Genomic DNA, 288,358 nt, shown 5'->3' on the forward strand with positions numbered 1-288,358 from the left:
CATTGCAGCTGAGGAACATGGCAGGTTCCTTCTGGTGGCTCTGGGGCGAAGTACCAAGGCCTTGAGTTGACATTGAATCTCTTGCAGATGGGTCACAATGCTGGTTTGTTACCAGGGAGATCTTAGAATGTGCTGGTAGCTGAGGTGCCATGCAGCATTCTCCTACCCTGAGGATTTAAAACAGGTTGAAGAGCTGTGTCCCCTTCTGGGGACAGGAGATGTTGTGTTGTGTGACTCAGGGGCCACATGTTGTATCATAAGTTCATATTCCAGAACAGGCCTCTGTGGAGAGATGCCTGAAAACCTAACCTAGGGTTCTGATGAAGTCCTAGGGGCATGTCAGTTTCAATCTTCTGATTCAGGACCATTGATTTGGTTTTCTGTCTGGATGTAGGTGATCAAGGAGTTTCAGACCACACCTCCATTCTGAGGACACACAATCCAGATATAAAAGCCTGAGCTACCACTTTGAGTCACCCTAATTACAGTTTCTGATGAGCTGCCCTCCAGGTCTATGCATTGGGCCTGTGATCACCTCTCCACTAACCTAACACGAGTTTGTGTTTGCAGACTTCTCGCCCAAAACCATGGTTCACATGCCCTCCAGGATGGGGTCTCTGTAGCCACACAAGAGGACTGTGCCTGCAATCCCCAAGAAAACTATGGCCATAATATTTGCCCAACCCCTCCATTTCAGGAGAAACCTGCAAGGCCCCTGAGCCCATCCCAGTATTGCAGGCCAGTCTGGTTGCAAATGTGCAGTCTGAAACACCCTGATCACCTCCATCAAGGCAGACACCCAAGTCAATGGGCCTGAGTCTGAAGCCTGAACTGACATGCCCCTAGGACCTCATTGGAACCCTAGATTAGGTTTTCAGGCATTTGTTGTCTGTTCTGGAATACCAACTTAGGGTACAACATGTGGTCCCTGAGCCACACAACAGAACATCTCCTGTCCCTAGAAGCAAACCGTGCCCTTGAACCTGTATAAAACCCTCAAGGTGGGAGAATCCTGCATGGCCCCTTAGCCACCAGCACATTCTAAGATCTCTCTGGTAACAAACCAGCATAGTGTAACATCTGAAAGCGATTCCATGTCAACTCCAGGTCTTGGTACTTCGCCCCAGAGGCAACAGAAGGAATATGCCATGATCCTCAGGTGCAATGATTAATGGACGTGTGCTTCGCAGGCATCCATGCAGGAAAGCTCTGATAACCAAACTTTCCACATGGAGTACTGTGGAGTAACCAAAGCAGACTCCACCTGTCCAGTAGAAGAAACCTTGCTGTTTAGAGCATCTCACAAGGCTCAGCATGGGAAATCCTCCATAGAATCTTGCCACTACCCCTCCATTTGTTGGACATGATAGACACAAACTCCTATGTGAGCAAATATCTGACATCCCCCCTTACTCAGGTGCTGGCTATCTCAAATAAGTTGCTGCCCTTTGGAACTGCCTACCGCTTGGCAGTGAATTGACCCATAGCTAGTGTTTACAATTTCATCCTCACCTGACTATTCCCCAAGACCTCTTGATAGGGAATTCTGGAGCCACAAAGCATCATTCTGCCTTCCCCATAGAAAGAAGTGCCTGGTGAGACTGTCCAGAAACCCCACTTGGGGATCATTAGCTCAGCCCTCGAGGATCCCAAATTTATCAGCTGCCCTGGCCAGTAGTGCTGTGTCTGACAGAGCCTGAGCCATGAATTCGTGTCAGCCCCCCAGACAGTGGTTCTGGTATCCAGCATGTGAGAATGGCCTTGGCTCAATCCGTCCTCTCTACCCATCCTTGGTATTCGGGCATCTGTCCCCAAACCTTTGCTGGAATCTTTGCCAATGGCGAAACCTGAAGCCCAATAGCGAACTGCTCCTTCCCCATGGCATGAAACCTAGCTGTTGGGATGGGTGTCCAATCCTCAGAGAGGGAGACAGCTGTATGGGCAATGAGACCATGCCCATTCCTGTGGGTCGCCCTGGGAAAAAAAAGGCATTGTGACCCTCAGCCTGAGCATGCTTTCAAATAAGCCCTCTCACACCACCAGGATTCCACATTGCAGGACTGGTATGGCCCTAGGCCCAAATACTAACCCTTGTTGGGAATTTCTTGGCACCAGACCCAGAGCCGGTCTCTGGAATTCCTGTTCTGTGGCACCCCTAAGATGGAAAACAGCACTCTAATCCTTCCCCGAGAAAGCCACCAAACTACTGGGAGCTGCCAGGATCCTTACGGAATAAAAATATCCCATGGACCCATGAGACCACACCTGCATTCTGAGGTCATCCTGGACGCACAATCCAGATACAAAAGCCTGTGCTACCATCTTGGAGTCACCCGATTTATGGTTTCTGACGAGCTGACCACCGGTCTATGCATTGGGCCAGCAATCACCTCGCCCCTAACCCTGAGCCGACTTTGTGTCTGAAGACTTCTCTCCCAAAACCATGACTTACATGCCCTACAGGATGGGGTCTCTGTAGCCACACCACAGGACTGTGCCTGCCATCCCCAAGGAAATGGTGTCATCAAAGTTGCCCAACTCCACCAGATGGAAGAAAGCTGCAAGGCCCCTGAGCCCACCCCAATTTGGGAGGCTGTTCTGGACTCAAATGCGCAGTCTGAATCACCCTGATCACCTACATCCAGGCAGACACCCAAGTCATTGGGCCTGAGTCAGATGTTTTAAACTGACATGCCCCTAGAACATCATTGGAACCCTGGATTAGGTTTTCAGGCACCTGTCCTTAGCCTCTGTTCTGGAATACCAACCTATGATTGAACATGTGGTCCCTGAACCACACAACATTTCCTGTACCCAGAAGGAAACTGTGCTCGTGGACTTGTGTCAAATCCTCAGGGTAGATGAATCCTGAATGGCCCCTTAGCTACCAGCACATTCTAAGATCTCCCTGGTAACAAACCAGCATTGTGACCCATCTTCATGAGACTCCATATCAACTCAAGGCCTTGATACTTACAGCGAACAGAATGAACCTGCCATGTTTCTCTACTGCAATGGTCAATGGAGGTGTGCTTTCCAGGCATCCATATGGGAGCGCTCTGCTACACAAACGTTCCTCATGGGGGAACCTGGAGCAAACAAACCAGAATCATTCAGTCCGGTTGAAGAAAACCTTGCTGTTTGAAGCATCTCACAAGCCCCAGCGTGGGAATTCCTCCATAACCTCTTGACGCTACCCTCCATTTGTTGGTCATCATAGACACAAACTCTGGTGTGAGGAAACAGCTGACATCTGTACTTACGCAGGCGTTGGATATATCCAATCAGTCGCTGCACACTGGAACTGCCTTCCGGTTGGTAATGACTTTAACAGTTGTGTGTGCTTAACATTCCATCTTCACCCTCCTGGTCCACAAGCCCTCTTGGTAGGGAATTCTGGAGCAACAATGCAGCATTCTGCCTGCCCCAAGAAAGAAGAATTTCCTGGTGAGTCTTCCCAGAAACCACACATGAGGATCCACCTGCAGGGCCCTCAATGACACCCTAATATCTTAGGCCACCATGGGCACTAAGTCTCTCTCTGACAGAGCCTGAGCCATGACCTCCAGTCAGCTACCCAGACAGTGGGCCCCATTTCCTGCAGGTGGAACTTGTTGTGGCCCAAAGCCGTCATGTCTACTCAACCTGGATATTCAAGCCTCTGTGCCCAGTCCGTAGCTCAAATCCCTGCCTGTGAGGTACCTGAAGCACAGGGGTACTACTCCTTCCTGATGGCAGGAAATCTGGCTGTGGGGATGGGTGTCCAACCTTCAGAGTGGAATACAGCTGCATGGACATGAGACCTGACCTGGGCACAAACAGGCATTGTGACTGTCAGCGTGAACCTGCTTCCAAACAAACCCCCACTCTAGCTGGACCAGAAGGCCGCAGAGTGGGACATGCAGACCCCGAGGGGCAAATCCTCACTCTCGTTGGTGTTTTTCAGTAGCCTAGACCCAGAAACTGTCCCTGGAATCCTTCTTGTGGGGGTCCATTGAGACGGAAAACAGCAGTCTTTCCTCCCCCAGAGACAGTAAATTCCTTGGAGATGGGCAGAATCTCCAGAGATGAAGAATTTTCCATAGCCTCATGAAGCCAACCCTAATTTTTCGACCATTATGGACACACAATTCAGACAGAAAAGTCTGCCCAGCTGCCTCAATGACATCTTAATTTCACTACACAATGAGCTGCCCTCAGAGTTTGAAGATTGGGGCTGTGATCACCTCAGGCCTCACCCTAACGCTAGTTTGCATTTGCAGATTTCTGTCTCCAAAACCCTGTTGCACATGCCCTCCTGAATGGGGCCTCTGGAGCCACACCAGACGATTGTGCCTACCCTCCCGAAGAAAACTCTTCCCTTCACTGTTGCCCAAACCCTGAAGCTTAGGAGCAAAGTACAAAGCCCCTGAGCCCACCTCAATTTACAGGAATGGTCTGGACCCGAGTGTACATTGTGACACACAGTGAGCAACTGCCTCCAGGCAAACATCCAAGTCAAAGGTCCTGAGTCAGAAGATGGAACCTGAGGACTTCAACCTGAGAAAATTGAACCTGCTCCTAGGACTTCATTGATGCCCTAGCTTAGGTTTTCAGGCTCCTGTCCCGAGAGGACTGTTCCCCCATACCGTCTTATATTCACACATGTTGTCCCTGAGCCACACAACAGACCCCTCCTGTCCCAGAAGGACACCTTGCTCTTGGTAGCTGTGTCCAAGACTCAGTGTATTAGAATCCCGCATTGCCCCTGACCATCCCAACATTCCAGTGTCTCCCTGGATACAAACCAGCGTTGTGATCGAACAGCATCAAACTCCATGTCAATTCAGCCCCCTTGGAGCTTTGCCCCAGAGCCACCAGATCGAACCTGTCATGTTCCTGAGCTGCAATGGTCAATGGAATAGTGCTCCCCAGGCTTCCATGAGTAAGAGCTCTGCTACCAACCTTTCCATATGGGGGAAACTGGAGCAAACAAAACAGATTCCCCCTGTCCAGTAGAAGGAGACCTTACTGTTTGGAGCATCTCACAAGCCGCAGAGTGGAAAATCCTCCATGGCCTTTTGACACAAACCCACCATTTGTAAGTCATCCTAGACACAAACACCAGAGTGAGCAAATATCTGACATCCGCCCTTACTCAGGTGCTGGATGTCTCGAATCAGCCGCTGCACGCTGGAAGTGCCTTCCGCTTGTCACTGAATTGAACTGTAGCTTGTGTTTTTAATTCCATCCACACCCTCCTGGTCCCCAAGCCCTCTTGATAGGGGATTTTGTAGCGACAATGCAGAATTCTGCCTTCGCCATAGAAAGAAGAAGTGCCATGGAACATTCTCCAGAATAGATCACATCCTCGGTCCTAAATCAGGACTCAACAGGTATCAAAAGATTGGGATCATTCCCTGCATATTTTCAGACCACAATGCTCTGAAGCTAGAACTGAACAACAAGAGGAAGTTTGGAAAGAACCCAAATACATGGAGACTAAACAGCATCCATCTAAGGAATGAATGGGTCAACAGGGAAATTAAAGAAGAATTGAAAAAAATCATGGAAACAAATGAAAATGAAAATACAACAGTTCAAAATCTGTGGGACACAACAAAGGCAGTCCTGAGAGGAAAATATATAGCAGTACAAGCTTTTCTCAAGAAACAAGAAAGGTCTCAGGTACACAACCTAACCCTACACCTAAAGGAGCTGGAGAAAGAACAAGAAAGAAACCCTAAGCCCAGCAGGAGAAGAGAAATCATAAAGATCAGAGCAGAAATCAATGAAATAGAAACCAAAAAAACAATAGAACAAATCAACGAAACTAGGAGCTGGTTCTTTGAAAGAATTAATAAAATTGATAAACCCCTGGCCAGACTTATCAAAAAGAAAAGAGAAAGGACCTAAATAAATAAAATCATGAATGAAAGAGGAGAGATCACAACTAACACCAAAGAAATACAAACTATTATAAGAACATACTATGAGCAACTCTACGCCAACAAATTTGACAATCTGGAAGAAATGGATGCATTCCTAGAAACATATAAACTACCAAAATTGAACCAGGAAGAAATAGAAAGCCTGAAGACCCATAACCAGTAAGGAGATTGAAACAGTCATTAAACATCTCCAAACAAACAAAAGCCCAGGGCCAGACAGCTTCTCCAGGGAATTCTACCAAACATTTAAAGAAGAACTAATTCCTATTCTCCTGAAACTGTTCCATAAAATAGAAATGGAAGGAAAACTCCCAAACTAATTTTATGAGGCCAACATCACCTTGATCCCAAAACCAGACAAGGATCCCATCAAAAAAGAGAGCTATAGACCAATATCCTTGATGAACACAGATGCGAAAATTCTCACCAAAATACTAGCCAATAGGATTCAACAGTACATTAAAAGGATTATTCACCACGACCAAGTGGGATTTATCCCAGGGCTGCAAGGTTGGTTCAACATCCACAAATCAATCAATGTGATACAACACATCAATAAAAGAAAGAATAAGAACCATATGATACTCTCAATAGATGCTGAAAAAGCATTTGACAAAGTACAGCATCCCTTCCTGATCAAAACTCTTCAAAGTGTAGGGATAGAGGGCACATACCTCAATATCATCAAAGCCATGTATGAAAACCCACCGCAAATATCATTCTCAATGGAGAAAAACTGAAAGCTTTTCCACTAAGGTCAGGAACACGGCAGGGATGTCCATTATCACCACTGCTATTCAACATAGTACTAGAAGTCCTAGCCTCAGCAATCAGACAACAAAAGGAAATTAAAGGCATCCAAATCGGCAAAGAAGAAGTCAAATTATCACTCTTCGCAGATGATAGGATACTCTATGTGGAAAACCCAAAAGACTCCACTCCAAAACTGCTAGAACTTGTACAGGAATTCAGTAAAGTGTCAGGATATAGGATCAATGCACAAAAATCAGTTGCATTTCTCTACACCAACAACAAGACAGAAGAAAGAGAAATTAAGGAGTCAGTCCCATTTACAATTGCACCCCAAACCATAAGATACCTAGGAATAAACCTAACCAAAGAGGCTAGGAATCTATACTCAGTAAACTATAAAGTACTCATGAAAGAAATTGAGAAAGACACAAAGAAATGGAAAAATGTTCCATGCTCCTGGATTGGAAGAATAAATATTGTGAAAATGTCTATGCTACCTAAAGCAATCTATACATTTAATGCAATTACTATCAAAGTACCATCCATCTTTTTCAAAAAATGGAACAAATAATTTTAAAATTTATATGGAACCAGAAAAGACCTCGAATAGCCAAAGGGATATTGACAAAGAAAGCCAAAATTGGTGGCATCACAATTCCGGACTTCAAGCTCTATTACAAAGCTGTCATCATCAAGACAGCATGGTACTGGCACAAAAACAGACACATAGACCAATGGAACAGAATAGAGAGCCCAGAAATAGACCCTCAACTCTATGGTCAACTAATCTTTGACAAAGCAGGAAAGAATGTCCAATGGAAAAAAGACAGCCTCTTTAATAAATGGTGTTGGGAAAATTGGACAGCCACGTGCAGAAAAATGAAATTGGACCATTTCCTTACACCACACACAAAAATAGATTCAAAATGGATAAAGGACCTCAATGTGAGAAAGGAATCCATCAAAATCCTTGATGAGAACACAGGCAGCAACCTCTTCGACCTCAGCCGCAGCAACATCTTCCTAGGAACATCGACAAAGGCAAGGGAAGCAAAGGCAAAAATGAACTGTTGGGATTTCATCAAGATCAAAAGCTTTTGCACAGCAAAGGAAACAGTTAACAAAATCAAAAGACAACTGACAGAATGGGAGAAGATATTTGCAAACGACATATCAGATAAAGGACTAGTGTCCAAAATCTATAAAGAACTTAACAAACTCAACACCCAAAGAACAAATAATCCAATCAAGAAATGGGCAGAGGACATGAACAGACGTTTCTGCAAAGAAGACATCCAGATGGCCAACAGACACATGAAAAAGTGCTCCATATCACTTGGCATCAGGGAAATACAAATCAAAACCACAATGAGATATCACCTCACACCAGTCAGAATGGCTAAAATCAACAAGTCAGGAAATGACAGATGCTGGCGAGGATGCGGAGAAAGGGGAACCCTCCTAAACTGTTGGTGGGAATGCAAGCTGGTGCAACCACTCTGGAAAACAGCATGGAGGTTCCTCAAAATGTTGAAAATAGAACTGCCCTATGACCCAGCAATTGCACTACTGGGTATTTACCCTAAAGATACAAACGTAGTGATCCAAAGGGGCACGTGCACCCGAATGTTTATAGCAGCAATGTCCACAGTAGCCAAACTATGGAAAGAATCTAGATGTCCATCAACAGATGAATGGATCAAGAAGATGTGGTATATATACACAATGGAATACTATGCAGCCATCAAAAGAAACGAAATCTTGCCATTTGCGACAACATGGATGGAACCTAGCGTATCATGCTTAGCAAAACAAGTCAAGTGGAGAAAGAGAACTATCATATGATCTCCCTGATATGAAGAAGTAATGATGCAACATGGGGGCTTAAGTGGGTAGAAGAAGAATCCATGAAACAAGATGGGATAGGGAGGGAGACAAACCATAAGTGACTCTTAATCTCACGAAACAAACTGTGGGTTGCTGGGGAGAGGGGGGTTGGGAGAAGGGGGGTAGGGTTATGGACATTGGGGAGGGCATGTGCTTTTGGGTAAATTGGAAGGGGTGGTGAACCATGAGAGACTATGGACTCTGAAAAACAATCTGAGGGGTTTGAAATGGTGGAGGGGTGGGAGGTTGGGGTACCAGGTGGTGGGTATTATAGAGGGCACGGCTTGCATGGAGCACTGGGTGTGGTGAAAAAATAATGAATACTGTTTTTCTGAAAATAAATAAATTGGAAAAAAAAAAGAAAGCAGAAGTGCCTTGTGAGTCTGCCCAGAATCCCCACATTAGGATCCACCTGCATGGCCCTCGATGGCATCCTATATCTTAGGGCACCTAGGGCTCTCAGACTCTGTCTGACACAGCCAGAGCCACGACCTCCAGGCAGCCACACAGACAGTGGGCCCTATATGCAGCAGGTGGGACCTGCTATGGCCAGAAGCCATCTTCTCTATTCAACCTGGATATTCAGGCATCTTTCCCAAACCGTAGCTCAAATCCCTGCCTATGAGGGAGCCTGAAGCACAGGAGTATACTTATTCCCGATGGCAGGAAACCTGGTTGTTGAGATGGGCACTAAGTCTCTGTCTGACACAGCCTGAGCCATGACCTAGCGTCAACCATGGAGATAGTGGGCCCCATATCCAGCAGATTGGACTTGCCATGGCCCAAAGCCATCATCTCTACTCAACCTGGATATTCAAGCATCTTTCCCAGATTGTAGCTCAAATCCCTGACTATGGAGGAACCTGAAGCACAAAAGTACTCCTTCTTCCCAAAAGCAGGAAGGCTGACTGTTGTGATAGGTGTCCAACCCTCAGAGCGAGAACCAGCTGCATGGCCCATGAGACCATGGCCTCTCATGGGCACCACTCTGGAAAAAAAAAAAAAACTTGCATTGTTACCCTCAGCGTGAGGCTGCTTTCAAACAAAAACCTTCTGTAGCTGTACCAGGAGCCCCCAGAATGTGCCTACCACCCTAGGGCCCAACACTCACCCTCGTAGGTGTTTTCCAGGCGCCCACACCCAGAAACTGTCTTTGGAATTCCTCTTTTGGGGGTTCCCTGTGACGGAAAACAGCAGTGTTCCCTTCTCCCAGAGACAACAAACTCTTGGGAGCTGAGTAGAATCCCCAAAGCCGAAGTATCTACCATGGCCCTATGAAGCCACCCCTACATTTTGCAAAAGTCCGGGACAAACAATGCAGACAGAAAAGCCTGTACTACCGCCTTCATGATACCTGAACTTCAGTACACTCTTATCTTCCCACAGGGCCTCCAGATCGGGCCTGTGATCACCTCAGCCCTCAACCTAAACTTAGTTCGCGTTTGCATATTTCTGTCCCAAAGCTCTGGCCCACATGTCCATTAGGATGGGGCCTCTGGAGACACACCAGAGGACTCTGCCTACACACCCAAAGGAAACTCTGCCCTTCACTGCTGACCAAACCCTGAAGATTAGGAGCAAAGTACAAAGCCCGTGAGCCCACCTCAATTCCGATGATAACTCTGGACCCAAGGGCACATTCTGACACACAGTGAGCCCCTGGCTCCAGGCAGACATCCAATTCAAAGGCCCTGAGCCAGAAGATTGAACCTGACATGCCTCTAGGACTTTATCAGTACCCTAGCTTAGATATTCAAGTGCCTGTCCCCAGAAGCCTTTTCTTCAATAACAACTTATATTCCAACATGTGGTCCCTGAGCCACACAACCGAACACCTCCTGTCCCTTAAGGGTATCTTGCTCTTGGTAGCTGTGTCCAACACTCAGTGTAAGAGAATCGTGCATGGCCTTTGACTGCCCCAACATTCTAACATCTCCCTGGACACAAACCAGCATTGTGATCCAACAGCATGAAACTCTATGTCAACACCGGTTACTTTGACATTCGACCCAGCATCACCAGTACGAAACTGCCATTTCCTCATCTGCAATGGACACTGGAGGTGGGCTTTCCAGGCATCCATGCAGGAGTGCTCTGCTCACCAAAGTTTCCACATGGGGGACCCTGGTGCATACAAACGAGGCTCCACCAGTCCATTAGAAGGAAACCTTGAAGTTTGGAACATCTCACAAGCCCCAGGGTGGGAAATCCTAAATGACTTCATGATGCCTCCCCTCCATTTGTCAGTCATCATAGACAAAAACTCCAGTGTGCGCAAACATCTGACATCCGCCCTTACTCAGGTGCTAGATATCTCAAATCACCCGCTGCACACTGGAAGTGCCTTCCGCTTGGCACTGAATTTAACCATAGCTTGTGTTAACAATTCCAGACTAACCCTCCTGGTCCCCAAGCCCTCTTGATAGGGAATTCTGGAGCCACAACACAACATTCTGCCTGCCCCATAGAAAGAAGTAGTGCCTGGTCAGTCTGCCCAGAAACTCCACATGAGGAACCACCTGCATGGTCCTCGACAGCACCATAATATCATAGGCCGCCATGGGCACTAAGACTCTGTCTCACACAGACAGAGCCACGACCTCCAGGCAGCCATTCAGAGAGTGGGCCCCATACCCGTCAGGTAGACCTGCCATGGCCCAAAGCCATCATCGCTACACAATCTGGATATTCAGACATCTGTCCCCAGACCATAGCTCAAATCCCTGCCTTTGGGGGAACCTGAAGAACAGGATTATTCCTCCTTTCCAATGACAGGAAACCTGGCTGTTGAGATGGGTGTCTTACTCTCAGAGTGGGAACCAGCTACATGGCCCATGAGACCAGGGCCACTCATGGGAGACGCCATGGGCACAAATGGGCACTGTAACCCTCAGCATGAACCTCCTTTCAAACAAACACCCTCGGTAGCTAGACCAGGAGTCCACAGAATGGGCCTGCCAGGACCCTAGGGCCAAATCCTCACCCTCGTTTATGCTTTCTAAGCACCCAGACCCAGAACCTGTCTCTCGAATCCTCCTTTTGGGGGTCCCTGAGATGGAAAACAGCAGTCTTCCCTTCTCCAGGAGACAGCAAACACTGGGATCTGGGAAGAATCCCCAGAGATGAAGAATATCCCATGGCCTCATGAAGCCACCCCTACCTTTTGCAACCGTCCTGGACACACAATCCCGACAGAAAAGCCTATGCTACGGCCTCCATGACACCTTAATTTCAGTACACTATGAGCTGCCCTCAGGGCCTGCTGATAGGTTTTGTGAACACCTCGGCCCTCACCCTAACCCTAGTTCTCATTTGCAATTTCTGTTCCCAAAGTCCTGGCCCACACGCCCTCGAGAATGGGGCCTCTGGTCCCACACCGGACGAGTGTGCCTACACTCCTGAAGGAAACTGCCCTTCACTGTTTCCCAAACCCTGAATATTAGGAGCAAAGTACAGGCCACTGAGCCCACCTCATTTTCGAAGAACACTCCTGACCCAAATATGCATTCTGACACACAATGAGCCCCTGCCTCCAGGCAGACATCCAAGTCAAAGGCCCTGAGGCAAAAGTTTGAACCTGGCATGACTATAGGATTACATCAATACCCTAGTTTAGATGTTTAGGCGCCTGTCCCCAGAGGCTTGGTTTATAATTCCATCCTCAACCTCCTGGTCCACAAACCCACTTGATAGGGAATTCTGGAGCCAGAATGCAGCATTCTGCCTACCACACAGAAAGAAGTCCTGCCTGGTGATTCTGCCCAGAAACCCCACATGAGAATCCACCTACATGGCTCTTGATGGCACACTAATATCATAGGCTGCAATGGGCACTCAGGCTCTATCTGACACATCCTGAGCCACAAACTCCAGTCAGCCATGAAGACAGTGGTTCTCGTATTCTGCAGGTGGGAAATGCCATGGCCCAAAGCCGTCATCTCTATTCAACCAGGGTATTCAGGCGTCTCTCCCCAGACTGTAGCTCAAATCCTTGCCTATAGGGGAAGCTTAAGCACAAGAGTACTCCTCATTCCCGATGGCAGGAAACCTGGCTGTTGAGATGGGTATCCAACCATCAGAGTGAGAACCAGTTACATGGCCCATGAGACCGTGGCCACTCATAAGAGCCACCTTGGGCACAAAGAGGCATTGTGACTCTCAGCGTGAGCCTACTTTTAAATCAACTCCCTCAGTAGCTGGACCAGGAGCCTGCAGAGGAGGCCTGCAAGGTTCCTAGATCCATATCCTCACCTTCATTCGTGTTTTCCAGGTGCCCAGAACAAGAATCTGCCTCTGGAATTCCTCTTGTGGGTGTCCCCTGAGATGGTAAAGAGCAGTCTTCCCTTCCCCCAGAGACACCAGACTCTTGGGAGCTGGGCAGAATCCCCAGAGACGAGGAATCTCCCATGGCACCATGAAACACTCCTACATTTTGCGACCGTACTGGACACACAACGCGCTACCGCCTCTATGACACCTTAATTTCAGTACAATATGAGCTGCACTCAGGGTCTGCAGATCAGGCCTGTGATCACCTCGGCCCTCACCCTAACCCTAGTTCGCATTTCTAGATTTCTGTCCCCAAAGCCCAGGCCCACATACCCTCATGATGGGGCCTCTGGAGCCACACAGAGAACTTTGCCTACCCCCCAAAGGAAACTCTATCCTCACTGTTGCCAAAACCCTGAAGATTAGGAGCAAAGTACAAAGCCCCTTAGCACACCTCCATTTTGAAGAACGCTCTGGACCCAAATGTGCATTCTGACACACAATGAGACCCTGCCTCCAGGCAGACATCCAAGTCAAAGGTCCTGAGTCAGCTGATTGAACCTTATATGCCTATAGGACTTCATTGATACCAGAGCTTAGATTTTCAGGTGCCTATCCCCAGGGGTCTGTTACTCAATACCAACTTATATTCCAACATGTGGTCCCTGAGCTACACTACAAAAACCCTCCTGTCCCCAGAAGTATACCTTGTTTTTGGTAGCTGTGTCCAAGTCACAGTGTAGGAGAATCCTGCATGGCCCTCTGACCACACCAACATTCTAATTTCTCCATGGATCCCAAGCAGCATTGTGATCCAACAGCATGAAACTCCATGTCAACTCAGGCTGCTTGGAACTTAGCCCCAAAGCCACCAGATGGAACCTGCCATATCCTCAGTTGCAATGGACCATGGAGGTGTGCTCTCTAGGCATCGACACGGGAGAGCTCTGCTACCGAAACTTTCCATATGGGGAAAGTTGCAGTACATGCTCCTAGCAAACCCTGGAGCAGTACATGCTCCTAGCAAACCCTGGAGCAAACAAACCAAAATCCCCCTGTCCAGTAAAAGGAAACCTTGCTGTTTGGAACATCTCACAAGTCACAGCATGGGAAATCCTCCATGGCCTCTTGTGCCACCCCTCCATTTGTCGGTTATCATAGACACAAACTACAGTTTGAGCAAACATCTGATATCCGCCATTACTCAGGTGCTGGATAGCTCGAATCAGCCTTCTGACTGGCAATGGATTGAAAGTAGTTTGTGTTTACCATTCCATCCTCACCCTCCTGGTCCCCAAGGCCTCTTGATAGGGAATTCTGGAGCCACGATGCAGCATTCTGCCTGTCCCACAGAAAAAAGTGCCTGGTGAGTCTTCCAAGAAAACCCACATGAGGATCCACCTGCATGACCTTTGATGGAACCCTAATAACATAGGCCGCCATGGGCACTCAGGCTCTGTCTGACACAGCCTGAGCCACGACCTACATTCAGCCATGCAGAGAGTGGGCCCCATATTCTGAAGGTGGGAACTGTTGGCCCGAAGCCTGATGGCCTGAAGCCGTCACAACTACTCAACCTGGATATTCAGGCATCTCTCCCCAGACCATAGCCCAAATCCCTGCCTATGGGGGAAACTGAAGCCCAGCAGTACTCCTCCTTCCCGATGGCAGGAAGCCTGGTGTCGTCTTCAACCCGCAAGGATGACAAGAAGCCCCGGTTTAGATGTATCTTCGCTCTCTTTATTTCCACAAGTCTACACACTTATATACTTTTACATGACCAATCAGCGAGCAGGGTGACCAATAGGGGGCCAAGCAATGGGGAGAGCCAATGAGAGTCCTGTTACTATGCTGATTAAATTTGAAACAGCCACAAGAAGACCAATTGTGCCAGCCCATTGTTTGGTAAACTGGAACATATTGCTGAATGTTTGAAATTGCTCTGGGAGGGAAGCTTGTTGCACACGCGTACTATTTACTCGATTTATCTCAGCCAGAAGGATTCGTGTGAAATTTTGAAAATCGTCAGACCAAGCACCCTGCAAATACTGGGAGAGCTGTCGGGAGACATTCTGTAAGTCACTCATATTAGTATAGGCTATGGGAGTTACACAAATTGCCAGGAAGGGTGCTATACATCCCAGTCCCAATAGGGCCCCCAATATGTCCACTTGTTCTTGAACAAAATACATTCTCTGCTTAACTATCAGGATTCCTGCTTCCAGATGTGCATTGATCTGAGTCTGTGTTTGAAGGGCTGCTGCCGTTCCTTCTGCAAGGGTGTTCACAGCTTCCGCAGTGGGTATAGTTGCAGCAAGCGAGACTGCTGCTGCCGTGGCAGCTACTGTAGATATAGCCAATGCTGTCACAATGGCGGCTGTGATACCAAAATCTCTCTTATTTCTGGATAGCACCACCGGTAACTTGTCCTCTGGAATGGAAACTGGGACAGGAACATGGGTAGGGATATGCATAATCACAGCCAGCTTGAAGGCCGTGACATTCCAGCACTGGGAAAGATAGCAATTCTTAGTGCAATTTAACGTATCATTCAACTCGCTAGCATTTGTTACAAGGAAAAGGAACGGTGGCGAGATGCTTATGGTAGTGGGCTGATAAGTAATATTATTGGGTCAAGACACATTAACTGTTGTCTTAAAGGTACTAGAGTCATTTTGTTTAGAAGAACAGTTGAGAAATTTGCCACCACTTAACATGGACACTGCTGAGATATCAGTACATGCACCTAGCAAGTTACAGACCTGCCATGCATCAAAGGGAGAAGAGGGATTGCCTTGCTTTGGATTTTGAAAGGAATAATTGTACCCTGTAAAGGTATTATTTTTATAAGTAGGAAAGCGTGGAGTGAATGTAAAGCTATGCATTTCATTGATGTAAACTGAGTGCAAGGTACTCTGACATCCAGACCACTCCGGTGGCCATACCCTGTTATTGGTGCACCTGGGCAACTTAAAAGGATGATATGGCCCCGAGGCATTAATAGGTTTCACAGGGGCCAAACCCTGGATCACAGGTGGTCCCATCCACCGGTAACTTGTCCTCTGGAATGGAAACTGGGATAGGAACATGGGTAGGGATATGCATAAACTGAGCGCAAGGTACTCTGACATCCAGACCACTCCGGTGGCCATACCCTGTTATTGGTGCACCTGGGCAACTTAAAAGGTTGATATGGCCCCGAGGAATTAATAGGTTTCACAGGGGCCAAACCGTGGATCGCAGGTGGTCCCATTAAGGCATGTTTAGCAAGCCTTCATCTAGGAACCATGGAGTCGCCTTTTCCACTGTATTCAAAAAGGCCTGAACAGTTTTGCTTTTAGTGAAGTTCCATTGGCTTTCAGCAGGTCTTTTAAAGACCCTTCCAACCGCACTTTAGATACTTCAGATCCCATTATGAACACACAGACAACAGACGCGGACATTAAAGACACTAACTAGCACATTAACTTTTTACACGCATATACTTCAGTCGACCCTTACTCCCCGCTCTACCACGGAATTCCCACTTTTGAACATGGCCTTTACTCCCTGCTTTCCCGCAGAATTCCCACTTTTGAACGTGGCTAATGTCCCCGCTAACCTGCGGACCTTTACTCCCCGCTTTACCACAGAATTCCCACTTTTGAACGTGGCTAATGTCCCCGCTTACCTGCAGACCTTTACTCCCCGCTTTACCATGGATTACCTTGCAAGATTCCTTTACTTAGTTCCCGGGTTTTGGCACCATTTGTCGCCCTCGACCTGCAAGGACGACAAGAAGCCCCAGTTCAGATGTATCTTCTTCTCTCATTATTTCCGCAAGTCTACACACTTATATATATTTACATGACCAATCAGTGAGCAGGGTGACCAATAAGGGGCCAAGCAATGGGGAGAGCCAATGAGAGTCCTGTTACTATGCTGATTAACTTTGAAACAGTCAATGACTATGTCCTCCTTTAGGTGGGCTTCACCAGAACGTTCATTGTTTACTTGCAGCGTATTTTGCTGGCAGTGAGCCAAGCGCCATCTTGTAATGGCGGGGACTTTCCCAGCCAGAGGCGGTCCCTGACAGCCTGGCTGTTGGGATGGGTGTTCAACTATCAGAGTGGGAAAGAGCTGCATGGTTCATGTGGCCTGCATGGTTCATGAGGCCACGGCCACTCATGGGAGCCTCCCTGGGCACAAACAGGCATTGTGACCCTCAGCCTGAGCATGCTTTCAAACAAGCACTCTCAGTTTCACCACCAGGATCCCGCATTGAAGGCCTGGTATGCCCCTAGTCCCAAATACTATCCCTTCTTGGGATATTCCAGGGGCCCAGACTCAGAGTCTGTTTCTGGAATCCCTGTTTTGGGTCACCCCTAAGATGGAAAACAGCTCTCTTCACTTCCCCAAAAATGCCACCAAACTATTGGGAGCCACTAGGATCCTAAGAGAGGAAAAATTTCCCATGTACCCATGAGAAAACATCTGCATTCTGAGGCCATTCAGGACAAGAGTCCTGATATAAAATCTGGTGCTACTGCCTCGCATCACCCTAATTAGAGATCCTGACGAACTGCCCTCCAGGTCTACGCACTGGGCCTGTGATCACTTCGCCACTAACCCTAACCCAAGTTTGTGTTTGCAGACTTCTCTCTCAAACCATGGATCACATTCCCCACAGGATGGTGTATCTGGAGCTACACCACAGGACTTTGCCTGCCATACCAAAGGAGACTTTGCCCAACCCACTTGGCAAGCCCTCCAGATTAGAAAAACCTGCAAGGCCCCTGAGCCCACCCCAATATTGGAGGCTGCACTAGATGCAAATGCGCAGTCTGAAACACCCTTAGTTCCTACATCTAGGCAGCCAATCAAGTCAATGGTCCGGAGTCTGAAGATTGAAACACACATGCCCCTAGGACCTCATTGGAACCCCAATAAGGTGTTCATGCATCTGTCATCAGAGGCCTGTTCTGGAATACCAACTTATGATACACCATGTGGTCCCTAAGCTACACAGCAGAAAAACTGCCCCCAGAAGTGAAATGGCCCATGAGGCCTCGGTCACTCATGGGAGCCTCCCTGGGCACAAACAGGCTCTTGGACCTGTGTCAAACCCTCAAGGTAGGAGACTCCTGAATGGCATTTTAGCCACCAGCACAGTCTAAGATCTCCCTGGTAACAAACCAGCATTGTAACCCCTGTGCAAGACATTCCATGTCAAATCAAGGCCTTGATACTTCACGCCAGAGCCACCAGAACAAAACTGCCATGTTCCCCAGCTGCGTGGTCCATTGAGATATGCTTTCTGGGCATCCATGCAGGAGAGCGTTGTTACCCAAAATTTCGATATGGGGGACCCTGGAGCTAACCCGCCAAACTCCAACTGTCCAGTAGAAAGAAACCTTGCTGTTTGGAGCATCTCACAAGCCTCAGCGTGGGAAATCCTCCATGGCCTCTGGATGCCAACCCTCCATTTGTCGGTCATCATAGACACAAACTCCAGTGTGAACAAACATCTGATATCCACCTTTACTCCCAATTATACAGTCAACGCTGGGCACTAATGCCCTGTCTGACACAATCTGAGTCCAGACCTCCCAACCGACACCCAGACAGCTGGCCACACTCTGAGCACATCTGACCCGCCATGGCCTTAGGTCATCATCTCTGCCCAAACTCGGCTTTCAGGCTTACAACCCAGGTCTTATCTCCAATCACTGCCCAGGAGTGAACGTGATGCAGAAACACGAACTCCTTCTTTTTCATGGCAAGAAACCATGTAGTTGGCATGTTGTAGCACGTTCAGACGAGGAGAAACCAGTGTGGCCCATGAGGCCCCACCCATGCTTGAGGGCCAGGTTGGGAACAAACTCACATTGTGACCCTCAGCGTGAGCCCTGTCCACAAGTAAGGCCTCTCAGTGGCTGGACCAGGAGCCAGCACGTGGGGCTTGCCAGGACCCTAGGCCCCTATTCTAACCCAGTGGTCGGGTTGTCCAGTCACCCCTCCCCAGGGATCTCCTCTGGAATCCGTCTTTTGGTAGGACACTTGAGGTAAAAAAACAGAAAGGACTTTTCCCATCCCAAAGAATGACCCCAAATTCTTGGGATCAGGCTAAATCCCCAGAGAGGGATACTCGTCCATGGCCGATGAAGCCACCTCGACATTCAACGGCTATCTTTGACACAAAATCCAGAGACAAATGTTTGAGGAAGTGCCTCAAATTCTCCCTTTGTTCATATCATGAAGAGCTCTCCTCACCGTCTGTAGTTCGGGCCTGCCATACCTACGTCCCCAAACCTAAGCCGAGTATGTGTTTTCAGACTTCTGTCCCCACAGCCCTAGCCCACACACCCTCCTGGATGGGGCCCCTGGAGCCACAGGTCAGGACTGTGCCTGCCCTCTCCACGGGAATTCTGCCCATTTCATTGGACCCAACACTACAGATTAGGAGAAACCTCCAAAGACTCCAAGGCCATCCCAATACTGTGGGACGCCCGTGACAAATAGGGGCAATCTTACAAGCTTAGCAACTACCTCCACTCAGACCCATGGACAGATGTCCCCAGAGAAGAAGATTGAACCGGACATGCCCCTAGGCCCTTACTGGATCCATTGCTTTTGTTTCTAGGCATCCCTCCTCAGAGGCCTGGTTTTCCATACCAGCATATGGGGATTTCCTGAGGTAACAATGAGAACAAATGTCATCTCCACTTGGGAAACTTGCTATTCAGAGCTGTGTGAAAACCTCCCCTTAGGAGTATCCTTCAAGGCCCCGTAGTCACTGCCCCATTCCAAGGTCTCCATGGACACAAACTCACATTATGACACATCCTCAGGAGAGTCCATTTCAACTCAGCCCACTCTGTTGCTCCTTCACAGCCAGCAGATTGAACATACATTGTTGCTAGGAGATAATTGGAAAGGGAGACTGGTTGCCTATACATCCATCCTTAGATCACTGCTCTGGAATCGTTCTGTTTGGGATGTCCTGGAGCCATCCAACAGGTCTGGACAGTCCTAAAGAAGGAATCCTTGTAGTTTGGAGCATCTCACAAATCCATCATGGGAAAACCTTCATGGCCTCGTGATATCCTCCCCTTCCTGAAGGGGACGTTATGGATAGAAACCCCATCCTGAGCCAACGTCTGATCCTCGCCCTGACTTCATATGCACGAATCTCAATTTAGCTCTGCAGAGTGTGCCTGCCGTGCCCTCGCACCAAACCTAAGCCTAGCTTGTATTCTCAGACTACCGTCCTCACACTCCTGACCCACAAAACGTCCTTTTTGGGATTCCAGATGCGTAATGCAGCACTCTGCCTGCCCTCCAGAAGAAAAATGTTCTCCTATGAGGCTACAAGAATCCCCAAATGAGAATGAACCTACATACCACTCAACTGTACCCTGATTATACAGTTTACCCTGGGCCCTGTCTTACACAGCCTGAGCCTGCATCTCCCGACCAATACCCAGACAGCTGGCCACACACTGAGCACATCAGTCCTGCCAGGGCCTTAGTTCGTCATCTGTTCTCAACCTTGGTTTTCAGGCTTCAGAACCTAGAACTTATCTCCCATCACTTCCCAGGGGAGAACGTGAGGCAGAAATCAGAAATCCTCCTTCCCCATGGCAAGAAACCTTGCGGTTGGCATGTTTCCAACGTTCAGTGTAGGAGAAACCAGCGTGGCCCTTGAGGCCTCGACCATGATTGATGACATCAGAACCAAGGCTGAAAATCCTACTGATGAGAGCACCAAAAGGAGGACTTCCTCTCTGCACAGACTTGATCCAGTCTCTACCCAGGAAGTCTCCACCCAGAAAACCATCAAAGAGGACTAAGGGGAATTTATGATCTCAAACAATGGGAAGTCCAATAGGTTCCTAGGTTACCTATGTTAATGGAAGAGGTTCAGATATTGGATGATGGGTCCTGTCAAATTTCAGAGGACGCCACCTGGATGGAGATTTCCATGCAATCCCAGTTCCCTATCTAGGAAGTGCCTGTGTCCCTGGATAGGCCAATACTTCGGATTCCGTGGAAATGAAAGGGACTGTCCTTCCCGGGCAAATCAGAAGAAAGAAGCGAGAGCAAGTGTGAGGGAGAAAGAGTGTGGGAGAATCTGATGGGAGAGGATTTCTTACAAAAGGACTCATGAAATGACCTGAGGAAACAGACCAACAGAAGAGGGCAGACTTTGACCAAGCGCGGCTAAAGGACGTGATTAGCCACATGGAACATAAAAGCCTAAAGCTCAATTCGAGACGGATGTTGCCTCAGTACCAATGAGGACATCGGAAGTTTTCTGGAAGATAACATAGGAAAAAATTTTTAGGATGTGGGGGAGGTGGCAGAGATGAGTGGAACCGAACACCAAAAATGGGAAGCACAGGAAAGGCTGGGAAGGTGGAGTCGACTCCTTCCAAGTTGAACAACAACAATCTTGTCCAGCAAATGACAAGTCTCACACTAGGAAAGGCTCTATGAGATACCAGCTAAGGGACTGAATACACATCTAGATAGGATCCCTAGGAATCCAGAAGGAAAGGTAGGTAACTCAAAGCAATGAAAAGCCTTGATCAGAAACATCCCAAGGAGAAAACCATGAGCCAAGAAACCCATGAACAGTTTCCCACCATCCTCAGGGATCACACAAGAGCAAAGGAAAACACAGAGGGTTAGTGTTAACCCAGAGAAGGCAGACCCTAAAGATGAGGGAGCAGGAGGCTGCCTGAGGACAGAGCAGGGGCCGGCGCCTTGCACCCCCTGTCCACCCGCTCCCCTCAGTAATACGTGTCCCCTTCCTCAGGCACCCCTGACCATCCTAGAAGGAAAACAAATAGTGAACTTGCAGAGATCACAGTCCTGCAAGGCAGAGGAGTCTCCCTTGGTTTGCAAATGTCCTTGAGATTTACAACAAAGAAGTGACCTTATCAAGAGCCCCATTTCAAAAGACACAGAACTCAGTTCCTCAAGCCCTAACGTCACCCTCCCCTCCATAATAAAAAAAGGAGGCAGAGGGAAAAGGAAAAGTAGTCAAGTTAAATTTCTTCTAAACCTACATCTCATTAACAAGGACGCTTGATAGCAGGAATGTCACATTCCACCAGGAGACTCCCAATTGTCTTTATGTTAATGCCTCATTAGAGGGAAAGTGGCCTTGGCTTGAGAGTAACCAGGCCTTCAATATCCTGATAGTCTTCTTTCCCCCAATAGCCCTTCTGAACCTCCCTTCCCCTCACCTTCCCCCAACCACAAGGTATATAACCTGCCAATCTTCACAGCCTGGGGCGGCAGCTCTGCCTGCCCACGGGTCCTGTCCCCGTGCTTTCATCAACCACCATTTTGCACCAAAGGTGTCTCAAGAATTCTTTCTTGATCATTGGCTCCGGACCTCAGCCCACCGATCTTCAATTAGGTTCTAGAACTTCATCACTAAAAAGTGTTGCTGCATCAAACGGATGGAATAGTGAACTACTGATTGAATCATGGAGTGGGGCACCTGGGTGGCTGCATTCTGCTGGGGCCCTGATGATCCTGGTCTTGGGATCAAGCCCTGCCTGGGGCTCTCTGCTCAGCAGGAAGCCTGCTTCTCCCTCTCCCACTGGCCCTGCTTCTACTCCATCTTCACTACTGGGGCTCCCTCTCTCCCTGTGTCTCTCTCTCTCTGTCAAATCCGGCAATCAATGCACCCATTCCTTCAATTCAGTAAGGAAAACGAACATGGTGATGCATGGGATCCTAATGAACGACAAGAAAAGTGAGGGTTGTTGGAGGATGATTTTAAGAGTTTCTTTGTTCCTTGGACAGACAGAGAGGAGGAGGAGGGGGTAGAGAGGCAGGCAGAGAGAGGCTTGGGTGAGGGAGCGAACTGGCTCCCAGGTAAACCAAGAGCCAGAGGCAGGGCTGGGTCCGCAGGCTGGTGCCTCGCCAGGTCCACCGTGACGCCCTGCAGCAGCTCCGGCAGTCCTGGGTGGAACTCCTTGTACCATCCTGCCTGCCCTTCCTACACGCGGGCGAGTGGGTGGAGCCCTCAGCTCCTCCATGGACCGATATGCCGCCCCGCCTCCCCAAACCAGCGCGCTGAGGTGGCGCTCCCATCGCTAATCCCTGCTAGCATCTGGGCTCCCAGGGTCATCTGCTCCTGGTGGCGGCTGTGGCGGCGCGGCGAAGCGGCGGGGGCGGCAGCGGCAGCGGCAGCTGAGAGAGAGCGGCCTGGGAGGGCAGGCAGCATCTCAGGCTCCTCCCGCTCGCCCAGGGCCTGGTCGCTTCTCTCCCCACCCCTCCCCCTCGAACTCATGGTTCATTTCTCTTGAGGGCTTTCCCTGTTTGTTTCCCTGAAAGAGTACACGTGAGTGGGGGAGGTGGGTAGAGCAGAACCAAGAGAGAGAGTCCTAGTGGACTGTGCCCTGAGCCCAGAGCTTGCCTCAGGGCTCCATCTCAGGAGTCTTGAGTCAACCCCCTGAGCCAGTACCAAGACTTGGGCCCTTCAGGGAGGGTGCCCCCCAGCTGCCCCCCAGCTGTTGTTGACCAATTTCTGGAGACGCGCACCTGCTGTGTTCTGTGGTTTGAGCGACTGCCTTGGGCTCAGGTCATGACCCCGGACTTGCGGGGTCTCTTCCCGCCTGGTGCTCCCAGGTCCTTGCCGAGTCTGCTTCTCTCTGACATTCTCCTCTCTCCTGCTCTCTCGCTCTCATTCATTCTCTCCCAAATCAAGAAAGAAAAGCTTTCCAAGGCCTTTCTTCAGCCTTGTTTTAGGGGCTTCAATGGCTTGAATCTCTAGGAGTTTTCTCATCAGATGCGGACACCTTGAGGATGGCCATGACTTTCTAAATGGATCCTTTGTTCCTTTGAAATGTCTTCTTTTTCTGTTCATTCTAGGGGGTGTCTTTCATTCTATGGGTCGTCGTTCTATAGCCTCTGGTCACGACCTAGGAAAATCAGCCTTGTAGGATTCGTATGGGTGCGGTCTAGCCCTTATCATCCTTTTTCTTTTCACAAAAACTAGACTATCCTCTGCATCCTTGTATGGAGAGTTTATTTTTCACGGACCTATTTAGGTCTTTTCTTTCAAGAGCATAGTCTTTTCTTTCCATAGATTGGAAAGAAAAGTCGTTCCTTCTGAAGCTCGTCCTTGAAATGTTGAAGAGGAAGTCTAGTACCTTGCTAGTCATGTTTTCTTTTTCCCGTCTATTCCTTGTTCCCTTTTGAACTGTCTCCCTTTCGATGACCTGCGTCATTGGGAGGCTGTTCTCTGCCTTCGATGATTGGCTGTCCCCCGGGCAGTGAGATATTCTAGGTGCTTCTGACTATTTCTCAAATTGTTCTGTCACCTGATTAGGGAATCTGTAGAGTCAGCTTTCTTGGAGGGATCATTTCATCCCGCTCCTAACTTAGGATCCTTCCTGGGTATCTACTGAGTATTCTGACTGATCCAAAAGAACGCTACCCTCGGTCTGGTTGGAATTCCAATGCCCTCAGGCCTTGTATGAGTCTTGGCAACCATCTGGTCCAGTTACCTTGACTCTTTGTTAGAACGTGGCCCATTTTCCTGGACACACACTGCTTCCTATGGAGCAAGGACTCAAGAGGACAGTGTGTGTGTTTCCAAGAGCTTGTTTACTACTTGACTTCCTTCTTTCAGGAACCCATGGCCTTTTCATCACTCCAACCTTCCTGAATTCAAGTCTCGCTTTCCTCACACCAGGGGGACTCCCATCTTTTCCTTGGAATCTCCGCACTACCCCCACCATCCAGAACTTCTCCAGGTGAAAAGCTGATTGAAGCCTAGGGCTCACTTTTTTCTTGTTTGTTTGTTTGCCTGTTTTCCTTTTCATTAAATTCACCAATGTGCATTCCTTTTTGATGTTTTAAAGAGTTAGATATACAGTTATATAGAGACAGGTACAGATCTACATAAAGATATAGATATGGATACAGACATCTCTATGTCTAGATAGATAATGTTTTTCCTTTTCCTACTCCCCATGGGCTTCTGGTTGGTTTATTTTTCTCTAAAGAGGTTTGTATTAGTTTTCTAGGGTTGCTATTACAGGATACCACAATCCTAGTGGCTGAAACAAGAGACGTGGACACTCTCACACTTGTAGAGGCTACAATGTTGGTAGCCCATGCTCCTTTTGTAGGTATTAAGGAAGGATGTGTTCCAGGCGCCTCTCTCCGGCAGAAGCGTTGTCTTGGCTTTGGCCTTCTTCACATGGCTTTCTCCCTCAGTGCATATCTGTGTATCCCCAGTTTCCCTTCTTAGAAGGACACAAGACCTCCTGAATTAGGGGCACATTCTCTTCAAATATGACCTTGTCCTAGCTTGTTATATGTCCAGGGAGCCTATTTCCAAACAAGTTCATGCTAGCAGGTACTGGGTTTCAGGACTGGGATAGTTTATGTGCATACCCCTCCCCCTACACACACGGGTCTGTAAGTAGATAGGTAGATAGATAGATAGATAGATAGATAGATTTTTTACTTGTTGCCTAATGAATCCTATTTGTTTATAATATCGTCTTCCTTCCTTTCATTAGAAGGCTTTACGCATGCTTATGGGGCCTCCTGAACAATTCGAAAACCTCTACCTCCTCAGTCTCGATGAAAGTCATGGTTACCAAACGTCGTCTGCCATTTTTTTTAAAAAGAGCTGGCATCTCTTTGGAGTTTACAGTGTTTTTGGTATTGAGTACCTGTTTATAGGCTGATGAAGGTGACTTGCATCCTAGTCTTTCCTTCTGAATTTGTTTCTTTTTCGGAAAGTAAATTCTCTCACGTATTAAAAGAGGGACCTCTAAAAGCTCAATGGCTCTTCTTTGAAAGTTTACATTCCTGTTTCTCACTTTGTATGTACATAAAGCGACCAGAAATATGGGGGCCTAAAACATTTATCAGCATTTAAATAAAAAAAAGAAATTAAATTTAAATAACTATAAATTAAATACATTTAATTAAATGTAAAATTCTAAATTTAAATAAAAATTAAAAATCAAAAATTGAGATTAAATATGGGAAGGGGAGGTGAACCATGAGAGACCATGGACTCTGAAAAAATATCTGAGAGGTTTGAAAGGGTGTGGCGTGGGAGGTTGGGGGAACCTGGTGGTGGGTATTGGAGAGGGCACGGATGGCATGGAGCGCTGGGTTTGGTGCAGAAACAAAAAAATACGGATAGGCTGTAAATAAAATTTTAAAAAAAGGAAAAACATGAAAAATAAAAAAAATAAATACATATACAGACAGAAAGTGTATTTTGAAAAACGGACCTATAAGAGCTTAGAATTCTGTACACCTGGCGATTCACAGAACTGGACTACAGTGGATAAAGATATATTATTTATTAATTTAAAAAATCAATAAACTAAACAATAAAATGAAACGATAAATAAATAATTAGGGGCAGGGTTATGGTTTCCATTAGGGTTACGGTTAGGGTCAGGCTCAAAGATCGGTCATTGTTAGGGTTAGTGTTAGTATTTGGTTAGGGTCAGTGTAATAATTACGGTCAGAGTCAGAGTCCCATTTGGGGATCAATAAGGGTTAGAATAAGGTCAGGATAGGTTTAGGTTCAGCGTCCGGATCAGGGTCAGCATCAGGCTTAGATTTAGTTTTAGGTGTCGGGTCAGGACCTCAGTCAGGGTATGGTCAGGGTCAGGGTTGCATTAGGTTTTGGGTCAGGCTCACAGTCAGGGTCAGGGTAAGTGTCAGGGTCAGTGTTTAGTCTTAGTGTTATGCCTACACCTGGGTCATTGACCCGTCACTGCAGGGTCTCAGGTAAACCCTGGGCAAAAGGGAGCAGCCCCCACACCCGCTCCCACATAGCCTGCCTTAACCTGGGGCTTGAACATGACCTGCCAACCAGGCATCGGACCCCTCATAAGCCTGCTCCTGCTCGGGGCATCTCCACCCCTGATGAGCTCTTTTTACACACACACAAACACACACACACACACACACACACATCACATACTCATGTGGAGGAGACCTATGGGTACACGGGTCAATCAGAAGTTGTGGAACTCTCTGACTCTGAGCTTGCAGGTGTCACCTGCGATACTTTTTGCCAAAAGGGCAAGAGAAGTCAGGGAAGCCTGACATGACCTGCCCAGTGAGGGCCTTGTCTGGGGGGTGAGATCTCCACGGCCTGCATTCTCTGGCCTTCGGTAGACAGCACAAGAACATGTCGTTTCCTTCATGCTGTGCTCAGAAATGAGTTGCATAGGCTGGTTTTCTATGGAATGTGGGTGCCTGGATCAGTGGGTTCCAATTCCGTTGGGTTCTGTCATCAGGATTGTAAGGTCACCACTGCCTGGGGGCTCCTTACCGGACTTTCTGCTCCCATCCAGAGCTCCCTGAGGGCGCCCCTCCCCCAGCTTCTCAAGGCTCACCCTCCACCCCATGCCCTGTCCATCCAGTGACCCACACACAGCCTCCCCCCAAGACCTGGGAGGCCTGGGTGCAGCTGTTGTCTCCGCTGGGAGGGCACAGAGCTGGGTTCAGACCGGGCTCCTGCTCCTGCCCAGGACTGTGAGCCCGCACATATCCTGTGGTTCTCAGGGCCTCCTCAGTCTCCCTGTCTGCACATTGGGGGTGTTCTGGCTTCTTCTTCTGGGGATGCCATCAGAGGTAGGCCCTCTCCATGTGTTCCATCCCCGCTCTGCCAGGAGTCTGGTGCACACACTTGGCAAGGCAAGGGTGTGCCTGAGGATGGGCGGGAGAATGGAACATAGCCCCGAGAGGCCTGGATCTGCTCTGGGATCCAGCAAAACCACCCTCCTCCTGCCTGAATCCCATCCCCCGTGGCAAGATTGCAGTGCATGGCTTCTGACCTTGTGGACACAGACATCCCGGGAATTCCATTTGGTTGAAATCCAAGGGCCTCGTCTGCGCCCATTCACTGGCCAGCCCCGACAGTGGTCCGCAGGCATTCCCGCATCCATCCTCCTAGTTACAGTTAGACTCCTAGGATGGATGGCCCGTGGGACTTATAAGGGGACAAAATGTTTGGCTGACATTTCCAAGCTACTGGAGGAAAGTCTGGCACTTCTGATGGTTCCCTCTCTCCTGTTCAGTGTCTGTCTCTGTCTCTGTCTCTGTCTTTGTCTTTGTCTCTGTGTCTGCGTCTGCGTTTGTCTCTGTTTTGGTTTTTCTCACAGGAGCAGGATGTGTGGGCTCCAGGGCTGATGGGCAAAATCTCCGGTGTCTTCCTTGTCCCTGTTTTCCTCTCCTGTGCTGGTGCTTGGTTCCTTGCTATGTAAAGCCTTCTCACCCTGAGCAGAGCACTGACTCTGGAACCTCTTCCCAATGGGGACCCTGAGGCTGCAACAAGGAGGGTCCTGACCTTGATCCCCAGGCCAGGGGCCTAGTGCTCTGCCACATTCTGCAAGCTCACAATGTCAGCCCCCCAAGCCTCCAGGCTATCTTCTGCTCAGAAGGACCTCGAGGGAGTAGAAAGCATGTACCCAAGCCTGGGAGCACAGTGGGTGTCAGATAGAGATTCAAGGCCAACAGGCTCTTCTACAAGCCTGTGGGAGACTAGGGACACCCTGTCTCTATGGCCCCATTAATAGGGTGGTTACCTCTTCCTTCTTCCACTAGTCCAGGGTAGTGATGGACACCAGACCCCAGACACTGTCCCCACCAGTGCCCTTGCAAAGCCCCTGGGCCCCTTGGGGACCCCTTGACCATCAGCCCATCCTGTCTCCCCTCCCCATGCTATGGATCTCGTTCCTGGCCAGGAGTCCTGATGCCCCTGACCCCATGGCCGAGCTGTCTCCAACCTCTTTCTTCTTTCACCCTTTTTACCCACCATTTTCCCTAGGTGTCCACCGCTGACCCCTAGCTGTGTAGAGCGGGGTGTCTGTCAGTGTGTGTGTGTGTGTGTGTGTGTATGCGAGTGCTCAAACACATATGAGGCTAGCTGTCTGAGGATTTCTGAGGTCATGTTCCCACATAGATGCGGTGGGTATCTCTCCCAAGGGTCTGAGGAGCTCTCATCCTCCCGGCAAACCACATGACAGGGTAGGGTTAGGGTTCAGTTAGCTTGAGGGTTAGGTTTAGTCAGGGTTTGGGTCAGGGTCAGGGTTAGGGTTAGGGGTTAGTGTTATGGTTAGGTCAGCGTTAGGTTTTGGGTCATGGCCCATGATAGGGACAGGGTCAGGTTTACGTTTATGGTTAGGTTTAGGGTCTGGCTTATGTCAGGGTCAGGGTTAGTGTTAGGGTCAGGAATGGGTCAGTGTTAGGTTGAGGGTTATGTTTTGGGTCAGGGTCCGTGTCAGGGCCAGGGTGACGATCAGGGACAGGGTCAGATTTAGGGTCAGCATCACGTTTTGGTTTAAGGGCAAGGTTCGGATCGGGATCAGGGTTAGGTTTGGGTCAGGGATAGGGTTAGGGTCATAGTCAGGGTTAGGTTCAGGGGAAAGGTTAGGGTTTGGTGTTAGGGTTAGGGTTAGAAGTAAGGTTATTGTTAGGATTAGGGTTAGACTGTGTTAGGGTCAGGGTTAGCGTTTGGGTTAGGTTAGGGTTTAGTTTTACCTTAGAGTCAGCATTAGTTTTAGGTTCTGGGTCCGTATTAAGGTCAGCGTGTAGGGTTACATTTAGGGTTAGGGTTACGGTCAGGCTCACACTCATGGTCAGGGTTTGGGTTAGTGTCAAGTTTAGGTCAGGGTCAGGGTCTCGCTTAGGGTCTGAGTCAGGGTTAGTATAAGGTCAGGGTTAGGTTTAGGTTCAGGATCCGAATCAGGGTCAGTGTTAGGCTTTGGTTTAGGCTTACGGGTCAGGTCAGGCTCATGGTCAGGTTCAGGGTCAGTGTCAGGGGTGGTTAGGGTTTGGGTCAGGCTCAAAATCAGGGTCAGGGTCAGAGTTTTTGGTTGGTTTTAGGGTTAGGGTTAAGGTTAGGGTTAGAGTAGGGTCACAGTTACAGTTAGACATTTTTATGGTCAGGGTTATCGTTAGGTTTAGGGTAGGGGTCAGGTTTAGGGTTAGGCTCAGGGTTAGGTGTTTGGTCAGGCTCACCGGCAGTGTCAGGGTTAGAGTTAGTGTCAGAGTAAGGGTCAGGGTCAAGGTTAGGATTAGGGTCAGGTTCAGTGCTATGGTCAAGGGTCAGGGTCAGGGTTAGGGTCATGGTTAGGTTAAGGTAAGCTTTACGTTTAGTTTTTGGGTTATGATTAGGGTCAGGATCAGGCTTAGCTTTAGGGTTAGGGTTAGGGTTCTGGTCAGGCTCACGGTCTGAGTCAGAGTTAAGATTATGGTCATCGTCAGTGTCAGTGTTAGGGTCAGGGTTAGGGTCAGCGCCAGGGTTTGGTTTAGCGTCAGGGTCAGGGTTCGGTTTAGGGTCAAGGTTAGGATCAGAGTCAAGTGTTGGCAAAGTTCAGGGTTAGTATTATGGTCAGGGTCAGGGATAGGGTCAGGTTTGGGTTAAAGGATGGGGTTAGGGTGAGAATTAGAGTTAGTTTGAGCGTTAGGGTTAAACCGGTTTAGGGTCTGGGTCAGCGTTAGGGTTAGGGGTTAGTTGTAGTTTAGGGTCATCTTTATTTTTCATTATGGCCCGTGTTAGGGTCAGGGTTAGGGTTACATTCAGGGTTAGAATTAGGGTCAGACTAACAGTCAGGTGAGGGTTAGTGTTAGGGTCAGGGTCAGGGTCACTCTTAGGGTCAGCTTTCGGTTTATGGTCAGAGTCTGGGTCAGGATCCGGGTGAAGGTCAGAGCCAGTGTCAGGTTTAGGGTCAGGATCTGGTTTTGGTTTAAGGTCCACGTTCAGGTCAGGGACAGGGTTAGTTTTGGGTCAGTGCTATTGTCAGGGTTAGGTTTAGGGTCGGGGTCAGGTGAAGGTCTGGTCCAGGGTCCGGTTTATGGTCAGGGTCAGGATTTGGTTTAGGGTCAATGTTCGGTTCAGTGTCAGGGTTAGGTTTAGGGGAAAGGTTTGTGTTTGGGGTTAGGATTAGGGTTAGAAGTAGGGTTATGGTTATGGTTAGGGTTAGACAGTGTTAAGGACAGGTTTAGGGTTTGGGTTAGGTTAGGGGTTAGTGTTAGGGTAAGCATCAGCATTAGGTTTAGGTTCAAGGTCGGTATTAGGTCAGGGTTAGGGTTACCTTTAGGATTACGGTTAGGGTCAGGCTCACAGTCACGTTTAGGGTTAGGGTTACGGTCAGGCTTAGGTCAGGGTCAGGGTCAGGGTCAGGGTCACGGTGAAGGTCAGGGCCAGGGTCAGATTTAGGGTCAGGTTGAGGCTTTGGTTTAGGGTCCAGGTTCAGGTCAGGGGCAGGGTTAGTTTTGGGTCAGTGTTAGGGTCAGGCTTAGGATTAGGGTCAGTGTCAGGGTCAGCGTCAGGGTGAAGGTCAGGGCAAGAGTCAGTTTAGGGTCAGGGTCAGGCTGTGTTTTAGGGTCAAGTTTCGGTTCAGGGTCAGGCTTAGTTTCCGGGGAATGGTTTGAGTTTTTGGTTAGGGTTAAGTTAGCATTAGGGTTATGTTTAGTGTTAGGCTTAGACAGCGTAGGGTCAGGGTTAATGTTTGAGTTAGGGTAGGGGTTAGTGTTAGGGTTAGGGTCAGCATTAGGTTTAGGTTCAGTGTCCTTATTAGGGGCAGGTTTAGGGTTTCCTTTAGGATTACGGTTAGGGTCAGGCTCACAGTCACGTTTAGGGTTAGGGTTACGGTCAGGCTTAGGTCAGGGTCAGGGTCAGGGTCAGGGTCACGGTGAAGGTCAGGGCCAGGGTCAGATTTAGGGTCAGGTTGAGGCTTTGGTTTAGGTTCCAGGTTCAGGTCAGGGGCAGGGTTAGTTTTGGGTCAGTGTTAGGGTCAGGCTTAGGATTAGGGTCAGTGTCAGGGTCAGCGTCAGGGTGAAGGTCAGGGCAAGAGTCAGTTTAGGGTCAGGGTCAGGCTGTGTTTTAGGGTCAAGTTTCGGTTCAGGGTCAGGCTTAGTTTCCGGGGAATGGTTTGAGTTTTTGGTTAGGGTTAAGTTAGCATTAGGGTTATGTTTAGTGTTAGGCTTAGACAGCGTAGGGTCAGGGTTAATGTTTGAGTTAGGGTAGGGGTTAGTGTTAGGGTTAGGGTCAGCGTTAGGTTTAGGTTCAGTGTCCTTATTAGGGGCAGGTTTAGGGTTTCCTTTAGGGTTACAGTTAGGGTCAGGCTCAAAGATCAGTCAGTGTTAAGGTTAGTGTTAGGATTTGGCTAGGGTCAGTGTAATGATTACGGTCAGAGTCCGAATCACTTTTGGGGATGAGTAAGGGTTAGAGTAAGGTCAGGTTAGGTTTAGGGTCAGGGTCCGGATCAGGGTCAGCATCAGGCTTAGATTTAGTGTTAGGTGTCGGGTCAGGAACTCAGTCAGGGTCAGGGTCAGGGCTAGGGTTAGGTTTTGGGTCAGGCTCACAGTCAGTGTCAGGGTCAGGGTCAGCTTCAGTGTTTAGTCTTAGTGTTATGCCCGTACCTGGGTCATTGACCCGTCACTGCAGGGTCTCAGGATAAACCCTGGGCAAAAGGGAGCAGCCCCCATACCTGCTCTCACATAGCCTGCCTTAACCTGTGGTGTGAACATGACCTGCCAACCAGACATCGGACCCCTCATAAGCCTGCTCCTGCTCAGGGTATCTCCATCCCCGATAAGCTCTCTTAAACACACACACACACACACACACACACACACAACCACACAGACACACACACACAGACACACAAACACATACACACGGGGAGGAGACCTATGGGTACACAGGTCAATCAGAAGGTGTGGGACTCTCTGCCTCTGAGCCCCCCGGTGTCACATTGCGATTCTTTTTGCCAAAAGGGCCAGAGGCATCGGCGAAGCCTGACATGACCTGCCCAGTGAGGGGACTTGTCCGGCGGGCGAGGGCTCCTCTGCCTGCATTCTCTGGGCTTAGGTAGACAGCACAAGAACATGTTGTTTCCTTCAGGCTGTGCCCAGAAATGAGCTGGGCAGGGTGGTTTTCTCTGGAATGTGGGTGCCTGGATCAGTGGGTTCCAATTCCGTGGGGCTCTGTCGTCAGGGAAGTAAGGTCACCACTGCCTGGGGGGCTCCTTACTGGACTTCCTGCTTCCATCCAGAGCACCCTGAGGGCGCCCCTCCCCCAGCTTCTCAAGGCTCACACTCCACCCCATGCCCTGTCCATCCAGTGAACCTCACACAGCCTCCCCACAACTCCTGGGAGGCCTGGGCGCAGCTTTTTTCTCCGCTGGGAGGGAACAGAGCTGGGTTCAGACCAGGCTCCTGCTCCTGCCCTGGACTGTGAGCCTGCACACATCCTGTGTCTCTCAGGTCCTCCTCAGTCTCCCTGTCTTCACATTGGGGGTGTTCTGGCTTCTTCTTCTGGGGATGCCATCAGGGGTAGGCCCTCTCCAAGCGTTCCATCCCCGGTCTCCCCGGAGTCTGGTGCACACACTTGGCAAGGCATGAGTGTGCCTGGGGATGGGCGGGGGAATGGAACATAGCCCAGAGCGGCCTGGATCTGCTCTGGGATCCAGCAAAACCACTTCCTCTTGCCTGAATCCCATCCACCGTGGCAAGGTTGCAGTGCATGGCTTCTGACCTTTAGGACACAGACTTCCCGTGACTTCCATTAGTTTGAAGTCCAAGGGCCTCGTCTGGGCCCATGTACTGGCCAGCTCGCATAGTTGTCCGCGGGCATTCCCGCATCCATCCTCCTAGGATGGATGGCCCGTGGGACTGATAAGGGTATAAATTGTTTGGCTGTCATTTCCAAGCTGATGGAGGAAAATCGGGCACTTCTGCTGGTTCCCTCTCTCCTGTGTTCAGTGTTTGTCTCTGTCTTTGTCTTTGTCTCTGTGTCTGTGTCTGTTTCTATCTCTGTTTTTGTGTGTCTCACAGGAGCAGGATCTGTGGGCTCCAGGGCTGAGGGCGAAACCCCCAGTGTCTCCCTTGTTCCTGTTTCTCTCTCCTGTGCTGGTGCTTGTTTTCTTGTTAAGTAAGGCCTTCTCACCCTGAGCAGAGCACTGATTCTGGGACCTCCTCCCAATGCGGACCCTAGGGTTGCAACATGGAGGGTCCTGACATTGGTCCCAAGGCCAGGGGCCTAGTGCTCTGCCACATTCTGCACTCTCACAATGTCAGCCCTGCCAACTCTTGGAGGAAGATGGCATCTGGCTGCCCTTTCTTCCAGGGAGCTGTATCTGCGAGTTCTGGGTATGGCGCCTGGTGGCAAGCCCACGTCTGCCCTAGGGACAGTTGGCCTTGGAGATTCTGTCCCCTTGGGACAGGAGGCACACAGAACAGGCCTGCCTTCTGCCCAGACTCCTTCCTCAGAATGGAGTATGCGCGTCTGCCCTAGCCGTCCCCTCGTGTCTTCCTAAAGCCAGGCTTCCGTCTCTACGCACAGGGAGCGGGTGACGCTTGTCTTGCCACCGTCCCGCTGTTCTTCCCAGGGCAGGCTCTCCTGCTTTGCCACTGTTTCCCGACAACAAGGCCAACGGCTCCTTCTCTTCTCCCGGGGAGGCGTTCTGCTCCTTCCGCACACTTGCTCCCGGGGAGAAAGGTGACAGCCGTGTCCCTATCCTTAAGGCCCTTTCCAGATGTGCATCCACGCTTCTCTCGCAGGCAGTGGGGATGCTAGGGCCAAGAGAATTTCGCTCCATGCGGGTTTCTTCCACCGTGCTGCGCAGACTAGCTCAGGCAAGCAGCAGCAGCATCCCACAAAGCGACTCAGATTTCCCAATGAATGCTGTGCATTCCCAGAGGAGGAGCCTGGTCAAAGAGGCTTTCGCTGTAGGGTGGTTTCTCCCACCTTGAGACTTGGCCTAGGCAAGCAGGAGCAGCAGCCCGCAGAACCGACTCTGATTTCTAAGCAAACGGAGAGGGTGACACTTGTCTTGCCACCTGCCCGCTATTGTTGCAATGCATGCTCTCCTGTTTCATGACCTTTCGTTAAGACTGTTTCCACAGGCACAACCACGCTTCTCTCTCAAGTAGAGGGGATGCCCGGGCCAAGAGGATTTCACTCCAAGCGGGTTTTTTACACCTTGCTTCGGAGACTATGTTCAGGCAAGCGGCATCAGCATCGCACAGAACCAACTCTGTTTTCCCCAAGAATGCTGTGCTTTCCTAGAGGGAATGCCCAGGCAAAGAGGCTTTCACTCTATGCGGGATTCTGCCACCGTGCTGCCAATACTAGCTCAAGCAAGCAGCAACAGCAGCCCAGAGAACCGACTATTTTTTCCCCGCGAATGCTATGCTTTCGATGAGGTTTACAGTTTGGCCTGAACCGCTCTACGCTGCTGCTTCCTCAGCAAGGCTTTGGGCGTTCGCTCTGTCGCGTCAGGGAAGTAGATCTGCGGGAGAGCTGGTGTTCTTGGGCCATGCTTTCCCGTGCTCCATGGTCGCACCCTGGGTTCACGTGCCAGGCTGAACTTCGCAGACACAGCCACCACCCTGCAGCAGCGTGCGTGGCCTAGGTTGACACTCCTGCAAACTGCCATCTCCTGGCGTAGTAAGGCTTGGCTTTTTGCTCTGGAGTTCAGGCGGACTCGGGTACTAGGCCACTGCCTTCCCCATAGGAAAGGAGAGGCGACAGGAACCCTGCACAGCGCCCGTGCACTGGGATGGGGATCTGTGGGGGACTGTCCCCTCTTCTTCCCCGACACATCCCCTGCTACCCCCAATGCTTCCACCTTTGGAGGAAGATGGCACCTTGCTGCCCTTTCTTCCAGGGAGCTGTATCTGAGAGTCCGGGTATGGCGCCTGGTGGCAAGCCCACGTCTGCCCTAGGGACAGTTGGCCTTGGAGATGCTATCCTCTTGGTACAATAGGCACACAGAACAGGCCTTCCTTCTGCCCAGACTACTTCCTCAGAGTGGAGTATGCGCGCCTGCCCTAGCCGTCCCCTCGTGTCTTCCTAAAGCCAGGCTTCCGTCTCTACGCACAGGGAGCGTGTGACGCTTGTCTTGACACCGTCCCGCTGTTCTTCCCAGGGCAGGCTCTCCTGCTTTGCGACTCTTTCCCGACAACAAGGCCAACGGCTCCTTCTATTCTCCCGGGGAGGCGTTCTGCTCCTTCACCAGACATGCTCCCGGGGAGCATGGTGACAGCCGTGTCCCTATCCTTAAGGCCCTTTCCAGATGTGCATACACGCTTCTCTCGCAGGCAGTGGGGATGCTAGGGCCAAGAGAATTACGCTCCATGCACGTTTTTTCCACCGTGCTGCGCAGAATAGCTCAGGCAAAGAGCAGCAGCATCCCACAAAGCGACTCAGATTTCCCAACGAATGCTGTGCTTTCCCAGAGGAGGAGCCTGGTCAAAGAGGCTTTCCCTGTAGGGTGGTATCTCCCAACTTGAGACTTGGCCTAGGCAAGCAGGAGCAGCAGCCCACAGAACCGACTCTGATTTCTAAACAAACGGAGAGGGTGACACTTGTCTTGCCACCTGCCCGCTTTTGTTGCAATGCAAGCTCTCCTGTTTTATGACCTTTTGTTAAGACTGTTTCCACAGTCACAACCACGCTTCTCTCTCAAGTAGAGGGGATGCACAGGCCAAGAGGATTTCGCTCCATGCGGGTTTCTTACACCGTGCTTCGGAGACTATGTTCAGGCAAGCGGCATCTGCATCGCACAGAACCGACTCTGTTTTCCCCAAGAATGCTGTGCTTTCCTAGAGGGAATGCTCAGGAAAAGAGGTTTTCGCTCTATGCGGGATTCTGCCACCGTGCTGCCAATACTAGGCTCAAGCAAGCAGCAACAGCAGCCCAGAGAACCGACTCTTTTTTCCCAGCGACTGCTATGCTTTCCAGAGGTTTTCAGCTTGGCCTGAACCGCACTTCGCTGCTGCTTCCTCAGCAAGGCTTTGGGCGTTCGCTCTGTCGCGTCAGGGAAGGAGATCTGCGGGAGAGCTGGTGCCTCTTGGGCTTTGCTCTCCCGAGCTCCATGGTCGCGCCCTGGGTTCACCGTGCCAGGCTGAACTTCGCAGACTCAGCCACCACCCTGCAGCAGCGTGCGTGGTCTAGGATGACACTCCCTGCCAACTGCCATCTCCTGGCGTAGTAAGGCTTGGCTTTTTGCTCAGGAGTTCAGGCGGACTCGGGGACTAGGCCAGTGCCTTCCCCATAGGAAAGGAGAGGCGACAGGAACCCTGCACAGCGCCCTTGCACTGGGATGGGGAGCTGTGGGGAACTGTCCCCTCTTCTTCCCCGACACACCCCCTGCCACCCCCAACGCTGCCACCTCATGGAGGAAAATGGCATCTGGCTGCCCCTTCTTCCAGGGAGCTGGATGTGCAAATTCCGGGTATGGTGCCTGGTGGCAAGCCCATGTCTGCCCTAGGGATAGTTGGCCTTGGAGATGCTGTCCCCTTGGGACAGGAGGCACACAAAACAGGCCTTCCTTCTGCCCAGAGTCCTTCCTCAAGTGGAGTATGCGCGTCTGCCCTAGCCGTCCCTCGTGTCTTCCTAAAGCCAGGCTTTCGTCTCTACGCACAGGGAGCGGGTGACGCTTGTCTTGACACCGTCCCGCTGCTCTTCCCAGGGCAGGCTCTCCTGCTTTGCGACTGTTTCCGGACAACAAGGCCAACGGCTCCTTCTCTTCTTCCGGGGAGGCGTTCTGCTCCTTCCCCAGACTTGCTCCCGGGGAGCATGGTGACAGCCGTGTCCCTATCCTTAAGGCCCTTTCCAGATGTGCATCCACGCTTCTTCGCAGGCAGTGGGGATGCTAGGGCCAAGAGAATTTCGCTCCATGCGGGTTTCTTCCACCGTGCTGCGCAGACTAGCTCAGGCAAGCAGCAGGAGCATCCCACAAAGCGACTCAGATTTCCAAACGAATGCTGTGCTTCCCAGAAGAGGAGCCTGGTCAAAGAGGTTTTCCCTGTAGGGTGGTATCTCCCACGTTGAGACTTGGCCTAGACAAGCAGGAGCAGCAGCCCACAGAACCGACTCTGATTTCTAAAGAAACGGAGAGGGTGACACTTGTCCTGCCACCTGACCGCTACTGTTGCAATGCATGCTCTCCTGTTTCATGACCTTTCGTTAAGACTGTTTCCACAGGCACAACCACGCTTCTCTCTCAAGTAGATGGGATGCCCGGGCCAAGAGGATATCGCTCCATGCGGGTTTCTTACACCGTGCTTCGGAGACTATGTTCAAGCAAGCGGCATCTGCATTGCACAGAACCGACTCTGTTTTCCCCAAGAATGCTGTGCTTTCCTAGAGGGGATGCTCAGGCGAAGAGGCTTTCGCTCTATGCGGGATTCTACCACCGTGCTGCCAATACTAGGCTCAAGCAAGCAGCAACAGCAGCCCAGAGAACCGACTCTTTTTTCCCAGTGACTGCTATGCTTTCGCAGAGGTTTTCAGCTTGGCCTGAGCCGCACTTTGCTGCTGCTTCCTCAGCAAGGCTTTGGGCGTTCGCTCTGTCGCGTCAGGGAAGGAAATCTGCGGGAGAGCTGGTGCCTCTTGGGCTTTGCTCTCCAAGGCTCCATGGTCGCACCCTGGGATCACCGTGCCAGGCTGAACTTCGCAGACACAGCCACCACCCTGCAGCAGCGTGCGTGGTCTAGGATGACACACCCTGCCAACTGCCATCTCCTGGCGTAGTAAGGCTTGGCTTTTTGCTCTGGCGTTCAGGCGGACTCGGGGACTAGGCCAGTGCCTTCCCCATAGGAAAGGAGAGACGAGAGGAACCCTGCACAGTGCCCGTGAACTGGGATGGGGAGCTGTGGGGGACTGTGTCCTCTTCTTCCCCGACAAACCCCCTGCCACCCCCAACGCTGCCACCTCTTGGAGGAAGGTGGCATCAGGCTGCCCTTTCTTCCAGGGAGCTGGATGTGCAAGTTCCTTGTATGGCGCCTGGTGGCAAGCCCACGTCTGCCCAAGGACAGTTGGCCTTGGAGATGCTGTCCCCTTGGGACAGGAGGCACACAGAACAGGCCTGCATTCTGCCCAGACTCCTTCCTCAGAGTGGAGTATGCGCGCCTGCCCTAGCCGTCCCCTCGTGTCTTCCTAAAGCCAGGTGTTCGTCTCTACGCACAGGGAGCGGGTGACGCTTGACTTGCCACCGTCCCGCTGTTCTTCGCAAGGCAGGCTCTCCTGCTTTGCGACTATTTCCCGACAACAAGGCCAACGGCTCCTTCTCTTCTCCCGGGGATGCGTTCTGCTCCTTCCGCAGACTTGCTCCTGGGGAGCACGGTGACAGCCGTGTCCCTATCCTTAAGGCCCTTTCCAGATGTGAATCCACGCTTCTCTCGCAGGCAGTGGGGATGCTAGGGCCAAGAGAATTACGCTCCATGCTGGTTCTTCCACCGTAGTGCGCAGACTAGCTCAGGCAAGCAGCAGGAGCATCCCACAAAGCGACTCAGATTTCCCAACGAATGCTGTGCTTTCCCAGAGAAGGAGCCTGGTCAAAGAGGCTTTCGCTGTAGGGTGGTTTCTCCCAAATTGAGACTTGGCCTAGGCAAGCAGGAGCAGCAGCCCACAGAACCGACTCTGATTTCTAAACCAACGGAGAGGGTGACACTTGTCTTGCCACCTGCCCGCTATTGTTGCAATGCAAGCTCTCCTGTTTTATGACCTTTCGTTAAGACTGTTTCCACAGTCACAACCACGCTTCTCTCTCAAGTAGAGGGGATGCCCGGGCCAAGAGGATTTCGCTCCATGCGGGTTTCTTACACCGTGCTTCGGAGACTATGTTCAGGCAAGCGGCATCTGCATCGCACAGAACCGACTCTGTTTTCCCCAAGAATGCTGTGCTTTCCTAGAGGGAATGCTCAGGAAAAGAGGTTTTCGCTCTATGCGGGATTCTGCCACTGTGCTGCCAATACTAGGCTCAAGCAAGCAGCAACAGCAGCCCAGAGAACCGACTCTTTTTTCCCAGCGACTGCTATGCTTTCCAGAGGTTTTCAGCTTGGCCTGAACCGCACTTCGCTGCTGCTTCCTCAGCAAGGCTTTGGGCGTTCGCTCTGTCGCGTCAGGGAAGGAGATCTGCGGGAGAGCTGGTGCCTCTTGGGCTTTGCTCTCCCGAGCTCCATGGTCGCGCCCTGGGTTCACCGTGCCAGGCTGAACTTCGCAGACACAGCCACCACCCTGCAGCAGCGTGCGTGGTCTAGGATGACACTCCCTGCCAACTGCCATCTCCTGGCGTATTAAGGCTTGGCTTTTTGCTCTGGAGTTCAGGCGGACTCGGGGACTAGGCCAGTGCCTTCCCCATAGGAAAGGAGAGGCGACAGGAACCCTGCACAGCACCCTTGCACTGGGATGGGGAGCTGTGGGGAACTGTCCCCTCTTCTTCCCCGACACACCCCCTGCCACCCCCAACGCTGCCACCTCATGGAGGAAAATGGCATCTGGCTGCCCCTTCTTCCAGGGTGCTGGATGTGCAAATTCCGGGTATGGCGCCTGGTGGCAAGCCCAAGTCTGCCCTAGGGACAGTTGGCCTTGGAGATGCTGTCCCCTTGGGACAGGAGGCACACAGAACAGGCCTTCCTTCTGCCCAGAGTCCTTCCTCAAGTGGAGTATGCGCGTCTGCCCTAGCCGTCCCCTCGTGTCTTCCTAAAGCCAGGCTTTCGTCTCTACGCACAGGGAGCGGGTGACGCTTGTCTTGACACCGTCCCGCTGCTCTTCCCAGGGCAGGCTCTCCTGCTTTGCGAATGTTTCCGGACAACAAGGCCAACGGCTCCTTCTCTTCTTCCGGGGAGGCGTTCTGGTCCTTCCCCAGACTTGCTCCCGGGGAGCATGGTGACAGCCGTGTCCCTATCCTTAAGGCCCTTTCCAGATGTGCATCCACGCTTCTTCGCAGGCAGTGGGGATGCTAGGGCCAAGAGAATTTCGCTCCATGCGGGTTTCTTCCACCGTGCTGCGCAGACTAGCTCAGGCAAGCAGCAGCAGCATCCCACAAAGCGACTCAGATTTCCAAACGAATGCTGTGCTTCCCAGAAGAGGAGCCTGGTCAAAGAGGTTTTCCCTGTAGGGTGGTATCTCCCACGTTGAGACTTGGCCTAGACAAGCAGGAGCAGCAGCCCGCAGAACCGACTCTGATTTCTAAGCAAACGGAGAGGGTGACACTTGTCTTCCCACCTGCCCGCTATTGTTGCAATGCATGCTCCCTGTTTCATGACCTTTCGTTAAGAGTGTTTCCACAGTCACAACCACGCTTCTCTCTCAAGTAGAGGGGATGCCCGGGCCAAGAGGATTTCGCTCCATGCGGGTTTCTTACACCGTGCTTCGGAGACTATGTTCAAGCAAGCGGCATCTGCATCGCACAGAACCGACTCTGTTTTCCCCAAGAATGCTGTGCTTTCCTAGAGGGGATGCTCAGGCGAAGAGGCTTTCGCTCTATGCGGGATTCTACCACCGTGCTGCCAATACTAGGCTCAAGCAAGCAGCAACAGCAGCCCAGAGAACCGACTCTTTTTTCCCAGTGACTGCTATGCTTTCGCAGAGGTTTTCAGCTTGGCCTGAGCCGCACTTTGCTGCTGCTTCCTCAGCAAGGCTTTGGGCGTTCGCTCTGTCGCGTCAGGGAAGGAAATCTGCGGGAGAGCTGGTGCCTCTTGGGCTTTGCTCTCCAAGGCTCCATGGTCGCACCCTGGGTTCACCGTGCCAGGCTGAACTTCGCAGACACAGCCACCACCCTGCAGCAGCGTGCGTGGTCTAGGATGACACACCCTGCCAACTGCCATCTCCTGGCGTAGTAAGGCTTGGCTTTTTGCTCTGGCGTTCAGGCGGACTCGGGGACTAGGCCAGTGCCTTCCCCATAGGAAAGGAGAGACGAGAGGAACCCTGCACAGTGCCTGTGAACTGGGATGGGGAGCTGTGGGGGACTGTGTCCTCTTCTTCCCCGACAAACCCCCTGCCACCCCCAACGCTGCCACCTCTTGGAGGAAGGTGGCATCAGGCTGCCCTTTCTTCCAGGGAGCTGGATGTGCAAGTTCCTTGTATGGCGCCTGGTGGCAAGCCCACGTCTGCCCAAGGACAGTTGGCCTTGGAGATGCTGTCCCCTTGGGACAGGAGGCACACAGAACAGGCCTGCATTCTGCCCAGACTCCTTCCTCAGAGTGGAGTATGCGCGCCTGCCCTAGCCGTCCCCTCGTGTCTTCCTAAAGCCAGGTGTTCGTCTCTACGCACAGGGAGCGGGTGACGCTTGACTTGCCACCGTCCCGCTGTTCTTCGCAAGGCAGGCTCTCCTGCTTTGCGACTATTTCCCGACAACAAGGCCAACGGCTCCTTCTCTTCTCCCGGGGATGCGTTCTGCTCCTTCCGCAGACTTGCTCCTGGGGAGCACGGTGACAGCCGTGTCCCTATCCTTAAGGCCCTTTCCAGATGTGAATCCACGCTTCTCTCGCCAGCAGTGGGGATGCTAGGGCAAAGAGAATTTCGCTCCATGCTGGTTTCTTCCACCGTAGTGCGCAGACTAGCTCAGGCAAGCAGCAGGAGCATCCCACAAAGCGACTCAGATTTCCCAACGAATGCTGTGCTTTCCCAGAGAAGGAGCCTGGTCAAAGAGGCTTTCGCTGTAGGGTGGTTTCTCCCAACTTGAGACTTGGCCTAGGCAAGCAGGAGCAGCAGCCCACAGAACCGACTCTGATTTCTAAACCAACGGAGAGGGTGACACTTGTCTTGCCACCTGCCCGCTACTGTTGCAATGCATGCTCTCCTGTTTCATGACCTTTCGTTAAGACTGTTTCTACAGGCACAACCAAGCTTCTCTCTCAAGTAGAGGGGATGCCCGGGCCAAGAGGATTTCGCTGCATGCGGGTTTCTTTCACCGTGCTTCGGAGACTATGTTTTTGCAAGCGGCATCTGCATCGCACAGAACCGACTCTGTTTTCCCCAAGAATGCTGTGCTTTCCTAGAGGGAATGCTCAGGAAAAGAGGCTTTTGCTCTATGCGAGATTCTGCCACCGTGCTGCCAATACTAGGCTCAAGCAAGCAGCAACAGCAGCCCAGAGAACCGACTCTTTTTTCCCAGCGACTGCTATGCTTTCGCAGAGGTTTTCAGCATGGCCTGAACCGCACTTCGCTGCTGCTTCCTCAGCAAGGCTTTGGGCGTTCGCTCTGTCGCGTCAGGGAAGGAGATCTGCGGGAGAGCTGGTGCCTCTTGGGCTTTGCTCTCCCAGGCTCCATGGTCGCACCCTGGGTTCACGTGCCAGGCTGAACTTCGCAGACACAGACACCACCCTGCAGCAGCGTGCATGGTCTAGGATGACACTCCCTGCCAAGTGCCATCTCCTGGCGTAGTAAGGCTTGGCCTTTTGCTCTGGAGTTCAGGCGGACTCGGGGACTAGGCCAGTGCCTTCCCCATAGGAAAGGGGAGGCGACAGGAACCCTGCACAGTGCCCGTGCACGGGGATGGGGAGCTGTGGGGGACTGTCCCCTCTTCTTCCCCGACACACCCCCTGCCACCCCCAACGCTGCCACCTCTTGGAGGATTATGGCATCTGGCTGCCCTTTCTTCCAGGGAGCTGGATGTGCAAGTTTCGTGTATTGCGCCTGGTGGCAAGTCCACGTCTGCCCTAGGGACAGTTGGCCTTGGAGATGCTGTCCCCTTGGGACAGGAGGCACACAGAACAGGCCTGCCTTCTCCCCAGAATCCTTCATCAGAGTGGAGTATGCATTCCTGCCCTAGCCGTCCCCTCGTGTCTTCCTAAAGCCAGGCTTCCGTCTCTACGCACAGGGAGCGGGTGACGCTTGTCTTGCCACCGTCCCGCTGTTCTTCCCAGGGCAGGCTCTCCTGCTTTGCGACTGTTTCCGGACAACAAGGCCAACGGCTCCTACTCTTCTCCCGGAGAGGCGTTCTGCTCCTTCCCAAGACTTGCTCCCGGGGAGCACGGTGACAGCCGTGTCCCTATCCTTAAGGGCCTTTCCAGAAGTGCACCCACGCTTCTCTCGCAGGCAGTGGGGATGCTAGGGCCAAGAGAATTTCGCTCCATGTGGGTTTCTTCCACCGTGCTGCGCAGACTAGCTCAGGCAAGAAGCAGCAGCATCCCACAAAGCGACTCAGATTTCCCAACGAATGCTGTGCATTCCCAGAGGAGGAGCCTGGTCAAAGAGGCTTTCGCTGTAGGGTGGTTTCTCCCACCTTGAGACTTGGCCTAGGCAAGCAGGAGCAGCAGCCCGCAGAACCGACTCTGATTTCTAAGCAAACGGAGAGGGTGACACTTGTCTTCCCACCTGCCCGCTATTGTTGCAATGCATGCTCCCTGTTTCATGACCTTTTGTTAAGAGTGTTTCCACAGTCACAACCACGCTTCTCTCTCAAGTAGAGGGGATGCCCGGGCCAAGAGGATTTCGCTCCATGCGGGTTTCTTACACCGTGCTTCGGAGACTATGTTCAGGCAAGCGGCATCTGCATCGCACAGAACCGACTCTGTTTTCCCCAAGAATGCTGTGCTTTCCTAGAGGGGATGCCCAGGCAAAGAGTTTTCGCTCTATGCGGGATTCTGCCACCGTGCTGCCAATACTAGGCTCAAGCAAGCAGCAACAGCAGCCCAGAGAACCGACTCTTTTTTCCCAGCGACTGCTATGCTTTCGCAGAGGTTTTCAGCTTGGCCTGAACCGCACTTTGCTGCTGCTTCCTCAGCAAGACTTTGGGCGTTCGCTCTGTCGCTTCAGGGAAGGAGATCTGCGGGAGAGCTGGTGCCTCATGGGCTTTGCTCTCCCGAGCTCCATGGTCGCACCCTGGGATCACCTTGCCAGGCTGAACTTCGCAGACACAGCCACCACCCTGCAGCAGCGTGCGTGGTCTAGGATGACACTCCCTGCCAACTGCCTACTACTGGCGTAGTAAGGCTTGGCTTTTTGCTCTGGAGTTCAGGCGGACTCGGGTCTAGGCTAGTGCCTTCCCCATAGGAAAGGAGAGGCAACAGGAACCCTGCACAGCGCCCGTGACTGGGATGGGGAGCTGTGGGGGACTGTCCCCTCTTCTTCCCCGACACACCCCCTGCCACCCCCAACGCTGCCACCTCTTGGAGGAAGATGGCATCTGGCTGCCCTTTCTTCCAGGGAGCTGTATCTGCGAGTTACGGGTATGGCGCCTGGTGGCAAGCTCACGTCTGCCCTAGGGACAGGTGGCCTTGGAGATGCTGTCCCCTTGGGACAGGAGGCACACAGAACAGGCCTGCCTTCTGCCCAGAGTCCTTCCTCAAGTGGAGTATGCGCGTCTGCCCTAGCGGTCCCCTCGTGTCTTCCTAAAGCCAGGCTTTCCTCTCTACACACAGGGAGCGGGTGACGCTTGTCTTGCCACCGTCCCGCTGTTCTTCCCAGGGCAGGCTCTCCTGCTTTGCGACTGTTTCCGGACAACAAGGCCAACGGCTCCTACTCTTCACCCGGTGAGGCGTTCTGCTCCTTCCCCAAACTTGCTCCCGGGCAGCACGGTGACAGCCGTATCCCTATCCTTAAACCTTTCCAGATGTGCATCCATGCTTCTCTCGCAGGCAGTGGGGATGGTAGGGCCAAGAGAATTTCGCTCCATGCGGGTTTCTTCCACCGTGCTGCGCAGAATAGCTCAAGCAAGCAGCAGGATCATCCCACAAAGCGACTCAGATTTCCCAACGAATGCTGTGCTTTCCCAGAGGAGGAGCCTGGTCAAAGAGGCTTTCCCTGTAGGGTGGTATCTCCCACCTTGAGACTTGGCCTAGGCAAGCAGGAGCAGCAGCCCGCGAACCGACTCTGATTTCTAAGCAAATGAAGAGGGTGACACTTGTCTTCCCACCTGCCCGCTATTGTTGCAATGCATGCTCTCCTGTTTCATGACCTTTTCTTAAGACTGTTTCCACAGTCACAACCACGCTTCTCTCTCAAGTAGAGGGGATGCCCGGGCTAAGAGGATTTCGCTCCATGCGGGTTTCTTACACCGTGCTTCGGAGACTATGTTCAGGCAAGCAGCATCTGCATCGCACAGAACCGACTCTGTTTTCCCCAAGAATGCTGTGCTTTCCTAGAGGGGATGCCCAGGCAAAGAGGCTTTCGCTCTATGCAGGATTCTGCCACCGTGCTGCCAATACTAGGCTCAAGCAAGCAGCAACAGCAGCCCAGAGAACCGACTCTTTTTTCCCAGCGACTGCTATGCTTTCGCACAGGTTTTCAGCTTGGCCTGAACCGCACATCGCTGCTGCTTCCTCAGGAAGGCTTTGGGCATTCGCCCTGTCGCGTCAGGTCAGGAGATCTGCGGGAGAGCTGGTGCCTCTTGGGCTTTCCTCTCCCGAGCTCCATGGTCGCACTCTGGGTTCACCATGCCAGGCTGAACTTCGCAGACACAGCCACCACCCTGCAGCAGCGTGCGTGGTCTAGGATGACACTACCTGCCAACTGCCATCTACTGGCGTAGTAAGGCTTGGCTCTTTGCTCTGGCGTTCAGGCGGACTCGGGGACTAGGCCAGTGCCTTCCCCATAGGAAAGGAGAGGCGACAGGAACCCTGCACAGCGCCCGTGCACTGGGATGGGGAGCTGTGGGGAACTGTCCCTCTTCTACCCCGACACACCCCCTGCCACACCCAACGCTGCCACCTCTTGGAGGAAGATGGCATCTGGCTGCCCTTTCTTCCAGGGAGCTGGATGTGCAAGTTCTGGGTATGGCGCCTGGTGGCAAGCCCACGTCTGCCCTAGGGACAGTTGGCCTTGGAGATGCTGTCCCCTTGGGACAGGACGCACACAGAACAGGCCTGCATTCTGCCCAGACTCCTTCCTCAGAGTGGATTATGCGCGTCTGCCCTAGCCGTCCCCTCGGGTCTTCCGAAAGCCAGGTGTTCTTCTCTACCCACAGGGAGCGGGTGACGCTTGACTTGCCACCGTCCCGCTGTTCTTCCCAAGGCAGGCTCTCCTGCTTTGTGACTGTTTCCCGACAACAAGGCTAACGGCTCCTTCTCTTCTCCCGGGTATGTGTTCTGCTCCTTCCCCAGACTTGCTCCCGGGGAGCACGGTGACGCCGTGTCCCTATCCTTAAGGCCCTTTCCAGATGTGCATCCACGCTTCTCTCGCAGCCAGTGGCGATGTTAGGGCAAAGAGAATTTCGCTCCATGCTGGTTTCTTCCACCGTAGTGCACAGACTAGCTCAGGCAAGCAGCAGCAGCATCCCACAAAGCGACTCATATTTCCCAACGAATGCTGTGCTTTCCCAGTGCAGGAACCTGCTGAAAGAGGCTTTCGCTGTAGGGTGGTTTCTCCCAACTTGAGACTTGGCCTAGGCAAGCAGGAGCAGCAGCCCGCAGAACCGACTCTGATTTCAAAGCAAACGGAGAGGGTGACACTTGTCTTGCCACCTAGCCGCTACTGTTGCAATGCATGCTCTCCTGTTTCATGACCTTTCGTTAAGACTGTTTCTACAGGCACAACCACGCTTCTCCCTCAAGTAGAGGGGATGCCCGGGCCAAGAGGATTTCGCTCCATGCGAGTTTCTTACACCGTGCTTCAGAGACTATGTTCAGGAATGCGGCATCTGCATTGCACAGAACCGACTCTGTTTTCCCTAAGAATGCTGTGCTTTCCTAGAGGGAATGCTCAGGAAAAGAGGCTTTCGCTCTATGCGGGATTCTGCCACCGTGCTGCCAATACTAGGCTCAAGCAAGCAGCAACAGCAGCCCAGAGAACCGACTCTTTTTTCCCAGCGACTGCTATGCTTTCGCAGAGGTTTTCAGCTTGGCCTGAACCGCACTTCGCTGCTGCTTCCTCAGGAAGGCTTTGGGCATTCGCCCTGTCGCGTCAGGTCAGGAGATCTTCGGGAGAGCTGGTGCCTCTTGGGCTTTGCTCTCCCGAGCTCCGTGGTCGCACCCTGGGATCACCTTGCCAGGCTGAACTTCGCAGACACAGCCACCACCCTGCAGCAGCGTGCGTGGTCTAGGATGACACTCCCTGCCAACTGCCATCTCCTGGCGTAGTAAGGCTTGGCTTTTTGCTCTGGAGTTCAGGCGGACTCGGGTCTAGGCCAGTGCCTTCCCAATAGGAAAGGAGAGGCGACAGGAACCCTGCACAGCGCCCGTGCACTGGGATGGGGAGCTGTGGGGGACTGTGTCCTCTTCTTCCCCGACACACCCCCTGCCATTCCCAACGCTGCCACCTCTTGGAGGAAGATTGCATCTGGCTGACCTTTTTTCCAGGGATCTGTATCTGCGAGTTACGGGTATGGTGCCTGGTGGCAAGCTCACGTCTGCCCTAGGGACAGGTGGCCTTGGAGATGCTGTCCCCTTGGGACAGGAGGCATACAGAACAGGCCTGCCTTCTGCCCAGACTCCTTCCTCAAGTGGAGTATGCGCGTCTGCCCTAGCGGTCCCCTCGTGTCTTCCTAAAGCCACGCTTCCTTCTCTACGCACAGGGAGCGGTTGACACTTGTCTTGCCACCGTCCCGCTGTTCTTCCCAGGGCAGCCTCTTCTGCATTGCGACTGTTTCTGGACAACAAGGCCACGGCTCCTACTCATCTACCGGAGAGGCGTTCTGCTCCTTCCCCAGACTTGCTCCCGGGCAGCACGGTGACAGCTGTGTCCCTATCCTTAAGGCCCTTTCCAGATGTGCATCCACGCTTCTCTTGCAGGCAGTGGGGATGCTAGGGCCAAGAGAATTTCGCTCCATGCGGGTTTCTTCCACCGTGCTTCGCAGACTAGCTCAAGCAAGCAGCAGCATCCCACAAAGCAACTCAGATTTTCCAACGAATGTTGTGCTTTCCCAGAGGAGGAGCCTGTTCAAAGAGGCTTTCCCTGTAGGGTGGTATCTCCCACCTTGAGACTTGGCCTAGAAAAGCAGGAGCAGCAGCCCGAAGAACTGACTCTGATTTCTAAGCAAATGGAGAGGGTGACATTTGTCTTCCCACCTGCCCGCTATTGTTGCAATGCATGCTCTCCTGTTTCATGACCTTTTCTTAAGACTGTTTCCACAGTCACAACCACGCTTCTCTCTCAAGTAGAGGGGATGCCCGGGCCAAGAGGATTTCGCTCCATGCGGGTTTCTTACACCGTGCTTCGGAGACTATGTTCAGGCAAGCAGCATCTGCATCGCACTGAACCGAATCTGTTTTCCCCAAGAATGCTGTGCTTTCCTAGAGGGGATGCCCAGGCAAAGAGGCTTTCGCTCTATGCGGGCTTCTGCCACCGTGCTGCCAATACTAGGCTCAAGCAAGCAGCAACAGCAGCCCAGAGAACCGACTCTTTTTTCCCAGCGACTGCTATGCTTTCGCAGAGGTTTTCAGCTTGGCCTGAACCGCACTTCGCTGCTGCTTCCTCAGCAAGGCTTTGGGCGTTCGCCCTGTCGCATCAGTGAAGGAGATCTGTGGGAGAGCTGGTGCCTCTTGGGCTTTCCTCTCCCGAGCTCCATGGTCGCACCCTGGGATCACCGTGCCAGGATGAACTTCGCAGACACAGCCACCACTCTGCAGCAGCGTGCGTGGTCTAGGATGACACTCCCTGCCAACTGCCATCTCCTGGCGTAGTAAGGATTGGCTTTTTGCTCTGGAGTTCAGGCGGACTCAGGGACTAGGCCAGTGCCTTCCCCATAGGAAAGGAGAGGCGACAGGAACCCTGCACAGCGCCCGGCACTGGATGGGGAGCTGTGGGGAATTGTCCCCTCTTCTTCCCCGACACACCCCCTGCCAACCCCAACGCTGCCACCTCTTGGAGGAAGATGGCATCTGGCTGCCCTTTCTTCCAGGGAGCTGGATGTACAAGATCCGTGTATGGCGCCTGGTGGCAAGCCCACGTCTGCCCTAGGGACTGTTGGCCTTGGAGATGCTGTCCCCTTGGGGACAGGTGGCACAGAGAACAGCCCTCCTTCTGCCCAGATTCCTTCCTCAAGTGGAGTATGCGCGTCTTCCCTAGCCGTCCCCTCGTGTCTTCCTAAAGCCAGGCTTTCGTCTCTACGCACAGGGAGCGGGTGACGCTTGTCTTGCCACCGTCCCGCTGTTCTTCCCAGGGCAGGCTCTCCTGCTTTGCGACTGTTTCCGGACAACAAGGCCAACGGCTCCTACTCTTCACCCGGTGAGGCGTTCTGCTCCTTCACCAGACATGCTCCCGGGGAGCATGGTGACAGCCGTGTCCCTATCCTTAAGGCCCTTTCCAGATGTGCATCCACGCTTCTCTCGCGGGCAGTGGGGATGCTAGGGCCAAGAGAACTTCGCTCCATGTGGGTTTCTTCCACCGTGCTGCGCAGACTAGCTCAGGCAAGCAGCAGCAGCATGCCACAAAGCGACTCAGACTTCCCAACGAATGCGTGTTTTCCCAGAGGAGGAGCCTGGTCAAAGAGGCTTTCCCTGTAGGGTGGTATCTCCCACCTTGAGACTTGGCCTAGGCAAGCAGGAGCAGCAGCACGCAGAACCCACTCTGATTTCTAAGCAAACGGAGAGGGTGACACTTGTCTTGCCACCTGCCCGCTATTGTTGCAATGCATGCTCTCCTGTTTCATGACCTTCGTTAAGGCTGTTTCCACAGGCACAACCACGCTTCTCTCTCAAGTAGAGGGGAAGACAGGGCCAAGAGGATTTCGCTCCATGCGGGTTTCTTACACCGTGCTGCCCAGACTAGCTCAGGCAAGCAGCAGCAGCATCCCACAAAGTGACTCTGATTTCCCAACGAAACGAATGCTGTGCTTTCCCAGAGGAGGAGCCTGGTCAAAGAGGCTTTCCGTGTAGGGTGGTATCTCCCACCTTGAGACTTGGCCTAGGAAAACAGCAGCAGCAGCCCGCAGAACCGACTCTGATTTCTAAAGCAGAACGCCTCCCCGGGAGAAGAGAAGGAGCCGTTGGCCTTGTTGTCCGGAAACAGTCGCAACGCAGGAAAGCCTGTCCTGGGAAGAACAGCGGGACTGTGTCAAGACAAGAGTCACCCGCTCCCTGTGCGTAGAGACGGAAGAGTGGCTTTAGGAAGACACGAGGGGACGGCTAGGGCAGGCACGCATACTGCACTCTGAGGAAGGAGTCTGGGCAGAAGGCAGGCCTGTTCTGTGTGCCTCCTGTCCCAAGGGGACAGCATCTCCAATGCCACCAGTCCCTAGGGCAGACGTGAGCTTGCCACCAGGCGCCATAGCCGGAACTCTCAGATACAGCTCCCTGGAAAAAAGGGCAGCCAGATGCCATCTTCCTCCAAGAGGTGGAAGCATTGGGGGTAGCAGGGGATGTGTCGGGGAAGAAGAGGGGACAGTCCCCCACATATCCCCATCCCAGTGCACGGGCGCTGTGCAGGGTTCCTGTCACCTCTCCTTTCCTATGGGGAAGGCAGTGGCCTAGTACCCGAGTCCGCCTGAACTCCAGAGCAAAAGGCCAAGCCTTACTACGCCGGGAGATGGCAGTTTGCAGGAGTGTCAACCTAGGCCACGCACGCTGCTGCAGGGTGGTGGCTGTGTCTGCGAAGTTCAGCCTGGCACGGTGAACCCAGGGTGCGACCATGGAGCACGGGAAAGCATGGCCCAAGAACACCAGCTCTCCCGCAGATCTACTTCCCTGACGCGACAGAGCGAACGCCCAAAGCCTTGCTGAGGAAGCAGCAGTGTAGAGCGGTTCAGGCCAAACTGTAAACCTCATCGAAAGCATAGCATTCGCGGGGAAAAAATAGTCGGTTCTCTGGGCTGCTGTTGCTGCTTGCTTGAGGTAGTATTGGCAGCACGGTGGCAGAATCCCGCATAGAGTGAAAGCCTCTTTGCCTGGGCATTCCCTCTAGGAAAGCACAGCATTCTTGGGGAAAACAGAGTTGGCTCTGTGCGATGCTGATGCCGCTTGCCTGAACATAGTCTCCGAAGCAAGGTTTAAAAAACCCGCTTGGAGCGAAATCCTCTTGGCCCGGGCATCCCCTCTACTTGAGAGAGAAGCGTGGTTGTGCCTGTGGAAACAGTCTTAACGAAAGGTCATGAAACAGGAGAGCATGCATTGCAACAATAGCGGGCAGGTGGCAAGACAAGTGTCACCCTCTCCGTTTGCTTAGAAATCAGAGTCGGTTCTGCGGGCTGCTGCTCCTGCTTGCCTAGGCCAAGTCTCAAGGTGGGAGAAACCACCCTACAGCGAAAGCCTCTTTGACCAGGCTCCTCCTCTGGGAATGCACAGCATTCGTTGGGAAATCTGAGTCGCTTTGTGGGATGCTGCTGCTTCTTGCCTGAGCTAGTCTGCGCAGCACGGTGGAAGAAACCCACATGGAGCGAAATTCTCTTGGCCCTAGCATCCCCACTGCCCGCGAGAGAAGCGTGGATGCACATCTGGAAAGGGCCTTAAGGATAGGGACACGGCTGTCACCATGCTCCCCGGGAGCATGTCTGGGGAAGGAGCAGAACGCCTCCCCGGGAGAAGAGAAGGAGCCGTTGGCTTTTTTATCTGGAAACAGTCGCAAAGCAGGAGAGCCTGCCCTGGGAAGAACAGCGGGACGGTGGCAAGACAAGCGTCACCCGCTCCCTGTGCGTAGAGACGGAAGCCTGGCTTTAGGAAGACACGAGGGGACGGCTAGGGCAGACGCGCATACTCCATTCTGAGGAAGGAGTCTGGGCAGAAGGCAGGCCTGTTCTGTGTGCCTCCTGTCCCAAGGGGACAGAATCTCCAAGGCCAACTGTCCCTAGGGCAGACGTGGGCTTGCCACCAGGCGCCATACCCAGAACTCGCAGATACAGCTCCCTGGAAGAATGGGCAGCCAGATGCCATCTTCCTCCAAGAGTTGGCAGGGCTGACATTGTGAGAGTGCAGAATGTGGCAGAGCACTAGGCCCCTGGCCTTGGGACCAAGGTCAGGACCCTCCATGTTGCAACCCTAGGGTCCGCATTGGGAGGAGGTCCCAGAATCAGTGCTCTGCTCAGGGTGAGAAGGCCTTACTTAACAAGAAAACAAGCACCAGCACAGGAGAGAGAAACAGGAACAAGGGAGACACTGGGGGTTTCGCCCTCAGCCCTGGAGCCCACAGATCCTGCTCCTGTGAGACACACAAAAACAGAGATAGAAACAGACACAGACACAGAGACAAAGACAAAGACAGAGACAAACACTGAACACAGGAGAGAGGGAACCAGCAGAAGTGCCCGATTTTCCTCCATCAGCTTGGAAATGACAGCCAAACAATTTGTACCCTTATCAGTCCCACGGGCCATCCATCCTAGGAGGATGGATGCGGGAATGCCCGCGGACAACTATGCGAGCTGGCCAGTACATGGGCCCAGACGAGGCCCTTGGACTTCAAACTAATGGAAGTCACGGGAAGTCTGTGTCCTAAAGGTCAGAAGCCATGCACTGCAACCTTGCCACGGTGGATGGGATTCAGGCAAGAGGAAGTGGTTTTGCTGGATCCCAGAGCAGATCCAGGCCGCTCTGGGCTATGTTCCATTCCCCCGCCCATCCCCAGGCACACTCATGCCTTGCCAAGTGTGTGCACCAGACTCCGGGGAGACCGGGGATGGAACGCTTGGAGAGGGCCTACCCCTGATGGCATCCCCAGAAGAAGAAGCCAGAACACCCCCAATGTGAAGACAGGGAGACTGAGGAGGACCTGAGAGACACAGGATGTGTGCAGGCTCACAGTCCAGGGCAGGAGCAGGAGCCTGGTCTGAACCCAGCTCTGTTCCCTCCCAGCGGAGAAAAAAAGCTGCGCCCAGGCCTCCCAGGAGTTGTGGGGAGGCTGTGTGAGGTTCACTGGATGGACAGGGCATGGGGTGGAGTGTGAGCCTTGAGAAGCTGGGGGAGGGGCGCCCTCAGGGTGCTCTGGATGGAAGCAGGAAGTCCAGTAAGGAGCCCCCCAGGCAGTGGTGACCTTACTTCCCTGACGACAGAGCCCCACGGAATTGGAACCCACTGATCCAGGCACCCACATTCCAGAGAAAACCACCCTGCCCAGCTCATTTCTGGGCACAGCCTGAAGGAAACAACATGTTCTTGTGCTGTCTACCTAAGCCCAGAGAATGCAGGCAGAGGAGACCTCGCCCGCCGGACAAGTCCCCTCACTGGGCAGGTCATGTCAGGCTTCGCCGATGCCTCTGGCCCTTTTGGCAAAAAGAATCGCAATGTGACACCGGGGGGCTCAGAGGCAGAGAGTCCCACACCTTCTGATTGACCTGTGTACCCATAGGTCTCCTCCCCGTGTGTATGTGTTTGTGTGTCTGTGTGTGTGTGTCTGTGTGGTTGTGTGTGTGTGTGTGTGTGTGTGTGTTTAAGAGAGCTTATCGGGGATGGAGATACCCTGAGCAGGAGCAGGCTTATGAGGGGTCCGATGTCTGGTTGGCAGGTCATGTTCACACCACAGGTTAAGGCAGGCTATGTGAGAGCAGGTATGGGGGCTGCTCCCTTTTGCCCAGGGTTTATCCTGAGACCCTGCAGTGACGGGTCAATGACCCAGGTACGGGCATAACACTAAGACTAAACACTGAAGCTGACCCTGACCCTGACACTGACTGTGAGCCTGACCCAAAACCTAACCCTAGCCCTGACCCTGACCCTGACTGAGTTCCTGACCCGACACCTAACACTAAATCTAAGCCTGATGCTGACCCTGATCCGGACCCTGACCCTAAACCTAACCTGACCTTACTCTAACCCTTACTCATCCCCAAAAGTGATTCGGACTCTGACCGTAATCATTACACTGACCCTAGCCAAATCCTAACACTAACCTTAACACTGACTGATCTTTGAGCCTGACCCTAACTGTAACCCTAAAGGAAACCCTAAACCTGCCCCTAATAAGGACACTGAACCTAAACCTAACGCTGACCCTAACCCTAACACTAACCCCTACCCTAACTCAAACATTAACCCTGACCCTACGCTGTCTAAGCCTAACACTAAACATAACCCTAATGCTAACTTAACCCTAACCAAAAACTCAAACCATTCCCCGGAAACTAAGCCTGACCCTGAACCGAAACTTGACCCTAAAACACAGCCTGACCCTGACCCTAAACTGACTCTTGCCCTGACCTTCACCCTGACGCTGACCCTGACACTGACCCTAATCCTAAGCCTGACCCTAACACTGACCCAAAACTAACCCTGCCCCTGACCTGAACCTGGACCCTAAACCAAAGCCTCAACCTGACCCTAAATCTGACCCTGGCCCTGACCTTCACCGTGACCCTGACCCTGACCCTGACCCTGACCTAAGCCTGACCGTAACCCTAACCCTAAACGTGACTGTGAGCCTGACCCTAACCGTAATCCTAAAGGTAACCCTAACCCTGACCTAATACCGGCCTTGAACCTAAACCTAATGCTGATGCTAACCCTAACACTAACCCCTAACCTAACCCAAACCCTAAACCTGTCCTTAACACTGTCTAACACTAACCCTAACCATAACCCTACTTCTAACCCTAATCCTAACCCCAAACACAAACCTTTCCCCTAAACCTAACCCTGACACTGAACCGAACATTGACCCTAAACCAAATCCTGACCCTGACCATAAACCGGACCCTGGACCAGACCTTCACCTGACCCCGACCCTAAACCTAACCCTGACAATAGCACTGACCCAAAACTAACCCTGTCCCTGACCTGAACGTGGACCCTAAACCAAAACCAGATCCTGACCCTAAACCTGACACTGGCTCTGACCTTCACCCGGATCCTGACCCAGACTCTGACCATAAACCGAAAGCTGACCCTAAGAGTGACCCTGACCCTGACCCTAACACTAACCCTCACCTGACTGTTAGTCTGACCCTAATTCTAACCCTGAATGTAACCCTAACCCTGACCCTAACACGGGCCATGATGAAAAATAAAGATGACCCTAAACTACAACTAACCCCTAACCCTAACGCTGACCCAGACCCTAAACCGGTTTAACCCTAACGCTCAAACTAACTCTAATTCTCACCCTAACCCCATCCTTTAACCCAAACCTGACCCTATCCCTGACCCTGACCATAATACTAACCCTGAACTTTGCCAAAACTTGACTCTGATCCTAACCTTGACCCTAAACCGAACCCTGACCCTGACGCTAAACCGAACCCTGGCGCTGACCCTAACCCTGACCCTAACACTGACACTGACGATGACCATAATCTTAACTCTGACTCAGACCGTGAGCCTGACCAGAACCCTAACCCTAACCCTAAAGCTAAGCCTGATCCTGACCCTAATCATAACCCAAAAACTAAACGTAAAGCTTACCTTAACCTAACCATGACCCTAACCCTGACCCTGACCCTTGACCATAACACTGAACCTGACCCTAATCCTAACCTTGACCCTGACCCTTACTCTGACACTAACTCTAACCCTGACACTGCCGGTGAGCCTGACCAAACACCTAACCCTGAGCCTAACCCTAAACCTGACCCCTACCCTAAACCTAACGATAACCCTGACCATAAAAATGTCTAACTGTAACTGTGACCCTACTCTAACCCTAACCTTAACCCTAACCCTAAAACCAACCAAAAACTCTGACCCTGACCCTGATTTTGAGCCTGACCCAAACCCTAACCACCCCTGACACTGACCCTGAACCTGACCATGAGCCTGACCTGACCCGTAAGCCTAAACCAAAGCCTAACACTGACCCTGATTCGGATCCTGAACCTAAACCTAACCCTGACCTTATACTAACCCTGACTCAGACCCTAAGCGAGACCCTGACCCTGACCTAAACTTGACACTAACCCAAACCCTGACCATGAGTGTGAGCCTGACCGTAACCCTAACCCTAAATGTAACCCTACACGCTGACCTTAATACGGACCCAGAACCTAAAACTAATGCTGACTCTAAGGTAAAACTAAACCCTAACCTAACCCAAACGCTAACCCTGACCCTAACACAGTCTAACCCTAATCCTAACAATAACCTTACTTCTAACCCTAACCCTAACACCAAACCCTAACCTTTCTCCTGAACCTAACCCTGACTATGACCCTAACCCTATCCCTGACCCAAACCTAACCCTGATCCCGATCCGAACCTTGCCCTTAAACCAAAACGTGATGCTGACCCTAAATCTGACCCTGTCCCTGATCGTCACCCTGGCCCTGACACGGACCCTGACCCAAAACATAACCCTCAACCTAACACTGACCCATTCCTGACCCTAACACTAACCCTGACCCTGACATAAGCCAGACCCTAAACCTAACCATAAACGTAAACCTGACCCTGTCCCTATCATGGGCCATGACCCAAAACCTAACGCTGACCCTAACCATAACACTAACCCCTAACCCTAACCCTGACCCTGACCCAAACCCTGACTAAACCTAACCCTCAAGCTAACTGAACCCTAACCCTACCCTGTCATGTGGTTTGCCGGGAGGATGAGAGCTCCTCAGACCCTTGGGAGAGATACCCACCGCATCTATGTGGGAACATGACCTCAGAAATCCTCAGACAGCTAGCCTCATATGTGTTTGAGCACTCGCATACACACACACACACACACACACACACACACACACACACACTGACAGACACCCCGCTCTACACAGCTAGGGGTCAGCGGTGGACACCTAGGGAAAATGGTGGGTAAAAAGGGTGAAAGAAGAAAGAGGTTGGAGACAGCTCGGCCATGGGGTCAGGGGCATCAGGACTCCTGGCCAGGAACGAGATCCATAGCATGGGGAGGGGAGACAGGATGGGCTGATGGTCAAGGGGTCCCCAAGGGGCCCAGGGGCTTTGCAAGGGCACTGGTGGGGACAGTGTCTGGGGTCTGGTGTCCATCACCACCCTGGACTAGTGGAAGAAGGAAGAGGTAACCACCCTATCAATGGGGCCATAGAGACAGGGTGTCCCTAGTCTCCCACAGGCTTGTAGAAGAGCCTGTTGGCCTTGAATCTCTATCTGACACCCACTGTGCTCCCAGGCTTGGGTACATGCTTTCTACTCCCTCGAGGTCCTTCTGAGCAGAAGATAGCCTGGAGGCTTGGGGGGCTGACATTGTGAGCTTGCAGATAGTGGCAGAGCACTAGGCCCCTGGCCTGGGGATCAAGGTCAGGACCCTCCTTGTTGCAGCCTCAGGGTCCCCATTGGGAAGAGGTTCCAGAGTCAGTGCTCTGCTCAGGGTGAGAAGGCTTTACATAGCAAGGAACCAAGCACCAGCACAGGAGAGGAAAACAGGGACAAGGAAGACACCGGAGATTTTGCCCATCAGCCCTGGAGCCCACACATCCTGCTCCTGTGAGAAAAACCAAAACAGAGACAAACGCAGACGCAGACACAGAGACAAAGACAAAGACAGAGACAGACACTGAACAGGAGAGAGGGAACCATCAGAAGTGCCAGACTTTCCTCCAGTAGCTTGGAAATGTCAGCCAAACATTTTGTCCCCTTATAAGTCCCACGGGCCATCCATCCTAGGAGGATGGATGCGGGAATGCCTGCGGACCACTGTGGGGGCTGGCCAGTGAATGGGCGCAGACGAGGCCCTTGGATTTCAACCAAATGGAATTCCCGGGATGTCTGTGTCCACAAGGTCAGAAGCCATGCACTGCAACCTTGCCACGGGGGATGGGATTCAGGCAGGAGGAGGGTGGTTTTGCTGGATCCCAGAGCAGATCCAGGCCTCTCGGGGCTATGTTCCATTCTCCCGCCCATCCTCAGGCACACCCTTGCCTTGCCAAGTGTGTGCACCAGACTCCTGGCAGAGCGGGGATGGAACACATGGAGAGGGCCTACCTCTGATGGCATCCCCAGAAGAAGAAGCCAGAACACCCCCAATGTGCAGACAGGGAGACTGAGGAGGCCCTGAGAACCACAGGATATGTGCGGGCTCACAGTCCTGGGCAGGAGCAGGAGCCCGGTCTGAACCCAGCTCTGTGCCCTCCCAGCGGAGAAAAAAGCTGCACCCAGGCCTCCCAGGTCTTGGGGGGAGGCTGTGTGTGGGTCACTGGATGGACAGGGCATGGGGTGGAGGGTGAGCCTTGAGAAGCTGGGGGAGGGGCGCCCTCAGGGAGCTCTGGATGGGAGCAGAAAGTCCGGTAAGGAGCCCCCAGGCAGTGGTGACCTTACAATCCTGATGACAGAACCCAACGGAATTGGAACCCACTGATCCAGGCACCCACATTCCATAGAAAACCAGCCTATGCAACTCATTTCTGAGCACAGCATGAAGGAAACGACATGTTCTTGTGCTGTCTACCGAAGGCCAGAGAATGCAGGCCGTGGAGATCTCACCCCCCAGACAAGGCCCTCACTGGGCAGGTCATGTCAGGCTTCCCTGACTTCTCTTGCCCTTTTGGCAAAAAGTATCGCAGGTGACACCTGCGAGCTCAGAGTCAGAGAGTTCCACAACTTCTGATTGACCCGTGTACCCATAGGTCTCCTCCACATGAGTATGTGATGTGTGTGTGTGTGTGTGTGTGTTTGTGTGTGTGTAAAAAGAGCTCATCAGGGGTGGAGATGCCCCGAGCAGGAGCAGGCTTATGAGGGGTCCGATGCCTGGTTGGCAGGTCATGTTCAAGCCCCAGGTTAAGGCAGGCTATGTGGGAGCGGGTGTGGGGGCTGCTCCCTTTTGCCCAGGGTTTACCTGAGACCCTGCAGTGACGGGTCAATGACCCAGGTGTAGGCATAACACTAAGACTAAACACTGACCCTGACACTTACCCTGACCCTGACTGTGAGCCTGACCCAAAACCTAACGCAACCCTGACCCTGACCCTGACCCTGACTGAGATCCTGACCCGACACCTAACACTAAATCTAAGCCTGATGCTGACCCTGATCCGGACGCTGAACCTAAACCTATCCTGACCTTACTCTAACCCTTATTCATCCCCAAATGGGACTCTGACTCTGACCGTAATTATTACACTGACCCTAACCAAATTCTAACACTAACCCTAACAATGACCGATCTTTGAGCCTGACCCTAACCGTAACCCTAACGGAAACCATAACCCTGCCCCTAATAAGGACACTGAACCTAAACCTAACGCTGACCCTAACCCTAACACTAACCCCTACCCTAACTCAAACCCTAACTCTGACCCTACGCTATATAAACCTAACACTAATCATAACCCTACTGCTAACCTTAACCCTAACCAAAAACTCAAACCATTCCCCTGAAACTAAGCCTGACCCTGAATCGAAACTTGACCCTAAAACACAGCCTGACAATGACCCTATACTGACTCTGGCCCTGACCTTCACCCTTACCCTGACCCTGAAACTGACTCTAAACCTAACCCTGACACTAACACTGACCCAAAACTAACCCTGCCCCTGACCTGAACCTGGACCCTAAAACAAAGCCTCACCCTGACCATAAATCTAACCCTGGCCCAAGCCTTCACACTGACAATGACCCTGACCCTGACACTAATCCTAAGCTTGACCCTGACCTAAGCGTGACCCTAACCCTAACCCTGAACGTGACTGTGAGCCTGACCCTAACCATAATTCTAAAGGTAACCCTAAACCTGACCTAATACCGACCTTGAACCTAAACCTAATGGTGATGCTAACCCTAACACTAACCCCTAACCTAACCCAAACCCTAAACCTGTCCTTAACACTGTCTAACCCTAACCCTAACCATAACCCTACTTCTAACCCTAATCCTAACCCCAAACACAAACCTTTCCCCTAACCCTAACCCTGACACTGAACCGAACATTGACCCTAAACCTAATCCTGTCCCTGACCATAAACTGGACCCTGGCCCAGACCTTCACCTGACCCTGACCCTAATCGAAACCCTGACAATAGCACTGACCCAAAACTAACTCTGTCGCTGACCAGAACGTGGACCCTAAACCAAAACCAGATCCTGACCATAAACCTGAGAATGGCCCTGAACTTCACCCTGACCCTGACCCAGACTCTGAACATAAACCGAAACCTGACCCTAACAGTGACCCTGACACTGACCCTAACACGAACACTGACACAGACTGTGAGTCTGACCCTAATTCTAACCCTAAACGTAACCCTGACCCTGACACTAAATGGGCCATGATGCAAAAAATAACGATGACCCTAAACTACAACTAACCTCTAACCATAACGCTGACCCTGACTCTAACCTGGTCTAACCCTAACGCTCAAACTAACTCTAAATCTCACCCTAACCCTATCCTTTAACCCTATCCCTGACCCTGACAATAACCATAACCCTGAACTTTGCCTAAACCTGTCCCAGATCCTAACCTTGACACTAACCCAAACCCTAACCCTGACCCTAACACAGTCTAACCCTAACCTTAACCATAACCCTACTTCTAACCCTAACCCTAACACCAAAGCCTAACCATTCCCCTGAACCTAACCCTGACTATGACCCTAACCCTAACCCTGACCCAAACCTAACCCAGACCCTGACCTGAAACTTGCCCTTAAACCAAAACGTGATGCTGACCCTAAATCTGACCCTGTCCCTGATCTTCACCCTGGCCCTGACACGGACCCTGACCCTAAAACTAACCCTCACCCAAACACTGACCCATTCCTGACCCTAACTAACCCTGACCCTGACTGTAAGCCAGACCCTAAACCTAACCATAAAAGTAAACCGAACCCTGACCCTATCATGGGCCATGACCCAAAACCTAACGCTGACCCTAACCATAACACTAACCCCTAACCCTAACCCTGGCCCTGACCCAAACCCTGACTAAAGCTAACCCTAACCTAACTGAACCCTAACCCTAACCCTGTCATGCGGTTTGCCTGGAGGATGAGAGCTCCTCAGATCCTTGGGAGAGCTACCCACCACATCCTGTGTGGGAATATAACCTCGGACATCCTCAGACAGCTAGACTCATGTGTTTGAGCGCTCGCATGCACAGACACGCACACCCACACCCCCACACACACACACACACACACACACACACACACACACTCACACTCACACACACCCCGCTCTACACAGCTAGGGGTCAGAGGTGGACACCAAGGGAAAATGGTGGGTAAAAAGGGTGAAAGAAGAAAGAGGTTGGAGACAGCTCGGCCATGGGGTGAGGGGCATCAGGGCTCGTGGCCAGGACCGAGATTCATAGCATGGGAAGGGGAGACAGGATGGGTTGATGGTCAAGGGGTGCCCAAGGGGCCCAGGGGCTTTGCAAGGGCACTGGGTGAGGACAGTGTCTGGGGTCTGGTGTCCATCACCAACCTGGACTACTGGAAGTAGGAAGAGGTAACAACCTGTGTGGACAGAGCTACAACACCAAAGGCCTCCCCTTACTCTTCTATCAATGGGGCCATAGATACAGGGTGTCCCTAGTCTCCCACAGGCTTGTAAAAGAGCCTGTTGGCCTTGAATCTCTATCTGACACCCACTGTGCTCCCAGTCTTGGGTAAAAGCTTTCTACTCCCTCGAGGTCCTTCTGAGCAGAAGAGAGCCTGGAGTTTCGGGGGGCTGACATTGTGAGGTTGCAGAATGTGGCAGAGCACTAGGCCCCTGGCCTGGGGACCAAGGTCAGGACCCTTCTTGTTGTAGCCTCAGAGTCCCCATTGGGAAGAGATTCGAGAGTCAGTGCTCTGCTCCGGGTGAGAAGGCCTTACTTACCAAGGAACCAAGCACCAGCACAGGAGAGGGAAACAGGGACAAGGGAAACACCGGATGGTTTGCCCATCAGCCGTGGAGCCCACAGATCCTGCTCCTGTGAGACACACACAAAAAAAGACAGACGCAGACACAGACAGAGACAAAGACAAAGAAAGAGACAGAGAGAGACACTGAACACAGGAGAGAGGGAACCAGCAGAAGTGCCAGACTTTCCTCCATCAGCATGGAAATGAAAGCCAAACATTTTGTCCCCTTATAAGTCCCACGGGCCATCCATCCTAGGAGGATGGATGCGGGAATGCCTGCGGACCACTGTGGGGGCTGGCCAGTGAATGGGAGCAGACGAGACCCTTGGATCTCAACCAAATGGAATTCCCATTTGGACACAGACACATGTCTGTGTCCACAAGGTCAGAAGCCATGCACTGCAACCTTGCCATGGGGGATGGGATTCAGGCAGGAGGATGGTGGTTTTGCTGGATCCCAGAGCAGATCCAGGCCTCTCGGGGCTATGCCCAATTCCCCCGCCCATCCCCAGGCACACCCGTCCCTTGCCAAGTGTGTGCACCAGACTCCTGGCAGAGCGGGGATGGAACACATGGAGAGGGCCTACCTCTGATGGCATCCCCAGAAGAAGAAGCCAGAACACCCCCAATGTGAAGACGGGGAGACTGAGGAGGCCGTGACAGCCACAGGATGTGTGCGGGCTCACAGTCCTGGGCAGGAGCAGGAGCCCTGTCTGTACCCAGCTCTGTGCCCTCCCAGCAGAGACAATAGCTGCACTCAGGCCTCCCAGGTCTTGGTTGGAGGCTGTGTGTGGGTCACTGGATGGACAGGGCATGGGGTGGAGTGTGAGCCTTGAGCAGCTGGGGGAGGTGAGCCCTCAGGGAGCGCTGGATGGGAGCAGGAAGTCCGGTAAGAAGCCCCCAGGCAGTGGCGACCTTACTTTCCTGATGACAGAGCCCAACGGAATTGGAACCCACGTATCCAGGTACCCACATTCCATAGAAAACCACCCTGCACAGCTCATTTCTGGGCACAGCATGAAGGAAATGACATTTTCTTGTTCTGTCTACCGAAGCCCAGAGAATGCAGACAGAGGAGAGCTTGCCCCCAAGACAAGTCCCCTCACTGTGCAGATCATGTCAGGCTTCCCTGACGTCTCTGGCCCTTTTGGCAAAAAGAACCGCAAGGTGACACCCGGGGGCTCAGAGTCAGAGACTCTCACACCTTCTGATTGACCCGTGTAGCCGTAGGTCTCCTCCACGTGTGTGTGTGTGTGTGTGTGTGTGTGTGTGTGTAAAGAGAGCTCATCAGGGGTGGAGATGCCCTGAGCAGGTGCAGGCTTATGAAGGGTCCCATGCCTGGTTGGCAGGTCATGTTCACGCCCCAGGTTAAGGCAGGCTAGGTGGAAGCAGGTGTGGGGGCAGCATCATTTTGCCCAGGGCTTATCCTGAGACTCTGCACGGACTGGTCAATGACCCAGGTGCGGGTCTAACCCTAAAACTAACCCCTGACCCTGACCTTGACCCTGACCCTGACTGTGAGCCTGACCCAAAACCTAACCCTAGCCGTGACCCTGACCCTGACCCTGACCGAGATACTGACCCAAATTCTAACACTAAATCTAAGCCTGAGGCTGACCCTGATCCAGACCCTGAACCTAAACCTAACCTGACATTACTCTAACCCTGACTCATCTAACCGTGACTATGACTCTGACCCTAATCATTACCCTGACCCTAACCAAATCCTATCACTAACCCTAACACTTACCGATCTTTGAGACTGACCCTAACCGTAACCCTACAGGTAACCCTAACCCTGCCCCTAATAAGGACCCTAAACCTAAACCTAATGCTGACCCTAACGCTAACACTAACCCTTACCCAAATTCAAACAACAACCCTTACCCTACACTCTCTTACCCTATCACTAAACATAACCCTACTGCTAACCCTAACCCTAATCAACAACTCAAACAGTTCCCCTGAAACTAACCCTGACCCTGATCCGAAACTTGACCCTAAAACACAGCCTGACCATGACCCTAAACTGACTCTGGCCCTGACCTTCACCCTGACCATGACCATGACCCTGATTCTAAACCTAACCCTGACCCTAACACTGACGCAAAACTAACCATGCCCCTGACCGAACCTGGACCCTAAACCAAAGCCTCACCCTGACCCTAAATCTGACCCTGGCCCTGACCTTCACCCTGACCATGACCATGACCCTGATTCTAAACCTAACCCTGACTCTAACACTGACCCAAAACTAACCCTGCCCCTGACCCGAACCTGGACCCTAAACCAAAGCCTCACCCTGACCCTAAATCTGACCCTGGCCCTGACCTTCACCCTGAACCTGACCCTGACTCTGAATCTAATCCTAAGCCTGACCCTGACCTAACCCTAACCCTAACCCAAACCCTTACCATGACTGTGAGCCAAACCCTACCTGTAATCCTAAAGGTAACCCTAACCTTGACCTAATACCGACCGTGAACCTAAACCTAATGCTGACGCTAACCCTAACACTAACCCATACCCTAACGCAAACCCTAACCCTGACCTTATCGCTGTCTAACCCTAACCCTAAACATAACCCTACTTCTAACCCTAATGCTAACCCCAAACACAAACCTTTCCCCTAAACCTAACCCTGACACTGAACCGAACATTGACCCTAAACCAAATCCTGTCCCTGACCATAAACCGGACCTTGGCCCAGACCTTCACCTGACCTTGACCCTAAACCTAACGCTGACAACAGCACTGACCCAAAACTAACCCTGTCCCTGACCTGAACGTGGACCCTAATTCAAAACCAGATCCTGACCCTAAACCTGACCATGGCCCTGACTTTCACCCTGACCCTGACCCAGACCCTGACCATAAACCTAAAACTGACCCTAACAGTGAACCTGACCCTGAACCTAACACTAAACCTGAGCCTGACTGTGAGTCTGACCCTAACTCTAACCCTAAACGTAACCCTGACCCTGACCCTAACACAGGCCATGACGCGAAATATAACGATGACCCTAACCCTACACCTAACCCCTAACCCTAACGCTGACACTGACCCTAACCCTGTCTAACCCTAAACACTCAAACTAACTCTAATTCTTACCCTAACCCTATCCATTAACACTAAACCTGACCCTATCCCTGACCCTGACCATAACCCAAAGCCTGAACTTTGCCAAAACTTGACTCTGATCCTAACCTTGACCCTAAACAGAAACCTGACCCAGACCATAAACCGAACCCTAGCTCTGACCCTAACCCTGACCCTAAAACTGACACCTACGCTGACCATAAACCTAAGTCTGACCCAGACCATGAGCTTGACCAGTACCCTAAACCTAACGCTAACCCTGATCTGGACCCTAATCATAACGCAGAATCTAAACGTAAAGCTGACCTTATCCTAACAATGACCCTAATCCTGACGCTGACCCTGACCCTAACACTGAACATGAACCTAATCCTAACCCTGACCCTGACTTTTACTCTGACACTAACCCTAACCTTGACACAAACTGTGAGCCTGACCATAAACCTAACCCTGAACCCAACCCTAACCCTGACCACTACCCTAAGCCTAATGATAACCCTGACCCTAACAATGTCTAACCCTAACCGTGACCCAAATTCGAACCCTAAACTTAACCCTAACCCTAAAACTAAACGAAAACTCTGACCCTGAACCTGACTGTGAGCCTGACCCAAAACCTAACCAGCCCTGACGCTGACCGTGACCCTGACCATGAGCCTGACTGGAAGTCTAAGCCTAATCCAAAGCCTAAAGCTGACCCAGATTCAGACCCTGAACCTAAACCTAACCCTGAACTTACACTAACCCTGACTTAGACCCTAAACCCTGACCCTGACCTAACCTTGACGATAACCCTAAACCTCACCATGACTGTGAGCCTGATCCTAACCCTAACCCTAAATGTAACCCTAAACACTGACCCAAATACGGACCCAAACTTAAAACTAATGCTGACACTAACGGTAAAACTAAACCCTACCGTAACCGAAACCCTAACCTGACCCTAACACAGTCTAACCCTAAACCTAATATTACCCTACTTCTAACCCTACCCCTAACACCAAACCCTAACCTTTCCCCTGAACCTAACGTTGACCTGACCCTAAACCTAACCCTAAACCTGACCCAAACCTAACCCTGAACCTGACCTGAACCATGCCCCTAAATCAAAACCTGACACTGACCCTAAATCTGACCCTGTCCCTGACCTTCACCCTGACCCTGACACTGACCCTGACCATAAACCTAACCCTCACCCTAACACTGACCCAGACACGGACCCTAACACTAACCCTGACCTTGACGGTGAGCCTGATCCTAAACCTAAACATAAACGTAAACCTGACCCTGACCCTAACAAGGGCCATGACCCGAAACCTAACGCTGACCCTAATCCTAACACTAACCCCTAACCCTAAACCTGACCCTGACCGAAACCCTGTCTAAACCTAACCATCAACCTAACTCTAACGCTAACCCTAAACCTCCCATAATATTTGCCTGGAGGAGGAGGGCTTCTCAGATCCTTGGGGAGAGCTACCCACCCCATCTCATGTGGGGACATGACCTCGGACATCCCCAGACAGCTAGAGGCATATGTGTTTGAGCGCTGACATGCAGACACACACACACACACACACACACACAATCACACACACACACAAACACACACCCCGCTCTGCCCAGCTAGGGGTCAGAGGTGGACACCAAGGGAAAATGGTGGGTAAAAAGGGTGAAAGAAGAAAGAGGTTGGAGACAGCTCAGTCATGGGGTCAGGGGCATCAGGACTCCTGGACAGGATCGAGATCCAAAGCATGGGGAGGGGAGACAAGACGGGCTGATGGTCAAGGTGTTTCCAAGGGGCGCAGGGGTTTTGAAAGGGCACTGGGTGGGAACAGTGTCTGGAGTATGGTGTCCATCACCACCCTGGACTACTAGAAGTGGGAAGAGGTAACCACACTGTGTGGACAGGGTTACAACACTGAAGGCCTACCCTTACTCTTCTATCAATGGGCCCATAGAGATATGGTGTTCCTAGTCTCCCACAAGCTTGTAGAAGAGCCTGTTGGCCTTGAATCTCTATCTCTGACCAACTGTGCTCCCAGTCTTGGGTACATGTTTTCTACTCTCTTGAGGTCCTTCTGAGCAGAAGACAGACTGGAGGCTCGGGGGGCTGACATTATGAGCTTGTAGAATGTGGCAGAGCACTGGCCCCTGGCCTAGGGATCAAGGTCAGGACCCTCCTTGTTGCAGCATCAGGGTCCCCATTGGGAAGAAGTTGAAGAGTCAGTACTCTGCTCAGGGTGAGAAGGCCTTACATAGCAAGGAACCAAGCACCAGCACAGGAGAGGGAAACAGGGACGAGGGAGACACCGGAGGATTCGCCCATCAGCCCTGGAGCCCACAGATCATGCTCCTGTGAGACACACAAAAACAGAGACAGACGCAGACACAGACACAGAGACAAAGATAAAGACAGAGACAGAGACAGACACTGAACACAGGAGAGAGGGAACCAGCAGAAGTGCCCGATTTTTCTCCATCAGCTTGGAAATGACAGCCAAACATTTTGTCCCCTTATAAGTCCCACGGGCCATCCATCCTAGGAGGACGGATCCGGGAATGCCCGCGGACCACTGTGGGGGTTGGCCAGTACATGGGCGCAGACGAGGCCCTTGGACCTCAATCTAATGGAAGTACTGGGAAGTCTGTGTCCACAAGGTTGGAAGCCATGCGCTGCAACCTTGCCACGGGGGATGGGATACAAGCAGAAGTAGGGTCGTTTTGATGGATCCAGGAGCAGATCCAGGCATCTCTGGGCTATGTTCCATTCCCCCGCCCATCCCCAGGCATACCCGTGCCTTGCCATGTGTGTGCACCAGACTCCAGGAAGAGCAGGGATGGAACGTATGGAGAGGGCCAACCCCTGATGGCATCCCCAGAAGAAGAAGCCAGAACACCCCCAATGTGCAGACGGGGAGACTGAGGAGGCCCTGAGAGCCACAGGATATGTGCGGGCTCACAGTCCTGGGCAGGAGCAGGAGCCTGGTCGGAACCCAGCTCTGTGCCCTCCCAGCGGAGACAACAGCTGCACCCAAGCCTCCCAGTTCTTGGGGGGAGGCTGTGTGTGGGTCACTGGATGGGCAGGGCATGGGGTGGAGGGTGAGCCTTGAGCAGTTGGGGGAGGGGGTGCCCTCAGGGAGAGCAGATGGGATGGATGGGAGCAGAAAGTCCGGGAATGAGCCCCAAGTCAGTGGTGACCTTACTTTCCTGACGACAGAGCCCAACGGAATTGGAACCCACATATACAGGCACCCACATTCCAGTGAAAACCACCCTGCCCAGCTCATTTCTGGGCACAGCCTGAAGGAAACGACATGTTCTTGTGCTCTCTACCGAAGCCCAGAGAATGCAGGCAGAGGAGAGATCGCACGCCAGACAAGTCCCCTCACTGGGCAGGTCATGTCAGGCTTCCCCGACGTCTCTTGCCCTTTTGACAAAAAATCGCAAGCTGACACCGGGGGGGCTCAGAGTCAGAGAGTCCCACACTTTCTGATTGACCCATGTACCTATAGGTATCCTCCCCGTGTGTATGTGTGTGTGTGTGTGTGTGTGTGTGCGCATGTGTGTGTGTGTGTGTGTGTGTGTGTGTGTGTGTGTGTAAAGAGAGATCATCGGGGGTGGAGTTGCCCCGAGCAAGAGCAGACTTATGAAGGGTCCGATGCCTGGTTGGCAGGTCATGTTCACGCCCCAGGTTAAGGCAGGCTAGGTGGGAGTGTGTGTGCTGACTGCACCCTTTTGTCCAGGGTTTATCCTTAGATCGTGCAGGGACTGGTCAATGACCCAGGTGCGGCGCAAACCCTAATACTAACCCCTGACGCTAACCCTAACCCTAACCCTAACCCTAACCCTAACCCTAATTCTGACCCAGACCGTGAGCCTGGCCAGAACCCTAACCCTAAAGCTAACCTTGATCCTGACCTAATCATAACCCAGAATCTAAAATAAAGCTGACCTTATCCTCACCATGACCCTAACCCCGACCCTGACTCTGACCCTAACACTGAACCTGACCCTAATCCTAACCATGACCCTGACCCTTACTCTGACACTAAACCTAACCATGACACTGACTGTGAGCCTGACCGTAAACCTAACCCTGATCCTACCCTAACCCTGACCCCTACCCAAAGCCTAACGATAACCCTGACCCTAACAATGTCTCACCCTAACACTGACCCTAACTCTAACCCTAACCTTAACCTGAACCCTAAAACTAACCGAAAGCTCTGACCTTGAACCTGACTGTGAGCCGGACCCACAACCTAACCAGCCCTGATGCTGACCCTGACCCAGACCATGAACCTGACCCGAACCCTAACCCTAAACCAAAGCCTAACGCTGACCCTAATTCGGACCCTGAACCCAAACCTAACACTGACTTTACACTAACCCTGACTTAGACCCTAAAAGACCCTGACCCTGATATAACCTTGACCATAACCCTAACCCTCAGCATGACGATGAGTCTGACCCTAACTCTAACCCTAAACGTAACCCTAACCCTGACCCTAACTCGGGCCATGACGCGAAACATAACGATGACCCTAAACCTACAACTAGCCCCTAACACTAACGCTGACCCTGACCCCACACGTTCTAACCCTAACCCTCAAACTAACTCTAATTCTCACCCTAACCCTATACTTTAACCCTAACCCTGACGCTATTCCAGACCCTGACTATAACCCTAACCCTAAACTTTGCCTAAACTTGACCCTGATCCGAAAGTTGACCCTAAACAGAACCCTGACCCTGACCCTAAACCGAACCCTGGAACTGACCCTAAACCTTATTCTAACACTGACACTGACACTGACCATAAACCTAACTCTGACCCAGACCGTGAGGCTGACAAGAACCCTAAGCCTAAAGCTAACACTGATCCTGACCCTAATCATAACCCAGAATATAAATGTAAAGCTGACCTTATACTAACCATGACCCTAAACCTGACCCTGATTCTGACCCTAACACTGAACCTGACCCTAATCCTAACCCTGACCCTGACTCTAAATCTGACAATAACCCTAACCCTGACACAGACTGTGAGCCTGACCATAAACCTAACCCTGAACCTAAACCTAACCCTGACCCCTACCCTAAGCCTAACGATATCCCTGACCCTAACAATATCTAACCCTAACCCTGACCCTAACTCTAACCCTGACATTAACTCTAACTGTAAAACAAACCGAAAAACCTGAACCTGAACCTGACTGTGAGCCTGACCCAACATAACCAGCCCTGACCCTCACCCTGAACCTGACCATGAGGCAGACCCTAACCCTTAACTAAACAAAAGCCTAAAGCTGACCCTGACTCAGACCCTGAATTTAACCAAACCCTGACCATACACTAACCCGGACTCAGAACCTAACCGAGAGCCTGAACCTGACCTAAACCCTAACCCTGACCATGACTGTGAGCCTGAACCTTAACCTAATCCTAAATGTAACCCTAAACGCTGACCCTAATACGGACCCAGAACCTAAAACTAACGCTGAACCTAATGGTAAAAATAAACCCTAGCCTAACCCAAACCCTAACCCTGAACCTAACAGTCTAACCCTAATCCTAAACATAATCCTAATTCTAACCCTAACCCTAACACCAAACCCTAACGTTGCCCCTGAACCTAAACCTGACCCTGACCCTAACACCAACCCTAACCATGACCCAAACCTAAACCTGACCCTGACCCGCACCTTGCCCGTAAACCCAAAACTGACCCTGACCCTAAATCTGACCCTGTCCCTGATCTTCACACAGACCCTGACACTGACCCTGATCCTAATCCTAACCCTCACCCTAACACTGACCCAGACTCAGACCCTCACACTTACCCTGACCCTGACTGTGATCCGGACCCTAAACCTAACCATAAACGTAAACCTGACCGTGACCAAAACACGGGCCATAACCCCTAACATTAACCCTGACCCTGACCCAAACCTGGACTAAACCTAACCCTCAACCTAACTATAACCCTACCCCTAACCCTCCCATGAGCATTGCCTGGAGGATGAGAGCTCCTCAGATGCTTGGGAAGAGCTACCCACCCCATCCCATGTGGGGACATGACATCGGACATCCCGAGAAAACTAGAGACATATGAGTTTGAGCTCACGCATGCACAGACACACACACACACACACACACACACCGCTCTGCCCAGCTAGGGATGAGAGGTGGACATCAAGGGAAAATGATGGGTAAAAAGGGTGAAAGAAGAAAGAAATTGGAGACAGCTCGGCCATGGGGTCAGGGGCATCAGGACTCTTGGCCAGGACCGAGATCCAGAGCAAGGGGAGTGGAGACAGGACGAGCTGATGGTCAAGGGGTCCCGAAGGGGACCACGGGCTTTGCAAAGGCACTGGGTGGGGACTGTGTCTGGGGTCTGGTGTCCATCACCACCCTGGACTACTGGAAGTAGGAAGAGGTAACCACCCTGTGTGGACAGAGCTACAACAACGAAGGCCTCCCCTTACACTTCTATCAATGGGGCCATAGAGACAGGGTGTCCCTAGACTCCCACAGGCTTGTAGAAGAGCGTGTTGGCCTTGAATCTCTATCCGAGACCCACTGTACTCCCAGTCTTGGGTACATGCTTTCTACTCCCTCGAGGTCCTTCTGAGCAGAAGACAGCCTGGAGGCTCGGGGGGCTGACATTGTGAGCTTGCAGAATGTGGCAGAGCACTAGGCCCCTGGCCTGGGGACCAAGGTTAGGACCCTCCTTGTTGCAGCTTCAGGGTCCCTATTGGGAAGAGGTTCCAGAGTCAGTGCTCTGCTCAGGGGGAGAAGGCCTTACTTAGTAAGGAACCAAGCACCAGCACAGGAGAGGGAAACAGGGACAAGGGAGACACCGGCGGTTTCGTCCATCAACCCTGAGGCCCACAGATCCTGCTCCTGTGAGACAAACAAAAACAGAGACAGACGCAGACAAAGAGACAAAGACAAAGACAAAGACAAAGACAGAGACAGACACAGAACAAAGGAGAGAGGAAACCAGCAGAAGTGCCAGATGTTCCTCCATTAGCTTGGAAATGACAGCCAAATATTTTGTCCCCTTATCAGTCCCAAAGGCCATCCCTCCTAGGAGGACGGATGCGGAAATGCCCGGGGACCACTGTGGGTCTGGCCAGTACATGGGCGCAGACGAGGCCCTTGGACCTCAACCTAATGGATGTCCCAAGAAGTCTGTGTCCACAAGGTCAGAAGCCATGCACTGCAACCTTGCCACGTGGGATGGGATACAGGCAGGAGGAGGTTGGATTTGCTGGATCTCAGAGCAGATCCAGGCCTCTCTGGACTATGTTCCATTCCCCGCCCATCCTCAGGCACACCAGTGCCTTCCCAAGTGTGTGAACCAGAGTCTGGGAGACCGGGGATGGAACTCATGGAGAGGGCCTACCCCTGAATGCATACCCTGAAGAAGAAGCCAGAACACCCCCAAAGTGCAGATGTGGAGACTGAGGAGGCCCTGAGAGCCACAGGATGTTTGCGGGCTCACAGTCCTGGGCAGGAGCAGGAGCCTGGTGGGAACCCAGCTCTGTGCCCTCCCATCGGAGACGACAGCTTCACCCAGGCCTCCCAGCGGTTGGGTGGAGGCTGTGTGTGGGTCACTGGATGGACAGGGCATGGGGTGGAGTGTGAGCCCTGAGCAGCTGTGGTAGGGACACACTCAGGGAGCTCTGGATGGGAGCAGCAAATCCGGGAATGAGGCCCCAGGCATGGTGAACTTACCTCCATGAAGACAGAGCCCAACGGAATTGGAACCCACCTATCCAGGCACCTATATTCCAAAGAAAACCACCCTGCCCAGCTCATTTTTGGGCATAGACTGAAGGACATGACATGTTCTTGTGCTGTCTATTGAAGCCCAGAGAATGCAGGCAGAGGAGAGCTCACCCGCCAGACAAGTCCCCTCACTGGGCAGGTCATGTCAGGCCTTCCTGACGCCTCTGGCCGTATTGGCAAAAAGAATCACAAGGTGACACCGCGGGGCTCAGGTCAGAGAGTCCCACACCTTCTGATTGACCCGTGTAGCCCTAGGTCTCCTGCCCATGTGTGTGTGTGTGTGTGTGTGTGTGTGTAAAGAGAGGTCATCGGGGGTGGAGATGCCAGAGCACGAGCGAGCTTATGAGGGGTCCGATGCCTGGTTGGCAGGTCATGTTCACGCCCCAGGTTAAGGCAGGCTAGGTGGGAGTGGGTGTGGGGGCGGCAGCCTTTTGCCCAGGGTTTATCGTGAGACCCTGAAGGGACTGGTCAATGACCCAGGTGCGGGTGTAAACCGAACACTAACCCCTGACCCTGACCCAGACAGTGAGCCTGACACAAAACCTAACCCTAGCCCTGACCCTGACTCTGACCATGACCGAGATCCTGACCCAAACCCTAATCCTAAATCTAAGCCTGATGCTCACCCTGATCCAGAACCTGATCCTAAACCTAACCTGACCTACTCTAACCCTGACTCATCCCTAACCGTGACCCTGACTCTGACCCTAATCATAACCCTGACCCTAACCAAATCCTGACCCTAACACTAACAGTGACCGAACTTTGAGCCTGACCTTAACCGTAACCCTAAAGGTAACCCTAACCCTGACCCTAATAAGGAACCTGAACCTAAACCTAATGCTGACCCTAACCCTAACAGTAACCCCTACCCAATCCAACCCCTAACCTTGACACTATGCTGTCTAACCCTAAAACTAAACATAACCCTACTGCTAACCCTAACCCTAACCAAAAACTCAAACTGTTCCCCTGAAACTAACCCTGACCCTGAACCGAAATTTGACCCTAAAACAAAGCCTGACCCTGACCCTAAACTGACCCTGGCCCTGACCTTCACTTTTACCCTAACCCTGACCCTGACTCTAAACCAACCCTGACCCTAAAACTGACCCAAAACTAACCCTGCCCCTGATCCAAACCTGGACCCTAAACCAAAGCCTCACCCTGACCCTAAATCTGACCCTGGCCTTGACCTTCACCCTGACCCTAATCCTAAGGCTGACCCTGACCTAAGCCTGTCCCTAACACTAAACCTGACCGTGACTGTGAGCCCGACCCTAACCGTAATCCTAAAGTTAACCGTAACCCTGACCTAATACTGACCCTGAAACTAAACCTAATACTGATGCTAACCCAAACACTAACCCCTACCCTAAACCAAACCCTAACCCTGATCTTAACGCTGTCTAACCATAACCCTAACCATAACCCTACTTCTAACCCTAATCCTAAACCCAACCCCAAACCTTTCCCCTAAACCTAACCCTGACTCTGAACTGACGATTGACCCTAAACCAAATCCTGACCCTGACCATAAACCTGACGCAGGCCCAGACCATCACCTGACCCTGACCCTAAACCTAACCCTGAAAATAGCACTGACCCAAAACTAACCTTGTCCCTGAGCTGAATGTGGACCCTAAACCAAAACCAGATACTGACGCTAAACCTGACACTGGCCCAGACTTTTACACTGACCCTGACCCAGACCCTGACCATAAACCTAAACCTGACTCTAACAGTGAACCTGACCCTGACCCTAACACTAACCCTGACCCTGACTGTGAGTCTGACCCTAACTCTAACCCTAAACGTATCACTGACCTTTCGCTAACACGGGCCATGATGCAAAACATAACGATGACCCTAACCCTACAACTAGCCCCTAACCCTAATGCTGACCCTGACCCAACCCGGTCTAACCCTAACCCTCAAACTAACTCTAATTCTCACCCTAACCCCATACTTTAACCATAACACTGACCCTATCCCTGACACTGACCAAAACCCTCACCCTAAACTTTGCCTAAACTTGACCCTGATCCGAAAGTTGACCTTAAACAGAACCCTGACCCTGACCCTATACCAAACCCTGGCCCTGATCCTAAAACTTACTCTAACACTGACACTGACACTGACCAGAAACCTAACTATGACCCAGACCATGTTCCTGACCAGAACCCTACCCTAAAGCTAACCCTGATCCTGATTGTAATCATAACCCAGAATCTAAACGTAAAGTTGACCTTATCCTAAACATGACCCTAACCCTGACCCTGACACTGACCATAACACTGAACCTGACCCAAATCCTAACCCTGACCCTGACCCTTACTCTGACACTAACCCTAACCCTGACACTGACGGTGAGCCTGACCATAAACCTAACCTTGAACCTAACACTAACAATGACCCCTACCCTAAGTCTAACGATATTCCAGACCCTGCAATGTCTAACCCTAACCCTGACACTAACTCTAACCCTGACATTAACTCAAACCCTAAAACTAGCCGAAAACCCTGATAATAACCCTGACTGTGAGCATGACCTACCTAACCAGCACGGACACTCACGCTGACCCCGACCATGAGCCAGACCAGAACACTAAACTAAACCAAAGCCTAACGCCGACCCTGATTTGGACCCTGCACTTAAACCTAACCCTGACCTTACACTAACCGTGATTAAGACCCAAACCGAGAGCCTGACCCTGACAAAACCTTGACCCTAACCCTAAACCTGACCTTGACTGTGAGCCTGACCCTAAAAAAAACAATAAATGTAACCCTAAACGCTGACCCTAATATGGACCCAGAAACTAAAACTAACGCTGACCCTAAAGGTAAAACTAAACCCTACCCTAACCCAAACACTAACCCTGACACTAACACAGTCTAACACTAACCCTAACCATAATGCTACTTCTAACACTAACCCTAACACCAAACCCTAACCTTACCCTGATCCTAACACTGAACTAACCCAAACCCTAATGCTAACGCTAACCCTGACCCAAACATAACTCTCATCCTGACAAGATCCTTGCCCCTTAACCAAAACCTGACCCTGACCAAAATTCTGACCCTGACCCTGACCTTCACCCTGACCCTGACCCTGACCCTAATCCTAAGCCAGACCCAGTCCTAAGCCTGACCATAAACCTAACCCTAACCTAACCCTAAACCGAACTCTGACCCTGATCGTGAGCCTGACCAGAACCCTAACCCAAAGCTAAACATGATCCTGACTATAATCATAACCCAGAATATAAACGTAAAGCTGACCTTATCCTAACCATAACCCTAAACCTGACCTTGACCCTGACGCTAACACTGAACCTGACCCTAATCCTAACCCTGACCCTGACCCTTACTCTGACACAAACCCTAACCCTGACACTGACTGTGAGCCTGACCATAAACCTAACCCTAACCTAACCCTAACCCTGACTCCTACCTTAAGCCTAATGATAACCCAGACCCTAACAATGTCGAACACTAACCCTGACACTCACTCTAACCCTAACATTAACCCTAACCCTAAATCTCACCGAAAAACCTGCCCCTGAGCCTGACTGTGAACCTGACCCAAACCTAATCAGCCCTGATCCTCACCATGATCCTGATCATGAGCCAGACCCGAACCCGAAACTAAACCAAAGCCTAATGCTGACACTGATTCGGACCCTGAACTTAAACCTAACCCAGACCTTACACTAAACCTGACTCAGACCCTAACCGAGAGTTTGACCCTGACCTAAACGTGACCCAAACCCGAACCCTGACCTTGACTGTGAGCCTGAAACTAAACATAACCCTAAATGTAAACCTAAACCCTGACCCTTATATGGACCCAGAACCTAAAACTAAAGCTGACCCTAACGGTAAAACTAAACCCTACCCTAACCCAAACCCTAACCCTGACACTAACTCAGTCTAATGCTAACCCTAACCATAACCCTACTTATAACACTAACACTAACACCAAACACTAACCTTAACCTGAACCTAACCCTGACCCTAACACTAACCCTAATCCTGACCCAAACATAACCCTTATCCTGACACGAACCTTGCCTCTAAATCAAAACCTGACCCTGTTCCAAAATCGCACCCTGTCCCTGAACTTCACCCTGACCCAGACACTGACCCTGACACTAAACCTAACACTCACCCTAACACTAACCCAGAACCTGACCCTCACACTAAACCTGAACCTGACTGTGAGCCAGACCCTAAGACTAACCATAAACGTAAAGCTGACCCTGAGCCTAACACGGGCCATGACCCGAAACCTAACGCTGACTCTAACCCTAACACAAACCCCTAACCGTAACCCTGACCCTGACCCAAACCCTGTTTAAACCTAACTCTCAACCTAACTCTAACCCTACCCCTAACCCTCCCATGAGGTTTGCCTGGAGGATGAGAGCTCCTCAGATCATTGGGGAAAGCTACTCACCCCATCCCATGGGGGGACATAACCTCGGACATCACAAGACAGATAGAGGCATATGTTTTGAGCGCTCCCATAACACACACACACACACACACCCATCTCTGCCCAGCGAGGGGTCAGAGGTGGACACCAAGGGAAAATGGTGGGTAAAAAGGGGAAAAGAAGAAAGAGGTTGGAGACAGCTCAGCCATGGGGTCAGTGGCATCATACCTCCTGGACAGGACCAATATCCAAAGTGTGGGGAGTGGAGACAGGATGAACTGATGGTCAAGGGGTTCCCAAGGCGACCAAGGGCTTTGCAAGGGCACTGGGTGGGGACAGTGTCTGGGGTCTGGTGTCCATCACCACCCTGGACTACTGGAAGTAGGAAGAGGTAACCATCTGTGTGGACAGAGCTACAACACCGAAGGCCTCCCCTTACTCTTCTATCAATGGGGCCATAGAGACAGGGTGTCCCTAGTCTCCCACAGGCTTGTAAAAGAGCCTGTTGGCCTTGAATCTCTATCCGAGACCCACTGTGCTCCCAGTCTTGGGTACAAGCTTTCTACTCCCTCGAGGTCCTTCTGAGCAGAAGACAGCCTGGAGGCTCGGGGGGCTGACATTGTGAGCTTGCAGAATGTGGCAGAGCACTAGGCCCCCGCCCTGGAGACCAAGGTCAGGAACTTCCTTCTTGCAGCTTCCGGGTCCACACTGGGAAGAGGTTCCAGAGTCCATGTTCTGCTCAGGGTGAGAAGGCCTTACTTACCAAGGAACCAAGCACCAGCACAGGAGAGGGAAACAGGGACAAGGGAGACAACGGCGGTTCCGTCCATCAGCCGTGGAGCCCACAGATCCTGCTCCTGTGAGACACACCAAAACAGAGACAGAACCTGAAACAGAGACAAAGAGAAAGACAAAGACAAAGACAGAGACACACAGTGAACACAGGAGAGAAAGAACCAGCAGAAGTGCCAGACTCCTCCATCAGCTTGGAAATGACAGCCAAACATTTTGTTCCATTATCAGTCCCATGGGCCATCCCTCCTAGGAGGACGGAAGCGGGAATGCCCGCGGACCACCAGGGGGGCTGGCCAGTACATGGGTGCAGACGAGGCCCTTGGAACTCAACCTAATGGAAGTCCCGGGAAGTCTGTGTCCACAAGGTCAGAAACCATGCACTGCAACCTTTCCACGGGGGATGAGATATAGGCAGGAGGAGGGTGGTTGTGCTGGATCCCAGCGGAGATCCAGGCCTCTCTGGGCTATATTCCATTCACCCGCCCATCACCAACCACACCCGTGCCTTGCCAAGTGTGTGCACCAGACTCCTGGGAGAGCAGGGATGGAACGCATGGAGAGGGCCTACCCATAATTTCATCCCCTAAAGAAGAATCCAGAACACCCACAATGTGCAGACGGGGAGACTGAGAGGCCCTGAGAGTCACAGGATGTGTCCGGGCTCACAGTCCTGGGCAAGAACAAGAACCCGGTCTAACCCCAGCTCTGTTACCCTCCCAGCGGAGACAACAGCTGCACCCAGGCCTCCCAGGGGTTGGGGGGAGGCTGTGTGTGGGTCACTGGATGGAGAGGGCATGGGGTGGAGTGTGAGCCCTGGGCAGCTGGGGTAGGGGCGCCCTCAGGGAGCTCTGGATGGGAGCAGGAAGTCGGTAAGGAGCCCCCAGGCAGTGGTGACCCTACTTCCCTGACGACAGAGCCCAACGGAATTGGAACCCACGTATCCAGGCACCCACATTCCAGTGAAAACCACCCTGCCCAGCTCATTTCTGGGCACAGCCTGAAGGAAAAGACATGTTATTGTGCTGTCTTCTAAAGCCCAGAGAATGCAGGCAGAGGAGAGCTCGCCCGCCAGACAAGTCCCCTCACTGGGCAGGTCATATCAGGCCTCCCCGACGCCTCTGGCCGTATTGGCAAAAAGAATCGCAAGGTGAAAGCGAGGGGCTCAAGTCACAGAGTCCCACACCTTCTGATTGACCCGTGCTACCCTAGGACTCCTCAGCATGTGTGTGTGTGTGCGTGTGTGTGTGTGTGTGTGTGTGTGTGTGTGTGTTTGTAAAGAGAGCTCATCAGGGGTGGAGATGTCCCGAGCAGGAGCAGGCTTATGAGGGGTCCGATACGTGGTTGGCAGGTCATGTTCACGCCCCAGGTTAAGGCAGACTAGCTGGGAGCGGGTGTGCCGCTGCACCCTTTTGCCCAGGGTTTATCCTTAGAACCTGAAGGGACTGGTCAATGACCCAGGTGCGGGTGTAAACCGAACACTAACCCCTGACCTGACCCTGACCCTGACCCTGACACTGACTGTGAGCCTGACCCAAAAGGGAACCCTAGACCTGACCCTGACTCTGACCCTTACCCAGATCCTGACCCAAACCCTAATCCTAAATCTAAGCCTGATGCTGACCCTGATCCAGACCCTGATCCTAAACCTAACCTGACCTACTCTAACCTTGACTCATCCCTAACTGTGACCTTGACTCTGACCATAACCATAACCCTGAAACTAACAAAATCTTGACTCTAATGCTAACACTGACCATACATTGAGCCTGACCTTAACCGTAACCCTAAAGATAACCCTAACCCTGACCCTAATAAGGACCCTTAACCTAAACCTAACACTGACCCTAACCCTAACACTAACCCCTACCCAACCAAACCCCTAACCCTGACACTATACTGTCTAACCTTAAAACTATGGTGTAAGACTAAACATAACCCTACTGTTAACCCTAAACCATACCAAAAACACAAACTGTTCCCCTGAAAATAACCCTGACCCTGAACCGAAATTTGAACCTCAAACAAAGCCTGACCCAGACCCTAAACTGAATCTGGCCCTGACCTTCACTGTGACTCTGACCCTTACCCTGACTCTAACCTAACCCTGACCCTAACACTGACCCAAAACTAACCCTGCCCCTGTCCCGAACCTGGACCCGAAACCAAAGCCTAACCCTGACCCTAAATCGGACCCTGGCACTGAACTTTACCCTGACCCTGACCCTAATCCTAAGCCAGACCCAGTCCTAAGCCTCACCCTAACCTTAACACTGACCCTAACGTTAACCCTAACTCTGACACTGATCGTGAGCTGACCAGAACCCTAACACAAAGCTAACCATGATCCTGACTATAATCATAACCCAGAATCTAAAAGTAAAGCTGGCCTTATACTAACCATGACCCAAATCCTGACCATGACCCTGACCCAGACACTGAACCTGACCCTAATCCTCACCCTGACCCTGACACTTACTCTGACACAAAACCTAAACCTGACACTGACTGTAAGCCTGACCATAAACCTAACCCTAACCTAACCCTAACCCTGACCCCTACCTTAAGCCTAACGATAACCCTGACCCTAACAATGTCTACCCCTAACCCTGACCGTCACTCTAACCCTAACATTAACCCTAACACTAAATCTCACCGAAAACCCTGACCCTGACCCTGACTGTGAACCTGACCCAAACCTAACCATCCCTGAACCTCACCATGACCCTGACCATGAGCCAGACCCGACCCTAACCTAAACCAAAGCCAAATGCTGACACTGATTCGGGACCTGAACTTAAACCTAACCCTGACCTTACACTAACCCTGACTCAGACCCTAATTGAGAGTCTAATCCTGACCTAACCTTGACCCTAACCAGAACCCTGACCTTGATTGTGAGCCTGACCCTAAACCTAAAGCTAAATGTAACCCTAAACCCGGACCATATACGGACCCAGAACCTAAAACTAATGCTGACCCTAATAGTAAAACTAAACCCGACCCTAACACAAACCTAACCCTGAACCTAACACAGTCTAACGCTAACCCTAACCATAACTCTACTTCTAACACTAACCCTAACACCAAACCCTAACCTTACCCTGAACCTAAACTGACCCTAACCCTAACCCTAACCAAGACCCAAACATAACCCTCATCCTGACACGAACCTTGCCCCTAAACCAAAACCTGACCCTGATCCAAAATCTGACCCTATCCCTGAACTTCCCCTGGCCCTGACACTGACCCTGACCCTAAAACAAACCCACACCCTAACACTGACCCAGAACCTGACCCTCACACTATACCTGACCCAAACTATGAGCCAGACCCTAAATCTAACCATAAATGTAAAGCTGACCCTGACCCTAACATGGGCCATGACCCAAAACCTAATGCTGAGCCTAACCCTAACACAAACCCCTAATCGTAACCCTGACACTGATCCAAACCCTGTCTAAATCTAACTCTCAACCTAACACTAAACAGACCCCTAACCCTCCCATGAGGTTTGCCTGGAGGATGAGAGCTCCTCAGATCTTTGAGTTGAGCTACTCACCCCATCCCATGTGGGGACATAACCTCGGACATCACAAGAACAGATAGAGGGATATGTTTTTAGCGCTCCCATGCACAAACACACAAACACACACACACAAACACACACAAACACACACCCCGCTCTGCACAGCTAGGGGTCAGATGTGGACACCAAGGGAAAATGGTGGGTAAAAAGGGGGAAAGAAGAAAGAGGTTGGAGACAGCTCGGCTATGGGGTCAGGGGCATCAGGACTCCTGGCCAGGACCGAGATCCAAAGCATGGGGAGTGGAGACAGGACGAGCTGAAGGTCAAGGGGTCCCCAAGGCGACCAAGGGCTTTGCAAGGGCACTGGGTGGGGACAGTGTCTGGGGTCTGGTGTCCATCACCACCCTGGACTACTGGAAGTAGGAAGAGGTAACCACCCTGTGTGGACAGAGCTACAACACCGAAGGCCTCCCCTTACTCTTCTATCAATGGGGCCATAGAGACAGGGTGTCCCTAGACTCCCACAGGCTTGTAAAAGAGCCTGTTGGCCTTGAATCTCTATCCGAGACCCACTGTACTCCCAGTCTTGGGTACATGCTTTCTACTCCCTCGAGGTCCTTCTGAGCAGAAGACAGCCTGGAGGCTCGGGGGGCTGACATAGGGAGCTTGCAAAATGTGGCAGAGCACTAGGCCCCTGACCTGGGGACCAAGGTCAGGACCCTCCTTGTTGCAGCTTCAGGGTCCCCATTGGGAAGAGGTTCCAGAGTCCGTGCTCTGCTCAGGGTGAGAAGGCCTTACTTACCAAGGAACCAAGCACCAGCACAGGAGAGGGAAACAGGGACAAGGGAGACAACGGCGGTTTCGTCCATCACCCCTGGAGCCCACAGATCCTGCTCCTGTGAGACACACCGAAACAGAGACAGACCCTGACACAGAGACAAAGACAAAGACAAAGACAGAGATAGACATTGAACACAGGAAGAAAAGAACCAACAGAAGTGCCAGATGTTCCTCCATCAGGTTGGAAATGACAGCCAAACATTTGGTGCCCTTATCTGTCCCACGGGCCATACCTCCTAGGAGGACGGATGCGGGAATGCCCGCGGACCACTATGGGGGCTGGCCAGTACATGGGCGCAGACCAGGCCCTTGGACCTCAACCTAATGGAAGTCCCGGGAAGTCTGCGTCCACAAGGTCAGAAACCATGTACTGCAACCTTGCAACGGGGGTTGGGATACAGGGAGGAGGAGGGTGGTTTTGCTGGATCCCAGTGGAGATCCAGGCCTCTCTGGGCTATAATCCATTCCTCCACCCATCACCAAGCACAGCAGTGCCTTGCCAAATGTGTGCACCAGACTCCCGGGAGAGCGGGAATGGAACGCATGGAAAGGGCCTACCCTGGTGGTATCCCCTGAAGAAGAAGCCAGAACACCCCCATTGTGCAGACGGGGAGACTGAGGAGGCCCTGAGAGTCGCAGGATGTGTCCGGGCTCACAGTCCTGGACAGGAACAGGAACCCGGTCAAACCCCAGCTCTGTTCCCTCCCAGCGGAGACAACAGCTGCACCCAGGCCTCCCAGGGGTTGGGGGCAGGCTGTGTGTGGGTCACTGGATGGAGAGGGCATGGGGTGGAGTATGAGCCCTGAGCAGCTGGTGTAGAGGCGCCCTCAGGGAGCTCTGGATGGGAGCAGGAAGTCCGGTAAGGAGCCCCCAGGCAGTGGTGACCTTACTTCCCTTATGACAGAGCCCAACGGAATTGGAACACACATATCCAGGCACCCACATGCCAGTGAAAACCACCCTGCCCAGCTCATTTCTGGGCACAGCCTGAAGGAAGTGACATGTTCTTGTGCTGTCTTTTGAAGCCCAGAGAATGCAGGCAGAGGAGAGCTCGCCCGCCAGACAAGTCCCCTCACTGGGAAGGTCATGTCAGGCCTCCCTGACGCCTGTGGCTGTATTGGCAAAAAGAATCGCATGGGGAAACCGATGGGTTCATAGAGTCCAAAACCATCTGATTGAACCCTATAGCCCTAGGTCTCCTCCCCGTGTGTGTGTGTGTGTGTGTGTGTGTAAAGAGAGATCATCGAAGCTGGAGATGTCCCGAGCAGGAGCAGGCTTATGAGGGGTCCAATACCTGGTTGGCAGGTCATGTTCATGCCCCAGGTTAAGGCAGGCTAGCTGGGAGCGCGTGTGCCGCTGCCCCCTTTTGCCCAATGTTTATCCTGAGACTCTACAGGGACTGGTCAATGACCCAGGTGCGGGGCTAAACCTGACACTAAACCCTGACCCAGACCCAGACCCTGATCCTGATTCTGACTGTGAGTCTAAACCAAAAACTAACACTAGCCCTGACCCTGACTCTGACCCTGACCGAGATACTGACACAAACCCTAATCCTAAAACTAAGCCTGATGCTGACACTGATCCAGACCCTGATCCTAAACCTAACCTGAGCTACTCTAACCCTGACTCATCACTAACCGTAACACTGACTCTAACTTTAATCATAACCCTGACCTTAACCAAATCCTGACCCTAACCCTTACACTGACCGTACTTTGAGACTGACCTTAACCGTAACCCTAAAGGAACCATAATCCTGACAATAACAAGGACACTTAACCTAAACCTAACGCTGACCCTAACCCTAACAGTAACCCCTACCCAATCCAACCCCTAACCCTGACACTATGCTGTCTAACCCTAAAACTAAACATAACCCTACTGCTAACCCGAACCCTAACCAAAAACTCAAACCATTACCCTGAAACAAACCCTGACCCTGAAACGAAATTTGACCCTAAAACAAAGCGTGACCCTGACACTAAATTGTCTCTGGCTCTGAACTTCACTTTGACTCCGATCCTGACCCTGACTCTGAACCTAACCCTGACCCTAACACTGACCCAAAACTAATCCTGCCCCTGTCCCGAACATGGACCCGAAACCGAAGCCTCACCCTGACTCTAAATCGGACCCTGTCCCTGACCTTCACCCTGACCCTGACCCTGACCCTATTCCTAAGCCTGACCCAGTCCGAAGCCTGACCCTAACCCTAACCCTGACCCTAACCCTAACCCTAACTCAGACATAGACCGTGAACCTGACCAGTACCCCAAACCAAAGCGATCCATGATCCTGACTATAATCATAACCCAGAATCTAAACGTAAAGCTGACCTTATACTAACCATGACCCTAACCCTGACCTTGACCCTGACCCTAACTCTGATCCTGACCCTAATCCTAACCCTGACCCTGACCCTTACTCTGACACAAACCTCATCCTGACACTGAGAGCCTGACCATAAACCTAACCCTAACCTAACCCTAACCCTGACCCCTACCTTAAGCCTAACGATAACCCTGACTGTAACAATATCTAACCCTAACCCTGACCCTCACTCTAACCTTAACATTAACCCTAACCCTAAATCTCACCAAAAACTCTGATCCTGACCCTAAATGTGAACCAGACCCAAACCTAACCATCCCTGAACCTCACCATAACCCTGACCATGAGCCAGACCCGACCCTAACCTAAACCAAAGACTAATGCTGACACTGATTCGGACCCTGAACTTAAACCTAACCCTGACCTTACACTAAACCTGACTCAGACCCTAAGCGAGTATCTGACCCTGACCTAACCTTGACCCTAACCCGAACCCTGTCCTTGACTGTGAGCCTGACCCTAAACCTAACGCTAAATGTAACCCTAAACCCTGACCCTTATACGAACCCAGAACCTAAAACTAATGCTGACCCTAATGGTAAAACTAAAACCTACCCTAACCCAAACCCTAACCCTGACCCAAAAACAGTCTAACGCTAACCCTAACCATAACCCTATTTCTAAAGCTAACCCAAACACCAAACCCTAACCTTACCCTGAACCTAACCCTGACCCTAACCTTAACCCTAACCCTAACCCTGACCCAAACATAACCCTCATCCTGACACGAACCTTGCCCCTAAACCAAAACCTGACCCTACCCAAAATCTGACCCTGTCCCTGACCTTCATCTGACCCATACACTGAACCTTACCCTGACCTTGACTGTGAGCCTGACCCAAAACCTAACCCTAGCCCTGTCCCTGACTGACTCTGACCCTGACCGATATCCTGACCCTAACCCTAAGCCTAAAACTAAGCCTGATGCTGACACTGATCCAGACCCTGATCCTAAACCTAACATGACCTACTCTATCCCTGACTCATCCCTAACCGTGACCCTGCCTCTGACCCTAATCATAACCCTGACCCTACCAAATCCTGACCCTAACCCTAACACTGACCGAACTTTGAGCCTGACCTTAACCGTAACCCTAAAGTTAACTCTAACCCTGACCCTGATAAGGACCCTTAACCTAAACCTATCGCTGACCCTAACCCTAACACTAACCCCTAACCAATCCCACCCCTAACCCTGACACTATGCTGTCTAACCCTAAAACTAAACTTAACCCATCTGCTAAGCCTAACCCCCCAAAAAACTCAAAGCATTCCCCTGAAACAAACCCTCACCCTGAACCGTAATTTGACCCTAAAACTAAGCCTGACCCAGACCCTAAGCTGACTGGCCCTGACCTTCACTTTGTCTCTGAACCTGACCCTGACTCTAAACCTAACCCTGACCCTAACACTGACCCAAAATTAACCATGTCCCTGTCCTGAACCTGGACCCGAAACCAAAGCCTCACCCTGACCCTAAATCGGACCCTGGACCTGACCTTCAACTGACCCTGACCCTGACCCTAATCCTAACCCTGACCCAGTACTAAGTGTGACCCTAACCCTAATCCTGACCCCTACCTTAAGCCTAAATTTAACCCTGACCCTAACAATGTCTAACCATAACCCTGACCCTCACTCTAACCCTAACATTAATCCTAACACTAAATGTCACCGATAGCCCTGATCCTGACCCTGAATGTGAACCTGACCCAAACCTAACCAGCCCTGAACTTCAACATGACCCTGACCATGAGCCAGACGTGACCCTAAGCTAAACGAAAGCCTAACGCTGACACTGATTCGGACCCTGAACTTAAACTTAACCCTGACCTTACACTAACCCTGACTCAGACCCTAAACGAGAGTCTGAACAACACTTAAACTTGACCCTAACCCGAACCCTGACCTTGACTGTGAGACTGACCCCCCCTAAAACTAACCATAAATGTAACCCTAAACCCTGACCCTTATACGGACCCAGGACCTAAAATTAATGCTGACCCTAATGGTAAAGCTAAAACGTACCCTAACCCAAATCCTAACCCTGACCCTAACACCGTCTAAAGCTAACCCTAACCATAACACTACTTCTAACACTAACCCGAACGCCAAACCCTAACCTTACCCTGAACCTAACCCTGACCCTAACCCTAACCTTAACCCTAACCCTGACCCAAACATAACCCTCATCCTGACACGAACCTTGCCCCTAAACCAAAACCTGACACTGACCCAAAATCTAGCACTGTCCCTGACCTTCACCTGACCCTGACACTGACCCTGACCCTAAACCCAACCCTCACACTAACACTGACCCAGAACTTGACCCTCACACTAATCCTGAACCTGACTGTGAGCCAGACCCTAAATCTAACTATAAACGTAAAGCTGACCCTGACCCTAACACGGGCCATGACACGAAACCCTAACCCTAACACAAACCCATAACCTTAACCCAGACCCTGAACCAAACCCTGTCTAACTCTAACTCTCAAACTAACTCTAACCCTACCCCCAACCCTCCCATGAGGTTTGCCTGGAGGATGAGAGCTCCTCAGATCCTTGGGGAGAGCTACTCACCCCATCCCATGTGGGGGCATAACCTCGGACATCACCAGACAGATAGAGGCATATGTGTTTGTGTTTGAGCGCTCCCATGCACAGACACACACACACACACACACACACACACACACACACCGCTCAGCACAGTTAGGCGTCAGAGGTGGACACCAAGGGAAAATGGTGGGTAAAAAGGGTGAAAGAAGAAAGAGGTTGGAGACAGCTCGGCCATGGGGTTATGGCATCAGGACTCTTGGCCAGGAACAAGATCCAAAGCATGGGGAGTGGAGACAGGACAAGATGATGGTCAAGGCATCCCCAAGGAGCCCAAGGGCTTTGCAAGGGCACTGGGTAGGGACAGTGTCTGGGGTCTGGTGTCCATCACCACCCTGGACTACTGGAAGTGGGAAGAGGTAACCACACTGTGTGGACAGAGCTACAACACTGAAGGCCTCCCCTTACTCTTCTATCAATGGGGCCATAGAGACAGGGTGTCCCTAGTCTCCCACAGGCTTGTAAAAGAGCCTGTTGGCCTTGAATCTCTATCTGAGATGCACTGTGATCCCAGTCTTGGGTACATGCTTTCTACTCCCTCGAGGTCCTTCTGAGCAGAAGACAGCCTGGAGGCTCGAGGGGCTGACATTGTGAGCTTGCAGAATGTGGCAGAGCACTAGGCCCCTGGCCTGGGGACCAAGGTCAGGACACTCCTTGTTGCAGTTTCAACAACTCCATAGAGAAGAGGTTCCAGTGTCCGTGCTCTGCTCAGGGTGAGAAGGCCTTACTTACCAAGGAACCAAGCACCAGCACAGGAGAGGGAAACAGGGACAAGGGAGACAACTGCGGTTTCATCCATTAGCCCTGGAGCCCACAGATCCTGCTCCTGTGAGACACACCAAAACAGAGACAGACCCTGACACGGAGACAAAGACAAAGACAAAGACAGAGACAGAGACACACAGTGAACACAGGAGAGAAAGAACCAGCAGAAGTGCCAGACTTTCCTCCATCACTTAGGAAATGACAGCCAAACATTTTGTGCCCTTATCTCTCCCACGGGCCATCCCTCCTAGGAGGACGGATGCGGGAATGCCCGCGGACCACTATGGGGGATGGCCAGTACATGGGCGCAGACCAGGCCCTTGGACGTCAACCTAATGGAAGTCCCGGGAAGTCTGTGTCCACAAGGTCAGAAGCCATGCACTGCAATCTTGCCACGGGGGATGGGATACAGGCAGCAGGAGGGTGGTTTTGCTGGATCCCAGAGAGATCCAGGCCTCTGTGGGCTATATTCCATTCACCCTCTCATCACCAAGCACACCCGTGCGTTCCAAATGTGTGAACCAGACTCCTGGGAGAGCGAAGATGGAACGCATGGAGAGGGCCTACCCCTGACGGCATCCCCTGAAGAAGAAGCCAGAACACCCCCAATGTGCAGATGGGGAGACTGAGGATACCCTGAGAGCCACAGGATGTGTCCGGGCTCACAGTCCTGGGCAGGAGCAGGAACCCGGTCTAACCCCAGCTCAGTTCCCTCCCAGCGGAGACAATAGCTCCAGCCAGGCCTCCCAGGGTTTGGGGGAGGCTGTGTGTGGGTCAATGGATGGACAGGGCATGGGGTGGAGTGTCAGCCCTGAGCAGCTGGGGTAAGGGCGCCCTCACAGAGCTCTGGATGGGAGCAGGATCCGGTAAGGAGCCCCCAGGCAGTGGTGACTTACTTCCCTGACGACAGAGCCCAACGGAATTGGAACCCACGTATCCAGGCATCCACATTCCAGAGAAAATCACCCTGCCCAGCTCATTTCTGGGCAGAGCCTGAAGGAAGTGACATGTTCTTGTGCTGTCTTCTGAAGCCCAGAGAATGCAGGCAGAGGAGAGCTCGCCCGCAAGACAAGTCCCCTCACTGGGCAGGTCATGTCAGGCCTCCCTGACGCCTCTGGCCGTATTGGCAAAAAGAATCGCAAGGTGAAACTGAGGGGTTCAGAGTCAGAGTCCCAAACCTTCTGATTGACCTGTGTAGCCCTAGGTTTCCTCCCCGTGTGTGTGTGTGTGTGTGGGGGGGGTTATCCTGAGACCCTGAAGGGACTGGTCAATGACCCAGGTGCGGGACTAACACTAACATTAACCAGTGACTCTGACCCTGACCCTGACCCTGACCCTGACTGTTAGCCTGATCCAAAACCTAACCCTAGCCGTGACCCTGCTCTGACCCTGACCGAGATTCTGACACAAACCCTAATCCTAAATCTAAGCCTGATGCTGACCCTGATCCAGACCATGATCCTAAATCTAACCTGAACTACTCAAACCCTGACTCATCCCTAACCATGACCATGACTCTGACCCTAATCATAACCCTGACCATAACCAAATCCTGACCCTAACCCTAACACTGACCGTATTTTGAGCCTGAACTTAAACGTAATCCTAACGGTAACCCTAACCTGACCCTAATAAGGAAACTTAACCTAAACCTAACGCTGACCCTAACTCTAACATGAACACATACCCAATCCAACACCGAACCCTGACACTATGCTGTCTAACCCTAAAACTAAACATAACCCTACTGCTAACCCGAACCCTAACCAAAAACTCAAACAGTTCCCCTGAAACTAAACTTGACCCTTAACTGAAATTTGACTCTAAAACAAAGCCTGACCCTGACCCTAAATTGACCCTGGCCCTGACCTTCTCTTTGACTCTGACCCCGATCCTGACTCTAAACCAAACCCTGACCCTAATACTGACCCAAAACTAACCCTGCCCCTTTCCCGAACCTGGACCCGAAACCAAAGCCTCACCCTGATCCTAAATTGGACCCTGGCCCGGACCTTCACCTTACCCTGACCCTGACACTAATCCTAAGCCTGACCCAGTCCTAAGCCTGACCCTAACCCTAACCCTGAACCAACCCTAACCCTAACTCAGACACGGACCGTGAGCCTGACCAGAACCCTAACCCAAAGCTAACCATGATCCTGACTATAATCATATCCCAAAATATAAACGTAAAGCTGACCTTATCCTAACCATGATTCCAACCCTGACATTGACCCTGACCCTAACACTGAACCTGACCTAATCCTAACCCTGATCCTTACTCTGACACTAACCCTAACCCTGACACTGACTGTGAGCCTGACCATAAACTTAAAACTAACCTAACCCTAACCCTGACCCCTACCTTAAGCCTAACGATAACCCTGACCCTAACTATGTCTAACCCTAACCATGACCCTCACTCTAACCCTAAAGTTAACCTTAACCCTAAATCTCACCAAAAACCCTGACCCAGACCCTGACTATGAACCTGACCCAAACCTAACCAGCCCTGAACCTCACCATGACCTTGACCATGAGCCATTCCGACCCTATCCAAAACCAAAGCCTAATGCTGATACTGATTCGGACCCTGAACTTAAACCTAAAACTGACCTTACACTAACCCTGACTCAGACCCTAACCGAGAGTCTGACCCTGACTTAACCTTGACCCTAACCCGAAACCTGACATTGCCTGTGAGCCTGACCCTAAACATAACGCTAAATGTAACCCTAAACCCTGACCGTTATACGAACCCTGAACCTAAAACTAATGCTGACCCTAATGGTAAAACTAAACCCTACCCTAACACAAAGCCTAACCCTGACCCTAACACAGTTCAACGCTAACCCTAACCATAACCCTACTTCTAACACTATCCTTAACACCAAACCCTAACCTTATGCTGAACCTAACCCTGACCCTAACCCTAACCCTAACTCTGACCCAAACATAACCCTCATCCTGACACGAAACTTGCCCGCAAACCAAAACCTGACCCTGACCCAAAATCAGACCCTGTCCCTGAACTTCACCTGACCCTGACACTGACCCTGACCCTAAACCTAACCCTCACCCTAACACTGACCCAGAACCTGACCCTCACACTAACCCTGACCCCGACTGTAAGCCAGACCCTAAATCTAACCATAAACATAAAGCTGACCCGGACCCTAACACGGGCCATGACGCGAAACGTAATGCTGACCCTAACCCTAACACAAACCCCTAACCCTAACCCTGACCCTGACCCAAAACCTGCCTAAACCTAACTCTCAACCTAGCACTACCCAGACCACTAACCCTCCCATGAGGTTTTCCTGGAGGATGAGAGCTCCTCAGATCTTTGGGTTGAGCTACTCACCCATCCCATGTGGGGACATAACCTCCGACATCACCAGACAGATAGAGGCGTGTTTGAGTGCTCCGGTCTTACCCCAGCTCTGTTCCCTCCCAGCGGGGACAACAGCTGCACCTAGTCTTCCCAGGGGTTGGGAGGAGGCTGTGTGTGGGTCACTGGATAGAAAGGGCATGGGGTGGAGTGACAGCCCTGAGTAGCGGCGGTGGGGGCGCCCTCAGGGAGCTCTGAATGGGAGCAGGAAGTCCGGTAAGAAGCACACAGGAAGTGGTGACCTTACTTCCCTGATGACAGAGCCCAACGGAATTGGAACGAACGTATCCAGGCACCCACATTCCAGAGAAAACCACACTGCCCAGCTCATTTCTGGGCACAACCTGAAGGAAGCAACATGTTCTTGTGCTGTCTACCAGAGCCCAGAGAATGCAGGCAGAGGAGAGCTTGCCCGCCAGACAAGTCCCCTCTCTGGGCAGGTCATGTCAGGCCTCCCTGACTCCTCCGGCCGTATTGGCAAAAAGAATCAATAGGTGAAACCAAGGGGTTCATAGTCAGAGCCCCAACCCTTCTGATGGACCCGTGTAGACCTAGTACTCATCCGTGTGTGTGTGTGTGTGTGTGTGTGTGTGTGTGTGTAAAGAGAGCTCATTGAGGGTGGAGATGTCCCGAGCAGGACCAGGCATATGAGGTGTCCGATGCCTGGTTGGCAGGTCATGTTCACGCCCCAAGTTAAGGCAGGCTAGCTCGGAGCAAGTGTGCCGCTGCACCCTTTTGCCCAGGGTTTATCCTGAGACCCTGAAGGGACTGGTCAATGACCTAGGTGCGGGGCTAACACTAACACAAACCCCTGACCCTGACCCTGACCCTGACTGTGAGCCTGACCCAAAACCTAATTCTAGCCCTGACCCTGACTCTGACTCTGACCGAGATCCGGACCCAAAACCTAATGCTAAATCTAAGCCTGATGCTGACTCTGATCCAGACCCTGATCCTAAACCTAACCTGACCTACTCTAACCCTGACTCATCCCTAACCGTGACCCTGACTCTGACCCTGATCATAACCCTGACCCTAACCAAATCCTGACCTTAACCCTAACACTGACCGTACTTTGAGCCTGACCTTAACCGTAACCCTAAAGGTAACCCTAACCCTGACCCTAATAAGGACCCTTAAACTAAACGTAAGGCTTACCCTAACCCTAACACTAACCCCTACCCAACCGAACCCCTAACGCTGACACTATGTTGCCTAACCCTAAAACTAAACATACCCCTACTGCTAACACTAACCCTAACCAAAAATTCAAACCCTTCCCCTGAAACAAACCTTGACCCTGAACAGAAATTTGACCCTAAAACAAAGCCTGACACTAACCCTAAACTGACTCTGGCCCTGACCTTCACTTTGACTCTGACCGTGACCCTGAATCTAAACCAAACGCTGACCCTAACACAAATTCCAAACTAAACCTGCCCCTGTCCCGAACCTGGACCCTAAAGCAAAGCTTCACCCTGACCCTAAATCTGACCCTGGCCCTGACTTTCACCCAGACACTGACCCTGACCCTAATCCTAAGCCTGACCAAGTCCTAATTTGACCCTAGCCCTAACCTAACCCTAGCCCTAATTCTGACCCAGATCGGGAGCCTGAGCAGAACCCTCACCCAAAGCTAACCATGATCCTGACTATAATCATAACCCAGAATCTAAACGTAAGTTGACCTTTTCAAAACCATGACCCAAAACCTGATGTTGACCCTGTCCCTAACACTGAACCTGACTCTAATCCTAACCCTGACCCTGACCCTTAATCTGACACAAACCCTGACCCTGACACTGACTGTGAGCCTGACCATAAACCTAACCCTAACCTAAAGCTAAACCTGACCACTACCTTAAGCCTAACGATAACCCTGACCCTAACAATGTCTAACCTTAACCCTGAGCTCACTCTAACCCTAACATTAACCATAACCCTAAATTTAACCGAAAACCCTGACCCTGACCCTGACTGTGAACCTGACCCAAACCTAACCATCCCTGATCCTCACCATGACCCTGACCATGAGCCAGACCCAAACCCTAACCTAAACCAAAGCCTAATGCTGACTCTGATTCGGACCCTGAACTTAAACCTAAACCTGACCTTACACTAACCCTGAATCAGACCCTAACGGAGAGTCAGACCCTGACCTAAATTTGACGCTAACTCTAACCCTGACCTAGACTGTGAGCCTGACCCTAAACCTAACCCTAAATGTAACCCTAAACCCTGACCGTTATACGGACCCAGAACCTAAAACTAATGATGACCGTAATGGTAAAACTAAACCTTACCCTAACCCAACCCTAACCCTGACCATAACACAGTCTAACGCTAACCCTAAACCTAACCCTACTTCTAACACTAACCCTAACACCAAACCCTAACCTTACCCTGAACCTAACCCTGCGACTAACCCTAACCCAAATCCTAACCCTGACCCAAACATAACACTCATCCTGACACGAACCTTGCTCCTAAACCAAAACCTGACCCTAACCCAAAATATGACCCTGTCCCTGACTTTCACCCTGACCCTGACACTGACCCTGACCCTAAAACTAACCCTCACCCTAACACTGACCCAGAACCTGACCCTCACACTAACCCTTATCCTGACTGTGAGCCAGACCCTAAATCTAACCGTAAACATAAAGCTGACCCTGCCCCTAACACGGGCAATGACCTGAAACCTAACGTTGACCCTAAACCTAATACAAACCCCTAAACCTAACCCTGACCCTGACCCAAACCCTGTCTAAGACTAACTCTCAAACTAACTCTAACCCAACCCCTAACCCTCACATGAGGTTTTCCTGGAGGATGAGAGCTCCTCAGATCCTTGGGGAGAGCTACTCACCCCATTCCATGTGGGGACATAACCTCGGACATCACCAGACAGATAGAGGCATATGTGTTACAGCACTCCCATGCACACACACACACACACACACACACACTCTCACACACCGTGATCTGACCAGCTATGGGACAGAGGTGGACACCAAGGGAAAATGGTGGGTAAAAAGTGTGAAAGAAGAAAGAGGTTGGAGACAGCACGGCCATGGGGTCAGGGGCATCAGGACTCCTGGCCAGGAACAAGATCCAAAACATGGGGAGTGGAGACAGGACGAGCTAATGGTCAAGGGGTCCCCAAGGGGCCCAAGGGCTTTGCAAGGGCACTGGGTGGGGACAGTGTAGGGGGTCTGGTGTCCATCACCACCCTGGACTATTGGAAGGAGGAAGAGGTGACCACCCTGTGTAGACAGGGCTACAACACCGATGGCGTCCCCTTACACTTCTATCAATGGGACCATAGAGACAGGGTGTCCCTAGTCTCCCACAGGCTTGTAAAAGAGCCTGATGGCCTTGAATCTCTATCCGAGACCCATTGTGCTCCCAGTCTTGGGTACATGCTTTCTACTCCCTCGAGGTCCTTCTGAGAAGAAGACAGCCTGGAGGCTCGGGAGCTGACACTGTGAGCTTGCAGAATGTGGCAGAGCACTAAGCCCCTGGCCTGGGGACCAAGGTCAGGACCCTCCTTGTTGCAGCACCAGGTCCCCACTGAGAAGAGGTTCCAGAGTCAGTGCTCTGCTCAGGGTGAGAAGGCCTTACTTACCAAGGAACCAAGCACCAGGACAGGAGAGAGAAACAGGGACAAGGGAGACAACGGTGGTTTCGTCCATCAGCCCTGGAGCCCACACATCCTGCTCCTGTGAGAAAAACCAAAACAGACACAGACACTGACACAGAGACAAAGACAAAGACAGCGACAGACACTGAATACAGGAGAGAAAGAACCAGCAGAAGTGCCAGACTTTCCTCCATCAGCTTGGAAATGACAGCCAAACATTTTGTCCCCTTATTAGTCCCACAGGCCATCCCTCCTAGGAGGACGGATGTGGGAATGCCCGCGACCACTATGGGGACTGGCCAGTACATGGGTGCAGACGAGACCCTTGGACCTCAATCTAATGGAAGTCCCGGGAAATCTGTGTCCACAAGGTCAGAAGCCATGCACTGCAACCTTGCCACGGGGGATGGGATACAGGCAGGGGGAGGGGGGCTTTGCTAGATCCCACAGGAGATCCATGCCTCTCTGGGCTATCTTCCATTCCCCCGCGCATCACCAAGCACACCCGTGCCTTAGCAATTGTGTGCACCAGACTCTTGGGAGAGTGGGGATGGAACGCATGGAGAGGGCCTACCCAGGTAACATCCCCTGAAGTCGAAGCCAGAACACTCCCAATGTGCAGACGGGGATACTGAGGAGGCCTTGAGAGTCACAGGATGTGTCCGGGCTCAAAGTCCTGGGCAGGAGCAGGAACCTGGTCTGAACTCAGCTCCGTTCCGTCCCAGCGGAGACAACAGCTGCACCCAGGCCTCCCTGGGGTTGGGGAGAGGCTGTGTGTGGGTCACTGGTTGGACAGGGCATGGGGTGGAGTGTGAGCCCTGAGCAGCTGGGGTAGGGGCGCCCTCAGCGATCTCTAGATGGGAGCAGAAAGTCCGGTAAGGAGCCCCCAGGTAGTGGTGACCTTACTACCCTGACGACAGAACCCAACGGAATAGGAACCCAGGTATCCAGGCACCCACATTCCAGAGAAAACCACCCTGCCCAGCTCATTTCTGGGCACAGCCTGAAGGAAACGACATGTTCTTGTGCTGTCTACCGAAGCCCAGAGAATGCAGGCAGAGGAGAGCTCACCCGCCAGACAAGTCCCCTCACTGGGCAGGTCATGTCAGGAATCCCCGATGCCTCTGGCCATATTGGCAAAAAGAATCAAAAGGTGACACCGAGGGGCTCAGAGACAGAGAGTCCCACAACTTCTGATTGCCCCGTGTAGCCCAAGTTCCTCTCCCCATTTGTGTGTGTTTGTGTGTGTAAAGAGAGCTCATTAGAGGTGGAGATGTCCCGAGCAGGAGCAGGCTTATGAGGGGTCCGATGCCTGGTTGGCAGGTCATGTTCACGCCCCAGGTTAAGGCAGGCTAGCAGGGAGCGGGTGTGTCGCTGCACCCTTTTGCCCAGGGTTTATCCTGAAACCCTGAAGGGACTGGTCAATGACCCAGGTGTGGGGCTAACCCTAACACAACACCTGACCCTGACCCAGACCCTGACCCTGACTGTGAGCATGACCCAAAACCTAACCCTAGCCCTGACCCTGACCCTGACTCTGACCCTGACAGAGATCCTGACCCAAACCCTAATCCTAAATCTAAGCCTGATGCTGACCCTGATCCAGACCCTGATCCTGAACCTAAACTGACCTACTCTAACCCTGACTCATCCCTAACCGTGACCCTGACTCTGACCCTAATCATAACCCTGACCCTAACAAAATCCTAACCCAAACCCTAACACTGACCGTTCTTTAGCCTGACCTTAACCGTAACCCTAAAGGTAACCCTAATCCTGACCCTAATAAGGACACTTAACTTAAACCTAACGCTGACCCTAACCCTAACACTAACCCCTACCAAAACCAACCCAACCCCTAACCCTGACACTATGCTGTCTAACCCTAAAACTAAACATAACCCTACTGCTAACCCTAACCCTAACCAAAAACTCAAACCATTCCCCTGAAACGGGACCATGAACCGAAATTTGACCCTAAAAGAAAGACTGACCCTGACCGTAAACTTACTCTGGCACTGAACTTCACTTTGACACTGACCCTGACCCTGAATCTAAACCTAACCCTGACCCTCACACTGACACAAAACTAACACTGCCCCTGTCCCGAACATGGACCCGAAACAAAAGCTTCACCCTGACCCTAAATCGGACCCTGGCCCTGACCTTCACCCTGACCATGACCCTGACCCTAATCCTAAGCCTGACCCAGTCCTATGTGACCCTAAACCTAACCCTGACCCTAACCCTAACCCTAACTCAGACCCAGACCGTGAACCTGACCAGAACCCTAACCCAAAGCCAGCCATGATCCTGACTATAAACAAAACCAAGAATCTAAACGGAAAGCAGACATTATCCTAACCATGACCCTACACCTGACCTTGAACCTGACCCTAACACTAAACCTGACCCTAATCCTAACCCTGGCCCTGACCCTTACTCTGACACAAACCCTAACCCTGACACTGACTGTGAGCCTGTCCATAAACCTAAACCTAACCTAACCCTAACCCTGACCCCTACCTTAAGCCTAACGATAACTATGACCCAAACAATGTCTAACCCTAACCCTGACCCTCACTCTAACCCTAACATTAACCCTAACCCTATATCTCACCGAAAACCCTGACCCTGACCCTGACTGTGAACCTGACCCAAACCTAAACAGCCCTGAACCTCACCATGACCCTGACCATGAGCCAGACCAGACCCTATCCTAAACCAAAGCCTAACACTGACACTGATTTGGACCCTGAACTTAAACCTAACCCTGACCTTACACTAACCCTGACACAGACAGACCCTGACCTAACCTTTACCCTAACCCGAACCCTGAACTGACTCTGAGCCTGACTCTAAACATAACGATAAATGTAACCCTAAATCCTCCCCTTATACGGACCCAGAACCTAAAACTAATGCTGACCCTAATGGTAAAACTAAACACTACATTAACCCAAACCCTAACGCTGACCCTAACACAGTCTAACAATAACCCTAACCATAACCCTACTTCTAACACTAATCCTAACACCAAACCCTAACCTTACCCTGAACCTAACCCTGACCCTAACCCTAACCCTAACCCTAACCCTGACCCAAACATAACCCTCATCGTGACACGAACCTTACCCCTTAACAAAAACCTTACCCTGACCCAAAATCTGAAGCTGTCCCTGACCTTCACCTGACCCTGACACTAACCCTGAACCTAAACCTAACGCTCACCCTAACACTGACCCAGAACCTGACCCTCACACTAACCCTGACCCTGACTCTGAGCCAGACCCTAAATCTAACCATAAACGTAAAGCTGACCCTGACCCTAACATGGGCCATGACCCGAAACCTAATGCTGACCATAACCCTAACACAAACCTCTAACCCTAACCCTGACCGTGACCCAAACCCTGTCTAAACCTAACTCTCAACCTAACTCTAACCCTACCCCTAACCCTCCCATGAGGTTAGCCTGAAGGATGAGAGCTCCTCAGATCCTTGGGGAGAGCTACTCACCCCATCCCATGTGGGCACATAACCTCAGACATCACCATACAGATAAAGGCATGTGTTTGAGCGCTCCCATGCATAGACACACACACACACACACACACACACACACTCACACACTCACACACACACACCCCGCTCTGCCCAGCTAGGTGTCAGAGGTGCACACCAAGGGAAAATGGTGGGTAAAAAGGGTGAAAGAAGAAAGAGGTTGGAGACAGCTCGGCCATGGGGTCAGGGGCATCAGGACTCCTGGCCAGGAACAAGATCCAAAGCATGGGGAGTGGAGACAGGACGAGCTGAAGGTCTAAGGGTCCCCAAGGGGAACAAGGGCTCTGCAAGGGCACTGGGTGGGGACAGTGTCTGGGGTCTGGTGTCCATCACCATCCTGGACTATTGGAAGTAGGAAGAGGTAACCACCCAGTGTGGACAGGGCTACAACACTGAAGGCCTCCCTTAACACTTCTATCAATGGGGCCATAGAGACAGGGTGTCCCTAGTCTCCCAAAGGCTTGTAGAAGAGCCTATTGGCCTGAATCTCTATCCGATACCCACTGTGCTCCCAGGCTTGGGAAAATGCTTTCTACTCCCTCAAGGTCCTTCTGAGCAGAAGACAGCCTGGAGATTCGGTGGGCTGATATTGTGGGCTTGCAGAATGTGCAGAGCACTAGGCCCCTGGCCTGGGGACCAAGGTCAGGACCCTCCTTGTTGCAGCCTCAGGACCCCCATTGGGAAGAGGTTCCAGAGTCAGTGTTCTGCTCAGGGTGAGAAGGCCTTACATAGCAAGGAACCAAGCACCAGCACAGGAGAGGGAAACAGGGACAAGGGAGACTTCGGAGGTTTCTCCCATCAGCCCTGGAGCCCACAGATCCTGCTCCTGTGAGACACACAAAAACAGAGACAGACGCAGACACAGAGACAAAGACAAAGACAAAGACAAAGAGAGACACTGAACACAGGAGAGAGGGAACCAGCAGAAGTCCCAGACTTTCCTCCATCAGCATGGAAATGACAATCAAACATTTTTTCCCCTTCTCAGTCCCACGGGCCATTCACCCTGGGACGATGGATTCGGGAATGCCCGGGGACCACTGTGGGGGCTGGCCAGCACATGGGTGCAGACAACGCGCTTGGACCTCAACCTAATGCAAGCCCCGGGAAGTCTGTGTGACCAAGGTCAGAGGCCATGCACTTGCAACCTTGCCACGGGGCAGGAGGAGGGTGGCTTTGCCTAGATCCCAGAGCAGATCCAGGCCTCTCTGGGCTATGTTCCATTCCCCCGCCCAGCCCCAGGCTCTCAGGTACCTTGCCAACTGTGTGTACATGCCTCCTGGGAGAGCGGGGATAGAACGTATGGAGAGGTCCTACCCCTGATGACATCCCCAGAAGAAGAAGCCAGAATACCCCCAATGTGCAGACAGGGAGATTGGGGAGGCCCTGAGAGCCACAGGGTGTGTGCGGGATCACAGTCCTGGGCAGGAGCAGGAGCCCGGTCTGAACCCAGGTCTGTGCCCTCCCAGCAAGACAACAGCTGCACCGAGGCCTCTCAGCGACTTAGGGGAGGATGTGTGGGGGTCACTGGATAGGCAGGGCATGGGGTGGAGGGTGAGCCTTGAGTAGCTGGGGGAGGGGCGCCCTCAGAGAGTTCAGGTGGGAACAGGAAGTCCGGTAAGGAGCCCCCAGACAGTGGTGACCTCACTTCCCTGACGACAGGGCCCAACAGAATTGGAACCCACGTATACAGGCACCCACATTCCAGAGAAAACCACGCTGCCCAGCTCATTTCTGGGAACATCCTGAAGGAAGCGACATGTTCTTGTGCTGTCTACCGAAGCCCAGAAGATGCAGGCAGAGGAGAGCTTGCCCTCCAGACACGCCCCCTCACTGGGCAGGTCATGTCAGGCTTCCCCGACGCCTCTGGCCCTTTGGCAAAAAGAATCAAAAGGTGACACCGGGGGGCTCAGAGTCAGAGAGTCCCAAACCTTCTGATCGACCTGTGTGGGCTTCCATCTTCTTGCCGTATTTGTGTGTGTGTGTGTGTGTGTGTGTGTGTGTGTGTGTGTGAAGATAGCTCATCTAGTTGGAGACTACCCGAGCAGAAGCAGGCTGATAAGGGGTCAGGTGAAGGCTGGCTAGGTGGGATATGGTGGCGGGGCCACACTCTTCTGCCCAGGTTTATCAAGAGACCCTGCAGTGATGGGTCAATGACCCAGGTGCGGGTCTAACCAAAACGCTAACACCTAGCCATGACCTTGACCCTGACTGTGAGCCTGACAAAAACCCTAACCCTAGCCGTGACCCTGACCCTGTCCCTGACAGTGATCCTGAACTGAACCCTAAGACTAAACCTATGCCTGACGCTGACCATTATCCGGACCCTGAACCTAAATCTAACCCTGACCTTACCCTAACCCTGCTCATCCATAACTCTGACCCTGACCCTAACCCTAATCCTAAACCTGACCCTGACCTAACCATGACTCTAACCCTAATCCTGACAGTGACTGAGAGCATGAAACTAACACTAACCCTAAAGGTAACACTAAACCTGACCCTAATACGAACCCTGACCTAAATCTATGCTGACTTAGCACTTACCACTATCGCCTACGCTAATTCCAACTCCAACCCTAACACTTACCCTAACACTGTATAAGCCTAACCCTAACAATAATCCTACTTCTAACACTAAACCTAACCAAACCTTTCCTCTGAAACTATCCCTGACCCTGATATGAAACTTGACCCTAAACCAAAGCCTGACCATGACCCTAAACCTGAACTTGACACTGGCCTTCACCCTGATCCTGACCCTGAACCTAAACCTAACCCTGACCCTAACAGTGACCCTGACCCTAACACTAACCCTGACCGTGACTGCGAGCCTGACCCTAACCCTAACCCTATATATAACCCTGACCCTGACCCTAACACGGGACCTGACCCAAAACCTAACAATGACACTAACCCTAACACAAACCCCTAGCCCTAACCCTGACCCTGACCCTAACCTGGTCTAACCCTAACCCTCAACCTAACTCTAACTCTAACCCAAAACCCAAAATTTAACACTAACTCTGACCCTATCCCTGACCCTGACCTTAAACCTAACCCTGAACCTGACCCTAATCCTAACCTAACTCTAACACTAATCCCTAAACCTAACCCTGACCACCACCCTAACCCTATCTAATCCTAAACCTCAAGCTAACTCTATCCCTGACCCTAACCCCAAACTTTAACCCTAACTGTGACCCTATCCCTGACCCTGACCATAAACCTAACCCTGAACTTTGTCTACACCTAACCCTGACCCGAACGTTGACCCTAAACAGAACCCTGACATTAACCCTAAATAGAAGCCTGGCCCTGACCCTAACCGTGATCCTAACACGGACCTTGACCGTAAACCTAACTCTGACCCAGACCCTGAGCCTGACCTGAACATTAACCGTAAAGCTAACCCTGATCCTGACCCTAATCCTAACCCAGAACCTAAACGTAAATCTAACCATGACACTAACAATGACCCTGACCCTAATCCTAACACTGAACCAGACCCTAATCCTAACCCTGACCATTACTCTGAAACTAACCCTAACCCTGACAGTGATGTGAGCCTGACACTAAACCTAACCCTGAACCTAACCCTATCCCTGACCACACCCTAAACCAATTGCTATACCTGACCCTAACGATGTCTAACCCTAACCCTGACCCTAACTCTAACCCTAAACTTAACCCTAACCCTAACACTAACACCTAACCCAGACCCTGAACCTGAGTGTGAGCCTGACCCATATCCGAATCCTAGGACTGACCCTGACCCTGACAGTGAGCCTAAACTAACCCTAACCCTAACACTAACCCTAACCCTGACCCAGACGGTGCACCTGACCCAAACCCTAACCATAAACCTAACCCGGTTCCTGAACCTAATGCTAACCCAGAACCTAAACCTAACCCTGGCTTACCCTAACCATGACCCTAACCCTGACCCTGAGCGGACCCTAACACTGAACCGGACCCTAATCTTAACCCTGAACTTAACCCTGACACTGACCCTAACCCTACGCTAACCCTGACCATAATGACGTCTAACCCTAACCATGACTCTAACTCTAAGCCAACCCCTAACCCTAACCCTAACACTAACACCTAACCTGGATACTGACCCTGACTGTTAGCCTGACCCAAACCCTAATCCTAGCCCTGACCCTGACCCGGACCGAGATCCTGACCTAAACCCTAACCCTAAACCCAAGGCAGACGCTGACCCTGATCCAGATACTAACCTAACACTGACCTTACCCTAACCCTGACTCATCCCTAACCGTGACCCTGACCGTAACCCTAATCTAAACCTGACGCTGAACTAAACCTGACCATAACCCTAAACCTGACTATGACTGTGAGCCTGAACCTAACACTAACCATAAAAGTTTCCCAAATCCTGACCCTAATATAGACCCTGAAACTAAACCTAAAGCTGACCCTAACCCCAAAAATGACCCCTACCCTAACCCAAACCCTAACCCTGAATGTAACGCTGTCTAACCCTAACCCTAACCATAACCCTACTTCTAACCCTAACCCTAACCAAAACACATATCGTTCCCCTGAACCTAACCCAGACCCTGAACTGAAACCTGACCCTAAACCAAAGCCTGACCCTGACCCTAAACCTAACTCTGATCCTAACACTGACCCAAATCAAAACCTCCCCCTGACACGAACCTGGACCTTAAACCAAAGCCTGACCCTGACCGTCAACCTGACAGTGGCACTGACCTTCACCCTGAACCTGACCCTGACCCAGACCCTAAACCTAACCCTGACCCTAACAGTGACTCTGACCCCAACTCTACCCTAACGGTAACCATAACCCTAATGACGTCTAACCCTGACCCTAACAGTGACTCTGACCCCAACTCTACCCTAACGGTAACCATAACCCTAATGACGTCTAACCCTGACCCTGACCCTAACTCTAACCCTATACCTACCCCTAACCCTAACACTAACACCTAACCCTGACCTTGACACTGAAGGTGAGCCTGACCCAAACCCTAAACCTCGACTTGACCCTGACCCTGACCATGACCCTGACCGTGATCCTGATCCGAACCATAGCCTTACCTAAGCCTGACACTGACCCAGATCTGGACCCTGAACCTAAACCTAACCCTGAACTTACCCTAACCCTGACTCATCCTTAACCGTAACCCTGATCCTGATTCTAATCCTAGCCCTGATCATGACCTAATCCTGACTCTAACCCTAACACTGACCGTGACTATGAGCCTGACCCTAACACTAACCCTAAATGTAACACTAAACCTGACCCTAATACGGACCCTGAACCTAAACCTAATGCTGACACTAACCCTAACACTAACCCCTACACTAACTCAAACCCTAACCCTTACCTTAACACTGTCTAACCCTAACCCTAAACATAATCCTTCTTCTAACCCTAACTCTAACCCCAAATCCAAACCTTTCCCCTGAACCTAACCCTGACCCTGAATCAAACCTTGACCCTAACAAAATCCTGACCCTGACCCTAAACCTGACCCTGGCACTGACCTTCACCCTTACCCTGACCCTGACCCTAAACCAAACCCTGACCTTAACAATGACCCTGACCCTGACCCTAAAACTAAACCAGACCCTGACTGTGAGCCTGACCCTAAACCTAACCCTAAATGTAACCCTGACCCTGAACCTAACACGGGCACTGACCCGAAAACTAACGCTGACACTAACGCTAACATTAACCCCTAACCCTAACCATGACCCTGAACCGAAACTTGATCCTAAACCAAAGCCTGACCCTGACCCTAAACCTAACCGTGACACTAACATGGACCCAAATCTAACCCTGTCCCTGACCCGAACCTGGACCTTAACCAAAGCCTGACCCTGACCCTCAACATTACCCTGGCCCTGTCCTTCACCCTGACTCTGAACCTGACCCCAAACCTAACCCTGACCATAATATTGACCATAACCCTGACTCTAACAGTAACCTTGACCCTGACTGTGATCATCACTCTAACCCTAACTCTAAACATAACCATGACCCAGACCCTAACACGGGCCCTGACCCATAACCTAACGCTTACCCTAACCCTAACACTAACCCCTAACCCTAATCCTGACCCTGACCCTAACCCGGTCTATCCCTAACCCTCAACCTAACTCTAACATTGACCTTAACCCCAAAATTTATCCCCAACCGCGACCCTATCCCTAACCCTGACCATAAACCTAACCCTTAACTTTGCCTAAACCTGACCCTGACCCTAAACTTGACCCTAAACAGAACCATGACACTGACCCTAAACAGAACCCTGGCCCTGATCCTACCGCTGACCCGAACGCTGATTCTGATGATGACTGTTAACCTCACTCTGAACCAGAACTTGAGCCGGACCAGAACCCTAACCCTAAAGCTAACCCTGATCCTGACCCTAATCCTAACCCAGAACCTAACCGTAAAACTGACCTTACCTTAACCATGACCCAACCCTGACCCTGACCCTGATCCCAACATTGAACCAGACCCTAATCCTAACCCTGATCCTTACTCTGACACTAACCCTAACCCTGACACTGATGTGAACCAGACCCTAAACCTAACCCTGAACCTAACCCTATCCCTGACCCCAAACCATAACCCTAGCCTTGATAATGACCTTGGCCATGACTCAGATCATTATCCTGACCCGAATGCTAACCCTAAATCTAAGCCTGATGGTGAACCTGATCCGGACCCTGAACCTAAACCTAACCCTAACCTTACCCTAACCATGACTCATCCCTAACTGTGATCCTGACCCTGACCCTACTCATAACCCTGACCCTGACCTAACCCTGAACCAAACACTAAACTTGACCCTGACTGTGAGACTGACCCTAACCCTAAATGTAACCCTGACCCTGACCTTAACTCGGGCCAGACCCGAAACCTAAAGCTAACCCTAACCCTAACACTAACCCTTAAACCTAAACCTGAACCTGACCCTAACCCGTTCTAACCCTAACCCTCAACCTAACTCTAACCCTAATCTGACCCTAATCCTAAACCTGACACTAATCCTAAACCATAAATGCATAACCCTACTTCTAACCCTAACCCTAACCCCAAACCCAAAACTTTCCCCTGAACCTAACCCGGACACTGACCCTAATCCTAATACTGACACTGACCATTACTCTGACACTACCCTAACCCTGACACTGAAGGTGAACCTGACCATAAACCTAACCCTGAACCTGACAATAATTCTAACCCAGAACCTAAAAGTAAAGCTGACCTTACCCTAACCATGACCCTAATCCTGACCCGGACCATGACCCTGACCCTAACACTGATCCTGACGCTAATCCTAACCCTGACCCTGACCTTACTCTGACACTAACCCTAACACTGCCACTGACTGTGAGCCTGACCCTAAACGTAACCCAGAACCTTACCCTCACAATGACCCCTACCTTAACCCGAAAGCTAACCCTGACCCTAACAACGTCTAACCCTAACCCTGACCTTACTCTAACCCTAACCTTAATTCTAACCCTAACACTAACCCTTAACCCTGACGTGGATCTTAACTGTGGGCCTGACCCACACCCTAATCATAGCCGTGACACTACCATGACCCTGGCCATGAGCCAGACCCGAACCATAACCCTAAACCTAAGCCTGGGGCTCACCCTGATCTGGACCCTGAACCTAAACCTAAACCTACCTTACCCTAACCCTGACCCAGACCCTAACCGTGACCCTGAACCGGACCTAACACTGACCCAAAACCTAACACTGACCATACTGTGAGCCTGACCCAAACCCTAACCCTAAAGGTAACCCTTACCCTGACGCTAATAGGGACCCAGAACGTAAACATAACGCTGACCCTCTCGGTAACAGTAAACCCTACCCTAACCCTAACCCTGACCCTAACGCTGTCTAACCCTAACCCTAACCATAACCGTACAACTAACCCTAAACCTAACACCAAACCCAAACCTCTCCCCTGAACTTAACCCTGAAACTGAACCGAAACTTGACCCTAAACCAAAGCCTGACCCTGACACTAAAACCAAACCTGGCCCTGACCTTCAACCTGACCCTGACCCTGAACCTGAACCTAACCCTGACCCTAACACTGACCCAAATCTAACCCTGTCCCTGACCCGAACCTGGACCCTAAACCAAAGCCTGACCCTGACCATAAAACTGAACCTGGCCCTGACCTACACACTGTCGCTGACACTGACCCTGACCCTAAACTTAACCCTGAACCTAACAGTGATCCTGAACCTGACCCTAGAACTAACCCTGACCCTAGCACTAACCCTGACCCTGTGAGCCTGACCCTAACCCTAACACTAATAGTAACCCTAACCCTGACCCTAACACGGGTCTTGAAACAAAACCTAACGCTAACACTAACACTAACACTAACCCCTAACTATAACCCTGACCCTGACCTTAACACGGTCTAAGCCTATCCCTCAACATAACTCTAACCCTAACCCTAACCCAAAACTTACACGCTAACTCTGACCCTATACCTGAACCTAACCATAACCCAAACCACGAACTTTGCCCGAACCTGACCCTGATCCTAAACTTGACACTAAACAGAACCCTGACCCTAACCCAAAAGTGAACCCTGGCTCTGACCTAGGCCTGATCCTAACACTGACCCTGAAGCTGGCCATAAACCTAAATCTGTCCCAGACCGTGAGCCTGACCAGAACCTTAACCCTAAAACTAACCTTGATCCTGACCCTAATCCTAACCCAGAACCTAAACATAAAGCTGACCTTACCCTAAACTTGACCCTAACCCTGATGTTGACACTGACCCTAACACTGATGTTGACACTGACCCTAACACTGAACCTGACCCTAAAACTAACCCTGACACTGACCTTTAATATGACACAAACCCTTACCCAGACACTGACTGTGAACCTGACCCTAAACCTTACCCCGAACCTAACCCTAACCCTGACCCCTACCCTAACCCTAACCTTAACCCTGACCCTAAAGATGTCTAACCCTAACCCTCACCCTAACTCTAACCCTAACCTTACCCTAACCCTAACACTAACCCCTAACTCTGACCGTGACTGTGAGCCTGACCCAAACCCTAATCCTAGCCCTGACCCTGACCCTCACCCACTAAATCAGCCTGATATCAGAATTATACACGTCTGGATCTGTACTGGAGCAGACGATGCCAGTGGGCAGGTAAAGCAGAGTGGGAAAGTCGGACTGATATCGGAGGATAAACAAACAGGCGAGGGAGCCACCAGAGGTGACCCGTTGGAAAGTAATATCCCAATACGAGAGTGCCCTGTGCCTGGGGACCAGTATTAACTCGGGAGTCTGGTAGAAAGCACTCAAAAAGAGCAAAGGATCACTGGGGGGGAAATTGCGGGAATCAGGGTGTTAGGGTCGGGGCTTAAGTCCTCAGACCCGGACAGCCACCCCTGGCACAGAGCCAGAGAAAGTGTGACAGAGAAACCAGGTCTAGATCCCTGAACCACCAGCGTGCCTGAGAGTGCATGGCGCCTGGCTACCTTGAAGTGCTGGGAGCCTCGCCAGCCAACAGAAGCACAGCCTTTTTGCAGTCCCCACGCAAGCGCCCTGCCGTGTCATCAGAGTCCGAGTCCTGCCTGGCGCCCTCCCGAGAGAGGTGCACAGAAACGCCAGTCGGGTGCTCTCCGAAAAGACCAGGCACTCCCAGCCCAGGCCAGTGGGAAAATCTCAGTGTGCGATCGCTGCTTGGAACTTCTCTGGTGGTCTAGAGCTGCCCAGATAGCTGCCGCTGCCACTGCCGTGATACTGGGTACAAGCAAAAAATCCTGAGTCCCCGGTGACCACGACAGGGAACCTGCTCTGCCAGCTGCCAAGGGGGGATTTATATGGGCTCTGCAGCCAGACTGAGGCTTCTCTCTGAGAGGGAGGTCCGGGTGCAGTTTGCTTTCCTCTAAACCTACAAAAACCATCAAAAGCAGTCAAGGCGAGAGATAAAAACAAAAGTGAACAAATATAAAAACCTCCAGAGACCAAAACCCTGAAAAAACCAGTTTCCTCAGATCCCACCCCCTTGAGGGGGGCGGGAAGACTTAGCTGAGAGAACTTCAGGGACTGAAAACCCATGTGGCAGGACCCTCCCCCAGAAAACCAACTGGGAAAGGAAAAAAAAAATGAGAAGAGAACAACCACCACTACTTCATAATTTTTATTATTATTTCGATCCCACTATTCTGGTTCATTTTTTTATATGGTTAATTTTTTATTATTATATAGATAATTTTTTAACCTATTTACCATCACAGTGAGATGTGCAGTACATCAAATTCCATAATAACCTTCTCACCTGAACTTTTGGATACATACACCTGTGTTTTCCTTTTGCATTTCTATTTAAATTTTTTTAAAATTTTAGTTTAAGTTTAGTTTATTCTTTTTTAATTTTTATTTTCCAATATTCATATAGAGTTAAACTTCAAGGTAATCCCATTTCCCCAATCAATGCCACCCCTATAGGTAAACCAACTCCTAATCCCCCCTTATCTTAGGAAAGTTGAGTCCTTTAACAAAGATATCAAGATACATCCAGGAAGAATCAAAACAAACTTCCTCACTCACACTGAGAATTTACAACCACTCTCCCATCTTTTTCTTCCACCATTATTTCTGGGCTTTCTGTTTGTCCTGATAGTATGTAAATCTTACACTCTTCTTTTTGACGAGGTTCTTCCTTTATTTGCATATATATATATATTTTTTTTCTCTTGTCATATACTTTTATCAGTCTTTTTGTTTGTCTGTGTCTGTTTGTATACTTCGTAAATCTTACCTTGGGGCCCATTTGGGCGAAACATTCTCTTTTATCTCACCTTTCTTTCCTGTCTCTCTCCCTCTCTCTTTTCTTCTTTTCCTTTTCTTTTTCCTCTTATTTGAGTGGGGAACCCTGATTGCTCAGAAGCATTCCAGGGTGCACCTTGACTGCACAACAGTTGATACATCCAGCTACACCCGTTCAGGCATCTCTCACCAAAATAACTAGGAGGAGGAATGCCCAACAGAAGAAAAATAGAGAGGATGGACTTTCTGCAACAGAGCAAATGGCTATCAACATATACAATATATTGGAAAGAGAATTCAGGCTAACAATTATCCAAGCAATAGCTAGGTTGGAGAAAGCCATGGATGACCAAACGGAATTGATTAGGGCCGAACTGAAAACGACCAGAGATCATGTTTTCAATGTTAGGGAAGAGCTGGAAGCTAGCAGAGATGAACTTCACAATGCTCTCAATGAGTTCCAATCTAATCTAAATTCTCTCAACACTAGAGTAACTGAGACAGAAGATAGAATTAGTGATCTGGAGGACAAACAGATACAGAGAAAGGATCGGGAGGAAGCCTGGAACAAACAGCTTAGAAGCCACGGAAACAGAATCAGGGAGATAAATGATGCCACGAAACGTTCCAATGTCAGAATTATTGGAGTCCCTGAAGGGGAGGAGAAAGAAAGAAGTCTAGAAGATATAGTGGAATGAGTTCTTCATGAAAATTTTCCAAATCTCGTGAATGGAATCAGAGTTTATGTACTAGAGGCAGAAAGGTTTCCCCCCATGATTACAGATTCTCGAAAGTCCTCAAGACACCTAATAGTAAGGATGAAGAATTATAATTGTAGGCAGAACCTCCTGAAAGCAGCTAGGACAAAGAAGATCCTTAGGTACAGAGGAAAGCCCATCAGAATAATGTCAGACCTGTCCACAGAGACCTGGAAAGCCAGAAAGGGCTGGAAAGATGTATTCAGGGCACTGAATGAGAAGAACATGCAGCCAAGAATACTTTATTCAGCAAGACTGACATTCAAAATGGATGGAGAGATAAAGAGTTTCCAAGACCGGCAAGGCTAATAAGACTATGCAACCACCAAGGCGATACTGCAGGAAATATTAAGGGGGCTTCTTTAAAGGAGGAAAAAGCCCAAGAATACCATTGAACAGAAATATAGAGACAATCTACACAAAGAAAGACTTCAAAGGTAACACGATGTCAGTAAAAACCTATCTATCAATAATCACCCTCAATGTGAGTGGCCTAAATGCACCCATAAAAAGGCACAGGGTTGCAGATTGGATAAAACGACAGGACCCATCCATATGTTGTCTACAAGAGACCCGTTTTGAACCTCAAGATACACCCATACTGAAAGTGAAGGGATGGAGAAGCATCTTTCATGCCAATGGGCCTCAAAAGAAGGCTGGGGTAGTGATTCTCATATCAGACAAATTCGATTTTAAACTAAAGACTGTATTCAGAGATACAGAAGGACACTACATCATTCTTAAAGGGACAATCCACCAATATGGTTTAACAATTGTAAATATCTATGCCCCCAATATGGGAGCAGCCAATTACAGAAAAATACTGTTAAACAATATAAAGAGTCATATTGATATGAATACACTAATCGTTGGAGATCTTAACAAGCCTCTCTCAGAAACAGACAGATCATCGAAGCAGAAAATCAGTAAATAAACAAGAACATTGAATGACACATTGGACCAGATGGACCTCGTAGATATATACAGAACATTCCACCCTAAAACAACAGAATACTCATTCTTCTCAAGTGCACATGGAAGTTTCTCCAGAACAGACCACATACTGGGTCACAAATCAGGACTCAACGAAACTAAAGACTGAGATTATTCCCTGCACATTCTCAGATCACAATGCTTTGAAACTGAAGCTCAATCACAAGGCAAAGTTCTGAAGGAACTCAAACACCTGGAAGCTAAAGACCACCTTGCTTAAGAATGCTTGGATCATAGTTTGGCTATTGTGGACATTGCTGCTATAAACATTTGGGTGCACGTGCCCCTTTGGATCACTACGTTTGTATCTTTAGGGTAAATACCCAATAGTGCAATTGCTGGGTCATAGGGCAGTTTTATTTTCAACATTTTGAGGAACCTCCATGCTGTTTTCCAGAGTGGTTGCACCAGTTTGCATTCCCACAAACAGTGTAGGAGGGTTCCCCTTTCTCCGCATCCTCATCAGCATCTGTCATTTCCTGAACCTAGATGTCCATCAACAGATGAATGGATAAGGAAGATGTGGTATATATACACAATGGAATACTATGCAGCCATCAAAAGAAACGAAATCTTGCCATTTGCGACAACATGGATGGAACTAGAGCGTATCATGCTTAGCGAAATAAGTCAAGTGGAGAAAGACAACTATCATATGATCTCCCTTATATGAGGAAGTGGTGATGCAACATGGGGGCTTAAGTGGGTAGGAAAAGAAAACATGAAACAAGATGGGATAGGGAGGGAGATAAACCATAAGTGACTCTTAATCTCACGAAACAACCTGAGGGTTGCTGGGGGGAGGGGGTTGGGAGAAGGGGGGTAGGGTTATGGACATTGGGGAGGGTATGTGCTCTTGGGTAAATTGGAAGGGGAGGTGAACCATGAGAGACTATGGACTCTGAAAAATAATCTGAGGAGTTTGAAGTGGCGGCGGGGTGGGAGGTTGGGGTACCAGGTGGTGGGAATTATAGAGGGCACGGCTGGCATGAAGCACTGTGTGTGGAGAAAAAATAATGAATACTGTTTTTCTGAAAATAAATAAATTGGAAAAAAAATTAAAAAAAAAAAAGAATGCTTGGATCAACCAGGAGATCAAAGAACAGCAGAAGCAATTCATGGAAACCAATGAGAATAAAGACACTTCAATCCAAAACCTATGGGATACAGCAAAGGCAGTCCTAAGGGAGAAATACATAGCCATCCAAGCCTCCCTCAAAAAAATTGAAAAATCCAGACCAGAGCAGCTGTCTCTACACCATAAAGAAGTATGGAATCAACAACAAATCAAACTAACTACACACATAAGAAGGGAAATAATCAAGATTAGAACTGAAATCGATGAGGTAGAAACCAGAGATGCAGTAGAACGTATCAATGAAACTAGAATCTGGTTTTTTCAAGAATCGATAAGATAGATAAACCACTGGTGACACTAATTCAAAAGAAAAGAGAGAAAGATCAAACACATAAAATTATGAATGAAAAAGGAGGGATCACAACAAAAACCAAGGAAGTAGAAACAATCATCAGAAGTTATTATCAACAGTTACATGCCAATAAGCTAAGCAACCTAGATGAAATGGAAGCATTCCTGGAAAACTATAAACTCCCAAAATTGAACCAGGAAAAAATTGACAACCTGATTAGACCAATATCTAGTAACTAGATTGAAGCGGTGATCAAAAACCTCCCAAAAAACAAGAGCCCAGGACCTGATGGATTCCCTGGGGAATTCTACCAAACTTTCAAAGGAGAAATAACACCTATTCTCCTGAAGCTGTTTCAAAAAATTGAAGCAGAAGGAAAACTTCCTGAATATTTGTTTGTGGTATCCTGTAATAGCAACCCTAGAAAACTAATACAAACCTCTTTAGAGAAAAATAAACCAACCAGAAGCCCATGGGGAGTAGGAAAAGGAAAAACATTATCTATCTAGACATAGAGATGTCTGTATCCATATCTATATCTTTATGTAGATCTGTCCCTGTCTCTATATAACTGTATATCTAACTCTTTAAAACATCGAAAAGGAATGCACATTGGTGAATTTCATGAAAAGGAAAACAGGCAAACAAACAAACAAGAAAAAAGTGAGCCCTAGGCTTCAATCAGCTTTTCACCTGGAGAAGTTCTGGATGGTGGGGGTAGTGCGGAGATTCCAAGGAAAAGATGGGAGTCCCCCTGGTGTGAGGAAAGCGAGACTTGAATTCAGGAAGGTTGGAGTGATGAAAAGGCCATGGGTTCCTGAAAGAAGGAAGTCAAGTAGTAAACAAGCTCTTGGAAACACACACACTGTCCTCTTGAGTCCTTGCTCCATAGGAAGCAGTGTGTGTCCAGGAAAATGGGCCAGGTTCTAACAAAGAGTCAAGGTAACTGGACCAGATGGTTGCCAAGACTCATACAAGGCCTGAGGTCTTTGGAATTCCAACCAGCCCGAGGGTAGCGTTCTTTTGGATCAGTCAGAATACTCAGTAGATACCAAGGAAGGATCCTAAGTTAGGAGCGGGATGAAATGATCCCTCCAAGAAAGCTGACTCTACAGATTCCCTAAACAGGTGACAGAACAATTTGAGAAATAGTCAGAAGCACCTAGAATATCTCACTGCCCGGGGGACAGCCAATCATCCAAGGCAGAGAGCAGCCTCCCAAGGACTCAGGTCATCGAAAGGAAGACAGTTCAAAAGGGAACAAGGAATAGACGGGAAAAAGAAAACATGACTAGCAAGGTACTAGACTTCCTCTTCAACATTTCAACGACGAGCTTCAGAAGGAACGACTTTTCTTTCCAATCTATGGAAAGAAAAGACTATGCTCTTGAAAGAAAAGACCTAAATAGGTCCGTGAAAAATAAACTCTCCATACAAGGATGCAGAGGATAGTCTAGATTTTGTGAAAAGAAAAAGGATGAAAAGGGCTAGACCGCACCCAAACGAATCCTACAAGGCTGATTTTCCTAGGCAATAGAATGACGCCCCATAGAATGAAAGACACCCCCTAGAATGAACAGAAAAAGAAGACATTTCAAAGGAACAAAGGATCCATTTAGAAAGACATGGCCATCCTCAAGGTGTCCGCATCTGATGAGAAAACTCCTAGAGATTCAAGCCATTGAAGCCCCTAAAACAAGGCTGAAGAAAGGTCTTGGAAAGCTTTTCTTTCTTGATTTGGGAGAGAATGAGTGAGAGCGAGAGAACAGGAGAGAGGAGAAGGTCAGAGAGAGAAGCAGACTCGGCAAGGACCTGGGAGCCCCAGGCGGGAAGAGACCCCGCAAGTCCGGGGTCATGACCTGAGCCCAAGGCAGTCGCTCAAACCACGGAGCCCAGCAGGTGCCCGTCTCCAGAAATTGGTCAACAACAGCTGGGGGCAGCTGGGGGGCACCCTCCCTGAAGGGCCCAAGTCTTGGTACTGGCTCAGGGGGCGGTCTCAAGACTCTTGAGATGGAGCCCTGAGGCAAGCTCTGGGCTCAGGGCAGAGTCCACTAGGACTCTCTCTCTTGGTTCTGCCCTACCCACCTCCCCCACTCACGTGTACTCTTTCCCTGAAACAAACAGGGAAAGCCCTTAAGAGAAATGAACCATGAGTTCGAGGGGGAGGGGTGGGGAGAGAAGCGACCGGCCCCGGGGCAAGCGGGAGGAGCCTGAGATGCTGCCTGCCCTCCCAGGCCGATCTCCCTCAGTGGCCGCTGCCGCCGCCGCCGTCGCCGCCGCCAGGAGCAGATGACCCTGGGAGCCCAGATGCTAGCAGGGATTAGCGATGGGAGCGCCACCTGAGCGCGCTGGTTTGGGGAGGCGGGGCGGCATATGGGTCCACGGAGGGGCTGAGGGCTCCGCCCACTCGCCCGCGTGGGGGAAGGGCAGGCAGGATGGTACAAGGAGATCCACCCAGGACTGCCGGAGCTGCTGCAGGGCGGCACGGTGCACCTGGCGAGGCACCAGCCTGCGGACCCAGCCCTGCCTCTGGCTCTTGGCTTACCTGGGAGCCTGTTCGCCCCCCCACCAAAGCCTCTCTCTGCCTGCCTCTCTACCCCCTCCTCCTCCTCTCTGTCTGTCCAAGGAACAAAGAAACTCTTAAAATCATCCTCCAACAACCCTCAATTTTCTTGTCGTTCATTAGGACACCATGCATCACCATGCTCGTTTTCCTTACTGTATTGAAGGAATGGGTGCATTGATTGCCGGATTTGACAGAGAGAGAGAGACACAGGGAGAGAGGGAGCCCAAGCAGTGAAGAGGGAGTAGAAGCAGGGCCAGTGCGAGAGGGAGAAGAAGGCTTCCTGCTGAGCAGAGAGCCCCAGGCAGGGCTTGATCCCAAGACCAGGATCATCAGGGCCCCAGCAGAATGCAGCCACCCAGGTGCCCCCCTCCATGATTCAATCCGTAGTTCACTATTCCAGCCGTTTGATGCAGCAACACTTTTTAGTGATGAAGTTCTAGAACCTAGGTGAGGTTCGGTGGGCTGAGGTCCGGAGCCGATGATCAAGAAAGAATTCTTGAGACACCTTTGGTGCAAAATGGTGGTTGATGAAAGCACGGGGACAGGACCCGTGGGCAGGCAGAGCTGCCGCCCCAGGCTGTGAGGGATGGCAGGTTATATACCTTGTGGTTGGGGGAAGGTGAGGGGAAGGGAGGTTCAGAAGGGCTATTGGGGGAAAGAAGACTATCAGGATATTGAAGGCCTGGTTACTCTCAAGCCAAGGCCACTTTCCCTCTAATGAGGCATTAACATAAAGACAATTGGGAGTCTCCTGGTGGAATGTGACATTCCTGCTATCAAGCGTCCTTGTTAATGAGATGTAGGTTTAGAAGAAATTTAACTTGACTGACTTTTCCTTCTCCCTCTGCCTCCTTTGGTTTTTTATGGAGGGGAGGGTGACGTTAGGGCTTGAGGAACTGAGTTCTGTGTCTTTGGAAATGGGGCTCTTGATAAGGTGACTTCTTTGTTGTAAATCTCAAGGACATTTGCAAACCAAGGGAGACTCCTCTGCCTTGCAGGACTGTGATCTCTGCAAGTTCACTATTTGTTTTCCTTCTAGGATGGTCAGGGGTGCCTGAGGAAGGGGACACGTATTACTGAGGGGAGCGGGTGGACAGGGGGTGCAAGGCGCCAGCCCCTGCTCTGTCCTCAGGCAGCCTCCTGCTCCCTCATCTTTATGGTCTGCCTTCTCTGGGTTAACACTAACCCTCTGTGTTTTCCTTTGCTCTTGTGTGATCCCTGAGGATGGTGGGAAACTGTTCATGGGTTTCTTGGCTCATGATTTTCTCCTTGGGATGTTTCTGATCAAGGCTTTTCATTGCTTTGAGTTACCTACTTTCCTTCTGGATTCCTAGGGATCCTATCTAGATGTGTATTCAGTCCCTTAGCTGGTATCTCATAGAGCCTTTCCTAGTGTGAGACTTGTCATTTGCTGGACAAGATTGTTGTTGTTCAACTTGGAAGGAGTCGACTCCACCTTCCCAGCCTTTCCTGTGCTTCCCATTTTTGGTGTTCGGTTCCACTCATCTCTGCCACCTCCCCCACATCCTAAAAATTTTTTCCTATGTTATCTTCCAGAAAACTTCCGATGTCCTCGTTGGTACTGAGGCAACATCAGTCTCGAATTAAGCTTTAGGCTTTTATGTTCCATGTGGCTAATCACGTCCTTTAGCCGCACTTGGTCAAAGTCTGCCCTCTTCTGTTGGTCTGTTTCCTCAGGTCATTTCACGAGTCCTTTTGTAAGAAATCCTCTCCCATCAGATTCTCCCACACTCTTTCTCCCTCACACTTGCTCTCGCTTCTTTCTTCTGATTTGCCCGGGAAGGACAGTCCCTTTCATTTCCACGGAATCCGAAGTATTGGCCTATCCAGGGACACAGGCACTTCCTAGATAGGGAACTGGGATTGCATGGAAATCTCCATCCAGGTGGCGTCCTCTGAAATTTGACAGGACCCATCATCCAATATCTGAACCTCTTCCATTAACATAGGTAACCTAGGAACCTATTGGACTTCCCATTTTTTGAGATCATAAATTCCCCTTAGTCCTCTTTGATGGTATTCTGGGTGGAGACTTCCTGGGTAGAGACTGGATCAAGTCTGTGCAGAGAGGAAGTCCTCCTTTTGGTGCTCTCATCAGTAGGATTTTCAGCCTTGGTTCTGATGTCATCAATCATGGTCGAGGCCTCAAGGGCCACGCTGGTTTCTCCTACACTGAACGTTGGAAACATGCCAACCGCAAGGTTTCTTGCCATGGGGAAGGAGGATTTCTGATTTCTGCCTCACGTTCTCCCCTGGGAAGTGATGGGAGATAAGTTCTAGGTTCTGAAGCCTGAAAACCAAGGTTGAGAACAGATGACGAACTAAGGCCCTGGCAGGACTGATGTGCTCAGTGTGTGGCCAGCTGTCTGGGTATTGGTCGGGAGATGCAGGCTCAGGCTGTGTAAGACAGGGCCCAGGGTAAACTGTATAATCAGGGTACAGTTGAGTGGTATGTAGGTTCATTCTCATTTGGGGATTCTTGTAGCCTCATAGGAGAACATTTTTCTTCTGGAGGGCAGGCAGAGTGCTGCATTACGCATCTGGAATCCCAAAATGGACGTTTTGTGGGTCAGGAGTGTGAGGACGGTAGTCTGAGAATACAAGCTAGGCTTAGGTTTGGTGCGAGGGCACGGCAGGCACACTCTGCAGAGCTAAATTGAGATTCGTGCATATGAAGTCAGGGCGAGGATCAGACGTTGGCTCAGGATGGGGTTTCTATCCATAACGTCCCCTTCAGGAAGTGGAGGATATCACGAGGCCATGAAGGTTTTCCCATGATGGAGTTGTGAGATGCTCCAAAGTACAAGGATTCCTTCTTTAGGAATGTCGAGACCTGTTGGATGGCTCCAGGACATCCCAAACAGAAAGATTCCAGAGCAGTGATCTAAGGATGGATGTATAGGCAACCAGTCTCCCTTTCCAATTATCTCCTAGCAACAAGGTATGTTCAATCTGCTGGCTGTGAAGGAGCAAAAGAGTGGGCTGAGTTGAAATGGACTCTCCTGAGGATGTGTCATAATGTGAGTTTGTGTCCATGGAGACCTTGGAATGGGGCAGTGACTACGGGGCCTTGAAGGATACTCTTAAGGGGAGGTTTTCACACAGCTCTGAATAGCAAGTTTCCCAAGTGGAGATGACATTTGTTCTCATTGTTACCTCAGGAAATCCCCATATGCTGGTATGGAAAACCAGGCCTCTGAGGAGGGATGCCTAGAAACAAAAGCAATGGATCCAGTAAGGGCCTAGGGGCATGTCCGGTTCAATCTTCTTCTCTGGGGACATCTGTCCATGGGTCTGAGTGGAGGTAGTTGCTAAGCTTGTAAGATTGCCCCTATTTGTCACGGGCGTCCCACAGTATTGGGATGGCCTTGGAGTCTTTGGAGGTTTCTCCTAATCTGTAGTGTTGGGTCCAATGAAATGGGCAGAATTCCCGTGGAGAGGGCAGGCACAGTCCTGACCTGTGGCTCCAGGGGCCCCATCCAGGAGGGTGTGTGGGCTAGGGCTGTGGGGACAGAAGTCTGAAAACACATACTCGGCTTAGGTTTGGGGACGTAGGTATGGCAGGCCCGACCTACAGACGGTGAGGAGAGCTCTTCATGATATGAACAAAGGGAGAATTTGAGGCACTTCCTCAAACATTTGTCTCTGGATTTTGTGTCAAAGATAGCCGTTGAATGTCGAGGTGGCTTCATCGGCCATGGACGAGTATCCCTCTCTGGGGATTTAGCCTGATCCCAAGAATTTGGGGTCATTCTTTGGGATGGGAAAAGTCCTTTCTGTTTTTTTACCTCAAGTGTCCTACCAAAAGACGGATTCCAGAGGAGATCCCTGGGGAGGGGTGACTGGACAACCCGACCACTGGGTTAGAATAGGGGCCTAGGGTCCTGGCAAGCCCCACGTGCTGGCTCCTGGTCCAGCCACTGAGAGGCCTTACTTGTGGACAGGGCTCACGCTGAGGGTCACAATGTGAGTTTGTTCCCAACCTGGCCCTCAAGCATGGGTGGGGCCTCATGGGCCACACTGGTTTCTCCTCGTCTGAACGTGCTACAACATGCCAACTACATGGTTTCTTGCCATGAAAAAGAAGGAGTTCGTGTTTCTGCATCACGTTCACTCCTGGGCAGTGATTGGAGATAAGACCTGGGTTGTAAGCCTGAAAGCCGAGTTTGGGCAGAGATGATGACCTAAGGCCATGGCGGGTCAGATGTGCTCAGAGTGTGGCCAGCTGTCTGGGTGTCGGTTGGGAGGTCTGGACTCAGATTGTGTCAGACAGGGCATTAGTGCCCAGCGTTGACTGTATAATTGGGAGTAAAGGTGGATATCAGATGTTTGTTCACACTGGAGTTTGTGTCTATGATGACCGACAAATGGAGGGTTGGCATCCAGAGGCCATGGAGGATTTCCCACGCTGAGGCTTGTGAGATGCTCCAAACAGCAAGGTTTCTTTCTACTGGACAGTTGGAGTTTGGCGGGTTAGCTCCAGGGTCCCCCATATCGAAATTTTGGGTAACAACGCTCTCCTGCATGGATGCCCAGAAAGCATATCTCAATGGACCACGCAGCTGGGGAACATGGCAGTTTTGTTCTGGTGGCTCTGGCGTGAAGTATCAAGGCCTTGATTTGACATGGAATGTCTTGCACAGGGGTTACAATGCTGGTTTGTTACCAGGGAGATCTTAGACTGTGCTGGTGGCTAAAATGCCATTCAGGAGTCTCCTACCTTGAGGGTTTGACACAGGTCCAAGAGCCTGTTTGTGCCCAGGGAGGCTCCCATGAGTGACCGAGGCCTCATGGGCCATTTCACTTCTGGGGGCAGTTTTTCTGCTGTGTAGCTTAGGGACCACATGGTGTATCATAAGTTGGTATTCCAGAACAGGCCTCTGATGACAGATGCATGAACACCTTATTGGGGTTCCAATGAGGTCCTAGGGGCATGTGTGTTTCAATCTTCAGACTCCGGACCATTGACTTGATTGGCTGCCTAGATGTAGGAACTAAGGGTGTTTCAGACTGCGCATTTGCATCTAGTGCAGCCTCCAATATTGGGGTGGGCTCAGGGGCCTTGCAGGTTTTTCTAATCTGGAGGGCTTGCCAAGTGGGTTGGGCAAAGTCTCCTTTGGTATGGCAGGCAAAGTCCTGTGGTGTAGCTCCAGATACACCATCCTGTGGGGAATGTGATCCATGGTTTGAGAGAGAAGTCTGCAAACACAAACTTGGGTTAGGGTTAGTGGCGAAGTGATCACAGGCCCAGTGCGTAGACCTGGAGGGCAGTTCGTCAGGATCTCTAATTAGGGTGATGCGAGGCAGTAGCACCAGATTTTATATCAGGACTCTTGTCCTGAATGGCCTCAGAATGCAGATGTTTTCTCATGGGTACATGGGAAATTTTTCCTCTCTTAGGATCCTAGTGGCTCCCAATAGTTTGGTGGCATTTTTGGGGAAGTGAAGAGAGCTGTTTTCCATCTTAGGGGTGACCCAAAACAGGGATTCCAGAAACAGACTCTGAGTCTGGGCCCCTGGAATATCCCAAGAAGGGATAGTATTTGGGACTAGGGGCATACCAGGCCTTCAATGCGGGATCCTGGTGGTGAAACTGAGAGTGCTTGTTTGAAAGCATGCTCAGGCTGAGGGTCACAATGCCTGTTTGTGCCCAGGGAGGCTCCCATGAGTGGCCGTGGCCTCATGAACCATGCAGGCCACATGAACCATGCAGCTCTTTCCCACTCTGATAGTTGAACACCCATCCCAACAGCCAGGCTGTCAGGGACCGCCTCTGGCTGGGAAAGTCCCCGCCATTACAAGATGGCGCTTGGCTCACTGCCAGCAAAATACGCTGCAAGTAAACAATGAACGTTCTGGTGAAGCCCACCTAAAGGAGGACATAGTCATTGACTGTTTCAAAGTTAATCAGCATAGTAACAGGACTCTCATTGGCTCTCCCCATTGCTTGGCCCCTTATTGGTCACCCTGCTCACTGATTGGTCATGTAAATATATATAAGTGTGTAGACTTGCGGAAATAATGAGAGAAGAAGATACATCTGAACCGGGGCTTCTTGTCGTCCTTGCAGGTCGAGGGCGACAAATGGTGCCAAAACCCGGGAACTAAGTAAAGGAATCTTGCAAGGTAATCCATGGTAAAGCGGGGAGTAAAGGTCTGCAGGTAAGCGGGGACATTAGCCACGTTCAAAAGTGGGAATTCTGTGGTAAAGCGGGGAGTAAAGGTCCGCAGGTTAGCGGGGACATTAGCCACGTTCAAAAGTGGGAATTCTGCGGGAAAGCAGGGAGTAAAGGCCATGTTCAAAAGTGGGAATTCCATGGTAGAGCGGGGAGTAAGGGTCGACTGAAGTATATGCGTGTAAAAAGTTAATGTGCTAGTTAGTGTCTTTAATGTCCGCGTCTGTTGTCTGTGTGTTCATAATGGGATCTGAAGTATCTAAAGTGCGGTTGGAAGGGTCTTTAAAAGACCTGCTGAAAGCCAATGGAACTTCACTAAAAGCAAAACTGTTCAGGCCTTTTTGAATACAGTGGAAAAGGCGACTCCATGGTTCCTAGATGAAGGCTTGCTAAACATGCCTTAATGGGACCACCTGCGATCCACGGTTTGGCCCCTGTGAAACCTATTAATTCCTCGGGGCCATATCAACCTTTTAAGTTGCCCAGGTGCACCAATAACAGGGTATGGCCACCGGAGTGGTCTGGATGTCAGAGTACCTTGCGCTCAGTTTATGCATATCCCTACCCATGTTCCTATCCCAGTTTCCATTCCAGAGGACAAGTTACCGGTGGATGGGACCACCTGTGATCCAGGGTTTGGCCCCTGTGAAACCTATTAATGCCTCGGGGCCATATCATCCTTTTAAGTTGCCCAGGTGCACCAATAACAGGGTATGGCCACCGGAGTGGTCTGGATGTCAGAGTACCTTGCACTCAGTTTACATCAATGAAATGCATAGCTTTACATTCACTCCACGCTTTCCTACTTATAAAAATAATACCTTTACAGGGTACAATTATTCCTTTCAAAATCCAAAGCAAGGCAATCCCTCTTCTCCCTTTGATGCATGGCAGGTCTGTAACTTGCTAGGTGCATGTACTGATATCTCAGCAGTGTCCATGTTAAGTGGTGGCAAATTTCTCAACTGTTCTTCTAAACAAAATGACTCTAGTACCTTTAAGACAACAGTTAATGTGTCTTGACCCAATAATATTACTTATCAGCCCACTACCATAAGCATCTCGCCACCGTTCCTTTTCCTTGTAACAAATGCTAGCGAGTTGAATGATACGTTAAATTGCACTAAGAATTGCTATCTTTCCCAGTGCTGGAATGTCACGGCCTTCAAGCTGGCTGTGATTATGCATATCCCTACCCATGTTCCTGTCCCAGTTTCCATTCCAGAGGACAAGTTACCGGTGGTGCTATCCAGAAATAAGAGAGATTTTGGTATCACAGCCGCCATTGTGACAGCATTGGCTATATCTACAGTAGCTGCCACGGCAGCAGCAGTCTCGCTTGCTGCAACTATACCCACTGCGGAAGCTGTGAACACCCTTGCAGAAGGAACGGCAGCAGCCCTTCAAACACAGACTCAGATCAATGCACATCTGGAAGCAGGAATCCTGATAGTTAAGCAGAGAATGTATTTTGTTCAAGAACAAGTGGACATATTGGGGGCCCTATTGGGACTGGGATGTATAGCACCCTTCCTGGCAATTTGTGTAACTCCCATAGCCTATACTAATATGAGTGACTTACAGAATGTCTCCCGACAGCTCTCCCAGTATTTGCAGGGTGCTTGGTCTGACGATTTTCAAAATTTCACACGAATCCTTCTGGCTGAGATAAATCGAGTAAATAGTACGCGTGTGCAACAAGCTTCCCTCCCAGAGCAATTTCAAACATTCAGCAATATGTTCCAGTTTACCAAACAATGGGCTGGCACAATTGGTCTTCTTGTGGCTGTTTCAAATTTAATCAGCATAGTAACAGGACTCTCATTGGCTCTCCCCATTGCTTGGCCCCCTATTGGTCACCCTGCTCGCTGATTGGTCATGTAAAAGTATATAAGTGTGTAGACTTGTGGAAATAAAGAGAGCGAAGATACATCTAAACCGGGGCTTCTTGTCATCCTTGCGGGTTGAAGACGACACCAGGCTTCCTGCCATCGGGAAGGAGGAGTACTGCTGGGCTTCAGTTTCCCCCATAGGCAGGGATTTGGGCTATGGTCTGGGGAGAGACGCCTGAATATCCAGGTTGAGTAGTTGTGACGGCTTCAGGCCATCAGGCTTCGGGCCAACAGTTCCCACCTTCAGAATATGGGGCCCACTCTCTGCATGGCTGAATGTAGGTCGTGGCTCAGGCTGTGTCAGACAGAGCCTGAGTGCCCATGGCGGCCTATGTTATTAGGGTTCCATCAAAGGTCATGCAGGTGGATCCTCATGTGGGTTTTCTTGGAAGACTCACCAGGCACTTTTTTCTGTGGGACAGGCAGAATGCTGCATCGTGGCTCCAGAATTCCCTATCAAGAGGCCTTGGGGACCAGGAGGGTGAGGATGGAATGGTAAACACAAACTACTTTCAATCCATTGCCAGTCAGAAGGCTGATTCGAGCTATCCAGCACCTGAGTAATGGCGGATATCAGATGTTTGCTCAAACTGTAGTTTGTGTCTATGATAACCGACAAATGGAGGGGTGGCACAAGAGGCCATGGAGGATTTCCCATGCTGTGACTTGTGAGATGTTCCAAACAGCAAGGTTTCCTTTTACTGGACAGGGGGATTTTGGTTTGTTTGCTCCAGGGTTTGCTAGGAGCATGTACTGCTCCAGGGTTTGCTAGGAGCATGTACTGCAACTTTCCCCATATGGAAAGTTTCGGTAGCAGAGCTCTCCCGTGTCGATGCCTAGAGAGCACACCTCCATGGTCCATTGCAACTGAGGATATGGCAGGTTCCATCTGGTGGCTTTGGGGCTAAGTTCCAAGCAGCCTGAGTTGACATGGAGTTTCATGCTGTTGGATCACAATGCTGCTTGGGATCCATGGAGAAATTAGAATGTTGGTGTGGTCAGAGGGCCATGCAGGATTCTCCTACACTGTGACTTGGACACAGCTACCAAAAACAAGGTATACTTCTGGGGACAGGAGGGTTTTTGTAGTGTAGCTCAGGGACCACATGTTGGAATATAAGTTGGTATTGAGTAACAGACCCCTGGGGATAGGCACCTGAAAATCTAAGCTCTGGTATCAATGAAGTCCTATAGGCATATAAGGTTCAATCAGCTGACTCAGGACCTTTGACTTGGATGTCTGCCTGGAGGCAGGGTCTCATTGTGTGTCAGAATGCACATTTGGGTCCAGAGCGTTCTTCAAAATGGAGGTGTGCTAAGGGGCTTTGTACTTTGCTCCTAATCTTCAGGGTTTTGGCAACAGTGAGGATAGAGTTTCCTTTGGGGGGTAGGCAAAGTTCTCTGTGTGGCTCCAGAGGCCCCATCATGAGGGTATGTGGGCCTGGGCTTTGGGGACAGAAATCTAGAAATGCGAACTAGGGTTAGGGTGAGGGCCGAGGTGATCACAGGCCTGATCTGCAGACCCTGAGTGCAGCTCATATTGTACTGAAATTAAGGTGTCATAGAGGCGGTAGCGCGTTGTGTGTCCAGTACGGTCGCAAAATGTAGGAGTGTTTCATGGTGCCATGGGAGATTCCTCGACTCTGGGGATTCTGCCCAGCTCCCAAGAGTCTGGTGTCTCTGGGGGAAGGGAAGACTGCTCTTTACCATCTCAGGGGACACCCACAAGAGGAATTCCAGAGGCAGATTCTTGTTCTGGGCACCTGGAAAACACGAATGAAGGTGAGGATATGGATCTAGGAACCTTGAAGGCCTCCTCTGCAGGCTCCTGGTCCAGCTACTGAGGGAGTTGATTTAAAAGTAGGCTCACGCTGAGAGTCACAATGCCTCTTTGTGCCCAAGGTGGCTCTTATGAGTGGCCACGGTCTCATGGGCCATGTAACTGGTTCTCACTCTGATGGTTGGATACCCATCTCAACAGCCAGGTTTCCTGCCATCGGGAATGAGGAGTACTCTTGTGCTTAAGCTTCCCCTATAGGCAAGGATTTGAGCTACAGTCTGGGGAGAGACGCCTGAATACCCTGGTTGAATAGAGATGACGGCTTCGGGCCATGGCATTTCCCACCTGCAGAATACGAGAACCACTGTCTTCATGGCTGACTGGAGTTTGTGGCTCAGGATGTGTCAGATAGAGCCTGAGTGCCCATTGCAGCCTATGATATTAGTGTGCCATCAAGAGCCATGTAGGTGGATTCTCATGTGGGGTTTCTGGGCAGAATCACCAGGCAGGACTTCTTTCTGTGTGGTAGGCAGAATGCTGCATTCTGGCTCCAGAATTCCCTATCAAGTGGGTTTGTGGACCAGGAGGTTGAGGATGGAATTATAAACCAAGCCTCTGGGGACAGGCGCCTAAACATCTAAACTAGGGTATTGACGTAATCCTATAGTCATGCCAGGTTCAAACTTTTGCCTCAGGGCCTTTGACTTGGATGTCTGCCTGGAGGCAGGGGCTCATTGTGTGTCAGAATGCATATTTGGGTCAGGAGTGTTCTTCGAAAATGAGGTGGGCTCAGTGGCCTGTACTTTGCTCCTAATATTCAGGGTTTGGGAAACAGTGAAGGGCAGTTTCCTTCAGGAGTGTAGGCACACTCGTCCGGTGTGGGACCAGAGGCCCCATTCTCGAGGGCGTGTGGGCCAGGACTTTGGGAACAGAAATTGCAAATGAGAACTAGGGTTAGGGTGAGGGCCGAGGTGTTCACAAAACCTATCAGCAGGCCCTGAGGGCAGCTCATAGTGTACTGAAATTAAGGTGTCATGGAGGCCGTAGCATAGGCTTTTCTGTCGGGATTGTGTGTCCAGGACGGTTGCAAAAGGTAGGGGTGGCTTCATGAGGCCATGGGATATTCTTCATCTCTGGGGATTCTTCCCAGATCCCAGTGTTTGCTGTCTCCTGGAGAAGGGAAGACTGCTGTTTTCCATCTCAGGGACCCCCAAAAGGAGGATTCGAGAGACAGGTTCTGGGTCTGGGTGCTTAGAAAGCATAAACGAGGGTGAGGATTTGGCCCTAGGGTCCTGGCAGGCCCATTCTGTGGACTCCTGGTCTAGCTACCGAGGGTGTTTGTTTGAAAGGAGGTTCATGCTGAGGGTTACAGTGCCCATTTGTGCCCATGGCGTCTCCCATGAGTGGCCCTGGTCTCATGGGCCATGTAGCTGGTTCCCACTCTGAGAGTAAGACACCCATCTCAACAGCCAGGTTTCCTGTCATTGGAAAGGAGGAATAATCCTGTTCTTCAGGTTCCCCCAAAGGCAGGGATTTGAGCTATGGTCTGGGGACAGATGTCTGAATATCCAGATTGTGTAGCGATGATGGCTTTGGGCCATGGCAGGTCTACCTGACGGGTATGGGGCCCACTCTCTGAATGGCTGCCTGGAGGTCGTGGCTCTGTCTGTGTGAGACAGAGTCTTAGTGCCCATGGCAGCCTATGATATTATGGTGCTGTCGAGGACCATGCAGGTGGTTCCTCATGTGGAGTTTCTGGGCAGACTGACCAGGCACTACTTCTTTCTATGGGGCAGGCAGAATGTTGTGTTGTGGCTCCAGAATTCCCTATCAAGAGGGCTTGGGGACCAGGAGGGTTAGTCTGGAATTGTTAACACAAGCTATGGTTAAATTCAGTGCCAAGCGGAAGGCACTTCCAGTGTGCAGCGGGTGATTTGAGATATCTAGCACCTGAGTAAGGGCGGATGTCAGATGTTTGCGCACACTGGAGTTTTTGTCTATGATGACTGACAAATGGAGGGGAGGCATCATGAAGTCATTTAGGATTTCCCACCCTGGGGCTTGTGAGATGTTCCAAACTTCAAGGTTTCCTTCTAATGGACTGGTGGAGCCTCGTTTGTATGCACCAGGGTCCCCCATGTGGAAACTTTGGTGAGCAGAGCACTCCTGCATGGATGCCTGGAAAGCCCACCTCCAGTGTCCATTGCAGATGAGGAAATGGCAGTTTCGTACTGGTGATGCTGGGTCGAATGTCAAAGTAACCGGTGTTGACATAGAGTTTCATGCTGTTGGATCACAATGCTGGTTTGTGTCCAGGGAGATGTTAGAATGTTGGGGCAGTCAAAGGCCATGCACGATTCTCTTACACTGAGTGTTGGACACAGCTACCAAGAGCAAGATACCCTTAAGGGACAGGAGGTGTTCGGTTGTGTGGCTCAGGGACCACATGTTGGAATATAAGTTGTTATTGAAGAAAAGGCTTCTGGGGACAGGCACTTGAATATCTAAGCTAGGGTACTGATAAAGTCCTAGAGGCATGTCAGGTTCAATCTTCTGGCTCAGGGCCTTTGAATTGGATGTCTGCCTGGAGCCAGGGGCTCACTGTGTGTCAGAATGTGCCCTTGGGTCCAGAGTTATCATCGGAATTGAGGTGGGCTCACGGGCTTTGTACTTTGCTCCTAATCTTCAGGGTTTGGTCAGCAGTGAAGGGCAGAGTTTCCTTTGGGTGTGTAGGCAGAGTCCTCTGGTGTGTCTCCAGAGGCCCCATCCTAATGGACATGTGGGCCAGAGCTTTGGGACAGAAATATGCAAACGCGAACTAAGTTTAGGTTGAGGGCTGAGGTGATCACAGGCCCGATCTGGAGGCCCTGTGGGAAGATAAGAGTGTACTGAAGTTCAGGTATCATGAAGGCGGTAGTACAGGCTTTTCTGTCTGCATTGTTTGTCCCGGACTTTTGCAAAATGTAGGGGTGGCTTCATAGGGCCATGGTAGATACTTCGGCTTTGGGGATTCTACTCAGCTCCCAAGAGTTTGTTGTCTCTGGGAGAAGGGAACACTGCTGTTTTCCGTCACAGGGAACCCCCAAAAGAGGAATTCCAAAGACAGTTTCTGGGTGTGGGCGCCTGGAAAACACCTACGAGGGTGAGTGTTGGGCCCTAGGGTGGTAGGCACACTCTGGGGGCTCCTGGTACAGCTACAGAAGGTTTTTGTTTGAAAGCAGCCTCACGCTGAGGGTAACAATGCAAGTTTTTTTTTTTTTTTTTCCAGAGTGGTGCCCATGAGAGGCCGTGGTCTCATGGGCCATGCAGCTGGTTCTCGCTCTGAGGGTTGGACACCTATCACAACAGTCAGCCTTCCTGCTTTTGGGAAGAAGGAGTACTTTTGTGCTTCAGGTTCCTCCATAGTCAGGGATTTGAGCTACAATCTGGGAAAGATGCTTGAATATCCAGGTTGAGTAGAGATGATGGCTTTGGGCCATGGCAAGTCCAATCTGCTGGATATGGGGCCCACTATCTCCATGGTTGACGCTAGGTCATGGCTCAGGCTGTGTCAGACAGAGACTTAGTGCCCATCTCAACAACCAGGTTTCCTGCCATCGGGAATAAGTATACTCCTGTGCTTCAGGCTCCCTCATAGGCAGGGATTTGAGCTACGGTTTGGGAAAGATGCCTGAATATCCAGGTTGAATAGAGAAGATGGCTTCTGGCCATAGCAGGTCCCACCTGCTGCATATAGGGCCCACTGTCTGTGTGGCTGTCTTGAGGTCGTGGCTCTGACTGTGTCAGACAGAGTCTGAGAGCCCTAGGCGCCCTAAGATATAGGATGCCATCGAGGGCCATGCAGGTGGATCCTAATGTGGGGATTCTGGGCAGACTCACAAGGCACTTCTTCTTTCTTTTTTTTTCCAATTTATTTATTTTCAGAAAAACAGTATTCATTATTTTTTCACCACACCCAGTGCTCCATGCAAGCCGTGCCCTCTATAATACCCACCACCTGGTACCCCAACCTCCCACCCCTCCGCCATTTCAAACCCCTCAGATTGTTTTTCAGAGTCCATAGTCTCTCATGGTTCACCACCCCTTCCAATTTACCCAAAAGCACATGCCCTCCCCAATGTCCATAACCCTAACCCCCTTCTCCCAACCCCCTTCTCCCCAGCAACCCACAGTTTGTTTCGTGAGATTAAGAGTCACTTATGGTTTGTCTCCCTCCCTATCCCATCTTGTTTCATGGATTCTTCTCCTACCCACTTAAGCCCCCATGTTGCATCACTACTTCCTCATATCAGGGAGATCATATGATAGTTCTCTTTCTCCACTTGACTTGTTTTGCTAAGCATGATACGCTAGGTTCCATCCATGTTGTCGCAAATGGCAAGATTTCGTTTCTTTTGATGGCTGCATAGTATTCCATTGTGTATATATACCACATCTTCTTGATCCATTCATCTGTTGATGGACATCTAGATTCTTTCCATAGTTTGGCTATTGTGGACATAGCTGCTATAAACATTCGGGTGCACGTGCCCCTTTGGATCACTACGTTTGTATCTTTAGGGTAAATACCCAGTAGTGCAATTGCTGGGTCATAGGGCACTTCTATTTTCAACATTTTGAGGAACCTCCATGCTGTTTTCCAGAGTGGTTGCACCAGCTTGCATTCCCACCAACAGTTTAGGAGGGTTCCCCTTTCTCCGCATCCTCGCCAGCATCTGTCATTTACTGACTTGTTGATTTTAGCCATTCTGACTGGTGTGAGGTGATATCTCATTGTGGTTTTGATTTGTATTTCCCTGATGCCAAGTGATATGGAGCACTTTTTCATGTGTCTGTTGGCCATCTGGATGTCTTCTTTGCAGAAACGTCTGTTCATGTCCTCTGCCCATTTCTTGATTGGATTATTTGTTCTTTGGCTGTTGAGTTTGTTAAGTTCTTTATAGATTTTGGACACTAGTCCTTTATCTGATATGTCGTTTGCAAATATCTTCTCCCATTCTGTCAGTTGTCTTTTGATTTTGTTAACTATTTCCTTTGCTGTGCAAAAGCTTTTGATCTTGATGAAATCCCAACAGTTCATTTTTGCCTTTGCTTCCCTTGCCTTTGTCGATGTTCCTAGGAAGATGTTGCTGCGGCTGAGGTCGAAGAGGTTGCTGCCTGTGTTCTCATCAAGGATTTTGATGGATTCCTTTCTCACATTGAGGTCCTTAATCCATTTTGAATCTATTTTTGTGTGTGGTGTAAGGAAATGGTCCAATTTCATTTTTCTGCACGTGGCTGTCCAATTTTCCCAACACCATTTATTAAAGAGGCTGTCTTTTTTCCATTGGACATTCTTTCCTGCTTTGTCAAAGATTAGTTGACCATAGAGTTGAGGGTCTATTTCTGGGCTCTCTATTCTGTTCCATTGGTCTATGTGTCTATTTTTGTGCCAGTACCATGCTGTCTTGATGATGACAGCTTTGTAATAGAGTTTGAAGTCCGGAATTGTGATGCCACCAACTTTGGCTTTCTTTTTCAATATCCCTTTGGCTATTCGAGGTCTTTTCTGGTTCCATATAAATTTTAAAATTATTTGTTCCATTTCTTTGTAAAAGATGGATGGTACTTTGATAGGAATTGCATTAAATGTGTAGATTGCTTTAGGTAGCATAGACATTTTCACAATATTTATTCTTCCAATCCAGGAGCATGGAACATTTTTCCATTTCTTTGTGTCTTCCTCAATTTCTTTCATGAGTATTTTATAGTTTTCTGAGTATAGATTCCTAGCCTCTTTGGTTAGGTTTATTCCTAGGTATCTTATGGTTTGGGGTGCAATTGTAAATGGGACTGACTCCTTAATTTCTCTTTCTTCTGTCTTGTTGTTGGTGTAGAGAAATGCAACTGATTTTTGTGCATTGATCTTATATCCTGACACTTTACTGAATTCCTGTACAAGTTCTAGCAGTTTTGGAGTGGAGTCTTTTGGGTTTTCCACATAGAGTATCCTATCATCTGCGAAGAGTGATAATTTGACTTCTTCTTTGCCGATTTGGATGCCTTTAATTTCCTTTTGTTGTCTGATTGCTGAGGCTAGGACTTCTAGTACTATGTTGAATAGCAGTGGTGATAATGGACATCCCTGCCGTGTTCCTGACCTTAGTGGAAAAGCTTTCAGTTTTTCTCCATTGAGAATGATATTTGCGGTGGGTTTTCATACATGGCTTTGATGATATTGAGGTATGTGCCCTCTATCCCTACACTTTGAAGAGTTTTGATCAGGAAGGGATGCTGTACTTTGTCAAATGCTTTTTCAGCATCTATTGAGAGTATCATATGGTTCTTATTCTTTCTTTTATTGATGTGTTGTATCACATTGATTGATTTGTGGATGTTGAACCAACCTTGCAGCCCTGGGATAAATCCCACTTGGTCGTGGTGAATAATCCTTTTAATGTACTGTTGAATCCTATTGGCTAGTATTTTGGTGAGAATTTTCGCATCTGTGTTCATCAAGGATATTGGTCTATAGCTCTCTTTTTTGATGGGATCCTTGTCTGGTTTTGGGATCAAGGTGATGTTGGCCTCATAAAATTAGTTTGGGAGTTTTCCTTCCATTTCTATTTTATGGAACAGTTTCAGGAGAATAGGAATTAGTTCTTCTTTAAATGTTTGGTAGAATTCCCTGGAGAAGCTGTCTGGCCCTGGGCTTTTGTTTGTTTGGAGATGTTTAATGACTGTTTCAATCTCCTTACTGGTTATGGGTCTTCAGGCTTTCTATTTCTTCCTGGTTCAATTTTGGTAGTTTATATGTTTCTAGGAATGCATCCATTTCTTCCAGATTGTCAAATTTGTTGGCGTAGAGTTGCTCATAGTATGTTCTTATAATAGTTTGTATTTCTTTGGTGTTAGTTGTGATCTCTCCTCTTTCATTCATGATTTTATTTATTTAGGTCCTTTCTCTTTTCTTTTTGATAAGTCTGGCCAGGGGTTTATCAATTTTATTAATTCTTTCAAAGAACCAGCTCCTAGTTTCGTTGATTTGTTCTATTGTTTTTTTGGTTTCTATTTCATTGATTTCTGCTCTGATCTTTATGATTTCTCTTCTCCTGCTGGGCTTAGGGTTTCTTTCTTGTTCTTTCTCCAGCTCCTTTAGGTGTAGGGTTAGGTTGTGTACCTGAGACCTTTCTTGTTTCTTGAGAAAAGCTTGTACTGCTATATATTTTCCTCTCAGGACTGCCTTTGTTGTGTCCCACAGATTTTGAACTGTTGTATTTTCATTTTCATTTGTTTCCATGATTTTTTTCAATTCTTCTTTAATTTCCCTGTTGACCCATTCATTCCTTAGATGGATGCTGTTTAGTCTCCATGTATTTGGGTTCTTTCCAAACTTCCTCTTGTTGTTCAGTTCTAGCTTCAGAGCATTGTGGTCTGAAAATATGCAGGGAATGATCCCAATCTTTTGATACCGGTTGAGTCCTGATTTAGGACCAAGGGTGTGATCTATTCTGGAGAATGTTCCATGGCACTTCTTCTTTCTATGGCGAAGGCAGAATTCTGCATTGTCGCTACAAAATCCCCTATCAAGAGGGCTTGGGGACCAGGAGGGTGTGGATGGAATTAAAAATACAAGCTACGGTTCAATTCAGTGACAAGCGGAAGGCACTTCCAGCGTGCAGTGGCTGATTCGAGACATCCAGCACCTGAGTAAGGGCGGATGTCAGATATTTGCTCACACTGCTGTTTGTGTCTAGGATGACTTACAAATGGTGGGTTTGCGTCAAAAGGCCATGGAGGATTTTCCACTCTGCGGCTTGTGAGATGCTCCAAACAGTAAGGTCTCCTTCTACTGGAAGGGGGAATCTGTTTTGTTTGCTCCAGTTTCCCCCATATGGAAAGGTTGGTAGCAGAGCTCTTCCTCATGGAAGCCTGGGGAGCACTATTCCATTGACCATTGCAGCTCAGGAACATGACAGGTTCGATCTGGTGGCTCTGGGGCAAAGCTCCAAGGGGGCTGAATTGACATGGAGTTTGATGCTGTTCGATCACAACGCTGGTTTGTATCCAGGGAGACACTGGAATGTTGGGATGGTCAGGGGCAATGCGGGATTCTAATACACTGAGTCTTGGACACAGCTACCAAGAGCAAGGTGTCCTTCTGGGACAGGAGGGGTCTGTTGTGTGGCTCAGGGACAACATGTGTGAATATAAGACGGTATGGGGGAACAGTCCTCTCGGGACAGGTGCCTGAAAACCTAAGCTAGGGCATCAATGAAGTCCTAGGAGCAGGTTCAATTTTCTCAGGTTGAAGTCCTCAGGTTCCATCTTCTGACTCAGGACCTTTGACTTGGATGTTTGCCTGGAGGCAGTTGCTCACTGTGTGTCACAATGTACACTCGGGTCCAGACCATTCCTGTAAATTGAGGTGGGCTCAGGGGCTTTGTACTTTGCTCCTAAGCTTCAGGGTTTGGGCAACAGTGAAGGGAAGAGTTTTCTTCGGGAGGGTAGGCACAATCGTCTGGTGTGGCTCCAGAGGCCCCATTCAGGAGGGCATGTGCAACAGGGTTTTGGAGACAGAAATCTGCAAATGCAAACTAGCGTTAGGGTGAGGCCTGAGGTGATCACAGCCCCAATCTTCAAACTCTGAGGGCAGCTCATTGTGTAGTGAAATTAAGATGTCATTGAGGCAGCTGGGCAGACTTTTCTGTCTGAATTGTGTGTCCATAATGGTCGAAAAATTAGGGTTGGCTTCATGAAGCTATGGAAAATTCTTCATCTCTGGAGATTCTGCCCATCTCCAAAGAATTTACTGTCTCTGGGGGAGGAAAGACTGCTGTTTTCCGTCTCAATGGACCCCCACAAGAAGGATTCCAGGGACAGTTTCTGGGTCTAGGCGACTGAAAAACACCAACGAGAGTGAGGATTTGCCCCTTGGGGTCTGTATGTCCCACTCTGCGGCCTTCTGGTCCAGCTACAGTGGGGGTTTGTTTGGAAGCAGGTTCACGCTGACAGTCACAATGCCTGTTTGTGCCCAGGTCAGGTCCCATGTGTGGCCATTGTCTCATGTCAATGCAGCTGTATTCCACTCTGAAGGTAGGACACCCATCCCCACAGCCAGATTTCCTGCCATCAGGAATGAGTAGTACCCCTGTGCTTCAGGTACCTCACAGGCAGGGATTTGAGCTACGGACTGGGCACAGAGGCTTGAATATCCAGGTTGAGTAGACATGACGGCTTTGGGCCACAACAAGTCCCACCTGCAGGAAATGGGGCCCACTGTCTGGGTAGCTGACTGGAGGTCATGGCTCAGGCTCTGTCAGAGAGAGACTTAGTGCCCATGGTGGCCTAAGATATTAGGGTGTCATCGAGGGCCCTGCAGGTGGATCCTCATGTGGGGTTTCTGGGAAGACTCACCAGGAAATTCTTCTTTCTTGGGGCAGGCAGAATGCTGCATTGTTGCTCCAGAATTCCCTATCAAGAGGGCTTGTGGACCAGGAGTGTGAAGATGGAATGTTAAGCACACGCAACTGTTAAAGTCATTACCAAGCAGAAGGCAGTTCCAGTGTGCAGCGACTGATTGGATATATCCAATGCCTGCGTAAGTACAGATGTCAGCTGTTTCCTCACACCAGAGTTTGTGTCTATGATGACCAACAAATGGAGTGTAGCGTCAAGAGGTTATGGAGGAATTCCCACGCTGGGGCTTGTGAGATGCTTCAAACAGCAAGGTTTTCTTCAACCGGACTGAATGATTCTGGTTTGTTTGCTCCAGGTTCCCCCATGAGGAAAGTTTGTGTAGCAGAGCGCTCCCATATGGATGCCTGGAAAGCACACCTCCATTGACCATTGCAGTAGAGAAACATGGCAGGTTCATTCTGTTCGCTGTAAGTATCAAGGCCTTGAGTTGATATGGAGTCTCATGAAGATGGGTCACAATGCTGGTTTGTTACCAGGGAGATCTTAGAATGTGCTGGTAGCTAAGGGGCCATTCAGGATTCATCTACCCTGAGGATTTGACACAAGTCCACGAGCACGGTTTCCTTCTGGGTACAGGAAATGTTGTGTGGCTCAGGGACCACATGTTCAATCATAGGTTGGTATTCCAGAACAGGCCTCTAAGGACAGGTGCCTGAAAACCTAATCCAGGGTTCCAATGATGTACTAGGGGCATGTCAGTTTAAAACATCTGACTCAGGCCCAATGACTTGGGTGTCTGCCTGGATGTAGGTGATCAGGGTGATTCAGACTGCGCATTTGAGTCCAGAACAGCCTCCCAAATTGGGGTGGGCTCAGGGGCCTTGCAGCTTTCTTCCATCTGGTGGAGTTGGGCAACTTTGATGACACCATTTCCTTGGGGATGGCAGGCACAGTCCTGTGGTGTGGCTACAGAGACCCCATCCTGTAGGGCATGTAAGTCATGGTTTTGGGAGAGAAGTCTTCAAACACAAAGTCGGCTCAGGGTTAGTGGCGAGGTGATTGCTGGCCCAATGCATAGACCAGGGGTCAGCTCGTCAGAAACCATAAATCGGGTGACTCCAAGATGGTAGCACAGGCTTTTGTATCTGGATTGTGCGTCCAGGATGACCTCAGAATGCAGGTGTGGTCTCATGGGTCCATGGGATATTTTTATTCCGTAAGGATCCTGGCAGCTCCCAGTAGTTTGGTGGCTTTCTCGGGGAAGGATTAGAGTGCTGTTTTTCATCTTAGGGGTACCACAGAACAGGAATTCCAGAGACCGGCTCTGGGTCTGGTGCCAAGAAATTCCCACCAAAGTTTAGGATTTGGGCCTAGGGCCATACCAGTCCTGCAATGTGGAATCCTGGTGGTGTGAGAGGGCTTATTTGAAAGCATGCTCAGGCTGAGGGTCACAATGCCTTTTTTTTTTTCCCAGGGCGACCCACAGGAATGGGCATGGTCTCATTGCCCATACAGCTGTCTCCCTCTCTGAGGATTGGACACCCATCCCAACAGCTAGGTTTCATGCCATGGGGAAGGAGCAGTTCGCTATTGGGCTTCAGGTTTCGCCATTGGCAAAGATTCCAGCAAAGGTTTGGGGACAGATGCCCGAATACCAAGGATGGGTAGAGAGGACGGATTGAGCCAAGGCCATTCTCACATGCTGGATACCAGAACCACTGTCTGGGGGGCTGACACGAATTCATGGCTCAGGCTCTGTCAGACACAGCACTACTGGCCAGGGCAGCTGATAAATTTGGGATCCTCGAGGGCTGAGCTAATGATCCCCAAGTGGGGTTTCTGGACAGTCTCACCAGGCACTTCTTTCTATGGGGAAGGCAGAATGATGCTTTGTGGCTCCAGAATTCCCTATCAAGAGGTCTTGGGGAATAGTCAGGTGAGGATGAAATTGTAAACACTAGCTATGGGTCAATTCACTGCCAAGCGGTAGGCAGTTCCAAAGGGCAGCAACTTATTTGAGATAGCCAGCACCTGAGTAAGGGGGGATGTCAGATATTTGCTCACATAGGAGTTTGTGTCTATCATGTCCAACAAATGGAGGGGTAGTGGCAAGATTCTATGGAGGATTTCCCATGCTGAGCCTTGTGAGATGCTCTAAACAGCAAGGTTTCTTCTACTGGACAGGTGGAGTCTGCTTTGGTTACTCCACAGTACTCCATGTGGAAAGTTTGGTTATCAGAGCTTTCCTGCATGGATGCCTGTGAAGCACACGTCCATTAATCATTGCACCTGAGGATCATGGCATATTCCTTCTGTTGCCTCTGGGGCGAAGTACCAAGACCTGGAGTTGACATGGAATCTCTTTCAGATGTTTCACTATGCTGGTTTGTTACCAGAGAGATCTTAGAATGTGCTGGTGGCTAAGGGGCCATGCAGGATTCTCCCACCTTGAGGGTTTTATACAGGTTCAAGGGCACGGTTTGCTTCTAGGGACAGGAGATGTTCTGTTGTGTGGCTCAGGGACCACATGTTGTACCCTAAGTTGGTATTCCAGAACAGACAACAAATGCCTGAAAACCTAATCTAGGGTTCCAATGAGGTCCTAGGGGCATGTCAGTTCAGGCTTCAGACTCAGGCCCATTGACTTGGGTGTCTGCCTTGATGGAGGTGATCAGGGTGTTTCAGACTGCACATTTGCAACCAGACAGGCCTGCAATACTGGGATGGGCTCAGGGGCCTTGCAGGTTTCTCCTAAAATGGAGGGGTTGGGCAAATGTTATGGCCATAGTTTTCTTGGGGATTGCAGGCACAGTCCTCTTCTGTGGCTACAGAGACTCCATCCTGGAGGGCATGTGAGCCATGGTTTTGGGCGAGAAGTCTGCAAACACAAACTCGGGTTAGGTTAGTGGAGAGGTGATCACAGGCCCAATGCATAGACCTGGAGGGCAGCTCATCAGAAACTGTAATTAGGGTGACTCAAAGTGGTAGCTCAGGCTTTTATATCTGGATTGTGTGTCCTCAGAATGGAGGTGTGGTCTGAAACTCCTTGATCACCTACATCCGGACAGAAAACCAAATCAATGGTCCTGAGCCAGAAGATTGAAACTGACATGCCCCTAGGACTTCATCAGAACCCTAGATTAGGTTTTCAGGCATCTCTCCACAGAGGCCTGTTCTGGAATATGAACTTATGATACAACATGTGGCCCCTGAGTCACACAACACAACATCTCCTGTCCCCAGAAGGGGACACAGCTCTTCAACCTGTTTTAAACCCTCAGGGTAGGAGAATGCTGCATGGCACCTCAGCTACCAGCACATTCTAAGATCTCCCTGGTAACAAACCAGCATTGTGACCCATCTGTAAGAGATTCAATGTCAACTCAAGGCCTTGGTACTTCGCCCCAGAGCCACCAGAAGGAACCTGCCATGTTCCTCAGCTGCAATGGTCATTCAGGGTGTGCTTTCCAGGCATCCATGTGGAAGTGCTCTGCTATCCATACTTTCCATGTGGGGGACTCTGGAGCAACAAACCAGACTCCACCTGTCAGTATAAAAAACAACATTCCTGTTTGGAGCATCTCACAAGCATCAATGTGGGGAATCCTCCATGGCCTCTTGACCTTACCTCTCTATTTGTCGGTCATCATAGAAACAACCTCCAGTGTGAACAAACTTTATTCAGTCGCCCTTATTCAAGTGCTGGATATCTCGTTCGTTGGCCATCATAGATACAAACTCCAGTGTGAGCAGACATCTGACTTCGCCCACACTCAGGTGCTGGAGACCTCCAAAAAACCGCTGCACATTGGAACAGCTATGTGCTTGGCACCGAGCTTAAATGTAGCTTGTCTATTCAGACTTCTGTCCTCACACTCCTCGCCTGTAAGCCCTTCATATTGGGAATTTGGGAGCCACAATGCAGCCTTCTGCCTGCCCACCAGAAAGAAGTGCCCTATGGGTCTGTGCAGAAAATCCACATGAGGATTCAAATGCATGGCCCTTTATGATACCCCAATATAATAGGCCACCCTGCATACTAATGCTCTGTTTGACACAGCCCAAGCCCTGACCACCTGGCAGCCACAGTGATAGTGGGCCCCATATCCTAAAGGTGTGAGCTGCCTTGACCTGAGTTGTTCATCTCAAACCAACCTGGGTATTCAGGTACCTGTCCCAGAACTTAGCTCAAATTCCTGCCCATGGGGGAACCTGAAGCCCAAAACAGTACTCCCCCTTCCCCATGGCAGGAAAACTAAATGTTGATATGGTTGTCCAACCCTCAGATTGGGATCCAGGTTCATGGAACAAGAAACAGCGCCCACTCAGGATGGGCACCTGGGCACAAACTGGCATTGTGACCCTCACCCTGAGATTCATTTCCAACAAGCCCCTGCGGGAGCTGGACCAGAACCCCACAGAGCGGGCCTGTCAGGCCCCTAGGCCCAAATCCTAAGCCTTGGTGGGGTTGCCCAGGCACCAGGACCCAGAACCCATCTCTGGAATCCATGTTTTGACAGAAACCCTGACACAGTAAAACGCGGTCGCCCCTTCCCCAGTAAGACACCAAACTCTTGGGTGCCGGGCAGAAACCCCAGATAGGAAGAAACTCATATGGACACATGAAGACACCCACTCATTCCATGGCCATTCTAGACACAATTGAGACAGAAAATCCCTTGCTGCTGCCTACCGGCCGCCCGTATTTCAAATGCGAGGAGCTTCCCTCAGGGTCTGCAAATCGGGCCTGCCATCACCTCGTCCCTACTCATACCCAATTTTGTGTCTGAAGATTTTTGTCCCAGAGCCCTGAACCACATGCCTTCCAGGATGGGGCCTCCAGAACCACAGCACATCACTGGGCCTGCTCTCTGGAGGAAACTCTGCCTGTCTCAGTTACCCAAACCCTCCACATTAGGAGAAACCTGCAAGGCCCCTGAGATCACCCCAATTTCATAGGCCACTGTGGAAAAAATACACTGTCTGATACAGCCTCAGCACCTACCTCCAGGAAGACACACAGATCAATGGTGCTGAGTCCGAAGACTGAATCTGCCATGCCCCTAGGACCACATCAGAACCCTAGCTCAGGTTTTCAGGCTTCTGTCACCAGAGGACTGTTATGGAAAACCAATATATGGTCCAACCTGTGGTCCATGAGACATACAAGAGAAACCCTCCTGTCCCGAGAAGGAAACCTTTCTCCTGGGAACTGGGTCTGACCCTTAGGATAGGAGAATCCAGCATGGCCCCAGGGCCTCCACCACATTCTAAGGTCTCCCTGGACACGAAGCAGCATTTGGACCCGTTAGACTGAGAACTTCTGTCAACTCAGATCACTTGGAACTTGGAACCAGAGACAGCGGATCAAGCCTGCCCTGTTCCTCAGCTGCAATGGTAACGCGAGGTGAGCTTCCCAGGCCTCCATTCAGAGATCTGTGCTATCAAGTCTTCCATATGGGGGAATCTGTAGCCCTCTAAGCGGACTTCCCCTGTCCCGCATTAGGACACCTTGCTGTTTGGAGCAGCTCACAAGCTCCAGCTTGGGAAAACCTCCAAGTCTATTTGAGAAAACCCCACCATTTGTTGGCCATCATGGATAGAAACTACAGTGTGTGCAGACATCTGACCCTCGACCATACTCAGGTGCTGGAGATCTCGAAACAACCTCTGTACATTGGAACGGCCATGTGCTCGGCACTGAGCTTACCATAGCCTGTGTTTTCAGGCTTCTGTCCTCACAGTCCTCGCCTGCAAGCCCTCCATATTAGGAATTCTGGAGCCAAAACGCAGCCTACTTCCTGCCCACCAGAAAGAAGAAGTGCTCTATGGGTCTGCACAGAAAACCCCCATAAGGATCCAGTTGCACAGCTCTCCACAGAACCCCAATATCGTAGGCCGCCCTCTGCCCGAATGCTCTGTCTGACACAGCTCGAGCCCCGACCTCTGGTCAGCCACCCAGACAGTGGGCCCCATATCTGGCAAGTGGGTCTTGCCTTGTCCCGAGGCTGTCATCTTGAAGCAACCTGGGTAATCAGGTACCTGTCCCAGACTTAGCTCAAATTCCTGCCCATGGGGTTCCCTGAAGCAGAAATGAGTATGACTCCTTCCCCATGGCAGGAAAACTGAATGATGAGATGAAAGTCCAACCCTCAGAGTGGGAGCCAGGTGCATGGCCCATGAGACCACACCGACTCAGGATGGGCATCTGGGCACAAACGGGCATTGTGACCCTCACACTAAGACCCATTCCAAGTAGCCCCCTCCCAAGCTGGAGCAGGAGCCCACAGAGCGGGCGTGTCATGCTCCTAGGCCCAAAATCTAATCCTTGGTGGGGTTATCCAGGTGCCTGGACCCAGAACCAATCTGTGGATTGCCTGTTTGGATGGGACCCCTGAGATGGAAAACCGCACTGTCCCCTTCCCCTAGAAAGACACCAATCTCTTGGGTGCCAGGCAGAATCCCCAGAGAGGTAGAATCTCCCATGGACTCATGAGGTCACCCTTCCATTCCATGCCCATCCTAGACACACAATCCAGACAGAAAAGCCTGTGTTCCTGCCTCCCAGTCGTCCAAATTTCAAATCCTGAGCAGCTGCCTTCAGGGTCTGCAGATCGAGCCTGCCATCACTTCCCCCCTAACTCTTACCCAAGTTTGTGTCTGAAGACTTTGGTCCCCAAATCCTGACCCATATGCACTCCAGGATGGGGCCTGCAGAACCACATCCCATCACTGGGCCTGCTCTTCTGAGGAAACTCTGCCTGTCTCACTTTCCCAAGCCCTCCAGATTAGCAGAAACCTGCAAGGTCCCTAAGCCCACGCCAGTTCCATAGGCCGCTCTGGCAAAATTCATAGTCTGACACAGCCTCAGAACATACCTCTAGGAAGATATGCATGTCAATGGGAAGGGATGAATGCCCTAAGACCATGGTGGGTCCAAGGTGCTGGGTGTGCGGGCAGCTCTTTTGGTTTCTGTTGGAAAGTCTGGGCTCAGGCTATGTAAGACAGTTCATTAGTGCTTAGAGTAGCCTATGCAATTGGGGTGTTGCTGAGCGCCGAGCAGGTTGACCCTCCTTTTGGGTTTCTGGCCAATGCCGTAGAAAATGTATTACTTCCTGTTTGCAGGCACAGTGCTTTGTTTTGGCCCCAGTATTCCCAATCAGGGAGGCTTGAGGGCCAAGAGTGTGAGGACAGAAGTCTGAAAACACAAGCTAGGGTGAGGTTTGGGGCCAAGGGCATGGCAGGCACACTCTGAAGAGGCTGAATTGATATCTCCTGCATCTGAAGTCAGGGTGAGGATCAAACGTTGGCTGAGGCTGGAGTTAGTGTCCATGATGGCCCCTTTTTGAAGTGGGGGCCTCATGAGGCTAAGGAGGTTTTCCCACGCTGAGTTTGTGAGTTGCTCCAAACCACAAGGTTCCCTTCTGTGGGACAGTCGAGTCCTGTTGGATGGCTCCAGGAAGTCCCATACGGAAGGACTGGAGAGCAGGTTTCGAAGGATGGATGCCTGTACAGCATACATCACATTCTCATTGGCTATTTGCGACAAGACATGTTAGATCTGCTGGATCTGGGGCGTGCTACCCAGGGGGCTGAGATGAAATGGACTCTCCTGAGAATGGTTCATAATGTGGGTTTGTGTCCATGGAGACGTTGGAATGTGCTGGTGGCTCAGGGGCCCTGCAGAATTTGTCTACCTGAAGGGTTTGATACAGCTCCAATAAGGAAGCTCCCCATGTGGAGACGAAAAAGATTCTGTTTGGTGCCTCAGAAAAGTCCCAGATGCTGGTCTTCAAAACCAGTCCTCTGAGGAGAGAAACCTGGAAACCAAAGCTAGGGTTCAGACTAGGGCCTAGGGGCCTGTATTTTTCAATCGTCTGTCTCTGGGGACACTCTCTGAGTATCTAAGTGGAGATAGTTGCTGAGCTGGTGTCAGAGTGTCCCTCTTAGTCCAGGGCAGCCTACAATATCGGGATGGCCTTGGGGGCCTTGGAGATTTCTCCTAATATATAGGGTTGTGGCCAATGGATTCGGCACAGTTTCCTTGGAGAAGACAGGTGCAGTCCTTCGGTGTGGCTCCATAGGCCCTAGCCTGGATGGTGTGTTGGTCTGGGCTGTGGGTAGAAAATTCTGAAACACAAACTCGGCTTAGGTGTGGCACCAAGGATATGGCAGGTCGGATCTACAAACCGGGAGGGGAGATCCCCTTGAAAGAAGGGCGAGTGGGAAGCCCTCCTTCTGGCTTTTGTCTCTGGATGTTGTGTCCAGAATAGCTGTGGATTGTAGGGTGGCCTCAGGGGCAATGGACGAGTCTCCCTATCTGGGGATTTGGCCCACCTCCCAAGAGTTTGGGGTCATTTTGTGGGAAGGCTGGAGCCCTGTTGTCTGGTTCATGTGTCTCTCCAGGAGAGGGATTCCAGAGCAGAGCCCCAGGTACGGGTGACTGGAAAACTTGAACACTGGTGAGGATTGGGAGCATAGTGGCTTGGCAAGCCCCATATGTGGGCTCCTGGTCCCAGTCCTGAGAGGCCTTACTTCGACATGGGGCTCATGCTGAGTGTCACAATGCGAGTTTGTGCCCACGATGGCACTCAAGTTTGGGCATGGCCTCAGGGGCTATGAAAGTTTCTCTTACCCTGAAGGTGTGACTGCATGCCAACCGCAAGCTTTGCAGCCATGGGGAATTAGGAGTTTTTATTTGTGCTTCAGGTACCCACCTGTGTGGGGATTTGATATAATGTCTAGGTTCAGATGTCTGAAAACCCAAGTTGGGAAGAGATGACGGCCCAAGGCCATGATGTGTCCAATATGCTGCCTCCTTGTCTGTCGGATCGTCTGGGATCAGGCTGTGTCAGACAGAGCATTAGTGCCCAGGGCAGCGTATCCAATTGGGGTGCGGTCGAGGCCCAAGCAGGCGGATCCTCATTGGGGGTTTCTGGAGAGCCCCATAGGGCAACATTTTTCATCTGGTGGGCAGGCAGAGGGCTGCATTGTGGTTCCAGAATTCCCAGTCTGGAGGGCTTGTTGGCCAGGAGTGTGAGGAAGGAAGTCTGTAAACACAAGCTAGAATGAGGTTTGGGGCCGAGGGCATTACAGGCCCACTCTGCAGAGGCTGAATCAAGATCTCCTGAATCTGAGGTCAGGGCGAGTATCAGACGTTGCCTCAGGCTGGAGTTTGTGTCTATGATGGCCCCTTCCTGGAGGGGGTGGTGCCATCATGAGGCCAGAGACGTTTCCCTATGCTGGGAGTTGTGAGCTTCTCCAAACCTCAAGGTTTCCATCTGCAGGACAGTCGAGTCCTATTGCATAATGCCAGGACACCCCATACAGAAGGACTCGAGAGCAGGGGTCTAAGCATGGATGCCTGGAAACGCCACCTCACATTCCCATTGACTGGTTGGGATAAGTCAGGGTCAATCTGCGGGATCTTGAGCGAGCTATCCAGAGGGCTTAGTTGTAATGGACTCTCCTAAGGATGTGTCATAATGTGGGTGGTGGCCATGGAGACCTTGGAATGTGGCGGTGGCCCAGGGTCTTTGCAGAATTCTCCAACCTAAAGGGTTTGACAGAGCTCCAACATGGCAGCTTCTCATGTGTAGACGGGAGGTGTTCTGTTTGGTGCTTCAGGAAAGCCCCATATGCTGGTCTTCGAACCCAGGCCTCTGAGGAGTGACACCTGGAAACCAAAGCAAGAGTTCAGGTTAGGGCCTCAGGGCCTATTTGGTTCAATCTTCTGTCTCTGCGGACATCTGTCTACATTTCTGTGTGCTGGTAGTTGCTCAGCTTGTGTCAGAATGCCCCTGTGTGTCCAGGGTGGCCTACAGTAGTGGAATGTCCTCGGGGACCTTGAGGTTTCTCCTATTCTGTAGGGTTGTGGCCAATGGAATGGGCACAGTTTCCTAGGAGAGAGCAGGCACAGCCCTGTGGTGTGGTTCCAGAGGACCCAGCCTGGAGGCTGTGTGTGCCAGGGCTGTGGGGACAGACGTCCGAAAACACATACTCAGCTCAGGTTTGGTCATGAGGTAATGGCAGGCCTCATCTACAGTCTGTGAAGGGATCTCCTCGGGATATGAAAGGAGGGCGAGTGGAAGGCGGTTGCTCAGCCTTTTGTCTCTTTATGTTCTGTCCACAATGGCCATTTAACATAGGGGTGGCCTCATGGGCTGAGGAAGAGTATTCCCTCTCTGGTGATTTGCCCAGCACCCTAGAGTTTGGGGTCATTCTGTGGGAAGGGAGGAGTCCTGTTTTCTGCCTCTGGTGTCCCCCCCAAGTAGAGGGATTCTAGAGCAGAGCAGTGGGTACTGACAACTGGAATACCTGCCCTCTGGTTAGGCTTGGGGGCCTATGGGCATGGTAAACCCCATATGCGAGCTATTGGTCCAGCCACTGAGAGGCGTTACTTGAATACTGGACTCACACTGAGGGTCACAATGCATGTGTGTGCCCAAGGCGGCCCTCAAGCATAAGCGTGACCTCATATGTTATGCAGATTTCGCTTACACTGAAGGTTTGACTCTCTGCCAACAACAGGTTTTTTGCCATGGGAAAGGAGGAGTTCTGGCTCATGTGTCAGGTTCCCCCCGTGCAGGGACTGGAGATAAGGTCTAGGTTCTGATGCCTGAAAACCCAGGTTGGGAAGGGATGATGGCCCAAGGCCATGGCGGGTCAGATGTGCTGGGTGTGCGGCCAGCTGTCTCAGTGTCTGTTGGCAGGTCTGGGCTCAGGCTATGTAAGACAGAGCATTAGGGCTTAGGATAGGATAGCCTATGCAATTGGGATGTTGCCATGGACCGAGCAGGTTAATCCTCATTTGGGGTTTCTGGGCAACACCATAGACAATTTTTTTTTTCTTCTGGTGGGCAGGCAGAGTGCTTATTTTTGGCCCCAGAATTCCCAGTCGGGAAGGCTTGTGTGCCAGGGTTGTGAGGAGGGAAGTCTTAAGACACAAGCTAGAGTGAGGTTTGGGGCCAAGGGTGCGACAGGTCCACTCTGGAGAGGCTGAGTCGGGATCTCTTGCATCTGAAGTCAGGGCGAGGATCAAACGTTGGCTGAGGCTGGAGTTTCTGTCCATGATGGCCCCTTCATAATGGGGAGTGGGGCAGCACGAGGCCATGGAGTTTTTCCCGCAAAGGAAGTTGTGAGATGCTCCAAACTGCAAGAATTCCTTCTGCAGGACAATTGAGACCTGTTGGATGATTTGAGGACGTTCCATACGGAATGACTCCAAAGCAGAGTTCTAAAGACTGATGCCTCTCAAGCCCGCTTCACATTCATATTCTCTCCTAGTGACAAGACAGGTTCAATCTGCTGGCTGGGGGAGGAACCGAGGGAGCTGAGTTGAAATGGACTCTCCTGAGGATGGGTCTTAATGTGGGTTTGTGTCCATGGAGACCATGGAATGGGGGTGGTGGCACTGGGGCCCTGAAGGATTCTCCTAACCAGAGGTTTTGACACAGCGCCAATGCATAAGTTTCCCATGTGGAGACGAGATTTGTTCTGATGGGTGCCTCAGTTAACCCCCAAAGGCTGGTGTTGGAAACCAGTCCTTTGAGGAGAGATGGCTGGAAACCAAAGCAATGGATCCGTTAGTGGCTAGGGGCCTGTCCAGTTCAATCTTCTTCTTTGGGGACATCTGTCTATGGGTCTGAGTGGAGGTAGTTGCTCAGCTTGTGTCATTCGCCCCTGTTTGTCCTGGGTGGCCTACACTATTCAGATGGCCTCAGGGACTTTCAAGGTCTCTCCTAATTTGTATGGTTTTGGCCAATGGAATGGGCAGAATTTCCTTGGAGGGGGCAGGCACAGTCCTGAGGTGCGGTTCCAGAGGCCCCAGTCTGTAGTGTGGGTGGGACAGGGCTCAGGACAGAACTCTGAAAACACAAACTTGGCTTAGGTATGGGGACGTAGGTATGTCAGACCTGATCTACAGACCATGAGGAAAATTCTTCGAGATATGAACAAAGGGCGAGTGGGAGGCACATGCTCAGGCTTTTGTTTCTGAATTTTGTGTCACCGATGGCCGTGGAATGTCAGGGTGGCCTTAGGGGCCATGGACGAGTCTCTCTCTCTCTGGCGATTTGGCCCGATCCCAAGAGTTTGGGATCACTCTGTGCGAGTCGAGGAGACCTTTCTGTTTTTATACCTCAGGTGTGTCACCAAAACAGGGATTAAAGAGCAGAGCCCTGGGGATGGGCGATTGGACAACCCAAACTCTGGTTAAGATTGGGGGCCTAGGGGCATCACAAGCCCCATGTGTGGGCTCTTGGTCCATCCCCTGAGAGGACTTAATTGAGGACAGGGCTCACGCTGTGGGTCACAAAGCGTGTTTGTGCCCAACACGGCCCTCAAGCATGGGCGGGGCCTCATGGGCCACACTGTCATCTCCTACACTGAATGTTGGACAACATGCCAACCACAAGATTTCTTGCCATGGGGAAAGAGGAGTTCTGATTTCTGCATCACGTTCACTGCTGGGCAGTGATTGGAGATAAGGTCTAGGTTCTGACCTAGAGATTGGGAAGAGATGAGGACCTAGGGCATGGCAGTTCCGAATGTGCTCAGTGTGCGGCCTGTTGTCTGGGTGTGGGTCGGGAGGTCCAAGCTCAGGCTGTGTCAGAAAGGGCATTAGTGCCCAGGGTAAACTCTAAAATTGTGGTACAGTCGAGTGGCGTGCAAATTGATCCTCATCTGTGCTTTCTGGGTAGCCCCAGAGGGCAACTGTTTTCTTCATGAAGGCAGGCAGATTGCTGCATTGTGGCTCCGGATTTCCCAGACTGGAGGGCTTGTGGGAGGACAATAATCTAAGAACAAAAGCTAGGCTTAGGTTTCGGAGCGACGGCATGGCAGGCACACTCTGCAGAGCTGAATCGAGATCCGGTGCATCTGAAGTCAGGGTGAGTGTCAGATGTTAGCTCAGGTTGGAGTTTCTGTCCATGATTGCCCCTTCATGAAAGGGGGTGCATCACGAGGCCATAGAGGTTGTTCCACGATGGGAGTTGTGAGATGCTCCAAACCACAACGATGCTTTCTGCGTGAAAATTGAGACCTGTTGGATGGCTCCAGGACGTCCCATACGGAACGACTCAAGAGCAGTGTTCTAAGGATGGATGCCTGGGCAGCCCACCTTGCATTCCAGTTGTCTCCTAGAGACAAGACAGGTTCGATCTGCTGGCTCTGGGGGAGCAACCGAGTTGAAATGGACTCCCCTGCTGATGGGTTATTATGTGGTTTTGTGTCCATGCAGACCATGGAATGGAGCAGTGGGACTGGGGCCTTGAAGGATTCTCCTAACCGGAGGTTTGGACACAGCTCCTATGTGTAAGATTCCCATGTGGAGATGAGATTTGTTCTGATGGGTGTCTCAGGAAACCCCCATATGCTGATATTGGAAACCAGGCCTCTGAGGAGAGATGCCTGGAAACCAAAGCAATGAATCTGATTAGGGCCTAGGGGCCTATTCATTCCAACCTTCTTCTCTGGGGACATCTGACTATGTGTCTGAGTGGAGGTAGGTGCACAGATGTAGTCAGACTGCCCCTGTTTGCCCTGGGTAGCCTACACTATTGGGATGGCCTCAGGGTCTTTGGAGTTTTCTCCTAATTGGTACAGTTCTTGCCAAAATAATGGGCAGAATTCCCTCGGAGAGGACAGACACAGTCCTGAGGTGTACCTCCAGGGGCCCCAGCCTGGAGGGTGTGTGCTCCAGGACTGTGAGGACAGAAGTCTGAAAACACAATCTTGGCTTGGGTCTGGGGACATCATTATGGCAGGACAGTTCAACAGACTGTGAGGAAAACTCTTCAGGATATGAGCAAAAGGCATGTTTGAGGAGCTTGCTTAGGCTTTTGTCTTTGTATTTTGTGTCACGAAAGGCCGTGGAATGTCCAGGTGAACTCATGGGCCATGGAAGAGTCTCCCTCTCTGGGGATTTGGCCCGATTCCAAGAGTTTGGGGTCATTTTGTGGGATGGGAGGAGTCCGTTCTGTTTTCTCAACACAGGTGTTCCACTAAAAGAGGGATTCCTGAGCAGAGGCCTGGGGAAGGGCATCTGCACAACCCGACCTCTATTTAAGAATGGGGCTTAGGGGCATGTCAAGCCCCATATGCGGGCTCTTGGCCCAGCCACTGAGAGGCCTTACTTGATGAGGGCCTAGCAGGTTGATCCTCATTTGGGGTTTCTGGTCAAAGCCATAGATGATGTTTTTCTTCTGGTGGGCAGGCAGAGTGCTTTGTTGTGGTCCCAGAATTCCCAATCGGGAGGGCTTGTGGGCCAGGAGTGTGAGGAAGGAAGTCTGAAAACACAAGCTAGGGTGAGGTTTGGGGCCGAGGGCACGGCAGGCCCACTCTGCAGAGGCTGAATCGAAATCTCCTGCATCTGAAGTCAGGGTGAGGATCAGATGTTGGCTGAGGCTGTAGTTTTGTCCATCATGGCCCCTTCACAAAGCGCGGGCCTCATGAGGCCCAGGAGGTTTTCCCACACTGAGTTTGTGAGTTGCTCCACACTACAAGGTTTCCTTCTTCGGGACAGTCGAGTCTTGTTGGATGGCTCCAGGACATCCCATACGGAAGGACTGGAGAGCAGGGTTCGAAAGTTGGATGCCTATACAGCATACATCACATTCCCATTGGCCATTAGCGACAAGACATGTCATTTCCAACAAGCCCCTGCGGGAGCTGGACCAGGACCCCACAGAGAGGGTCTCTCATGGCCCTAGGCCCAAATCCTAAGCCTTGGTTGGGTTATCCAGTCACCTGGACCCAAAACCCATCTCTGGAATGCCTGTTTGGATGGGACCCCTGATTCAAAAAACCGCATTTTCCTCTTCCCCAGAAAGACATCAAAATATTGGGTGCTGGGCATAATTCCCAGAGAGGAGGAATAACCCACGGACCCATGAGGACACCCCTCCATTCCGTGGCCATCCTAGACACACAATGCATACAGAAAAGCCTGTGCCCCTGCCTCCTAGCCACACAAATTTCAAATTCTGAGGAGTTGCCCTCAGGGTCTGCAGATCAGGAATGTCATCACCTCACCCCTAACTCTTACCCATGTTTGTGTCTGAACACTTGGGTCCCAAAGCCCTGACCCACATGCCTTCCAGTTTGGGGCCTCCAGAACCAAAGCACATAAGTGGGCCTGCTCCCCGAGGAAATTCTGCCCTTCTCAGTTGCCAAAGCCCTCCACAATAGGAGAAAACTGCAAGGCCCCTAAGCCCACCCCAATTTCATAGGCCGCTCTGGAAAAAAATGCACAGTCTTACACAGACTCAGCACCTACCTCCAGGAAGACATGCAGGTCAATGGCCCTGAGTCAGAAGATTGAACCTGCCATACCCCTAGGAACTCATCGGAACACTAGCATAGGTTTCCAGGTCTCAGTCTCCAGAGGCCTGTTCTAGAAAACCAACAGAACCAACATATGGTCCAACATGTGGTGCGTGAGCCAAACAAGAGAACCCCACCTGTCCCGAGAAGGAAACCTGGCTCCTGGGAACTGGGTCTAACCCTCAGGTAGGTGAATCCTGCATGGTCCCAGGGTCTCTGCCACATTCTAATGTCTCCCTGGACGCCAAGCAGCATTGGGAACAGTTAGACTGTGAACTTCTGTCAATGCAGGTCACTTGGAACTTGGAATCAGAGCCAGCGAATCTAAACTGCCCTGTTCCTCGGCTGCAATGGTAATGTGAGGTGGACTTCCCAGGCCTCCATTCAAAGAGATCTGCTATCAAATCTTTCCATATGGGGGACCCTGGATCCCTCTAAGAGGACTACCCCTGTCCTGCAGTAGGACACCTTTCTGTTTGGAACGGCTCATAAGCTCCAGCTTGGGAAAACCTCCAAGTCTTCTCGAGACCACCCCACCATTTGTTAGCCATCATGGATACAAATTACAGCTGAATAGACATCTGACCCTCGCACATAATCAAGATGCTGGAGATCTTGAAACAACAGTTGCACATTGGAAAGGCTATGTGCTCAGCACTGACCTTAACCATAGCTTGTGTTTTTAGACTTCTGTCCTCACCCTTCTCGCCTGCAAGCTCTCCATATTGGGAATTCTGGAGCCACAATGCAGCTTTCTGCATGCACACCAGAAAGAAGAAGTGCCATATGGGTCTGCACAGAATCCCCACATGAGGATCCAGCTGTACGGCTCTCAACGGCACCCCATTATCATAGGCCACCCTCTGCACAAAAGTTCTGTCTGACACAGCTCGAGTCCCGACCTCCTGTCAGCCACTGAGACAGCGGGAACCATATGCTGCAGGTGGGTCCTGCCTTGGTTCGAGGTGGTCATCTGGAAGCAACTGGTGTATTCAGGAGCCTGTCCCAGAACGTAGCTCACATTCATGCCCATGGGGGATCCTGAAGCACAAAAGAGAACTCCTCCTTCCCAACGGAAGGAAAACTGAATGTTGAGAAGGCTTTCCAACCCTCAGAGTGAGAGCCAAGTGCATGGCCATTGAGAGTACACCCACTCACGACGGGCAGCTTGGCACAAACAGACATTGTGAACCTCAGACTGAGAACCCTTTCCAACAAGACCCCTCAGGAGTTGGACCAGGAGCCCAAGAGCGGGCCTGTCATGCCCCTAGGCCCAAAACATAAACCTTGGTGGGGTTATCCAGGCTCCCAGACCTAGAACCCATCTCTGGAATGTCTGCTTCATCGGGACCCGTGACATGGAAAACCATGCTCTCCCCATCCTCCAGAAAGACACCAAACTCTTGGGTGCCTGGCAGAATCCCCAGAGAGGTAGAATCTCATATGGACCCATGGGGCCACCCCTCCATTCCGTGGCCATCTTAGACAAACTAATCAGACGGAAAAGTCTGTGCTCCTGCCTCACAGCTGTCTGAATTTCAAATCCGGAGGAGCTGTCCTCAGGGTCGACAGATCGGACCTGCCATCACCTCGCCCCTAACTCTTACCCAAGTTTGTGTCCGAAGACTTGGTCACAAAGTCCTGTCCCACATGCCCTCCAGGATGGGGTCTCCAGGACCACACCACATCACTGGGCCTACTCTCCAGAAGAAATTCTGCCCGTCTCAGTTTTCCATACCCACCAGATTAGGAGAAAACTGCAAGGCCCCTTAGCCCACCCCAATTTCATAGGTCGCTCTGAAAAAAATGCACAGTCTGACACAGCCTCACAACATACCTCCAGGAAGGCACACCGGTCAATGGGAAGGAAGGAATGGCCTAAGTCCATGGCGGGTACAATGTGCTGGGTGTGCGGCCAGCTTTCTCAGTGTCTGCCGGAGGTTCTGGGCTCAGGCTATGTAAGACAGAGCATTAGTGCTTAGGGTAGCCTATGCAACTGGGGTATTGGCGAGGGCCTAGCAGGTTGATCCTCATTTGGGGTTTCTGGTCAAAGCCATAGATGATGTTTTTCTTCTGGTGGGCAGGCAGAGTGCTTTGTTGTGGCCCCAGAATTCCCAGTAGGGAGGGCTTGTGGGCCAGGAGTGTGAGGAAGGAAGTCTGAAAACACAAGCTAGGGTGAGGTTTGGGGCCGAGGGCATGGCAGGCCAACTCTGCAGAGGCTGAATCGAAATCTCCTGCATCTGAAGTCAGGGTGAGGATCAGACGTTGGCTGAGGCTGTAGTTTGTGTCCATCATGGCCCCTTCAAGAAGCACGGGCCTCATGAGGCCCAGGAGGTTTTCCCACACTGAGTTTGTGAGTTGCTCCACACTACAAGGTTTCCTTCTTCGGGACAGTCGAGTCTTGTTGAACGGCTCCAGGACATCCCATACGGAAGGACTGGAGAGCAGGGTTCGAAGGTTGGATGCCTATACAGCATACATCACATTCCCATTGGCCATTAGCGACAAGACCTGTTAGATCTGCTGACTCTGGGGCAAGCTATCCAGAGGGCTGAGTTGTAATGGACTCTCCTGAGAATGGGTCATAATGTGCGTTTTTGTCCATGGAGACCTTGAAATGTGCTGGTGGCTCAGGGGCCCTGCAGAATTCGCCTATCTGAAGGGTTTGATACAGCTCCAATAAGAAAGCTCCCCATGTGGGATTGAGAGAGATTCAGTTTGATGCCTCAGAAAAGCCCCATATGCTGGTCTTCGAAACAAGTCCTCTGAGGAGAGACACCTAGAAACCAAAGCTAGGGTTCAGATTAGGGCCTAGGGGCCTGTCTTTTTCAATCTTCTGTCTCTGGGGACACTGTCTGAGTGTCTAAGTGGAGATAGTTGCACAGCTGGTGTAAGAGTGCCCCTCTTAGTCCAGGGCAGCCTACACTATCGGGATGGCCTTGGGCGCCTTGGAGGTTTCTCCTAATCTGTAGGGTTGTGTCCATTGGTTTGGGCACAGTTTTCTTGGAGTGGACAGGCACAGTCCTTTGGTGTGGGTCCAGAGGCCCTAGCCTGGAAGGTGTGTGGGTCTGGGCTGTGGGCAACGAGTCTGAAAACACAAACTCGGCTTAGTTGTGGCGCTGAGGGTATGACAGACTCGATCCACAGACCGTGAGGGGACCTCCTCGGGTTATAAAAGAAGGGCGAGTCAGAGATGGTCGCGCAAACTTTTGTCTCTGGATGTTGTGTCCAAGATAGCCATGGAATGTAGGGGTGGCCTCAAGGGTGATTGAAGAGTCTCCCTATTTGAGAATTTGGCAGAACTCTCAAGATTTTGGGGTCATTTTGAGGGAAGGGTGGAGTCCTGTTGTCTGGCTCAGTTGTCTCTCCAAGAGAGGGACTCCAGATCACAGCCCTGTGTATGGGAGACTAGAAAACTCGAACTGTGTGAGGTTTGGAAGCATAGGGGTTTGGCAAGCCCCATATGTGGGCTATTGGTCCAGGCCCTGAGAGGCCTGGGCCTCACGCTGAGGGTCACAATTCGAGTGTGTGCCCATGGCGGCACTCAAGTTTGGAAGTGTCCTCAGGGGACATGAAGGTTTCTCCTACCCTGAAGGTGTGACGCCATGCCAACAGCAAGCTCTACAGCCATGGTGAAGGATGAATTTTGATTTGTGCTTCTGGTATCCAGCTGTTCGGGGATTTGATATAATGTCTATAATTTCAGATCTCTGAAAACCCAGGTTGGGAAAAGATGACGGTCTAAGGCCATGGCGTGTCCAATGTGCTGTTTGTGTGGCCAGCTGTCTCCTTGTCTGTCAGGACATCTGGCCTCAGGCTGTTTCAGACAGAGCATTAGTGCCCAGGGCAGCCTATCCAATTGGGGTGCAGTCGAGGCCCACGCAGGTTGAACCTCATTTGGGTTTTCTGGAGAGCCCCATAGGGCAACGTTTTTCTTCTGGTGGGCAGGCAGAGGGCTGCGTTGTGGTTCCAGAATTCCCAGTCTGGAGGGCTTATTTGCCAGGAGTGTGAAGAAGGAAGTCTGAAAACACAAGCTAGCATGAGGTTTGGGGCCGAGGGCACGGCAGGCCCACTCTGCAGAGGCTGAATCAAGCTCTCCTGCATCTGAGGTGAGGCGAGTATCAGACATTGCCTCAGGCTGGAGTTTGTGTTTATGATGGCCCCTTCTGAAGGGGGTGGGGGCATCATGAGGCCAGGGAGGTTTCCCTATGCTGGGAGTTGCGAGCTGCTCCAAACCTCAAGGTTTCCATCTGCAGGATAGTTGAGTCCTATTGGATGCTTCCAGGATGCCCCATGCAGAAAGACTCAAGAGCAGGGGTCTAAGCATGGATGCCTGGAAACGCCACCTAACATTCCCTTTGGCTGGTCGGAACAAGGCAGGCTCAATCTGCGGGCTCTGGGGCGAGATCCCAAAGGGTTGAGTTGAAATGGACTTTCCTGAGGATGGGTCTTAATGTGTGTTGATAGCCATGGGGCCCTTGGAATGTGGCGGTGGCTCAGGGACTCTGCAGGATTCTCCAACCCAAAGGATTTGAAACTGAGGGTTGGACACCCATCTCATAAGCCAGGTTTCCTGCCATCGGGAAGGAGGAATTCTCTTATGCTTCAGGATCCACCATTAGCAGGGATTTGAGCTACGGTCTGGGGAGAGATGCCTGATTATCCAAGTTGAGTAGATGTGATGGTTTAGGGCCACGGCAGGTCCCACCTGCAGGATATGGGGCCCACTGCCTGCATGGTTGACTGGAAGTCGTGGCTCAGGCTGTGTCAGACAGAACCTGAGTGCCCATGGCAGCCTATGATATTAGGGTGCCATCGAGGGCCATGCTGGTGGATCCTCATGTAGAATATCTGGGCAGACTCACCAGGCACTCCTTCTTTCTGTTGTACAGGCAAATTCTGCATCGTGGCTCCAGAAATCCATATCAGGAGGGTTTGGTGACCAGGAGGGTGAGGATGGAATTGTAAACACAAGCTATGGTTATTCAGTGCCAAGCAGAAGGCAGTTTCAGGGTGCAGTGGCTTATTCGAGATACCCTGTACCTGAGTAAGGGCAGATGTCAGATGTTTGCTCACACTGGAGTCTATGTCTCTGATGACCACCAAATGGTGGGGTGGCATCATGAGGCCATAGAAGATTTCCCACATTGTGAGATGCTTGTGAGATGCTCCAAACAGCAAAGTTTCCTTCTACTGGACAGGGCGAGTCTGGTTTGTTTGCTCCAGGGTCCCCCATATGGAAAGTTAGGGTAGCAGAGCTCTCCCTTATCGATGCCTGGAAAGCACAACTCCATTGATCATTGTAGCTGAGGAATATGGCAGGTTCAATATGGTGGCTCTGGAGCGAAGTTCCAAGTGGCCTAAATTGACATGGAGTTTCACGCTGTTGGATTACGATGCTGGTTGGTATCCATGCATGTATCCATGGATAAAAGCACGGATACCGTGCATGTATGTTGGTATTCATGTTAGAATGTTGGTGTAGTCAGGGGTCCATGCGGGATTCTCCTACACTGTGTCTTGGACACAGCTACCAAGAGCAAGGTGTCCTTCGGGGGACAGGTTTGGTTCTAATGTGTGGCTCAGAGACCACATGATGGAATATAAGTTGGTATTGGAGAACAGGCCTCTGGGGACAGGCGCCTGAAAACATAATCTAGGGTATCGATGATGTCCTAGAGGCATGTCAGGTCCAATCTTCTGACTCATGGCCTTTGACTTAAATGTCTGCCTGGAGGCAGGTGCTCATTGGGTGTCAGAGCACGCATTTGGGTCCAGAGCATTCTTTGAAATTGAGGTCGGCTCAAGGGCTTTGTACTTTGCTCCTAATCTTCAGAGTTTGGGCAACAGTGAAGGGCAGAGTGTCCTTCGGGTGGGTAGGCTCACTGGTTGTTGTGGCACCAGAGGGCCCATCCTGGAGGGCATTTGGTCCAGGGCTTTGGGGACAGAAATCTGCAAACGCGAACCTGGGTTAGGGTGAGGGCCGAGGTGATCACAGGCCCAATCTGCAGGCCATGATTGCAGCTCATAGTATACTGAAATTAAGATGTCATGGAGGCGGTAGCACAGGCCTTTTTTTTTTTCTGAATATGTGTCCAGGACGGCCACAAAACATAGGGGAGTCTTCATGGGTCCATGAGAGATTCTTCATCTCTGTGGATACTGCCCAGCTCCAAAGAGTTCGAAGTCTCTGGGGGAAGGGAAGACTGCTGTTTTCCGTCTCAGGGGAACTCCAAAATAGGGAACCCAAAGACAGGTTCTTGGACTTGGCGCCAGGAAATCATGAACAAGGGTGAGAATTTGGCCCTTGGGACATGGCAGGCCCACTCGGCGGGCTCCTGGTCCAGCTACCAAGGGGATTTTTTGAAAACAGGCTCACACTGAGGGTCAGAATGCCTGTTTGGGCCCAGGGCGGCTCCCATGAGTGGCCGTAGTCTAATGGGCAATACAACTTGTTCCCATTCTGAGGGTTGGACACCCATCTCAACAGCCAGGTTTCCTGCTTTCGGGAAGGAGGAGAACTCTTGTGCTTCAGGTTCCCCCTTAGGCAGGGATTTGATCTTCGGTCTGGGAACAGATGCCTGAATACCCATGTTGAGTAGAGCTGACGGCTTCGGGCCATGGTAGGACCCACCTGCAGAATATGGGGCCCACTGTCTGCATGGTTGTCTGGAGGCTATGGCTCAGGCTGTGTCAGACAGAGCCTGAGTGCCCATGGCGGCCTATGATATTAGGGTGCCTTTAAGGGCCATGCAGGTGGATCCTCATGTGGGTTTCTGGGCAGACTCACCAGGCACTTCTGTCTTTGGGCTAAGCAGAATGCTTTGTTTTGGGTCCAGAATTCCCTGTCAAGAGTGCTTAGTGATCAGCAGAGTGAGGATCGAATTATAATCACAAGCTATGGTTACATGCAGTGCCAAGCGGAAGGCAGCCAGTGTGCTCCGGCTGATTCGAGATACCAGCACCTGAGTAAGGGCTCATGTCAGATGCTTGCTCACAATGTACTTTCTGTCTATGATGACCACCAAATGGAGGGGTGGCATCACGAGACCATGGAGGATCTCCCACGCTGAGCCTTGTGAGATGCTCCAAACAGCAAGGTTTCCTTGTACTGGATAGGGTGAGTCTGGTTTGTTTGCTTCAGGTTCCCCGTATGGACAGTTTGCGTAGCAGAGCTCTCTAAAATGGATGCCTGAAAAGCACACCTCCATTGACCATTGCACCTGAGGAACATGGCAGGTTCGATCTCGAGGCTCTGGGGTGAAGTTCCAAGTGGCCTGAGTTGACATGGGGTTTCATGCTGTTGGATCATAATGATGGTTTGTATCCAGGGAGATGTTAGAAAATTGGGGTGGTCAGGGGCCATGCAGGATTCTCCTACACTGAGTCTTGGACATAGATACCAAGAGCAAGGTATCCTAATGGGGACAGAAGGGGTCTGTTGTGTGGCTTATGAACCACATGTTAGAATATAAGTTAGTATTGGAGAAAAGGCCTCTGGGGACAGGTGCCTTAAAATCTAAGCTAGGGTGTTTATTAAGTCCTCGGGGCATGTCAGGGTCAATCTTCTGACTCAGGCCCTTTGACATGGATGTCTGCCTGGAGGCAGGTGCTCATGGTGTGCCAGAATGCGCATTTTGGTCCAGAATTTTCCTCACAGTTGAGATGGTCTCAGGGGCGTTGTACATTTCTCCTAATCTTCAGGATTTGGGCAACATTGAAGGGCAGAATTTCCTTCGGGAGGTTAGGAATAATCATCCGGTGTGGCTCCAGAGTCCCCTTCCTGAGGGCATGTGGGCCAGGGCTTTGGGGACAGAAATCTGCTAACCGGGGTTAGCGCCTGGCACCTGGCGCCAAGACCCAGCTAATCTAACTGGGGTTAGTGTGAGGGATGAGGTGATTATAGGCCTGAACTACAGGCCCTGAGGGCAGCTCATAGTGTACTGAAATTAAGGTTTTATTGAAGCAATAGCACAGGCTTTTCTGTCTGGACTGTGTCCAGGACGGTTGCAAAAAACAGGGTTGGCTTCATGGGGCCATGGGAGATTCTTTGTCTCTGGGGATTCTTTCCAGCTCCCTAGAGTTTGGTGGCTCTGGGGGAAGGGAAGACTGCGGTTTTCCGTCTAAGAGGACCCCCCAAAAGAGAGATTCCAGAGATAGGTTCTAGGTCTGGGCGCCTGGCAAACATGAATGAGGGTGAAGATTTGCCCCTAGGGGCCTGGCAGGCCCGCTCTGCGGGCTCTTGTTCCAGCTACTGAGGGGGTTTGTGTGAAAGCAGGATCATGCTGAGGGTCACAATGCCTGTTTGTGCACAGGGCGGCTCCCATGAGTGGCCGTGGTCTCATGGGCCATGCAGCTGCTTCCCACTCTGAGGGTTGGACACCCATCTCAACAGCCGGGTTTCCTGCCATCATGAAGGAGGAGTACTATTGTGCATCAGGTTCCCCCATACTCAGGGATTTGAGCTACGGTCTGGGGAGAGATGACTGAATATCCAGGTTGAGAATATGTGACAACATTGGGCCAAGACAGGTCCCACCAGCAGGTTATGGGGCCCACTGTCCACGTGCCTGACTGGAGGTCAGACAGAGCCTGCGTGCCATTTTGGCCTATGATATTATGGTGCTGTAAAGGGCCATGCAGGTGGATCCTCATGTGGGGTTTATGGGCAGACTCACCAGGCACTTCTTTCTGTGGGGCATGCAGAATGCTGCATTGTGACTCCAGAATTCCCTATCAAGAGGACTTGGGAACCAGAAGCTTGAGATTGGAATTTTCAACACAAGCTATGGTAAAATTCAGTGCCAAGCAGAAGGCAGTTCCAGTGTGTAGTGGCTGATTCGAGATATCCAGCACCTGAGTAAGGGCAGATGTCAGATGTTTGCTCCCACTGGAGTTTGTGTTTATGATGACCACCAAATGGAGGGTTGTGGTCTGGAGGTAATGGAGGATGTGCCACGCTGTGGCTTGTGAGATGCTCCAAACAGCAATGTTTTCTTCTACTGGACAGGGCGAGTCTGGTTTGTTTCCTCCACCATCCCCCATATGGAAAGTTTGCGTAGCAGAGCTCTCCTATATGGATGCCTGGAAAGCACACCTCCATGGTCCATTTTAGCTGAGTAACATGGCAGGTTCGATCTGATGGCTCTGGGGAAAAGTTCCTTCCACCGTGAATTGACATGGAGTTTCATGCTGTTCGATCACAATGCTGGTTAGTATCCATGGAGAAATTAGAATGTTGGTTGGTCAGAGGGTCATACAGGATTCTCCTACACTGTTTCTGGGGCAAAGCTACCAAGAGCAAGGTATCCTACTGGGGACAGGAGGAGCTCTTTAGTGTGGCACAGGGACCACATGTTGGAATATAAGTTGGTATTGGGGAACAGGCCCCTGTAGACAGGCACCTGAAAACCTAAGCTTGGGTATTGATGAAGTCCTAGAGGAATGTCAGGTTCAATCTTCTCTCTCAGGGCCTTTGACTTTAATGTCTGCTTGGAGGCAGGTGCTCATTGTGTGTCAGAATGCGCACTTGGGTCCAGAATGTTCTTCAATATGGAGGTGGACTCAGGGGCTTTGTATTTTGCTCCTAATCTTCAGAGTTTGGGCAACAGTGAAGGGCAGAGTTTCCTTCAGAAGGATAGGCACAGTCGTCTGGTGTGGCTCCAGAGTCCCCTTCCTGAGGGCATATGGGCCAGGGCTTTGGGAACAGAAATCTGCAAATGCGAACTAGGGTTAAGGTGAGGGCCACGGTAATCACAGGCACGATCTGCAGTCCCTAAGAGCAGCTCATATTGTAGTGAAATTAAGGTGTCATGGAGGCAGTAGCGCAGGCTTTTCTGTCTGGATTGTGTATCCAGGACGGTCGAAAAATGTAGGGGTGGATCATGGGGCTATGGGAGATTCTTCATCTCAGGGAATTCTGGTCGGATCACAAGTTTGGTTTCTCTGCAGCAAGGGAAGACTGCTGTTTTCGGTCTCAGGGGACCCCCAAAAGAGGGATACCAGAGACAGTGTTTGGGTGGGAGCATGGAAATAATGAAAGATGGTGAGGATTTGGCCCTAGGAACCTGGAAGGCCTGGTCTGAAGGTTCCTGGACCAGCTATTGAGGGGTTTTTTTGAAAGCAGACTCATGCTGAGGGTCACAACGATTGTTTGTACCCAGGATAGCTCCTGTGATTGACCGTGGTCTTATGGCCCATGCAGCTGGCTCCACTCTGAGGGTTGGACACCCATCTCATCAGCCATGTTTCCTGCCATCGGGAAGGAGGAGTACACCTGGGCTTCAGGTTCCCCCATAGGCAGGTATTTGTGCTGGCTAGCGCCCACACTTGTCCCCGGCATTCTCGAATCAGTCTTCCCAGGTTGGATGGCCCGTGGGACTGAGAAGGGGACCAAAGGTTTGGTTGTCATTTCCAAGCTGATGGATGAAAGTCTGGGACATCTGCTGGTTCCCTCTCTCCTCTGTTCAGTGTCTTTGTTAGTGTTAGGGTTAGGATCAGCGTGTGGTTCGGGTCATGGCCCATGTTAGGGTAAGGGTCAGGTTTACCTTTAGGGTTAGCTTTAGGGTTAGGCTTACAGTGTGGGTCAGGGTTAATGTTAGTGTCAGGGTCAGGGTTAGGGTCTGGGTCAGGTTTACAGTAAGGTCAGGGTTAGGTTTAGGTTCAGGGTCAGGATGAGGGTTAACATCAGCATCAGGCTTAGGTTTAGGTTTAGGTTTCGGGTCAGGCTCACAGTCAGAGTCAGGGTCAGGGTCTGGGTCAGGGCTAGGATTAGGGTTTGGGTTAGGCTCACAGTCAGGGTCAGGGTCAGGGTTGGGGTTAGTGTTAGGGTTAGGGTTAAGGTTAGTGAAAGACTTAGGGTCAGGGATAGGGTTAGACGTCATTAGGGTCTGGGTTAGCATTAAGGTTAGGGTATGGGTCAGGGTTAGGTTTAGTTTCAGGTTTAGGTTTATGGCCAGGCTCACAGTCAGTGTCAGGGTTAGGGTTAGTGTCAAAGTAAGGGTCAGGGTCAGGGTTAGTATTAGGTTCAGGTTCAGTGTTAGGGTCCCGGTCAAGGTCAGGGTTAGGGTCATGGTTAGGGTACGGCCAGCTTTACGCTTAGGTTCTGGGTTAGGATTAGGGTCAGGATCAGGGTTAGCTTTAGGTTTAGGGTTCTGGTCAGGCTCATGGTCTGGGTAAGAGACCCTTCACCAGGGTCAGTGACAGTGTTAGGGTTAGTTTTAGGGTCAGTGTCAGGGTTCGGTTTAGGTTCCTGTTCAGTGTTCTGTTTAGGGTCAAGGTTAGGGTCAGGGTCAGGTTTAGGCAAAGTTCAGGTTTAGATTTATGGTCAGGGTCATGAGTATGGTCAGGGTTAGGGTTAAATTTGGGCTTAGGGTTAGGGTTAGAGTTAGGTTGAGGGTTAGGGTTAGACCGGGTAGGTTCAAGGTCAGGGTTAGGGTTAGGGGTTAGTGTTAGGGTTAAGGTCAGCATTAGGTTTCTGGTCAGGGCTGTGTTAAGGTCAGGGTCAGGGTTACGTTACGGTTAGAATTAGTTTGAGCTCACAGTCATGGTCAGGGTTAGTGATAGGGTCAGGGTCAGCGTCTCTGTGAGGGTCATGGTTCGGTTTAGGATCAGGGACAGGTTCAGGTTCAGGGAAGTTCAGGGCCAGTGTCAGGTGTAGGGTCAGGATCAGGCTTTGGTTTTGGTCCAGTTTTGAGTCAGGGACAGGGTTAGGTATGGGTCAGTGTAAAGTTAGCCTTAGCTTTATGGTTAGGGTCAGAGTCAGGATCACGTTGAAGGTCAGGTCCAGGGTCAGGTTTAGGGTCAGGGTCAGGCTTTGATTTAGGGCCAAGTTTCAGTCAGGTTCAGGGTTATGTTTAGGGGAAAGGCTTGGGATTGGGGTTAGGATTAGTGTTAGAAGTAGGGTTATGCTTAGGGTTAGGGTTAGACAGCGTTAGTGTCATGTTTAGGGTTTTGGTTAGGGTAGGGGTTAGTGTTCGGTTTAGCATCAGCATTAGGTTTAGGTCCAGGGTCCGTATTGGGTCAGGGTTAGGGTTACCTTTAGGATTACGGTGAGAGTCAGGCTCACAGTCACGGTCAGTGTTAGGGTTATGGTCAGGCTTAGGTCAGTGTCAGGCTTAGGGTTTGGGTCAGGGTCAGGGTCACGGATAGTGATGAGTCAGGTTTACGGTAAGGTCAGAGTTAGGGTTAGGTTCAGGGTCGGGATCAGGGTCAGCATCAGGCTTAGGTTTAGGCTTAGGTTTCGGGTCAGGATCACGGTGAGGGTCAGGGTCAGATTCAGGGCTAGGTTTAGGTTTTGGGTCAGGCTCCCTGTCAGGGTCAGGGTCAGGGTTAGGTGGTACTGTTAGAATTAGCAACGCACCTGGGTGATTGACCAATCACTGCAGGGTCTCAGAATAATCCCTGGGCAGAAGGGTTCAGGCCCCAGAACCGATCCCACCTAGCCAGCCTTAACCTCGTGTGTGAACATGACCTGCCCAACAGGCATCTGACCCCTCATCAACCTGCCCCTGATCGGGCATCTCCACCCCCAAGGATCTTTCTATACACAAACACACACAGAAACACACACACACACACACACACACACACACACACACACACTGGGAGGAGACCTAGGGCTACACCTAGGTCGATCAGAAGGTGTGGGACTTTCTGACTCTGAGCACCCCAGTTTCACCTTTTGATTCAATTTGCCAAAGGACCAAAGGTATCGCGGGAGCCTGTCATGACCTGCCTAGTGAGGGGTCATGTCTGGAGGGCGAGTTCTCCTCTGCCTGCATCCTCTGGACTTCAGTAGAAAGCACAAGAACCTTTTGCTCCCTTCAGGATGTGCCCAGAAATGAGCTGGGCAGGGGTTTATCTCTGGAATGTGAGTGCCTGGATACGACCCGACCCTGAACCTAACCCTAACTCTGACCTTACCGTTATGTTTGGCTCTGTCATCAGGGAAGTGAGGTCACCACTGCCTCGGGGCTCCTTACTGGACATCCTGCACCACCAGAGCTCCCTGAGGGCGCCCCTTCCCTAGCTGCTCAATGGGACAAAATGTTTGGCTGTCATTTCCAAGCTGCTGGAGGAATGTTTGGGATTTCTGCTGGTTCCCTCTCTCCTCTGTTCAGTGTCTGTCTCTGTCTTTTTCTTTGTCTCGGTGTTTGCATCTGCGTCTGCTTCTGTTTTTGTGTGTCTCACAGGAGCAGGATCTGTGGCTCCAGGGCTGATGGGAGAAACAGAAGTCTCCCTTTTCCCTGTTTCCCTCTCCTGGGATGGTGCTTGGTTCCTTGCTAAGTAAGGCCTTTTCACCCTGAGCAGATCACTGTCTCTGGAACCTCTTCCTAATGGGTACCCAGAGGCTGCAACAAGGAGGATCCTGACCTTGGTCCCCAGGCCAGGGGCCTAGTGCTCTACCACATTCTGCAAGCCCACAATGTCAGCTCCCCGAGCCTCCAGGCTGTGTTGCTCAGAAGGAACTTGAGGGAGTAGAAAGCATTTCCCAAGACTGGGGGCACAGTGGGTCAGGGATAGAGATTCAAGACCAACAGGCTCTTCTACAAGACTGTGGGAGACTAGAGACACCCTGTCTCTATGGCCCCATTGATAGAAGAGTAAGGGGTGGCCTTCGGTGTGGTAGCCCTGTCCACACTGGGGGTTTACCTCTTCCTACTTCCAGTAGTTCAGGGTGGTGATGGACACAAGGCCCCAAACACTGTCCCCACCCAGTGCCCTGGCAAAGGACCTTGGCTCCTAAAGGAATCCTTGACCATCAGCCCATTCTGTCTCCCCTCCACATGCTTTGGAATTTGGTCCTGGCCAGGAGTCCTGATGCCCATGAACCCATGGCCGAGCTGTCTCCAACCTCTTTCTTCTTTCCCCCTTATTACCCACCATTTGCCCCAGGTTTCTCCACCTCTATCCCCTAGCTGGGCAGATCGGGGTGTGTGTTTGTTGTTGTGTGTGTGTGTATGCATTCGCTCTAACACATATGCCTCTAGTTGTCTGGGGATGCCCGAGGTCGTGTCCCCACATGTGATGGGGCAGATCCCCAAGGATCTGAGGAGCTCTCACCCTCCGAACAAACCTCATGGGAGGGTCAGGGATTGGTTAGGACTGGAGGGAAGCTCTGATCCTTGGACTCTGTACCCTTCTTTTGTCCTGGGCCAGTCGCTGCCTCTCTTGACCGCAGATTCCCAACTGTCCCTGAGCGATGGACATGGAAATGTTTGAACCTGGGCGTCCCTCCAGGGGTAGGTGGAGGTGGAGGAAAGGTGTACCAGGCACAAAGATCTCCATTCCTAGAGGGCCAGGTGTGCAAAGGAGACCTACACACAGCACCTGTACCATGACCCAGCCTTGTGGTGGATATGTATGCGACCATGGTGCTGTCCCTGACGGGTCGCCCATGTTCCCTCACCACTGCCAGGTGCTCTGTGGCCCCAAAGTCTGCTGAGCACCAGAACCGTGCCTATCCTGGGAAGCAAGGCTCAGTGTGCATGGCCAGGCGGGTTGGACATCTGGGGATGCAAAGGTCATTGAGTACCCCCACCCAGCTGGCCTGGAATTCAGAATCCTTCCCAGGGTCCCTCTCAAGGTGGGGTTGAGCCAGAGGACTTGGAGACATCAGTGGAGGCCAAGTCAGGACAGAGAAATCAGTGGGACCCTTCAACTTCTCTCTCACTCTGCTTGGTCTTCCTTGTTGTTCCCTGGTACAGAGGTCCAGCCTGTCCTTGGATTTAGCTCTGGCTTGAGTCAGTGGGTGGGAAGGACGACAGGGAAGGTTAGGGTATGGGTTAGGGGTTTGGTTTAGGGTGGGGGTTACTGTTAAGGTTAGGGCCAGTGTCAGTGTCAGGGTTAGGGCTAGAGTTAGGGTCAGGCTCAATGCCAGGGCTAGGGTTAGGGTCAGGGTTAGCATTAGGGTCAGGGCCAGGGTCAGGGTTAAGGTCAGGGCCAGGGTTCGGTTTAGGGTCAGGGTCAGGTTTCGGTTTAGGTTCAATGTTAGTTTCAGGGTCAGGGTTAGGCAAAGTTCAGGGTTAGGGATAGGTTCAGGGTGAGGAATAGGGTCAGGGATAAGGTTAAAGTTAGGGGTTACGGTTAGCTTTAGAGTTAAGTTGAGGCTTAGGTTTAGATAGTGTTTGCATCAGGGTCAGGGTTAGGGTTAGGGGTTAGTGTTAGGGTTAGTGTCAGCGTTAAGTTTCGGGTCATGGCCAATGGTAGGGTCAGGGTCAGGTTTACGTTTAGGGTTAAGTTTTGGATCAGGCTCACAGTCAGGGTCAGGGTTAGTGTTAGGTTCAGGGTCAGGGTCAGGGTCAGTTTCAGTGTAGGGTCAGGGTTAGGTTTAGTGTCAGGGTCAGAGTCAGGGTCAGAGTGAAGGTCAGGACCAGGGTCAGATTTAGGGTAAGGGTCAGGTTTTGGTTTAGAGGCATGGTTCGGGTCAGGTTCAGGGTAAGGTTTAGCTCAGGGTTAGGGTTAGGGTTAGTGTTAGGGTGAGGGTCAGGTTTAGGTTCGGGGGAATGTTTTGGGCATGGGGTTAGGGTTAGGTTAGAAGTAGGTTTATGGGTTAGGGTTAGGGTTAGACAGTGTTAGGGTCAGGGTTAGGGTTTGGGTTAGGGTAGGGGTTAGTGTTTCGGTTAGGGTCAGTGTTACATTTAGGTTCTGGGTACGTATTAGGGTCAGGGTTAGGGTTACTTTTAGGGTTAAGGTTAGGGTCAGGTTCACCGTCACAGTGAGGTTTAGGGTTAGGATCAGGGTTAGGTCAGGGTCAGGTCAGGGTCAGGGTCACGGTTAGAGACTGGGTCAGGATTAGGGTGAGGTCAGGCTTAGGTTTAAGTTCAGGTTCCGGATCAGGGTCAGCGTCAGGCTTAGGTTTAGGGTAGGGTTCGTGTCAGGATCACGGTCATGTTCAGTGTCAGGGCTACGGTTCGGGTTGGTTCAGACTCACAGTCAGGGTCAGTGTCAGTGTTAGGGGTTAGTGTTAGGTTTAGCCCAGCACCAGGGTCACTGACCCATCCCTGCAGGGTCTCAGGATAAACCCTGTGCAGAAGGGTGCAGCCCCCACACCCGATCTCAACTAGTCAGCCGTAACCTCGGTGTGAACATGACCTGCCCACTAGGCATCTGTCCCCTCATCAGCCTGCTCCTGCTCAGGGCGTCTCCACCCCTGATGAGCTCCCTTTACAAACACACACACACACACACACACACACACACACACACAAATGTTGAGGAGACCTAGGTCTACACGGGTCGATCAGAAGGTGTGGGACTCTCTGACTCTGAGTCATCCTGGTTCACCTTTTGATTCTTTTTGCCAAAGGGTCAGAGGCCTCAGGAATCCTGACATGTCCTTCCCAGGGAGGGGATGTGTCTGGTGGGCGAGTGCTCTCCGCCTGCATCCTCTGGGCTTCAGTAGACAGCATAAGAACATGTCTCTTCCTTCAGGATGTGCCCAGAAATGAGCTGGGCAGAGGGTTTTCTCTGGAATGTGGGTGTCTGGATACGTGGGTTCCAATTCTGTTGGGCTCTGTCGTCAGGGAAGTGAGATCACCACTGCCGAGGGGCTCCTTACCGCACTTTCTGCTCTACCAGAGCTCCCTGAAGGTGCCCCTCCCATAGCTGCTCAAGGCTCACCCTCCACCCCATGCCCTGTCCATCCAATGACTCCCACAAAGCCTCCCCCCAGCCCCTGGGAGGCCTGGGTGCAGCTGTTTTCCCCGCTGGGAGGGCACAGTGTTGGGTTCAGATCGGGCTCCTGCTCCTGCCCAGGACTGTGAGCCTGCACATACCCTGTGGCTCTCAGGGTCTCCCCAGTCTCCCCGTCTGCACATTGGGGGTGTTCTGGCTTCTACTTCTAGGGATGCTATCAGGAGTAGGCCCTCTCCATTCATTCCATCCCCGCCCTACGAGGAGGCTGGTGCACACACTTGGCAAGGCACTAGTGAGCCTGGGGCTGGTCGGGGGAATGGAACACAGCCCAGAGAGGCCTCGATATGCTCTGGGATCCAGGCAAAGCCACCCTCCTCCTGCCTGTGTCCCATCCCCCGTGGCAAGGTTGCAGTGCATGACATCTGATCTTGGTGACACAGACTTCCCAGGGCTTCCATTAAGTTGAGGTCCACGGGCCTCGTCTGCGCCCATGTGTTGGCCAGCCCCCACAGTGGTCCGCGGGCATTCCCGAATCCATCCTCCCATGGTGGATGGCCCTTGGGACTGAGAAGGGGACAAATGTTTGGCTGTCATTTCCAAACTGATGGAGGAAAGTCTGGGACTTCGGCTGTTTCCCTCTCTCCTGTGCTCAGTGTCTGTCTCTGTCTTTGTCTTTGTCTCTGTGTCTGCGTCTGCCTTTGTGATTGTGTGTTTCACAGGAGTAGGGTCTGTGGGCTCCAGGGCTCATGGGAGAATCCTCTGAATTCTCCCTTGTCCCTGTTTCCCTCTCCTTGGCTGGCTTGCTAAGTAAGGCCTTCTCACCCTGAGCAGAGCCCTGACTCTGGAACCTCTTCCCAATGGGGACCCTGAGGCTGCAACAAGGAGGATCCTGACCTTAGTCCCCAGGCCAGGGGTCTAGTGCTCTGCCAATATCCGCAAGCCCACAATGTCAGGCCCCCGAACCTCCAGGCTGTGTTCTGCTCAGAAGGACCTCGAGGGAGTAGAAAGCATTTTCCCAAGCCTGGGAGCACAGTGCATCAGGGATAGAGGTTCAAGGCCAACAGGCTCTTCTACAAGCCTGTGGGAGACTAGGGACACCCTGTCTCTATGGCCCCATTGAAAGAAGAGTAAGGGGTGGCCTTCGGTGTTGTAGCCCTGTCCACACTGGGGGGTTACCTCTTCCTACTTCCAGTAGTCCAGGGTGGTGATAGACACGAGGCCCCAGACACTATCCCCACCCAGTGCCCTGGCAAAGCCCCTGGGCCCCTTGGGGACCCCTTGACCTTCAGCACGTCCTGTCTCCATTCCCCGTGCTTTGGAACTCGGTCTTGGCCAGGAGTTCTGATGCCCCTGACCCCATGGCTGAGCTGTCTCCAACCTCTTTTTTCTTTCCCCCTTGTTACCCACCATTTGCCCCGGGTTTCTCCACCTCTAACCCCTAGCTGGACAGATCAGTGTGTGTGTGTGTGTGTGTGTGTGTGTGTGTGTGTGTGTGTCTGTATGTGTTCGCCTAAACACATACGCCTCTAGTTGTCTGGGGATGCCCAAGGTCAGGTCCGCACATGTGATGCTGTGGGTAGCTCTCCCCAAGGATCTGAGGAGCTCTCACCCTCCAAGCAAACCTCATGGGAGGGTCTGGGATTGCCTAGGACTGGAGAGAAGCTCTCCTCCTTGGACTCTGTACCTTTCTTTTTTCCAGGGCCAGTCTGTGCCTCTTTTGACCGCAGGTTCCCAACTGTCCCTGAGCGATGGACATGGAAATGTTTGAACCTGGGTGCTCCTCCAGAGGTAGGTGGATGTGGAGGAAAGGTGCACCAGGCACAAAGACCTTCATTCCAAGAGGGACAGGTGTGCACAGGAGACCTGCACACAGCACCTGTACCATGACCCAGCCTTGTGGTGGATGTATACGCGACCATGGCGCTGTCCCTGACTGGTCCCCCATGTTCCCTCACCACTGCCAGGTGCTCTGTGGCCCCAAAGTCTGCTGAGCACTGGAACTGTGCCTATCCTGGGAAGCAAGGCTCAGGGTGCATGGCCAGGCGGATTGGACATCTAGGGATGCAAAGGTCATCGAGTACCCCCGCCCAGCTGGCCTGTAATTCAGAATCCCTCCCAGGGTCCCACTCAAGCTGGTGTTGAGCCTCAGGACTTGGAGACATTAGTGGAGGCCAAGTAAGGGCAGGGAATCAGTGGGCCCCTTCAACTTCTCTCTCACTCTGCTTGGTCTTCCTTGTTGTTCCCTAGGACAGAGGTCCAGCCTGCCTTGGATTTAGCCCTGGCTTGTGTCAGTGGGTGGGAAAGATGACAGGGAAGGTTAGGGTTTGGGTGAAGGGTTTGGGTTCGGTTGAGGGTTCCTTTTAGGGTCAGGGTCAGGTAGAGGGTCAGGGTTTAGGGTAAGAGTTAGGGTCAGGGTTAGAGTCAGAGTCAAGGTCATGGTCATGTCCAGGGTTAGGGTTAGGGTCAGGGTTTTGTTTAGGGTCAGGTCCAGAATCAAGGTTAAGTTCAGGGCCAGGGTTCGGTTTAGGGTCAGGGTCAGTGTTCAGTTTAGGTTCAATGTTAGGTTCAGGTTCAGGGTTAGGCTAAGTTTAGGGTTAGGGATAGGGTTAGGGTGAGGAATAGGGTCAGGGATAAGGTTAAAGTTAGTGTTTAGGGTTAGGGTTAGAGTTAGGTTGAGGGTTAGGTTTAGACACGGTTTGAGTCAGGGTCAGGGTTAGGGTTAGGGATTAGTGTTAGGGTTAGAGTCAGCATTAAGTTTCGGGTGTTGTCCTGTGTTAGGGTCAGGGTCAGGTTTATGTTTAGGGTTAAGTTTAGGATCAGGCTCACAGTCAGGGTCAGTGTTAGAGTTAGGGTCAGTGTCAGGGTCAAGTTCAGTGTTAGAGTCAGGGTTAGGTTTAGGGTCAGGGTCAGAGTTAGGGTCAGGTTGAAGGTCTTGGCCAGGGTCAGATTTAGGGTCAGGGTCAGTTTTTGGTTTAGGGGCAAGTTTTGGGTCAGGTTCAGGGTTAGGTTTGGCTTTGGTTAGAGTTAGGGTTAGGGACAGGGTCAGGGTAAAGATCAGGGAAAAAGTTTGGGATTGGGGTTAGGTTAGGGTTATGGTCAGGGTAGGGTTATGGTTAGGGTTTGGGTTAGACAGCGTTAGGGTCAGGGTTAGGATTTGGGTTTGGGTAGGGGTTGGTGTTATGTTTAGGGTCAGCGTTAGATTTACGTTTTGGGTCCGTATTAGTGTCAGGGATAGGGTTACCTTTAGGGTTAGGGTTAGGGTCAGGCTCACAGTCACAGTCAGGGTTAGGTTTAGGATCAGGTTTAGGTCACGGTCAGCGTCAAGTTTAGGGTCTGGGTCAGGGTTAGGGTAAGGTTAGGGTTAGGTTTAGGTTCAGGGTCCAGATCATGGTCAGCGTCATGCTTAGATTCAGGGTTCGGGTTTGGGTAAGGCTCACGGTCCAGGTAAGGGTCAGGGTTAGGGGTTAGTGTTAGGTTTAGCCCCCCACCTGGTTCATTGACCCATCAGGGTCTCAGGATAAACCCTAGGCAGAAGGGTTTCACACCCGATTCAACCTAGCCAGCCTTAACCTTGGGTGTGAAAATCACCTGCCCACCAAGCTTCAGAACCTTCATCAGCCGGCTCCTGCTTGGTGCTTCTCCACCTCCAATGAGCTCTCTTTACACACACACACTCACATACACACACACACACACACACACACACACACACACACAGAAAAGGGAGGAGACCTAGGGCTACAAAGGTCGATCAGAAGGTGTGGGACTCTTACTCTGAGCCCCCTTGTGTCACCTTTTGATTCTTTTTGCCAAAGGGCCAGAGGCGTCGGGGAAGCCTGACATGACCTGCCCATTGCGCAGATGTGTCTGATGGGTGAAATCTCCTCTGCCTGCATTTCTGGGCTTCGGTAGACAGCACAAGAACATGTCACTTACTTCAGGATGTGCCCAGAAATGAACTGGGCAGAGTGCCTTTCTCTGGAATGTGGGTGCCTGGATACGTGGGTTCCAATTCCGGTGAGCTCTGTCATCAGGGAAGTGAGGTCACCACTGACTAAGGGCTCATTACCAGATTTCCTGCTCCCACCAGAATTCCCTGAGGGCGCCACTCCCCCAGCTACCCAAGGCTCACCCTCCACCCCATGCCCTATCCATCCAGTGATCCCCCCACAGCCTCCCCCCAGCACCTGGGAGGCCTGGGTGCAGCTGTTGTCCCCGCTCGGAGGACATAGTATTGGGTTCAGACTGGGCCCTGCTCCTGCCCAGGACTGTGATCCCGCACACACCTTGTGGCTCTCAGGGCGTCCCCAGTCTCCCCCTCTGGACTTTGGGATTTTTCTGTCTTCTACTTCTAGGGATGTCATCAGGGGTAGAACCTCTCCATACATTCCATCCCCGCTCTATCAGGAGGCTGGTGCACGCACGTGGCAGGCAGGGTGACCTGGGGCTGGGCAGCGGAATGGAACACAGCCCAGAGAGGCCTCGGTATGCTCTGGGATCCAGGCAAAGCCACCCTCCTCCTGCCTATGTGGCAAGGTGGCAGTGCATGGCTTCTGACCTTGTTGACACAGACTTCCCAGGGCTTCCATAGGTTTAGGTCCAAGGGTCTCATCTGCGCCCATGTTCTGGCCAGCCCTCACAGTGGTCCCTGGGCATTCCCGAATCCATCCTCCCAGGGTGGATGGCCCGTGGTCCTGAGAAGAGGACCAAAGGTTTGGCTGTCATTTCCAAGCTGATGGAGGAAAGTCTGGCACTTCTGCTGGTTCCCTCTCTCCTGTGTCCAGTGTCTGTCTCTCTTTGTCTTTGTCTCTGTGTCTGCATCTGTGTCTGTCCCTCTTTTTGTGTGTCTCACAGGAGCAGGATCTGTGGCTCCAGGGCTGATGGGAGAAACCTCCAAAGTCTCCCTTGCCCCTGTTTCCTTCTCCTGGGCTGGTGCTTGGTTCCTTGCTATGTAAGGCTTTCTCACCCTGAGCAGAGCACTGACTCTGGAACCTCTTCCCAATGGGGACCCAGAGGCTGCAACAAAGAGATTCCTGACCCTGGTCCCCAGGCCAGGGGCCTAGTGCTCTGCCACATTCTGCAAGCCCACAATGTCAACCCTCCCAAGCCCCCAGGCTGCCTTCTGATCAGAAGGACCTCAAGGGAGTACAAATCATTTCCCAATACTGGCTGAACAGTGGGTCTCAGATAGAGATTCAAGGCCAACAGGCTCTTCTACAAGTCTGTGGGAGACTAGGGACACCCTGTCTCTATGGCCCCATTAATAGAAGAGTAAGGGGAGGCCTTCGGTGTTGTAGCCCTGTCCACACTGGGGGGGTTACCTCTTCCTACTTCCAGTAGTCCAGGGTGGTGATGGACACCAGGCCCCAGAAACTGTCCCCACCCATTGCCCTGACAAAGCCCCTGGGCCCCTTGGGAACCCCTTGTCCACCATCCCATCCTGTATCCCCTCCCAATTCTTTGGATCTCGGACCAGGCCTGAAGACCTGATGCCCCTGACACCATGGCCGAGCTGTTTCCAACCTCTTTCTTCTTTCCCCCTTGTTACCCACCATTTTCCCAGGGTGTCTCCACCTCTGATCTCTAGCTGGGCAGAAGGGTGTGTGTGTGTGTGTGTGTGTGTGTGTGTGTGTGTGTGTGTGTGTATGTGTGCATGTGTGAGCTGCAACACATATGCCTCTAGCTGTCTGGGGCTGCCCGAGGTCATGTCCCCACATTGGATGGTGTGGGTAGCTCTCCCCAAGGAACTGAGGAGCTCTCACCCCCCAAGGAAACCTCATAGGAGGGTCAGGGATTGCCTAGGACTGGAGGGAAAGTCTTCTCCTTGGACTCTGTACCCATATTTTGTCCTGGGCCAGTGGCTGCCTCTCTTGACTGCAGATTCCCAACTGTCCCTAAGCGATGGACGTGGAAATGCTTGAACCTGGTCATTCCTCCAGGGGTAGGTGGAGGCGGAGGAAAGGTGCACCAAAGACCTCCATTCTGTGAGGGCCAGGTGTGCACAGGAGACCTGCACACAGCACCTGTACCATGACCCAGCCTTGTGGTGGATGTGTATGGGACCATGGCGCTGTCTTTGACTGGTCTCCCATGTTCCCTCACCACTGTCAGGTGCTCTGTGGCCCCAAAGTCTGCTGAGCACCGGAACCATGCCTATCCTGGGAGCAAGGCTCAGGGTGCATGACCAGGCGGGTTGGACATCTAGGGATCCAAAGGTCATCGAGTAACCCCCACCCAGCTTGCCTGGAATTCAGAATCCCGCCCAGGGTCCTGCTCAAGGTGGGGTTGAGCCAGAGGACTTGGAGACATCAGTAGAGGCCAAGTCGGGGCACGAAATCAGTGGACCCCTTCAACTTCTCTCTCCCTCTGCTTTGTCTTCCTTGTTGTTCCCTGGGACAGAGGTCCAGTCTGTCCTTGCATTTAGCCATGGCTTGAGTCTGTGGATGGTATGGAGGACAGGGAAGTTCAGGGTTTGGGTTGGGGTTTTGGGTTAGGGTGAGGGTTACAGTTAGGGTTAGGGTCAGGGTCAGGGTTGGGTCAGGGTTAGAATTAGAGTTAGGGTCAGGTTTAGGTTTAGGGTCAGGGCCAATGTCAGGGTTAAGTTCAGGGCCAGGGTTCAGTTTAGTGTCAGCGTCAGTGTTTGGTTTACTTTCAAGGTTAGGGTCAGGGTCAGGGTTAGGCAAAGTTCAGGGTTGGGATAGGGTCAGGTGAGGGATAGTGTCAGTGATAGGGTTAAAGTTAGCGGTTACAGTTAGGGTTAGAGTTAGGTTGAGGGTTAGTTTTAGACAGGGTTTGGGTCAGTGTCAGGGTTAGGGTTAGGTGTTAGTTTTGGTTTTAGGGTCACCATTAGGTTTCGGATCATGGCTCGTGTTAGGGTCAGGGTCAGGTTTACATTTATGGTTATGTTTAGGGTCAGGCTCACATACAGAGTCAGGGTTGGCGTTAGGGTCAGGGTCAGAGTCAGGGTAAGTGTTAGGATGAGGGTTAGGTTTAGTATCAGGTTCAGGGTCAGGGTCAGGGTCAGGGGGAAGGTCAGGTCCAGGGTTAGATTTAGGTTCAGGGTCAGGTTTTGGTTTAGGGACAAGGTTCCGGTCAGCGTCAGGGTTAGGTTTCGGTCAGGGTTAGGGATCGGGTTAGGGTTAGGGTCAGGGATAGGTTCAGGGGAAAGGTTTGGGTTTGGAGTTAGTGTTAGGGTTAGAAGTAGGGTTATGTTTAGCGTTAGGTTTAGACAGCGTTAGGGTCAGGGTTAGCGTTTGTGTAAGGTAGGGGTTAGAGTTACGGTTACGGTCAGCATTGGGTTTAGGTTCTGGGTCCGTATTAGGGTCAGGGTTAGGGTTAGCATTAGGGATAGGGTTAGGTTCAGGCTCACTGTCACGGTCAGGGTTAGGGTAGGGTCATGTTTAGGTCAGGGTCAGGGTCAGGGTCATGGTTAGGATCTGGGTCAGGGTTAGGGTAAGGCCAGTGTTAGGTTTATGTTCACGGTCCGATCAGGGTCAGCATCAGGCTTAGGTTTAGGGTTCGTGTTAGGGTCAGGCTCACAGACAGGGTCCAGGTCAGGGTTAGGGGTTTGTGTTAGGGTTACGGTTTAGTTTAGGGTTAGGGTTAGCGTCAGGTTTAGGGTTAGACTTCGTTAGGGTCAGGGTTAGCATTAGGGTTAAGGTAGGGGTCAGGGTTAGGGTTAGGGTCAGGGTTAGGTGAGGGTCTGGGTTACTATAATCATCAGGGTCAGGGTCACATTTAGGGATGAGTCAGGGTTAGGGTAAGGTCAGGGTTAGGTTTAAGTTCAGGGTCCAGATAAGGGGCAGCATCAGGCTAGGAATTAGGGTTATCATTTGGGTCAGGATCACGGTCAAGGTCAGGGTCAGGATCAGGGCTTCGATTAGGGTTTGGGTCAGACTCTCAGTCAGGGTCATTGTCAGTGACAGGGGTTAGTGTTAGGATTAGCCCCACTCTGGGTCATTGATCTGTCCCTTCCGTGTCTCAGGATAAACCCTGGACAGAAGTTTGCATCCCCCACACCCTATCCCACCTAGCCAGCCTTAACCTGTGGCATGGACATAACCTGCCCACCAGGCATCTGACCCTTCATCATCCTGCTCCTCCTCAGGTTGTCCCCTCCCCCGATGAGCTCTCTTTACACACACACACACACACACACAGATGCACACACACACACGGGGAGGAGAACTAGGTATACAACTTTTTTTTTCCCAATTTATTTATTTTCAGAAAAACAGTATTCATTATTTTTTCACCACACCCAGTGCTCCATGCAAGCTGTGCCCTCTATAATACCCACCACCTGGTACCCAACCTCCCAACCCCCGCCACTTCAAACCCCTCAGACTGTTTTTCAGAGTCCATAGTCCCTCATGGTTCACCTCCCCTTCCAATTTACCCAAATTCCCTACTCCTCTCTAACGCCCCTTGTCCTCCATGCTATTGGTTATGCTCCACAAATAAGTGAAACCATATGATAATTGACTCTCTCTGCTTGACTGATTTCACTCAGCATAATCTCTTCCAGTCCCGTCCACGTTGCTACAAAAGTTGGATATTCATCCTTTCTGATGGAGGCATAATACTCCATAGTGTATATGGACCACATCTTCCTTATCCATTCATCCGTTGAAGGGCATCTTGGTTCTTTCCATAGTTTGGCGACTGTGGCCATTGCTGCTATAAACATTGGGATACAGATGGCCCTTCTTTTCACGACATCTGTATCTTTGGGGTAAATACCCAGGAGTGCAATTGCAGGGTCGTAGGGAAGCTCTATTTTTAATTTCTTGAGGAATCTCCACACTGTTCTCCAAAGAGGCTGCACCAACTTGCATTCCCACCAACAGTGGAAGAGGGTTCCCCTTTCTCCACATCCTCTCCAACACATGTTGTTTCCTGTTTTGTTAATTTTGGCCATTCTAACTGGTGTAAGGTGATATCTCAATGTGGTTTTAATTTGAATCTCCCTGAGGGCTAATGATGATGAGCATTTTTTCATGTGTCTGATAGCCATTTCTATGTCTTGATGGGAGAAATGTCTGTTCATATCTTCTGCCCATTTTTTGATGTGTTTGTCTGTTTCGTGTGGGTTGAGTTTGAGGAGTTCATTATAGATCCTGGATATCAACCTTTTGTCTGTACTGTCATTTGCAAATATCTTCTCCCATTCCGTGGGTTGCCTCTTTGTTTTTTTGACTGTTTCCTTTGCTGTGCAGAAGCTTTTGATTTTGATGAAGTCCCAGAAGTTTATTTTCGCTTTTGTTTCCTTTGCCTTTGGAGACGTATCTTGAAAGAAGTTGCTGTGGCTAATATCAAAGAGATTACTGCCTATGTTCTCCTCTAAGCTTCTGATAGATTCCTGTCTCATGTTGAGGTCTTTTATCCATTTTGAGTTGATCTTTGTGTATGGTGTAAGAGAATGGTCGAGTTCATTCTTCTACATATAGCTGTCCAGTTTTCCCAGCACCATTTATTGAAGAGACTGTCTTTTTTCCACTGTATATGTTTTCCTGTTTTGTCGAAGATTAATTGACCATAGAGTTGAGGGTCCATATCAGGGCTCTCTACTCTGTTCCACTGGTCTATGTGTCTGTTTTTATGCCAGTACCATGCTGTCTTGGTGATCACAGCTTTGTAATAAACTTTGAAATCAGGTAAGTTGATACCGCCAGCTTTATTTTTGTTTTCAACATTTCCTTAGCGATTCGGGGTCTCTTCTGATTCCATACAAATTTTAGGATTATTTGCTCCAGCTCTTTGAAGAATGCCGGTGGAATTTTGATCGGAATGGCATTAAAAGTATAGATTGCTCTAGGCAGTATAGACATTTTAACAATGTTTATTCTTCCGATCCAAGAGCATGGAATGGTCTTCCATCTTTTTCTGTCTTCTTCAATTTCTTTCATGAGTGTTCTATAGTTCCTCAAGTATACATCCTTTACCTCTTTAGTTAGATTTATTCCCAGGTATCTTATGGTTCTTGGTGCTATAGTAAATGGAATCGATTCTCTAATTTCCCTTTCTGTATTTTCATTGTTAGTGTATAAGAAAGCCACTGATTTCTGCACATTGACTTTGTATCCTGCCACGTTGCTGAATTGCTGTATGAGTTCTAGTAGTTTGGGGGTGGAGTATTTTGGGTTTTCCATGTAAAGAATCATGTCATCTGCGAAGAGAGAGTGTTTGACTTCTTCATTACCAATTTGGATACCTTTTATTTCTCTCTGTTGTCTGATTGTTGTTGCTAGGACTTCTAATACTATGTTGAACAAGAGTGGTGAAAGTGGGCATCCTTGTCTTGTTCCTGATCTCAATGGGAAGGCTGCAAGCTTTTTCCCATTGAGGATGATATTTGCTGTGGGTCTTTCATAGATAGATTTGATGAGATTCAGGAATGTTCCCTCTATCCCTATACTTTGAAGCGTTTTAATCAGGAACGGATGCTGGATTTTGTCAAATGCTTTTTCGGCATCAATTGAGAGGACCATGTGGTTCTTCTCTCTTCTCATATGAATTTGTTGTATCGCATTGATTGATTTGCGAATGTTGAACCATCCTTGTAGCCCAGGGATGAATCCCACCTGATCATGGTGGATAATCTTTTTAATGTGCTGTTGGATCCTGTTGGCTAGGATCTTGTTGAGAATCTTAGCATCCATATTCATCAGTGATATTGGTCTGAATTTCTCCTTTTTGGTAGGGTCCTTGCCTGGTTTGGGGATCAGGGTAATGCTGGCTTCATAGAAAGAGTCTGGAAGTTTTCCTTCTGCTTCAATTTTTTGAAACAGCTTCAGGAGAATAGGTGTTATTTCTTCTTGGAAGGTTTGGTAGAATTCCCCAGGGAATCCGTCAGGTCCTGGGCTCTTGTTTTTTGGGAGGTTTTTGATCACTGCTTCAATCTCGTTATTAGATATCGGTCTATTCAGGTTGTCGATTTCTTCCTGGTTCAATTTTGGTAGTTTATATTTTTCCAGGAATGCATCCATTTCATCTAGGTTGCTAAGCTTATTGGCATATAACTGTTCGTAATAACTTCTGATGATTGTTTCTACTTCCTTGGCGTTAGTTGTGATCTCTCCCTTTTCATTCATAATTTTATGAATTTGGGATTTCTCTCTTTTCTTTCGGATTAGTGTAGCCAGTGGCTTATTGATCTTATTGATTCTTTCAAAAAATCAGCTTCTAGTTTCATTGATACGTTCTACTGTATCTCTGGTTTCTCCCTCATTGATCTCAGCTCTAATCTTGATGATTTCCCTTCTTATGTGTGGAGTTGGTTTGATTTGTTGTTGATCCTCCAGTTCTTTAAGGTGTAGAGACAGCTGGTGTGTTCTGGATTTTTCAATTTTTTTCAGCAAGGCTTGGATGGCTATATATTTTCCCCTTAGGACCGCCTTTGCTGTATCCCATAGGTTTTGGACCGAAGTGTCTTCATTCTCATTGGTTTCCATGAATTGTTTCAGTTCTTCTTTGATCTCCTGGTTGATCCAAGCATTCTTAAGCAAGGTGGTCTTTAGCTTCCAGGTGTTTGAGTTCCTTCGGGACTTTTCCTTGTGATTGAGCTCCAGTTTCAAAGCATTGTGATCTGATAGTATGCAGGGAATCATCTCAGTCTTTTGGTATTGGCTGAGTCCTGATTTGTGACCCAGTATGTGGTCTATTCTGGAGAAGGTTCCGTGTGCACTTGAGAAGAATGAGTATTCTGCTGTTTTAGGGTGGAATGTTCTGTATATATCTATGAGGTCCATCTGGTCCAATGTGTCATTAAATGCTCTTGTTTCTTTATTGATTTTCTGCTTCGATGATCTGTCTAATTCTGAAAGAGGCGTGTTAAGATCTCCTACGATTAGTGTATTCATATCAATATGACTCTTTATCTTGATTAACAGTTTTCTTAAGTAATTGGCTGCTCCCATATTGGGAGCATAGATATTTACAATTGTTAGATCATCTTGGTGGATAGTCCCTTTAAGGATTATGTAGTGTCCTTCTGTATCTCTGACTACAGTCTTTAGTTTGAAGTCCAATTTATCTTATATGAGAATCGCTACCCCAGCCTTCTTTTGAGTCCCATTGGTATGAAAGATGCTTCTCCACCCCTTCACTTTCAGTCTGCGTATATCTTTAGGTTCAAAATGGGTCTCTTGTAGACAGCATATGGATGGGTCCTGTCGTTTTATCCAATCTGCAACCCTGTGCCGTTTGATGGGTACATTTAGGCCATTCACATTGAGAGTGATTATTGATAGATACGTTTTTATTGACATCGAGTTACCTTTGAAGTCTTTCTTTCTGTAGACTGTCTCTATATTTCTGTTCAATGCTATTCTTGGGATTTTTCCTCTTTTATAGAACCCCCCTTAATATTTCCTGCAGTGTCGGCTTGGTGGTTGCATAGTCTTTTAAGCCTTGCCGGTCTTGGAAACTCTTTATCTCTCCATCCATTTTGAATGTCAGTATTGCTGGATAAAGTATTCTTGGCTGCATGTTCTTCTCATTTAGTGGCCTGAATATATCTTGCCAGCCTCTTCTGGCTTGCCAGGTCTCTGTGGACAGGTCTGACGTTATTCTGATGGGCTTCCCTCTGTAAGTAAGGAGCCTCTTTGCCCTGGCGGCTTTCAAGAGATTATACCTACAATTATAACTCCTCAATTTGACTATCAGGTGTCGTGATGTTTTTTTGGAGTGTATAATCTTGGGTGGAGACCGTTCAGCCTCTTGTACATGAACGCTGGTTTCATTCTCGAGATTCGGAAAATTTTCATGAAGGACTTGTTCCACGATATCTTCTAGACTTCTTTCTTTCTCCTCCCCTTCAGGAATTCCAATAATTCTGACGTTGGAATGCTTCATGGCATCATTTATTTCCCTAATTCTGCTTTCGTGGGATCTAAGCTGTTTGTTCCAGGCTTTCTCCTGATCCTTTCTCTCTATCTGTTTGTCTTCCAGATCACTAATTCTATCTTCTGTCTCAGTTACCCTAGCTTTGAGAGAGTTTAGATTAGATTGGAACTCATTGAGAGCATTGTGGACCTCCTCCCTGGTAGCTTTAAGCTCCGCCCTAACATTGTGAACATCCTGTCTGGTCGCTTTCAGTTCGGCCCTAATCAATTCTGTTTGGTCATCCATGGCTTTCTCCAACCTAGCTATTGCCTGGATAATTGTTAGCCTGAATTCTCTTTCCGACATATTGTCTATGTTGATAGCCGTTAGCTCTGTTGCAGAAGGTCCATCTTCTGTATTTTTCTTCTGTTGTGCATTCATCCTCCTAGTCATTTTGGTGGGAGAAGACTGAACAGATGTAGCTGGATGTATCAACTCTGGTGCAGTCAAGGTGCACCCTGGAACACTTCCTGATCTCCGTCTCAGAGAGAAGCCTCAGTCTGGGTGCAGAAGCTGAATAAATTCCCCCTTGGACGCTGGCAGTGCAGGTTCCAAGTTAAAGACCCTTGGGGCGCAGGATCTTTTGTCGTCCCCAAAGCCAAGGCAGTGGAGGCTCTCTGGGAGCTCCTGACCGCCAGAGAGGTTCCAAGCAGCGTCGCAAACTGAGATTTTGCCGTCGGCCCGGGCTGCGAGTGCCCGGCTTGCGCGCACCTCTTTTCAGAGGCGGCTGTGGGTCGGGCGCGCGTCTGGGGACTGAGAACGGGGCGCTGGTCCGGAAGCCGCAGGCTGGGCTTTTGCTCGCCTCTGTCCGGGGGAAGAATTTCACGCGCGCGTGGCTTAGACTTTGAAACAATGGCGCGGGTCAAGAAGCGCTCCCGGGCCTTTGAAACCCAGGAGAGCTGGAGGGACGTGCGAGCGCATCTCAAGCTTTGTGGTAGGGCTAGCCCGCGTTCTGCAGACCGGCGCAGCTCCCATCCCCTCAGGAGCCGGAACCCCCGCGCTCTGGGGCGCGCTGGCAGCTTAGGGACCAGGAGCCGGTTTCTCCGCCGCACACTCTCTGCCTCTGCGCCGGGGAGGCCGTCTGGGACCGGGGAGTTAAGCCCCTGTCCCTAGCCGCCCCGATTCCCACAATTTGCCCCCGCGATCCTTTGCTCTTTTGGAGTGCTTTCAACCAGTCTCCAAGTTAATGCTGGTCCCCAGACGCAGGGCACTCTCGCTCCTATCGGGGTATTACTTTCCCACTGGTCTCTCTGGTGGCTCCCTCCCCCTTTTGTTTATCTTCCGATATCAGTCCGCTGTTCCCATTCCGCTTTACCTGCTCACTGGCGTCTTCTGCCCCTGTAGAGATCCAGACGTGTATAATTCTGATCTCAGGCTGATTTCATGGGTGATCGGAGTTCTTTGGTAGGTAATCAGCTCACTTTGGGGTACTAGCTGAAAAGACGCCTCTTCCTAGTACCCCGCCATCTTGTCCCCCCGGTATACACCTGTTGATCTGAAGGTGTTGGACTCTCTGACTCTGAGCCCCCCTATGTCACCTTTTGATTCTTTTTGCTAAAGGGCCAGAGGCGTCGTGGAAGCCTGACATGACCTGCCCAGTGAAGGTCGTCTCTTTCTGGCGAGCTCTCCTTTGCCTACATCCTCTGGGCTTCAGTAGACAGCAGAAGAACTTGTCGCTTCCTTCAGGATGTGCCTAGAAATGAGCTGGGCACGGGGTTTTTCTCTGGAATGTGGGTGTCTGGATACGTGGATTCCAATTCTGTTGGGCTCTCTCATCAGGGAAGTGAGGTCACCACTGCCTGGGGGCTCCTTACCGCACTTCCTGCTCCCACTAGATCTCCCCGAGTTTGCCCCTCCCCCAGCTACTCAAGACTCACCCTCCTCCCCATGCCCTGTCCATCCAGTGAGCCCCTCACAGCCTCCGCCCAGCCCCTGGGTGGCCTGGGTGCAGCTGTTGTCCCCGCTGGGAGGGCACAGAGCTGGGTTCAGACCGGGCTTCTGCTCCTGTCCAGGACTGTGTGCCCACACACACCCTGTGTCTCTCAGCGTCTCCCCAGTCTCCCCGTCTGCACATTGGGGGTGTTCTGGCTTCCTAATTCTAAGGATGCCATCAGGTGTAGAACCTCTCCATACATTCCATCCCCACTCTATCAGGAGGCTATTGCACACACTTGGCAAGACACGGGTGTGACTGTGGCTGAGAGGGGGAATGGAACACGGCCCAGAGAGGCCTGGATCTGCTCTGGGATCCAGGCAAAGCCACCCTCCTCCTGCCTGTGTCCCATCCCTTTTGGCAAGGTTGCAGTGCATGGCTTCTGACCTTGGAGACACAGACTTCCCGGGGCTTCCAAAGGTTGAGGTCCAAGGGCCTCTTCTATGCCCATGTGCTGGCCGGGTTACCTTTAGGGTTAGGGTTAGGGTTAGGGTTAGGTTTAGAGATACACCCACCCCACCATGTCCTGAAATTTGAGGGAGTTTCTTGGGATAGTGTGCTGCTGTAGGCTGTGGATACCATGGTTTGCGGAGAATGCCTGACCTCTCTACGAACTGGCCAGAGGAGGGCTCACTAGGATAGAGTGGACAGCTGAGGCAGAAGGAGCATTTAAGGAATTACAAACAACTTTAATGAGTGCCCCAGCATTGGCCACCCCACATGTTACCAAGCCCATCCACATTGTCCAGGACACCATAAGGGGACTGATCTGATTTCTAAAGGAAACCACTTAGCAGATCAAGCTGCAAAGCAAGCAGCCTGAAAAACAGTGCAAGAGCTGGTTACACTCCTGTCTCTAGCCTTACCAGAAAAACTGGACTATTCAAAGGAAGATTTAAAGTATTTACCAAAATGGGATAAATTAGAATATGAAGGAGACTGGGCTAAGACTAAAAGAGAAAATTTAATTTTTCTTCAAAGTCTAGGTAAGATGATAATAGATCGGATACATCAGGGTACTTATTTGGGGATACACAAACTCAAGCAACTTATAAGCAAGCAATTCCAGGTACCAAACGTGTGACAACAGGAGTGGTAGGCAAAAAAAGGTTACTAGAAGAAATAATTCCTAGGTTTGGGCTGCCTCTCACGATTCAGTCAGACAATGGCCCTGCATTTGTGAGCTCAGTCTCACAGACATTGGCCAAGGCGATGGGCACAATTTGGAAACTACATTGTGCCTATCGGCCCCAGAGTTCTGGGCAAGTAGAGAGAATAAACCGGATTATTAAAGAGACCTTGATAAAAACAATTCTGGAGACTGGCGGTGGATGGCTGGATCTCCTTCCTTCGCCCTCCTCAGGGCACGATGTACACCCTATTTGAACAAGGTGACCCCATTTGAAATAATGTTTTCGACCCCCCCCCGCTCTGTCCTCGACTACAAGAGGTTGCCCTAGCAGAAATTACTGATCAGTATGTACTCCAGTCACTGCAGGCATTACAGTATGTCTTAAAAAAAAAAAAAAAGCCTATGCTGGGATCTGGATTCCCCACACTGGGATGGAGTTGGAGATGGAGCCACATCCTTAACAACCCAAGGACTTGGATTGCATATGTCTCTATCAAGTGGGGAACTTGGGGCCTCGCTGAAAGTGACCATATACTGTTATCCTGACCACCCCCAAAACAATAAAAGTAGAAGGCATCAGGGCCTGGATTCACGAGGGTCACATCAAACGAGCTGAGGATGAAGATGCCCCCCAGAGGTGGAAGCCTCAGCCAATGGACCCCGCTGACCAGAGACTAAAGTAAGACTCAAAAGTCTATGAGTTTATTGTTGCTCTTATTGTTACCTGTTTAGGTAAAGTATAGGTAGGAAATTAGATGAAGCGGTAAATGGCTAACTCATCAGCTGACTGTGCACTAGTGTCATTTGTACAAAAGAAAACTAGAGCGATAAAAATGTTAGACTTACATGCTCAATATAACCCCTTAAAGCCAGAAAACATAGAGCTGGCTGAAAAGTCAAGGATTTGACTAACCTCCAAAGAAAAGAGGGAATGTAAGGGCCTGGTTGGCCAGAGGGTGTCATTTTGTGTTTATGTAGTGAACGTAGATTGACCCTATGCACTAAACTTAGATTGACCCTGCCCCTCCCAGAGGAACTTAATTACAGAGCCTAGATACTAAGGCGGGTCAGTCCAGATGAAGACATCCAATCAGTGGGGCACGCATATATCTCCTAGGGTAAATTGAAATTCAGTTGGGCACACGTGTGTTACTTAACTTTTTTTTTTTTTTTTCTGTGTGAGGCAGACATACCAGGCATGTGCAGTACTCTCTGTGTACTGCAATCTCACTGGCCACCTGTGTATAGCCTGCCTAAACTACCTCTATGAAAGTTAGTCTGTGAGTCTGGGAGGGGTCGCCTCTTTGCAAGAGACGGCCCTGACCAGTCAGTTTGATTCTCGATGCTTGACACGAAATAAAGCTTTGCTTGGCCTTCACTCTTATTTCAGTCCTTCTCCTTTGATTATGGAACCTAACACCCCAATTTGCAGGGATTCAAGGAAAGGACTGGGGAGAGATGCCTGAATAACAAGGATGGGTAGAGATGATGGACTTGAGCCATGACCGGTCTCAAATGCTGGGTATGGGCCCTGCTCTCTGGGAGGAGGTCACCTCGTTGGGGCTCAGGCTCTGTCAGACAAAGAACTAGTGGCCAAAGCAGCCTATAAATCGGGGTTCCCTCGAGGGCCGATAAGATTGATCCTCAAGTGGGGTTTCGGGACAGACTCACCAGGTACCACTTCTTTCTCTGGGGATGACAGAATGCTGTGATGTGGTTGGATAATTCACTTGACTTCACATGAAGACTTCGCATTTCTTGCTGATGGGTCTCAATGCTAGTTTGTTACCAGGGAGATCTTAGAATGTGCTGTTGGATAAGGGGCCATGCAGGATTCTCACAACTTGAGGGTTTGACACAGGTCGAAGGGCACAGTTTCCTTCTAGGGAGAGGAGATGTTCTGGTGTGTGGCTCAGGGAACACATGTTGTATCCTAAGTTGGTATTCCAGAACAGGCCTCTGAGGACAGATGCCTGAAAACCTAATCTAGGGTTCCAGTGATGTCCTAGGAGCATGTCAGTTTCAATCTTCTGATTCAGGACCATTGACTTGGGTGTCTGCCTTGATGGAGGTGATCGGGGTGTTTCAGACTCACATTTACTCCTAATTTTCTCCTAATCTGGAGGGTTTGGGCAACTGTGACGGCTAAAGATTTCTTGGGGATGGAGATACAGTCCTGTGGTGTGGCTCCAGAGATCAGATCCTGGAGGCCATGAGAGCCATGGTTTTGAGAGAGAAGTCTGCAAACACAAACTTGAGTTAGGGTTAGTGGCTATGTGATCACAAGCCCAGTGCATAGCCCTGGAGGACAGAATGTCAGGAATTGTAATTAGGGTGACTCTAGGTGATCACACAGGCTTTTATATCTGGACTGTGAGTCCACAACGGCCTCAGAATGCAGGTGTTGTCTCATGAATCCATGAGAGGTTTTTCCTCTCAAAGAATCCTGGAAGTTCCCAATGGTTTGGTGGCTTTTTCCAGAAAGGGAAGAGTGTTGTTTTCCATCTTAGAGGTGTCCCAAAACAGGGATTCCAGAGACGGTCTCTGTGTCTGGGCACCTGGATAATCCAACAATGTGTTATGATTTGGGCCCAGGGGCACCCAAGGCCTACAATGTGGTATCCTGGTGGTGTAACTGAGAGGGCTTGTTTGAAAGCATGCTCACGTTTAGGGTCACAATGCCAGTTTGTACCCACGGCGGCTCTCAGGAGTGGGCGTGGTCTCATTGGCCATGTAGCTGGCTCCCACTTTGAGGGTTAGACACCCATCCCAACAGCCAGGTTTCCTGCCATGGGAAAGGCGGAGTTCTCCATTGTGCTTCTGGTTCCCCCATTGGCAGGGATTCCAGCAAAGGTCTGTTGACAAATGCCTGAATACCAAGGATGAGTAGAGATGATGGCCTTGGGCCATGGACGGTCTTACATGCTGGATTCATACCCCGCTGTCTGGAAGGCTGACATGAGGTCGGGGCTCAGGCTCTGTCAGACACAGCACTAGTGGCCAGGGCAGTCTATAAATCAGGGTTCCCTCAAGGCAGGAGTACATTGATCCTCATTTGGGGTTCCTGGGCAGACTCACCAGGCACTTCTTCTATTTATGAGGAAGGTAGAATGCTGCGTTGTGGCTCCAGAATTCCCTATCAAGTGGGCCTGGGGACAGTAGGGTTAGGATGGAATTGTAAACACAAGCTACAGTTAAATTCAGTGCCAGACAGAAGGCAGTACAAATGGGCTGCTTCTTATTCGAGATATCCATCATGTCAGTAAGGGTGGATGTCAGATGTTTGCTCACCCTGGAGTTTGTGTCTATGATGACCAACAAATGGAGGGTTGGTATCCAGAGGCCATGGAGGATTTCCCACGCTGAGGCTTGTGAGATGCTCCAAACAGAAAGGTTTCTTTCTACTGGACAGTTGGAGTTTGGCGTTTTAGCTCCAGGGTCCCCCATATGGAACTTTGGGTAACATAGCTCTCTTGCTTGGATGTCCGGAAAGTGTATCTCAATGGACCACGCAGCTGAGGCACATTGCAGTTTTGTTCTGGTGGCTCTGGCATGAAGTACCAAGGCCTTGAGTTGCCATGGAATGTCTTGCACAGGGGTTGCAATGCTGGTTTGTTACCAGGGAGATCTTAGATTGTACTGGTGGCTAAAGTGCCATTCAGGAGTCTCCTAAATTCAGGGTTTGACACAGGTCCAAGAGCACGTTTTCCTTCTGGGGACAGTAGTTTTTCTGCTGTGCAGCTTAGGGAACATATGTTGTATCATAAGTTGGTATTCCAGAACAGGTCTCTGAGGAAAGATGCATGAAAACCTAATTGGGTTCCAATGAGGTCCTAGGGGCATGGGTGTTTCAATCTTCAGACTCCGGACCATTGACTTGATTGTCTGCATAGATGTCGGGACTAAGGGCGTTTCAGACTACGCATTTGCGTCTAGAGCAGCCTCCAATATTGGGGTGGGCTCAGGGGCCTTGCAGGTTTTTCTAATCTGGAGGGTTTGGGCAAGTGGGTTGGGCAAATTTTCCTTGGATATGGCAGGCAAAGTCCTGTGGTGTGGCTCCAGAGACACCATCCTGGAGGGAATGTGATCCATGGTTTGAGAGAGAAGTCTACAAACACAAACTAGGGTTAGGGTTAGTGGCGATGTGATCATAGGCCCAGAGCATAGACCTGGAAGGCAGTTCGTCAGGAACTGTAATTAGCGTGATGCGAGGCAGTAGCACAAGCTTTTATATCTGGACTCTTGTCCCAGATGGCCTCGGAATGCAGATGTTGTGTCATGGGTACATGGGAGAATTTTCTCTCAGGATCCTAGCGGCTCCCAATAGTTTGGTGACTTTTTTGGGGACGTGAAGTGTGCTGTTTTCCAATTAGGAGTGACCCAAAACAGGGATTCCAGAAACAGGCTCTGGGTCTGGGCCCCTGGAATATCCCAACAAGGGTTAGTATTTGTGACTACGGGCATACCAGGCCTTCAATGTGGCATCCTGGTTGTGCTACTGAGAGGGCTTGTTTGAAAGCATGCTCAGGCTGAGGGTCCCAATGCCTGTTTGTGCCCAGGGTGGCTCCCATGATTGACCGTGGCTTCATGGGCCATGCAGCTGGTTAACACTCGGACGGTGAACACCCATGCCAACAACCAGGTTTCCTGCCATCGGGAAGGAGGAGTACTCCTGTGCTTCAGTTTTCCCCATAGTCAGGGATTTGAGCTATGGTCTAGGGAGAGATGTCTGAATATCCATGTTGAGTAGATGTGAGGGCTTCAAGCCAAAACAGGTCCCACCTGCAGAATATGGGGCCCACTGTCTGCCTGGCTGAGTGGAGGTTGTGACTCAGGCTGTGTCAGAAAGAGCCTGGGTGCCATCAGTGACCTATGATATTAAGGTTCCGTCAAGGCTCATGCAAGTGGATCCTCATGTGGGTTTTCTTGTAGACTCACCAGGCACTTCTTTCTGTGGGACAGGCAAAATGCTGCATCATGGCTTCATAATTCCCTATCAAGAGGCCTTAGGGACCAGGAGGGTGAGGATGGAATGGTAAACACAAACTATAGTTCAATCCAGTGCCAATCATAAGGCTGAGCTATCCAGCACCTGAGTAAGAGCAGATGTCAGATGTTTGCTCACACTGTAGTTTGTGTCTATGATGACCAACAAATGGAGGGGTGGCACAAGAGGCCATGGAGGATTTCCCATGCTGTGATTTGTGAGATGCTCCAAACAGCAAGGTTTCCTTTTACTGGACATGGGGATTTTGGTTTGTTTGCTCCAGGGTCCCTCATATGGAAAGTTTGGGTAGCAGAGCTCTCCCATGTCGATGCCTAGAAAGCATACCTTCATGGTCCATTGCATCTGAGGAAATGGCAGGTTCGATCTGGTGGCTTTGGGGCTAAGTTCTAAGCAGCCTGAGTAGACATGGAGTTTCTTGCTGTTGTATCACAATGCTTGTTAGGGATCCATGGAGAAGTTAGAATATTGGTGTGGTCAGAGGGCCATGCAGGATTCTTCTACACTGTGTCTTGGTTCCACCTACCAAGAGCAACGTATACTTCTGGGGACAGGAGGGGTTCTGTAGTGTGGCTTAGGGACCACATGTTGGAATATAAGTTGGTATTGGGTAACAGGCCCCTGAGGATAGGCACCTGAAAATCTAAGCTCTGGTACCTATGAAGTCCTAGAGTCATGTCAGGTTCAATCTGCTGACTCAGGGCCTTTGACGTAGATGTCTGTTTAGAGGCAGGTGCTCATTGTGTGTCAGAATGTGCATATGGGTCCAGAGCGTTCTTCAAAATGGAGGTGTGCTCAGGGGTTTTATACTTTGCTCCTAATCTTCAGGGTTTTGGCAACAGTGAGGATAGAGTTTCCTTCAGGAGGGTAGACACAGTTGTGCGGTGTGGCTCCAGAGGCCCCATCCTGAGGGCATGTGGGCCAGGGCATTGGGGACAGAAATATGGAAACGCGAGTCAGATCCTTGTTCTGGGCACCTGGAAAACACGAATGTGAGTGAGGATTTGGACCTAGGAACCTGGCAGGCCAATCTGCAGGCTCCAGGTCTAGCTACCGAGGGAGTTTGTTTGAAAGTAGGCTCACGCTGAGAGTCACAATGCCTCTTTGTGCCCAAGGCGGCTCCCATGAGTGGCCGTGGTCTCATGGGCCATATAGCTGGTTCCCACTCTGAGGGTTGGACACCCATTTCAACAGCCAGGTTTCCCGCCATCGTGAATGATGAGTATTCTTTTTTTTTTTTTTAAAGATTTTATTTATTTATTTGACAGAGAGAAATCACAAGTAGATGGAGAGGCAGGCAGAGAGAGAGAGAGGGAAGCAGGCTCCCTGCTGAGCAGAGAGCCCGATGTGGGACTTGATCCCAGGACCCTGAGATCATGACCTGAGCCGAAGGCAGCGGCTTAACCCACTGAGCCACCCAGGCGCCCAATGATGAGTATTCTTGAGCTTAATGATCCCCTATAGGCAGGGATTTGAGCTATGGTCTGGGGAGAGAGGCCTGAATACCCAGGTTGAGTAGAGATGATGACTTCAGGCCATGGCATTTCCCACCTGCAGAATACAGGGACCACTGTTTGCATGGTTGTCTGGAGGTCATGGCTCAGGCTGTGTCAGACAGAGCCTGAGTGCCCATAGCAGCCTTTGATATTAAGATGCTGTCAATGGCCAGTCAGGTGGGTCCTCATGTGGGGTTTCAGGCAGACTCAACAGTCAACGTCTTCTTTCTTTGTGATAGGCAGAATGCTGCATTGTCCTCCAAAGTTCCCTATCAAGAGTGTTTGGGGATGAGGAGGGTGAAGATGGAATTGTAAACAAAATCTACAGTTCAATTCAGTGCCAAGCGGAAGGCAGTCCCAGTGTGCAGATGCTGATGCGTGGTATCCAGGACCAGAGTAAGGGCGGATGTCAGATGCTTGCTCACACTGGAGTTTGTGTCTACATTGACTGCCAAATGGAGGGGTGGCATCAGGAGGTCATGGAGGATTTCCCACCCTGGGGCTTGTGAGATGCTCCGAATAGCAAGGTTTCTTTATACTGGACAGGGGGAGTCTGGTTTGTTTGCTCCAGTTTCCCCCATATGGAAAGTTTGTGTGAGGAGCTCTCCCGCATGGATGCCTGAAAAGCACAACTTCATTAACCACTGCATCCGAGGAACATGGCAGGTTCGATCTGGTGGCTCTGGGGCGAAGTTCCAAGTGACTTGAGTTGACATGGAGTTTCATGCTGTTGGATCACAATCCCGGTTTGTATCCAGGGATCATTAGAATGTTGGGGAGGTCAGGGGCCATGAAGGATTCTCCTCCACTGAGTAATGGACACACCTACCAAGAATAAGGGATCCTTCTGGGGATAGCAGGGATTCTGTTGTGTGGCTCAAGGACCACATGTTGGAATGTAAGTTGGTATTGGAGAATATGTGTCTGCGGACAGGCGCCTAAACATCTAAACTAGGGTACTGATGAAGTCCTATAATCATGGCAGGTTCAAACTTCTGACTCAGGGCCTTTGACTTGGATGTCTGCCTGTAGGCAGGGGCTCATTCTGTGCCTGAACGTGAATTTGGGTCCAGAGCCTTCTTCGAAATTGAGGTGGGCTCTGGGGATTTTTACTTTGCTCCTAATCCTCAGGGTTTGGGCAACCGTGAAGGGCAGAGTTTTCTTCGGGAGCGTAGTGACAGTCGTCTGTTGTGGAATCAGAGGACCCATTCTGGAGGGCATGTGAACCAGTGATTTGGGAACAGAAATCTGCAAAAGCTAATTAGGGTTAGAGTGAGGGCTGAGGTGATCACAGGCCCGATGTGCAGGGCCTGAGGGCAGCTCATAGAGTACTGAAATGAAGGTGTCATGGAGGTGGTAGCACAGGCTTTTCTGTCAGGTGTATGTCCAGGATGGTCGCAAAAGGTAGGGGTGGCTTCATGAGGCCATGGGAAATTCTTCGTCTCTGGGGATTCTGCTCAGATCCCAAGAGTGTGGTGTCTCTGGAGGAAGGGAAGACTGTTGTTTTCCGTCTCAGAGGACACCCAAAGAGGGATTCCAGAGACAGGTTTTGGGTCTGGGCGCCTGGAAAACACGAACAAGTGTGATCATGTGGCCCTAGGGACCTGGTAGTCCCACTCTGTGTGCTCATGATCCAGCTACTGTGGGGTTTTGTTTGAAAGCAAGCTCACGCTGTGGATCACAATGCCTGTTTGTATCCAGGGAGTCTTCCATGTGTGACCATGGTCTCATGGGCCATGCAGCAGCTTCCCACTCAGAGGGTTGGGAAGGGGGAGTACTCTTGAGTGTCAGGTTCCCCCATAGGCATGGATTTGATCTACGGTCTGGGATGAGTTTTGAATATCCAGGTTGAGTAGAAATTTGGTTTGGGGCCACAGGAAGTCACACCTGCAGGAAATGGGACCCACTCTCTGGATGGCTGACTGGAGGTCATGGCTCAGGCTCTGTCAGACAGAGCCTTGGTGCCCATGGAAACCTATGATATTACAGTGTTGCTGAGGGTCATACAGGTAGATCCTCATGTGGGGTTTCTGGGCAGACTCACCAGGCACTTCTTCTTTTGATGGAGCATGTGGAATGCTGTGTTATGTCTCCAGAATTCCCTATTAAGAGGGCATGTAGACTAGGAGGGTGAATTGTAAACACAAGCTACTGTTAAATTCAGTTCCAAGCGGAAGGCAGTTCCAGTGTGCAGCGGTTGATTCAAGTTACCCAGCACCTGAGTAAGGGCGGATGTCAGATGTTTGCTCACACTGGAGTTTGTGTCTATGATGACGGACAAATGGTGGGGTGGCGTCTAGAGACCATGGAGGCTTTCCCACTCTGTGTCTTCTGAGATGCTCCAAAGAGCAACGTTTCCTTCTCCTGGACAGGAGGAGTCTGGTTTGTTTGCTCCAGTGTCCCCAATATGGAAAGTTTGGATAGCAGAGCTCTCCCACATTGATGCCTGGAAAGCATACCTCCATTGACCATTGCAGCTTAGGAACATGGCAGGTTCGATCTGGTGGCTCTGAAACGAAGTTATAAGGGGCCTGAGTTGACATGGAGTTTTATGCTGTTGGATCACAATGCTGGTTTTTAACAAGGGAGACGTTGGAATGTTGAGGTGGTCAGGGACCCATGCAAGATTCTCCTATACTGAGTCTTGGACACAGCTACCAAGAGCAATATATCCTTCTGGGGACAGCAGGGGTTCTGTTGTGTGGCTCAAGCACCACAAGTTGGAATATAAGTTGGTATTGGAGAACAGGCCTCTGGGGACAGTCGCCTAAAAATCTAAACTAGGGTAATGATGAAGTCCTATAGTCATGGCAGGTTAAAACTTCTGATTTAGGGCCTTTGACTTGGATTTCTGTCTGGAGGCAGGTGCTCATTATGTGTCAGAATGTACACTTGGGTCTGGAGCATACTGGGAAATTGAGGTGGTCTCAGGGGGTTTTTACTTTGCTCTTAATCTTCAGGGTTTGGGCAACCGTGAAGGGCAGAGTTTCCTTCAGTAGAGTAGGCACAGTATTCCATTGTGATTCCAGAGGCCCCATCCTGGAGGGCATGAGGGTCAGGGTTTTGGAGACAGAATTTGCAAACGCAAACTACAGTTAGGGTGAGGGCCGAGGTGATCACAGGTCCGATCTGCAGGCCCTGAGGGCAGCTCATAATGTACTGAAATTAAGGTGTCATGGAGGCTGTAGCTCATGCTATATTGTCTGAATTCTGTGTCCAGGATGGTCGCAAAAGGTAGGGTTGGCTTCATGGCGCCATGGGAGATTTTTCGTCTCTGGGTATTCTGCCCAGCTCCCAAGAGTTTGGTGTCCCTGGGGGAAGGGAAGACTGCTGTTTTCAGTCTCAGGTTAACCACAAAAAAAAAATATTCCAGAGACAGCTTCTGGATCTGGGCGCCTGGAAAACACCAACGAGAGAGATGATTTGGCCATAGCCACCTGGCTGGCCTGCTCTGCGGACTCCTGGTCCAGCTACCAAGGACATTTGTTTGAAAGCAGGCTCACGCTGAGGGTCACAATGCCTGTTTGTGCCCAGGGAGACTCCCATGTGTGACCATGATCTCAAGGCCCATGTAGCTGTTTCCCACTCTGAGGGTTGGACAAGCATCTCACAGGCTATATTTCCTGCCGCCGGGAAGGAGAAGAACTCTTGTGCTTTAAGTACTCCCATAGTCAGGGATTTGAGCTACACTCTGGAGACAGATGCCTGAATAATCAGGTAGAGCAGAGATGTTGATTTTGTGCCAAGACAGGTCCCATCTGCAGGATACGGGACACTGTCTGCGTGGCTAACTGGATGTCATGGCTCAAGCTATGTCAGACAGAGCCTTAGTGCCCATGGCGGCCTATGATATGAGGGTTTCGTCGAGGGTCATGCAGGTGGATCCTCATGTGTGCGTTCTGGGCAGACTCACCAGGCAATTCTTCTTTCTATGAGGCAGGCTGAATGCTGCGTTGTGGTTCCAGAATTCCCTATCAAGAGGGCTTGGGGACCAGGAGGGTGAGGATGGAATTGTAAACACAAGCTATGGTTAAATTCAGTGCCAAGCGGAAGGCTGTTCCAGTGTACAGCGGCTGATTTGAGACATCCAGCACCCGAGTAAGGGCAGATGTCAGTTGTTTGCTCACACTGGAATTTGTGTCTATGATAACGGACAATGGTGGGGTGGTGTCAAGATGCCATGGAGGATTTCCCACGCTGTGGCTTGTGAGATGCTCCAAAGAGCAAAGTTTCCTTCTACTTGACAGGAGGAGTCTGGTTTGTTTGCTCCTAATCCTCAGGGTTTGGGCAACAGTGAAGGGCAGTTTCCTTCAGGAGTGCAGGCACATTCGTCCGGTGTGGGACCAGAGGCCCCATTCTCGACGGCGTGTGGGCCAGGACTTTGGGAACAGAAATTGCAAATGCGAACTAGTGTTAGGGTGAGGGCTGAGGTGTTCACAAGAAAGTTCAGCAGACCCTGAGGGCAGCTCATAGTGTACTGAAATTAAGGTGTCATGGAGGTGGTAGTGCAGGCTTTTCTGTAGGGATTGTGTGTCCAGGACAGTCGCAAAAGGTAGGGGTGGCTTTATGAGGGCATGGGAGATTCTTCGTCTCTGGGTTTTCTGCCCAGCTTCCAGTGTTTGGTGTCTCTTGGAAAAGGGAAGACTGCTGTTTTCCATCTCGGGGACCCACAGACGAGGGATTTGAGAGACAGGTTCTGGGTCTGGGTGCCTGGAAGGCACAAACGAGGGTGAGGATTTGGCCCTAGGGACCTGGCCAGTCCACTGGATGGACTCCTGGTCTAGCTACCAATGGTGTTTGGTCAAAAGGAGGGTCACGCTGAGAATCACAATGACTGTTTGTGCCCAGGGCGTCTCCCATGAGTGACCCTGGTTTCATGGGCAGTGCAGCTGGTTCCCACTCTGAGGGTAAGACACCCATCTCAACAGCCAGGTTTCCTGCCATCAGGAAGGAGTAATGATCCTGTGTTTCAGGTTCCCCCATAGGCAGGGATTTGAGCTACGGTCTGGGACAGATGTCTGAAAGCCAGGTTGTGTAGAGATGATGGCTTCGGGCCATGGCAGGCCCACATGCAGGATATGGGGTTCACTCTATGCGTGGCTGCCTGGAGGTCGTGGCTCTGGCTGTGTGAGACAGAGTCTTAGTGCCCATGGTGGCCTATGATATTATGGTGTTGTCGAGGGCCATGCAGGTGGTTCCTCATGTGGGGTTTCTGGGCAGACTCACCAGGCACTTCTTCTTTCTGTGGGGGAGGCAGAATGCTGAGTTGTGGCTCCAGAATTACGATCAAGAGGGCTTGGTGACCAGGAGAGTGAGGACGGAATTGTTAACACAAGCTATGGTTAAACTCAGTGCCAAGCGGAAGGCACTTCCAGTGTGCAGGGGCTGATTTGAGACATCCAGCACCTGAGTAAGGGCGGATGTCAGATGTTTGCTCACACTGGAGTTTGTGTCTATGATGATCGACAAATGGAGGGGAGGCGTCATGATGCCGTGGAGCATTTAACACCCTGGGGCTTGTGAGATGATACAAACATCAAGGTTTCCTCTTAGTGGACTGGTGGAACCAAGTTTGTATGCTCCAGGGTCCCCCATGTGGAAATCTGGGGAGCAGAGCACTCCTACATGGATGCCTTGAAAGCACAACTCCAGCGTCCATTGTAGATGAGGAAATGACAGTTTCGTACTAGTGACGCTGGGGCGAAGTTCAAAGTCGCCGGTGTTGACATGGAGTTTCATGCTGTTGGATCACAATGCTGGTTTGTATCCAGGGAGACGTTAGCATGTTGGGGCGGTCAGGGGCCATGCAGGATTCTCTTACAATGAGTCTTGGACACAGCTACCTAGAGCAAGATAGCCTTAAGGGACAGGAGGGTTCTGTTGTGTGGCTCAGGGACCAGATGTTGGAATATAAGTTGGTATTGAAGAATAGGCCTCTGGGGACAGGCACTTGAAAATCTAAGCTAGGCTACTGAAAAAGTCCTAGAGGCATGTCAGGTTCAATCTTCTGGCTCAGGGCCTTTGACTTGGATGTCTACCTGGAGGCAGGGGCTCATTGTGTGTCAGAATGCACCCTTAGATCCAATGTTTTCATTGGAATTAGGTAAGCTCATGGGCTTTGTACTTTGCTCCTAATCTCCAGGGTTTGGTCAACTCTGAAGGTCAGAGTTTCCTTCGGGTGTGTAGGCACAGTCGTCTGGTGTGGCTCCAGAGGCCCCATCCTGATGGGCATGTGGAACAGGGCTTTGGGACAGAAATCTGCAAACGCGAACTAGGGTTAGGTTGAGGGCTGAGGTGATCATAGGCCCGATCTGCAGGCCCTGTTGGAAGCTCATAGTGTACTGAAGTTAAGGTATCATGGAGGCGGTAGTGCAGGCTTTTCTGTCTGCTTTCTTTGCCCTGGACTTTTGCAAAATGTAGTGGTGGCTTCATGGCGCCATGGGAGATACTTCAGCTCTGGAGATTCTGCTCAGCTCCCAAGAGATTGTTGTCTTTGGGAGAAGAGAAACTGCCTTTTCCGTCTCAGGAAACCCCCAAAAGAGGGATTCCAGAGACAGTTTCTGGTTGCCTGGAAAACACCTACGAGGGTGAGTGTTTGGCCCTAGGGTGGTAGGCACTCTCTGGGGGCTCCTTGTCCAGCTACCAAAGGGTTTTGTTTGAAAGCAGCCTCACGCTGAGGGTAACAATGCAAGTTTGTTCCCAGAGTGGCTCCTATGAGTGGCTGTGGTCTCATGGGTCATGCAGCTGGTTCCCACTCTGAGGGTTGGACACCTATCTCAACAGCCAGGCTTCCTGCCTTCGGGAAGGAGGAGTACTCTTGTGCTTCAGGTTCCTCTGTAGTCAGGGATTTGAGCTACAATCTGGGAAAGATGTTTTAATATCCAGGTTGAGTAGAGATGATGGCTTTGCGCCATGGCAAGTCCAACCTGCAGGATATGGAGCCCACTATCTGCAAAGCTGACTCTAGGTCATGGCTCAGGCTGTGTCAGACAGAGTCTTAGTGCCCATCTCAACAACCAGGTTTCCTACCATTGGGAATAAGGATACTCCTGTGCTTCAGGTTCCCCCATAGGCAGGGATTTGAACTACAGTTTAGGAAAGATGCCTGAATACCCAGGTTGAACAGAGATGACAGCTTCCAGCCACAGCACGTCCCACCTGCAGGATATTTGGCCCACTCTCTGCGTGGCTGCCTGGAGGTCGTGTCTCCAGCTGTGTCAGACAGAGCCTGAGAGCCCATGGTGGCCTAAGATATTAGGGTGCCATCGAGGGCCATGCAGGTGGATCCTCATGTGGGGTTTCTGGGCAGACTCACCAGGCACTTCTTCTTTCTATGGGGAAAGCAGAATGCTGCGTTGTGTCTACAAAATTCCCTATCAAGAGGGCTTGGGGATCAGGAGGCTAAGTATGGAATTAAATACACAAGCTACGGTTCAATTCAGTGACAAGTGGAATGCACTTCCAGTGTGCAGCGGCTGATTCGAGACATTCAGCCCCTGAGTAAGGGCGGATGTCAGATATTTGCTCACACTGGTGTTTGTGTCCAGGATGACAGTCAAATGGTGGGTTTGCGACAAGAGACCATGGAGGATTTCCCACTCTGCTGCTTGTAAGATGCTCTAAACAGTAAGGTGTCCTTCTCCTGACAGGGGGAGTCTGGTTTGTTTGCTCCAGTGTCCCCCATATGGAAATTTTGGGTAGCAGGGCTCTCCTGCATAGATGCCTGGAAAGCACACCTCCATTGACCATTGCAGCTCAGGAATATGGCAGGTTCTATCTGGTAGTTCTGGGGTGAAGTTCCAAGGGGCCTGAGTTGACATGGAGTTTGATGCTGTTCGATCACAATGCTGGTTTGTATCCAGGGAGGCACTGGTATGTTGGGATGGTCAGGGCAATGCAGGATTCTAATACACTGAGTATTGGACACAGCTACCAAGAGCAATGTATCCTTCTGGGGACAGGAGGGGTCTGTTGTGTGGCTCAGGGACAACATGTTGAAATATAAGACGGTGTGGGGAACAGTCGTCTCGGGACAGGTGCCCGAAAACCTAAGCTAGGGCATCGATGAAGTCCTAGGGGCATGCCAGGTTCCATCTTCTGACTCAGAGCCTTTGACTTAGATGTTTGCCTGGAGGCAGGTGCTCGCTGTGTGTCATAATGTACACTTGGGTCCAGACCATTCTTGGAAATTGAGGTGGGCTCAGGGGCTTTGTACTTTGCTCCTAAGCTTCAGAATTTGGGCAACAATGAAGGTTTCCTTCAGGAGGGTAGGCACAGTCATCCGGTGTGGCTCCAGAGGCCCCATCACGGAGGGCTTGTGTGACAGAGTTTTGGAGACAGAAATCTGCAAATGCGAACTAGGGTTAGGGTGATGCCCGAGGTGATCACAGCCCCGATCTGCAGGCTCTGAGGGCAGCTCATTGTGTAGTGAAATTAAGGTGTCATAGAGACAATTGGGCAGACTTTTCTGTCTGGATTGTGTGTCCAGAACGCTTGCGAAATGTAGGGCTGGATTCATGGGGCCATGGAACATTCTTCATCTCTGGGATTCTGCCCATCTCCCAAGAATTTGCGGTCTCTGGGGGAAGGGAAGACTGCAGTTTTCCATCTCAATGGACCCCCACAAGAGGGATTCCAGGGACAGTTTCTGGGTCTAGGTGACTGAAAAACACCAACGAGGGTGAGATTTGCCCCTAGGGGCCTGGATGTCCCACTCTGTGGGCTCCTGGTCTAGCTATTGTGGGGGTTTGTTTGGAATCAGGTTCACGCTGTCAGTCTCAATGCCTGTTTGTGCCCAGGGTGGCTCCCATGTGTGGCCGTGGCCTCGTGTCCATGCAGCTAGTTTCCACTCTGAGGTTTGGACACACATCCTAACAGCCATATTTCCTGCCATCAGGAAGGAGGAGTACCCTTGTGCTTCAGGTACCCCATAGGCAGGGATCTGAGGTATGGACTGGACACAAAGGCTTGAATATCCAGGTTGAGTAGAGATGACAGCTTTGGTCCACACCAAGTCCCACCTGCAGGAAATGGGGCCCACTGTCAGGGTGGCTGACTGGAGGTCGTGGCTCAGGCTCTGTCAGAGAGAGCCTTAGTTCCCCTGGTGGCCTAAGATATTAGGTTGTCGTCGAGGGCCCTGCAGGTGGATCCTCATGTGGGGTTTCTGGGCAGACTCACCAGGCAATTATTCTTTCTGGGGGCAGGCAGAATGCTGTGATGTTGCTCCAGAATTCCCTATCAAGAGGGCTTGTGGACCAGGAGGGTGAAGATGTAATGTTAAACACACGCAACTGTTAAAGTCATTACCAAGCCGAAGGCAGTTCCAGTGTGCAGCGGTTTTTCGAGCTATCCAGCCCCAGAGTAAGGGCAAATGTCAGATGTTTGCACACACTGGAGTTTGCTTCTCTGATGAGCGACAAATAGAGGGTGGTGTCAAGAGGTCATGGAGGATTTCCTACGCTGGGGCTTGTGAGATGCTCCAAACAGCAAGGTTTCCTTCAACCGGACAGGGGGATTCTGGTTTGTGTGCTCCAAGGTCCCCCATGATGAAAGTTTGTGTAGCAGAGCTCTCTAAAATGGATGCCTGGAAGGCACACCTCCATTGACCATTGCAGCAGAGGAACATGGCAGGTTCGTTCTGGTGGTTCTGAGGCGAAGAACCAAGGCATTGAGTTGACATGGAGTCTCATGATGGTGGGTCACAATGCTGGTTTGTTACCACGGAGATCTTAGAATGTGCTAGTGTCTAAGGGGCCATGCAGGATTCATCTACCCTGAGGGTTTAACACAGGTCCAAGAGCACGGTTTCCTTCTGTGGATAGGAAATGTTCTGTTGCGTGTCTCAGAGACCACATGTTGAATCATAAGTTGGTATTGCAGAATAGGCTTCTGAGGACAGGGGCCTGAAAACCTAATCTAGGCTTTCAAAGAAGTACTAGGGGCTTGTCAAGTTCAAACATACGACTCAGGCCCATTGACTTGGGTGTCTGTCTAGATGTAGGTGATCAGTGTGTTTCAGACTGCACATTTGAGTCCAGAGCGGCCTCCAATATTGGGATGGGCTCAAGGGCCTTGCAGATTTCTCCCATCTGGTGGGTTTGGGCAACTTTAACGGTACAGTTTCCTTGGGGATGGCAGGCACAGTCCTGTGTTGTGGCCACAGAAATCCCATCCTGGAGGGCATGTAAGTCATGGTTTTGGGAGAGAAGTCTACAAACACAAACTTGGCTTAGGGATAGTGGTGAGTTGATCACAGGCCCAATGCATAGACCTGGAGGGCAACTCATCAGGAACCGTAAATCGGGTGACTCGAAAATGGTAGCACAGGCTTTTGTATTTGGATTGTGTGTCCAGGATGGCCTCGGAATGCAAGTGTGAACTCATGGGTCCATGGGAGATTTTTCCGCTCTAAATGTCCTGGCGGCTCCCATTATTTGGTGGCTTTCTCGGGGAAAGAAATAGTGCTGTTTTCCATCTTATGCGTGCCCCAAAAGAGGGATTCAAGAGATGGGCTCTGGATCAGGGAGCTTGGAAAATCCCACCAAAGCTTAGGATTTGGGCCAAGGGACATACCAGGCCTGCAATGTGGGAACCTGGTGGTGCAACTGAGAGGGCTTGTTTGAAAACATGCTCAGGCTGAGGGTCACAATGCCTGTTTGTGCACAACGTGGCCCTCAGAAGTGGGCGTGGTTTCATTGGCCATGCAGCTGACTCCCACTTTGTGGGTTGGACACTCATCCCAACACCAGGCTTCCTGCCATGGGAAGGAAGAGTTCTCTGTTGTGCTTCAGGTTCCACCATTGGCAGGGATTCCAGTAAAAGTTTGGGAACAGGTCCCTGAACACCAAAGATGGGTAGAGATGACAGACTTTGTCCATGACCAGTCTCACATGCTGGATATGCGGCCCGCTCTCTAGGTTGCTGACACTAGGTAAGTTCTCAGGCTCTGTCAGACACAGCACTAGTGGCCAGGAAGCCTATAAAACAGGGTTCTTTTGAAGGCCAAGCAGATTGAATCTCATGTGGGGTTTCTGGGCAGACCCACCATGTACTTTTTCTTTCTATGGGGAAGGAAGAATGTTGCGTGGTAGCTCCAGAATTCCCTATCAAGAGGGCTTGGGGACCAATAGGGTGAGGATGGTACTGTGAACATAAGCTAGGGATCAATTCAGTGCCATGCAGAAGGCAGTTCCTTTGTGCAGCGGCTTATACAGGATATCTAGTACCTAAGGGTGGATGTCAGATGTTTGCTCACACTGGAGTTTTTATCTATGATGACCGACAAATGGAGGGGTGGTGTCAAAAGGCCATGAAGGTTTTCCAACTCTGAGGCTTGTGAGATGCTTCAAACAGTAAGGTTTCCTTCGACTGAACAAGTGGAGTTAGTTTGTTTGCTCCAGGGCCACCATGTGGAAAGTTTCGGTAGCAGAGCTCTCCCGTATTGATACCTGGAAAGCACACCTCCATTGATCATTGCAGCTGAGGAACATGCAGATCTGTCTGGTCGCTCTGGGGTGAAGTACCAAGGCCTTGACTTGACAGGGAATCTCTTGCAGAGGGGTCACAATGGTGGTTTCTTATTAGGGAGATCTTAGAATGTGCTGTTGGTTAAGGTGCCATGCAGGATTTTCCTACTCTGAGGGTTTGGGAGAGGTTGAGGAGCACGGTTTCCTTCTGGGGACAAGATATCTTCTGTTCTGGGGCTCAGGGACCACATGTTGTATCATAAGTTGGTATTCCAGAAACTTCACTGAGGACAGATGCCTGAAAACCTAATCTAGGGTTCCAATGAGGTCCTAGGGTTATGTAAGTTTCAAACTTCTAACTCAGGACCATTGACTTGGGTGTCTGCCTGGATGTAGGTGATCAGGGTGTTTCACTCTGGGCATTGCATGCAGAAGGACCGTCAATATTGAGGTGGGATCTGGGGCCTTGCAGGTTTCTCCAAATTTGAAATGTTTGGGCAACTGAGACAGGCACAGTTTCCTTGGGGATGGCAGGCACAGTCCTGTGCTCTTGCTCTAGAGACACCATCCTGGAGGGCAAGTGAGCCATGGTTTTGGGAAAGACATCTGCAAGCACAAATTTGGGTTAGGGTTAGTGGCGAGATGATTGCAGGCCCAATACATACACCTGGAGGGTAGCTCATGAGGAAATGTAATTAGGGTGAATCGGAGACGGTAGCACAGGCTTTTGTATCTGGCTTGTGTGTCCAGGATGGCCTCGGAATGCAGATGTGGTCTCATGGGTGCATGGGAGATTTTTCCCCTCTTAGGATCCTGGTGGTTCCCCAAGTTTGGTGGCTTTTTCAGGGACAGGGAGTGTGCTGTTTTATGTCATTGGGTTGCCCCAAAACAGGGATTCCAGAGACGGGCTCTCAGACTGGGTGCCTGGAGAATCACACCAAGAGTGATTATTTGGGCCTAGGGTAGTACCAGGCCTACAATGCGGGAATCTGGCTGTGCCTCTGAGAGGGCTTGTTTTAAAGCATGCTCAGACTGAGGGTCACAATGCCTGTTTGTGCCCAGGGCGGCCCTCAGGAGTTGGCATGATCTCATTGTTCATGAAGCTGGCTCTCACTGTGCGGTTTCGACAAACATCCCAACTGCCAGGTTTCCTGTCATGGGGAAGGAGGAGTTCTCTATTGTGCTTCATGTTCCCCTATTGGCAGGTATTCCAGCAAAGGTCTAGGGAAAGGTGTCTGAATCCAGTGATGGATAGAGATGACGGACTTGGGCCATGGCCGGTCTCACATGCTGGATATGGGGCCCGCTCTCCAGGTGGCTGACACTAGGTCGTGGCTTGGGCTGTGTCAGACACAGCACTAGTGTACAGGACAGCCTATAAATCAGAATTCCTTCGAATGCCAAGCAGATAGATTCTCATGTGGGGTTTCTGGGCAGACTGTCCAGGCAATATTCTTTCTATGGGGAACGCAGAATGCTGTGTTGTGGCTCCAGATTCCTCATCAAGTGGGCTTGGGGACCAGTAGGTTGAGGATGGAATTGTCAACACATGTTACGGTTCCATTCAGTGCCAAGCGGAATGTGCAGTGGCTAATTCGAGATACCCAGCACCTGAGTATGGGCGGATGTCAGATGTTTGCTCACACTGGAGTTTGTGTCTATGATGACTGACAAATGGAGTAGTGGCATCAAGAGGCCATGGAGGATTTCCCACGCTGGGGCTTGTGAGATGCTCCAAATAGCAAGGTTTTCTTCTACCAGACGGGGGGCGTCTGGTTTGCTAGCTCCAGAGTCCCACATGTGGAAAGATTGGGAGCCGAGCTCTTCTGCATGAATGCGTGGAAAGCACACCCCCAATGACCACTGCAGCTCAGGAACATGGCAGGTTCCTTCTGGTGGCTCTGGGGCGAAGTACCAAGGCCTTGAGTTGACACTGAATCTCTTGCAGATGGGTCACAATGCTGGTTTGTTACCTCGGAGATCTTAGAATGTGCTGGTGGCTAAGTGGCCATGAAGGATTCTCCTACCCTGAGAGTTTGACACAGGTCCAAGAGCACAGTTTCCTTTTGGGGACAGGAGATGTACTGTTGTGTGGATCAGGGACCACATGTTCTGTCATAAGTTGGTATTCCAGGGAAACCGTGCTCTTCAACCTGTGCCAAACCCTCAGTGTAGGAGAATCCTGCAGGGCACATTAGTCACCAGCACATTCTAAGATTACCCTGGTAACAACTAAGCATTGTGCCCCATTCCTGAGGACAGTTGCCTGGGAACCTAATCTAGGGTTCTAATGAGGTCCTAGGAGCATGTCATGTTCAATCATCTGACTCAGAAACATTGACGTGGGCGTCTGCCTTGATGTACGAGATCAGATGTACAGACTGCACATTTGCGACCAGAGCAGCCTCCAATAAGGGGGTGGGCTCAGGGGCCTTGCAGGTGTCTCCTATTCTGGAGGATTTGGGAAACTGTGACAGGCAAATTTTCCTTGGCAATAGCAGGCACAGTCCTGTGATGGGGCTCTAGAGAGCCCATCCAGCAGGGCATTTGAGCCATGGTTTTGGGAGAAAATTCTGCAAACAAAAACTCCGGTTAGGGTTAGTGGTAAGGTGATCGCATGCTGAATGCATAGACCTGGAGGGCAGTTCTTCAGGAACTGTAATTAGGGTGACTCGAAGACAGTAGCAAAGGATTTTCTATCTGGATTGTGTGTCCAGGAAGGCCTCGGAATGTAGGTATGGTCTCATGGGTCCATGGGAGACTTTACCTCTCTAAGGCTCCTGGAAGCTCCCAATAGTTTAGTGGCTTTTTCGGGGAAGGGAAGAGTGCTGCTATCCATCTTAGGGGTCGCCCAAAACAGAAATTACATAGATGGGCACTGGGTCAGTGTACCTAGAAAATCCCACCAAGGGTTAAGATTTGGGCCTAGGGGCGTACTGCGCCTACAATGTGGGATCCTGGTGGTGAAACTGTGAGGGCTTGTTTGAAAGCATGCTCAGGCTGAGGGTCACAATGCCTGTTTGATCCCAGGGCGGCCTTCAGGAGTGGGCGTGGTCACGTTGGCGATACCTCTGGCTCCTACTCTGAGGGTTGCACACACATCCGAACAGACAGGTTTCCTGCCATTGGGAAGGAGGAATTCTCTATTGTGCTTCGGGTTCCCCCATTGACTGGAATTCCAGCAAAGGTCTAGGGACAGATGCCTGAACACCAAGGATGGGTAGAGATGACAGACTTGAGCCATGGCTGGTCTCACATGCTGGATATGGTCCCCGGTCTCTTGGTTGCTGACGCAATTTGGGCTCAGGCTCTGTCAGACTCAGCACTAGTGGCCAGGGCAGCCTACAAATCCGGGTTCCCTCGAGGGTCGAGCAGATTGATCCTCATGTGGGCTTTCTTGGAAGACTGGCCGGCACTTCTTCCTTCTATGAGGAAGGCACAATGCTCTGATGTGGCTTGAGAATTACTTATTCAGAGGTCATGGAGACCTTGAGGGTGAGGATAGAACTGTAAACACAAGCTACGGTTAAATTCAGTGCCAAGCGGAAGGCTGCTCCAGTGTGGAGTGGCTTTATCGAGATATCCAGCACCTGAGTAAGGGTGGATGTCAGATGTCTGCTCACACTGGAGTTTGTATCTATTATGACCGAGTAAAGGAAGGGTGGTGTCAAAAAGCCATGGAGAATGTCCCACGCTGGGGCTTGTGAGATTCTCCAAACATCAAAACTTTCTTCTACTGGAGTTGGGGAGTCTGGTTTGTTTGCTCCAGTGTCCTCCATGTATATACTTTGGGTTTCACAGCTCTCCAGCATGGCTGCCTTGAAAGCACACCTCCATTGTCCACTGCAGCTGAGGAACATGACAGGTTCATTCTGGTGGCTTTGGGTGAAGTACCAAGGCCTTGAGTTGACACTGAATGTCTTGCAGAAAGGCCACAATGATGGTTTGTTACCAGGGAGATATTCGAATGTGCTGGTGGGTAAGGTGCCGTACAGGATTCTCCTACCCTGAGGGATTGGCACAGTTCGAAGAGCACGGTTTCCTTCTGGGGACAGGAGATGTTCTCTTGTGTGGCCGAGGGCCCAAATGTTGTATCATATCTTGGTAATCCAGAACAGGCCCCTGAGGACAAATTCCTGAAAACCTAATCGAGGGTTCCAATGTGGTCCTAGGGGCATGTCAGGTTTAATCTTCTGACTCAGGACCATTGACTCTGCTGTTTGCCTGGATGTAGGCGATCAGGCTTTTTTTAGACTGTGCATTTCCATCCAGAATGACCGCTGATATAGGAGTGGGATCAGGGCCTTGTTGCTTTCTCCTAATCTGGAAGGATTGGGCAACTGTGACGGGCACAGTTTCTTTGGGGATGGCAGGCATAGTCCTGTGCTGTGGCTCCAGAGACCCCATCCTGGAGGCCATGAGAGCCATGGTTTTGCGATTGAAGTCTGCTTACACGAATTCGGTTTAGGGTTAGTGGAGTGGTGGTCGCAGGCCCAATGCATAGACCTAGAAGGAAACACGTCAGGAAAAGTAAATAGGGCGGCTGGAAGGCGGTACAGCAGGGTTTTCTATCTGGATTGTGTATCCAGTATGGGTTGGGAATGCAGGTATGTTCTCATTGGTCCATGGGAGACTTTTCCTCTCTAAGGATCCTGTGGCTCTCCATAGATTGGTGTCTTTTTTCAGAGAAGGGAAGAGTGCTCTTTTCCATCTTAGGGGTGCCACAAAACAGGGATTCCCGAGATGGGCTCTGGGTCTGGGCTCCTGCAAAATCCCACCATATGTTAGGATTTGGGCCTAGGGCATACCAGGCAAGCAAAGCAGGATCCCGCTAGTGCAATTGAGAGGGCTTGTTTGAAAGCATGCTCAGGCTGAGGGACACAATGCCTGTTTGTGCCCAGGCCAGCCCTCAGGAGTGTGCATGGTCTTATTGTCCATGCAGCTTTCTCCCACTTTGAGAGTTGGGCACCCATCCCAACAGCCAGGCTTCCTGCCATGGGAAAGAAGAGTTCTCTATTGCTCTTCAGGTAACCTCATTGGCAGTGTTTCCAGCAAAGGTCTGAGGACAGGTGCTTGAATACCAAGGATGTGTAGAGATGACGGACTTGGGCCATGTCCTTTCTCACATACTAGTAATGGGACCCATTCTCTGTGTTGCTAACACTATTTCGGGGCTCATGCTCTGTCAGACACAGCACTAGTGGCCAGGGCACTCTTTAAATTGGGGTTCCCTCGAGGGCTAAGCCGATGATCCTCATGTTAGGGTTTCTGGGTAGATTCACCAGGCACTTCTTTCTATAGTGCAGGCAGAATGTTACGTTGTTGCTCAATAATTTCCTATCAAGACGGCTAGGGGACCAGTAGGGTGAAGATGGATGTGTATACACAAGCTGCAGTTGAATTCGGTGCCATGCAGAATCCACTTCCAATATGCAGCGGCTTATTCGAGATAGCCAGCAGCCGAGTAAGGGCAGATGTCAGATGTTTGCTCACACTGGAGTCTGTGACTATGATGACCGTCAAAAGGAGGGTTGGCGTCATTATCCCATGGAGGATTTCCCACACCAAGGCCTGTGATATGCTCCAAACTGCAAGGTCCTTCTCCTTGACAGGTGGAGACCGGTTTGTTTGCCCCAGGGTCCCGCATGTGGAAAGTATGGGTAGCAGAGCTCTCCGACATGGATGCCTAGAAAGCTCATCTCCATTGACCTTTAAAGCTGAGGAACATGACAGGCTCATTCTGGTGGCACTGGGGCGAAGTTCCAAGGCCTTGATTTGACATGGAATCTCTTTCAGATGGGTCACAATGCTGGATTGTTACTAGGGAGATCATAGAATGGGCTGTTGGCTAAGGTGCTGTGCAGGATTCTCCTACACTGAGGGCTGGCAAAGGTCGAAGATCATGGTTTCCTTCTGGGGACAGATGTTCTGGGGTTTGGCTCAGAGAAAACCCGTTCTATCATTAGTTGGTATTCCAAAACAGGCCCCTGAGGACAGATGCCTCAACACCTAATCTAGGGTTCCAATGAGGTCCTAGGGTATGTAAGTTTCAATCTTCTGACTCAGGACCATTGATTTGGTTGTCTGTCTGGATGTAGGTAAGCAGGGCGATTTAGACTACGCATTTGCATCCAGAACGGCGAACAATATTGGGAAGGGTTCAGGCGCCTTGCAGGTTTCTCCTAATTTGGAATGTTTGGGCAACTGTGACGGGCACCGTTTCCTTGGGGATGGCAGGCACAGTCCTGTGGTCTGGCTCCAGGGACCCTATCCTGGAGTGCATGTGAGCCATGTTTTTTTTTTTTTTTTTTTTTTTTTTAGCGAAGTCTGTAAACAAAAATTCGGTTTAGGGTTAGTGGTGAGATTATCACAGGTCCAATGCATAGACATGGAAGGCAGCTCGTCAGGAACTGTAAATCAGATGACTCGAAGGTGGTAGCACAGGCTTTTGTATCTTGATTGTGTGTCCAGGATGGCCTCCCAATGCAGGTGTGGTCTCTTGGTTTCATGCCAGATTTTTCCTCTCTATGTTTCCTGGCAGCTCCCCATAGATTGGTGGCTTTCTCTGGGAATGGAAGAGTGCTGTTTTCCATCTTAGGGGTGCCCAAGAACAGGGATTCAAGGAAGGGCTACGGGTTTGGGCCCTTGGAAAATCCCACCACGTGTTAGGATTTGGGCCAAGGGGCATACCAGGCCTGCATTGTGGGATCCTGAAGGTGCAACAGAGAGCGTTTGTTTGAAAGCATGCTCAGGCTTAGGGGCACAATGCCTGTTTCTGCCCAGGGTGACCCTCGTCAGTGGGTGTGGTCTCATTGGCCATTTAGCAGTTCCCACTCGGAGGGTTGGACACCCTTCCCAACAGCTAGGATTCATGCCATGGGGAAGGAGGAGTTCTCTATTGGACTTCAGGTTCCCCCATTGGCAGGGATTCCAGCAAAGGTCTGAGGACAGATGCCTGAATACCAAGGATGTGTGGGGGTGATGGTATAGGGCCATGGCCAGTTCCACGTGCTAGATATGGGTCCCGCTCTCTGGGTGGCTGAGACTAGGTAGGGGCTCAGACTCTATCAGACGCAGCACTAGTGGCCAGGGCAGCCTACAAATCGGAGTTCCCTCGAGGGTCGAGCAGATTGATCCTCATGTGTGCTTTCTGGGCAGACTCACCAGGCACTTCTTCTTTCATGGGGAAGGCAGAATGCTGCGTTGTGGCTCTAGAATTCCCTATCAAGAGGCTTTTGGTACCAGTAGAGTGAGGATGGAATTGTAAACACATGCTTTGGCTCAACTCGGTGCTAAGCCGAAGGCAGTTCCAATGTGCAGCAGTTTATTTGAGATATCCAGCACCTGAGTAAGGGCGGCTGTCAGATATTTGCTCACACTGGAGTTTTTTTCTGTGATGACTGAGAAATGGAGGGGTAGCATCAAGAGGTCATGGAGGATTTCTCATGCTGAGGCTTGTGAGATGCTCCAAACAGCAAGGTCTTTCTCCTGGACAGGTGGAGTCTGGTTTTTTTGCTCCAGTGTCCCCCATGTGGAAAGTATGGGTAGGAGAGCTCTCCCATATTGATGCGTGGAAAGCACACCTTCATTGTCCTTTGCAGCTGAGGAACATGACAGGTATGTTATGATGGCCTAGGGCGATGGACCAAGGACTGGAGTTGACATGGAATCTCTTGCAGATGGGTCACAACGCTGATTTGTTACCAGGGAGTTTTTAGAATGTGTTGGTGGCTAAGGTGCCTTGCAGGATTCTGCTACCCTTAGGGTTTGGTACAGGTGAAAGAGCACGGTGTCTTTCTGGGGAAAGGAGATGTTCTGTTGTGTGGCCCAGGGGCAACATGTTGTATCCTAAGTTGGTATTCCAGAAAAGACCACTGAGGACAGATGATTTAAGATTTAAGTTTAAATCTTAAACTAGGGTTCCAGTGCGTTCCTAGGGGCATTTCAGTTTCAATCTTCTGACTCAGTACCATTGACATGGGTGTCTGTCTGGATGTAGGTGATCAGGTTGTTTCAGACCGTGCATTTGCTTCCAGAGCGGCTGCCAATATTGGGGTGGGATCGGGTACTTGCAGGTTTCTAATAATCTGGAAGGTTTGGGCAACTGTGATGTGCACAGTGTCCTTGGGGATGGCAGCAGTCCTATGGTGTGGCTCCAGAGACCCTATCCTGGAGGGCATATGAGCTGTGGTTTTTGGAGAGAAATCTGCAAACCCAAATTCGGGTTAAGGATAGTGGGTTGGAGGTCGCAGGCCCGATGCATAGACTTGGAGAGGACCTCATTAGAATCTGTGATTAAGGTGATGGGAAGGCGGTAGCACAGGGTTTTCTATCTGGATTGTGTGTCCAGGATGGCCTCGGTATGCAGGTGTGGTCTCATGGGTCCATGGGACACTTTTCTTCTCTAAGGATCCTGGTGGCTCCCCATAGTTTTGTGGATTTTTCAGGGAAGGGAAGAATGCTCTTTTCCATCTTAGGGGTGCCACAAAACAGGGATTCCAGAGACCAGCTTTGGATCTAACTCAGAATACTGCATGCCCCACAGGAAGAAGAATTGTGTTATGAGTATGCCCAGAAACCCACATGGGGATCCACCTGCATGACCCTCGATGGCACCCTAATATCATAGGCCACCAAGAGCACTCAGGCTCTGTCTGACAGAGCCTGAGCCACAGACTATAGTCTGGCATGTGGTAAGTGGGACCCATAACCTGCTGGTGGGACCTGCCTTGTCCCGATGCCGTCACATCTACTCAACCTGGATATCCAGGCATCTCTCCCCAGACTGTAACTCAAATTCCTGAGTATGGGGGAACCTGATGCACAAGAGTACTCCTCATTCCAGATGGCAGAAAACCTGGCGGTTGAGATGGGTGTCCAACCCTCAGAGTGGGAAACAGCTGCATGGCCCATGAGACAACGGCCACTTTTGGTAGCCACCCTGGGCACAAACAGACATTGTGACGCTCAGCATTTGCCTGCTTTCAAACAAACGCCATTGGTAGCTAGGCTAGGACCCAGCCAAGGGTTCCTGCAGGGTCCCTAGAGCCACATCCTCACCCTCGTTTGTGTTTCATGGCACTCAGACCCCGAAACTCTCTCTGGAATCCCACATTTGGTATTTCCTGAGATGGAAAACAGCAATCTTCCCTTCCACCAGAGACACCAAACTCGTAGGAGTTGGGCAGAATCCCCATAGACGAAGAATCTCCCATGGTGTCATGAAGCCACCGGTACAATTTGCGACCGTCCAGGACATACAATCCCGACAGAAAATCCAGCGCTACCGCCTCCAAGACACAGTAATTTCAGTACACTATGGACTGCCCTCAGGGCCTGCATATCGGGCCTGTGATCACCTCAGACCTCACCCTAACCCTAGTCCGCGTTCGCAGATTTCTGTCCCCAAAGCCCTGGCCCACATGCCTTCCAGGATGGGGACTCTGGAGCCACACCAGACAAGTGTGACTAACCGCCTGAAGGAAACTCTGCCCTTCACTGTTGCCCAAATCCTGAAGTTAGGAGCAATGTACAAAGCCCCTGAGTGCACCAAAATTTAGAGGAAAACTCTGGACTGAAATGTGCATTCTAGCACACCATGAGCACCTGCCTCTAGGCAGACATCCATGTCAAAGGCCCTGAGTCCGAATATTGACCCTGACATGTCCCTAGGACTTCATCAATACCATAGATTAGATTTTCAGGCGTCTGTCCCCACAGGCCTTTTCTCCAATATCCACTTAAATTCCAACTGGAGGTCCGTGAGCCGTACAACAGAACCCGTCCTGTCCCCAGTAGGATAGCTTGCTCTTGGTAGCTTTGTCCAAGACTCAGTGTAGGAGAATCCTGCATGGACCCTGACCACCCCAATATTCTACGTCTCCTGAATACAAACCATCATTAAGATCCAACAGCATGAAACACCATGTCAACTCAGGCCACTTGGAACTTCGCTCCAGAGTCACCAGAATGAACCTGCCATGTTCCTCAGATGCAATGGTCAATGGAGGTGTGCTTTCTAGGCATCCATTTTAGAGAGCTCTGCTACTAAAATGTTCCATATGGGGACTCTGGAGCAAACAAATCAGACTTCCCCTGTCCAGTACACGAAAACCTTGCTGTTTGGAGCATCTCACAAGACCCAGCGTGGGAAATCCTCCATGGCCTCGTGACGCCACCACTCCATTTGGTGGTCATCATAGACAGAAAGTCCATTGTGAGCAAGCATCTGACATTAGTCCTTACTCAGGTGCTGGTATCTCGAATCAGCCACTGCACACTCGAACTGCCTTCCACTTGGCACTGAATTTAAACGCAGTTTGTGTTTACAATTTTATCCTCACCCTCCTTGTCCCCAAGCCCACTTGACAGGGAATTCTGGAGTCAAAATGCAGCATTCTGCCAACCCCACAACAGATGTGCCTGGTGAGTCTGCCAAGAAACCCCACATGAGGATCCACCTGCATGGCCCTCGATGGCACTCTAATATCATAGGCCATCATGGGCAATCAGGCTCTGTCTAACACAGCCTGAGCCTCGACCTTTAGACAGACCCACAGACAGTTCACCTCATATCCTGCAGGTGGGACCTGTTGTGGCCCGGGGCCGTCACATCTACTCAACCTGGATATTCAGGCGTCTCTCCCCAGACCATAGCTCAAATTCCTGCCTATGGAAGAACTTGAAGCCCAGGAGTACTCCTCCTAACCGATGGCAGGAATCCTGGCTGTTTCGATGGGCATCCAACCCTCACAGTGGGAACCAGCTACATGTCCCATGAGACCACAGCCACTTATGGGAGCCACCCTGGGCACAAACAGGCATTGTGACCCTCAACGTGAGCCTGCTTTCAAACTAACCGCCTTGGTAGCTGGACCAGAAGGACAAAGGGCAGGCCTGACAAGTCCCTAGGGCCAAATCCTCACACTCGTTTGTGTTTTCCAGGCACCCAGACCCATAAACTGTCTCTGGAATCCCTCTTTTGTGGGTCCCCTGAGACGGAAAACAGCAGTCTTCCCTTCCTCCAGACACACCAAACTCTAGGGAGCTGGCAGAACCCCCAGAGACGAAGAATCTCCCATGGACCCATGAAGACTCCCCTACATTTGGCGACTGTCCTAGACACACAATCCAGGCAGAAAAGTCTGCGCTACTGCCTCCATGAAACCTTAATTTCAGTACACTATGAGGTTCACTCATGCCCTGCAGATTAGGCCTGTGATCACACTGGCCCTCACACTAACCATAGTTTGTGTTTGCAGATTTCTGTCCCCAAAGCCATGGCCCACATGCCCTACAGGATGAGGCCTCTGGTGCCACACCGGACAAGTGTGCCTACCCTCCTGAAGAAAACTCTGCTCTTCACGGTTGCCAAAACCGTGAATATTAGGAGCAAAGTACAAAGCCCCTGAGCCCAGCTCAATTTTGAAGAATGCTCTGGACCCAAGTACATATTCTGACACACAATGTGCACCTGCCTCCAGACAGACATCCAAATAAAATGCCCTGAGTCAGAAGTTTGAACCTGACATGGCTCTAGGACTTTATCGATACCCTAACTTAGGTTTTTAGGCTCCTTTACCCAGAGTCCTGCTACCCACTACCAACTTATATTCCAACATGTGGTCCCTGAGCCACACAACAGAAGCCTTTTTGTACCCAGGAGGACACCTTGCTCTTGGTAGCTGTGTCCAAGATTCAGTGCAGAACAATACTGCATGGGCCCATGATCACCCATACATTCTAACGTCTCCCTGTATAAGAGCCAGCATTGTGACCCAAAAGCATGAAACTCCATCTCAACTAAGGCCTCCTGGAACATCGCCTCAGAAGCACCATATAGAACCTGCCATGTTTTTCAGCTGCAATGGTCAATGGAGTTGTGCTTTCAGGCATCCATGAGGAGAAGCTCTGCTACACAACCTTTCCATATTGGGGACACTGGAGCAAACAAACCAGACTCCACCTGTCCAGTAGAAGTAAACAATGCTGTTTGGGGCATCTCACATGTCACAGAGTGGGAAATCCTCCATGGCCTCATGAGGGCACCCTTCCATTTGGCAGTCATCATAGACACAAACTCCAGTGTGAGCAAATATCTGATATCCACACTTACTCCAGTGCTGGATATCTTGTATCAGCTGCTACACACTGGAACTGCCTTCTGCTTGTCACTGCATTAAACCGTAGATTGTGTTTACAATTCCATCCTCACCTTCCTTTTGCACATGCCCTCTTGATAGTGAATTCTTGAGCAACAACACAGCATTCTGCCTGTCCCACAGAAGAAGAAGTGCCTGGTGAGACTGCACAGAAAACCCACATGAGGATCTACCTGCGTGGTCCTCGACGGCACCCTTATATCATAGGCTGCCATGGGCACTGAGAATATGTCTGACACAGGCTGGGCCACGACCTCAAGACACCACTTAGACAGTGGAACCCATATCCTTCAGAAGGGACCTGCCGTGGAGCGAAGCCATCACATCTACTCAACCTAGATATTCAGGCATCTCTCCCCATACCGTAGCTCAAATACCTGCCTATGGGGGAACCTGAAGCCCAGGTGTACTCCTCCTTCCCGATGGCAGGAAACATGGCTGATGAGATGGGTGTCCAACCCTCAGAGTGGAGCCAGCTGCATGGGCCATAAGACCACGGTCACTCACAGGAGCTGTCTTGGGTACAAACAATCGTTGTGACCCTCAGCATGAGTCTGCTTTCAAAAAAACCCCTCAATAGCTGGTCCAGGAACCTGCAGACCAGGCCTTCCAGGTTCCTAGGGCCAAATCCTCACCATCTTTCATTATTTCAATGCTCCCACCCAGACACTGTCTCTGGTATCCTTCTTTTGGAAGTCCCCTGAGACCGAAAACAGGGAGTCCCCTGAGACCAGGAGGACACAGGGCAGGCCTGACAAGTCCCTAGGGCCAAATCCTCACACTCGTTTGTGTTTTCCAGGCACCCAGACCCATAAACTGTCTCTGGAATCCCTCTTTTGTGGGTCCCCTGAGACGGAAAACAGCAGTCTTCCCTTCCTCCAGACACACCAAACTCTAGGGAGCTGGCAGAACCCCCAGAGACGAAGAATCTCCCATAGCCCCATGATCCACCCCTACATTTTTCGACCGTCCTGGATACACAATCCAGACAGAAAAGACTGTGCTACTGCCTCCATGACACCTTAATTTCACTACAATATGAGCTGCTCTTAGGGACTGCAGATCGGGCCTGTGATTACCTTGGCCCTCACCTTAACCCTAGTTCGCATTTGCAGATTTCTGTCCCCAAAGCCCTGGCCCATATGCCCTCAGGAAGGGGACTCTGGAGCCACACCAGACGACTGCGCCTATCCTTCTGAAGGAAACTCTGCCCTTCACTGTTGCCCAAACTCTGAAGATTAGGAGCAAAGTAAAAGCCCCTGAGTCCACCTCCATATTGAAGAACATTCTGGACCCAAGTGCACATTCTGACACACAATGAGCACCTGCCTCCAAGCAGACATTAAAGTCAAAGGCCCTGAAAGAGAAGATTGAACCTGACATTCCTCTAGGACTTCATCAATACCCGAGCTTAGGTTTTCAGGTGCCTGTCCACAGGGGCCTGTTCCCCAATACCAACTTATATTCCAACATGTGGTCCCTGTGCCACACTAAAGAGCTCCTCCTGTCCCCAGAAGGATACCTTGCTTTTGGTAGATTTATCCCATATACATTGTAGGAGAATCCTGCATGGCCTTCTGATCAATCAACATTCTAGTTTTTCCATGGATACCAACCAGCATTGTGATCCATCAGTATGAAACTCCATGTCAACTCAGGCTGCTTGGAACTTATCCCCGGAGCCACCAGATCGAATCTGCCATGATACTCAGCTGAAATGGACCATGGAGGTGTGCTTTCCAGGCATCCATCCAGGTGAATTCTACTACCTAACTTATCACATGGGGGACCCTGGAGCAAACACACCAGACTCCACCTGTCCAGTAGAAGGAATCTGTTCTGTTTGGAGCATCTTACAAGCCCCAGCGTTGGAAATCCTCCATGGCCTCTTGACGCCACCTCTCCATTTGTCGGTCATCATAGATACAGACTCAAGTGTGAGCAAACATCTGATATCCTCCCTTACTCAGGTGCTGGATATCTCACAGAATATGCTGCAGATGGGGAGAGCCTTCCACCTTGCACTGAATTTAACCATAGCTTGTGTTTACAATTCCATTCTCACCCTACTGGTCCCCAAGCCCTCTGGATACAGAATTCCAGAGTCACAACAAGGTATTCTGCCTTCCCCATAGAAGGAATAAGTGCCTGGTGAGTCTGCCCAGAAAACCCACATGTGGGTCAATCTGTGAGGCCCCTGAGGGAACCCCGATTTCTAGGCTGCCCTGGACTCTGTTTGGTGTCTGTCAGAGCATGAGCCTGAAGCACAACAGAGAACTTGACCTTTTCCATGGCAGGAATACTAACTGTTGGGATGGGTGTCCAGCTCTCAGAGTTGAAGCCAGCTTCATGGCCAATGAGACCATAACCACACTTGAGGGCCACCTAGGGCCCAAACAGGCATTGTGCCCCTCAGCCTGAGCATGGTTTCAAACAAGCCCTCTCAGTTGCACCACCAGGATCCCGGTTTGTAGGCCAGGGACACCCCTAGGCCCATACCTAGCCCTGGTGGGATATTCCAAGCATTCAGACCCAGAGCCCGTCTGTGGAATCCCTGTTTTGGGACTCCTCTAAGATGGAAAACAGCACTCTTCCTTTCCCTGAAAAACCCACCAAACTATTGGGAGAGGCCAGGATCCTTAGAGAGTAAAATCTCCCATGGACTCATGGGACCACAACTGCATTCCAAGGCCATCCTGGATACAAAATCCAGATATAAAAGACCGTGCTACTGACTTCGTGTCATCCTAACAGTTCCTGATGAGCTGCCCTTGAGGTCTACGCATTGGGACTGCGATCACTTCGCCATTATCCCTAACCCGAGTTTGTGTTGCAGACTTCTCTCCATATCCATGGCTCACATGCTCTCCAGGGTGGGGTCTTGGAATCACACCACAGAACTGTGCGTGCCATACCCTAGGAAAATGTACACATTGCAGTTTCCCAAAACTCCAGATTAGGAGAGACCTGCAAATCCCCTGAGCACACCGTAATATTGGAGGCTACTCTGGATGCAAATGCACAGTCTGAAACACTCTGATCACCAACATCTAGGCAGACACCCAAGTCAACTGTCCTGAGTCTGAAGATTGAACCTGACATGCCCTCAGGACTTCATTGGAACCCCAGATTAGGTTTTCAGGCATCTGTTCTGTTCTGGAGGCCTGTTCTGGAATATGAACTTATGATACAACATGTGGTCCCTGAGCCACGCAACACTACATCTCCTGGCCCCAGAAGGGGACACAGCTCATCGACCTGTGTTAAGCCCTCAGGGTATTAGAATCCTGCATGGCGCCTTAGCTACCAGCAAATTCTAAGATCTCCCTGGTAACAAACCAGCATGGTGACCCATCTGCAAGAGATTAAATGTCAACTCAAGGACTTGGTACTTCGCCCCAAAGCCACCAGAAGGAACATGCCATGTTGCTCAGCTGCAATGGTTATTCGGGTTGTGTTTTCCAGGCATCCATGCGGAAGAGCTCTGCTATCCATACTTTCCACATGGGGGACTCACGAGCAAACAAACCAGACTCCTCCTGTCAGTAGAAAAAACAACCTTGCTGTTTGGAGCATCTCACAAGCATCAGCGTGGGGAATCCTCCATGGCCTCTTGATGCCACCTCTCCATTTGTCAGTCATCATAGACACAACCTCCAGTGTGAGCAAACATCATTCATCTGCCCTTATTCAGGTGCTGGATATCTCGTTCGTTGGACATCATTTATACAAACTCCTGCGTGAGCAGACATCTGACCTCGCCCATACTCAGGTGCTGGAGATCTTGAAAAAATCGCTGCACATTGGAATGGCAATGTGCTCGGCACTGAGCTTAAATGTAGCTTCTTTATTCTGACTTCTGTCCTCACACTCCTCGCCTGTAGGCCCCAATGTAGCCTTCTGCCTGCCCACCAGATAGAAGTGCCCTAAGGGTCTGTGAAGAAAATCCACATGAGCATCCACCTGCATGGCCCTCTATGGCACCCTAATATAATTGGCCACCCTGTGCACTAATGCTCTGTCTGACACAGCCCGAGCCCTGAACACCTGGCAGCTACACAGATAATGGACCCCATATCCTACAGGTGTGAGATTCCTTGACCTGAGTCTTTCATCTAAAACGAACCTGGGTATTCGGGTACCTGGTCCAGAACATAGCTCAAATTCCTGCCCATGGGGGACCCTGAAACACAAAGGATTACTCCTCCTTCTCCTTGGCAGGAAAAGTAAATGTTGAGATGTCTGTGCAACCCTCAGATTGGGATCCAGGTCAATCAGGATGAGGAACTGGGCACAAATAGGCATTGTGACCCTCACCCCGAGACCCATTTCCAACAAGACACTCCGGGAGCTGGATCAGAACCCCACAGAGCGGGCCTGTCAGGCCCCTAGACTCAAATCCTAAGTCTTGGTGTGGTTACCTAGGCACCAGGACCCAGAAACCATCTCTGGATTCCATGTTGTGACAGGAACCCTGACATGGTAAAATGCAGTCTCCCGTTCCCCAGTAAGACACCAAACACTTGGGTGCTGGGCAAAACCCCAGATAGGAAGAAACTCCCTTGGGCACATGAGAACACCCATCGATTCCATGTCCATCCTAGACACAATCCAGACAGAAAAGCCTGTGCTCCTGCCTCCCAGCCGCCCGAATTTCAAATCCAAGGAGCTGCCCTCAGGGTCTGCAGATCGGGCCTGCCATTACCTCGCCCCGAACTTGTACCCGATTTTGTGTCTGAAGATTTTGGTCCCAGAGTCCTGAACCACATGCCCTCCAGGATGGGCCTCCACAACCACAGCACATCACTGGGCCTGCTCTCCGGAGGAAACTCTGCCCATCTTAGTTGCCCAAACCCTCCACATTAGGAGAAACCTGCAAGGCCCCTGAGCTCACCCCAATTTCATAGGCCGCTCTGGAAAAAAATGCACTGTCTGATACAGCCTCAGCACCTACCTCCAGAAAGACAAAAAGGTCAATGGCGCTGAGTCCGAAGATTGAATCTGCCATGCCCCTAAAATCTCATCAGAATCCTAGTTTGGGTTTTGAGGCCTCTGTCCCTAGAGGTCTGTTCTGGAAAACCAATATATGGTCCAACCTGTGGTCCGTGAGCCATACAAGAAAACCCCTCCTGTCCCGAGAAGGAAACCTTTCTCCTGGGAACTGGGTCTAACACTTTGGATAGGAGAATCCATCATGGTCCCAGGGCCTCCGCTACATTCTAAGGTCTCCCCGGACATGAAGCAGCATTGGGACCCGTTAGTCTGAGAACTTCTGTCAACAAAGATCACTTGGAACTTGGAACCAAAGACAGAGAATCAAGCCTGCCCTGTTCCTCAGCTGTAATGGTAACTCGAGGTGGGCTTCCCAGGCCTCCATTCAGAGACATGTGCTATCGAATCTTCCTTATGGGGAACCTGGAGCTCTCTAAGCAGACTTCCCCTGTCCTGCACTAGGACACCTTGCTGTTTGGAGCCACTCACAAGCTCTAGTTGGGAAAACCTCCAAGGCTTCTTGAGAAAACCCCACCATTCATTGGCCATCATGGATACAAACTCCAGCTGAGCAGACATCTGACCCTCGACCATACTCAGGTGCTGGAGATCTCGAAAGAAGCGATGTAAATTGGAACGGCCATGTGCTCGGCACTGAGCTTAACCACAGCTTGTGTTTTCAGGCTTCTGTCCTCACATTCCTCACCTGCAAGCCCTCCATATTAGGAATTCTGGAGCAACAACACAGCCTACTGTCTACCCACCAGAAAGAAGTGCTCTAAGTGTCTGCGCAGAAACCCCACATGAGGATCCAGTTGCACAGCTCTCAACGGCACCCCAATAACATGGGCTGCCCTCTGCCCGAATGCTCTGTCTGACACAGCTCGAGCCCCGACCTCCCGTCAGCCACACAGACAGTGTTCCCCATATCCAGCAGGTGGGTCCTGCCTTGGCCCGAGGCCGTCATCTTGAATCAACCTGCGTAATCAGGTACCTGTCCCAAAACTTAGAACAAACTCCTGCCCATGGGGGACCCTGAAGCAGAAATTAGTCTGAGAGAATGGCAGGCCCACTCTGCAGAGGCTGAATCGAGATGTCCTGCATCTGAGGCCAGGGCGAGTATCAGACGTTGCCTCAGGCTGGAGTTTCTGTCCATGATGGCCCCTTCCTGAAGGGGGTGGTGCTGTCATGAGGACAGAGACATTTCCCTCTGCTGGGAGTTGTGAGCTGCTCCAAACCTCAAGGTTTCCTTCTGCAGGACAGTTGAGTCCTTTAGATGGTTCCAGGACGCCCCATATGGTAAGTCTCGAGAGCAGGTGTCTAAGCATAGATGCCTGGAAACGCCACCTCACATTCCCAATGACTGGATGGGATAAGGTAGGCTCAATCTGCGGGATCTTGGGCGTGCTACCCAGAGGGTCATAATATGGGTTGGTGGCCATGGAGACCTTGGAATGTGGTGGTGGCTCAGGGTCTTTACAGGATTCTCCAACCCGAAGGGTTTGACACAGCTCCAACAAGGTAGCTTCCCATGTGGAGACAAGAGGTGTTCTGTTTGGTGCCTCAAGAAAGCCCCATATGCTGTTCTTCGAACCCAGCCCTCTGAGGAGTGACACCTGGAAACCAAAGCAAGAGTTCAGATTAGGGCCTACGGGCCTGTCCGGTTCAATCTACCATCTCTGTGGACATCTGTCTCCCTGTCTGCGTGGAGGTAGTTGCTCAGCTTGTGTCAGGATGCCCCTGTGTGCCCAGGGTGGCTTACAGTAGTGGGATGTCCTCGAGGACCTTGAGGTTTCTTCTATTTTGTAGGGTTGTGGCCCATGGAATGGGCACAGTTTGCTAGGAGAGAGCAGGCACAGTCCTGTGGTGTGGATCCAGAGGCCCCATCCTGGAGGCTGTGTGTGCCAGGGCTGTGGGGACAGATGTCTGAAAACACAAACTCGGCTCAGGTTTGGGACGGAGATTATGCCAGGCCTCATCTACAGTCTGTGAAGGGATCACCTCGGGATATGAAAGGGGAGCACATGGGAGGCGGTTCCTCAGGCTTTTGTCTCTTGATATTTTGTCCACAATGGCCATTTAATAGAGGGGTGGCATCATGGGCCGAGGAAGAGTATTCCCTCTCTGGTGATTTGCCCAGCTCCCTAGAGTTTAGGGTCATTCTGTGGAAAGGGAAGAGTCCTGTTTTCTGCCTCAGCTGTCCCCACCAGTAGAGGAAATCTAGAACAGAGCAGTGGGTACTGATAACTGGAATACCCACCCTCTGATTAGGCATGGGGTCCTATGGTCATGGTAAACCCCATATGCGAGCTAGTGGTCCAGCCACTGAGTGGCGTTACTTGAATACAGAACTCATGCTGAAGGTCACGATGCGTGTGTGTGCCCAAGGCGGCCCTCAAGCATGGGCATGGCCTCATGGGCCATGCAGGTTTATCCTACACTGAAGGCTTGACTCCCTGGCAACAGCAGGATTTTTCATGGGGACGGAGGAGATCTGGCTTGTGCATCAGATACCCCCCTGTGCAGGGATTGGAGAAAAGGTCTAGGTGCTGATGCCTGAAAAACCAGGTTGGGAAAGGATGATGGCCTAAGGCCATGGCGGGTCAGATGTGCGGGGTGTGGGGCAAGCTGTCTCAGTGTCTGTTGGAAGGTCTGGGCTCAGGCTATGTAAGACAGAGCATTAGTGCTTAAGGGTAGCCTAAGCAGTTGGTGTGTTGCCAAGGGCTGAGGAGTTTGATCCTCATTTGGGGTTTCTGGGCAACACAGAATATGCGAGATATTGGTCCAGCCACTGTGTGGCTTTACTTGTATACGGAACTCACGATGAGGGTCACAATGCGTGTGTGTGCCCAAGGCGGCCCCCAAGCACTGGCCTGGCCTCTCAGACCACACAGGTTTTCCTGTACTGAACATTGGACAACATGACAACAACAAGGTTTCTTGCAATGGAGAAGGAGGAATTCTGATTTTTGCATCACGTTCACCCCTGGACAGTGATTGGAGATAAGATCTACGTTCTGAAGCCTGAAAACCGAGGTTGGGAAGAGATGACTACCTAAGGCCATGGCAGGTCCGATGTGTTCAGTTCGGGGCCAGCTGACTGCGTGTCATTTGAGATATCTGGTCTCTGGCTGTGCCAGACAGGGCATTAGTACACAGGATAGGCTGTATAATTTCTTTACAGTCGGATGGAGTGCATTAGATAATCATTTGGGGTTTCCTCATTAGCAGCATAGGGCAAAGTTTTTCTTCTGGAGGGCAGGCAGAGTGCTGCATTGTGGCTCTGGAATTCCCAAACTGGAGGGCTTGTGGGCCAGGAATGTGAGGACGCAAGTCTGAGAACACAGGCTTGGCTTGGGTTTCTAGGCAAGTGCACGGCAGGCATACTCTGCAGATCTGAATCAAGATCTCATGCATCTGGAGTCAGGGTGAGGATCAGACATTGGCTCAGGTTGGAGTTTCTGTCCATGTTGGCCCCTTCATGAAGGGGGGGGGTGCATTGCGAAGCCGTGGAGGTTTTCCCACGATGGGAGTTGTGAGATGCTCCAAACCGCAAGGATTTCTTCTGCGGGATAAATAAGACCTGTTGGATGGCTCCAGGACATCCTTTAAGGAAGTTCTCCAGAGCAGGGTTCTAAGGATGGATGCCTGGGCAGCCAGCCTCACATTCCAATTGTCTCCTAGTGACAAGCCACGTTTGATCTGCTGGCTCTGGGGTAGCAACCGAGGTGGCTGAGTTGAAATGGACTCTCCTGAGGATGGGTCATAATGTGGGTTTGAGTCCATGGAGACCTTGGAATGGGGCAGTGGCACCAGGGCCCTGAAGGATTCTCCTAACCAGAGGTTTTGCCACAGCTCCAATGAGCAATCTTTTCATGGGGTGATGATATTTGTTCTTATTTGTGCCTCAGGAAACCACCGTATGCTGGTTTTGGAAACCAGGCCTCTGAGGACAGATGCCTGGAAACCAAAGCAATGGATCGGATTAGGGCCTAGGGGCCTTTTCGGAACAATCTTCTTCTCTGGGGACATCTGTCAACGGGTCTGAGTGGAGGTAGCTGCTCAGCTGGTGTCTGATCACACCTGTTTGTCCTGGGCGGCCTATAATATTGGGATGGCCTCGGGACTTTGGAGTTTTCTCCTAATCTGTATGGTTGTGACCAATGGAATGGGCAGAATTGGCCTGGAGAGGGCAGGTACAGTCCTGAGTTGTGGCTCTAGGCGCCCGAGCCTGGAGGGTGTGTGGCCAGGCCAGTGGGAACAGAGTCTGAAAACATAAACTCCGCTTAGGATTTGGGACGTAGGTAAGGCATGCCCGATCTACAGACCATGAGGAGAACTCTTCAGGATATGAAAAAGGGTGAATTTGAGGTGCTTGCTCAGGTTTTGTCTTTGGATTTGTGTCAACAATGTTGGTGGAATGTTGCATGGCCTCATGGGCCATGGACATTTTTCCTTCTCTGAGAATTTGGTCCAATCCCAAGAGTTTGGGTACATTCTGTGGGATGGAAGGAGTCCTTTCTGTTTTTTTTTAACCTCCTGTGTCCCACCAAAAGAGGGATTCCAGAGCAGAGCCCTTGGGAGGGGCAACTGGACATCACCACCTCTGGTTAAGTTTGGGGGCCTAGGGGCATGGCAAGTCCCATATGCGTGCTCTTTTTCCAGACACTGAGAGGCATTCCTTGAGGACAGAGCTCACTCTGAGGGTCACAGTGCCTATTTGTGCCCAACGAGGCCCTCAAACATGGGTGGGGCCTCATGGGCCACGCTGGTTTCTCCTACACTGAATGTTGGAGAACATGCCAAGGTTTATGGCCATGAAGAAGGAGGAGTTCTGATTTCTGCATCACATTCACCCTTGGACAGTGATTGGAGTTCAGGTCTAGTTTCTGAAGCCTGAAAACCGAGGTTGGGAAGAGATGAGGACCTAGGGCCTGGTGCATCCGATGAGCTCAGTGTGCAGCCAGCTGTTGAGTGTTGGTCCGGAGGTGCAGGGTCAGGCTGTGTCAGACAGGGCATTAGACAGGGTAGACTGTATAATTGGGGTGCAGTCTAGAGGCATGCAGGTTGATCCTCATTTAGGGTTTCTGGGTAGCTCCATAGGGCAAATATTTTCTTCTGGAGGGCAGGGAGAGTGTGGCATTGTGTCTCCAGAATTCCCAAACTGGAGGGCTTGTCGGCCAGGAGTGTGAGGATGGAAGTCTGAGAACACAAGCTAGGCTTAGGTTTTGTGGCGAGGTCACGGCAGACACACTCTGCAGAGCTGAATCGAGATATCATGTACCTGAAGCCAGGGTGAATATCAGACATTTGCTCAGGTTGGAGTTTCTGTCCGTGATGGCCCCTTTATAAAGTGGAGCGTCTCTAGAGGCCATGAACATTTTCCCACAATGGGAGTTGTGAGATGCTCCAAACCGCAAAGATTCCTTCTGTGGGACACTCGAGACCTGTTGGATGGCTCCAGGATGTCCCATATGGAACGACTCCAGAGCAGGGTTCTAAGGATGGATGCCTGGGCAGCCTGCCTCCCATTCAGTTGTCTCCTAGCAACAAGACACGTTTGATCTGCTGGCTCTGGCGGAGAAACCAAGAGGGTTGAGATGAAATGAACTCTCCTGAGAATGGGTCATAATGTGGGTTTGTGTCCATTGAGACCTTGGAATGATGCACTTGATCTGGGGCCCTTAAATATTATCCTAACGGAGGTTTTGACAGAGCTCCAAAGAGTACGTTTCCTATGGGAGACGAGATTTTTCTGATGAGTGCCTCAGTAATCCCCCATATGCTGGTATTGGAAACCAGGCAGCTGAGGACAGATGCCTGCAAACAAAAGCAATGGATCCGATTAGGGCCTAGGTGCCTGTCCGGTCCAATCTTCTTCTTTGGGGATATCTCTCTCTGGGTTTGAGTGGAGGTAGTTGCTTAACTTGTGACCAATCACCCCTGTTTGTCCTGGGTGGCAGACACTATTGGGTTGGCCTCGGGAAGTTTGGAAGTTTCTCCTAATCTGTAGGGTTTTGGCCATTGGAATGGACAGGATTCCCCTGGAGAGGGCAGGCACAGTCCTGAGGTGTGGCTTCAGGGGTCCAAAGTTGGAGGTTTTGTGGGCCAGGACTGTGGGGATAGAAGTCTGAAACGCAAACTCGCTTAGATTTGGGGACGTAGGTATGGCAGGCATGGCCTACAGACCTTGAGGAGAACTCTTGGGTATATGAACAAAGGGCGAGTGTGAGGCGCTTGCTCAGGTTTTTGTCACTGTATTTTGTGTCGACAATGGCTGTGAATGTCGGGGTGGCACCAATCAGGACAAATTAGGAGAAAACTCCAACCTCCCTGAGAGATGGACATCCATTCCAATGGCTAGGTTTCTAGCCATGGGAAAGGAGGAATTCTCTCTTGTGCTTCAGGTTCCCCCATTGACAGGGATTCCAGCAAAGGTCTTGGGACAGATGCCTGAATACCAAGGATGCATAGAGATGACAGATTTGGGCCATGGCCATTCTCACATGCTGGATATGGGTCCCGCTCTCTGGGTGGCTGACATGAGGTCTGGGCTCAGGCTCTGTCTGACATAGCACTAGTGTCCAGAAAAGCCTATAAATTGGGGTTCTCTCGAGGGCCGTGCAGATTGAGCCTCATGTGGGGTTTCTGTGCAGACTCACGAAGCACTTCTTTCTATGGGGCAGGCAGAATGCTGCGTTGTGGCTCCAGAATTCCCTATCAAGAGGGCTTGGGGACAAGTAGGGTGAGAATGCAATTGTAAACACCAGCTATGCTTAAACTGAGTGTCAAGCGGAAGTCAGTTCCAATGTGCAGCAGCTTATACGAGATATCTAGCACCTGAGAAATGGCAGATGTCACATGTTTGCTCACAGTGGAGTTTGTGTCTATGATAACCGACAAATGGAGGGGTGGCTTCAGGAGGCCATGGAAGATTTCCCACGCTAAGGATTGTGAGATGCTCCAAACAACAAGGTTTCCTTCTAATGGACAGGAGGAGTCTGGTTGGTTTCCTCCAGGGTCCCCCATGTGAAATGTTTGGGTAGCAGAGCCCTCACACATGGATGACTGGAAAGCACACATTCCATGACCATTGCAGCTGAAGAACATGACAGGTTCGTTTTGGTGGTTCTGGGACCAGGTACCAAAGCCTTGAGTTGACTTGGAATCTCTTGCAGAAGTGTCCCAATACTGGTTTGTTACAAGGGAGTTCTTAGAATGTACTGTTGGCTAAGGAGCCATGAAGGATTCTCCTATTCTGAGGGTTTGGCACAGGTCGATGTGCACAGTTTCCTTCCTGGGAAAGGAGATGTTCTGTTTTGTGGCTCAGGGTACATATGCTGTATCCTAACTTGGTATTCAAGAACAGGCCTCTGAGGACAGATGCTTGAAACCTAATCTAGGGTTTCAATGATGTCCTAGGTGCACGTCAGGTTCAATTATCTGACTAAGGACCATTGACTTTAATGTCTGTCTGGAAGTAGGTGATCAGGGTGTTTCAGACTGTGCATTTGCATCCAGAGCTACTTAGAATATTGGGGTGGGCTCAGGGGCCTTGCAGGTTTATCCTAATTTGGAGGCTTTGGGCAACTGTGATTGGCACTGTTTCCTTGGGGATGGAACGCCCAGTCCTGTGTAAGGCTCCAGAGACCCCATCCTGGAGGGCATGAGAGCCATGGTTTTGGGAGGGAAGTCTGGAAACACAAATTTGGGTTAGGGATAGTGGCAAGGTGATCACAGGTCCAATGCATAGACCTAGAGGGCAGCACATCAGGAATCGTAATTAGGGTGACTTGAAGCTGGTAGCACAGGCTTTTCTATCTAGATTGTGTGTCCAGGATGGGCTTGGAATGTAGGTGTGGTGTCATGGTTCAATGGGAGACTTTTCCTCTCTAAGGATCCTGGTGGCTCTCCATAGATTGGTGGCTATTTCAGAAAAGAAAAAATGTGTTCTTTTCCATCTTAGGGGTGCCCCAAAACAGGGAAGAGTTCTGTTTCCTATCTTAGGTGTACCCCCAAACAGAGATTCCAGAGATGGTCTCTGGGTCTGGGCACCTGGAAAATCCCACCAAGTCTTAGGATTTGGGCCTAGGGGCATTCCAGGCCTGCAATTCAGGATCCTAGTGGTGTAACTGAGAGGGCTTGTTTGAAAGCATGCTCAGGCTGAGGGTCACCATGCCTGTTTGTGCCCAGGGGGGCCCTCAGGAGAGGGCGTGGTCTCACTGGCCATAAAGCTGGCTCCCACTTTGAGGGTTGGACACCCATCTAAACAGCCAGGCTTCCTGCCGTAGAAAGAGGATTTCTCTCTTGTGCTTCTGGGACCCCCATTGCCAGGGTTTCCAGCAAAGTTTGGGGAAAGGTGCCTGAATACCAAGGATGTGTAGAGATGACAGACTTTGGCCATGGCCGGTCTCACATGCTGGTAATGGGGCCCGCTCTCTTGGTGGCTGACACTATGTCGGGGCTCATGCTCTGTCAGACACAGCACTGGTGGCCAGGGCAGTCTATGAACCGGGGTTCCCTTGAGGCCCGAGCATATTTCTCTTCATGTGGGGTTTCTGGACAGACTCAACAGGCACCACTTCATTCTATGGGTAAGTCATAATGCTGCATTGTGGCTCCAGAATTCCCTATCATGAGGGTGTGGGGACTAGTAGGTTAACGATGGATTTGTAACCACAAGGTATAGTTCAATTCAGTCCCAAGTAGAAAGCAGTTCCAATGTGCAGTGGCTTATTCGAGATATCCAGCAGCTGAGAAAGGGCAGAAGTCAGATCTTTGCTCATACTGAATTTGTGTCTGTGATGAACGACAAGTGGAGGGTGGCACCAAGAGGCCATGGAGGATTTCCCACGCGAAAGCTTGTGAGATGCTCCGAACAGCAAGTTTTCCTTCTACAGCACAGTTGGAGTCTGGTTTGTTTGCTCCAGGGTCTCCCATGTGGAAAGTATGGGTAGCAGAGCCCTCCCACTTGGATGCCTGGAAAGCACAACTCCATTGACATTTGCAGCTTAGGAACATGACAGGTTCATTCTGGTGGCTCTGGGACGAAGTACCCAGGCCCAGAGTTGACAGGAATCTCTGGCAGTTTGGTCACAATGCTGGTTTGTTTGAGGGAGATCTTAGAATGTGCTGTTGGCTAATGGGCCATGCAGGATTCTCGTACATGGAGGGTTTGGCACAGGTCAAAGAGCACGGTTTCCTTCCTGGGACAGAAGATGTTCTGTTGTGTGGTCCAGGGACAACATGAAGTATCCTAACTTGGTATTCCAGAACAGACCCCTGAGCACAGATGTCTAAAATCCTAATCTAGGGTTCCAATAAAGTCCTAGGGGCATGTCAGGTTCAATCTTCTGACTCAGAACCATTGACTTGGCTGTCTGCCTGGATGTAGGTAATTAGGTTGTTTCAGACTGTGCATTTGCGTCCAGAGTGGCCACCAGTATTGGGGTTGGCTTAGGGGCCTTGCATGTTTCTCCAAATCTGGAAGGTTTGGGCAACAGTGACGGGCACAGTTTCCTTGGTGATAGCAGCACAGTCCTGTAGTGTGGCTCCAGAGACCCAATCCTGTTGGGCATGTGATCCATGGTTTTTGGAGAGAAATCTGAAACTCAAATTTAGGTTAAGGTTAGTGGTGTGGTGGTCGCAAGCCTAATGTGTAGACCTGGAGGGCAGCTCATCAGGAACTGTAATTGAGGTGATGGGAAGGCGGTAGCACAGTCTTTTCTATCAGGATTATGTGTCCAGTATGGCCTCGGAATGCAGGTGTGTTCTCATGGGTCCATAGGACACTTTTCCTCTCTAAGGAACCTGGCAGCTCCCCATAGTTTGATTGCATTTTTTGGAAAGGGAAGAATGCACTTTTCCATCTTAGGGGTGTCCCAAAACAGGGATTCCAGAGATGGGCTCTGGGTCTGGGTGCCTTGAAAAGCCCACCAAGTGTTAGGATTTGGGCCTAGGGGCGTAACGTAACTGCAATGCAGGATCCTGGTAGTGTAACTGAGAGGGCTTGTTTGAAAGCATAGAGAAGGGCCTGGTGAGTCTGCCCAGAAACTCCCCATGAAGATCAATCTACTCGGCCCTCGAGGGAACCCAGATTTATACTTTGCCCTGCCTACTAGTGCTGTGTCTAACAATGCCCGAGTCCTTACGTCATGTCAGCAAACCACAGTGCGGGGTTCATATCCAGCATGTGAGACCTGCCATGGCCCAGGGCTGTCATCTCTACACATCCTTGGTATTCATGCAACTGCCCCAGTCCTTTATTTAAATCCCTACCAATGGGGGCACCTGAAGCACAAAAGAGAACTCCTTGTTCCAAAATGACAGGAATCCTGACTGTTGGGATAGGTGTCAAACCCTCAGAATGGGAACCAGTTGCATGTCCTAGGAGACCACGTGCACACCTGAGGGCTGCCCGGAACACAAGCAGGCATTGTGACCCTCAGTCTGAGCATGCTTTCAAACAAACACTCTCACTTGCAACTCCAGGATACAGCATTGCATGACTGGTATGCACCTTGGCCTGAATCCTAAATCTTGGTAGGATTTTCCATGGGCCCATTCCCAGAGTCTGTCACTGGAATCCCTGTTTTGGGGTACCCCTAAGATGAAAAACAGCACTCTTTGCTTCCCTTAGAAAGCAACCATACTATTGGGAGCCACCAGGATTTTTCAGAGAAAAAATCTCCCATGGACCCATGAGACAACACTTGCATTCAAGGCCATTGTGGATACAAAATACAGATACAGTAGCCTGTGCTACTGCCTTTGAGTCACCTGATTTACAATTCCTGACGTGCTGCCCTCCAGGTCTATGCACTGGGCCTGCGATCACCTCACCACTAACCCTAACCCAAGTTTGTGTTTGCAGACTTCTCTCCCAAAACCATGGCTCACATGCCCTTCAGGGTGGGGTCTCTGGAGTCACCCCACAGGACTGTGCCTGCCATCCCCAAGGAAACTGTGTCCATCACAGTTGCTCAAACCCTCCAGATTAGGATAAACCTGCAAGGTCCCTGACCCCACCCCAATATTGGAGGCTGCTCTGGATGCAAATGCGCAGTCTGTAACTTCCTGATCACCTCCATCCAGGCAGACACCCAAGTCAATGGTCTTTAGTCAGATAATTGTACCTGACATGCACCTAGGACCTCATTGGAAGCCTAGAATGGCTCTCAGGCATCTGTCCACAGAGCCCTCTTCTGGAATACCAACTTATGATACAACGTATGGTCCCTGAGTCCCACAACATAACATCTCCTGTCCCCAGATGAAAGCCACACTCAGGACCTTAGTCAAACCCTCAGGGTATATGAATCCTGCACAGCCCATTAGCCACCAGAACATTCTAAGATCTCCCTGGTGACAAACCAGCATTGTGACACATCTTCATGAGACTCCATGTCAACTCATGGCCTTGGTATTTTGACCCATAGCCACAAGAACAAACCTGACATGGTCCTCAGATGCAATGGTCAATGCAGGTGTGCTTTCCAGGCATCCATGCCGAAGAGTTCTGCTATCCAGACTTTCCACATGGGGAAACCTCGAACAAACAAACCAGACTACACCTGTCCAGTAGGAGGACACCTTACTGTTTGGAGCATCTCACGAGCCTCAGCGGGGGAAATCCTCCATGGCCTCTTGACGCCACCCTACATTAGTCGGTCATCATAGACACACACCCCAGCATGAGCAAATATCTGACATCCACCCTTACTCAGGTGCTGGATATCTCAAATAAGGCACTGCGCATTGGAACTGCCTTCCTCTTGGCCCTGAATTGAACCGTAGCTTCTGTTTAAAATGCCATCATCACCCTACTGGTCCGCCAACCCTCTTGATAGGGAATTCTGGAGCAACAACCCAACATTCTGCCTTACTCATAGAAAGAAGTAGGGCCTGCTGCATCTGGCCCAGAAACTCTACATGAGGATAGATCTGTTCAGCACTCGAGGGAACCCCGATTTATACACTGCTTTGGTCACTAGTACTGTGTGACAGAGCCAGAGCCCTGACCTCGTGTTAGCCACCAAGGATGCGGGACCCATATCCAGCATGTGAGACAGGCCATGGACCAGGGCCATCACCTCTAGCAATCCTGGGTATTCAGGTATCTGTCCCCAGACCTTTCGTGGAATCCCTACCAATGGGGTACCTAAAGCACAATAGAGAACTCCTTACCCATGGCAGAATTCCTGGAAGTTGGGATGGGTATCCAATCCTCTGAGTGGGAGCCAGCTGCATGTCCAATGAGACCACGCCCACTCCAGAGGGCTGTCCTGGGCAGAAGAAGGAATTGTGACTCTCCGCCTGAGCATGCTTTCAAACAAACACTCTCAGTTGCACCTCCAGGACCCGCATTGCAGGCCTGGTAGGCCCCTAGGCCCAAATATTAAAATTTGCTGGGATTTTCCAGGTGCCTATACCTAGAACCCATCTCCGGAATCCCTGTTTTGGGGCACCCCTGTGGTGGAAAAGAGCACTCTTCCCTTCCTCGGTTAAGGCACCAAACTATTGGGAGCCGCCAGGATCATTAGAGAGGAATAATCTCCCATGGACCCATTAGACCACACTTGCATTCCGAGACCATCCTAGACACAATATACAGACACAAAAGCCTGTGCTTCTGCCTTCGAATCATCCGTTTTACAGTTCCAGACGAACTGCCCTCCAGGTCTACACAATGGGCCTGCGATCACCTTGCCATTAACCCTAACCTGAATTTGTGTTTGAAGACTTCTCTCCCAAAACCATGGCTCACATGCCTTCCAGGATGGGGTCTCTGAAGCCACACCACAGGACTGTGCCTTCCATTCCAAAGGAAAAAGTGTCCATCACAGTTGCCCAATAATCTTCAGATTAGGAGAAACCTGCAAGGCCCCTGAGCCCAGCCTAATATTGGAGGCCACTCTGGACGCAAATGCACAGTCTGAAACAGCCTGATCACCATTTTTCCAGGAAGATGTCATGTCAATGGTCCTGAGTCAGAAGATTGAACCTGACATGCCCCTATCACCTCATTGGAACCCTAGATTAGGTTTTCAGGCATGTGGCCTGAGAGTCCTGTTCTGGAATATCAATATGATACAACATATGGTCCCTGAGACCCACAATAGAACATCTCCTGACAGCAGACAGAATACGTGCTCTTGGACCTGTGTCAAACCCTCAAGGTAGATGAATCCTGCACGGTCCCTTAGCCACCGGCGTTTCTAAGGTCTCCCTGGTAACACACCGGCTTTGTAACCCATGTTCATGAGATTCCATGTCAAAATAAGTCCTTGGTACTTCTCCCTAGAGCCACCAGAATGAACCTGCCATGTTCCTAAGTTGCAATGGTCAGTGGAGTTGTGGTTTCCAGGCATCCATACTGGAGTGCTCTGCTACATAAACTTTCCACATGGGGGAACCTGGAGACAACAAACCAGAATGCCCCTGTCTGGTAGAAGGAAATCTTGCTGATTGGACCATCTCACAAGCCCCAGCGTGGGAAATCCTACATGGCCTATTGACGCCACCCCTCCATTTGTTGGTCATCATAAACACAAACCCCAGCATGAGCAAACATCTGACATCCGCCCTTACTCAGGTGCTGGATTTTCGATTCAATCGCTGCACACTGAAACTGCCTTTCACTTGACTGAATTTAACCATAGCTTGGGTTTAAAATTCCAACCTCAACCTCCTGGTCAGTAAGCCCTCTTGAGAGGGAATTCTGGAGCCACAATGCAACATTCTGCCTTCCCCATAGAAAGAAGAAGGACCGGGTGAGTCTGCCCAGAAACTCCACATGAGGACCGATCTGCTCGGTTGTCAAGGGAACCCCGATTTACAGACTGCCCTGGGCACTAGTGCTGTGTCTAACAGAGCCTGAGCCAAGACCTAGTGTCAGCCACCCAGAGATCAGGGCTCATATCCAGCATGTGAGACCGGCTATGGCCTAAGTCCGTCATCTCTTCCTATCCTTGGTATTCAGACATCTGTCCCCAGACCTTTGCTGGAATCCCTGCCAATGGGGGAACCTGAAGTACAATAGAGAACTCCACCTTCCCCATGGCAGGAATCCTGGCTGTTGGGAGGGGTGTTCAACCCTCAAAGTGGGAGCCAGCTGCATGGCCAAGGAGACCAAGCCCACTCATAAGGGCCACCCTGGCACAAGCAGGCATTGTGACCCTCAGCTTGAGCATGCTTTCAAACAAACGCTTTCTGTTGTACCACCAGGATCTCGCATTGAAGGCCTGGTACACACCTAATTCCAAATCCTAACCCTTGGTGGGATTTTCCTGGGGCCCAGACACAAAGCCAGTCTCTGGAATCCCTATTTTGGGGCACCACTAATATGGAAAACAGCACTCTTCCCTTCCCCGTAAAATCCACCAAACTACTGCTAGCCACCAGGATCCTTGAGAGGAAAAATTTCCATGTACCCATGAGACAACACCTGCATTCCGTGGCCATCCTGGACATACAATCCAGATAAAAATCGTGTGCTACCACCTTCGAGTCATCTGATTTACAGTTCCTGACGAGCTGCCTTCCAGGTCTATACATTGGGCCTGCAATCACCTCGCCATTAACCCTACCCCGAGTTTGTGTTTGCCGACTTCCCTCCTAAAACCATGGCTCACATGACCTCCGGGTTCTGGTATCTGAAGCCACACCACAGGACTGTGCCTGCTATCCTCAAGGAAACTGTTCCCATCACTTTTGCCTAATACCTCTAGATTAGGAGAAACCAGCAAGTCCCCTGAGCCGAGCCCAATAATGGAGGCTGCTCTGGACGCAAATGCACAGTCTGAAACACCCTGATCACCTCCATTCAGGCAGACACCCAAGTCAATGGTCCTGAGTCAGAAGATTTAACCTGACATGCCCCGAGGACTTCATTGGCACACTAGATTAGCTTTTCAGGTATCTGTCCTCAGAGGCCTGTTTTGGAATACCAACTTATGATAAAACATATGGTCCCTGAGCCACAGAACATAACATCTCCTCCCCGAGAAGGAAGCTAGGCTCTTGGACCTGTGTCAAACTCTCAGGGTAGTTGAATCCTGCATGGCCCCTTAGCAACCAATACATTCTATGATCTCCATGGTAACAAACCAGCATTGTGACCCATCTTCATGAGACTCCATGTCAACTGAAGGCCTCGATACATTGCCCCAGAGCCACCAGAACGAGCCTGCCATGTTCCCCAGCTGCAATGGTCAATGGAGGGGTGCTTTCCAGGCATCCATGTGGGATGCTCTGCTACACAAACTTTCCACATGGAGAAACTAGAGAAAACGAACCAGACTCCCCCTGTCCCATAAAAAGAAACTTTGCTATTTGGAGCATCTCACTAGCCCCAGCATGAGAAATCCTCCATGGTCTCTTGATGTCACCCCTCCATTTGTGGCTCATCATAGTCACAAACTCCAGCGAGAGCAAACATCTGACATCGGCCCTTACTCAGGTGCTGGATATTGGAAACAGCACCTGCACTCTGGAACAGCCTTTCGCTTCGCAATGAATTTAATCAGAGCTTTGTATTACTATTCCATCCTCACCCTACTAGTCCACAATATCTCTTGATAGGGAATTCTGGGGCCACAATGCAGTATTCTGCCTTCCACATAAAAAGAAGAAGGACCTGTTGAGACTGCCCAGAAACTGCACATGAGGATCAATCTCTTCGGCCCATGGGGCAACCCCTATTAATAGTTTTCCCTGGCACTAGTGCTGTGTCTGTCAGAGCCTGAGCCCTGACCTCGTGTCAGCCACCCAGAGGTCGTGTCAGCCACCCAGAGGTCGGGGCCCATATACAGCATGAGAGTTAGGCCTGGATAATGTCATTATAGATAATGTCCCTGGGCCGTTATCTATACTCATCCTTGATATCCAGGCATCTGTCCCCCAAACTTTCCTGGAATCCCTACCAATGGGGGAACCTGAAGCACAATAGAGAACTCCTTCCTCATGGCAGGAAGCCTGGCGGTTGTGATGGTTGCCCAACCCTCAGAATGGGAACCAGGTGCATGGCGAATGAGACAACGCCCAGTCCGGAGGGTCGCCTGGGCAAAAGCAGGCATTGTGTCCCTCAACTTTAGCATGTTTCTAACAAACACTCTCAGCTGTATCTCCAAAATCCCGCATTGCAGGCCTGGTATGCCCTTAGGACCATACCTAACACTTGGTGGGATTTTGCATGCCACCATACCCAGAGCCCGTCTCTGGAATCTCTGTTTTGGAGCACCCCTATGATGGGAAACAGCACTCTTCCCTTCCCTGAGAAAGGTTCCAAACTATTGGGAGCCTCCAGGATGCCTGGAGAGGAAAAATCTCTCATGGGCCCATGAGACCACAGCTGCATTCAGAGGCCATCCTTGTCACACAATCCAGATACGAAACCCTGTGCTATGCCTTCGAGTCACCTGATTTACAGTTCCAAATGAGCTTCCCTACAGACCTACGCATTGGGCCTGTGGTCACCTCACCATTAACCCTAACCCAAGTGTGTGTTTGGAGACTTCTCTCCCAAAATCATGGTTCACATGACTTCCAGGATGGAGTCTCTGGAGCACACCACAGGAAAGTTCCTGCCATCCCCAAGGAAAATGTGTCTGTCACAGTTGCCCAAACCCTACAGATTAGGAGAAACCTGCAAGTCCCCTGAGCCCAGTCCAATATTGGAGGCAGCTCTGGATACAAATGCACAGTTTGAAACACCATGATCACCTCCATCCAGGCAAACACCCGTGTCAATTGTCCTGAGTCAGACGATTAAAACTGACGTGCCTGTAGGACTTCATTGGAATCCTAGATTAGCTTTTCAGGCATTTCACCTCAGAGGCCTATTCTGGAATACCAATATGATACAACATATGGTCCCTGATCCCCACAATAGAATATCTCCTGTCCCCAGTGGGAATCCGTGCTCTTTGACTCGTGTCAACCCTCAGGTTATATGAATTCTGCACAACCCCTTAGCCACCAGCACATTCTAAGATCTCCCTGGTAACAAATCAGCGTTGTGACACATCTTCATGAGATTCCATGTCACATCAAGTCCTTGGTAATTCACCCCAGAGCCACCAGAATGAACCTGCCATGTTCCTAAGCTGCAATGGTCAGTGGAAGTGTGCTATCCAGGCATCCATGTGGCAGTGATCTGCTACCCAGTCTTTCCACATGTGGGACCCTGGAGGGAGCAAACCAGACTGCCACTGAGTGGTAGAAGGGAACCTTCTGTTTGGAGCATCTCAGAAGCACCAAGTGAGAAATCCTCCATGCCTCTTGACACAGCCCCTCCATTTGTTGTGCATCATAGACACAAACTCCAGCATGAGCAAACATCTGACATCTGCCCTTATTTAGGTTCTGGATTTTCATTTCCACCGCTGCACACTGGAACTGTGTTACACTTGACACCGAATTTAACCATAGCTTGGGTTTAGAATTGCATCCTCAGCCTCCTGGTCCAAAGGCCCTCTTGAGAGGGAATTCAGGAGCCACATAGCAATATTCTGCATTCCCAATAGAAAGAAAAAGGGCCTGGTGAATCTGTCCAGAAACTCCACATGAGGATCAATCTGCTTGGCGCTCGAGGGAATCTTGATTTATAAGCTGTCCTGGGCAATAGTTCTGTGTCAGAAAGAGCCCGAGTCAAGACCTAGTTTCAGCCATTCATAGATCTGAGTACATATCCAGCATGTTTTGATCAGCCAGGGCCCAAATCCGTCACCTCTATCCATCCTTGGTATTCAGGTATCGGTCCCCAGACCATTGCTGCAATCCCTGCCAATGGGGGAACCTGAATCACAATAGAGAACTCCTCCTTCCCAATGGCAGGAATCCTGGCTGTTGATATGGGTGTGCAAACCACAACGTGGGAGCCAGCTGCATGGCCAAGGAGACAACGCCCACTCATGAGGGCTGCCCTGGGCACAAGCAGCTATTTTGACCCTCAGCTTGAGCATGCCTTCAAACAAATGCTCTCAGTTGGACCCCAGGATCCCCCAGTGAAGGCCTGGTTCACCCTAGGACCAACTCCTAACTTGGTGGGATTTTCCATATGCCCATACCCAGAGCCCATCACTGGAATCCCTGTTTTGGGGCACCACTAAGATGGAAAACAGCACTCCTCACTTCCCTGAGAAAGCCAACAAACTACTGGGAGGCCCCAGGAAACTTGAGAAGAAAAATCTCTCATGGTCCCATGAATCCACACCTGCATTCTGAGGCCATCATGGATACACAATCAGATACAAGAGACTGTGCTACTACCTTCGAGTCACCTGATTTACAGTTCCTGACGTGCTGCCCTCCAGGTCTATGCATTGGGACTGCGAACACCTCACCACTAACCCTATCCCAAGTTTGTGTTTTCAGATTTCTCTCCCGAAACCATGGCTCACATGCCCTCCAGGATGGGGCCCCTAGAGTCACACCACAGGACTGTGCCTGCCATCCCCAAGGAAACTGGGCCCATCACAGTTGCCCAAAACCTCCTGATTAGGAGAAACCTGCAAGGCTCCTGAGCCCACCCCAATATTGGAGGCCACTCTGGATGCAAATGCACAGTCTGAAACACCTCATCACCTCCATCCTGGCAGACACCCAAGTCAATGGTCCTGAGTCAGATAATTGAACCTGACATGGCCATAGGTCCTCATTGGAAGCCTAGATTAGCTTTTCAGGCATCTGTCCTCACAGGCCTGTTCTGGAATACCAACTCATGATACAACATATTGTCCCTGAGCCCCACAACAAAAAATCTCCTGTCCCCAGACAGAAGCCGTGCTTTTGGACCTGTGTCCATCCCTCAGGGTATATGAATTCACACAGGCCCTTAGTCACCAGAACATTCTAAGATCTCCCTGGTAACAAACCTGCATGGTGACCCATCTTCATGAGGCTCCATGTCAACTCAAGGCTCTGGTACTTTACTTCAGAGCCACCATAACGAACATGCCATGTTCCTCAGCTGCAATGGTCAATGGAGTTGTGCTTCCCAGGCCTCCATATGGCAGTGCTCTACTACAAAAATTTTCCACATGAGAAACTGGAGCAAACACACCAGACTCCCCCCGTCCAGTAGAAAGAAACATTGATGTTTGGAGCATCTCACAAGCCCCAGCGTGGGAAATCCTCAATCCTCTTGAGGCCACCCCTCCATTTGTTGGTCATCATAGACACAAACTCCAGCCTGAGCAAATATCTGACAACCGCCCATACTCAGGTGCTGATATTGGAATCAGCTGCTGCACACTGGAACTGCCTTTCGCTTGGTACTGAATTTAACCCCAGCTTCAGATTACAACTTCATCCAAAGCCTATTGGTCCGCAATATCTCTTATAAAGAATTCTGGAGCCACAGTGCAACATTCTGCCTTCCACATAGAAAGAAGGATCCAGTGATTCTGCCCAGAAACTGTGCATGAGGATCAATATACTCAGCCCAGGAGGGAACCCCCTATTAATAGTTTGCCTTGACCACTAGAGCTGTGTCTGACAGAGCCTGAGCCCCGACCTCGTGTCAGCCACCCAGAGGGTGGGGCCCATATCCAGCATGCGAGACCGGCCATTGCCCAGGGCCATCATCACTACCCACCCTTTGTATTCAGGCATCTGTCCCCTGAAACTTAGCTGGAATCCCTACCAATGGGGGAACCTGAAGCACAATAGAGAACTCCTCCTTCCCCATGGCAGGAATCCTGGCTTTCAGATGGATGTTCAACCTTCAGAATGGGAATCGGCTGCATAGCCAAATAGACAACGCCCACTCCTAATGGCCTTCTGGGCACAAGCAGGCATTGTGACCCTCAGCATGAGCATGCTTTCAAACAAACACTCTCATACCACTTTGCAGGCCTGGTATGGCTCTAGGCCCAAATCCTAACCCTTGGTGGGATTTTCAAGTGCTTTGACCCAGAGCCCATCTCTGGAATTCCTGTTTTGGGGCACGACTAAGCTGGAAAACAGCACTCATCCCTTCCCCGAGAAATCCACCAAACTATTGGGAACCACCAGGATCCTTGAGAGGAAAAATCTCCCATGGACCCATGAGACCACACCTGCATTCCAAGGCGATCCTGGAAATTAAATCCAGATACAGTAGCCTGTGCTACTGCCTTTGAGTCACCTGATTTACAGTTCCAGACTTGCCGCCCTCCAGGTCTATGGATTGGGACTAGGATCACCTCGCCGCTAACCCTAACCTGAGTTTGTGTTTGCAGACTTCTCTCTCAAAACCATGGTGCGCATGCCCTCCAGAATGGGGTCTCTGGAGTCACACCACAGGACTGTGCCTGCAATCCCCAATGAAACTGCATGTCACAGTTGTCTAAATCCTCCAGATAAGGAGAAACCTGAAAGGACCCTGACCCCACACTAGTATTGGACGCCACTCTGGACGCAAATGTGCAGTTTGAAACACCCTGATCACCTGCATCCAGTCAGACATCAGAGTCAATGGTCCTGAGTCAGAAGATTGAGCCTGACATTCCCCTAGGAACTCATTCGAACCTTAGATTAGATTTTCAGGCTTCTGTCCTCATAGGCATGTTCTGGAATACCAACTTATGATACAACATATGGTCCCTGAGCCCCACAACAGAACATCTCCTGTCCCCAGACGGAATCTGGGCTCTTGGACCTGTGTCAAATCCTCTGGCTAGATGAATCCTGCACGGCCCCTTAACCACCAGCACATTCTAAGATCTCCCTGGTTACAAACCAACATTTTGACCCATCTTCATGAGGTTTCATGTCCAATCCAGTCCTTAGTTTTTCGCCTCTGAGTCAACAGAATGAACCTGCCATGTTCCTCCACTGCAATGGTCAATGGAGGTGTGCCTTCCAGGCATCGATGCAGGAGAGCTATGCTATCCAATCTTTCCACATGGAGAACCCTGGAGCAAACAAACCAGACTGCCCCGTCCAGTAGAAGGAAACCTTGCTGTTCGGAGCATCTCACAAGCCGCAGCCTGGGAAATCCTCCATGGCCTCTTGACACAACCCCTCCATTTGTCAGTCATCATAGACACAAACTCCAGTATGAGCAAACATCTGACATCCGCCTTTACTCAAGTGATGGATATTTGATTCAACCGCTGCACACTGGAAGTGCCTTTCACTTGACATTGAATTTAACCATAGCATGGGTTTACAATTCCATCCTCAGCCTCCTGGTCCACAAGCCCCCTTGATAGGGAATTCTGGAGCCACAGCACAGCATTCTGCCTTCCCAATAGAAAGAAAAAGTGCCTGGTGAATCTGTCCAGAAACTCCACATGACGATCGTTCTGCTCAGTGCTCAAGGGAACCCCGATTTATATGCTGCCCTGGGCACTAGTGTTGTGTCTGATAGAGTCTGAGAAAAGACCTTGCGTCAACTACCCAGAGATCGGTGCCCATATCCAGCATGTGAGACCGGCCATGGCCCAAGTCCATCACCTCTATGCATCCTTGGTATTCAGGCATCTGTCCCCAGACCTTTGCTGTAATCCCTTCCAGTGGGGGAACCTGAAGCACAATAGAAAACTCCTCCTTCACCATGGAAGGAATCCTGGCTGTTGGGATGGGTGTCCAACCTCAAATTGGGCACTGGCTTCATGGCCAAGGAGATTATGCCCACTCATGAGGGCCACCCTGGGCACAAGCAAGCAATGTAAACCTCAGCCTGAGCTTGCTTTAAAACAAGCCCTCCCAGTTGAACCAAAAGTATCCCACATTGCAGGCCAGCTATGCCCTTTGGCCCAAATCTTAACACTTAGTGGGATTATCCAGGGGCCCAGACCCAGAGCCAGTATCTGGAATTCCCTAATTTGGAGAACCTCCAAGATGGAAAGCAGCACTCTTCCCATCCCTGAGAAAGCGACCAAACTATTGGGAGCCACCAGGTAACAGAGAGGAAAAATCTCCATGGACCCATTAGAACACACCTGCATTCCGTGGCCATCCTGGACACACAATGCAGATACAAAATCCTGTGCTACTCCCTTCGAGTCATCTAATTTACAATTCCTGATGAGTTGCTTTCCAAGCCTATGCATTGGGCCTGCGATCACCTCGCCACTAACCCTAACCCGAGTTTGTGTTTGCAGACTTCCCTCTCAAAACCATGGCTCACATGCCCTCCAGGTTGTGGTATCTGGAGCCACACCTAAGGACTATGCCTGCCTTCCTCAAGGAAATTGTGCCCGTCACTGTTGCCCAGAATCTCTAGATTAGGAGAAACCTGCAAGGTCCCTGAGCCCCCCTCAATATTGGAGGCCACTCTGGACTCAAATTCTCAGTCTGAAAAACCCTGATCACCTCCATCCAGGTAGACACCCAAGTCAATGATCCTGAGTCAGAAGATTGAAGCTGACATGCCCCGAGGACTTCATTGGCACACTAGATTAGGCTTTCAGGTATCTATCTTCAGAGGCCTGTTCTGGAATACCAACTTATGATACAACATGTGGTCCCTGAGCCACAGAACAGAACATCTCCTGGTCTCAGAAGGAAGCCGTGCTTGTGAACCTGTGTCAGACCCTCAGGGTAGATGAATCCTACACAGCCCCTTAGCAACAAGCACATTCTAAGATCTTCCTGGTAACAAACCAGCATTGTGACCCATCTTCATGAGACTCCATGGCAACTCAAGGCCTTGATACTTCGTCCCAGAGCCACCAGAACGAACCTGCCATGGTCCTCAGCAGCAATGGTCAATGGAGGTGTACTTTCTAGGCATCCATGCGGGAGTGCTCTGCTACACAGACGTTCCAGATGGGGGACCCTGGAGCAAACTAACCAGACTCCTCCTGTCCAGGAGAAAGAAACTTTGATGTTTGGAGCATCTCACAAGCCCCAGGGTGGGAAATCCTCCATGGCCTCTTGACACAACCCCTCCATTTGTCGGTCATCATAGACGCTAACTCCAGCATGAGCAAACATCTGATATCCGCCCATACTCAGGTGCTGATATTGGAATCAGCCGCTACACACTGGAAATGCCTTTAGATTGGCACTGATATACCCCTAGCTTCGGATTACAAATCCATCCTCACCTTACTGGTCTGCAAGCCCACTTGATAGGGAATTCTGGAGCCACAATGCAGCATTCTGCCTTTCCCATAGAAAGAAGAAGGACCTTGTGAGTCTGCCCAGAAACTGCACATGAGGATCAATCCACTTGGCCCACGAGGAAACCCTGATTTATAGTTTTCTCTGGCCATTAGTGCTGTGGCTGACAGAGCCTGAGCCCCGACCTCGTGTCAGCCACCCAGAGGGCGGAGCCCATATCCAGTATGTGAGTCTGGTGATGGCCCATGTCCGTCTTCTCTACCCACCCATGGTATTCAGGCATCTGTCCCCTAGAACTTTGCTGAAATCCCTACCAATGGGGGAAACTGAAGCACAATAGAGAACTCCTCCTTCCCCATGACAGGAATCCCGGCTTTAGAATGGGTGTCTAACCCTCAGAATGGGATCCGGCTGCATTGGAAATGAGACCACACCCACTCCTGAGGGCTGCCTAGGCACAAGCACGCATTGTGACCCTCAACTTGAGCATGCTTTCAAACAAATGCTCTCAGTTGCACCTCCAGGATGCGCATTGCAGGACTTGTATGCCCCTAGGCCCAAATCCTAACCCTTGGTGGGATTTTCCATGTGCCCAGACCCAAAGCCTGTCTCTGGAATCCCTTTAATGGGGCACCCCTAAGATGGAAATCAACTCTCTTACTTTCCCTGAGAAAGCCACCAAACTCTTGGGACCCACCAGGATACTTGAGAGGAAAAATCTACCATGGACCCATGAGACCACACCTGCATTCTAAGGCCATCCTGGAAATTCAATCCAGATGCAATAGCCTATGCTACCGCCTTTGAGTCACCTGATTTACAGTTCCTTACTTGCTGCCCTCCAGGTCTATGCATTGGGCCTGCAAAGACCACAATGCTAACCCTAACCCGAGTTTGTGTTTGCAGACTTCTCTCCCAATACCATGGTTCACATGCCTTCTAGGATGGGGTCTCTGGAGCCACACCAAAGGACTGTGCCTGCCATCCCCAAGGAAACGGTGCCCGTCACAGTTGCCAAAACCCTCCAGATAAGGAGAAAACTGCAAGGATCATGAGCCCACCACAATATTGGATGCCGCTCTGGATGCAAATGCGCAGTCTGAAATACCCTGATCACCTCCATCCAGGCAGACACAAGAGTCAATGGTCCTGAGTAAGAAGATTAAACCTCACATGCCCCATAGGAATTCATTGGAACCCTAGATTAGTTTTTTAGGCATCTGTCATCAGAGACATGTTCTGGAATACCAACTTATGATATAACATATGGTCGTGAGCCCCACAACAGAACATCTCCTGTCCCCAGACGGAATCCGTGCTCTTGGAACTGTATCAAATCCTCAGGGTAGATGAATCCTGCACGTCCCCTTATCCACCAGCACATTTTTAGATCTCCCTGGTAATAAACCAGCATTGTGACCTATCTTCATGAGATTCCATGTCCAATCCAGTCCTCTGTACTTCCCCTCAGAGCCACCAGAAAGAACCTGCCTCAGGACCAATAGTCATTCCTCAGGAGCAGTGGTCAATGCAGGTGTGCTTTCCAGGCATCCATGAGGGAGAGCTATGCTACCCATTCTTTCCACATGTGGGACCCTGGAGCAAACAAACCAGACTGCCCATGTCCGGTAGAAGGAAACCTTGCTGTTTGGAGCATCTCACAAGCCCCAGCCTGGGAAATCCTCCATGGCATCTTGATGCCGCCCCTCCATTTGTGGGTCATCATAGACACAAACTCCAGCATGTGCAAATATCTGACATCCACCCTTACTCGGGTGCTGAGTATTCGATTCAACCGCTGCACACTGGAAGTGCCTTTCGCTTGATAGAGAATGTAACCATAGCTTGGGTTTACAATTCCATCCTCAGCCTCTTGATAGGGAATTCTGGAGCCACAACACAGCATTCTTCTTTCCCCATAGAAACAAGAAGGGCCTGGTGAGTCTGCCCAGAAACGCTACATGAGGATCAATCTGCTCGACCCTCGAGGAAACCTCGATTTATAGGCTGTCCTGGGCACTAGTGCTGTGTCTGACAGATCCTGAGCCAAGACCTAGTGTCAGCCACCCGCAGATCGGGACCCATATCCACGATTTGAGACGGGCCATGGCCCATGTCTGTCACCTCTACCCATCCTTGGTATTCAGGCATCTGTCCCCAGATCTTTGCTGGAATCCCTGCTAATGGGGGAAACTGAAGCACAATAAAGAACTCCTCTTTCCCCATGGCAGGAATCCTGGCTGTTGGGATAGGTGTCCAACCCTCAAAGCGGGAACCAGTTGCATGACCAAGGAGACCACGTGCACTTATGAGGGCCACCCTGTGCACAGCAGGCATTGTGACCCTCAGCCTGAGCATGATCTCAAACAAGCCCTCTCAGTTCCACCTCCAGGATCCGGCATGCAGGCCTGGTAAGCCACTAGACCCAAATCATATCACTTGGTGGGATTTTCCAAGGCACCAGGCCCAGAGCCCATCTCTGGAATTCCTATGTTGGGGCAAACCTATCATGGAAAACAGCACTCTTCCCTTCCCTGAGGAAGCCACCAACTATTGGGAGCCACCAGGATCCTTAGAGAGGAAAAATCTCCCATGGACCCATGAGACCACACTGGCATTCTGAGGCCATCCTGGACACACAAGCCAGATACAAAAGCCTGTGCTACCACCTTCGAGGCACCTGATTTACAGTTCCTGACAAACTGCCCTCCATATCTATGCATTGGTCCTGCGATTACCTCACCGCTGACCTTAGCCCGAGTTTGTGTTTGCAGACTTCTCTCCCAAAACCATGGCTCATATGTCCTCCAGGCTGGGGTCTCTGGAGCCATACCACAGGATTGTGCCTGCCATCCCCAAGGAAAATGAGTATAAGGAGAAGCCTGCAAGGCCCCTAAGCCCACCCCAATATTTGGAGGCCGCTCGAGACACAAATGCGAAGTCTGAAACACCCTGATCACCTGAATCCAGGCAGACACCCAAGTCAATGGTCCTGAGTCAGAAGATTGAACCTCGCATGCCCCTAGGACCTCATTGGAGCCCTAGATTAGGTTTTTAGGCATCTGTACTCAGAGAACTGTTCTGGAGTACCAACTTATAATAAAACATGTGGTCCCTGAGCCCCACAACAGAACCTCTCCTATTCCCCAGATGGAAGCCGTACACTTGGACCTGTGTCAAATGCTCAGGGTAGATGAATCCTACTTGGCCCGTAGCCACCAGCAGATTCTAACATCTCACTGGTAACAAGCCAGCATTGTGACCCATCTTCATGAGATTCAAGGCGTTGGTTCTTCGCCCCAGAGCCTCCAGAATGAACCTTCCATGTTCCTCAGCTGCAATGTTCAATGGAGGTGTGCTTTCCAGGCATCCATGTGGGAGTGCTCTGCTACCCAAACTTTCCAAATGGGGGACTCTCGAGCAATCAAACCAGAATGCCCCTGTCCGGTAGAAGGAAACTTTGCTGTTCGGAGCACCTCACAAGCCCAAGGATGGGAAACCCTCCATGGCCTCTTGTCACCCCCCCTCAATTTCTTGGTCATCATAGACATAAACTCCAGCATGGACACACATCTGACGTCTGCCCTTACTCCGGTGCTGGATATTCAAATCAGCCGCTGCAAACTGGAAATGCTATTCGCTTGTCACTGAATTTATCCATACCTTGGATTTACAATTCACCCTACTGGTCTGCAAGCCCTCATGATAGGGAATTCTGGAGACACAACACAGCATTCTTCCTTCCCCATAGAAAGAAGAAGGGCCTGGTGAGTCTTCCCAGAAACTCCACATGAGGATTAATCTACACGGCCCTTGAGGGAACCCCGAATTATAGATAGCACTGGCCCCTAATGCTGTGTCTGACAGGGCCTGAGCCCCGACCTCGTGTCAGCCACCCAGAGGTCAGGGCCCATATCCACCATGTGAGACAGGCCAAGGACCAGGGCCATCATCTCTACCCATCCTTGGTATTCAGGCATCTGTCCCCAGACCTTTACTGGAATCCCTACCAATGGGGGAACCTGAATCACAATAGAGAAATCCTCCCTCCCCATGGCATGATTCCTGGAAGTTGGGAATTGTGTCCAGCACTCAGAGTGGTAGCCTACTGCATGGCCATTGAGACCACGCCCCCTCCTGAGGGCCGCCCTGGGCAAAAGCTGGCATAGTGACCCCCAGCCTGAGCATGCTTTCAAACAAACGTTCTCAGTTGTACCTCCAGGACTTGCATTGGAGGCCTGGTAAGCCCCTAGGCCCAAATCATAACCCTTGGTGGGTATTTCCAGGTGCCCAGAGTCAGAGCATGTCCCTGTTATGAGACACCCTTAATATGGAAAATAATACTCTTCCCTCTCTGAGAAAGCCACCAAAATACAGGGAGCCGAAAGGATACTTGAGAGGAAAAATCACCCATGGACCACTAATACCACACCTGCATTCCTAGTCCATTGTGGATACACAGTCCAGATACAAAAGCCTGTGCTACCACATCCGAGGCACATGATTTACAGTTCCCGACGAGCTGCCCTCCAGGTCTATGCATTGGGCCTATGATCACCTCACCACTAAACCTAACCCGTGTTTGTGTTTGCAGACTTCCCTCCCAAAACCATGGCTCACATGCCCTCCAGGATGGGGTCTCTGGAGCCACACCATAGGACTGTGCCTGCCATCCCCAAGGAAACTGACTGTCACAGTTGCCCAAACCTTCCAGATTAGGAGAAACATGCAAGGCCCCTGATCCCACCCCAATACTGGTTGCCACTCTGCACACAAATGCACAGTCTTGACCACCCTGATCGCCGACATCTAGGCAGACATCAAAGTCAATGGTCCTGAGTCAGAGGATTGAAACTGACATTCCCCTAGGATTTTATTGGAACCCTAGATTAAATTTTCAGGCATCTGTCCTCAGAGGCCTGTTCTGGAATACCAATTTATGATACAACATGTGGTCCTTGAGCCCCACAACAGAACATCTCTGGTGCCAGAAGGAAACCGTGGTCTTGACCGGTGTCAAACCCTCAGGATAGATGAATCCTACATGGTCCCTTAGCCACAAGAAAATTGTAAGATCTCACTGGTAACAAATCTGCATTGGGACCCATCTTCATGAGACTCCATGTCAGCTCCAGGCCTTGGTACTTCGCCCCAGAGCCACCAGAACAAACCGCCCATGTTCCTCAGCTGCAACTGTCAATGGAGGTGTGCTTCTCAGGCATCCATGCAGGATGCTACCTAAACTTTCTACATGGGGGACCCTGGAGCAAATAAATCAGACTCCCCCTGTCTGGTAGAATGAAACCTTGCTCTTTGGAGCATCTCACACGCCCCAGCGTGTGAAATCCTCCATGGCCTCTTGAGGACACCACTCCATTTGTCGGTCATCATAGACAAAACTCCAGCATGAGCAAACATCTGACATGCACCTTTACTCCGGTGTTGGATATCTGGAATCAGCCTCTGCACACTGGAACTGCCTTTTGCTTGGCACTGAATTGAACCGTAGCTTGGGTTTACAATTCCATTTTCACCCAACTGGTCCCCAAGCCCTCTTGATAGGGAATTCCAGAGCCACGACAGAGCTTTTTGCCTTCCCCTTAGAAAGAAGAAGGGCCTGGTGATTCTGCCCAGATACTCCACATGAGGATCAATCTGCTCAGCCCTCGAGGGATCCCCGATTTATAGTCAGCCCTGGCCACTAGTTCTGTGTCTGACAGAGCCTGAGCCCTCAACTCATGCCATCCACTCAGAGCGTCGGGCCCATATCCAGCATGTGAGACCGGCAATGTCTCAAATCCCTCATCTCTACCCATCCTTGGTATTCAGGCATCTGTCCCCAGACATTTGCTGGAATCCCTAACAATGAGGGAACCTGAAGCACAATAGAGAACTCCTCCTTCTCCATGGCAGGAATCCTGGTAGTTGGGATGGGTGTTCTACCTTAGAGTGGGAGCCAGCTGCATGGCCAAGGAGATAACGCCCACTCATAAAGGCCGCCCCAGGCACATCAGGCAATGTGATACTCAGACTAGTATGCTTTCAAACAAACGCTCTCAGTTGCACCTCCAGGTCGCACATTGCATACCTGGTACTCCCCTAGGCCCAAATCCTAAACCTGGTGGGATTTTCCAGGCACCCAGACCCATAGCCTGTCTCTGGAATCCCTGTCTGGGGGAGCTCTAAGGTGGAAAACAGCACTCTTCCCTTCAACGAGAAAGCCACCATACTATTGGGAGCTGCCAGGATCCTTAGAGAGGAAAAGTCTCCCATGGACCCATTAGACCACACCTGCATTCCGAAGCCATCATGGACACACAATCCAGATACAAAAGCCAGTGCTACCACCTTTAAGGCACCTGATTTACAGTTCCTGACGATCTGCCCTCCAGGTATATGCGTTGCTCCAACAATCACCTCGCCATTAAACCTAACCCGAGTTTGTGTTTGAAGACTTCTGTCCCAAAACCATGGCTCACATGCCCTCCAAGATGGGATCTCTTGAGCCATATCACAAGACTGTTCCCGCCTTCCCCAAGGAAACTGTGCCCATCAATGTTGCCCAAACCTTCCAGATTAGGAGGAATCTGCAAGGCCCCAGAGTCCACCCCAATATTGGAGGCCGCTCTGTACACAAATGCAAAGTCAGAAACAAGCTGATTGCCTACATCTAGGCAGACACCAAAGTCATTGGTCCTGAGTCATATGATTGAACCTGACATTCCCCTAGGACTTCATTGGAATGCTGGATTAACTTTGAAGGCATCTGTCCTCAGAGGCCTGTTCTGGAATACCAAGTTATGATACAACATTTGGCCCGTGACCTCACAACAGAATATCTCCAATCCCCAGAAATAAACCGTGTTCTTCAACCAGTGTCAAACCCTCAGGATAGATGAATCCTACATTGCCCCTTAGCCACCAGCACATAGTAAGATCTCTTTGGTAACAAACCTGCATTGTGACCCATCTTCATGAGACTCCATGATACTCCAGGCCTTGGTACTTTGCCCTAGAGCAAACAGAACGAACATGCCATGTTCCTCAGCTGCAATGGTCAATGGAGATGTGCTTTCCAGACATCCACGTGGGAGTACTATGCTACCCAAACTTTTCACGTGGGGGAACCTGGTGTAAACAAACCAGAATCACCCTGTCCAGTAGAAGGATACCTTGCTGTTTGGAGCATCTCACAAGCCCCAGAGTGTGAAAGCCTCCTTGGCCTCTTCACTCCACTCCTCCATTTGTCAGTTATTATAGACACAAACTGTAGTGTGAGCAAACATCTGACATCCACCCTTATTCTGGTGCTGGATGTCTCGAATACACCGCTGCACATTGGAACTGCCTTCCACATGGCACTAAATTGAACAGTAGCTTGGGTTTACAATTCAGTCCTCACCCGACTGGTCCACAGGCCCTCTAGATAGGGAAATCTGGAGCCACAATGCAGCATTCTGCCTTCCCCATCGAATGAAGAAGTGCCTGGTGAGTCTGCCCAGAAACCCCACATGAGGATCAATCAGCTTGGCCCTCGAATCAACCCCAATTTAAAGGCTGCCATGGCCACTAGTGCTGTGTCTGACAACCTGAGCCCCGACCGAGTTTCAGCCACCAGAGAGCGGGCCCCATATCTAGCATTTGGGATGGTCATGACCCAAGTACGTCATCTCTAACCATCCTTGGTATTCAGGCACCTGTCTCCAGACCTTTCCTAGAATCCCTGCCAATTGGAGAACCTGAAGCAAAATAGAGAACTCCTCCGTCCGCATGTCAGGAAACTTGGATATTAGGTTGGCTGTCCAACCCTCAAAGGGGGAGGCAGTTACATCATCAATGAGACCACACCTACTCCTGAGGGCCGCCATGGGTGCAAATAGGCACTGTGACCCTCAGCCTGAGCATGCTTTCAAACAATCACTCAGTTGCACAATCATGATCTGACATTGCAGGCCTCATACCCACCTAGGCCCAAATCCTATCCCTTGGTGGGATGTCCCAGAGGCCCAGAACCAGAGCCCATCTCTGGAATCCCTGTTTTGGGGCACCCCAAGATAGAAAACAGCACTCTTCTCTCCCTGAAAAAGCAACCAAACTATGGAGAGCCGCCAGGATCCATAGACTCCCATGGACCCATGAGACCACACCTGCATTCCGAGGCCATCCTGGACATACAATCCAAGGAGAAAAGCGTGTGTTACTGCCTTCCTGTCACCCTAAATAAAGATCACGACGAGCTGCCCTCCAGGTTTACACATTGGGCCTGTGATCACATCGCCACAAAGACGCTACCCCGAATATGTGTTTCCAAACTTTTCTCCCAAAACCATGGCTCACATGCCCACCAGAATGGGATCTCTAGAGCCACACCACAGAACTCTGGCTGCCACCCCCAAGGACACTGTGCATATCAGATTTTCCCCAAACTTCGAGATTAGGAGAAACCTGGAATGCCCCTGAGTCCAACCCAATATTGCTGGCCACTCTGGACGCAAATTCACAGTCTGAAACACCCTGATTGCCTACATCTAGGGAGACAGCCAAGTCAATGATCGTGAGTTAGAAGATTGAAACTGAAAAGCCCCTAGGCCCTCAATGGAACCCCATTAGGTTTTCAGGCATCCATCCTTAGGGGCCTGTTCTGGAATACCAATTTTTGACACATCATGTGGTCCCTGAGTCACACGACAGTACATCTCCTGTCCCCAGAATGATACCGTGTTCTTCGACCTGTTCCAAATGTTCAGGGTAGGAGAATCCTGAATGGCACCTAGCAACCAGCATATTCTAAGATCATATTGGTAACAAATCAGTATTGTGGACCATCTGCAAGAGATTCCGAGTCAACTAAATGCTTTGGTACTTCTCCCCAGATCCACCAGAAAGAGCCTGCCATGTTCCTCAGCTGCAATGGTCAATGGAGGTGTGCTTTCCAAGCATCCATGCTGGAGAGCTCTACTTCACAAACTTTCCACATGGGGAAACCAAGAGCAAACAAAGAGGACTCCACCTGTCCAGTAGAAAGAAACTTTAATGTTTGGAGCAGCTCACAGGCTTCAGCGTGAGGACTCCTCCATGGCCTCTTGACGCCACCCCTCCATTGGTCGGTCATCATAGACACAAACTCCAGAGTGAGCAAACATCTGACATTCACCCTTATTCTGGTGCTGGATGTCTCAAATAAACCACTGCACATTGCAACTTCCTTCTGCTTGGCACTGAATTGAACCGTAGCTTGAGTTTACAATTCTATCCTCACCAGACTGGTCCCCAAGCCTTCTTGATAAGGAAATCTGGAGCCACAACACAGCATTCTGCTTTCCTCATCGAATGAAGTAGTGCCTGGAGAGTGTTCCCAGAAACCCCACATGAGGATTAATCTGCTCGGCCCTCGAGTCTACCCATATTTAAAATCTGTCATGGCCACTAGTGCTGTGTCTGAAAGAGACAGAGCCCCGACCGAGTTTCAGCAACCAAAGAGCAGGCCCCATATCTACCATTTGGGATGGGCATGGCCCAGTACATCATCTCTACACATCCTTGGTATTCAGACATCTGTCTGCGGACCTTGACTGGAATCCCTGCCAATGGGGGAATGTGAAGCACAATAAAGAACGCCTCTTTCCCCATTGCAATCAACCTGGATGTTGGGATGGGTGTCCAACACTCAAAGAGGGAGCCAGTTACAATACCAATGGGACTACTCCCAATCCTGAGGGATGAAATGGGCACAAACAGGCATTGTGACCCTCAGCCTGAGCATGCTTTCAAACAATCCCTCTCAGTTGCACCACCATGATCCCACATTGCAGACCTGCTACGGCTCTAGACACAAATCCTAAAGCTTGGTGGGATTTTCCAGGTGCCAACTCATATCCCGTTTCTAAAATACCTGTTTTGAGGCACCCCTAAGATGGAAAATAGCACTCTTCCCTTCCCCAAAAAAGTCACCAAACTATGGAGAGCCGCCAGGATCCATAGAGAGGAAAAGTCTCCCATGGACCCATGAGACCACACCCACATTCCGAGGCCATGCTGGACACACAATCCTAAGAGAAAAGCCTGTGCTACTGCCTTCCAGTCACTCTAAATAAAGTTCTTGACGAACTGTCCTCAATGTCTACCCATTGGGCATGCGATCAAATCGCCACAAAGTTGCTAACCTGAATTTGTGTTTCCAGACTTCTCTCCAAAAACAATGGCTCAATGCCCACCAGAATGGGATCTCTGTAGTCACACCACAGAACTCCAGCTGCCATCCCCAAGGAAACTGTGCATATCAGAGTTTCCCAAACTTTCCAGATTAGGAGAAACCTGGAAGGCCCGTGAGCCCACCTTAATATTGCTGGCCACTCTGAATGGAAATTCACAGTCTAAAACACCATGATTACCTGCATCGAGGGAGACAGCCAAGTCAATGATCGTGAGTTAGAAGATTGAACCTAAATGCCCCTAGACCCTCAATGGAACCACATTATATTTTCAGGCATCTGTCCTCAGGGGCCTGTTCTGTAATACGAATTTATGAAACATCATGTGGTCCCTGAGCCACACGACAGAACATCTCCTGTCTACAGCAGGATACTGTGCTCCTCGACCTATGCCAAACACTCAGGGTAGGAGGATCCTGCATGGCACCTTAGCAACCAACACATTCTAAGATCTCCTTGTTAACAAACCAGCATTGTGGCCCATCTGCAAGAGATTCCATGTCAACTCAAGGCCTTGGTACTTCTCCCCAGAGCCGCCAGAATGAACCTGTCCTGTTCCTCAGGTGCGATGGTCAAACAAGATGTGCTTTCCAGGCATCCATGCCGGAGAGCTCTGCTTCACTAACTTGCCACATGGGGGAACCTAGAGCAAACAAAGCGGACTTCACCTGCCCCATAGCAGGAAACCTTATGGTTGGAGCAACTCACAGGCCTCAGCGTGTGAACTCCTCCATGGCCTCTTGACGCCACCCCTCCATTGGTCGGTCATCATAGACAGAAACTCCAGAGTGAGCAAACATCTGACATGCACCCTTATTCCGGTGCTGGATGTCTCAAATAAACCGCTGCACATTGCAACTTCCTTCCGCTTGGCACTGAATTGAACCGTAGCTTGTGTTTACAATTCCATCCTCACCCAACTGGTCCCCAAGCCTTCTTGATAGGGAAATCTGGAGCCATAACACAGCATTCTGCCTTCCACATCGAATGAAGATGTGCCTAGTGAAGGTGCCCAGAAACCCCTCATGAGGATCAACCTGCTTGGTCCTCAAGTAAACCCTGATTTATGAGGTGCCATGGCCATTAGTGCTGTGTCTGACAGAGTCTGAGCCCCGACCAAGTTTCAGCCACCAGAGAGCGGGCCCCATATCTAACATTTTGGATGGTCATGCCCCAAGTATCATCTCTAGCCATCGTTGGTATTCAGGCACCTGTCCCCAGACCTTGGCTGGAATCCCTGCCAATGCAGGAACCTGAAGCACAATAGAAATCTCCTCTTTCCCCATGGCAATAAGCCTGGCTATTGGGATGGGTGTCCAACCCTTAAAGGGGAGCCAGTTACAAGACCAGTGAGACCTCACCCTCTCCTGAGAGCCACCCTGGGCATAAACAGTCATTGTGATCCTCAGCCTGTACATGGTTTCAAATAATCCCTCTCAGTTGCACCACCATGATCCCGCATTGTAGGCCTGGTAGGTCTCTAGGCACAAATCCTAAAACTTGGTGGGATGTTCCAGGTGCCCAGACCCAGAGCCCATCTCTGGAATCCCTGTTTGGGGCACCTCTTAAGATGGAAAACTGCACTCCTCCTTTCCCCGAAAAAGCCACCAAACTATGGAGAGACACCAGGATCCATAGAGAGGAAAAGTCTCTCATGGACCCATGGGACCAAACATGCATTCTGAGGCCATCCTGGACACACAATCCAGAGAGAAAAGCCTGTGGTACTGCTTTCCATTCACCCTAGTTAAAGTTCCTGATGAGGTCTACGCTTTGGGCCTGCGAACACATAGAAACAAATTCTCTAACCCAAATTGTGTTTCCAGACTTCTCTCCCAAAACCGTGCTCACATGCCCACCAGAATGGGATCTCTGGAGTCACACCACAGAGCTCTGGCTGCATTTCCAAGGACATTGCATATCAGAGTTGCCCAAACCTTCCAGTTTAGGAGAAACCTGGAAGGCCCCTGAGCCCACACCAATATTGACAGCCGCTCTGGATGCAAATATGCAGTCTGAAACACCCTGGTTACCTACATCCAGGTAGGCAGCCAAGTCAATGATCATGAGTTAGAAGATTGAACCTGAAATGCCCCTAGGCGTTCAATGGAACCCCATTAGGTTTTCAGGATTTGTCCTCAGGGGCCTGTTCTGAATACCAATTAATGACACATCTTGTGGTCCCTGAGTCACACAACAGAACATGTCATGTCCTGAGAAGGATACCGTGCACTTCGACCTGAAACAAACCCTCAGGGTAGAAGAATCCTGCATGGCTACTTAGCAATCAGCACATTCTAAGATCTCCTTATTAACAAACCAGCATTGTGGCCCATCTGAAAGAGATTCCATGTCAACTCGATGCCTTGGTTCTTCGCCTCAGAACCACCAGAAAGAACCTGCCATGTTCTTCAGCTGCAATGGTCAATGGAGGTGTGCTTTCTAGGCATCCATGCCAGAGACCTCTGCTTCACTAACTTTCCACAAGGGGGAACCTAGAGAAAACAAACCAGACTTCACCTGCCCAGGAGAAGGAAGCCTTATGTTTGGAGCCACTCATAAGCTTCAGCGTGTGAAGTCCTCCATGGACTCTTGACGCCACCCCTCCATTGGTCATTCATCATGGACACAAACTCCAGTGTGAGCAAACACCTGACATGAACCCTTTTCCGGTGCTGGATGTCTCAAATAAACTGCCGCACATTGGAACTGCCTTCCGCTTGGCAATGAATTGACCCGTAGCGTGTGTTAACAATTCCATCCTCACCCGACTGGTCCCCAAGCTCTCTTGATAGGGAAATCTGGAGCCACAACGTAGCATTCTGCCTTCCCCTTTGAATGAAGAAGTGCCTGGTGAGTCTGCCTAGAAACACCACATGTGGATGAATCTGCACTGCCCTCAAGTCAATCCCGATTTATAGGCTTCCATGGCCACTAGTGCTGTGTCTGAAACAGCCGGAGCCCCTACAGAGTTTCAGCCACCATAGAGCGAGACCCATATCTAGAATTTGGGATGATCATGGACCAAGTACGTGATCTCTACTGATCCTTGGTATTCAGGCGCCTGTCCCCAGACCTTGGCAGGAATCCCTGCCAATGGGGGAACCTGAAGCACAATTGAGAACTCATCTTTCCCTAAGGCAATAAACCTGGCTGTTGGGATGGGTATCGAATCCTCAAACGGGGAGCCAGTTACAGGAACAATGAGATGACAGCCACTCCTGAGGGCTGCCCTGGACACAATCAGGCATTGTGACCCTCAGTCTGAGTACACTTTCAAACAACCCCTCTCAGTTTCCCTGCCATGATCCCACATTGCAGGTCTGGTACGCCTCTAGGCACAAATCCTAAAAGTTGGTTGGTTTTTCCAGGTGCCCAGACCCAGAGCCCGCCTCTGTAATCCCTGTTTTGGGGCACCCCTAAGGTGGAAAACAGCACTCTTCCCTTCCCCCAAAAAGCCACAAAACTATGGGGAGCCACCAGGATCTATAGTGAGGAAAAGTCTCCCATGGACCCATGAAAACACACCTGAATTCCAAGGCCATCCTGGACACACAAACCAGACAGAAAAGCCTATGCTACTGACTTCTAGTCCCCCCTAATTAAAGTTCCTGATGAGGGGCCCTACATGTCTACAAATTGGGCCTGCGAACACATCGAAACAAAGTCGTTAACCCAAATTGTGTTTCCAGACTTCTACGCCAAAACCATGGCTCACCTGCCCACAAGCATAGGATCTCTGGAGCCACACCACATAACTCTGGCTGCCCTTCCCAAGGACACTGTGCATATCAGAGTTGCCCAAACCTTCCAGATTCGGTGAATCATGGAAGGCCCCTGAGCCTACCGCAATAATTTTGGCCACTCTGGATGCAGATGCGGAGTCTGAAACACCCTTTTCACCTACATCCTGGGAGACAGACAAGACAATGATAGTGAGTTAGAAGATTGAAACTGAAATGCCCCTTATTCCTGAATGGAACCCCATTAGGTTTTCAGGCATCTGTCCTCTGGAGCATGCTCTGGAATACCAATTTATGACACATCCTTTGGCCCATAGACACACGACAGAACATGTCCTGTCACCAGAAGGATACCGTTCTCTTCAAAGTGTGCCAAAGCCTCAGGGTAGGAGAATCCTGCATGGCACCTTAGCAACCAGCACATTCTAAGATCTCCTTGGTAAAAAAGCAGCATGTGGCCCATCTACAGGAGATTCCATGTAAATTCAAGCCTTGGTACGTTGCCCGAGAGCCACCAGAAAGAACCTGCCATGTTCCTCAGCTGCGATGGTCAATGGAGGTGTGCTTTCCAGGCATCCATACCGGAGAGCTCTACTTCACTAATTTGCCACATGGGGGAACCTAGAGCATACAAACCAGAATTCACCTGCCCAGTAGAAGGAAGCCTTATGTTTGGAGCGACTCACAGGCTTCAGCGTGTGAAGTCCTCCATAGCCTCTTGACTCCACATCTCCATTGGTCGGTCATCATAGACATAGACTCCAGTATGAGCAAACACCTGGCATGAACACTTTTCCGGTTCTAGATGTCTCGATACACTGCTGCACATTGGAACTGCCTTCCGCTTGGCACTGAATTGAACCGTAGCATGTGTTAACAATTCCATCCTCACCTGACTGATCCCCAGTCCCGCTTGATAGGGAAATCTGGAGCCACAACGCAGCATTCTGCCTTCCCCATCGAATGAAGAAGTGCCTGGTGAGTCTGCTCAGAAACCCCGCATAAGGATCAATTGGCTTGGCCCTCGATTCAACCCCGATTTATAGGCTTCCATGGCCACTAGTGCTGTGTCTGAAAGAGCCTGAGCCCCTACCAAGTTTCAGCCACCAGAGATCGAGACCCATATCTAGCATTTGGGATTTTCATGGCCCAAATACGTCATCTCTACTGATCCTTGGTATTCAGGCATCTGTCCCCAGAATTGGCAGGAATCTCTGCCAATGGGTGATCCTGAAGAACAATAGAGAACTCCTCTTTCCCCAAGGCAATAAACCTGGCTGTTGGGATGGGTGTCGAACCCTCAAAATGGGAGCCAGTTACAGGACCAATGAGACCACGCCCACTCCTGATAGCCGCTCTGGACACAAACAGACATTGTGAGCCTCAGCCTGAGAATGATTTAAAAAATCCCACTCAGTTGCACCGCCATGATCTCGCATTGCAGGCCTGGTACGCCTCTAGGCACAAATCCTAAAACTGGTGGGATTTTCCAGGTGCCCAGACCCAGAGCCCATCTCTGGAATCCCTCCTTTGGGGAAACCCTAAGAATGAAAACAGCACTCTTCCCTTCCCCAAAAAAGCCACCAAACTATGGGGAGCAACCAGGATCCATAGAGAGGAAAAGTCTCCCTTCGACCCATGAGACCACACCTGCATTCCGAGGCCATCCTGGACACACAATCCAGAGAGAAAAACCTGTGCTACCGCCTTCCAGTCACCCTAATTACAGGTCCATACGAGCTGCCCTCCAGGTCTATGCATTGGGCCTGCAATCACATTGCTGCTCACCCTAATCCAAATTTGTGTTTGCAGACTTCTCTACAAAAATCATGGCATACATGCCCTCCAGGATGGTGTCTCTGGATCCACATGACAGTACTGTCCCTGCCATACCCCCAAAAATTGTGCCCTTGAGCCTACCCCAATATTGTCGGACTCTCTGAACACAAATGGGCAGTCTGAAAAACCCTGATCACCCACATCCAGGCAGACATTCAAATCTATGGTCAAATCAGAATAGTGAACCTAACATGCCCTGGGACGTCGTTGGAACCCTAGATTCAGTATTCAGATATCTGTCCTCAGAGGCCTGTTCTGGAATACGAACTTATGCTACAACATGTGGTCCCTGGGCCACACAACAGAATATCTCCTATCTTCAGAAGGAAACCGTGCCCTTCCATCTATTTGAAAGCCCAGTGTAGTAGAATCCTGCACAGCACCTTAGCCACCAGCACATTTTAAGGGCTCCCTGGTAACATACCAGCATTGTGGCCCATCTGAAAGAGATTCCATGTCAACTCAAGGGCTTGGTACATCACTCCAGAGACACCAGAACGAACCTGCCATATTCCTCAGCTGCAATGGTCAATGGAGTTGAGCTATCCAGTTATCCATGCAGTATAGCTCTGCTATCCAAACTTTCCAAATTGGGGACGCTGGAGCAAATAAACCCGACTCCACCTTTCTAGTAGAAGGAAACCTTGATGTATGGAACAGCTCATAAGCCTCAACGTCAAACCCCTCCATGGCCTCTTGACGCCACCTCTCCATTTGTCAGTCATCATAGACACAAACTCCAGTTTGAGCAAATATCTGACATCCGCCCTTATTCAGGTGCTGGATATTCGAATAAGTCCCAAGACATAGGAACTGCCTGCCAATTGGCAATGAATTGATCCGTAGCTTCTGTTTACAATTCCATTCTCACTCCACTGGTCCCCAAGCCCTCTTGATAGGGAATTCTGGAGCCACAATGCAGCATTCTGCCTTCCCTATAGAAAGAAGTGCCTGGTGAGTCTGGCCAGAAATCCCATCTGAAGATCAATCTGCTCGGCCCGTGTGGGAACCCCGATTTAAAGGATACCCTGGACACAAGTGTTGTGTCTGACAGATCCTGAGCCCTTACCTAGTGTCAGTCACCAGAGAGTGGGACCCACATCTAGCATTTGGGATTGCCATGGCTCAAATACGTCATCTCTAGCCATCCTTGGTATTCAGGCACCTGTTCCCAGACCTTGGCTGGAATCCCTGCCAATGGGGGAAATTGAAGCACAATAGAGAACTCCTCCTTCCTCATGGCAGGATATTTGGCTGTTGGGATGGGTGTCCAAAACTCAAAGGGGGATCCAGTTACAAGACCAATGAGACCACGCTCACTCCTGAGGGCCGCCCTGGGCGCAAACAATCATTGTGACCCTCAGCCTGAGCATGCTTTCAAATAATTCCTCTCAGTTACAGCACCATGGTCCCACATTGCAGGCCTCATACGCCCCTAGGCCCTAATTCTAACCCTCGGTGGAATGTCCCAGACGCCCAGAACCAGAGCCCGTTTCTGGAATCCCTGTTTTGGGGCACCCATAAGATGGAAAACAGCACTCTTCCCTTCCCCGACATAGGCACCAAACTATGGAGAGCTGCCAGGATCCATACAGGGGAAAAGTCACCCATGGACCCATGAGATCACCCCTGCATTCTGAGGCCATCCTGGACACACAATCCAGAGAGAAAAGCCTGTGCTACTGTCTTCCAGTCACCCTAAGTAAAGTTCCTGACGAGCTGCCCTCCAGGTGTACGCATTGGGTCTGCGATCACTTCGCCACAAATTCGCTTACCCGAATTTGTGTTTCCAGACTTCTATTCCAAAACCATGGCTCACGTGCCCACCAGAATGGGATCTCTGGAGCCACACCACAGAATTCTGGCTGCCATCCCCAAGGAGACTGTGCGTATCCGAGGTGCCCAAACCTTCCACATTAGGAGAAACCTGGAAGGCCCCTGAGCCCACTCCAATATTGCCAGCCATGCGGGACGCAAATGCACAGTCTGAAACACTCTGATCACCTACATCCAGGGAGACAGCCAAGTCAATGTTCATTAGGTAGAAGATTGAACCTGAAATGCCTCTATGCCCTCAATGGAACACCATTAGGTTTTCAAACATCTGTCTTCAGGGGCGCTAACAGACTTTGAGCCACCAGAGAGTGGGCCCCATATGTAGCATTTGTGATGATCATGGCCCAAGTACGTCATCTCTACCCTTTCTTGGTATTCAGGCACCTGTCCTCCGACCTGGGGTGGAATCCTCACCAATGGGGAAACCTGAAACACAATACAGATCTCCTCCTTCCTCATGGCAGGAAACTGGGCCCTTGGGAAGGTTGTTCAACCCCCAAAGTGGGAGCCAGCTACATGGACAATGAGACCATGGCCACTCCTGAGGGCCGCCCTGTCCACAAACAGGCATTGTGACCCTCAGCCTGAGCATGCTTTCAAACAAGCCCTCTCATTTGCACCAACATGATTCTGCATTGTAGGCCTGGTACACCCTTAAGCCCAAATCCTAAACCTTGGTGGGATTTTCCAGGGACACTGATCCAGAGCTTGTCTCAGGAATTCCTATTTTGGTACACCCTTAAGATTGAAAACTGCACTCTTCCCTTCCCGGAAAAAGCTACCAAACTATGGACAGCCACCAGGATTCTAAGTGAGGTAACATCTCCCATGGACCAAGAGACCACACTTGCATTCAGAGACCATCCTGGACACACAATACAGATAGAAAAGCCTGTGTTATCACCTTCCAGTAACACTAATTACAGTTCCTTACAAGCTGCACTCCAGGTCTACACATTTTGCCTGTGATCACCTTTTCACTTACCCTAACCTGCATTTGTGTTTGCAGACGTCCCTCCCCAAACCATGACTCATATGCCCTCAAGGATATGGTCTCTGAATCCAGGCCACAGGACTGTGCCTGCCATCTACAAGGAAAAGGTGCCTGCCAAAGCAGCCCAAACCTTTCAGATTAGGAGATACATGCAAGGCCCCTGAGCCCACCCCAACATTTTTGGCAGCGCTGGACTCAAGTGCCCGTCTGAAACACCCTGATCACCTACATCCAAGCAGACAGCCAAATCAATGTTCCTGAGTCAGAAGATTGAATCTGACATGCCCCTAGGACTTTATAGGAACCCTGGATTAGGTTTTCAGGCATCTGTTTTCAGGGTCCTGTTCTCGAATACCAACTTAGGATACATGTGGTCCCTGAGCCACACAACAGAACATCTCCTGTCCCCAGAAGGAAACTGTGCCCTTCGACCTGTGCCAAACCTCAGGGCTTGAGAATCCTGCACATCACCTTAGACACCAGCACATATGCTAGTTTGTGCTTTGCTCCAAACCACAAGGTTTCCATCTGCAGTACAGCCGAATCCCATTGAACGGCTCCAGGATGTCCCATATGGAAGGACTGGAGAGCAGGGTTCGAAGGATGGATGTCTGTACACCATACCTCGCATTTCCATTGGCTATAAGTGACAAGACATGTTTGAACTGCTTCCTCTGGGGCAAGCTACCCAGGGGGCTGAGTTGAAATGGACTCTCTGAGGATGGGTCGTAGTGTGGGTTTGTGTCCATGGAGACCGTGGAATGTGCTGGTGGCTCAGGGGCCTTGCAGAATTTGCCTAACCAAAGGGTTTGATATGGCTCCAATAAAAAAAAAACTCCCCATGTGGAGATGAGAGAGGTTCTGTTTGGTGCCTCAGAAAAGTTCCAGATGCTGGTCTTTAAAACAGTTCTCTGAAGAGAGAAACCTGGAAAACAAAGCTAGGGTTCAGATTAGTGCCTAGGTGCCTCTCCGTTTCAATATTCTGTCTCTGGGGACACTGTCTGAGTGTCTAAGTGGAGATAGTTGCTCAGCTGGTGTCAGAGTGCCCCTCTTAGTCCAGGGTAGCCTACACTATTGGCATGGCCTCAGAGACCTTGGAGGTTTCTCCTAATCTGTAGCGTTGTGACAAACGGATTGGGCACAGTTTTCATGGAGAGGACAGGCACAGTCCTTCCGTTTGTCTCCATAGGTCCTAGTCTGGAGGGTGTGTGGGTCAGGACTGGGGGCACAAATGTCTGAAAACACAAACTCGGCTTAGGTGTGGCGCCGAGGGTATGGCAGGCCAGATCCACACACCGTGAGGGGAGCTCCTCGGCTTATGAAAGAAGGGCGAATGGGAGGCAGTCACACAAGCGTTTGTCTCTGGATGTTGTGTCTCCCAAGGCCGTGGAATGTAGGGGTGGCCTCAGGTCTATGGAATAGTCTCCCTCTCTGAGGAGTTGGAACAACTCCAAAGATTTTGGGGTCATTTTGTGGGAAGGGTAGAGTCCTGTTGTCTGGCTCAGGTGTTTCTCCAGGAGAGGGACTCCAGATCACAGCCCTGGGTATGAGTGACTGGAAAACTCGAACTCGGGTAAGGATTGGGATCATAGGGGCTTGGCCAGTCCCATATGTGGGCCCTTGGTTCAGGCCGTGAGAGGCCTTACTTCGACATGGGGCTCATGCTGATGGTCACAATGTGAGTTTGTGCCCAAGGCGGCACTCAAGTTTGGGCTTGGACTCAGGGGCCATGAAGGTTTCTCTTACCCTGAAGGTGTGACTCCATGCCAACAGCAAGGTTTACAGCCATGGGGAAGGAGGAGTTGGTTTTGTGCTTCAGGTACCCACCTGTGTGAGGATTTGATATAATGTCTAGGTTCAGATGTTAGAAAACACGGGTTGGGAAGAGATGACGGCCTAAGGCCATGGCGTGTCAGATGTGTTGGGTGTGAGGCCAGCTGTCTCCTTGTCTGTCGGGACGTCTGACCTCAGGCTGTGTCAGACAGAGCATTAGTGCCCAGGGCAGCTTATCCAATTGGGGTGCAGTCGAGGCCCGAGCAGGTGGATCCTCATTTGGGGTTTCTGGAGAGCCCCATAGGGCAAGGTTTTTCTTCTGGTGGGAAGGCAGAGGGTGGCATTGTGGTTCCAGAATTCCCAGTCTGGAGGGCTTGTTTGCCATGAGTGTGAGGAAGGCAGTCTGAAAACACAAGCTAACGTTAGGTTTGTGGCCTAGGGCATGGCAGTCCCACTCTGCAGAGTCTGAATAGAGATCTCCTGCATCTGAGGTCAGCGCAAATATCAGACGTTGCCTCAGGCTAGAGATTGTGTCCATGATGGCCCCTTCCTGAAGGGGGTGGGAGCCTCACGAGGCCAGGGATGTTTCCCTATGCTGGGAGTTATGAGCTTCTCCAAACCTCAAGGTTTCCTTCTGCAGGACAGTCGAATCCTATTGGATGGCTCCAGGAAACCCCATATGGACAGACTTGAGAGCAGGTGTCTAAGCATGGATGCCTGTAAATGTCACCTCACATTCTCATTGGTTGCTCGGGGCAAGGCAGGCTCAATCCGTATGCACTTGGGTGGGCTACCCAGAGGGTTGAGTTGAAATGGACTCTCCTAGGGATGAGTCATCATGTGGGTTGGTGGCCATGGAGACCTTGTAATGTGGTGGTAGCTCAGGGAATCTGCAGGACTCTCCAACCCGAAGGATTTGACATAGCTCCAACAAGAATGCTTCCCATGTGGAGATGAGAGGTGTTCTGTTTGGTGCCTCAGGAAAGCCCCATATACTGGTCTTTGAACCCAGGCCTCTGAGGAGTGACCCCTGGAAACCAAAGTAAGATTACAGATTAAGGCCTAGGGGCATATCCGGTTCAATCTTCTGTCTCTACGGACATTTGTCTGCATGTCTGTGTGGAGGTAGTTGCTCAGCTTGTGTCAGGATGCCCCTGTTTGTACAGGGCGGCTTCCAGTAGTGGGATGTCCTCGGGGGCCTTGAGGTTTCTCCTGTTCTGTGGGGTTGTGGGCAATTGAATGGGCACAGTCTCCTATAAGAGAGCAGTCCTTTGGTCTGGCTCCAGGTGTAGCCTGGAAGCTTTGTAGGCCAGGGCTGTGGGGACAGACGTCCAAAAACACAAAGTCGGCTGAGGTTTGGGCCGAGGTTATGGCAGGAGTGATCTACAGTTCGTGAGGTGAACTCCTCGTGATTAGAAAGGAGGGCGAGTGAGAGGCGGTCATTCAGCTTTATGTCTCTGGATGTTGTATTCACATTGGTCTTTTAATGTAGGGGTGGCCTCATGGGCCGTGGAAGAGTTTCCCTCTCTGGTGATTTGCCCAGCTGCCAAGAGTTTGGGGTCATTCTGTTGGAAGTGAGGAGTCCTTTTTTCTGCCTCATGTGTCCCCCCAGTATAGGGATTCTAGAGCAGAACACTGGGTACAGATAACTGGAATACCCGCCCTCTGGTTAGGCCTGGGGGCTTATGGGCATGGCAAGCCTCATATTCGGGCTCTTGGTCCAGCCACTGAGAGGCATTACTTGAAGAGTGGACTCACGCTGAGGGTCACAATGCGTGTTTGTGCCCAAGGCAGCCCTCAATCATGGGTGGGGCTTCACTGAGCATGCAGGTTTCTCCTACACTGAACCTTGGACATGCCAACCTCAAGGTGTTTTGCCATGGGGAAGGAGGAGTTCTGATTTCTACATCACATTCACCTCTGGGCAGTCATTGGAGATAAGGTCTAGGTTCAGAAGCCTGAAATCTGAGGTTGGGAAGAGATGACAACCTAAGGCCATGGCAGGTCCAATGTGTTCAGTTTGGGGCCAGCTTTCTATGTGTCATTCAGGAGGTCTGTGCTCAGGCTTGCCAGACAGGGCATTAGTGCCCAGATAGGCTGTATAATTGGGGTCAGTCGAGTGGTGTGCAGAAGATAATCATTTGGGGTTTCTCGGTAGCCCCATAGGGCAAAATTTTCTTCTGGAGGGCAGGCAGAGTGCGGCATTCTCGCTCCGGAATTGCTAAACTGGAGGGCTTTTAGGCCAGGATTGTGAGGACGTACGTCTGAGAACACAAACTTGGCTTGGTTTCGGGGTGAGGACACGGCAGGAACACTCTGCAGTCCTGAATCGAGATTTCGTGCATCTGATGTCAGGGCGAGGATCAGACGTTGGCTCAAGTTGGAGTTTGTGTCCATTATGGCCCCTTCATGAAGGGGGATCATCACGAGGCCATGGTGGTTTATCCATGATGGGAGTAGTGAGATGCTCCAAACCACAAGGATTTTCTGCGGGTCAATTGAAACATGTTGGATGACTCCAGGACATCCCAGATGGAACGACTCCAGAGCAGGGTTCTAAGGATGGATGCCTTGGCAGTCTGCCTCACATTTCAATTGTCTCCTAGTAACAGGACTCGTTTCATCTGCTGGTTCTGGCATAGCAATCGATGGGTCTGAGTTGAAATGGATTCTCTTGAGGATGGATCATAATGTGGGTTTGTGTCCATTGAGACCTCGGAATGAGTCGGTGGCACTGGGACTCTGAAGGGTTCTCCTAACCAGAAGCTTTGACACGGCTCCAGTGAGCAAGTTTCCCATGGGGAGACAAGATTTGTTCTAATTGGTGCTTCAGTAATCCCCATAAGTGGGTATTGGAAACCAGAACTCTGAGGAGAGATGCCTGGAAGCCAAAGCAATGGATCTGATTAGGACCTAGGGTCCTGTCCGGTTTAATCTTCTTCTCTCGGGTCATCTGTCTACGGGTCTGAGTGGAGGTAGTTCCTCAGCTGGTTTCAGATAGTCCCTGTTCGTCCCGGGTGGTCTACACTATTGGGATGGCCTCTGTGACATAGGAGGTTTCTCCTAATTTTCAAGTTTATGGCCAATGAAATGGACAGAATTCCTTTGGGGAGGGAAGGCACAGTCCTGAGGTGTGGCTCCAGGGGCCCAAGCATGGAGGGTGTGTGGACCAGAGCTCTGGTGACAGAAGTCAGAAAACAGAAACTCGGCTTAAGTTTGGGGACGTAGTTATGGGAGGCCTGATCTATAGACCTTGAGGAAAACTCTTCAGGATATGAACAAAGGGTGAGTATGAGGCACTTGCTCAGGATTTTGTCTCTGGATTTTTTGTCACCAATGGTTGTGGAATGTAGGGGTGGCCTCATGGGCCATGGACGAGTCACCCTCTCTTGGGATTTGGCCCGATCACAATATTTTGGGGCCATTCTATGGGATGGGAGGAGTCTGTTCTGATTTCTTAACTCAGGCGTGCCACTAAAAGAGGAATTCCAGAGCAGAGCCCTGGGGAGGGGCGGATGGACAACCCGAACTCTGGTTAAGATAGGGGACCTAGGGGCATCACAAGCCAGATATGCGGGACCTTGGTCCAGCCACTGAGAGGTCTTACTTGAGGACAGGGCTCACACTGAGGGTCACAATGCATGTTTGTGCCCAACGCAGCCCTCAAGCTGGGACTCATGAGCCACGCAGGGTTTTCCTACACTAAACTTTGGACAACACGCCAACCACAAAGTTTCTTGCCATGGGGAGGGAGAAATTCTGATTTCTGCATCAAGTTCACCCCTGAGCAGTGATTTGAGATAAGGTCTAAGTTCTGAAACCTTAAAACAGAGGTTGGGAAGAGATGAAGACCTAAGGCCATGATGGGTCCGATGTGCTCACTGTGCAGCCAGCTGACTGAATTTGGTTTCGGAGGTCCAGGCTCAGGTTTTGTCAGTAAGGACATTAGTGCCCAGGGCAGCCTGTATAATTGGGGTACTGTCAAGTGGCATGCAGTTTGATCCACATTTGGGGTTTCTAGGTAGCTCCAGAGGGCAATGATTTTCTTCTGGAGGGCAGGCAGAGTGCTGCATTGTAGTTCTGGAATTGCGAAACTGGAGGGCTTGTGGGCCAGGAGTGTGAGGACGGAAGTCTGAGAACACAAGCTAGGCTTAGGTTTGTGGGTGAGGGCACGGCAGTCACACTCTGCAGAGCTGAATCAAGATCCCATGCATCTGAATTCAGGGTGAGGATCAGACGATAGCTCAGGTTGGTGTTTCTGTCCCTGATGGCCCCTTCATGAAAGGGGGAGGATCACGAGGCTATGGAGGTTTTCCCACGATGGGAGTTGTGAGATTCTCCAAACCGCTAAGATTCTTCTACGGGACAATTGAGACCTGTTGGTTGGCTCCAGGACTTCCCATATGGAACGATTCTGAGAAGGGTTCTAACGATGGATGGCTGGGCAGCCCGCCTTGCATTCCAATTGTCTCCTAGTGACAAGACAGGTTAGATCTGTGGCTCTGGGGTAGCAACCGAGGGGGCTGAGTTGAAATGGACTCTCCTGTGGATGGGTCCTAATGTGGGTTTGTGTCCATGGAGACCTTGGAATGAGGCGGTGGCACTGGGGCCTTGAAGTGTTCTCCTAACCAGAGACTTTGACACAGCTCCAACATACAAGTTTCCCATGTGGAGACGGGATTTGTTCTGATGGTGCCTCAATAAACAGCCGTATGCTGGTATTGGAATCCAGGCCTCTGAGGACAGATGCCTGTAAACCAAAGCAATGGATCCGATTAGGGCCTAGGGGCCTGTTTGTTCCAATTTACTTCTGGGAACATCTGTCTCTGAGTCTGAGTGCAGGTAGGTGCTCAGAAGGACTCAGATTGCCCCTGTTTGTCTTGGGAAGCCAACTTTATTGGAATGGCCTTGGGGACTTTGGAGGTTTATCCTATTTTTAGGGTTGTGGCCAATGGAATGGGCAGAATTCCTTCGGAGGGGGCAGGTACAGTCCTCAGGTTTGACTCCAGTGACCTGAGCCTGTAGGGTGTGTGGGCCAGGGCTGTGGGGACAGTTGTCTGAAAACACAACTTTGGCTTAGGTTTCGGGTCATAGGTATGGCAGAACTGATCTACAGACCGTGAGGAGAACTCTTCGGTATATGAACAAAGGGCGAGTGTGAGGTGCTTGCTCAGGCTTTTGTCTCTGGATATTGTGTCACTGATGGCCGTGGAATGTCCGGGTGTGCTCATGGGCAATGGACGAGTCTTCCTCTCTGGGGATTTGGCCCGATCCCAAGAGTTTGGTGTCATTCTGTATGAATGGAGGAGTCCGTTTTGTTTTTTTACCTCAGGTGTCCCAGCAAAAGAGGAATTCCAGAGCAAAGCCCTCGGGAGTGGCAAATGGAAAAACCGACCTCTGATTAAGAATGGGGGCTATGGGCATGGTAGTCCCATATGCGGGCTTTTGGTCCAGGCACTGACTGGCCTTACTTGAGGACAGGACACACGCTGAGAGTCACAATGCGTTTTTGTGCCCAATGCACCACTCTAGAATGCTCATGGGCCATGCTCATTTCTCCCACAATGAACATTGGACAACATGCCCATCACAAGATTTCTTGCCAAGGGGAAGGAGGACTGTGATTTCTGCATCATGTTCACCACTGGGCAGGGATTGGAGATAAGTTCTCAGTTCTGAAGCCTGAAAAACGAGGTTGAAAGAGATGACAACTTAAAGCCATGGCAGGTCCAATGTTCTCAGTGTGTGGCCAAGTGTCTGATTTACGGTTGGGAGGTCTGGGCTCAGACTGTGTTAGACAGGACAATAGTACCCAGGGTAGACTGTATAATTGGGGCCTAGTCGAGTTGAATGCAGGTTGATCTTCATTTGGGGTTTCTGGATAGCCCCATAAGGCAACATTTTTCTTCTGGAGGGCAGGCAGGGTGCTGCATTGTGGCTCCAGTATTGTCAGACTGGAGGGCTTGTGGGCGAGGAGGGTGAGGATGGAAGTCTGAGAACAGAAGCTGGGCTTATGATTCAGGGTGGAGGCATGGTAGGCACACTCTGCAGAGCTGTATCGAGATCTCATGCATCTGAATCAGGATGAGGATCAGATGTTGGCTCAGGTTGGAATTTCTATCCATGATGGCCCTTTCATGAAGGGGACTGGGAAGCACGGTGCAAAGGAGGATTTCCCACGATGGAAGTTTTGAGATGCTCAATGCAGCAAGGATTTTTTCTGTTGGATGGCTCCAGGACGTCTCATATGGGATGACTGCAGAGCAGGGTTCTAAGGCTTGATGCCTGGGCAGCCTGCATCACATTTCGATTGTCTTCTTGTGAAAAGACAGGTTTGATCGGCTGACTGAGAGGGAGTAAAGAGGATCCTGCAATGTGCTACAATTTGGGTTTGAGTCCATGGAGACCTTGGAATTTTGGGGTGGCACCAGGGCCCAGAAGGATTCTCCTAACCATATGTTTTGACACAGCTCCAATGAGCACGTTTCCCATGTGGAGATAAGATGTGTTCTGATGGGTCCCTCTGGAAACCCCCATATGCTCATATTGGAAACCAGGCCTCTGGGGAGAGATGCCTGGAAACCAAGAAATGGATCTGATTAGGGCCTAGGAGCCTGCCCAGTTCAATCTTCTTCTCTGGAGACATCTGTTTATGGGTCCGAGTGGAGGTAGTTGCTCGGCTGGTGTCAGATCGCCCCTGTTTTTCCTGGGCAGCCTACATTATTGGGCTGGTCTCGGGGACTTTGGAGGTTTCTCCTAATTTATATGGTTGTGGCCAATGGAATGGGCAGAATTCCCTTGGAGAGGGCAGGCACAGTCCTCTGGTGTGGCTTCAGGGGTCCCAGACAGGACGGTGTGTGGGCCAGGACTGTGGGGACAGAAGTCTGAAAACACAAACTCAGCTTAAGTTTCGGGACATAGGTATGGCAGGCCCGATCTACAGACCATGAGGAGAACTCTTTGGGATATGAACAAAGGACGAGTGTGAGGTGCTTATTCAGGCTTTTTTCTCTGGATTTTGTGTCAATGATAGTCATGGAATGTGGGGGTGGCCTCATGTGATATGGACATGTGTACCTCTCTGGGGATTTAGCCTGATCCCAAGAATTTGAGGTCATTCTGTGGGATAGGAGGAGTCCGTTCTGTGTTTGTTTGATTTTGTTTTGTTTTGTTTTGTTTTACCACAGGTGTCCCACCAAAGGAGGAATTCCAGAGCAGAGCCCTGAGTGGGGTGACTGGACAACCCAACCTCTAGTTAAGATTGGGGGCCTCGGGGCATGGCAAGCCCCATATGTGGGCCCTACTGAGGGCCCTTACTTGAGGACAGTGCTCATGCTGAGTATCACTATGTGTGTTTGTGCCTAATGCTGCCTTCTTGCACGGGTGGAGCCTCATGGGCCATGCTGGTTTCTCCTACACTGTACATTAGAAAACATAACAAACACAAGGTTTCTTGTCATGGGGAAGGGGGACTTTTGATTTCTGCATCACGTTCGCCCCTTGGCAGGGTTTGGAGATAAGGTCTAAGTTCTGAAGCCTGAAAAGCTAGGTTGGGAAGAGATGACGTGCTAAGACCATGGCGGGTCCAATGTGCTCAGTGTGCGGTCAGCTGTCTGGGTGTCGGTCGGGAGGTCCGGGTTCAAGCTGTGTCAGACAGGGCACTAGTGCCCAGGGTGTACTATATAATTGGGCTACAGTCGAGTGGCGTGCAGGTTGATCCTCATTTGGGGTCTCTTGGTAGCCCCAGAGAGCAATGTTTTTTTGTTTTGTTTTGTTTTGTTTTTTTCTGGACGGCAGGCAGAGTGCTGCATTGTGGCTGTGGAATGCCAAACAGGAGGGCTTGTGGGCCTGGAGGGTGAGGACTGAAGTCTGAGAACACAAGCTAGGCATAGGTTCGGGGCGAGGGCACTGAAGACACACTCTACAGAGCTGAATCGAGATCTCGTACACCTGAAGTCAGGGCGAGGATCAGACATTGTCTCAGGTCCGAGTTACTGTCCAAGGTGGTCCCTTCATGAAGGGGGGTGGGGCAACACGAGGCCATGGAGATTTTCCCTCGATGGGAGTTTTGAGTTGTTTCAAACTGCTAGAATTTCTTCTGCGGGCAATTGAGACATGTTGGATGGCTTAAGGACGTCCCATATGGAACAACTCCAGAACAGTGTTCTAAAATTTGATGCCTGGGCAGCCCTCTTCATATTCCAATTGTCTCCTTGGGACAAGAGAAGTTCAATCTGCTGGCTCTGGGGGAGCAACCAAGAGGGGTGTGTTGAAATGGACTCTTCTGCGGATGGGTCATAATATGGGTTTGTGTCCTGGGAGACCTTGGAATGGGGCAGTGTCACTGGGGCTCTGAAGGATTCTCCTAACCGGAGGTTTTGACACAGCCCCAACGAGCAAGTTTCTAATATGGAGATGAGATGTGTTCGGATCGGTGCCTCAGGTATCCCCCACATGCTGGTATTGAAAACCAGTCCTCTGTGGCGATTCCTGGAAATAAAAACAATGGATCCGATTAGGGTCTAGGGTCTTGTCTGGTTCAATCTTCCTCAGGGGGAAATCTGTCTACGGGTCTGAGTGGTGGTAGCTGCTTAGCTGGTGTCAGAGGACCCCTGTTTGTCCTGTGGTGCCGACACTATTGGGATAACCTCAGGCGCTTTGGAGGTTTCTCCTAATTTGTACGGTTGTAGCCAATGGAATGGGCAGAATACCCTTGTAGAAGGCATGCACAGTCCTGAGGTGTCACTCCAAGGACCCCAGCCAGGAGGATGTTTGGGCCAGGCTGTGGGGACAGAAGTCTGAAAACACAAACGTGGCTTAAGTTTGGGGATATAGGTATGGCCATCGTTGACACAAAATCCAGACAAAAACCTCCCTTTGTTCATATAGCCCTTTGTTCATATCCCGAAGAGTTCTCATGATCTGCAGATCAGGACTGCCATACCTATGTCCTCAAACCTAAGCCGAGTTTCTGTTTTCAGACTACTGTCCCCACAGTCCTGGCCACACACCCTCCAGGATGGGGCGCCTTGTGCCCAACCTCAGGACTGTGCCTGCCCTCTCCAAGGGAATTCTTCCCATTCCATTGGCCACAACTGTAAAAATTAGAAGAAACCTCCAAAGTCCTCAGGGCCATTCCAATATTGTAGGCCACCCAGGACAAACAGGGGTGATCTGACACAAGCTGAGCAGCTAGCTCCACACAGACCCGGAGACAGATGTCCACAGAGAAGAAGATTGAAACGTACAGGACCCTAGGCTCTAATCAGATCCATTGCATTGGTTTCCAGGCATCTCTCCTTAGAGGCCTGGTTTCCAATACCAGCATATCAGGATTTCTAGAGGCAACCATCAGAACAAATCTCGTCTCCACATTGGAAATGTAATCTTTGGATCTCTGTCAAAACCTCTGGTTGGGAAATTCCTTCAGGGCCCCGGATCCACCGCCCCTTTCCAAGGTCTCCATGGACACAAACGCACAATATGACCCATCCTCAGGAGAGTCTATTTCCACTCATTCCCCTCGGTTGATCCCCCAGAGCCAGCAGATTGAACCTGCCTTGTCGCTAGGAAATAATTGAATGTGAGGTGTGCATACCACGCATCCATCCTTAGAATCCTGCTCTGGAGTCATTCTGTATGGGACCTCCGGAAGCCATCCAACAGTTCTCGAGGGTCCTACAGAAGGAATCTGTTCTGTAGCATCTCACAGCTCCCATCGTGGGAATACCTATATGGTCTCTTGAGAACCTCCCCCTTCATGAAGAGGCTGTCATGTACAGAAACTCCAACCTGAGTAAAAGACTGATCCATGTCAAGAGTTCAGATGCATGAGATCTCAATTCAGCTCTGCAGAGTGTGCCTGCCGTGCCTTTGCCCCAAAACCTAAGCCTAACTTGTGTTCTCAGACTTCCGTCCTCACAATCCTGGCCCACAAGCCCTCCAGTTTGGGAATTCTAGAGCCACAATGTAGCTATCTGCCTGCCCCAAGAAGAAAAACTTTGCCATATGGGGTTACCCACAAACCCCAAATGAGGATCAACCTACACGCCATTCGACTGTACCCCAATTATACAATCTATGCTTGGCAGTAATATCCTGTCTGACACAACCTGTGTCTGGACCTCCCAACCGACACCGAGATAGTTGACCACACACTGAGCACATCGTACCCAACCATGGCCTTATATCGTCATTTCTTCCCCACCTCATTTTACAGGATTCAGAACCTAGACCTTATTCCAGTCACAGTCCAGTGTTGAACCTGATGCAGAAATCAGAGCTCCTCCTTCCGCATGGCAAGAAACCATGTGGTTAGCATGTTGTTGAATGTTCACATTAGGAGCAACCAGCGTGGCCCATGAGGCCCCATCCATGCTTGAGGGCCAGGTTGGGCACAAGCTCACACTATGACACTCAGTGTGAGCCCTGTCCTCAAGTAAGGCCTCTCAGTGACTGGACAAGGAGCCAGCATATGGGGCTTGCCATGCCCCTAGGACCCCATTCTAAACCAGCACTCAGGTTGTTCAGTCACCCATCCCCAGGGCTCTCCTCTGGAATCCGTCTTTTGGTGGGACACTTGAGGTAAAAACAAAAAACAAACAAAAAAAAAAAAAAACAGAGATTATGCTGAATGAAATAAGTCAAGCAGCGAGAGTCAATTATCATATGGTTTCACTTATTTGTGGAGCATAACAAATATCATGGAGGACAAGGGGTGTTAGAGAGGAGAAGAGAGTTGGGGTAAATCGGAAGGGGAGGTGAATCATGAGAGACTATGGACTCTGAAAAACAATCTGAGGGGTTTGAAGTGGCGGGGGTGTGGGAGGTTGGGGTACCAGGTGGTGGGTATTATAGAGGGCACGGTTTGCATGGAGCACTGGGTGTGGTGAAAAAATAATGAATACTGTTTTTCTGAAAATAAATAAATTAAAAAAAAAAAAACTGAAAGGACTCCTCCCATCCTAAAGAATGACAACTAACTCTTGGGATCGGTCCAAATCGCCAGAGAGGGATACACGTACATAGCCAATGAAGCCACCTCAACATTCAATGGCTAACATTGACACAAAACCCAGAGAAAAAAGCTGATGAAGCGCTGAACATTCGCCCTTTGTTCATATCACGAAGAGTTCTCCTCACCGTCTGCAGATTGTGCCTGCCATACCTACGTCTCCAAACTTAAGCCAACTTTGTGTTTTCAGACTTCTGTCCCCACAGCCCTGGCCCACACACTCTCCAGGATGGAGCCCCTGGAGCTACACCTCAGGTGTGTGCCTGGCCTCTCCACGGGAATTCTGCCCATTTCATTGGCCCCAACACTACAGATTAGGAGAAGCCTCCAAAGACTCCAAGGCCATCCCAATACTGTGGGCCGCCAGGGACAAACAGGGGTGATCTGACACAATCTTAGCAACTACCTCCACTCAGACTGGTAGATAGATGTCCCCAGAGAAGACTGAACCAGACACGCACTTAGGCCCTGATCAGATCCGTTGCTTTGGTTTCCAGGCATCTCTCCACAGAAGCCTGGTTTCCCATGCCAGCATATGGGATTTCCTGAGGTACCAATCAGTAAAAATGTCCTCTCCAAATGGGAAACTTGCTCTTCGGAGCTGGTCAAAACCTCCACTTAGGAGAATCCATCAAGGCCTCATAGTCACCGCCCCATTACAAGGTCTCCATGGACACAAACCCACATTATAACCCATCCTTCGGAGAGTCCATTTCAACTCAGCCCACTCGGTTGCTCCCCCACAGCCAGCAGGTCGAACCTCCCTTGTCGCTAGCAGATAATTGGAATGTGAGACGGGCTGCCCACCGATCCATCCTTAGATCTCTGCTCTGGAATTGTTCTCTTTGGGACGTCTTGGAGTCATCCAACAGTCTGAACAGTCCCACAGAAGGAATCCTTGCAGTTTGTAGCATTTCAAAACTCCCATCATGGGAGTACCTCCATGGCCTTGTGAGATCCTCTCCTTCATGAACGGGCCATCATGGACGGAAACTCCAACCAGAGCCAACGTCTGATCCTCTCCCTGACTTCAGATGCACGAGATCTCAATTCAGCTCTGCACAGTGTGCCTGCCATGCCGTTGCCCCAAAACCTAAGCCTAGCTTGAATTCTCAGACTTCCATCCTCACACTCCTGACCCACAAGACGTCCAGTTGGGAATTCTGGAGCCACACTGCAGCACTCTGCCTGCCCTCCAGAAGAAAAACGTTGCTATCGGGGGCTAGCCAGAAACCCCAACTGAGGATCAACTTACACGCCACTCGACTGTACCCTGATTTTACAGTCTACCCTGTGCACTAATGCCCAGTCTGACAGAACCTGAGCCCGGACCTCCTGACTGAAACCCAGACAGCTGGCCTCACACTGAGCACATCGGACCCGCCAAGGCCTTAGGTCGTCATCTCTTCCCAACCTCGGTTTGCTAGCTTCAGTACCTAGACCTTGTCTCCAATCACTTCCCAGGGGCGAAGGTGGTACAGATATCAGTACTCTGCCTTCCCCATGGCCAGAAACATTGTGGTTGCCATGTTGTCCAACGATCAGTGTAGGAGAAACCAGAGTGGCCCATGAGGCCCTGCCCTTGCTTGAGTGTCACGTTTAGCAAAATCACGAATTGTGACCCTCAGCGTGATCCCTTTCCTCAAGTAAGACCTCTCATTGGCTGGAACAAGAGCCCACATATGGTGCTTTCATGCCCCTAGGCCCCCAATCTTAACCAAAGTTCAGGTTGTCAGTTGACCCTCTCCAGGACTCTCTTCTGGAATACCTCTTTTGGTGAGACTCCTGAGGTGAAAAAATAGGAAGGACTCATCCCATCCCACAGAATTACACCAAACTCTTGGGATCGGGCCAAATCCCCAGAAAGGCAGACTCTTCCATGGCCCATGAGGCCACCTCGACATTGCACGGCCATCGGTGACACAAAATCCAGAGAGAGAAGCCTGAGTAAGTGCCTCACAGTTGCTCTTTGTTCATGTCCCAAATAGTTCTCCTCATGGTCTGTAGATCGGGCCTGCCATACTTAGGTCCCGAAACCTAAGCCGAGTTTGTGTTTTGAGACATCTGTCCGCACAGCCCTGGCCCACACACCCTCCAGGCTGGGGCCCCTAAAGCCACAACTCAGGACTGTGCCTGCCCTCTCCAAGGGAATTCTGCCCATTCCATTGGCAAAATCTTAAAGATTAGGAGAAACCTCCAAATTCCCCGAGGCAATCCCAATAGTGTAGGCTGATTGGGAGAAACAGGGGTTATCTGACAACAGAGGAGCAACTACCTCCACTCAGACCAATGGACAGATTTCCCCAGAGAAATAGATTGAACTGGACAAGCCCCTAAGCCCTAATTGAATCCATTGCTATGGTTTCCAGGCAACTCTCCTCAGAGGCCTGGTTTTCAATACCAGCATATGGGAGTTTCCTGAGGCACTGATCAGAACAAATCTCATCTCCACCTGGGAAACTTGCTCGTTGGATTGTCGTAAAACCACCAGTTAGGAGAAACCTTTAGTGCCCCGGTGCCATCGCCCCATTCCAAGGTCTCCATGGACACAAACTAACATTAGGACCCATACGCAGGAGAGTCCATTTCATCTCAGACCCCTCGGTTGCTCCCCCAGAGCCAACAGATCGAACCTGTCTTGTTGAGAGGATACAATTGGAATGCGAGAGAGGTTGCCCAGGCATCCATCCTTAGAGCCCTGCTCTGGAGTCATTCCTTATGGGAGGTACTGGAGCCATTCAACAGCTCTTAATTGTGCCGCAGAAGGAATCCTTGTGGTTTAGAGATTCTCACAACTCCCATCGAAGGAAAATCTCCATGGCCTCGTGATGCCCCGCCCCCTTCATAAAGGGGACATCATGGACAGAAACTCCCACCTGAGCCTACGTCTGATCCTTGCCCTGACTTCAGATGAACAAGATCTTGATTCAGGTCTGCAATGTGTGCCTGCCGTGCCCCCACCCTGAAACTTATGCCTAGCTTGTGTTCTCAGACTTCCATCCTCACACTCCTGGCCCATAAGCCCTCCTGTTTGGTAATTCTGGAGCCACAATGCAGCACGCTGCCTGCCCTCCAGAAGAAAAACGTTGCTTTATGGGGCTACCCAGAAACCACAAATGAAAATCAACCTGCACGCCAGTTGACTGTACCCCAATTATACAGTCTAGTCTGGGCACTGATGCCCTGTCTGATGCAGCCTGATGCCAAACCTCCCAACCGACACCCAGACAGCTGTCCTCACACTGAGCACATCGGACCTGCCATGGCCTTAGGTTGTCCTCTCTTCCCAACTTTGTTTTTCAGCTTCAGAACCTAGACCTTATCTCCCATCTCTGCCCAGGAGTGAACGTGATGAGTAAATCAGAACTGCTCCTTCCCCATGGCAAGAAACCTTGTGGTTGGCGTGTTGTCCAACGTTCAGTGTAGGATAAATCAGCGTCTTCCATGAGGCCCTGCCCATGCTTGGAGGCCCCATTTGGCACAAAGAAACATCGTGAACCTCAGCGTGAGCTCTGTTTTCAAATAAGACCTGTCAATGCCTGGACCAAGAGCCTTCATATGGAGTTTGCCATGCTCCTAGGCTCCCAATCTTAACCAGAGGTTGGTTTGTCCTGTCGCCCCTCCCCAGGGCTCTGTTCTGGAATCCCTCTTTTGATCAGACACCTGAGCTATAAAAACAGAAAGACTTTTCCCATCCCACACAATGAACACAAGCTCTTGGGATACGGGCAAATTTCTATAGAGGGAGACACGTCCATGGCCCATGAGGCCACACCGACATTCCATGGCCATCGTTGATAAAAAAAAAAAAATCCAGACAAAAGCCTCAGCAAGTGCCTCACACTCACTCTTTGTTCATATTCCGAAGAGTTCTCCTCACAGTCTGTAGATCGGGCCTGCCATACTTTCGTCCCCAAATCTAATCCGAGTTTGGCTTTTCAGACTTCTGTCATCACAGCGCTGGCCCACACGCCCTCCAGGCTTGGGTCTCTGGAGCCAAAACTCAGGACTGTGCCTGCCCGCTCCAAAGGAATTCTGCCCATTTCATTGGCAAGAACAATACAAAACAGAGGAACCTCCAGAATCCCCAAAGTTATCCCAATGGTGTAGGTCACCCAGGACAAACAAGAGTGATCTGCCACCAGCTGAACAACTACCTCCACTCAGCACCGTAGACAGATATCCCCAGAGAAAAACATTGAACCGACAGGCCCCTAGGTCCCAATCAGATCCATTGCTTTGGTTTCCAGTCATCTCTCCCCAAAGGCCTGGTTTCCAATACCAGCATATGGGGATTCTTGAGATACTGATCAGAATAAATGTCATCTCCACATGTGAATCGTGCTCTTTGGAGCTATGTCAAAACCTCTAGTTAGGAGAATCTTTCAGGGCCCCAGGGCCACCGTCCCTTTCCAAGGTCTCCATGGGCACAAACCCACATTATGACCCATCTGCAGGAGAGTCCATTTCGACTCAGCCCCCTCGGTTACTCCCCCAGACCCAGCAGATCGAATAAATCTTTTTGTTAGGAGCAAGTTGGAATGTGAGGCATTCTGCCCAGGCATCCATCCTTAGAACACTGCTCTGGAGTCCTTTCCTATGGGACGTCCTGGAGCCATCCAACAGGTCTCAATTGTACAACAGAAGGAATCCTTGCAGCTTGGAGCATCTCACAATACCCATCATGGGAAAACCTCAATGGCCTCCTGATTCCCCTCCCTTTATGAAGGGGCCATCATGGACAGAAACACCAATGTGAGCCAACGTCTGATCCTCGCCCTGACTTCAGATGCACGAGATCTCATATCAGCTCTGCAGAGTGTGCCTGCCCTGCCATTACCCCGAAACATCTGACTAGCTTGTGCTCTCAGGTTTTTGTCCTCACACTCCTGACCAAAAAGCCCTCCACTTGGGGATTTCTGGAGAAACCATGCAGCACTCTGCCTGCCCTCCAGAAGAAAATCGTTGCCCTATGGGGCTACCGAGAAACCTCAAATGAGGATCAACCTGCAGGCCACTCAACTGTACCCCAATTATACAGCCTACCCTGGGCTCTAATGCCCTGTCTGACACAGCCTGAGCCCAGACCTCCTGACCGACACACAGACATCTGGCCACACACTGAGCACATGGCCCCCAAAATGTCCTTAGTTTGTCATCTCTTCTTACCCTTGGTTTTCAGGCTTCAGAACCTAGAACTTATCTCCGATCACTGCCCAGTGGTGAATGTGATGCAGAAATCAGAACTGCCCCTTCCCCATGGCAAGAAACCTTGTGGTTGGCATGTTGTCCAACATTCAGTGTAGGAGAAAACAACGTGGACCATGAGGACCTGCCCATGATTGAGGGCTGCATTGTCCACAAACACTCACTGTCACCCTAAGAGTAAACCCTGTCCTCAATTAAGGCCACTCAGTGACAGGAACAAGAGCCTGCATATGGGACTTGCCATGCCCCAAGGTCCCCAATCTTAACCAGAGGTCAAGTTTTCCAGTCGCAACTCCCCAAGGCTCTGCTCTGGAATCTCTCTTTTGGTGGGACACCTTAGGTTAAAAAAAAAAAAAAAAAAAACCACAAAGCATTCCCCATCCCACAAATGACACCAGTCTCTTGGGATTGGGCCAAATCCCCTGAGAGGGAGACTCGTCCATGGCCCATTAAACCACCCGGACATTCCATGGTTATTTTTGACACTAAATCCAGAGACAAATGCCTGAGCAAGTGCCTCACACTCGCCTTTTCTTTATATCCTGAAGAGTTCTTTCTTGGTCTGTATTTGAGGCCGTCCATACCTTTGTCCCCAACACTAAGACGAGTTTGTTTTTTTAGACTTCTGTCCCCACAGCCCTGGCCCACACACCCTCCATGCTTGGGACCCTGGAGACACACATCAAGACTGTGTCTGCCCTCTCCGAGGGAATTCTGCCCATTCAATTGATCACAACCCTACAGGTTAGGAGAAACCTTTATAGTCCCCCTGGCCCTCCCAATAGTGTAGGCACCCCGGGACAAACAGGTGAGATCTGCCACCAGCTGAGTAACTACCTTCACTCAGACCTGGAGACATATGTCCCCAGAGAAGAACATTAACCAGACAGGCCCCTAGGCCCTAATCAGATCCATTGCTTTGTTTTCCAGGCACCTCTACGCAGAGCTCTGGTTTCCAATACCACCATATGGGGGTTTCCTGACGTACCAATCAGAACAAATCTCGTCCCCACACGGGAAACTTGCTCTTTGGAACTGTATCAAAACTTCCGGTTAGAGCAATCCTTCAGGGCCCCGGTGCCACTGCCCCATTCCAAGGTCTCCATGGACACAAACCCATATTATTACCCATCAGCAGGAGAGTCCATTTCAGAACCCTTGGTTGCTCTGCCAGATCCAGCAGATGGTGCCTGCTTTGTCACTAGGAGACAATTGGAATGTGAGGCGGATTGACAGGCATCCATCCTTAAAACCCTGCTCCAGAGTCATTTTATATGGAATGTCCCGGCACCATCCTACATGTTGCAACTGTCCTGGAGAAGGAGTCCTTGCTCTTTGGAACATCTCACAACTCTCATAATGGGAAAACCCCCATGGCCCCGTGATGCCCAACCCCCTTCTTGAAGGGGCCACCAGGGACAGAAACTCCAATGTGAGCCAACATCTGATCCTCCCGTTGACTTCACATGCATGAAATCTCGATTCAGCTCTGCAGAGTGTGCCTGCCGTGCCCTCGCCCCAAAACCTACACATAGCTTGTTTTCTCAGACTTCTGTCCTCACACTCCTGGCCCACAAGCGCTCCAGTTTGGGAATTTCAGATACACAAGACAGAACTATGCCTGCTCTCCAGAAGAAACACGTTGCTTTATGGGGCTACCCAGAAACCAAAAATTGAGGATCAACCTGAAGGCCACTTGACTGTACCCCCATTACAGAGCCTACAGTGAGCACTAATGCCCTTTATGACACAGCCTGAGCCCAGACCTCCTGCTCGACACACAGAGAGCTGGCCGCACACTGAGCACAATGGACCCGCCATGGCCTTAGGTCGTCCTCTCTTCCCAACCTTGGTTTTCAGGATTCAGAACCTAGACCTTATGTCCACTCATGGCCCAGGGGTGAACGTGATGCAGAAATCAGAACTCCTCCTTCCCCATGGTGAGAAACCTTGTGGTTGGCATGTTGTCCAACATTCAGTGTAGGAGAAACTAGCGTTGCCATGAGGACCCGCCCATGCTTGATGGCCGCATTGGGTACAAACCTGCATTGTGACCCTCAGCGTGTGCCCTGTCCTCAAGTAAGGCCTCTCAGTGGCTGGAACAAGAGCCCACATATGGGGTGTTCATGCCCATAGGCCCCCAATCTTAACCGGAGTTTGGGTTGTCCAATCACCCCTCCCCCATGCTCTGCTCTGGAATCCCTCTTTTGGTGGGACAACTGAGGTAAAAATACAGAAAGGGCTCCTCCCATCCCATAGAATGATCTCAAACTCTAGGGATCAGACCAAAGCCCCAGAGAGAAAGACTCGTCCATGGACCATGAGGCCACCTGAAATTCCATGCTCACCATTGACACAAAATACAATGACAAAGCCTGAGCAAGTGCCTCACATTGGCCCTTTGTTCATAGCCCGAAAAATTCTCCTCATGGTCTGTAGATCAGTCATGCCATACCTACATCCCCAAACCTAAGCCTTGTTTGTGTTTTCGGACTTCTGTCCCCACAGCTCTAGGCCACACACCCTCCATGCTTGGGCCCCTGTTGCCACACCTCAGGACTGTGCCTGCCCTCTCCAGGGGAATTCTGCCCATTCCATTGGCCACAACCCTACAGATTAGGAGAAACCTCCAAAGTCCCCGAGGCCATCACAATAGTGTCGGCCCCCCAGGACAAAACAGGGGCGATCTGTCACAAGCTGAACAAGTACTTCCAATCAGACCCGTAGACAGATATCCCCAGAGTAGAAGATTGTACTGGACAATCACCTAGGCCATAGTATGATCAATTGCTTTTGTTTCCAGGCATCTCTCCTCTGAGGCCTGGTTTCCATTACCAGCATATGGGGTTTTCCGGAGGTACCAATCAGAACAAATCTCATCTCCACATGGGAAACTTGCTCTTTGGATCTGTGTCAAAACCTCCAGTTAGGAGAAACCTTCAGGTCCCCGGATCCCCCTCCCCATTCCCAGGTCTCCGTGGACACAAACCCACACTATGACCCATCCTCAGGAGAGTCCATTTCAACTCAGCCCACTAGGTTGCTCCCGCAGAACCAGCAGATCGAACAAGCCTTGTTGCAGGAGACAATTGGAATGCCAGCCAGGCTCTCCAGGCATCCACTTTTGAACACTGCTCTGGCGTCGCTCCATATGGGACACCTGGATTCATCCGACAGGTCTCAACTGGCCCACAGAAGTAAACCTTGCCAATTAGATCATCTCACAACTCCCATTGTGGGAAAACCTCCATGGCCTGATGATGCCACCCCCCTTCATAAAAGGGGATCATGGAAAGAAACAACAACCTGAGCCAACGTCTGATCCTCGACTTGACTTCAGATCCATAAGATCTCGATTCAGCTCTGCAGAGCCTGCCTGCCGTGCCCTCACGCCAATACACTGGCCTAGCTTGTGTTCTGAGACTTCCGTCCTCACAGTCCTGGGCCACAAGCCCTCCAGTTTGGGAATTCCAGAGACACAGTACAGCACTCTGCCTTCCCTCCAGAAGAAAAACGTTGCCCTATGGGGCTATCCAGAAAACCCAAATGAGGATCAAAATGCACACCACTCACCTGTACGCCAATTATACAGTCTAGCCTGGGTAATAATGCCCAGCCTGAGCCAGACCTCCCGACTGACACCCATACAGCTAGGGCCACACCTCAGGACTGTGCCTGCCCTCTCCATGGGAATTCTGCCCATTCCATTGGCCACAACCCTGCAGACTAGGAGTAACCTCCAAAGACCCTGAGACCATCCAATAATTTTGGCTGCCTGGGACAAACAGGGGCTATCTGACACAAGCTGAGCAACAACTTCCACTCAGAACTATAGAGAGATTTTCCCAGAGAAGAATATTGAACTGGTAGACCCTTAGGCCCTAAATGGGTCAATTTCTTTGGTTTCCAGGTATCTCCTCTCAGATGCCTGGTTTCTAATACCACCTTATTGTGGTTCCTGAGGCACCAATTATAACAAATCTCATATTCACATGGGAATCTTGCTCTTTGGAGCTGTCTCAAAACCTCTGGTTAAGACAATCTTTCAGGGCCCCGGAGCCACTGCCACATTCCAAGTTCTCCACGGAAACAAACCCACATTACAACCGATCTTCAGGAGAGTCCATTTCACCTCAGCCCCCACGGTTGCTTCGCCAGAGCCAACAGACCGAACCTGCCTTTTCACTAGGGAACAATCGGAATGCGAGTTGGGCTGCCTAGGCAACCATTGTTAGAACCCTGCTCTGCAGAAGGTCCTTATGGGACATCCTGGATCCATCCAACAGGTCTCGACAGTCCCATAGAAGGAATACTTGTGGTTTGGAGAATCACACAATCCCACCATGGGAAATCCTCCATGGCCTCATGATGCACCCCCACCTTCATGAAGGGGCCATCATGGATAGAAACACCATCCTGAGCCAATGTCTGATCCTCACCCTGATTTCAGATGCACGAAATCTCGATTCAACTCTGCAGAGTGTGCCTGCCATGCCCTTGTTCCGAAACCTAAGCCTAGCTTGTGTTCTCAGATCCGTCCTGACACTCCTGGCCTGCAAGCCCTACAGTTGGGAATTCTGGAGACACAGTGCAGCACTCTGCCTGACCTCAAGAAGAAAAATGTTGCCCTATTGGGCTACCTAGAAACACCAAATGAAGATCAACCTGCACGCCACGTGGCTGTACCTCAATTATACAGACTAGTCTGGGCACGGAAGACCTGTCTGACACAGCGATGTTAAAAGGTTTGTATTTATCTTTTTTACAGTTTTGATTTTCATTCCACTTAGCTAACTTGAGATTATATTATTTTCAGGTGCACAATATGATGACTAAAGTCACTGTATTGAAAAGAAGGAGACATTTAAAGCACGTTAAATTTAGCTCTTTAGGCTATTTTAACAGGTAACATAATTTTGCTATTTTCCTTCTTGGGATTTACCCCCGGGCCTATACCACCAACCCACTTCCAGAACACACCTGGTGCCAGTCCCTATGCAGAAATTCTCTTAGGGCCGGTCTCCCACTGATGATTTCCAGGGCATGCCAGTAATGTCAGAACAGTCAGGCAGCTCCTGGGCAGCATAGGGTGGTACTGAGTGTCTGCATGGGGGACGTGACAGTGGAGGAGTGAGAAGCAGCTGTGGGGAGGGAAGGCAGAAACCTGAGGGGTGCAGTGAGGCAGCAGGGGCAAAGGGGGGGTGAGCGGGGAAGCAATGTCACTGTCACTGGGTCACGGTCACGGCGGCATTGGGGAGGTGCAGTGGGGAGGCAGTGGCATTGGCAGGGCACAGTGGGTCAGCAGCAGAATGGGGGGTGTGAAGCAGGACAGTGCTGGAAAGGGGGTTAATTGTGGGGGGCGGGCAGGACCAGCAGGGAGGAGGTCTCATGGTAGTGGGGCAAGGCAGCAGCAGCAGGGCAACCAAGGAAGGGTCAGTTGCCTTGTAATCACTGGCAGCAGCACCAGGCCAGCGGGCGGTGTGGCGGGGAGGGGGGCGGAGTCAGGGTGGCAAGAAGGGGTGACGTGGAGAGTAGTTGGGGAGGACTGCAGTGGCGATTGGGGGATGTGCAGTGGCACAGCAAAACCCTGAGGTATGGTAGCTGTGGGGAGCAGGGTGTGGCAGCGGGAATCAAGGGCAACTCAGTGGGGCAATGGGGCCATCAGGGCATGGGGTAGTAGGTGGGGCCGTGGGGCTGCCCAAGTGGGAGGAGGTGGCAGCCAGGTGATGACCCTATGGTAGGGGGGGCGGACCCATGGGGGAGAGAGCAGGGGTCACCAGAGGCAGGTGATGGGACAGCCAGGCGGTCGTGGCACAGGGAGCTGTGGCTGTCCCATGGTGAGACAGTTGTGTGAAAGCCAAGTGGGGCAACCCTGCAGTGACTGTTGGGGTGGGTGGAATCTAGGCAGCAGCAACCGGGAGTGGGGGTGGAGCCAGCCCTGAGGTAGAGACTCAGCAGCAGTAGCAGCGGGGCAGGTGTGGTGGGCGGGCCCAGAGTGCACGTCATGGGGGTGGGGCAGCAGCAGTTAGGAGGGCGTGGTGGGCGTGCCCATTGTGTAAGTCATGGGGGCGGGGCAGCAGCACTTAGGCGGGCATAGTGGGCGGGCCCACAGCACACACCAAAGGGGCTGGGCTGCAAGGGTAATTAGAGAATGGTGGGCGGGCCCCTGTGTACATCATGGGGGAGGGGCAGCAACAGTTATGTGAGCGTGCTGGGCGGGCCCATTGTGCATGTCATGGGGGCGGGGTAGCAACAGTTATGTGAGCGTGGAGGGCAGGCCCATTGTGCACGTCATAGGGGAGGGGCAGCAACAGTTAGGTGAGCGTGGTGAGCGGGGCCATTGTGCATGTCATGGGGGCGGGGCAGCAACAGTTAGGAGGGCGTGGTGGGCGGGCCCATTGTGCACGTCAAGGGTGCGGGGCAGGAGCAGTTAGGAGGGTGTGGTGGGTGGGATCATCCTGCACGTGAAGGGGTTGGGGCGCCGAAGCTTGGCAGAGACCAGGGGCACAGGGCAGCCACAGAGCCCCTGAAGCTGAGGTAAGGCGGGCAGTGTGAGGGACACAGCAGGGTGGCAGGGGTGCATGTGGCAGTAGCAATGTGAGCTGCGTGGGTAGGGGGGCAGATATTCAGGGTGGAAGTAGCATGGTAATGCACCTGGCAGCAGGGAGGCAATGGAGCAGGGGGAGGGGGAAGCCGTTAGGCAGTCGTGGCTTGTGGGGGGGAGGCGGACCAGCCCGGCGTCAGCGGGACGTCAAGGTCATGGCACGGTTGGCAGGGCTGCATGGGCCTGAGGAGTTGGCAGGCAGCAGACAACACTGAGGAAGGGGGACGGGATCACAGGGGAGGGAGCAGGGGTCACCAGAAGCAGGGATGGGGGCAGACAGTAGTGGTCCTGGGAGCAGTGGGAGTTGTGTGGCACCTGTGGAGCATGGGTGGAATCTAGGCGGCCGCAGAGGCAGTGAGAGGGTGGGAGCAGCCCCAGGCAGCAGTGCAGCAGCAGTTAGGATGGTGTGGTGGGCGGGCGCATTGTGCATGGCTAGGGGGTGGGGCAGCAGCGGCGGGGTGGGTGTGGTGGGCGGGGCCATCGTGCAGGTCAAGGAGGTGGGGCCATCGTGGGGTCAAGGAGGGCGTAGTTGGCGGCCCAGCGTGCACGTCAATGAGTTCGGGGTAACAGTAGTTAGGAGGGCGGGGTATGCGGGTCCATCATACATATGAAGGGGACGGGCAGCATCAGTGGGGCAGGCATGGGGGGTGGGCCCATAGTACACGTAAAGAGGGTGGGGAAGCATCAGTGGGGCAGGCATGGGGGATGGGCCCATAGTACATGTAAAGTGGGCGGGGCAGCATCAGTGGGGCAGGCGTGGCGGGCGGGCCCTTTGTTTCCGTCAAGATGGTGGGGCACCTAAGCACAGTAGAGGCTGGGACACAGGGCAACAGTGGAGTGGCGGCAGCAGTGGTAAAGAGGTATGTGGGGGGGGCACAGCAGGGTGGCAAGGGTAGATGTGTGGGGCAGAAAGATGGTGGCAGCGTGAGGGGGGCAGGGGGGCGGGCGTGCGAAGCAGTAATGCGCTTGTCGGTGGTGAGGCAGTGGAGCAGTGGAGGGGGAAATAGGTACTCAGTCATGGTGGGTGGAGGGGAGGGACCAGCCTGGCATCAGCGGGGCGTCAGTGTCATGGTGTGGCAGGCAAGGCTGCTAAGCTCCATCGGGGTGAGGAGGTGGCAGAGAGGTTACAACAGTCTTTTCTAACTGGCGGGGCCAGCGGGGGAGGGACTGGGGGTGTCACCAGGCAGCACTGGTACAGGGAGGGGAAGCTTCTTGAGGTAAGTGGAAGCTGCGTGACACCCGAGTGGGGCAGCTGTGTGGCACCTGTTGGGATGGAATATAGGCGTCAGGGCAGGGTAGGGTGTGGAACCAGTCCTGCGGCAGCCGCACAGTGACAGCTTGGCTGGCTTACTGGGCCTGCTAATAGTGCCTGCCAACAATGTGGGGTAGTGGTGTGGTGGGTCAGGCAGCGAAGCAAGGGCCTGGATTTGCTGGGCTTGGTGCATGTCTACAGGGCGGCACCACTGATAGCAGAAGCACCGGGGACCCAGGATAGCAGCGGAGAGGCAATGGTGGTTGTAAGTGGGGGCACTGTGAGCGGCGGTGCAGCGCGATGGGAGCGGCTCATGTTGTGGGGGCAGCTTGTTGGTACAAGTGCGAGAAAGGTGGAGTAGGATTCGTGGGGTGGCAGCAGCGTGGCAACAGGGCTAGGGAATCGTGAAGGCTCCGGAGTGGGGTACAGGGGTAGCACTAAATGGAAGCTGCGGGGAGGGGTGGCTGGAACAGCATGGGGGCAGCGTGGCAGGTGGGGCAGCCATGCAAGTCAACAGGGCAAGGCTGCATAGGGCTGAACTATGAAGAACAGCAGCAATGGAAGACAGGGCGGCAGCAGGACATAGGGCAAGACTGAGACACAGGGCGGCAGCAGATCTGAAGCAGGGTGGTGGTAAGGGGGCAATGACAGTGAGGGCAGGGGATTGGTAGTGGGGGTATGGGGCACCAGCAGGGTAGAGGTGCGGGGAGAGCATAGAGGGATGGTGGCAGCAATGTGGTAGGGCAGCAGGACAGTAATGAGCATGGTGGTGGGCGGGGTGGGAAAGTAGGACTGCACGGGTGCATGTGGGGTGGCAGGTGGATGGTGGCGTGGGGTGAAGGGGGGGACAGAACCAGCTGGGAGGCAGTGGCAGAGCAAATGCACAGGAAAGGCATGAAGGGCGGGGTAGGGCCTTAATGCATGTCAGTGGGGACTGGACAGTGAAGGTCAGCAGTGGCCTGGGGCACAGGGTAGAAGCTTAGCAACAGCAGTGGTGGTAATGTGGACACAATGAGGGGTGTGCTGCAGACGGCCGGGTCACGAGGCGGGGGCACCCAGGATGGAGCAGCATTGGGAGAAAGCTGGGATGAGTGGGGCGGCAGCAGCAGGTCAACGGGGAGGGAATCTGGAGGCACTGGAGCAGGGATGGGGGCACGACAGGTGGTAGCATTTCGGGGGTGTTTGTTGGGACCAGCAGGGCAAGAGCATCAGGTTAATATCTGTGTGGGCAGGGCAGGTGCCCTGCACAGCTGCGGCAGCAAGGGGACAGTATGCAGTGAAGAAATGGCAATGAGGGGCTGAGGCAGCAGTGACTTGAGAAAGGCAGTGACTTAAGGAAGTGCAGTTGGATGGCAGCAGACCTGGAGGCGAAGCGGGGAGGGATTTGCCCGGATGTGGTTGGGAGGGACCAGCGGGGAAGCAGCTGCCTGACAGTGGCATGGCATGGCTTGGGGGCAGGGTGGGGCGGTGGAGACCGGCAGGAGCAGCAGGGTGACCATGGTAGCAGTGGTGGTGTTGTTGGAAACACAGACAGGCCAGTAGAAGCACTGGAGTGTGGCGCAGCAGGGTGGCAGAGTCCTGGGAGTGCACAAGGGAGTGGTAGGGCCACTTGGGGTGACAGAGCAGGGCATCTGTTGCAACACACAGGGCATCAGGGCAGCTATGGCGAGGGTTAGCTGTTGTGGGACAAAGGGGCACTGCTGTGGAGTAGCACGGTGGAGGGTGGCAGCACTTGTGGCAGCGTCCTGTCAGCAATGGGGGGTGGAAGGGACAGAGGCGGGTGTGTGGGGTGCAGCAAGGTGGCAGTGGGGGGATGGCACAGTGGGGTGGCCGTGGTATGGTGTGTGGGGACCAGCCAGGCAGCAGAAGCTCAGATGGGGGAGGCAGTGATTTGATAGCAGCGCTATCAAATGCTTTTTCTGCATATGTTGAAATGGTTCTATGATGCTGATCCTTCGTTTTGTGAATGCGGCACATTAGTTTGATTTGTGGGACAATTTTTATGTTTATATTTATGACACATACTAGTCTGACATTTTCTTGGGGCACATTGGGAGGTTTCGATAAGGGCCATGCTAACCTCATAAAATGAGGTGGGGAGCATTCCTTCCTCTTGTTTTTCTGGCAGAGTTGGAGAAGGATTGGTATTCATTTTTTCTTTTTTTCCGGTGAATGATTCATAGAATTCACCGGTGAAACCATGGGGTCCTGGACTTTTGCTTGTTGGAAGTTTTTGGTTTCTTATTTAATCTCCCTAATGGGCATTGGTCTGTTCAGAATTTCTGCTTCTTCAGGATTCAGTCTTGGCAGGTTGTATGTTTCTGGGAATGTATCCTTTTCTTTGGGATTATCCATCTTGTTGGGGTGTGATTGTTCATAGGACTTTCTTATGAGCCTTTGCATATCTATGGTATCAGGGAACATCTCTTTCATTTCTGATGATGAGTCCTCTTTCTTTTTTGTTAGCTTGAGTCTGGCTGAGACTCTATCAGCTTTGTTCTTTTCAAAGACCCAGCTCTTTGTTGATCTGCTGTTCTTGTTGTTTTATTTATATATTTTTTAAATCTTTCTGTTGTTTTTTTAGTCTGTATTTCACTTATTTCAGTTCCGATGTGTTCCTTCCTTTGTTCTACTAACGTTGGACTTCATTTGTTCTTTTTCTGTTTCCTCGAGGTATATCAAGTTAGGTTGTTTATTTGAGATGTTTCTTGTTTCTTGAGTTAGGCCTGTATCACTATAAACTTCCTTCTTAGAACCACTTTTTTAAAAAGTTAGCTCTAAGGGTTACCTGTGGGGCTCGTTCTGTTAGGCATTGGACTTTGGCTCAGGTCATGTATTTAGGGTCCTGGAATTGAGCACTGCATCAGCTCTCTG

Source organism: Neovison vison, chromosome 3, assembly GCF_020171115.1.
Source record: "Neovison vison isolate M4711 chromosome 3, ASM_NN_V1, whole genome shotgun sequence".
Classification (NCBI taxonomy): domain Eukaryota; kingdom Metazoa; phylum Chordata; class Mammalia; order Carnivora; family Mustelidae; genus Neogale; species Neogale vison.